The 288,358-nt window shown below is 39.7% G+C and overlaps 2 protein-coding genes and 1 non-coding gene across 7 annotated transcripts; 2 read left to right on the top strand and 1 right to left on the bottom strand.

The window, feature by feature from the left end:
* Window positions 1-55,322: 55,322 nt before the first annotated feature.
* Window positions 55,323-233,169, top strand: Crim1 (cysteine rich transmembrane BMP regulator 1). 4 transcript variants are annotated; one of them, XM_090337161.1, is made up of 17 exons: window positions 55,323-55,964; window positions 96,374-96,547; window positions 137,420-137,662; window positions 138,672-138,792; window positions 158,518-158,639; window positions 170,031-170,213; window positions 172,499-172,696; window positions 191,925-192,053; window positions 198,031-198,187; window positions 201,354-201,475; window positions 202,569-202,778; window positions 206,504-206,719; window positions 209,562-209,783; window positions 222,691-222,885; window positions 226,271-226,393; window positions 229,300-229,487; window positions 230,628-233,169. In XM_090337161.1, exons 1-17 carry the CDS (start codon window positions 55,634-55,636, stop codon window positions 230,802-230,804), a joined length of 3,111 nt encoding a protein of 1,036 aa, XP_090193287.1. In that variant the 5' UTR covers window positions 55,323-55,633; the 3' UTR covers window positions 230,805-233,169. The 4 variants fall into 4 exon arrangements, with proteins under 4 accessions (XP_090193287.1, XP_090193285.1, XP_090193286.1 ...); XM_090337159.1 differs by lacking the exon at window positions 202,569-202,778 and having other exon boundaries at window positions 55,611-55,964; XM_090337160.1 differs by lacking the exon at window positions 137,420-137,662 and having other exon boundaries at window positions 55,615-55,964.
* Window positions 161,471-161,597, top strand: LOC150060884 (small nucleolar RNA SNORA40). Its single transcript, XR_016536321.1, has one exon. It is a non-coding gene; the product is annotated as a small nucleolar RNA SNORA40 (small nucleolar RNA).
* A 1,382-nt stretch (window positions 233,170-234,551) lies between the features above and the next one.
* Fez2 (fasciculation and elongation protein zeta 2) lies at window positions 234,552-273,684 on the bottom strand. Of its 2 annotated transcripts, XM_090337157.1 has the most exons (9): window positions 273,419-273,684; window positions 267,873-267,981; window positions 261,585-261,701; window positions 259,408-259,549; window positions 256,802-257,070; window positions 242,880-242,960; window positions 240,752-240,827; window positions 237,618-237,683; window positions 234,552-235,472 (listed from the first exon to the last, which is right to left on the bottom strand). In XM_090337157.1, the coding sequence occupies exons 1-9, from the start codon at window positions 273,670-273,672 to the stop codon at window positions 235,456-235,458; spliced, it is 1,131 nt and encodes a 376-aa protein (XP_090193283.1). In that variant the 5' UTR covers window positions 273,673-273,684; the 3' UTR covers window positions 234,552-235,455. The 2 variants fall into 2 exon arrangements, with proteins under 2 accessions (XP_090193283.1, XP_090193284.1); XM_090337158.1 differs by lacking the exon at window positions 242,880-242,960 and having other exon boundaries at window positions 234,554-235,472.
* Window positions 273,685-288,358: the final 14,674 nt, after the last annotated feature.

Here is a 288,358-nt window from a genome sequence, read left to right as displayed (position 1 = left end):
ACCAGTGGTGTGTCAGTCACTAGTGGCTCCCATCCATAATCCTAGCTAGTCAGGAGATTGAGATCTAGAAAATCAAGGTTTAATGCCAGACTAGCCATAAAAGTCCACAAAACCCTATCTCCAAACAACCAGCAAAAATCTAGGCTGGAGGCATGGCTCAAACAGTAGAGCACCAGCTAAGCAAGCAAGCCATGCAAGTGCAAGGCCCTAGGTTTATCCCTCAAAACCCCCAAAAACAAAAGCAACAATAAAAGCAGTGGGATATGCATATATATATATATATACCCACACACATATCTATGGAGATTTATTATATATGAAGATTATTATATGTAATTATGGAAGCAACAAGTTCTGCGATCTGCAGAGTGAATCAAGAGAATGGGTAAAGCTGATGGTACAGTTCCAGACTCACTCTGAAAACCTGGGAACCAAGAAAGAAATGATACTCTATTCAGGAATGGCAGGCTCAAGACAGAGGAAGAACAATTTCTACCTAAATCTGAAATCTGAAAACATTAGCATCCTCATTTGAATAGTGAAACAGCAAATTCTTTTCCTTATAGAAGTTTGGCTCTTCTAGTCTTTATAGTCCTTCCATTATTTGATGATGCTCATCTACAGTAGAAAGGGTAATAATACATTTATTTTGAAAACACACTCATAAAAGTATCAAAAATAATTAACCATCACTTCTTGCAATGTTAAGCTCCATCTTCTAGTGCCAAAATCATTTCTTAGTTAAAAATGTGCTGAGTCAGGCTAAGCATGGTGGTACACACTTGTAAATCCTGCTACTCAGAAAGCAGAGACAGAAGGAATTCAAGTTGAAAGCCACCCAAGTAAAGCACATAAGACCCCATCTGAAAATAAAAATTAAAGAACTAAGAACATAACTAGAGCACTTGCCTAGCCTAGCAAGTGTCAGGCCCTGGGTTCAGTCACCAGTACTGAAAAAGAAAATATGTTCAGTTAACCCTTTGTTTATTGTATTATTGTTATTATTTGTTTTATTGTTTCTTCTGAGCATTTACATGAGTTAAAAGACCAACAGTCACTGAGAATCATCTATGAATTCCATTAGTTACTTACTTGATATATTTAATACTGGTATTTTATCTCTAGAGTATTTCAGAAATCCAAATGAACATTAGCTATCACACATGCATCACAGGGGGAAAAAAAGCCTAATTTGCCCCAGGTAAAAGGACCAAGAACAGAGAGATGTATAAGCAATATTACAAATCTTACAAGTTTTATCAGTATAAATGGATTACTATTGTTAATAAACATTAGTTAGGCATACTAAAAGCCCCACTAACTAGTAAGCAAATCCTTAAGCAACTTGGGGGTTTGTGCTAATCATCTGGTTGATTAAAACCAATGAAAGTTAGTTGCAAATATTTATAGACATGTCAACAAAATAAGTCTCTTGGGTCTCTGAGAGAGGCGGGGGTGAACATGTGTTATCAAAATAAATATAAAATATAAACCTATAAAACTCTTAGAAGATAGCGTAAGCAAAAGTTAGACAAGTTTGAGTGTAGTAATGTCTTTTTATGTACAAAATAAAAGGTACCAACTGTACACCAGTGGATCTCAATTGAAAGTCAGTCCAGGCAGGAAAATCTATAAGACTCTTATCCCCAATTAACCACAAAAAAGTCAGAAATGGAGTTGTGGTTCAAAGCTCAAAAACAGCACCCAACCCTGATTAATTTAAGCTCTGTGATGGCACCAGAAGTTTAAAGTATATAGCAAGTTCCTGTCTCAAAAAAGTCTATTAATAAATTCTGCTCTTGAAAAGATAATGCCAAAAGAAAACAAACTCTACATTAGGACAAAGTATTTTCAAAACATGCATCTGGTAAAGGACTGTTATCCAAAATATACAGAACTCTTAAAACTCAACAAACCATCAGGCCAATTAAAAATGGGTAAAAGATCTGGACAGATATCTCACCAAAGAGACACAGATGGAAAATAAGCATATGAAATGATGCTTCAGAGCATATGCCACTGAGGAGATGAAGAGGAAACAATGAGATACCATTACACACCAATTACAATGACCGACATCCTAACCACTAATAATCTCAAAGGTGGCTGAGCACCTGTAGCCCTAGGACTTCTCATTCCTGGCAGGTGAGGATGGGAAATGGCACAGCTACAGCAGAAGATGATCGCTTTCCCAAAACAAAACATGTTCTTATGATGGATAAGCCAACATTCAACCATTGGTATTTACCCAAAATAACTGAAGACATTTGTCCACACAAAGGCTTGTGAACAGATGTTGACAATAGATATTTCATAATTGCCAAAACTTGCGAGCAAATAAGATTACTATCAGAAACAAAGCCATGGAAACAAAAAGGTCAGTGGTCTGCAAGGGTGAAGAGGTGGGAGGAGGAAGAGATGGAGAGGGGAAACAGAGGACTGTTAGGGCAGTGAACGTGCTGTGCTTGATGCCATGATGATGGATTCATGCCATCATGGTCAATCTACCCAGACTCGTAGAATAAACAATACCCAGAGGAAGCTCCCTCGTAAACTACGGGCTCCATGTGAAAATCAAGCCTCAGTGTAAGCACATTAATGACAAGCACGCTCTTCGCTAACGGAAGAGATGATGCCTCGTGGATGTGCATTTGTATAGAATAAATCTGTTTCTTCCTCCGTTTTGCTATGTGCGCAATTTTACTATAATGCTCAGAAATCATCCTAAAAACTGCAAAGAGTACCACAGTCATGGAAGAATAGAGATCTGTGTTCTTTGTAGAGAACAAATTGTGGGAAATGAGGAAAAATGTGACAATCTAAAATATAATTTGGGTTTCTAAGCTTACTCTTCTTACCATACCTACTTACTCCAAAGACTAGCTCCTTGTTCTCATAAATTTCCACAAGCCTATCATCAACAGACTGTACCAGTCAGCGTGGATTATGTTTGATATAACAACAACACAGAAACCTCAGTTTCTAACACTCAGAAGAGTCTGCTGTGTGTTCACACAAAATGTAGGGCTGTAAGCCCTCAGGAATGGCTGGGTAGCCTGATTTCTTCAGGCTCTCTCTCCATGTATTTCCTGTTCTCATGGCAGGAGATAGGACTGCTCAAGAATCTATATCACAAATCAAGTGTTTCAACATAGATATGACATGCATCTCAAAACATAAAAGCCATAGAAGTATCACTATGGTTCAAGTGGTAGAGTACTAGCCTTGAGCTGAACAGCTCAGTAACAGCACCCAAGCCCAGAGTTCAAGTCCCATGACCAACAAAAACACAACAAAACAAAAAATAAAAGCCAGACTTGCTACAAGGCAAGCAGAGTAATTCTTTCATGTTCTAAGAAAGAAAGAAGTACCAGAAATAGGTAAGCACTAGAAGTTTCTAGATGGTAGCTCTAAGTGAGCAACACATCATTAGCTTCCATCCTTTCCTACTCAGCAGAACCCAGAACCTCCATCCCTTCATGATAATGAGCAATCTAAGTAGGGAAAAGGCTTGGTCATGACGCTATCAAGCCACTAAAGCAAACATCTTTAATTGTTTCTGTGATTTTTTTCTAGTATGTATAACTCTTCTACCCCTGGTTAGAGGTAGACCAAATGCCTACTCAGTATCTCCACTTATGTATCTTATAGATATCCCAAACCAACACTTTCCAAATCAAACTTCTTATCTTAAAAGAAATCTGTTCTATCTCATCACAGTGGATGGCCACTTCATTTTTTCCACCTTCCCTGGCAAAAACCTTATAGCCATTCTTCACACACTCTTTGAATCACCTTCCATATCCAGTCCTTTAGGATATGCTTTAAAAATTGTTTTTGTTGTCTTTACATAGTTGTACAAAGAGGTTTCAATTCAACACATCAAATCATGTGTCCAGTGTCCAATGGTCAGTGTCCTGCCTTCCATAACTGAGTGTCACAACTGTCTTTACCCACCATTTCTCTCTCCATTCGTCCATGCCATTCCTCTCAACAGAGGCCAGAGACTATAGTCTCTAACAGAGCCAGAGACTATAATGTATAGTTCTCTCTCTATATATATAGTTATAGTTATATAGAGAACTATATAGTTCTATATGTTACTGAACTATATAGTTACTGGATAGTTATAACTATATAGGACTATATAGATGACACTGAACTATAGAACTATATAGATGATAACTCTGTCCAATTTGGTTAGTTATATATAGAACTATATATATAGATAGATAGTTCTATAATTATATATAGGTCTATATATAACTATATAGTTCTGTATATAACTATAACTATGTATATAGTTCTATAATTATATAGAACTATATATATAAATTGGACAGAGTCATCATCTAGAGCTTTCTCCACAGGGAAAGTTCTATAATATATAATAATATATGATACAAACAGCTCTCCACTCTTGCCTGCTCCCCTGAGCAATCTTCAAGGCTCTTCCCCATACTTCTTGGGCCCCAGTGTATTAATCCTCCTTCTTCCAGGTCAACCAACTAAGACACTTCATCACCACCTGTAAGTCCCCATTTATCCTAACCTCAGGCAGTTTCTCTTCATACACAATGCTCCTCCAAGCATAACATTAAGGATGTCCAGTAGAGAATGTCCCCACCGCAACTGTCTTCCAGGACCCTCCTCAACGGAGGTCATGGGCCCAGCACTGGTGGTTCACACCTGTAATCCTAGCTGCTCAGGAGGTTGAGATCTGAGGATTACAGTTGAAAGCCAGCCTCCTCAGGAAGTCTGTGAGACTCTCATCTCCAATTAATCGCCAGGAAAGCAGAAGTGGTGCTGTGGCTCAAAGTGATAGAGTGCTAGCCTTAAGCAAAGGAGAACAGGGACAATAGCCAGGTACCAAGTTTAAGCTCCATAATTGACACGAAAAGAAGGTGGGGAAGATGGGGTTTATAATCCATGTTGGCAGTCACCTGCATGTGAAGACAGCCCATCCATAGCAAAGGTTGGGTTTTTCTCTTCTCCATAAGCTGGTCCTGAGAAACTGACCATAAAACCTAGATGTGAGTCAAGAGATTGGAGTTTATGCAATGGTGGGTGGGTGACACCAGAGGTGCAGCATTTGTTCATGAAATTTACCTATCCTGTCTACACCTGTTCAAGACTACTGACATATTTGCTACACATGTGTCATAATGGATTACTGGCAAGTTCAACTTGATGAATCTGAAAGTGCCTACCAATAGCAGGCAATTCTGTCTCCTCTGCTACAGGAAGACAGGAAGGACTTCTTTTCCAAGTAACATGCAGTCTTCTTCTGCAGGCCACAAGGGCTTGAACAAGAGCCCTTTGACTCTACTTTAAAATTCTTCCTATTTGGAGCTTGGCACAAACATCAGTGAAGCATCTTTCTCTCCTCTATATACTCTAATATTGCCAGAGTATTATATTTATAGTCCAAGAATTTTAGCAAACTGATAACTCTCTCTACATGTTTTTGTGTATAAAATAAACTTCATTGTTTTTCACTCAATCATCACCGGCTTCCCAGTTTCAGAGCTGTGTTGGTTTACACATTTAATGTTGAAGTAAGCCACCCCGCTAACCCCAAATCTAAACATGAATTCTGATTCCTTACCTTCTGAATCAGAAACTTCTATCTCCCAATTTCCTACTTCTGTGGCTTCCATTCAGTGTCACTGTCACTTTCCTCACCGTATCATGCTCCTTGTTATTGATTATAACCTCCCCACTTGTCTTATTGCCACTGTTTAACTTCATGTCTATCTTGTACATAACCGTGAAATTAGGCCTTAGGCCTTCCATGGTTCATCCCTATCACAGAACAAGGCTTTGCACAAAACTGGCCATGATAAAAGTCAAGTACAAGGATCAGGTAGGATGGTACATGCTTATAATTCCAGCTACTTGAGAAGTGGAGACAGATCAGGGATCAAAGCCTGGGAAAAAGTTATGAGACCTCACCTCAGAAACAAACTGAGCATGGTAACAAGTGCATGCAGTCCCAGTCGCTCAGGAGACAAAGGTATAAGGAGCATGGTGGCAGGCAAGGCGAAGCAAAGTTAGTGTGAGACCACCCCCATCTCAAAAACAATCTAAAAGCAAAAGACAGTAGCATGGCTCAGGGACTTGTCCAGCAAGTGCAAGGCCCTGAGTTTACTCCTCAGCATCACAAAAAAAAGTCACATACCTAATAGGGAACAACTTCATGTCCTGTCTGTTTCTTACCTAGAATTACATAAACTTCCATTCTGTTCTTTACAGTTATTTCCTTTTGTATGTCACTTTTCCTAAATGTGTTAACTGTTCAAATTCTCCTTATCCTTTCCTTCCTGCTGTTTCTCTACTTACTCTGCCAGCTCTATGATTCCAACTCCAGGGCACAATCTGGTGAGCTGTGTGTTCAAATGGTCAGACCCTAAGGCCAAAGTATTGGGCATTTACTAGCAAATTATGTAATCTCTTTCATGGAAAAATTACAGGGGTGGGGGCAAGAAAATATTTCCTCTAAATCATATGGTGTTTCTCCTTTTTTTGCAGGAATTAATGTATGCTTAAGATAACAAGAGCCTGGAATTTAGTTAGTAATTGCTATGTGTGAAAATAATCTCTTCTCTCTTTTCTAATGAATTATAACACTTCTTATCATAGGATATTTATTTCTGTAGGCAATCTATTGCCTACAGAGAATGCAAGCTTCAGGTTCACAGTTGTACACCCCAGTTCCATCAATTTGACATATTTAGCATTATGTTGAATATATAAATTATTGGTTAAATTTAAGAGGGGCAAGAGGGCTAAGATTATATACATTATCCTCATTACCACATTCTGTAGGGAAATCCAGCATTTTCTAAGAATGTCTGCATATCCTATCTCTGCCTAGTCTTTTGCACTGACTAATATTTCTCAATAAAAAATGAGCTGCTTGCACAAAATTGCAATAAGAGTGAGCCATTCAACTGTTGTCATCAACTGCTCTTCAGCTCCCCACATCCTACAAATACCACACAACAAACAAGTCAAATATCAACCAAGATCCACAGGCAAGAGGCTTCTGTGGTTGCCTTGTCTCCTATTTGTAAATTTCTATCATATATTGCATCTCAAATGGTATTTTTACTCTGCCTCCAATTATTGACATCTGTGTGCGGGTTTATTCTCACTCCTTTGCCATTGAAATAGAAGTTCCAAGGTTATCAGCAACAGCTCATTTATTTATGCATCCCCTACAGTGCCTTGCATTGTGCTGAAAATAGTTTGGCTCAGTACTATATATTTGAATAACGGGGGAAAATCTTGATTTGTGCACAGGCTGAACAGGGTTGAAATTGGATGAGAGTGTAGGAGGCACAACATTATGCAGAAAGAGAAGCAAATAACATAAAAGCAGTGTTGGGTCATCTGTCAAGTAATTCAGCACTCAAAAGGCAAAGTTGCCATCCATCACTACAGCCCAGTGAAGAAACATGGAACTTACTGTTGAAATGAACTCATTTTGAGTACGCATCTGCCATTCGTTCCATGTTTAACTTGGAGCATATTATTTAAGCTTTCTCAGTTTTTAAATCTGTTACTGTGAGAGAAAAGAGAAAGCAGCATCTATCTTGTAACTTTGAGACAGAACTTCAATGAGAAAATTCTGTAGATGTATGTGTTTGGGTGTGTGTGTGTGTGTGTGTGTGTGTGTGTGTGTGTGTATTATGTATATATTAATATTATAATATATGCCAGCATATTATTATTGTTTATATTATACCTGATATGATTATGATAGTATAATATATTATATATAATGTGCCTGATAATGTGATAATGGTAGGTCCGACCAATAAAATTTGTTATGTAAAAAAGTAAGTAAAGCAACCCAGTCACCTTTCTAGAAATAACCAAGATTGAATGAAATGAGACAAGGTGCATCAACACAAAGCATAATAAAAATGTGCCTTTGTGAATATGGGTATATCTTCCTCGTGTATGAGGAATAATACAGTGACCTGCACACTTCTAAGTTATTCGAAGCATTGAAGCCATAGAAGAAAATCAATTTTTATCAAAAAATGCACAAAATAGTTGAGCCAGTCAATATGTATTTCCCTTTTTAGAGATGATTTTTAAAAATGCTCATAGAGGGCCAGATTGTGGCTAGTGGTAGAATGCTTGCCTCACATGCATGAAGCCCTGGGTTCAAATCCTAGGTACTACATTCACAGAAAGAGCCAGAAGTGGTGCTGTGGCTCAAGTGGTAGAGTGCTAGCCTTGAAAAAAAACTCAATGACAGTGTCCAGACCCTGAGTTCAGGACTACCAAAAATACTCATTCTTTCATGGAAGAAAAGTCCATCAAAGTGACATTATAATCTGCAACCACAGAGGGGAAGACTGGAAGGAAGGGTGAGTTTTAATATCAAATGATTGAGATTATATTCAAAAATATCCCCAAGTTTTTTCAAGCAAAATAAGAGACCAAACTAGACACAGAGAAGACTTGCTATTCTGTGTGGTCTTTTAACAAACAGAATATTTTAAATATTCTATTTCTGCTAGCTGATCTTTGGGCCCCTTTGTCAAGGGAACTGGAGTCCACCTCAAGGAAGAACCAAGTGTTCAGACCTTGAGAGGTGTAGCTCCCCATATCACCACCAACACTGTTGGGGGTCTTTTGTCCAGGGTCCCTCTCGATGAGCAGAAGGGATAGGGAGAACACTCCCCGACCAGGACGAGCCTAAAGAGGAGAGGGCCCACTGACCGCCGCACTCAGCCCTCCTTCTCAGGAGCACAAAGGGACTCATCAGGCAGGCTCCTCAAGGCAGGAATCTCTAACCCCTCGAAAAACCCCCTATTCAGGAAGCCCCTTCAGCTAATATACCCTCACTCTAAGTCTCAGCAGAGAGTGATAAAGTAATAACACATTTGTAAGCAATGGTAATCAAGTCTTGCACCCTGCCTCTTGCGCCTTGCCTTGTCTCTTGCCCCTTGCCTCTCAGCAGAAAGTGATTCACAATACCAACAATATAGCTCAAAGTTAGATATGGCATTACTCGGCTCCCAGCAAACACCACTCATCTACCTTGTGCAGCCCACTTTCATCACTACTGTCTCTGTGTATCAGACAATGGCTCAATGTGATACAGCACTAGCCTTGAGTATAAAACCTCAGGAACAGTGCCCAGTCACTGGGTTCAAGCCCTAAGACCAGCCAAAAAAGAAAAACTTTCAGGATGGTTATCTTACCTAATGGATCCAACAGTCTACCAGCTAAGTAGCCATCTGTCCTTGGCACCATCCGTACAGTAATATTCTCCCTTCCCTTCTCCTAAAGGAGAATGCCCCAATCTCAAATAGATTTGCTGCTGAAGACCTAGGCCAGACCTAACAACATTCCACCAAGCAGAAATGGAAAATCAAAGTGAAAATGGTCAATATAAATCTATGTATCCTAATATGTTATGTACAAGTCTAGATTAATTATTACAGAGAAGAGAGCCTTTCAAATTCCTAAAGCCTATTAACAAATAAAATAATGTTAGAAAGCCAATTGAAACTAAATTCATTTATTACTATCTCTATATGCCTTGAGGCAAATGTTTTATTCCAGAATGATGATTAAAATATATTATTTTTTATTTTATATGTCCTTAATATAGTTATTATTGGTACTCCAGTGATTCCTGAGTTAGTGTATAAAATGTGTTTATTCTATTAAAAATGCTTTGTACATGATTTAAGAATAATAAAAACAAATATTTTAAATGTCTACTCTAAAATTCAAATATTCACTGATTAAATTTCATTACGTAGTCCAACAGTCTCTGTTTCATAAGGTAATTACAATATATGATTAGAGGCACAGCAAGGCTTAACCAAGGGCAGAGTTTAACTTTTTGTTTAGTTTATCCAACACTGAATACTCACTCCATGATAGACATTGGCCATATATTGATCTTATTTAATGCTACAAGCATCACTGAAGTTGGTAATACTATGGATCCAACTGACAAAATTTAGGGCCCCTGGGCACTTGAACATGACCTTGCTTGCCAAAGATGATAATGTTAGTCAATGGCAAGCCAGGAAAATCACTTCCTATCTCTCCGCATGCTCTATCCGACTTCGACAGAAAGGCTAAGCTATCCTTACATAACAGGATTTCAGTTAAATCATGGGGTTCACCTAAAACATATACCTTGCCTTTCGTGTACAATGTTAAAAAATAATTTGTACAATCTTCAAATGATTAGTACAATAAAATTCTTTTTTGTGTGTAGTGAAATCCTAATTGTCTCATTTATATATGACAGGTAATGAATTTTAGCACCAGTTAAGACAAAAAATTCAGCTATTGATTTGGAATGTAAACAAAACACTCATTAAATAGCTACTTTGGTTTTTAGTTGGCACATGGAGTGTAGTGCAAGATTACAGTAAGCTGGATTTGTTGGCTAAGAATGGATTGAAAACTTTCACTTTCACCATTCATTAAAGCCTTCAAAACTTGGCAGTCTTTATCTACGGCCATGTAGTGTCCTTGCATGAGCTGATATAAGCTCATATGGATGTTAGGACTCGTAACACAGACTTATTTCTCCTTGGGAATAGACAGTTAGCCCTGTTCCTGGACCACAGAAAATCTTGCCAATTTCCTGTGCAAATGCCTGCTACCGATTACCAGTTTGATAGGGCAAAAATCTACAACTGATATTACGCAATGCATACCTCCTTTTAATGGTGGGCTTGTAATCACTTTTCTGCATTTTACTTTTCATTCATTGATAGATGATTATGGAATGCCACTAGATAGATGGTTTTTATATGTGAAAATAAATATCTATTCTCAGCTACTGTCATTCCCGCTCACTTTTGATTAAGTTCTCTTCCCACATGTGTTTGCAGACAAGGGTCAGCTTTAGAATTATAATACAAATACTTCACAGGGTTCTATTCCTCAGAGCAAAACAAAAATAAAGCCTGAGGGCTCCAATTAGCTTTATTAGAGTGCCTGGAAATAAGGCTGCATTACTGGAAAATGCCCTGAGATATTATGTTTTGAATCCGAAATATTAATATTTGAAATGTGAGACCTGTGCTGTTCTTCTAAATATTTCTGGAACCTGGTCTAATGAAAACCCTGCAGCTTTCCTACTGCTGACTAGCCTGGTTCTAACAGAGAGTTCCTTCTGGAAATGACCAGAAGCGAGGGACAAACACATGGAGGTTAAATTCTAGTAAACATAGGCCCATAAGGTTGTTTACATTCAACACTTTCATGATCTCTCTCATCAGTATCACCACTATCAAATTCAGTGTCAAAGAAATCAGCTAGGTCTGTGAACAGCATTCATGGTAGTTAAAATATGAAGTCTTTGGCTCTGAAGAGGGAAGGGAGAAAAGAAAACATAGCCTCAAAAAACCTGACAAACTTTGGGGTATTCCAAGTGGGAGCACCTTTATTTCTGGACATGAGTCGGCACTGAGTAGTGAAGACTTGTTTTTCTTAGCTCACTGCCCGTCACAGACGCCATCGGCAGTGTTAGCTGACCCTATGAGTCCCTCTGAAAACTCAATAAATTGTAGTAAAATGGAGAGTAAAATGGCCAGGCCAGGGCCTCCATCTAATCACAATCCAGCTGATGCCATGAGGATATTCCAGAATACGTGTGGAATCGCGCTCCCACACCAGCTTCCCAGAAGGCAAGCTTCATTCCAGATACTATCCCCTCCTCCTAACTAGGCATAACTCTTCTGTCACGTCAGAAATGCAGACTGGTGACTCTGTTATACTAGATCCCTTTTACCTTCCCCTGAACTTTGTTTGAGCTGCGATAGCATATACCCTCCTGGTTAGAAGACAGCCTCCCCCGTTCTGATCTGCATTTAATAACTCTCTCTATGTCTTCTGTCTATAAAATACAGATCATTACAGTGCTCATAGTTTTCACTATTGCTGTGGGCCAGACATTTACAAAAGTTTCTGCATCAATAACATTTAGCTATTATAGTTACTAATCATTATCATTCTTGCTATTATTCTCCTCACCTGTTGAAATCAAAGTTCCTGGACTTTCATTATTGTTGTTGTTGTTAATTATTGATTATTAATTACTGATAATAAATTATTAATCCAGGGTCTGGATTAGAAAAATGGAAAGACTGATCTACCATCATAGAGATAAAACACATAGGTTCTCTGCACTGTGCTTCTCTTAAATAATGCTTCCTAGGAGTCAATGTGGAAGCATAGCTTACATAGAGATTCTGGTTCTCTGCCCCAGACATCTGATTTGACAAGTGTGATGTAGACCTTCTATGTACGATAAGCACTACAGGCATTTCTGATAGTGTCTGAGGCTTAGGAATACCAGTGTAGAAAACAGTGCCCCTTCAAGTCACAACTGAACAGAGCTTTCTCAAGTGACTCATTCTTTCATTCCATCCATTTCTTCCTTCTGCTTCCAAAGACCACCTCAGCCTCAACCCACTTGACAAGTAAAGACAAGGTGTGAACGGTTTTTAGAAGACTCAGTTCTGGCCACATCAAGAGGTGGTTTTTTTGCCACCATAATACATGAGCTGTGATTATGAGAGATGCATTTACCAGATCATTCCCTCTACATAGAAATTGTGCTGGTTTCATTTTACCTAGAAGGAAAAATTAGAACATCAAGAAGTTAAACATTTTGTCTAAGATCACACTATAAAATAAGAGAACAATGATTCAGATCTATAAGACAACAACAATGCGACCTTTTCTGCCATTCCAGTAGCTCTTCAAACATTAATGCAGGTGTAGAATATGTCACCGTAAGAACTTGGTAAAGATCTGATTTTTCTGAGCCCTTAACAAACAAAGATTCTGATTCAATGGGCTTACTCAAGGTCAGGAAACCTATACTGTGAATAAGCAGGCAGCCTTTGTACTTCTGATGCCTGCAGGCTAAGCCCACATTAGGAAGTAACATTTGTTTTTCTTTGGTTTCCAATTTCTTCAACATAAATGAATACAAAGAGGTTTCAATGAATCTCCAATACTTCCTACCACAATGGCTTCAGGTTGGTTTTAAATGGTGTTGCTATAAGTTGTATGATTAGCACTTGCTTTGAGAAAATCTTGACTCTAGTTACCAACTCAAATGGCAGGAGATAAACATCCAAGGTCCTACTGAAGTTATGTCTGTAGGAGAGATAAAAGAAGATTGTTTTTAAGACGATGGTGATTGTTGCTTTTTTGTTTTCAGGACATGGTGCACGGATGAAATACACTTTTTACCTTACCTCGAAAGTGGAAATGGGGTTATAAATAGCAGACACAGACACAGACTTCCCCATTTTTCTTTATCCTAAAATAACTACAAAAATGAATCTTTTTTACTGTATTTTATTATCAGGATAATGTCTAGAGGTCTTACAGTTCCATTCATCAGGTGGTAGGTACATTATTTATCCAACCTTGATACCCCTTCTCAAGTTTTTTTGCTTTTATTTTTTGCCAGTGCCTGAGCACTGTCCTTGGACTTTCTCAAGGCTAGTGCTCTACCACTTGAGCCACAACACCACTTCCAGCTTTTGTATGTATGTGGTACAGAGGAATTGAACTCGGGTCTTCATGCATGCTAGGCAAGCACTCTATCACTAGGCCAAACTCGTTACCCCTCAAAAAAAGTCTTTTAAATATCAGCAGGACAGAGAAATAGAAAGCTGCTCATATTTGCAACATAGTACACAATAATATCAACAAGGAAATATATACATGGTACCAGAAAAACAATGACTGCATTTAACGTCAAGTTCCAATCAGGTTTGAATGTGATTTCTTGTTGTACAGGCTGACAGTGAACATTTGTTCCAGGCAAAGATCATTAATTTTCTTCCTACAAAGGACATAACCCTCACTTGACTCTGGTCACAAATCAGTTGATGATGAAAGAATTCAAGGTGTGATAGTGAGTCAAAATAAGAGTTCAGAATATCCCATTCTAAGATAAGCTCCTGCATATTGTCCTCAAAAGCATCCAAGAGGGCAGCGCCAGACTTCAGCTAAATCTCTTAAGCAATATCACTTTCTCATCTGTGAATTGAGGCTAATGGATAGAGAGATGAGAGACATTTGCCTCCCTACAAGAGTTATTATTTAAGAATTAAATATGATCACTTTTATGGAGCTCTTACCACATTGTCTGGCACAGAACATGGGGAAACACTCTAAAAAAATGTTGTTATGGTTATTTCTCCAACAATAAATAAGTTAGAAATAGAAAAAAAGGCCAATGGGTACAATAAAAAGAAGAGGGAAACTGTTAAATAGTGTTCTCCAGAAGTCTTTTAACAATGGTGGCATGGCTCACATTAGCAAAGTGCCTGCATTTAAAATAAATGGCTTCACAGTCTGATCCTATATAGAAACAGTAGTCATTTACAGAGGAAGCAGCCAAGACAGCGTAACTTTCATTGATGTTTTGGGCAACAAATTTTACCTAAATACAAATGAGTTCACATCAGGCTCTTCTAAGGTGTCAACGTTCTCTGCCACAGGGAAGCTAAGAAAATCCGTTTATGTTCTTTTTTGTAGCAAACACCCACTAATCGAAGGTAAAGGATTCTCTCTGGCCCTGCTTCCCTGATTAATGACCCAGCAATCTGCAGTGACTGCAAAGCCAACATTCTCTCATTCTAAGAGTCAGCTAGCTCTCTGCCCAGGTGTTAAATGAATGCCCACACACTGGAGGGCATTTGGTAATTAGCAGGACCAGCAGGTGTTTGCAGTGCTGCAGTTATTGGTAGTTGCCCATATGTGTCAAGTCCCTGTTGGGGAAAGGAAGAGCGTGAAATAAATGAGTCTCCCAGCTCCGACAAGGTCAGCTCCTCCTAGGAAGAAAAGACGAACTTTCTGCTTCTACATCAAGCGCCATCCATGCTCAACCCCTTTAAACCTTCAGCCAATTTTCAAATCAGCTTTGGCACTATTCTCCCACTCCCATTTAGAGAAACCTCTTTGCAATGGCTCTTACCAACAGCTTCCTTGCAATTTGTTGAGTTCTGGGCCCTTATTTTTTGATTTCCAGCAATGGAATCTTCCCTGCGTCTTACCACATTCTCTCAGACCCTGCTCTGACTTTCAAGGAAATTCTCAGTGAGGCTGATACTGCTAAAGTATAATGCACACAGAAAGCGTTATTGGGAAAAGTTAATCCTAACCCCACAATGAAAACCTTCTCACAGAATATATTCAGAGATCTGCGGGGGAGGGGTAGAGAATGTGTGCTATTTGCCAATTTCTATGGTGCAAATACTTCCGTCAAGGCCAGTGTAATAATACTACCAGTGTGGCAGAGTTGGGAAAAGATACACAGGATTGGCCCTTACAAATTGGAATCAGTAAGTAAGATAATAGAGACACTTCAAGGTCTACTTAGTGTTTTGTGAAACACAGACTTCAGGCAGCAGCCATTGCTTCTCTCAGGTATAAGGCTATGGCCCAGAAGAACTTGCCCACTCAGGAAATGATCTCATTTCAAAGATGTCAATGTCCAGTTCATCTATTAAACAAAATAAGATGCACCTACCAAGTAGGAACCAGATCTCTGCTATATATTGGAAGCTAAAGGGATTGATGAGGTACGGTTTAATTCCAACATGCTTCAATTGAGGAAATACGATTAAAATCTCCATGTAAGCCAGGAACCACTTCCTCATGCCTATAATCCTAGCTCTGAGGGCCAAGATCTGAGGGTGGAGATTTGAGCCAGCCTGGGTAGGAAAGTCTGTAAACTCTCATCTCCAATAAACTACTCAGAAAAGGCCAGACATGGTGCTCAAATGGTAGAGTGCTAGCCTTGAACACAAAGAAACTCAGGGGCAGTGCCCAGACCCTGTGTTCAATCCCTGAACCAGCCCTCCCCACAAAAGATCTCCAGGACCAGGAATGTGGCTTGGTGGTAGAATGCTTGCCTAGCATGTACAAAATTCTGGGTTCATTCTGAAAATGGTGTTGTGGCTCAAGTGGTAGAGGGCTAGTCTTGAGAAAGCTCAAGGGCAGTGCCCAGGCCCTGAGTTCAAGCCCAAGGACTGGAAAAATATATAATAATAATCTCCATGTCATTTTAAGTCTATAGCCACAATGCCTGAAAAAAGGAGGGGATGGTGTAGTGTGGTACATAGGAGAGATGAAATGTTTCCAGTTGGGAACAGATTCTAGGATGTTAGGATTGTCAGATAGAGATAAGATATCCTGCCAAATCTTATTTTCAGGCCAGCCACAAATACTTCTTTTAACCTAGTACAGACATGACAAACATGAGAGCTTAGTTTGGTTGCCTTACCAACTACCAAACTGTAGACATTGGAAGCAATGTGTTCCAGACAAAATTGGAAATAGAGCAAGTTGATCTTTTAAGCTTATAGTATTTTTCTTCACAGTACTTCTCACAATGTGCTTGTTTATTGTTTATCTTCCCCCTTGTAGAGTTTTTCCTTTGTTTTTTTTTTGGCAAGTCATGGGACTTGAACTCAGGACCTGGGCACTGTCCTCGAGTTAGCACTCTACCACTTGATCCACAGCACCACTTCCATCTTTTTCTCTGTATGTGGTACCAAGGAATCAAACCCAGAACTTTGTGCATACTACACAAGCACTCTACCACTAAGCCACACTCTACCCCGGCCACCCCCCAACCCCAACCCCCATCCCTGTGGAATTTTACAGCAGAAAAAGCTATTTTTGTTTACTGTTCTCTTCCCTGTTTCCAATCACAGATAGCAAAATGTAGGTACTCAATCAATATTTGTTGACTAAGTGAATGAGGGAAAATTAACAAGAAAATATATAAAGAAAATGGCAGGAATTGATTGTCTTTCTCTTGTGATTGACATTTGGGTGATGCTTAGTTTGGGTTTGTTGAACTATGGCTCTCACCTGTAATCCTAGCTTCCCAGGAAGTTGGGATATGAGGATTAATGTTCAAAGCCAACCCAGTAGGAAAAATCTGTGAGATTCTTTTCTTCAGTTACTCACCAAAAAAACCAAAAGTGAAGATGTGGCTCAAGTGATAGAACACTTGAAGAGAAAAAGCTCAGGGACAGCACCCAGGCCCTGAATTCGAGTCCCAGGACTGGCACAAGAAGAAGAAGGAGAAGGAGAGGGAATGGAAGAAGAAGAAGATGGGGAAGAGAAATTTGAAAATATTTACACAATCCCAGTTCTGCTACTGTATTCAAACTAAGTGGGAACAGAAAAATACAACTTAAAGAAACTTATATGATCATAAAGAAATACAAACCCTGAAGAATCACGCCATAAGTAAAATTTCTTTCATTTCTGTCATACCACTGACTGTCATAGTACTGGCTGGGCTCAAGTCTGTGACAGGGACACTGTGGAAGGGTGGACCTGAGTAAAAACCTTTTAGATATGGAGGAGGCAGAGGTTCCAGTGCTTCTGGGCCTCCAGAATAATGAAATTCTTGGCGCTTAGGCCCACTTTCCTCTAAAGGCCACATCTCAGAAGGCAAATAGGATCAAATTAAAAATAGACAATCAAGCAAAAGAGAAATCAAACAGCCTAGAATCCTACTGCAGAGCTCTGCCAATCATTGCCCAGGCTCGCATGTATATTACAAAGGTAATAAGGAACTATGTGCAGGGAGAACACGTATCCGGAGAAGAATACGAAGACAAAGGACAAAGACGAAAAATCCAGAAAACATTTTTTTTGCCAGTCCTGGGGACTGAACTCATGGCCTGAGCATTGTCTTTGGGCTTTCTCAAGACTAGTGCTCTATCACTTGAGCCACAGCACCCCTTCTGTCTTTTGTATGTGATATGAAGGAATTGAACTCCAGTCTTTGTGCATGCTAGGCAAGCACTCTACCACTAGGCCAAACTACCAGCCCCAGAAAACAATTTTGTATAACACCTCTGGAAGTAGGAGAATATTGAAAGCTTTCTCAGAATCGATAAGATGTTGTAAATCGTGGTACTGTTTCCTTCGCTCCACCTCAAGGGAAACGTCCATAAAAAAAGACAACTCTGGCAGCCTATCTTCCGTGTAACAGTCTTTCTGTCAAGTAAGAAGCCCTTGCCCATACATGATAATAGACACTACGATTTAAGATAGGAGAATCTCAGAATGGAAGAACTGATGGACCTTCCACTAAACAACTACTCTACCTCATCACTGAGGCCCTTTATCACTTGACTAATGTAGTAAGTGTATCCCTTAATGCTTCCTGAATGTACAGGTCAACAACAACAACAACAAATTGGCGAGTATAAATCAAGCTCTGTTTCTTAAAGGATGGTGCATTTGTACCTCCAGCTACCTGTTTTTCTGCTTCCTAGTGACATCTGAAAACTTTAATTTTCTATTATTACACTGTCAGTCACTCTCCTTAGATGCTCACAACATAGACCAACACTGATAGAAAGAAGAAAAGAGAGAAAAAATGGAAGAAATTTAAAAAGAAGAGAAGGGAAGGAAGGGGAGGGGGAATAGAAAAAGGAAGAGGAGAAGTGAGGTTTCTGTCAATGTTGTATTGTCTCTCTGTTAGATGGTGCAAAGGTGTTGAATGGGAACAAAATAGCATGCATGTAATTCTTACAGCTCAAGTTACACCTGTACTTTCTCATTTTAATGATAAGCTACAGACTACAGTTGGGTTATTAAAGAGGATTTGGACTTGCTCTCAGGCTTCTTAACTCAAAAGATTACACTGTGTTCTGTGTGTGTGTGTGTGTGTGTGTGTGTGTGTGTGTGTGTGCGTGTGCGTGCGCGCGCGCACATTGAGGTATTAAGTCCTTCCATCTTGCTGCAAATGTGATAATGCTCATAATTACATTATCCTAGTTAGTGATTAAAAAAGTAAACATAATTAATCCAGTGTCATCCATGCCCACAGTAACCCAGGTGCATAGATATTAGTCCAGTACTACCATAAAAATAACTTGTTGAGGGGCCAGGAATTTGGCCTAGTGGTTAAAGTGCTTGCCTAGCAGGCACGAAGACCTGGGTTCGATTCCTCGGTACCACATACATAGCAAAAAGCCGGAAGTGGTGCTGAGGCTCAAGTGGTAGAGCTCTAGCCTTGAGAAAATCCAAGGACAGTGCTCAGGCCCTGAGCTCAAGCCCAGGACTGGCAAAAATAAATAAATAAATTAACTTGTTGATATTAATACCATATGAACTAAGATGCATTAAAACCAATATTATGGTATCGGTATTGCTTTCCTCTTAGACACACTACCCAAAGGAAGCTATGGCCTTTTCTCCTGTATTTTTTTGCCAGTCCTGACTCTTGAACTCAGGGCCTGAGCACTGTCCTTGAGCTTTCTCAAGGCTGGAGCTTTACCACTTGGGCCATAGCACCACTTCCAGCTTTTTTTTTCTATGTATGCGGTACCAAAGAATTGAACCCGGGTCTTTGTGCATGCTAAGCAAGCACTATACCCCTAAGCCAAATTCCCGGCCCCAGCTATGGTCTTTTGACTATGGTCAAAAGGATTCTCCAGTCTGCCTTCTACTTATCAACTAAAGATTTAATTCTTTATGATCTCATATCAGAACCATATATGTTTCCTAATGCTATTTTGTCAACTCAGCATAAACTGAATCGCTAGAGGCTGTTCACATTTAGTATTATTTTGGCTGTGGTTTTCTATTCAATACTTATTTCATACTTTAAATAAACTCTTAAAGCATGTCCCATGAAGCCTGCATTCAATCCCAAGCATACAAAAAGCATATATGTTCCAAAAGCTTCAATTATAATACAAAGAATATTTCCCAGCCAGATGCCAGTAGCTCACAGCCATAATCTTAACTACTTAGGAAGCTGAGATCTGAGTATCACAGTCAGAAGCCAGCCTGGGTAATAAAGTTCATGAGACAATTAACCACCAAAAAAAGCCAGAAATTGAGCTGTCATTATGGTGGCACAATTCTAGCTTTTACCTAGATATATATATAAATGTATATATGATGTATATCATATATCACATGATATATGTATACATACATGTATTTATTTGCATACATACATTGATATACCATATGTGTATGTGTATATGCACATGTATATAATCATATATATATTTCTCACTGGGACAGTCAGTGTTTGACACACCTAGAACCCACACAGAACAGATATACACACACACATATGCACTTACACACACACACACACACACACACACACACACACAATAAGAAGAAAAAAAAGACCACATGTATTATTATTCCAAAGACTTTATAGAACCCAATAACTTCCTGTCTGAACATTCTCTCTCTGAGTATTCCTTTAATCAATGCTCAAAATAGACAAAGCTAAAACTGAACATGTATTTTGATACACATGTAATATGATAAGCATGGTACGATATGTACAATATGATATGTAACTAATTGAATATTGGTTGTGGGAAGAAAATAATAACTAGGCTCAGAAATATAATTACTGCTGTATCAAATTATGTACGATCATAGTGCATATTGTACTCGTATCTTCCAGCAGTAAAAGGAAAATGAGCCCCCCCAAACATGATTCTAAATCAACACATATACAATGCTAACTAAGTCTCTCTTCTAGCCCATATTCATTCCAGGAAAAGATGGACTTTTGTATTGGAGCAGGAAATGGTTCCAAAAATTCCAAACTCCATGCTTCATATGAATTTTTGAAGCAAATAAAATTGATAGTGGCCTTTTTTTTAATGCTGACCTCTTTGCCTATCTAACAAAGTCTCCTTGTTATCCCAGCCCAATTCCTCCCTCTTCTGTGGTGCTTTCAGTGTCTCATGCCCCCCCATGTACATAAATGGTGTCTTATACACATTTCACTTGCGATCTTATTGCACCAAATGCTTATCATGCCTTCCTCAGTACCTTGAAGGGATTATAATAGGATTGTTTATAAGTATGTCTCCCCACTCGTTCATAAGCAAAGAAAGTATGCCTTCAATCTACATAGTATTAACTTGTATCTTTACTGTCTAGCACAATGCCTGGAATGAGACCAACAAGCATTCAATAGATATCTGTTAAATTTGTTAAATAATCAAATTAAATTAAAATTGATGATAGTCTTGCGTCTCAACTCCAGCAGAGAAAATGAATGGAATTGATCTGATACTTTCACACCTGACTTCATTAAGTCAGTCTATACTTCTACTTTATAGGTCTCAATTATTTTTGCATACTTTACTTGACATTACTATGACCTAATCATGTATATTTTTATGGAAATGATTACCTCCCATTTACATGGATGAATGGTGTGAAATGAAGAAAGGATGAATTTATCATTATATGGCCAAAGAGTACAAATTACTGCCCCAAAGCATGGCTCAAAATCTGCCACCTAGAGATTCATGAGCAGGTTACTGAAGCTTGCAGGACCTCTGTTTCTGGTTTGTAAACTGAAGATAAAGATGAGTATGTAGGAATCAGCTATTAATACGCAAAGTCCTGACCTTGCACCTAGTACACAGTAGGTGTCTATAATTCATAGCATAGAAAGTGCTTCTAAGCTTTGGAGCACTACTTGTTAGTATATTATCCCCTCTTGGTACCTTTGTGTGTAGCTTTACCATAATTGTAAACTGTAGATGACCCTTCTAGGAAAAAGCCATGATAAAGCCCAGTGCTACTAGCATTATAACTAAAGGAAGGAAAGCAGAAAAGAAGTACAATGCAGGCCTGGCTGATTTGGGTTGTATTCACTGCTCTTTGTAGACAAGCAAAAGTCTCCTTCCCTTGACCACCTAATTGAATCTTGTCCTGATTAAATGTGTTTTTCTATTCCTGAAATCCTGAGTAACTGCTGGCCTTGTTTTGTTTCTTTCTTTTTTAGGACTGGCGATGAATCCAGACTACTAGTATGTTATTCAAGTGCTCTACCACTAAGCTTCAACTCCAGCACTCCCATCCAAACCATGCATATCAGTTCCAATGCTGTGACTTCAGGTGTGGCCTCTCTAAGACTTTACTGGATCTGTTTTTTACTCCTCTCTCCTACATTTTTATTAGAATCAATTAGTTGCACAAGGGATTTTCAATTTGATTTATCTACATGTGCCTATGGTATACCTTGATCAAACTCATCCTCAATGTCACTCTCCTGCAAACTCACTCTTTCCTTCCCAAACCAATCTCAACAAGTTTCATTGTTCCATTTGTACACTAGTGCATAACATAGTTGGACCATACTCACATTCCTTAACCCTCTCTGTTTTCACACACACACACACACACACACACACACACACACACGTGTGCACGGGCATGCACACGTGTGCAGAGGCGTGCACTCACACACTAGTATCAGAGAGGACCTGTTTTACATTCTTATCATTCATTTCTTAAAAAAAATGTATGTTCAGGGATGGGACTTTGGCCTAGTAGAGGGTTTGCCTAGCAGATAGATAGATAGACAGACAGACAGATAGATACACACATACACACACACACACACACACACACACACACACACACACACACTGCAGGAGTAAGACACCCAGTGGCAATCTTGCTGTTGGGGCTTTCCTCCCCTCTTCTAGGTTAGGATGCCATGGTGCTGCCACTTTACAAAGAACGTGGTGGTGCTAGTGATTCGGTTGTATTCAGCTTCAAAATGGTCAACTGATGCCAATGCCAGGGCTCATGCCTACAATCCTAGCTACTTGGGAGGTAGATCTAAGGACTTTGTTTTGAAGTCAGCCTGGGCAGGAAAGTCCATGAGACTCATCTCCACTTAGCCACCCCGAGCAAAAATGCTCAAGGACCGCACCCAGACCCTACTGGCCCTGAGTTCATGCCCCAGGACTTGCACTGGAAAAAACAAAAAGTTGCACTTTTAGGCTTTATTTTGTGGATCATAAGCTTTTCAGATCTTTTCAGTGTAAACAGAAGTTAAAGTTGTCCTATTCACAACATAGTGGTGATTTCAGAGTCAAACTGTTTACAGCTGGGATCTAGTGGCTCATGCCTATAATCCTAGCTACTCAGAAGATCTGGGGATCACAGTTCAAAGCCAGCCCAGGCAAGAAAGTCTGTGAGACTCTAATCTCCAATAAATCTCTCAGAAAAAGCCAGAAATTATATATATATATATATACATATATGTTGTGTTCAGTGTTTTTCTTGTCAGTCTTCAATCCTCCCTTAGTCCATTAACATATGTGAAACACTAACACAAAGGAAGGTAGCAGCTGTGAGGAAGTGGGTCCTTCTCGACACTGCATCTGTTGGTTTATAAATTCTTGAGAGGGTGTTATATGCTGTAAATGTGGGGATCAGGTGGACTTGTATAGATGCACACATAGTTCTCAGGAGTCATGATGATTACGGAGGAGGTCAGGTATACCTGCTCAGAGTAGAGGTTTGCACAAGAGAGTCCATAGTATAGCCAATTACATGATAACAGAATTTAATCAAATCAAGTCATGTGGATTTTAAGATCATTCAATACCACTCCTTTTCCCTGTCCAATGAGAGCTCAGATTTAAAACCACCAGTAAGTTGTAAGACAGATGCTATTTAGTCTTCCCCCTGTCCATAAGACTCATATCTCCAATTAACCACAAAAAGCTGGAAGTGAAGTTACAATGGCCAGGATCAAAAAATCTAATAACAACAGATGCTGGAGGGGATGTGGCCAGGAGGGATCACTACTACACTGTTGGTGGGAGTGCAAACTCCTTCAACCACTAAGGAAAGCAGTATGGCAGTGCCTCAAAAGACTAAACATAGAGCTCCCCTATGACCCAGCAATTCCACTACTTGGCATTTACCCAATTGTCCAGAAACAAGGACATACTAAAACCACTAGCACAACGATGTTCATTGCAGCACTATTTACCATAGCAAAGATATGGAACCAACCTAGATGTCCCTCAGTTGATGAGTGGATCAACAAGATGTGATATTTGTACACAATGGAATTCTATGCTGCTGTCAGAAAGAATGACATTGCCCCATTTGTTAGGAAATAGAAAGACTTAGAAAAGATCATATTAAGTGAAGTAAGCCAAACTCAAAGAAACATAGGCTCAATGGTTTCCCTCATTTGTCATAATCAGTAGAAACCTTGGGCTCTCCTAGCAGAGATTTGCAATAGAGCAAAACCTTGATACAAAAGGCCATATAGGGCCGGGAGTTTGGCCTAGTGGTTAAAGTGCTTGCCTAGCATGCATGAAGACCCGGGTTTGATTCCTCGGTACCACATGTAGAAAAAAGCCGGAAGTGGTGCTGAGGCTCAAGTGGTAGAGCTCTAGCCTTGAGAAAGTCCAAGGACAGTGCTCAGGCCCTGAGCTCAAGCCCAGGACTGGCAAAAAAAAAAGGCCATATAGTAGGATGCTAAATGAAAGGACCTCTAGGATATAGAAACAAAAGCCATATAATGAGTGATTGTTGTCCTTAATGTACTATGTTATCTCTCATCTCTTTTGCTGTCCCTTGGTTATCTCATATTGTTACAGTATTTCACTTTGTTATCTGATATATTGGATAAATGCGTATTTGGTTATTTGAAATTGGATAGGGAAGGGGGGAAAACAAGATGAGGGGTGGGGTAGGGGGGGAAATGGGGACCAAGACATGAGAAAGGGTATCAATCCTTGGAGATGCTTAAAATCACATGACGTGAAATTGAGTGAGCAAGTTCCGCCTAGAACTTTGTCTGCTAGTACCTCCTATTACTCCATCACCGAAACTGAAGAGGCATGTCGTAGAGCTGGGCCTTATTTTCAGGTTGCAAATGACTGAGACGAGACACTATCCCTACGAGAGTGTCAGTTACGCACGAGGACCACATTTCAAGACATTAGCTCCATTTTTTCCTTTGTTATCTAAATCTCAATCCCTTCCATGAATATGGATTTGTCATTTAGCTGAAATTCATACTTCTAAATGCTGATCTGCATAAGATGGTGAAACTTAAATTAGCTATCAAATGGGTAGAAGACAAATTGATATTTTAAACACACATTCCAAAAAAAATAATTATCTGGATAAACCTACATAGACTTCCATTTCTTTTAAAAGCCCACATTTTACTTGACTTAGATTAGCAGATTTAGTGATATCTATTTAAACTAGCCATTAAAACATAATATTTGGTGGTAAGGCGATTTTTGGTTGCAAATTTCTTTTCTAATAACTGAATAATATAGCTCTAAAGGAAAAAGGAAAAGAAGAAATTAGTTGTGCTGATATGACCCTAGTGCTTCATTCAGTCTTTATATTCTGCCTTTTCTTCTCCCCAAACACAGAAGAACAGCAAAACTAATTATTGCTTTTTAGATGCATTAAATCTGCAGTGTGCAGTTCTATATAAGGAGGTAGCTTAGGCAACTCAACAAGTTGGTAGTAGTCCTATCTCCCAAACTCCCACTCCATTAACTATCCACAAATGCCACTGTATTTGTGCCCCAAATGGAACACATGTATGATCTCTCAGGCTTCATGGCTCAGGAGGTCACATTGACTTTCCCGGGGCCAGTATTCAAAATCTCACAAGACAGCAATGAAAGTGTCAACCAGGTTACATTCTTCTGCAGAAACAAATGCACTTCTTAGCTTATTCAGGTTTCAAGAGGAATTTATTTTTTATGCTCTAGGACTGATGCCTTTTACTGAGGAACATCTGATTCTAGAAACCACCTGGACCTCGTGCCTGCTCACAGGGCCTTAACACATAGATTGTTTCATCTGGTCTACAAGGGGAAATCTCTAGCTCCAACCTACTAAGCGTTTCCCACAATATAATCTGATCAAATCTAATCTAATCACAAGGATGATACCACATCAATCATCTCACCTTTGTCCTAATCTGTTCATTGGAAACAAGTCTCCAGCCCCACCCACAGTCAAGCAGTGAGGATTGCACAAATTTAAGTGGTGGGAAATAGGGGACATTAGGAACCATCTTAGTGTCTGGCCACCATTCCATGAAATGCTCAAGATAATGAGATTCAATCAATGAACAAAAGAGAGGAGATCTGGTTTCATAGAGAAAAAAAGTGTGCATGTGTGTGTGCGTGTGTGTGTGTGTGTGCATGTCACACACACGCACCTCTTTATACACCTATAACTGTGTGTGTGGTGGGTCATGCCTGCACTAAAACTGACTTAGGAAGCTTATTCTAGAAATTTGAAACCAGCCTGTGTACCAGAGTATTGAGACCCCATCTCAAAATAAAAAAATACGATACATAAACTTTTGCATCTTGCCATTTTATCTTATAAATTGTCTTAGGTGATTTTCCACTCAAATATTTATATTAAAAAAAGAAACTAATGGCTATATATTATATTTAACTGTGATCCAGTTTATAGATCCTGAGTATGCCTCCTGTTTTCTCACTTAACAATGCTGCACATTATGAGACTTTGACCAAGTAATCAATCTTAGTATGTCATTTTCCTTACCTAATTCAGTGGCAATTTAAGTGTATTCATGTTCATAAACATAGAATATAGTGTCACTTTATACATTGCCCATCCCTTCTTATGAATCAAAGATGAATAACAACACCTTCTTTGTTCCTTGATAAACTAGCTTTTATTTATATTTTCTGTGGCCTAATCCTGTCTAATTTGTTGGTCATAACCAATTTTGCTTTACTTATTTATTTATTGTTTGACAGTTATGGGGCTGGAACTCAGAGTCTGGACGCTGTTCCTGAGCTCTTCAGCTCAGGGCAAGTGCTCTACCACTTTGAGCCACAGCACCCCTTCTAGTTTTTGATGGTTAAATGGAGATAAAAGTCTCAGGGACTTTTCTGCCCCTAGTTGGTTTCAAACTGTGATCCTCAGTTCTCAGCTTCCTGAGTAGCTAGGAACAGAGGCATGAGCCACCAGCACCCAGTCCTTCTTCCCTTTATAAAGTGAAGCATAAACTCTTAAATTCACACCATCTTTCAAGGAGATATAGAGATAATACAACTTCAATTTAATATGTTTATATAATTCTATTTAATGTTCACATACTGGTAAGAAGCATTATATAGCATATCTCTAAGTAGCACGATGCTTATTTATGTGGTCTACTTGACCCAGGGGTAAGGGGTGACTGCACAAACTCCACTTCTCATAGGAAGTACTCATAGGGACATTGATATTTGAAGAACAAAAAAATTCCAAAAGATGAAGCTCCAAATCATACCAGGAATTTAACTCCAACTGTCTTGAAATTTGCTCTGTCAAAAGGGCTCCGAAACCTGAGAAGCCAATCACTATTGGTTCACAAGTGTAATCCTAGCTAGTACAGCCCAGGTACAAAAGTCCTGTGACTCTTCTCACCAATTAACCAGCAAAAAGTTGAAAGTAGAAATGTGGCTCAAGTGGTAGAGTGCCAGTCTTGAGTGAAATGCCAAACAAGGACTCAAGGTCTTGCATTCAAGCCCCAGTACCAGCACACATACACAACAAAAGGGAAAGAAATGGTAGGGAGTTTGACCTAGTGGTAGAGTGCTTTCTAGCATGCACCAAGACCCAGGTTCGATTCCTCAGTACCACATACATAGAAAAAAGTCAAAAGTGGTGCTGTGGCTCAAGTGGTAGAGATCTAGCCTTGAGAAAGCACAAGAACAGTGTTCAGGCCCTGTGTTCAAGGCCCGAGACTGGTGGGGGGGGGAAATGAAAGAAAAAGAGGGAGAGAAAAAAATTTAAAAGAAAAGAAAGGGAGCATGGGAGGGAGAAAGGGAGGAAGGAGGGAGGGCAGGAAGGAGGGAAGGAAAGAAGAACCTAAGAAGATGCTACATACTTAACCTGGTGCCACTTCATAGACTGTGTCTAATGAGAGCACATATATGTACAGAGAAGGAAGGAGAGAATTCATTAAGTGTTTCTTCATCCAAAAAATGGCTTTTCTTTAGCTGTGAAATAAGCAGAAAGTAAGATGGACACAAGAGATGGAAACCCAAAAGGCTTTCTTTTCCTATCCAAATAAGGGGTAGAGTTTCTCTGAGAACAATGAGGAAGGGGCAATCACGGTCAGTGGGTTCAGTATGTTTTTGATGGCATGCAGCAAAGGAGAACAGCTTTACCCGGGAGCCCAATTCTCCTTGGCTCTGCGGCAACAAGAACAGGATCTGTGCAGAGTGACACCTAGTGGCCTCCAGAACTCCTTTAGTAGAAAGCGTAATGAAGAATGTGTACATGTCCGAGCATTTGTAAAGGAGCTTTGCTTCTTCTAACATATTAATAAGTTGTGAAAAAATCAAGTTATCAGTTAGTATTAATTCTACAAATTTAAGTCACATGTCCACTCATTGACAAATCATGGAGAAAGTTAATATTTAATTTTAAGTAGCCCATAGATATCACTGTGTGGAAAAGAACAATGATCATGATGTATACAAGTAAACCTAGAATCTAAAACACACAGTATTAAAACCACAGAATCCTTATCAATAGATTTCAAAGAACCAATAGCTTTTGCAGATGGACTCTTCTGGATGAATGTCAGAGTTGATCCTCAGGAATCCTTCCTCAACCTTTAATACTTCTGCTGGGTGGTCCCACCCAGTTGCTCATCTCTACTTCTGGTCAGACTGAGGAAGTCAGGGACTGAGACATGAATAATGTTCTGAAGAAATTTAGCTTATCCTTGAGATCTATCCAATCCACGAAGCACTTGTGGAACTTCTGCAGTAAGAGAGGAGTTGATACTTTCTTTCAACAACAAATTATGTTCTGAGATGGTATCCAGAAATTATGGATTTCAAGATCTTCTAAGGCAATAAGTGAAATTAAAATAAGGAAAAAAATGAAAGAAGACATGGAGAACCATGTAGATTGCTTCAAACTTAAATCTTATAAATTCCATGTCAACAAGAGACTTGGTTCATGAATTTTAGTGCACATACTTGATAAGTTTGCATTTATTGATTCTTTGAAAATTCTTAATTCTGGTAGCATTAGTAAAGATCTTTTCCCTTTTGTTGTATTTTATTCTACTTTTGTGCCACAATTTATTTAGCAATCATAGTTAGAAAACTGGAATGTAGGAATTTAAATATAAAGTTCTATACATTTTAAATACAAGGACCATTCTTGATCAAATGATAAAAACAAAAAAAAAATAAAAAGAGCACACAAAAAATAAATTCCATGTCAAGGATCACAAACATAGGACATACTAAATATGTCAGAGTTTGACCACAAAAGTAAGTGGCTGAGGATTGATTCTAGCAAAGAACAACTAGAGGAAATCCTTTGATGGGAGAATTTAAAGAAGTTTATACTCTAGTGGAACTTCTGGGAGAATGGGTTTAGCTGGTACTAAATTTTACAGGTCCCAGGCCATGTTTTGTTTGTGATTTGATATGTTTCCTTTTTAATGACTATTTTTGGAAAAGTCATTCTTTTTTTTTTTTTGCAGTGTTCCCAGCTATCTAAGAAATACTTCAGAAGAATTACAGTTCAAGACTAGCAATAATTAGCTGGCTTTAGCCCAAGCAATAAGCTAGTTATAATGGGATGCACAAACTACCAAAACTGACTCAAGAATAAGTAGTTATCTGAGAAGACCTACACTAAGTAAAGAAAGGTAGATGGTTTAATTTTCTTAAAACATATCTTTCCAGGATGAGACAGCTTCTCCATGAATGTCATATATAAGCCAGGTGCTGTGGCTCATGTCTATAATCCTAGCTACTCAGGAGGCTGAGATCTGAGGATCGTGGTTCAAGGCCAGCTCGGTCACTAAAGACTATGAGACTCTTATCTCCAATTAACCACTAGAAAACTGGAAGTAGCACTGTGGCTCAAGGGGTACTGAAGAGCTCAGGGACAGTGCCCAGGCCCGGAATCCAAGGATTCCAAGCATCACAACCAACAGAGAGCAGGCGTGGGGGGGGGGGGGAGAATTTCATGCATAAAGGAAAGATGAATATCATTCCCTAACAAACATTTCTATGGGGTCAGTATTATCCTGGTTCTGATTCCAAAACAGAAAATACTACAAGAAAAGCTACAAATGGATGAATATATAGATACATCATTTCTCAATAAAATACTGGTGGCAGCTGAGGAGACTAAGATCTAAAGATAAAATTTTGAAGACAGCCCAGGCAGGAAAGTTCCTGAGATTGGCTCCAATTTACCAGCAAAAAGCCAGAAGTAGAAAAATGACTCAAATAGCAGAGCACCAGCCCTGAGCACAAAAGCTAAGGGACAGTTCCCAGGCCCTGAGTTCAAGCCCCAATGCAGATGTGAACACACAATCACACACACGCACACACACACACATACACACACACATACACACATACACAATCACACAGCCCATATATAACATATAAAAAGTATCAAAACCCATGAGTTGTAGCTCAGGAATATAAGGTTGATTCAATGTATAAAAGACAACAACATCTACCATATAGACAAAATAAAAGCCACCTGATCACTTCTATAGATATAGGAGAAAAAAAAACATTTGACACAATCTCTCATGATTTACTCAATTAAAATACTCTACAAAGTAGGAATTTCTTCAACTGTATAAGGAACATCTATGAACAACTCATAGCTCATGGGAAAAGCCTGAACAATTCTCTAAAATCAAAAATAAGACAAATACGCCCACTTCAGTTCTTCTGTTTGGCAATTAGTAGTACTTCTAGCTGGGGCAATTAAGCAAGAAAAAGAAGTAATAGTCATTTATATTGAAAAAGAAACAAAATAATTTCTATTTGTAAAGAGAAACCCATGTCACAGTTTTATACATAGAAACCCCTAAGGAATATACAAAAGAGAGGAAAGGAGGGGAGGGGAAAGGGGAGAAGGAAGAAAGAAGAGAAGGAGAGAAGGTTTATTCAATGTATAAAAGGCAACAATATATATATCAACAAAATAATATGGGGAGAGGAGAGAGAATAAGGGGGTTGGGGAAGGGAGGAGAGGGAGGAGAGGAGAGGAAAGAGGCTTTTAGGGCAAATTAAGAAATTCAGCAAGATTGTAGAATGCAAGAGCAATTTGCAAAAGTCAAATGTATTTATTCAAAACTAAAATTATGAAAGCAATTCCATTTATAATATCATTGAAAATAATAAAATATCTAGGAATAAATTTAATAAAATATAAAAGTTATTTCTGAAAATTACAAAATAGTATTGAAAGAAACTAAAGGCTAAATGCATTGGGAGACAACCATGATTATGGATTGGAATAGTCTAATACTGTTACTACTTCCTCCAGATAGATTTACTGATTAAATAAAATACCTATCAAATCCCCAGCTGATTTATTTTTTTCAGAATGACAAACTGATCCTGAAGTTTGTTTGAAAATGCAGAGACCCAGAAGAGCCAAAAGAATCTGAAGAACACAGTTGAAAAACTGAACCTTCCCAGAGGGCTAAACTTCCATGATTTCAAAACTTATCACAAAACTGTAAAAGTCAGAGTGCGATGGTATCATAACAACAGGCATAAACACCCATGGAATAGATTTGGGAGCCCAGAAATAAACCCTACATTTTCTGTCAGTTAAAATGGAGGTAAATCTGTTGAGATAGAGAATAGATTAGCGATTGTCAGGAACTCAAGGGAGGGGAATGAAGAATGACTACTAATAGTTAAGGAGTTTCAAGTGATTAAAAATAGTGTAGAATTGCATTGCACTGATACATGCACAACTTTATATTAAAAACATGAATTCTGCACCTTTAAAAATGAATGAATGAATATTTCAAAACCATTTCTCCTACTTCTTGACATTTAGCAAAGTTTATCCTATTACATAACTACTTCTAGCCCCCCATATTCCCTATGTAGATTATATAAAGATTGAGGACATGGCTCACGTTTGTGGCAAGCAAAATATTTGGACCTGGTGGAAATCAATAAGCCCTTTTGGAAGAAATTGATATTCCCAATACTTGGAGCATTCTAACATTTACATTTCCCTGAGAGCCTTCAAGATGTCTTTAGTTGACTCCAAAACTACAAATCCAGCCTTGCCTACTAAACATCTTCAAGATTCTCTGATTTGCTTACTAAATGATTAGAATGAATAGCTTGTTTGTGTCAATGCTGATTTCATTCTATTACTTGTCTGAAGAGCTACTTTGCTTGGGTGTCTGTTCATCAGGAGTTTCAATGAAATTTGAACAGGTCTCCCAGATACCACATGATGAATAATCCAACCTTTATCTTCCCCACTTCCCCACCCCCATCCTTCTTAATTCTGTCTTTTTATTATTATTATTATTATTATTATTATTATTATTATTATTATTATTATTATTGTGGCCATGGGACTTGAACTCTGGGCCTGGGCATTGTCCCTGAGCAATTCAGCTCAAGGCTACCACCCTACCCCTGGAGCCACAGCACCACTTTTGGGTTTTCTAGTGCTTAATTGGAGAGAAGAGTCTCTCAGTCTTTAGTGCCCAGGCTGGCTTTCAACTGCGATCCTCAGATCTCAGCATTCTGAGTAGCTAGGATTACAGGTGAGAGCCACTGTGACCAGCTTAATCCTGTCTTTCTATATCTGCTTTCTGCATTTTCACTTTGAATCAAACAGTATAAATGAGTCCACTTTTACCGTTGACAGGTTCTATATTTATCTCTACCTTCTCCTTTGACAGTTATTCATTCAGTCAAAATCCCAGAATATACCCTGTACTGTTCAAGTTGCTCGGCCACCCTGCTTACTTTCTGTGTTTATTCATTGATGTGGAAACGGTATGTTTGTTTACTTACTCAACTGAAGGAATTTATGTCGCATAGGTAATAATGTGAAAGGAATTTGGTGTTTGTCCATGCTAATACCTAGAGATAAACTAGCAGACTCGCTGATTAATAATTTCCATATCTGAAGGATCTCAGAAAATGAGTCAACTCCTTTCCATCTGTGATATGCACCAGTATTTTAATCAATGCCAATTTCAAATCCATCTTGCAATTTAAGCAAATTACCATCTGTTGCTGGGGTTGTCCTAGTTGTAGCTTCCATGTGGCTGTTACCATCACCCCTTAAGTCAATAAAACGAAAAGAGAACAGGAAAAACGGAGCCTTAACATCTTGCTTGTAAATGCAGTCAGACACTATAACATTATGGGCAGCTCTCCAGAAAAATGTGGCCTAGTTTCTGAAACCCTCTTCAGTCCTTCATACTCAAAAATGCATGACAATTCAGCCAATTCAAGAATTTGAGAAGCTGCACCTATCTCTTCTGTTCTTAGTGCAACAAAATGCTTCAGTTCCATTTTAAAAGGGTTCCTGGAAAAATGGGTGAGAGCTTTGTAGTGATGCTGAGGATGGCTCATTACATAATGGCAGCCTTGGTAATGAGGCTGTGGTCCCCTAGAGTTAACTGCCTGGTGCTTGAGGACTGAGGCTCAGCGCCTGCTGCCTACAGCTTCAGAAGAAACAGTGTCTAGGCACAGTGCTGGCTCCAGCCTGCTCGCTTGCCCTTCTTGGCCTCAGACGACCATTCATCTCTCTCTGTTGTTCCCCAGTCTCTTCTTGTGTCAAAGACTAACCCGAAAAACTTAACTCTCACTCCAGTTTTCATGGACAGCTGCCTGGTTTCTTGAGCTCTAACTCAAATCAGACAGGAATTGGCCACCCTCTACCCACCTAGATCTCTCTCTCTCTCTCTCTCTCTCTCTCTCTCTCTCTCTCTCTCTCTCTCTCTCTCTCTCTCTCTCTCTCTCTCCCCCCCTCTCCCCCTCCCTCTCTCTCCCTCTCCCTCTCCCTCTCCCCCCCTCCCTCCATCCCTCCCTCCCTCCCTTTCTCTCTCTCTCTGTCCTTGTCTCTGTCTCTCCAATCTGAAAATGAATGTCTCCATTGGGCAGTTCAATATTGTTTCTATTTGTTTTTTTGTACTGGGGATTGAACCAAGGATGTTGCCAGGCATGCACTTTGCCACTGAGCTACCTCCCAGCTCAGGGTTCCACATTTTTAACTCTTATAACAAATCAGGTTAGGATAAGACTGGAATCAGACTTAGAATCTGGAAACACAAAATGCAGTCCATGGACAGCTCATCCTTAGGAGATCTGCAAAATGCCATCTTCTACAACTTGACAGAATTCAAATGTTGGGGTGGGCAGAGGAGTGCGGGGGAGGCTTTTGCAAAGCCCTCCAAGTTGATGCTGATGCTAAATCAAGTTTAAGAAGCCTGGGGTAGGGTTATTGTCTGGCTCTTTGTATTCTGCTCTCTCACCTAAAGCCTTTCTACCTCTTTCTCCCTTCCCCAAGGCCTGAATTTCTGTTCCATTCTTTCTTGTCTCTGCCACGTTGGTTTTCCTAGATTAGGTTCTGTTGAGTCCTATACCAGACCCCACAGCAGGAAGCATGTCTTTGCATTACATTATTGAACTGTCTTCCTGTGAGAGCCATATTTGTGCTTCACCTTTCATTCTACTTATGTGTGTGTTCTTCTTGCCTACAAGGGAGGGGTCTACACATGAAAGCCCCCAGGGCACGTGCTCCATGGAGGTATGTCTCCACCATTCCTCTGTGCCATCTCTGTCCTCTAGTCCTCACCTTCCACACAGCCACCAGTTATTTTTTTCATGTTCAATACAACTAAGATCTTCGACCTAAAACTCTCATCCAGATTTCTAGTTTTCTGCATCTGGTCCAAACTTGTTAGCACGACTAACTGCCTGAAATTGATTTTCACCCTGAAACTCCTCTAGCCCCAGCACCACGCTTCTCTCAACCCATTGGTCAGCTTTACTTTCCTGACAATTTACTTCCCAGGTGTTTCAGGGCCTTTCCACCTATTTCCTCTGCCTGGATTGCTCCATGAGGAGAATGGTAGATGTTTCTCCAGGCAGTTCATGTAGCATCCTTTTCATAAGCTTCTGACACCTCCTCCAGATTGAGTATTAACTCACTGTGCCCTGTTCATAACTGTTCACAGCTCTCACTCAATTACCAATCATATTGTGTTTGGGTAGTTGGTTTTTACATATTCACAGTCTAGAAGTTGGTCATAGGCAGAGATAATGTGGGGTCTTCCCTGAAATACTCAGAATCTAGTATAGTTAGGAGCACATAGTAGATACATAATATCCTTAAATGAGTGTTAAAGATGCCGGGCAGTGTTCAGTAATGTGGGCTACTCAGAAGGGGGAAATTACGAGGATCACAGAGACTAATCTGGTCAAAAAGTTAGCAAGAGAGCATCTCAGCAAGTTAGCAAGACATGATGGGACAGCCTGTAATCTCAGATAAGCAAGAGAACTAGGAGGCTTGCCGGCCAAAGCTAGTCCTTGGCAAAAATACTAGAGCCTATCAGAAAGGTCTAGAGACACAGATTCAGTGTAGAACTCCTTCCTAGCCAGTGTGAGTCTCTGAGTTCAAATCCCAGTACTGAAGATTTTAAAAAATACCACATTCTTCACTTATTACCTGATTTATGAAAATATAAGTGAAATTTGTCTTGTATAATGTAACAATTTCTTTCACTTTTCTCCATTTCCCTCCTTGCCGGGGCCTACCGGCAGCAAATTGGGGTTCCTGAAATAGGGGGCAGGGACTGGAAAAAATAGAAGAGAGACAAACACATCGGTCCGGGAGGTCTGCAGCCCAGGCAAAAACTGCCGCCTAGTTTATTCTCCACTCCAGCTTCTCTTCCTCCTGGAAAACCAGGGAACTTCCAGCTGTTACATTCATATGGTAAATCTCAGGTCATTTTAACAGAATAAGGCCAGAAAACAATAAGACAATAAAGCCATTGTCTGATGCAAATCAAGGTACAGTTTGATTCCACTCTGGCTCCCAACACCTCCTCACTCCCCCACAAGTTGCCTAAGTTTTATATAGTATATATTGAACATGATGAATGCATTTGTTCACCTTTCCACCCCTCCATTCCTGTACACCTTTCTGCAACACATAAAAAGACAACAATAAAAGTTTTTTTTTTTCATTTCCAGGAATTTGTTTAGTAGTATTTTAAATGTTCATTGGAGTTACATTTTTAGGTTCTTTCCCTAAGAGTAGCCTCCTTACTCTGTATCTAGATGAACAGAGCCCTGTATAAGTTGTCATGTCCAGTTGTATTTTAGGACTAGCTTCCATGTATTAAACAAAACTTGTGCCATTTGTCCACCAGAGCCTGGCTTACCTCATAAAATGTAATATTTTCTAAATGTATCAATTTCCCTACAAGAGATACAATATTATTATTTCTAATCAATGAGTCTTCTGTGTTACTGTTAATAAATTTTTAAACTGTTAAAAAAAACACCACATCCTTAAGAAGTATACCTCAGTGAATATACTGCTGTAGATCAAGTCATTTTATATTATAATAAGGTATCTTGCTTTATCAAAGCATATGGGGTATAATCCCCTTTCTAAATCAGAGATTCTTTGTAAAGAAAATACTTGTCAGCCAGGAGGCAGGGGTCCACTTCTATAATCCCAGTTACTCAATGAAGTTCAGATCTGAGGCGCAAAATTCAAAGCCAGATTAGTCAGGAAAATCCTTGAGACTCGTTTCATTTCCTATTAGTTACAAATAAAACCCAGAAGCAGAGTTATGGCTTAGGTGGTAGAGTGCTAGCCTTGAGCAAAAAAGCTCAGAGATAGCTGGCATATGCGTGTGCACGTGCACACACGCACACACAAATGCACACACACAATTAAAATATTTGAAAAAGAAAGAACTGTCTTGTAATAGAATACAATTCTAGGTTTTCTCTATAATAGGCATTTTCATATGACTGTCTTAACATGAAACCATTTTTTTAAGTATCTGTGGACGCTAATTTCTAATTCAAGAAGTGCCTTGCTTCTTTGAGTTCCTAAAGATATATTTTCTTCCAGCTTTGGTAGAATAAGGTTTCTTAGACAAACACAAGAGTGGGCCGGGAGTTCGGCCTCGTGGTAGTGTGCTTGCATAGCATTCACAAAGACTCGGGGTACCATATACATAGAAAAAGCCGGAAGTGGCACTGTGGCTCAAGTGGTAGAGCTATAGCCTTGAGAAGTCCCAAGGACAGTGCTCAGGCCCTGAGCTCAAGCCCAGGACTGGCAAATACAAAAAAGGAAAAACACAAGAGGGTTGTGAATTTGTGAGTATGCTGGAGTTTTAATTTTACAGAAACTTTATAAAGTTGCATTTTAATACATGTCATGAGTACTCTAAAAGAGAGATACATCCTGAATAATTTAAAGTACTTACTAAATTAAAATTGTTTAAAGAAAAATGTCATGTTATCTAAAATGTGAATGCAGTACTTCCACATGTAATTTTTTTTCCACATGTAATTTTATGGGGTCTATTCAGCAAGCTCATGGTTTCTATCTAATAGGTAGAGGATTGCTTAGGATCTTTGCAACTAGCCTTCCCTGGGTTGGATAGACTCTTTCAACAGCAACAGTCTCTCCTAACTCTTGTATGTCAGTAGCTAAACTGGGGCTTCACATTAAGCCAGGTATATAAACCTATTAAACCTGAGAGAAATAGATTGCATGATGTCAAGAATATCCGAGGAGAACGTAGAGTATTCAAAGAACATTCCCTTTCTTTTATTTCTTTCCAGCTTTTTACAAATATCAGCCCTTGGTTATTTCCTCAAAGCTTCTAATTAGTAAAATTGAAAAGAACAAATTTAGTGAGCCAGAGAAAGGTGAATAGCAAGCCAGGTTCTCAGAAACCTTCTAAAAAGGTAGTCTTACCTAAATATAGCTAGATACCAAACTGAATTTTCTCATTTTTGTTTATTTCTGTAGGTATGAATATACAGTCACTCTGAACAGAGAGATAAGGATTTTATTTTATGGTTATTGACTGATGTCTCTTGATTCTCCTGTGCTGAATATGTATTATCTATGCATCCAAAAAGCAAGGGAACCATCATTTTAAAAACAAAACAAATGCAAAATATTGATCCTAAAATAGAAACCCTATAGTTATCTTTTTAAAATATGAACTATGCCCTTACTGGGTTTCTATGATATCTGGGACCTTATCACAGTAATGAAACTAACCAAAAAACTTTCTAAACAGTGTGCACATTCATGTGTGCATCCCCATGCACTCATAGCCAAGCCCGTTGTAGTTTTGGCCTTTACTCCATTCCCATTTATCATTTCAGGCCAGTTTGTATCATTTCCCCAGCCTTCTCAGCAATTGTGACATTTCCAATTCCATCTGCAGATTTAATTAATGCACTGCTTATGCACTCTTCCACTGCACTGATGGCTAGAGACATAAAGCTGGACCCAGAGATGAGTGCTGTACCACTCCCACCCCTCCCCCAGCCGGACACCTCTGCCTGCTTCACCTAGTTCCTGAGCCAAGCTGATTGAAACTGATTTTGCAAGTAAAATCCACTCAGGCATTGCATCAAATGATTTATGAAGTCCACACAGCCGTGTAGTGTCCCATTAATCACAGACACTACAATAATCTATTTGTGTGCAGCAGTCCTCATAAATCGGAATAAAATAAATTCCACAAGCACATCTTCAGCTTGTGCAACAGGGCGCATGGTGTTATTCAGGGCACCAGCCATATAATGCGATGTTAGCAGACTTGCAGATTCCTGAGCTTGGTCAAGCAAGTAAAAATATGCATTCATTTACCAATGCATGCCAAACCTAAAGAAAGAATTGCTTGTTCATCCATAGGGTGAGAAAATGTCTATAGGACTCAGCTCTCAAAAAAAAAAAATTATAGAAGCTGAGGTAAATAAACAGAACAAATGAGGCACAACCATAAAGATGGGAAGATGGTTTTGTTAACCAACTGTCCAGAATTACACCTTCAGATAAAATACTGAGAACTGAAGTGCCTTCACTTTCTGGAGTATCTTGCTTCCAGGTTATGAAAGAATCTTAAAAATTCTCACTTGAGGTTGAACTATGTTTTATGTAGCTAAAATGGATTTTCCAAACAAAGTTTACTTCATTTGTGAACCGATTTCAATTTTGTAAAAAAATAAATAAATAAAACTTCTAAGCCTGTATCTAGTAAAGATTGTGAAAGAATGACTTGGCTAGGTAATTAATAACTTCTTTCTAAAATATAACCAAAGATACTATTTGTGTCCTAATTACAAAAAAGACTTATTATAAAATAAAGATTTAATAACATAAAAATACACAGTAGAAAAGAAAAAATGCACAAAGTTCTAATGCACAAAAACAAGTATTGGTGAATATTTTTTTCCAGAACTTTATTTATATGTGTGTGTTTTGATGTGGAAAGAAAGATCTAGAGACAAATACAAATATGAGTAAAACAAGATAAGGTAATATCCTATTGTGATTGTCATATTATTATATGCTTTGAAAACATTAATTTTTTTCATTGTTATTACAGAAGTGGCGTACAGAGGATTAACAATTACATGAGCCAGTAAAGAGTATTCTTCCTTTTGTACAGCTTCTGTTCCCTTACTTTTTCCCAGTCCCTCCCATCTGTCTCCACCTACTTTCATTAGTGTCCAATGAACTCCCCTGCTGTGCTTTTCACCCTTTTTCCCTGCCCCAAGTGTCTTGAAAATATGCACTTAAATACACTATACAAAAGGAAAGGAAGACAGAATCATCAAAAAATAGCAAAGAAGACAAAATTAAAAGAGAGGTCTCTTGTTTTCAAATCTTGGAATTCATATATATATATATATATATATATAATTTTATGTTAATATGAAGAGGAACGCCTGTGTGTTTCTCTCTTAAGTATATCCTCTTTTGGTCTCATGGTGTGTATTTAGAATCCTGGATAGCTTATCATATCCCAGCATATTTCAGTTCTAATCTCTGCATATCAGAGAGAAAGTGTGTGCTGTGTGTCCCTGAGCTTGGCTTACCTCACTTAACATGATTTGTTCTAGTTCCCTCCATTTCCTTACAAATGACATTATTTTATCATTTCTAATGATTGTGTAAAACTCCATTTCATATAGGTACCCATTTTTTGGATCTATTCATCCATTGTGAAGCTTCTAGTTTGCTTCAATATCTTGGCTGTTGTGAATAGTGAAGCAGTGAACATGGATGTGCAGGTGTCTAGAAGATCAATGGGACAGATTAGAAGACCCAGAAATAAAACCATATACTTGCCGTTATCTGACATTTGCTAAGGAAGCCAAAGAAATATAGTAGAAAAAAAAGTTTCTTTGATAATTGGTATTGGGAAAACTTGGCATCCATATGCAGAAAACTCCAAGTGCATCCTGTTTGTCACCATGCACTAATATCATTTCAAACTGGATCAAAGGCCTCAATGTCAGACCTGAAACTCTGACACTACTGCAAGAGAGAATAGGAGAAACATTAGAACTTATAGGTACAGGCAAAAACTTCTTGAAGACAGTCCCAGGGCAAAACAGAGAGAAGAAAGACCTGTCAAGCGGGAGCACATCGAAATAAAGCTTTTGCACAGCTAAGGCCAGTTACTAAACTAGAAAGACAGCCAATAGACTAGGGGAAGATGTTTACCAGCAATATATCAGATAAAGGCCTAATATCCAATATATTACATGCCTTTTAAAAATCAATAAGTTAAAGCTAAGCACCAGTGGCTCACATCTATAATCCTAATTACTCAGGAGGCTGAGATTCTAAGACTGAAGTTTGAAGACAGCCAGGGCAGAAAAGTCAATAAGATTCTTATCTTCAATAAACTACTCAGAAAAAGCTGGAAGTAGCACTGTGACTCAGTGGTAGAGTGCTAGCCTTGAGTACAGAGGTTCAGGGACAATACCCCAGGACCAGCTATCATCATCATCTGTGGATATATTTTCAAATACAATAAAAATATATTCTGGTTTCTAGATATTTGTACATTTGTCTTTATTTTTCTCTTTTTAGAAAAGTTGTTCTTAGCTGGGCACTGGTGGCCACTGTAACCTTAGCTACTCAGAGGGCTGAGAAAAGAGGATTTTGGTTAAAGATAGCCCAGGCAATAAAGTCTATGACACTCTTATCTCCAATCAACCACCAGAAAACAGGAAGTAGAGCTGTGGCTCAAAGTGGTAGATGGCTAGCCGTGTACAGAAAAGCTCAGGGACAGTGCCCAGGCCCTGAGTTCATGTTCCACCACAGAACACCCCCCCCACACAATAAAAACAACCCTGTTCTTAGAATTATTTTAGAATAAAATGTTGTTCTTAGAACAAACTCTTTCAAATTGTATCTACTTTCAGGTATACATCAGATACTATTTGTCAGATAATGTCAAACTTGTTTCCAAAAAAATATTTACTTAATCATACTTCTCCATAATTCATGGAAGTGTTTCTTGTGCCCTACCTTACCAATCTGGACACTGTCAATCTTACAAAATCTTTGGAAAACGAAGAAAGGAAAGGTGTCTTTTCATTGTGTGTGTGTGTGTGTGTGTGTGTGTGTGTGTGTGTGAGGGTTCTTGGGCTTGAATACAAGGCCTGGCTGCTATCTCTGAGCTTTTTTGCTCAAAGCTAGCATTCTACCACTTGAGCTACAGCTCCATCTCCAGCTTTTAGTCCTCTATTTCCTAGAGAACTTTCTTTTTCTGGAGTAGCTTCAACCTCGGTCCTCAGATCTCAGTCTCCCAAGTAGCAAGGATCACAGGTGGCATCTGGCCAAGAAACTATCTTTATACAAATAAGTTAATTGTGCTTTTTAATCAAAAGCAAGCTATGATACTAATGAGTCAAATTTCCTTGTATATTTAAAATTGAACTGAAGATCATCCCCAAGCCAACATTCTAAAATGTTACAATTCAAAAATAATATACATCTGTTTACCAGATTCATTCACATTTTGGCAGTAGTATTAGGGTTTGAACTCAGGACCTTGAACTTGGTATGTGAGCACTCTGACAGTTGAGCCACTCACCCATCATTGATATATACAGTGTTCAAATAATTAAACATTATAATCATTTAGGTTTGATTAAGTGTTGTACTTTTTTTTATTTGCCAGTCCTAGGGCTTGAACTCAGGGTGTGGGCACTGTCCTTGGACACTTTTTTGTTCAAGGCTAGTGCTCTGGCTTGAGCTACAGCACCACTTCTGGCTTTTTCTGAGTATGTGGTATCGGGGAATCGAACTTAGGACTTTGTGCATGCTAGGCAAGCACTCTACCACTAGGTTACGCTCCGGGCCCCAAGTGTTGTACTCTTGAATCAAACAGCCTGTCACAAAATTCTCACTCTCCCATTTATAACCTACAATCTAACTAAGATACATTACTTAACTTTTTTGAACCTAAGTTTCCTCATCTGTAAAACTAAGACAATAGTAACACCTGTTACATAGAGTTGGTGTGAGAGTGAAATACACATAAATGATCTAGAATAGATTGGGAATAATATAAATATCCAATAAGTATCAATTACTACTAATTGCAATATCGTTTGGATTCATGACCTGCTTAAACCGTTAGATTACCAGATTTACTTTATGGTATTTTTATTGGGTATTTCATCATTCTGTTTTCACATAGGCTGCTGTACAAATGTGTTCAAACTCCTCAGATGTAATATTAGAAACTTAAAAGAGGAGATCGGAATACAGAGCAAACCAGAAGATTTGTTGAGTTTTGTTTTGTTTTTTATCTTCAATCTTTTGGTAGATTATAGAAGGGAACCAGAAGAGATTAAAGATGTTCAAATGTGGATCAGGAGTTTGGCTGGTGGTAGAGTGTTTGCCTAACATGCATGAAGACCGGAGTTCAATTCCTTAATACCACATATATAGGAAAAACTGGAAGTGGAGCTGTGGCTCAAGTGGTAGAGCTCTAGCCTTGAGAAAGCCTAAGGATAGTGCTCAAGGCCTGAGTTCAAGCCCTAGGACTGGCAAAAAAAAAAATGTTAAAATGTTCACAGAGATCCGATAAGATTTAGATAGATGAAAAACAAAATATGAAGAAGTTAGACTGAAGGAAGAAGAAAGTTTTGGGAACCCAATTGCTCTGTAAGACTAAGCGGAACTCAAGGTTCTGAATGGGTAAATAAACACTACCAGAATCAGCAGGAAGGGCATATATGCAATCACCGTGCAACCTAGCAAAGACTCTTCTCGTATGGAATGAGATGAACTGATCAGACTGAGTATATCATTAGTTAATCCTAGATACAAAGCAACATAGTGTCAAAGTGTAAAGATAACAAGACTAAGACCTGAATCCTGATTCATATACATTTCCTATGTCATTTGGATTGTTTTTTAATGCATCTAAGCCTCTGTTCCTTTTCTGTAAAAATAAATCAGGTCACAACACATTGTGAGATTGCCATTCAAAGATTAAAAGAGATAAGACATCCAAAACATTTAAGGACGTATTTAAGTCCATGTGTTCCAATAACTAATGGTTACTAGGTGACACTGATAAAAATATTTAATCAGTTCTTAAAATATTTAAAAACTAGTCGGGTGTGGTGGCTCATGCCTGTAATCCTACTATTCTGGAGGCTGAGATCTGAGGATCAAAATTCAAAGCCAGACCAGACAGACAAATCCAAGAAGCTAGCCTGGGCACTGAAGTCCATAAGACTCTTATCTCCAATAAACCACTAGAAAACCGGAAGTGGTGTTGTGGCTTAAGTGGTAGGGTAGTAGCCTTGAGCTGAAGCACTCAGGGACAGTGCCCAGGCCCAGAGTTCAAGCCCCATGACTGACAAAAAAAAACAATTAAAAAAAACTAATGTGTGGACAATGATCAATTGTCCAATGACCAACTGGTAGAGATGCCTAGCCAACTGTGGTGCCACAAAAACAAAGTACAAGTGGCTTATACTCACTCAAAACTTTTGGTGCTTAATAGATATTAGATATTACTACTTATAGGTAGCTTAGTCATCTGAGAAAATATGGTTCTAAGGAAAAACTAGCATGGGGGGAGGCAGGGTCCTAACATTGCAACAAAACAAATAAAGTAGAAAGCCCAGAAGCATACTTAACCCATTATACTCACGAACTCCTAACCTAATTTGCAAATTCAGACTCTACTGTGGCAATTTTATTTTGCACCACAACTAATTATGTCACAGTTGTGCTATTTGATAAGATTCCCAAAGATTTGTCTTGATAACCTTTGATGTCCCTCTGTTACTCCTCTGTCCTAATTTCAATTTTTCACTAAGTGTAAGATACAATCATTTGTGAGCAACAACACTATTTATTGTAAGTCACCCTGCATCATATCATAGTTCACTTATTGCAGTTTTACAAAAAATATATAGATATATAGATATCTGTAATTCTGTAACACGGTGTTTTCACTATATCATGGGATTTGGTGGTATATAGGTATTTACATAATATTTATGATTCTAATTATTTCTGCCTAAAAATTGAAAACAATATTTTAAAATGTTAATTCAAACATATTAAAAGAATATCACATCGAAATAAAATATAGTTATACTATATACCACTGAGACAGCAACTGAATGACGGTCAACTAAACTGACATATCACCCATTACTTTCAGTTGTTAGAATAATTTAAAACTGTCTCTTAGAATCACACTGATATATGGTACCATTCTGAGAGTCTAATGAGATTGTCTCTAAAAGCTCTAAAGATTTACATGTAAGCAGAAATTTTTACCTTCACCATCCGGCCCAACCATAGCCTCCTCATCTAACTGGTTCTACTGAGTACCCGGCTACCTCCAAGTTAACATCTTCTTCTCTTGCAAAGACACTTCCTTCTTACTTGCTGAGTGCCTACTATGCTCCAAGCCTGATTGTAGACACTTCACTATTTTCTCTTCTTTTTTTTTTTTTTTTTTTGCCAGTCCTGGGGCTTGACCTCAGGGCCTGAGCACTGTCCCTGGGCTTTCTCAAGGCTAGAGCTCTACTCTTTGAGCCACAGCACCATTTCAGGCCTTTTCTATGTATGTGGTACAGAAGAATCAAAGCCCTGTCTTCGTGCCTGCTAGGCAAGCACTCTACCACTAGGCCAAATTCCAGGCACCATTTCACTATTTTCTTTGCTTGGAAAATCTCCTCCCACCCTCACCTTGCCCCACTCCATAAACTTCGTTAAGTGGCTAGGTTTCCTTCAAGATCCAATCCACTACATTGATGAAGCACAGGGTTTTGTTTTGTTTTTTTTAGACTTCCTTCAATTTTCTAGACTTAATTTGATAAACTCATCATGTACTATGTTGAAATTATTGATCTATCTGTTGCTTGTTCTAGGCAGTTGCGCCTTCAAGCACAAGGAAAGTGACCTTTATGCTTGTAATCAGAGTAGCAATTAAGATAGTAACATTCAAACTTTCTAACTTCAAAGTCTCAATCCTCCTATACTGGAACTCATACAAAGTGAGAGGACAGGCAGGCAAAGTGTCAACATCAGGGAAGCACAGACTGCCAGGGAACAGACTGGACTGTAAGATAAGGTCCTTGTAGATCCTCACACAAGCCTAAATGTTACAACCATAGACTAGACCCTATACTATCAAGCTTTTAATCAAGTGAACATTCAGTAAATATCTAGTGCTATTATAGCTTAAAAAAAAAAACTCTTATCACCCAAAAAAATGCCATCATTGCCTGATGCCAGTGGCTCATATCTGTAATACTAGCTACTCAGGAATCTGAGATCTGAGGATCAAAATTCAAAGCCAGCCCACACAGATAAATCCAAGGGGCTCTTCTCTTATCTTCTATTAAAACAACAACAACAACAACAACAACAACAAAAAAGCAGACCAGGGCCATGAGTATGGCCTAGTGGTAGAGTGCTCGGCTCACTTGCACAAAGTCCTGGGTTCAATTCTTCAGTACCACTTATACAGAAAAAGACAGGAATGTGTTGCTGTGGCTCCCGTGGTAGAGTGCTATCCTTGAGAAAACCCAAGGACAGAGCAAGGCTCTGAATTCAAGCCCCAGGACCTGCAAAAAAAATAAATAAATAAAACAAGATCATATAAGTATGGCTCAAGTGGTAGAGTTAAAAAAGCTAAACACAAGGTCTTGAGTTCAAGCCCTCGAATTAGAACAAAATTAAGAATGCTACCGTTAAGATTTATATACGCAGAACCTTATAGCTGCTTATTTCTTAAGTAACTGATAAGTAAAATGAAACTTAGATAGATTGAAGACCTTATTGAAGCTCACAAAGACATTAGCAAACACAGTCAGAATTTGATCTCAGGTAGAACTGATGCCCCAAATCCTGTTCTTTCCATTATAGCATTTTACGACCCAGAGCTCAGCATCATTGAGGACAATTATTTAGTCAATTGTTTCTCAAGTGAAAAACAAAAGAATAGTTCTCCTCTTCAAACACCTTAATTGACATTGATGATTAGTTACTCTGCTTGGCAAACCCTAAGGAGACACATGACATGATCTCTGGCAATAATCAGCTCATGATGGAAAGATTCTTGGAATCTGTTTCCTATATTGTCTCTGTATTCAGTTTTGTGCTAATGAGCTCAGTATTCCACTGGCTCCTGCCAATCTCAGGCTCTAGTAATTCATATAGCCATAGTACATTGGCAACTAGCTTTTGGTTAATGATCTTGATCTAGTTGGTAAAGTACAATAGATATAATTCTATAAGATGATCAAGGCACATTAATCTATCCAGAATATTTAATGATAAAGATTATTTGGGTGTGGAACATGGCCTAGTGGTAGAGTGTTTGACTAGCATGCATGAAGCCCTGCGTTGGATTCCTCAGTACCATATACACAGAAAAAGCTGGAAGTGGCACTGTGGTTCAAGTGGTAGAATGTTAGCCTTGAACAAAAGAAGCTCAGAGACAGTGCCCAGGCTCTGAGTCAAGCCCCAGGACTGGCAAAAAAATATTATGAGAATGACCTTGGGACCCAACATCACCATATTAAAATATATTAGCTTCAAATGATCAATAAAAGGAGATACCATTTATAAATGGTATCTGCAGATACCATAATAATAAATCTGCAGATCATGGTTCAATTAAACATTATAGTGGTAAGAAAAGTGTCAAAGGGGGAAATCACATGACAGTATTACAAAGGAGGTTTGAAGAGGAAGCAATAGACACTGAAGGACCAGGGAGAGAAAAAATAAGGGTTCTCTCTGAGTACCTAAGGTTTTATTTCCCCACAATGAAATATTGGAAGAGGCACTCTGATAATGTGGAGATTTAGAGAATAAAATTGGCTGCATTTGATAAAACAGCCACCCTCACATTTAAGTGGAAATTTTTCATATTACTTATTATAATTTTCACTAATCTGTACTAATAAACTGATAATATTTTCTTGGAATATTATAATACTAGAAATATTTCAGAGGTGAGGATTGTTACCTAAACAAACTTAAATTACTATAAAAACTTAGCAACAAACAAATCCAATTTAGTAGTGCATGTGAAAACTGCATTTTGTCTGAAAACATACAACAACAAAAAAGACAAGGCCCAAATAAACAGTAAATGTATTTCTATTTAAGCTAAAGTATTATGTTAGAGGATGGGCTGACTACTGTTAACAAATAAGCCCCAAGTATCAGTGACTTATCTTAGTAACTATTTCTCACTCCAACTAAGAATCTATTCACTCAATGAGGTTGTGTGTATGGGAATTTCCTATCAGAAAACTAGTCATGAATCCTCATTCAATAGCAAAGCAGTTGTGAGATAGAGAGAATATGATCAGAACAACATCAGTATTCTAAGGAGAATTATCAACCCAAAATTTCTCTTCAGAATGAGTGGTATCTACCAAGGCAGCGATTGCTTAGAAAAGCTGCGTGCTTGTTTCACGAATACAACTGATACCCACTGCTTGTTTGTTTTGTTTTGTTTTCCAACTCTGGATATTTTCTCTAGGATATATTTTGATTCTTTTAATACTGACAATATGATAAATCTTCCTTTGAGGGTGAATTTGAGAGCAATTATAAGAATTGCTTCTGATGAATGCAGAAGATAGCTCACTTGTGTTACAACACAACAGGTCACTTACGACAATAAGTCTCAGATGTGAGGCTTACTTATGACAATAAGTCTCATATGTGAGGCTTATTTCATCCAAAACAAGGATCGCAAGGATGGCTGAAAACAAACTTGATCACCTTTCTTAATATAGATGTCATATAAATTTGAGGAGGATGGAAATTTGGATCTATGGATCTTCCAATTGTTAAGTTATGCAATAGAAAAGGAGATGAGGCCAGATATAGTGGCTCAGGCCTGCAATCCTAGCCGCTCAGGAGGCTGAGATCTGAGGATCATGGTTCAAAGCCAGCCCGGCACAAAAGTCCATGAGACTCAATTAACCACCAGAAAACTGGAAGTGGTGCTATGGCTCAACATGGTAGCATGCTATCTTTAAGCTGAAGGGTTCAGGGACAACACCCAGGCCCAAAGTTCAAGCTCCACGACCAACAAAAAGAAGAAGAAGAAGAGAAAAGGAAATGAGTAGAGAAGTCAGAAGTACATGGCACTGTTGCTAGAGGAAATTCCTTCTCTTCTTTGTAGTATGTGGTGGCTAGGTCCTCTCAATTTTCTTACACCTACTTTTTCATCCGTTCATTCATTCACGCATTCATTTTCACAGACTTGTGATCCTTTTTGCCTTGTGAAAGCTGGTATTGCAAACATGGGCCATATAACCTGACTCCTATTCTTGTTTGTTGTTGTTGTTTTACTTTTGCTTTCTGTTTTGTTTTACTTTTTACTAGGTATCCATAAGAATTGTAAGGCTCTATCTCTTCAAATAGCCTCATCTTGGGAAGAGGACTGTCTCAATCATTTTTCCAGTTTTAATAGTTCAGCTTTATAAAAGCATCCCTTCTTAGCACAAAAATCTAATTGACTGTATGTACTTTCTTTAAAAAACACACAACACATAGTTTTCCAAATTACAACTGGAACATTTGACCTGCATTTCAAACCAGGTATAATTTTGACTTGCAAATAATTTCACTTTAGAAATTTACCAACTAAACTAATTGGTCAAATATTTGAAGGTTCAGTAGAAATACAACACAGCTTTAGACACTGAAAATATAAAACAAGATCCCTAAAGATATGTTAGTATGGCCTCACATTAGTTAAACATAATGTGATATATTTATCTAATGTGATATTATTCAGCAGAAAATGATGTACTTATTAATTCAAGAGGTTGATTACAATACATGAAGCTAATTATGGACTGCTTTCTTACTGGTGAAAAAGCAATTCCAAAGGAAGATATATATCTCATTTTATATTTTATATTTTACAAGAGAAAAATGGGTCTTTAAAGATATCTCACAAGTATTATCAGTGGTCAAATTATGAGGGTGATATTTCCCTCCCACCTTCACATCTTCCCTCCCTCCTTCCTTTCCTCCTTCCCCCCTCCCTCCTTCCCTCCCTATCTTCCTTCCTTTGTCATTTGGATGTGTGTTCTTACTTTTCCCCCCAGTAATCATGTACAATACATGTAAGGAGCATACATTAGTAAGTAGTGTTGCATAGGATAGATTCTGGATCTATATTCCTTGAATCTGAATTCGAATCTTTCCTTTTTTTGGTTGGTTGGTCATGGAGCTTGAACTCAGGACCTGGATGCTCTTTCTGAGTTTTTTGTTCAGGACTAGAGCTCTACCACTCAGAGCCACAGAACCACTTCTAGTTTTCTGGTGGTAAATTGGAGATAAACGTCTCACAGACTTTGCTGTCCAGTGCTGGCTTTGAATTATGATCCTCAGATCTCAGCCTCCTGAGAAGCTAGATTTTAGGTCAGAAGTAGCAATTATGTAAGAATCAAATATTAGATCTTCATAATCTGGTGTCTGGCTTCTTGGTCTTTCCTCTTAAAGAAGTATGACATTTAGTATATTATTTAAACTTTCTATGTCTCACTCACCCACCCCCATAAAATCCTGGTAATTCTAAAACCTATTTTATTTGTTTACAAGGGAGGATTAAGTAGAGATAATTACCAAAAAACTAGCAAATGTGAACATTAACAAACACCATATAAATGTTTGTTATTCAATAATTAGGAAAATAATAAACCTATTCTCATTTTGAAAACAATATTAATTACTATTTTAACTATTATATGCAAGCAACCAAAGAAATTAAAATATTGTTATTAATGTTAACAATTTTGCATAAGTACCACTAAAAAATAGTAGTAAAAAGAAAGCAACTTACCATTGCCCAATTTGCCGTTAAGTACACGGGCTTCTAAGTTAAAACAGGACTGGGTTCAAAACTTTACATTCATACACACAACTTCTTTGCTTCAAATTCCTCAACTGTGAAATAAAAACAATGTATGACCTTGGAAAGAATAGGAGACTTTGTGCTGAGAGAGGAATTTTCTAGATGAATTGAAGTAACCCATATAATGAGTTTAGTATGCTGAATTCTATAAATGTTAGCTTACTATAAATTAATGCCCTTTAAAATAATTTTGACATTCAAATGAGAATCAGAAAAATTACAAAGCCTAAAATCCCAAGATTTGAAAGACTGCTAACATAGAACTAATGGAAATCCAAAGAAGACAGGAAAAAGCAAGTTCTTCATCAGGCAGATGTCAAATAGCAATGGATGCTGAAATATCAAATAGCAGTGATTCTCCTGCAGGCCTAAATGTGAGGTGGCATTCAATGAAGAGGACTTTTAAAATTATAGCAACATATTACCCATACAATACCTATATGGTTAGGATTTTTGTCTCAGTTTACAGAGGGGAAAACAGATTCAGAAAGGATAAATACTTGTTTAAACATGGGGGTAGGAGGTAAGGACCTTAAAGTTGAATTTTATGGAGAACCTGTGTAATGTGCATAGGTCTTGCTAGTGTCTTTAAAGAACCTTCAGGAGCCTAGCAAAATGAGGACAAGAACTCACTTAATAAGTATGAGGGGCTAGCTGACAATAACATAGCCAAAGAACAAAATGAGGTGGTAGGCCACCTTACCACAAGTCTGCTTACATCACCAAAGTAGCCTGAGTTCTTTAGTCAGAACCTGTGTGTAGATGATTTCGTCAGCCCTGGGGACAAGAAAGATGAAGGAAGAAGTTGCAAGGGCCCAGATATGCTATTCTGGTTTCTTTTAATATATGTATGAAACATTTTATGAGGCTTTTTCTCTTATACAACTTAATTCTGATAACACACATATCCACTCAGAAGGTAACTTAGACATTTTTCCTTTCACTTCAGGGAAACAGAAACTGCCTACACATCCCAGAGAACAGGACTCCAAATGGGAAGGCTGGGTTAAACACTGTGTCAGGAAAGAAACTGTTAATACTGGCACTTGGTGCTGCCATTTTCACTTTATGCTTATGCTAAGCTTCCAACTGGGTGCTTTGATTTTTCATACATCTTCAACAATTGGTCTATCCTTCTCATCCAGCCTGCCTAGTGACCAATAGAGGGCAGAATGCCTCTTTCTCTAGACCTATCAGGAGGATATTGTAACTTCCTTTCCTCTTTTTCCTCCCCCCAGTTTGGAACAGGCCCTCCTGCCCCCTCTATCCTTCTCCGGTGCTTATTTTATGGGGCTAAACAAGGTATTCAAATGATTTTTTTTGTCTGTTACTCTTTCTTCTTGTCCCTTTGTAACTCATTCATGTAGGCATGCATTCTTCTAAATCCAGTGTCCTCCAATGAGCTGATATTTAATGGAGTTCAGAGCTACTTAAAGAAGTATTTATAAAACAAATGGTTAAGTGTGACAAGCAGAGGTATTTTGTAGAACAGATAAGGGAACAAGAAGTTTTCCAAGAGAGAAGCATGGAGTCACATTCCTTGTATGGCTCTAATTCCTATACTCTTACATTTGTGCATGCCTTTCAGGGCCCATGTAATCCTTTCCAATCCTTTTCATTGTTGTTGTTGTGGGAAGGGTTGCTGGGAATTGAACTCAGAGCCTCAGGTTTGTGTACTACTTGAACTATGACATAAGCCCTGCTTTTAGTTTTCAGATAAGATCTTGGGCTTTAACGCAGGTCTGGCCTCAGTCTGTGGTCCTTCTTCCTTTGCCTTCTGAATAGCAGGAGTATGCCACCATGCCTGGCTTCCTGGACTACATTAAAAAAAAAAAATCATCAGTAGTTACTTAGACACTAAACTGAGTATCAAAAGACAATAAGCAAAACTCTGGCTGTAAATGAGAAGGTAGATGATGAACAAATAATAATAAATCTTGCATCCGATGGAAAGAATTATGGGTAGAAGCAGATTCAGGTGGATTAGGTGCTTTGAAGTAGTGCTTATTACTTTTACGTGTAAACTCAAGAAAATCCCATTAGGCAACATAGACTTAAAGCAAGAGAATGCATGATGTCAGGGGAATGGGTTTTCTGGCAGGGAGAAGAGCAAGTACAGAGTGAGAACTAAATGTGCTTCAAGGCTCAGTTTTACTTCCTTCTTTGCATTAGGCCAAATTCACCCCATGTCTTTCTGTACCTTTATACTGGTCTCAGAAGACGAGGGCATCGTGTTTGGATTGGAGCTTACTGTCACTGTCTTAGCTTCTGATCACCTTATCGTCTCTGCTGGACCCAGAGAAGAAAGCTTGCCCTCCTAGCTTACACACATGTTTCTCACTTGCCACTAGTTACTGGCTTCAAGAAATCTCATTTACGTCTATGGCTATCCATTTTAGGGCAAACACCTAAAACAAAACACACCTAACTTGATTCTTCTGAGTGGTTACATCAATTTTAGTCTGAAAAATCTTTCTAGTTCCTCCTAAGTCTGACTTAAATTCTCATGAGAAGCAAGCCTTGTCTCTGTCACTCTTCAGGTGCTCTTTCTTTGGAATCCTGGGAATGATGCGTGGTGTTCTCCATATTATCCCTTGCCCATGCCCACACTGGCAGCACTTTTTACTCCTTCACATATTGCTTTCAAACACGAAAATCACATTCAAGGAAGGCAAAACTTTTTATTTGAAATTGGATAGGGAAGGGGGGAAAACAAGATGGGGGGAGGGAAATGGGGATCAAGACATGTGAAAGGGTATCAATGTATGTGAATTAATGCACCTCCTATCTGGCAAATATCATGTAACCCTTCTATTAATTACAATAAAAATATGAAAGAAAAAGGAAAATCCCTTCTTGAATACTTGTTTGTTAAACACATCATTTGAAATATGATGTAAAAACCAATGTTAATAAATTCTTTAATAAAAAATATAGGAAAAAAACTACAGTGGCCTTTAAAAAATTGTTTCAATTCCATCCTTTACCCTTGGCTTTTTCTGACCCTTATAATGTTATCAGCCACATTTTAATAGTATCTTTTGATTTACATTTGAACAGAAATATAATTTCCTCTGCAATCATGGAAAGGGGCTTCTAACACAGGGCAATGATGACAGCTTGTTGGCAGATCCTATGGTAAAGTCTTGTTGGGCTACATGAAACCATCATATTTAACACAGTAGTCTGTTTTATTGTTTACCCTGGCTATTAGAAAACCCACTATGTTTTAAATGACTTTACTAATTGATATTTATTAGAGAACCATAGGGTGTGAGGTCTTTTTGAAGTCATTTGATCTGACCTTTCCAGCCATTGCAGAAACTATCTCCATATCACTCCTGTAAGCTAGTCCTCCCAGGAACTTCTGGAGCCTCCTCCATAGAAAATGGGGTACTCACTCCCCCTTTTCAAAATTGAACAGCTTTCCTCCTATCCTCTAATCATCAAAGATGGCATGTTAATTAATGGTCTGGGTTTGTTTTTTTTTTCAAGACGACAAAGAATAATGGGAGGTATGTTTATAATTTTCTGATGCCAGTCCACGGGTAACTGGCTTTGGGGGTGGAAGGTCAGCATGGTTGCCCCAAAATATTCACCATCAATATAAATGTGTTCCACAAACAGATTTCAATCAAGTGGTTGATCAGACTTAACTCTCAGGATCCACCAGGTCGCTGCCTCCCGGCCTGGAGCCGGAGGGGAGAGCGTGGACTTCTCAACGGCCTGAGGATCTGACTGCCCCCGCCCCGCGCCCCGTCCCTCCAGTAGGGATCCGAGTCACTTGGTCAATCCATCAACTTTTCCTTGCTTGTTTGTTTGTTTGACTTCTCCTAAGAATGGTGGCCCAGGATCCTCACCGCCCTCGGTTCTCCTCACCTGGCCCCGGGGAGGATGAGAACAATCTCCAGGGGAAGCGCTTGGCGTTCTCCGCCTGATTCGTCCTCGTACCCCGGCCTTCATCTTTGAATCCCCACCACTTGGCCTTGAGCTGGTCAAGCCCCAAACGGCTGTCCGGGGAGCCCTCGGGCACCTCTGGGGCCCGCCGTCCCCCGGGGAGGGGGGGTCCGGCCGCGGTCCCTTCCAGTCGGCCCCTGCTCTCACACCGCACCCCGCCCCGCACGGGGAGCGCAGCCGCGCGACCCCGAGTTACCCCCCGCCCCCCCCCCCGCCCCCACCACCCTCCCCGAGGAATATCTACCTAGACCCTTCCGAGCACTCAGTCTCCCCAGCCTCTCGGGAGACGCCTCCCGCTCCCCGAGCCTCCATTACATAATCTTTTACAAAGTCTATTCCCAGCTCGAGTTGGAAGATGGATTCTCGCTCCACTTTGCGTAGGTTCCGCGCCCTCGCTCCCCCGGCCTGGGGCGGGAGGGGGGGGTCCTATCCTCGGGTACCCGGCGCAGGCTGCAGCCGTCGCCCGTCGTGGCTTCCCGGGGAACGGGGGGGGGTCCCCGTCAGTCTTGGAATTCAGTGTCCCCCCCCCACCCCTGCCCAGCTTTTTCTTTTCCTCCCGGAGGTGCGGGCGTCTCGCCCTCGGCGGTTCCAGGCCGGGGACGGGCACTCGGGCCGCCCCGGCAGCCGATCCGCAGCGCGCCCGCCGCGCCGGGGCCCGAGCAGCGGGGGCCGGCTCAGGGCGCCGGACTGGGCGAAGAGGGGCGGGCGGGAGGAGGGGGGCGGCTGGAGGAGGAGGAGGCGTGGAGGGAGGGAGCGCGCGGGGCGGGCGGGAGGGGGAGGGGCGGGGAGGGGGCCAGCCCGGCCCGGGCTCGGGAGGGGGGTGTGTGTGCAGCCAATGAGCGGCGCGCGGCGCTGGGGTGGGGGGGGCCGAGGTCTGGGGGAGGAGGGAGGAGGGGAGGGCGCAGCCCGAGCGGCGGCGGCGGCTCCAGCCATAAACAAGCGCCCGGAGGAGCGGCGCAGGAGTGAGGCGAGCCGGGCGCGCGGAGCGGAACGGAGCGGACGCCGCCGACCTTCTGCCGCCGCTGCGCCACCGCGCCCACTCGGTGGTTTCGGAGGCGGGGACCGGCCCGGAGGGAGGCTGTGGTGCTGCTGCTGCCGCCGCCGCCGCCACCGCCGCGAGGCCGGCCGGCCGACCCGGACGAGGGAGGCGGAGAAGGAGGAGGAGGAGGAGGAGCAGGCGCCGCCAGCCCGGGGCCGGAGCTGAGCGCAGCCTCCGCCGCCAGAAGTTTGGGTTGAACCGGAGCTGCCGGGAGGAAACTTTTTTTTGCCCCCCCCCCTCTCCCTTTCTCGCTCTCTCTCCCCCCTCCCTCCCGGGGAGGAGGTGGAGAAGGAGGCAGAAGAGGGGGAGCCACCGCTGCCGCCGCTGGCGCCGCCGCTCGTGGGCTCGGGGTCGGCGCGGCCCGCGGGAGGGGCGGGGGCCTCGCCCCGCCAGGGGAGGCGCGCCCCGGGGGCCCCGAGGGGGGCGGCGAGCACCGCGGGCCGCGGGAGCCCCGCGCGGGGGACGGCGCCCGCCCCGCTCCCGGCCCGGCTGCGAGGAGGCGGCGGCCGCGCAGGAGGATGTACTTGGTGGCGGGGGGCAGAGGGCTGGCCGGCTGCGGGCACCTCCTGGTCTCGCTGCTGGGGCTGCTGCTGCTGCTGGCGCGCTCCGGCACCCGGGCGCTGGTCTGCCTGCCTTGCGACGAGTCCAAGTGCGAGGAGCCCCGGAGCTGTCCGGGGAGCATCGTGCAGGGCGTCTGCGGCTGCTGCTACATGTGCGCCCGCCAGAGGAACGAGAGCTGCGGCGGCGCCTACGGGCTCCACGGAGCCTGCGACCGGGGGCTGCGCTGTGTCATCCGCCCCCCGCTCAATGGCGACTCCATCACCGAGTACGAAGTGGGCGTCTGCGAAGGTACGGCCGCCCGCTGCGGGCCACCTCTTCACCCCCGCCCCACGCCATCGCGCCCTCTCCACACACCACCCCTCCTACCTGGCCCGCGCCGCCCCCTCGGCGCCCAACAAAGTTTGGCTGAGACCGCACCCCCTTCTTCCCAGGAGAGAGGGCTCGACAGGAGAACGGACGGGCGCTTGGGCGCCGCCCCCACCGGGATGGTACTCAGTACCCCTGCGGGAGGGTGCTCCCTGCCCAGTACCCCCGAGAAGGGGGGTGCTCCCTCAGTACTCCTGCGGGATAGTGCTCCCCTGGCACCCCTGCATCCCCGCTCCCTCTCCTTCCCGACGCCCGGATGTCGTGGGTGGGTGGGTGGGTGTGGGCGGGTGAGCCATCGCGCCCCCGGGACCCCGTTCGGACCCGTACCCGGGGGACGCTTCCAGCTAAGGCGGGGGCCGGCCCGCCCTCACCCACCCCCTCCGCCGGGGTAGAGGTGCGGTGGGCGGGCGGAGGGCACTGCGGAGGCGCGGGTCCCTCCGCCCTCCCCTCCCCGCGTGGCGCAGTGTGGCACCGGGCGCCGTCACCCCGGGCCGCCTGGCGCTGTGCTGTCGGCCGGCCGAGACGTGTCTCCGGCTCGCTCGCCCCCGTCCCCGCCCCCCGCGTGCCTCGGATGATTTTTTTTTTCCCCCTCGCGCTCTTCCTTCACCTCCTTCCTGCTCCTTCGGCAGGGAAATCTGTTCCAGCCCGGCCGTCTGCCGGGCCCGAGCGAAGTTACGTAGGGTGGTTACTCATTTATTGGCCTGTGGAAAAGCGGTCAAAGGCTTTTCTGGGCTGCCGGGGGCGGGGGTGGCACCTGGGAGTGCGGAGGGGTGGCTGGCGGCCCGAGGCCGCGCGGGAGCCGAGCCTCGCGTGTTTCCAGGCGTGTGGCCCGAGCCGCCTTTTTGTTTGTTTGACAGCCGCCGGGGAGGGGAGATGGTCCTGCCGGCCTCTCCACCGCCCCGCGTGCCCGCCCGCCCGCCCGCTCGCCCGCTCGGGGAGAGCAGGAGGAGGGTGGGGTAGCCGAGCCTCACCTGATTGGGGATCCCGTGTTCTGCATCTGGGCCTTCCTCCACCTCCACCCCGGGTGGTGTGCCAGGTGTGGCTCGGGGTCCAGACGTGCTTTTTGTCTGACTGTTAGGGCAAAGTGGGGCCCCTGCTCTGGCTGATCCTGGGCCACGGATGTGGTTCTCAGAGGGCCTGCTAGGGAGTGGTGAGGATGCCCTTTGCCCTCACTACCCACAGCCAGCACCTAGGAGACAGGGAGGCGGTTATTCTGGAGCATCCTTTGCGGTGTGTGTGTGTGTGTGTGTGTGTGTGTGTGTGTGTGTGTAAAAGAAAGATAAAAATGAATACTCTTTAAATACACTCCTATTTATTTTTACCTTGTAGTTGTTAGGGTTTGGAAGCTAGTGAGTGGTAACGAGTGGGGAGAACTCTTCTGGGAAGAGAAAGCCCTTCAGGGCTGCACCCCAGCAGAAGGTGGACTTTAGTTAGAAGACCCTGCTGGCCTCAAACACAGAAGCAAGCCCGTCACCCCGTGTGAAGTCCCATTCTGTGGCCATGGGCTTTTTCTTTTTCTCCTCTCAGGACAAATGGCCATCAGGCTGACTCTGATACAGTTTTATGTGTTTGACTTTGGGAGTTGTGAATGACTTAGACCCAGGCGTCTTTGAACTTTACCACTTTGGAGCATAACTTGATCCAGCCTCCCATAAATCTGCAAGGAACAACCAGCAGGAGACAAGGTTAAATGCAGTGGAATCTGCTGTGCTCTGAGAAGGACTCTTGGAGGCTCTAGAGATTCTAAGCCTTGTTTGTTTCCTCTTTGTGTGTTTCTGGTGAAGGAACTGCTCAGGGAACATTTACAGTAATCAAGTGTTTTGGCAGCAACATTACATGTCACAGTATGGAGTTATTTTGGCAGTTTGTTGGTGAGCCTTTCATTCCTCTGGAATGATGTGATCCCTCACGGCTTCCTTTCTTCTGGTAACACCCGTGTACTTGGTGTTAGCTTTGAAAATGCTTGGAAAGAATTTCTTGACGTGATTATATTTCAATTAATGTTCTCTAGAGATGCTTTTTCATTTAGCAGGCCTGTTTTCAGAAACCAAAATAGTGTTCTCAAGGCACTTAAATAATTCTTTTTTTCTAAGAATTCTAAAAGCAGCAGTCAAGTTGCATTCTAAACCCATGAAAAAGGACAGCGCTTTCTGGCATGATATAATGGTTGGATTTAGACAGATATTTTCAACTGTGTGTCTAAAATTACAAATAATTTCACATTATTACATGATTTATGGAAAGCATATGATTAGTGGGTAACCCTTTTTCTTAAGAATTAGAGGGGCCTTTAGATGTCACTAATTATCTAGAAGGTGCTGACCCCCCCCCACCCCTTTTTTTTCTTGGTACTCTGTAAGAAAGTTCTTCAATGGCCAAACATCTCTCTGTTTCACTTTTTTTTGTTCAGAAACTTATGTGTGATTATCATAACTAACATGAACAGGAATTTCTATATTCATGTAAAACTCTTGTGCTGCAATTTTTGCACTAAAATGACCCCTACTGGTTGTATCTGTTAATGAAAAGTCTTGAAACTTTATGGAGTTGGCTACACTGAGAACACATATTGCTTGTTACAGAAATATTATCATGACTAATCTACCTGCTTCCAAAGACAAGATTTAAACACAAATTATATTGCTCTGCCAACTTGACATGAATTTTTTTTAACTCCCATACTGGCTTTGTGTGTGGTTAAAGTCATGCTTTCAACAGCATCTCACAACATGAGCTAGATAAATCATGGATCAAAATAGACCCCTTTCACCACTGGCTCACTGTGGTAGGTTTCTAAGATATATGGACTCATGGTGGGCTCTCTGGATGAACAATCTTGTCCAGAGAAAGAACCCCAAGGCAAAAAAATAAACTGCTGAAAGCCAGATAAAGGGAGGAGTTATGTTATGTGAATCATGTGAGATGTATGCTTCAATTTCTTCACAGCATAATTTAGATTGTTATTAAGGAAGTAATTTTGACTATGTTTGAAAACTCCAGAATGGAGCCAGGTACTTAAAAGTTCCCTCTGTTTTTTTCAGTCTTAGAAAGGGGCTTTTGGGCCTTAGGAAGAGTACAATCCCCTTCTGTGTCCATTCTTCTGGTGAGTTTTCCTGTTCCCCTCTGCAGAACCCTTACCTGGACTGCTTTCTTGGCCAGTCAGTCTGCCTTCAGGGGAGGCAGAAGAGAATCACCTAGAAGCCAAAGAAACAAGTTTGGCTCCTAACCCTGGGGAAGAAGTCTGGATGGGAGATCTCTTTGGAGGATTAGAGGTTTGGAAAACTAATGAAGTGAGATTGTCTAGAAAGAATGTTTTGATTGGACAGGAAGAACTGTATTTTGAACTAAAGGAATGAAGGCCAATTTTTGAGGATTAGTATTTTATGCTTCTGGAAAGGGTGGGGCAAGATGAAGAAACTTGACAGCCTTTGTCTCTCGGTAGGAGAAGGGTAAGATGATGGCTTGGATTTGACAGTTTATAGAGACAGAATGATTAGGAGACAGTGGACCTTCTTGAGTCTACTCTGAAGACTTCTACTATTTCTACTGCAGGTAGGTAAGTACCAACTCCCCCTTCTGATTTTCCGCAAGTGAATATTTACTCTGTGGCTCCAGACTTTATGAAGTTTTAATTTTCCATTTTTTTCATTTTTTTCTAAACCACTGCCATTTAAAAGTTTCTCTCTCAGAAAACAATTTAACTTTCTTTCCCCTCTTGCTATTTTAGCTTGTTCTTCTCCCTGTTTTTCACAGAGCAGTGGGGAGAACATCAGCACGTGTAGCAGCTACTTTCAGCTAAGAAGAGGACTTTATTATTTTTTTTTAAACTGTAGCCATGAGCACAGAGTTTCTTTGCTTATCACTGGAGGACAGTCAGTGGAGCTGGTGGCCCCTTGAAGGCCCCAGAAAGCCCCACAGTGTGGGGCCCTGCCCCTTAGTAGCTTGTGCATAGGCCACATCTGCAACCTGCTCTTATTGTTTTCTTGGAGTTAAGATTTCATTTTTGTACACGAAAGAAGAGGAAGAGCAAAGTTAATACTTACATTGCAGTTAGAAAAGTTTAATTGGCTTATGTCTGCAGACTTTTGTTTTTGAGTAATGGGTTTTCTTCTCCATCTCAAAAGTCTTTAGAAAGAGTGAACTCTACCAGAGAGAATACATGCACAGGGTGTATAAAATTATGGGTATGGGAAGAGAAACAAATCCAAGTAAACAAGGAAGCAATTAGTTCCTCCCAAATGTAAATATTGACAAAACATGGGGAGACTAGCTATTCACTGCACATGTACCAATGACAGGACTCCATGACCTTCACTTGACTATCAGGCTCAGAATCCTCATTGTTATTAAGATGTCCTGTCACATAAAAACACTTAGCAAAGGACAATGAACTGTATACTTTATAGCAGAAAGGCAAAATGCAATCCTGGAGTGATTTGCTTGGTTATCAGTGAGCAGAAAACCTGTAAGGAATATACTATTAGTACAGTTTAAGCTGTCAGGTTAATCCTAAAACTGGGCATTGTGTTCATTTGTGGGAGATCATTTTAGCGGTTTGGTACAGATTTCTTTGCTTTCCTTAGCTTAAGCAAGATCTCTAGTAGTCTGAATGAACAATATGAGACACAGGAGACAAGAGATGAGAAAAGAGCTGGGCATTGTAGTTTATCTGAAAATCCAACCTTCAGAAGGGCAGATTGAGACAGGAAAATACAGAATTTGAGGCTAGTCTGAGCTACATACCCAATTCCAGGCCAACCTGGGCTGTACAGTGAGGTCCTGTTTCCAAAAACCAAGCAAAAAAGGGGGGGGGCTCGAGTTGGGAGAAGCCAGGAACATGGTTTGCTGGTAGAGTGCTTGCCTAGCATGCAAAGAGCCCTGGGTTCAATTCCTTGTTACCACATACACAGAAAAAAAAAAAAGCCAGAAGTAGTGCTGTGGCTCAAGTAATAGAGCTCTAGCCTTGAGAAGGCCTAAGGATAGTACCCAGGCCCTGAGTTCGCCCCAGGACTGGCAAAAAACAAAAACAAAAAAACAAGCCCAGAAGAAGAAGACCAAGGCCATAAAGAGATAATAACTGAATGGGAGAAGGGAAAAAAATGTCTGACTGCATTTTAGCCAACATATCACTCTCTGAAGAATGTTACGAAACACATTGTAGACATTAATTGTAAAATTCCTGAAAACTGTAGATGGGTTTAGCATCGTTCAGGCCATGGTGCTGGCAGGAGAGGTAACTGTGCAGCTACAGGGTGTCAATACAGTGCTGAAGCTGAAAGGTGAAGGTGAACAAGTGTCTTTGATGAGACAGTGTTCTTCATGGTAGGATTTTTCATGGAGACAGGTCAGTAAAGCTTGCTTAATTATTTGAAAAAGACATGGTAGTCTGGCCACGTAGGAATGAATAGCACACACTGGAAGCCTGCTGTCTTCAAGATCTCATTTTCCAAAGCTTGTATTTGCAAGGATCTGACTTATTTTTACGTGGAAATCAATCACTGGTTCATTGATTTTTTTTTTTCTGTTTACTCTGCATAAGGCCTTCTGCTGGGGTCTGGGGCACCTGAGATCCTGGGACATCTCAGAGGGATATACTCTATTTCATGCACTCTTTGAATCAAGACAAACAGTAAGACATGACCAGAAAAAATTGACATAATCATGTAAAGTCAAGCCAAGCAGAAGTGATTTTTGTGAATGTATATATGAGTAATTGGCATTGAAACATGTAGATAAAGTCTGTTCTAACTCTTGCAGGATCTGAGGAGATCACCTCAAGTTCTGGTGGGAAAGTGGAAGTGGAGCATATGAGTTTGAATAAGGCTTAAAAGTATGAGTAGGAGCTCAGTTTGGCTGGAAAGGAACCTACCCATACTTAGAGCCTATGCAGCAACGTGCAGACTGTTCCTTAACATCTAAAGATGGGGCTGCATTATTCACATGATTCACAATGGCAAGTTTTCCTTTTAAGAGTGTATTTCTCTTTGTTCTAGCTTGTTCCCATAGGCACATGAGTGGGCTGTGACTTGATGAACACTTCTCACCTCCTCCCGTTCTACCACTTGCCAGGGCCAGTACCTTGTCACCTTTCCAAACACCTCCATGCTCTCAGTCCTGGGGACAGAGGGGTACTTGACTGTACTTACACTTTAAAGAATGTCCTCAAAATTAACACTGGAATCTTACAAGTATTTATTCTGATCCTGACTGGAGTTTAAAAAAAAAACAAAAGATTTTAGTTGCAAAGTGAACATATGTTAGTTTTTTATCTCCTCTTAATTCCAGTGACTCCCCATGTGAAATACCTGTTCTAGTAGAAGAGTGTAATGGTTCTTGGTCTCTGGGGTAGAATCTGTACTCTTGTATATGTCATTTTCTTGGCCATAGACTGCCGTTAATAGTAGGATAGGAATGGCATTTGGTGGGGAGGACTAGGAAGGACGATTGGCTTATGTTAGCAAGCCTCCTGTAAAACAACTTCCCTTGCTGTACTTTATCGTCATCTTTGTGAGTTCTTGATTGTCAGTAGTGAGAAGTTTGGAGTTTTGACAAAGAGGTGAATTGTTCCAGTTCCTCCTGTATTCAACCATAATCCAACACCACAAATGCATGAAGATAAGCTTTAAGACTTCTGAAATTGTTACTTCTCTTCCCTAACCCCTGTTTGTTATCTGTCTAAATAGCTGCTGCAAAATTTCTGTGTTTGGGGCAAAATGTGGTCTCTGGAGTGTTTTGTTATAGGCTAGGAATTATAACTTTAACCACTTTCATTTTCGTTTGGGGAGGAAGGAGGCCTAATCTCACTGTAATCGGTAATATCCAGTTTCCTTCCCATTAGATCCTGGAAGATGTTGCGGCTAACTCTTGGAGGGCTCACTTTAGTAGTCACCACAGGGTTGGGCCTGCTCTGAGCTAAGGAAACAGCTTACCCTGGCACAGCTCCACCTCTTCTTCAGGCCCACCTGCTCCAAAGCCAAGGTCTAACCAGTCTGTTCCTTTATAGCTTAACCATTTATTCTCCTCCTAGCTCAAGCTTGTTTCCCTATTGAGCCATGAATTTTTTTTTTCCCTCCTCAGTCCTGTCCTTGAACTCAAGGCCTGAGCACTGTCCTTGGGCTTTCTCTACTACTTCAGCCATAGCACCACTTCCAGCTTTTTCTATATATGTGGTACCCAGGGATTGAACCCTGGATCTTCATGCATGCTAGGCAAGCACCCTTACCACTAGACCAATCTCCTGGCCCTACGGATTATTCTTATGCTGACAACTTTATTGGGAGTGTCTCCTGTGGTTCTGGATTCTGCTATGAAGTAGTGACACCACTTGTGTAAAAGTGTGCATGCAGACATGAGGACTTCTGCTACAGTGTGGTCTTGGGTCAAGAGCACTGACAAGTGTCACCTAGCATTTATGAAACAAGCAGAATCACTGGCTTTAGCCCAGGGCCTTCTCTATTTCTCATCATCATTTTGTTTGTTTTCCTTAACCAAGTTTAGCAACAAAGTTAAGACCTGGGGTCTTTTCTTCCACCACTCATTTTTTTTTCCCATTCCTCTTGTTCAGAATGTTCAAGGAAAAAGAAAGTAGGCCTTGGGGCTCGACAAACTGTATGTTCAAATCTCAGCCCTGTTGTTATTTTTAACTGTGAAGCTAAAATTGCTTCGTTTGGGTGGGCTTCTTTTTCTCATGTGAAAATGTATGTCAGCTTTCTAGCAAGTACCATTGTGAGGATTAGAGATGATGAATATGTTTATGTATGATTACATAGATGATGTGTAAATGTAATACTACCGTGTATATTTGGTTATTATACTGTGCCTGGTACCAAATAAGCTTTTTCTAAATAACTGGTACTCCTGTTTCCATTCTTTCTCATTTTCTTTGTTGGCTTTTCCTATATGTAGATTTAGAAATCTCCTTTGTGGAAACACATACTTCCCTCCTTCCCACTTCAGCAGGAGGCTCTGAGGGGAAATTCTGGCCTCAGATGTTTGTCCCAGAGAAAAGAACGCTGGTTGTTGTTACAGAGAACCACCCATTCCTGGTTTGACCTAAGTGTAGATGGTAGTTAATTCCCAGCCCCTTTGCAGTTACTACCTAACATGAACGTTGCTTGTTTTGTTTTGTTTTTTGTTGGTTATAGGCTTGAACTCTGGGCCTGGACGCTGTCCCTGTGCTCTTCAGCTCAAGGCTACCACCCTATCCCTGGAGCCACAGCATCACTTCCTGTTTTCTAGTGGTTAGTTGGCGATAAGAGTCTCACATACTTTAGTGCCTGGGCTGGTCTTTGAACCGCTATCCTCAGATCTCAGGCTCCTGAGTAGCTAGGATTACAGGTGTGAGCCACCACACCTGGCCATTACTTGGTTTTGTGTCTCAGGGCCTTTTCTTTCAAAGAGGTATGCTAAAATTATATATACTTGTAAAAGGTGACTTGTTAGGCTTGATGGGATATGATTTTCTGACAGTGAAGGCCATTGAGTATCTGGAGTTGGAGTATTCTTCCCTCCCAATTTTGTCTTTTCACAAAAGAGTATTGCAGGTTTACTATGAGTTTGCTTTGTGCAGTCAGTGGAGAGTGTGGGACAAATCAGGGTGAAGCTGAAAAGGAAGATTGCCCAGAATTAAAATATCTGCTAGTTTCTTCTCTTCAATTGCTAATGTAGGTGTGGTCTCACCATACTGCTTATTCTTTTCTTTTTTTTTTTGCTAGTCCTGGGCTTAATCTCAGGGCCTGAGCATAGTCCTTGTGCTTTCCTCGAGGCTAGAACTCTACCACTTGAGCCACAGCACCACTTCCAGCTTTTGCATGAATGTGGTACCAAGGAATCGAACCTGGGTCTTTATGCATGCTAGGCAAGCACTTTATCACTAGACCAAACTCCCAGCCCATACTGCTTACTCTTAACTGTGACTTTCTTCCTTTACTATGCTTCCTTTACTATCATTTTTATCCCGTTAATGCTGGCTAAGAATTCCAGGTGGGAATAAGGTAGGTACTTTATATTGGCTACTGTGAGAAAGAACTTGAAGATAAATTTCTTGGTGTCAGTAGATTCAAGCTGAAGTTTCTTCTCAAAAGGCAAACCTTTTGATAGAAACTGAACGTTTCTATCAAAACTGGATGTTTTAGAAGATACTTTTTCATTGTCATTGTCTTTCATGTCATCTTTCCTCATGTCATTGTCCTTAGCTGTTTCTGTTAAGAATGTTGGTGTTCAAACAGGTCAACTAGGAGCAAAATGGGAAAACCTACAAAAATGTTTACAGACTTTCTTTCGCGTGCTTGTGAATAAAACCCAAGAATATTGACCTATTTAAATTATCCTAGGTGTATTTTGTCTAAGGCATATCTAAGAAAGAAAATGAAGTGTTAACTGTTTTAGAATTTTGCTACTTTACATTTCTAGTGTTTGAGAATTTAAAACAACCATTTTTGGATGGAAATTTTAGCTAAGACTTTAATAAAGAATTACCTACTCTGGCTATCACAGGTTAAAAAATAGCTATCAGCTGTAACTAGAGATGAAGCCTGTCTTTTTTAGAATTTCAAAACAAAAACCATAAACAACTCAGATTCAAAACAATGGAATTTCTGGAGAGGCAGGATGAAACTTGAGTCTGCAGTGCCTGGTCTACTAGAGGTAACTTCTTATCCAAAGGCCAGGAACAAACTGGCTCAAGCTGTGATAAAACAAAAAGTCATCCCCAGGCTGGAGAAATGGTAATCCATCCTTTTAAGACTGCAGAGACCTGCCCAAATGAGACCACTGCCTTAGGATGTTCTACCTCATCTATACTTTGTTGATAGTTATTCTGACCTCTTTGGACCTCATAACATGAAGTGTCTTATGTGTGAGCTGTGGGAATTCTGAAGAGAAGGCTCAGAAATCTCACTGTAATTGAGAACTGTGCTTTACAACAACAACAACAACAAAAATTGATTACAAGCTTAGGACTGCATAGTCCAAATGGAGAAAAAGGTTGAGTTTTAGGAAATTTTTTCTCTGGAAATCAAAGTATATAATTAAAAAAAATATCCTGAGAAAGAATGGGAATGCTATGTGCTTTTTCAAAGCAATGAGTTCCTATACTTCAGGCAAATTTCAGGAAAACTTATTACCACTGTAGATGACATAAAAATGAGAGACCTAATACATTTCTGAGCTTCAATCAAAAGAGTGTGAATATATTTGTTTATGTCCTAGCTTGTCTTGTATTGGATTTTCAGTTGTGCAAAAAGGCAAATATCATCAGATTCTTATGCATGAGAAGAACATTATAATAGGGGGGAGGGGGAAGCCTTAGCCATGGTTCCTGGATTCTCCTCTATCTCTTGATGGCTCAGTGACTTAAATAAAATCCCCTCAAGTATCCTCAGCTTCCTTAGTTTATTGAACAGAATTCAATAGTTACTTTCCTAAAGTCAAGGAAACTGAGAGAGATGGTGGTGTTCTGGCCTTGTCGGGTCCTAAGATCTGTGTTTTTATGACTGAAAAATGCTGGGCAGAGACCAAGTCTTGCCTTATGTTTACAGAGCCAAGGAAGAAAGAGTGGTATCTACCTGACACTTTGCCAGATGCTGTGGACAGAAGAGCTCAGGGGTAAAGCCTAAGAATTCTCTATCGTTATACATATTGGGAACAGTGGAGACTGCATTCCCATTATCATAGGGAAATCAATGACAGCTTTTACATGCTTACAATCTGTTTAGTGTATTAACTTTGGCCAGTCTGGATCCAAGGTAGAGACCTTCAGCCTTGCTTCCCTGTCTGAGCTGGCCTACTGCCTCCTTCTTTCTCCTTTCCCCTTTGCTTCATTAATTATTACAGCTCTGAGGTAGGTAAGTGACACACTGCAAAGGGTGAAGCTTGAGCAAAGACTGGCTGAAACTTGCCCAGATTCCCATGCTCCTCTCTGCCTCTGACACTAGGAGAGAATTGAGTAATTGCTCTTCTTCCTAATACTGCTGGGAGCAGCCAAATTCTCCGCATTCTTTTACCTTTGCTGCTGTTTTCACTTGCCAGGGAGTTTCCTTAAGGAGCAGGCTGAATTTAAAGAAATATAGCTGTAATAATGCATGAAAAAAGAGAAGGCATTTGCTGACGAAATGTGGCTCCTTAATCCTGGGCCTTAAGTTGGAAGGATGAAATGATTTGTCCTTGCAGGGGGCTATGCAGAGAGTGGGAGAGAAGGGGGCTGCGTCAGCCATCAAGACACATTTCGCTTGTTTATGAGACAACACATCTTCATTGAATATAGTTTCAAGTATGGGCCTATTTTGAGTTTTGGAAAGTTGTCTCTTGAGATCTAAAGAACCTTTACTCTTTCCTCTGCATATTGTTCAGCAACAGGGGATGGAATGAGGTTTGATGGCATGAACATGTGGTTTTAAAAGTTGATGTAATAGGTGTTATTCTAAAGAATGTGGCTGGCTTAGCACCAGCCAACTTGTTCTGCCTTGTGGACATGACATTTTTTTTTTTTTTTGCCAGGGAACAGCCTTCCAGTGAGGCACTGGTTAATTCCAGTTGATCATTTATTTTGTTAATAAGTCTGCTGAATGTTAAATACCCCACTTGAGTTTATGTGACTTGAGACAACTCTGGAGCTTATTATTATGTGGCTCTCTGCACTGACTCTCAATTTGGTCACGGAAGTCATCAATTCCTACTTGATTTTTAGTGTTTTTTTGCCCCACCCCGTATTTTGTTTTGTCTTCATTCTGTACTACAATTAAACATTTTATTCTACTGTGGCTTGCTTGCTTTTTCTTTTCATTTTCTTTCTTTATTCAAAAAGGATATTGAAAGTTAAATCCTGTTCCGGATCTTATCATGTCTCCTCCAGGCTAGATTTCAGGATAGCTAATAGTAGTGGCCATTTAAAATAGCCATTGAGGAGTGGGCAGCAGTGGTGTTACTTGACTAACCTGAGCTTTTGCCTAAGATAGGTTTTCCTGTATTCTTCTCTGGTATATAAATAGGTCTTTATTTGCCCCCCATCCCCACACCTGGTTGCTGCATATTTAGCTTTAGAACTTCGATGAAAGTCTGAGTGCCTGGGTCCTAACACTTCTGCCTTGAAAGCAGCCAGATAGTGCTGTATGTATTTGCATACATATAAACACTCACTGGGAGAGTTTGTGCTGCTGGAAGTCCATTAGCTACCTCCCTTGCCCACTTCACTACAGGGTGAATTGACCTCCTTCATTACCCTCCCAGGAACCCAGTGTAAACTGGATCTCAAGTGCCTTGAAAGCCTTTGCAGTCCAATATGCTTGCCATATATCCCTCTTCCTATATGTACCTTACTTTAAGCTGAAGTTGGTGCCCAGTATCCTGCCCTGTGAAGACCCCTCCTGATAGTGGTGTCTACAGTAATGTCTAAAGGATTCTGTTTAGTGGGGCTGCGTTGACCAGCAGGCCAGATTCCTTTATATTGTGGAATGGGAGAATAGAGGTCAGTGAGTGATGGAGGTTCATAGAACAAAACTGGGCACTGTTGGCTCGTGTCTGTATTTTCAGGGACAATGCTTAGGATATGAGTTAAAGCCCCAATAATGGATAAATAAAAAAGTTCATAGAATAAGGATCTTTACAAGGTTGTAGTTGATCTTCTGGTCTACAAAGTACTCAGGACAATAAAATATTTTCCATAGCATCTGCACGTGGCCTCTGGAGTGTTAAGGTTATAGTGTGTCTGTAATAACGGAAGCTGTAATAATGACTTTTTTCAGTTTGTAGTTGACTGAATGTGCTACTTGTGTTTTCTGTTGCTGGGGACACAACCAAGAATATTTTGCATTGGTTGCCAGTGTGCTATGGCCATCTCCTTAGCTTGAGGCATGTTTAGTGTAGCCAATATTATTCTGGTTCAGCAAACCAAAACTGACTTGTTAATAAAGATCACACATTGTTATATTTATTACATCTGAAAAAAGAACAGTTCTAACTAAAGTGCCTTGACTTTGAACTGCCCAGTTAATTGGAATATTTATAACTAGGCAGGTGGCGCTTACTTTGTTTCTTGGTGGTGGAGATGAGTTTCCTTACTGTTGTAGCAGTTTAGGATGACTGTGACAGGCTGTAGTTGTTTTCTTTTGTCTTGTCTTTAAATCTTTCATAGGGATTTTGGATATGATAGCAGAAGGAAAGAGTTGAAATTTGGAGGTGAGAAATGGAAGACAACTATAGGGAAATAAGACAAATGAAAGAAGCCAAAGGTGTGTTTTTTGTTTGTTTGTTTGTTTTAGAATAAGATTAAATTATTTTCAAAGACTATTCTGGGAAAAGGTGAACCCTCAGCAACCAAGTTTATTGACTGTCTATTCCGGAAATTATATTAGACACTTTGGAAAGAGAGAGGAAAGACTGCCAGCAGAGGTTGGAATATTTGAGGGAGATAAAGAAGTGTTTACATGCTTTAATAAGGTAAAACATATCCAAGAGAAAAATATAACTGCAGCTGCATTTGGCTCTGAATATAGTCCATCTATTCTATTTTTTAAATTGTGTGTGAATCTGTAAGCATATGCCCTCCAGTCAGAAATGCTTGGGTGATATTTCTTGAGAGAATGGAAAAGTAGAGCGTAGTAGGAATTAAAAAGAGAAGGTATAAATGATGATTACTAGCAAAGGAGCAACAGTAAATTCTTTTTTCCTAACTTTAGAGAGGGGGATGTATTTCGTACCCATGATTATTACAACTATTTCTAATTTTCATATAGTAAGCTTTTGGCTTCTCATAGGACTAATTTGCATACTATTACTGAAATCACATAGGTAAAAGGAAAATTAGATTCCTACGTTCAAGTTCTGACTATGTTGCTTCTAAAGTTTGAGGTTTTTCTTTTTTTTTTTCAGGCTTATCTCAGATAAAGATTTTCAGTGAATTCTGGGAGTCAGGAGATAATAGTCAGCACATATCTGCTAATATCAAGCCCTACCAAAGACTTGGAGGCAAAGCCAGCCACTGGAAAAAATGGGTGTGGTGTCGACTTTCAGATTCCCCAAAGTTGTCTTTACAGCCTTTAAAATGTGTTCTCATCCTTCAGGCCCTTCCACTTTCAGCTGCTTCCTTTGTGAAGCCTTCCTGCCCCGCCCAGGAAAAAGTAATGCCATCTCCTACCCCCAATGCCCTGTAAATAGCACTTTCTCCTCTTGTTATAGAGCTTTTCCTACTATGTTAGAGTTCACATTTCTGTCTCCCTGACTGCCTCCTTGTTGTGAGCCACTTGAGTGCCAGGATTGTGTGTTATTCTAGTGCTTGGCACAAAGGAAGAACTCAATGAGCATTTGTTGACTAAATCTAGACTCAAGGTCATCCAAGATATTATACACAAACTTTTCCATCTGAACTGTTTGTTTTGCATTGTGGAGACTAAAACAAGTGGCCCTGGCTTACCTGTTCAGAGACCGCAATGAGAAATCCTATCATGGCAGGAGGAAGTTGAACCTGGTTAATCAGTCTTTTTGTTTGTGTGTGTGTGTAGCTTTCCCATGTTTGGTTAGTTTCAGCGGTATGTATTTTGGTAAACATTTGAAGGTGATCTTCATTTGTGAGTTTTCTTGCCAGTTTGTCATATAGGTAGCATCTCTTACCCCATATTTGCCTGTAAGAGTTTGCTTGTAGTGGTTGCTGGTAACCTTACAACCAGGCATCTATTGTACTGGTCAGTAATTGGCTACTTGTAAGCATAAGTTATAACTGTATTACTTTGTAAACATACTTCAGATGGTCATAGGATACTTCTAATGGTCAGAGGTTGCTTGATTACAGTTGAGGAGGGACTTTCAGATTCTTAAATCCAAGATGGTGTCTTAAACATACATGCTGATAGATCTAGAGGGAATTTAATTTAACAGAGATGATCAGTGTATGTTAACTGCACTGAAGAATGTTACTCACTTCTCCTGATGGTCTCCAACTGCCCTAGGAATTTCAGTGAACCACAATTGCCCCCCACCCCAAGGAAATCTGAAGCGTTTCCTCAGGATGGTGGAAATGAGTGACTTAACAGTAAGAATGCCTCACAATAGTTTAAAGAGGAAGTGTTCAGGAATGAAGTATAAGAATTTAGGAAAGCAGAGTCCTATCTGGATTTGCTCCAAACCCTGTAATTTTAGGGACTGATGATTAGTGGTTAAAGTCCTCACTTCTCTATAGTAGCAGGGAGTTGTTTTTCCTTTAGCACCAGTCTTGAGCTCTTTATTTGTTTTTCTAAAGGTCTTAAAGTGGTTTACAAGTGGAGACAATACAACATAAAACACAATAGCAAATTACACCTTTGAGTGCTAACAGTCAGTACTAAGCCTTTGAACTGCTAAAGGAGAAAGGTTTAAGACAATGTGTGGAATCCTAAATTCTATGGAATTGTCCTGTAGTCACAGAATTAGGCACCACTGCTGTCTTGCCACTTAAGCAAATGAATCCTGAAACCTCATTTTCTTGATTTTGTTGTCTCATGCTTAAAATGCTTATCTCTCCCTTGATAGAAATTGTTGATAATGTTCTGGTCATGAGTGGTAGCTTTCCCAGTTACCCACTTTAGATCATTTTGCCTGTGTTAAACAAAGGTTTTGGTAATGAGAAGGAGTTGAAGCTGGAGTACACCTCTAAATTCCCAATTGTAGAGTTTTCATTGGTTGTCATGCTTTAGTTTGCAATGATTGCAAAGATTTCAAACAAGGTAATGTTGTGAAGATGCACTGATGAATTTCCTATAGCTCCTTACTATTTTTAACCTTTCTATGTCTTCCTTATTGAAAGTTCAAAACTCAGCCTGGGACTTGGGGCACAAGTATGCTTTCCGTTTGGGTGTTTACCACCCCCCCCCTTAAGAGTTATTCATCAGGAATGGTATCTGATTGGGTGCCTAAATGAGATTTCCATAGTTGATTTAAGGCCTTGGTGATAACCCCAGCACGGCTGTTGCTGCCATAACACACTTCGTCCTCTGTCCTTAGCAAAAGAACTGAATGGAGGCCTCACACTGGGAAGCACACTGAAGAGGGAGTGCCCAACAGACTGTAAGCCAAGGTAAACAGTCCTTGCAACTGAAAAATAGACTTCCTGGAAGGAGAGAACTGGAGAAGTGGGTGTGAAGTACAACCAGCAAGTACCACTTTCAGCCACGTAGGTAGCTGTTTGGCAGAGACCTGGAAAGATTCTCTCAGAACTGTCTGGGGAGGGAGTTGCTTAAGGCAGCCTTTGACTGGCCTGCTGTGCCCACAGGTGGACCACAGATGGCATTTGAGGAGAAATATAAAGTTTGGGTTGGAGACAACAAACAGGACTTTCTGAGAGGGTGGCTTTCTGTAAGTTACCATTTACACGATCAGGGAACCTTGTGGAGACTGTGGACTTGCAGAATGGTTGTGGGAAAGTGTCCCTGAGTCTGAAGTGTGGAAACAGACATTCTCTGTCACTTACCATCAGAGGAGACAAATGTGCACGTGTTGTAGATATGAAGTGTGCACATTCTTAATGCCTATGTCCATGTCCTCAGCGTGCACACAAGTGAACAAGATTCCTCACAGGCCCTGAGCTTGACTTGACATACTCTTTCTTCTTGTCTGTTGTTCTGTGATTGTACTGTGTTATTTTCCCTCAGCCCCCTAATGGAGCTATTAGATTCTGTTAGTTCCTATAAAAAATAGATTTGCTTGTCTTTGGCCATCCTTAAGTATAATCAGAGATACATACACATCTATTATTTCTGGCAGTGTATATAAAGCTGTGAGCATGTTCCTGTGTCTTCTGCAGTGACTCGAAGTCCTCTCTACGTTTGTTTGTTCTTACTAATGTACTAACTCAGGTTCGATATTTTTTTAAAGTAGAATATACATTGGATTCTTTCCTGCATTTATCATTTATCATCTCTTCATTTGTCTGTCCCTTTCTTCTTGACCCCACCCTACCCTTTCAAGTACCAGCTTCCTGGTGTTTATTTTGTTGAACTTTGACTATGCCTTTCTAAGGAACGATACTATTTGAGTTCTCCCTTGAATCTACCATACATTTTTATATACTTGGATACCACCTGAGGGAAGAAGTAGGTTGGAGAGAGATGTGTGAGAATGTTGAAAAGGATGACGTTGATCAAAATACATTGTATTCATAAAACTGCTTTATTAAATTGACAACTTCTTTGTACACAATGATAATAAAAAAAATTACCAGAAAGAAAAAAGAAAAAAACTAGATCACCAAAAAGGATTGGTAGGGAAATTCCTTCTAACTTTTCCTACTAAAGCTTCTTGGAGCTTAGTTGTATATAAAAGGCCTTCTTGCAAAAAAGACCCAAGAAGGGAAAGTGGGAGAAACACATGGGAAGGGGTAACAATGTTCAAGAAGTAATGTATCCATTACCTGATGAATGTAACTGTAACCCCTTTGTACATCATCCCAACAATGAAAAAAAAAAAAAGACTCAAGAACCATGGATGGTCCCTCAGGAAAATATTATCTAATTCCTTTCTTTATAATTTAGTTTTTGAATAGCTTGTATTTGTTCATATATCCATTACTAGCTATGTGTGCTAACCATCCTTTTAAAGAACTCAATTAGGAGAGTAACATGTAAGTTTGGGAAATAGAAAAGAAAAAGTGTTTTTGTTCCAAACAAAAATATATTTGTTATTATTAATTGTTAATATTATTTGTGTATGCATTCCTACCCATACATTTTTCCCCCTTAGCTTTTTTGCTCTAGCACTTGAGTCACATCTTCACTTATGTTTTTGTGTGTGTGTGTGTTTTGTTGTCATTGTTTTGCTGATGAATTGGATGTAAGGATCTCGTGGACTTTCCTGTTTGGGAAAGTAACTTAAGATTACAGGCATGAGCTATGGGTGCCTGATTACTTTTATTTTTTTTCTTTTTTAAGATCATGAATCTTATATCCTACTTCCTTCTTGTTAGCATGATATAAAGTACATCCTCCTGTGTTGTTTCTTGGTGGTCTATCTCCCTCTCCCTTATTATAATGTAAATAGAGCACAGATTACAGCTGCCAACTCCATTTCCTTTCCTTCTTTCTTTATGGACCACATGATAAGAAGGGTAAACTAAATAGTGAATTCCAGGTGAAATGAATAGAGAATCCCATGTTGTCTTAATCGAATTTTATTTTCCTGTGTCTAGATGCTACAAGCAGATGACTTCAACTGTGTCATCATTTCCCCCCCCCCCCCCAACTAAGGACTGATCACTTACCGCTTCTAAATCTGCTCCTTTACGTGTAGGGTCAGACTCTTGATTGTGTGTTTGGTACTACCAGCTCCTGCATTGAGTCTTAAGAGCATGGAAATTCTGTAAAGTTGACTAATGATGTGTAGTTTTCTGAATATAAAACCCCGCTGGGTACCAACATTTTAATTCTATTGCTTCTTCCTTCTTTTTGCAGCATATTAGACTATTACACTCATTTAGTGTGAAAAGTGAACATAATCAGCTAAGTCCTAACTAGGGATAAGATATTAGCTTCAAGATGAAGTCTCAACCCTTACATTTTGCATATACCATATGTTGTTGTTTCAAGGATTTCTGTGTGAGGAATTAAAGTAGATTTTTGTTTCTGACATCTTATAAGTCAAACCTGGAAGTTTTGAAGTTATCTAAGCAGGGCAGAATGTGGAAAAACTCAGATCATTGTTAAGATTAAATCTGTTGAATCTTATCAGGAAAACAGACTTTGTTTTTTACATTATTGGATTTGGGGTATTAGCTTTGTTATTATTGACTGAGTTTTTATGACTCAGTTTATAGTTTCATGTTGAACAAATATATGACATCAGTTATAATATTTCAGTTTCATTTCTGCAATCTTTACTCAAAGGTATGGTTTCTCTAAACCATTTTCACAAAAAGTATGCAAAATACAATCAGTCTTCAGATGTATTTTGAATACATTTGAGTGTTTTTTTATCAAAGGAAGAAAAAATTTACCTCTTTAATGTTTATGGTATCTGAATTATAAATTTGAGAAATTTATACATGTTTGATATGCCAGTCAACATATTCAGCCCATAAACTCAACATTTAGTCTTCTTGCTATTTGGAAAAAGAGTCTATTGAGACATTTTTAAGTCTCTATTGTTTTTATAAAAGGGATTTCATTGTGATATTCCCCACAGGCTTATTTTTACCCCCGATTACTTTTAGCTGTTTACACTTCTTCAAGTAATACTATATAGCACAATTAAACTATTTTTTGGAGGGGTCCTTGGGTCTGGACTTAGAGCCTTGAGTTTGCTAGGCTAGGCCATTTTATTACTCTTTTTCATTTTAGTTATTTTTTTTTTGTCAGAGTCCCACACTTTTTGCCTGGACTGGCCTCAGATTGTGATCTAGGTAGCATCTCTCAGTATGTACCACCGCCACAGTCTGGCTTAATTTGTTAATGTGGGGTCTTTGCTAGCTTATTTTCCCTGGGCTGGCCTTCAGTAGTAATTCTCCCAATAGCCACAGAGTAAGATGGTAATGCTGGTACCCAGTCCCACTAGAATTCAGAAGTTACTTTTTAAGGGATAGACAGACTTAAAGGCACACACTCATATGAAAGTACTTTAAGGGGGAAATAATACCAACTTAAACAGTTTAACTCAGACTATTTTGGGACTTTTAATTATGAGATGGTAACATTAAGAGTCACTGTATAACATTTAAGAAAAGTGTGGGACTTAATAACTCCATTTCAGTAATAGTACCCAATTATTATTTCCTCTCACAGAAATATGTAAGTTGAAATCATATCTCCAAAATGAAAAAAAGGTATATGAAGAAGTGGATTGTGGGGCAGGGAGTTTGGCCTAGGGGTAGAGTGCTTGTCTAGCATGCACGAAGCCCTGGGTTCGATTCCTCAGTACCACATACACAGAAAAAGCCAGAAGTGGTGCTGTGGTAAAGTGCTAGCCTTGAGAAAGCCCAAGGACGGTGCTCAGGCCCTGAGTTCAAATCCCAGGACTGGCCCCCTCCAAAAAAGTAGATTGTGGTTCTAGAGAGGTTTAAAAAGGGGAGAAGACTTGGGACTTTGCTGTTGGCTCTGACCCAATGTAGATTCTATAACTGCCATTGACATCAATTTATGAAACTCTATCAATAGAGTGTCAATAGTATATTTACTATGAAGTATTTACTTTATAGTAAATGTTTAAATAATTCTTATTATCATCCCAACTACAAAAGTTTTGTTTCCAAAGACTTACTAACATTACTAAGTTGTAGTTATTTAAATGTGCCTCATTGATGTCCATGCTTGTTTGATGGTGGGTACAGTGTGAGCAAGGTATCTGGGTAAGCAGTCCGAACTGTTTGGAGGCAGATGTTTGAACAGGAAATGTTAGCTAATATCTATTGGGCTTCACTCTGGCTTACAGAGCCTTGGAGCTTTACCATCTGAGGTGAGTGGGACACGGAGAGGAGTTCGGTTTTGAGAGCTCTGGGTTTATTTCTGTTCCTGGCTGTCCAAGGTTATGCGACTGTATGAAAAGGGATACATATAGTTTGAGATTCTGGTGAGCAGTAAATGCTGGATATATATATACACATATATATTAATAGATAGACTTATGGCTGCTTTACATTCTTTTTTTTTTTCTGTCAGTCACAGGGCTTGAACTTGAGGTCTAGGTGTTGTCCCTCACCTCTTGTTTTGTTCAAGACTAGCGCTCTATCACTTTGAGCCACAGCACCACTTCCAGTTTTTTCTGGTGGTTAATTGGGAGATAAGAGTCTAAGGGACTTTCCTGTCTAGGCTGGCTTTGAACCACAATCCTCAGATTTCAGCCTCCCGAGTAGCTGGGATTGCAGGTGTGAGACTCCTGGAGTTGTCACTTCCAAGTGATGATCTTAATGTCTGGATCTCCTTAATGGGTATCTCTGCAAGTTCTACCTGTGTCCCACCTTCAAGCCTTCTCTTCCTTTTCTTTCTGTATTGGTATCCTAATACCCAAACGGCCCACCCTGTAATGAGAATTGTTTTCCTTTTAAATAATGATTACCATGTTTCAGGTAGTTATGTATGGAGGTGGTGGTTCTGTCCCTGTGTACCACTGTTTTCAGTATAGAGAGCTGGGGCAGTAGTTCCTGAGGCCCATCTTGTCTACAAGTTAGTCACTGAGTTTTTCTGCATTCCTTCTCTTCTTGGCCTCTCTCCATGTTCAGGAAGATGGTTGACGGTTGCCATAGGTTGAATACTACTACTCCCTCCTCCTTCCTGTTGGCCCACCCCTCCCCCAGCCCTGCCCACAGGTGCTCTTTGCTAGTGAACACTGCCCAGCTAGTGACCGCAGCTCTCACGGCTGGAATTTGTCTGCCTTTAGTAGTAGCACGAGTCTCACTTCAGTGCATTCTCCACCATACAGAAAATCAGCATTTTATTCACCTGGGTGCCTTTTACCCACTAGTATACATTGCTTCCATTTGCTAGGGAGGGCTCAGGATACAGTTTCAAAGAAAGGAAAATGGCTAAAGGAAATGGCTTCCTCAGGAAAAACCTACATGGTAAATTCTTTGGGGAATAATCACATTTTTATTTATGAGAGGTAACAGTGTGTCTTGGTGGAAGTTCAGGCTTGGACATCAGTTTACAACTTAGCTTAACCACATACTTGGTATATGGCACCTTGCCTTGGCCAAGCTACTCAGCACTGTTCATGCTTTCCAAATCTGTAAAATGGGAATAATAGTATCTTCTCATTTGGTTGTTATGAGGAATGACTAAGTTAACTCACTCCTGTAAAAACATTTGAATAGAGGTTCCATTTCACATAGTGAGTCAAACACTATGGTTTTTACATAATAGGTCTTCCCTAAATTTTTTGTTAAGTGTAATAATCAAAGTGTGTGGAAGCAATTTCTTTTCTTAATATAAAATAAAAGTACTCTTTGGTTGCAGTTAAGTACTGTAGTCATGAAGATACCTAAATCCCTGGTTAGGAGTTCCCAGATTCTACATTAGCAACATGATTTGTTTATTGGTCCTACTAACATACCAGTCTGTGAGAACTTCCATTGGTATAGACTGGTTCTTAAGATAATTTTGAACACATGAAGCTCTTTCACGTGGAGTCATTTCTTCCCAATAAGCATTATTTTTTAGACATTCACAACTCCCAACATACACAATGGACATTCTAAGAAGAATCTTCCCTTTCTTAAAGGGCTCACTCTGTGCCCTACTCACTTTTGCTGTTATGGTAGACGTTGAGGTAGAAGTTGAGGAGTTTGATGCTCTTCATTGAATAGCCCACTGGGCTTCCTTGTGTGTCCCATAAGGGATTTTGTTGTGATGTTATTGTTAGTTGTGGGGTTTGAACTCAGGGCCTGGATACTGTCCTGAGCTCTTTTGCTCAAGGCTAGTGCTCTACCATTTTGAACCACAGCTCCACTTCTGGTTTTCTGGTGGTTAAATTGGAAGATAAGAGTCTCCTGGACTTTCCTGTTTGAGCTGGCTTTGAACCGCAATCCTCATCTCTTAGCCTTCTGAGTAGTTAGGCTTACAGGCATGAGACCCCTGCATATGGCTGTAGTTTTCTTCATATCAATGGTCCAAATTGCTTGTGAGGATGTCTTGTTAATGGTTTTCCGATTAGATGGGGCACTACTGACATGTTTTGTCCTTGATGTCCAGGTATTGAATTTGAGGGCAGCCCTCAAGAGTTTTATTTTTTCATATATAAGAGGAAATTGTTTTACAAATGGTCAGATAAGATGATAGAGAAAGGAGTGCCGTACTATTTGTTTTTGAGGTATCTGGACCTTATTCACAGTGAAAACCATAGCTCTAACAGAAAGAGGGTAAGTCGCTTGTTGTTGTTTTTCTTAGCTCGCAAATGACTTGTTTAAAGCAGTGATTAGTTTTAAAAAGGAAAAGTGAGAAATTGGACTTTGGTATAGTTGAATGGCGTTCTACCATTCTACTGTATTGATATATATATCTTAGCACATACTTCTTATGGTCTGGACTAATACCTTAGCAGGCTTCTGTTCATTTGATGAGCACCAACCTTTTCCCTCCCTCCCAATATCCATTCCCACCACTCTTGGTATATTTTGCTGTACCCTCATCTGTCTCTAGCAGAGGACGTGACTGTCTTGAAGAAAGTCAGTGTGTAACACTAGACTGTTTGCTTGATTTCAGACTCTTCATTCTTCCTTAGCTTCCCCGCTTTGGAGTTCCAAAAGTGGAGCTCTATGAGGAATCCCAAAATGGAAAGCATGTCACATTTCTCTCCTTTGCTCCTTTGGGTCCAGGTGGGGGGGGGCATGCTTTTACCATTTGTCCTCATTCTGCAGCCCTTCTTCCCAGTGAAACTTCAACAGGGATACATTCTAGAGTCCAATTTCATAAGCCTTGGGCCCCTGAAACAGGACCATCAAGGGGGCCTGTGATAGGTGTCTGAGACTAAATTTCACAGAATTAAAATCCCATGAACACAGAGACTTAAAAAACATCAAGTCTGGGAGATACTGAGCTCGAGCAGGAAAAAAAAAGTCAGCAATGAAGCAGGACAATTGTGCTTTAGAGGTTAAAATTTGTGTCTTCTGAATGGAAGCATGTTTATTGGTCAAAAATAGATCAGGCTTACAAAATGACTGAGGTGACAGGACTATTACCACACTAGCAATCAGAATTAGAGACTTAGAAGCTTATTCAGAAAACTGAGTATAGGCCAGGCCCCTCATTTATGCAAAGAGTAGCAGTGAGACACTTAAAAAAGGGCACATAATTTTTATTCTTCAAATTTCTGCCAGATCTGCAGTGACAGCCCTGTCTTTCTTCACCCAAACAAGCTGAATTGTTGTTTATTACTGTTGCCTTCAGACTGAATGCCCTGTCTGCCCTGGTGACTTGTCTAGAATACAGAGCACAGTGGTCAGGATCCACCCCTGCTGAACTTTTCGCTCCCAACTTCCCTACCCTGCCTTTGACCCCCAGTGAAGGAATTCAGCGCCCTCCCTGTGGTGGTATGAAACCACTGGAATGTGGCACTCTGACCCTTCACAGTTGAGTGTCCTCAGTGGACCTGGCCTGGGAAACCGGAAGGGCTTAGGCCTGATGGGGGGTGGGGATGCCCTGTGGCCTTGGGGTGGGATAGAGGGAAAGGAAATGCAGACCAGTGTGACACTTCCCTCTCCCAAGTAACCCAGGATGCTCCCACAGAGTGGACACTAGACCCATAGGCCAAACCCATGGGTGGTGCCTAGGTAGAGCTGGACTTAGACAGGTAAGCTGCCAGACTAATTGGAGTGAAAAAGGGATTTGAGGGGAAGAAGGAAGGTGTACACCAGCGTGTAAAGGACTTTGTAGAGGAGGTGATGCTAGGGATGGATGAATGGATAGATGGATGGGTGGATGAAAAAATGTCCAGTGACGGATTTAGCACATTTCTCACTTTAGAAGCCAGGTTTATTAAAAGATAGAAAAGGTCTTAAAGAAGTGTACCGTGTTTTCACTTTAGAATAGAATAGACCTCATTTGGAGACTTTGATGTCTTTGATATGCTTTGTTTTGGTAAAGAGCGTATTGAATTACTGAAAGGTATGGTTGTGTACTTGTGAACTTGAATATGAGGTCAGTCATTGCTTGTACATGTCCTTTTCTGTCACTCATGGACCAAACAAGGTCAGTTACCTCCCTTAGAGGTTTTCAGGACAAGCTTCAAGATGGTAAGGCTCCCACCAGCTCCCTGTCCCACCAGGATGGGTTCATGGGTTCATTTTCCTGTGTCCTACACTTCCACTGTTTTGAAGTCTCTCAGGAAACCAGAGTACAATGAGGTCCTCCACCCACCTCATACAAACTATTCTGCACTCTTGAGTGGATCATTACTGTTTCCAAACTACACAGGAGGCCAGCTTTTGGTTAAAGAAACTTTAAATTCCATGTGCTTGGGAAAGGAGTAGAAATTATTGGCCTAGTCGGTTTCCTGAAACACCTGTTCAAGAGGAATGGCATCTGAATTGTTGCCTCACCTGAAGAGATTGGGTTTATTTACAGCTGGAATCTTTGGGCTGAGGTTAACTCTTCCCAAGCTCATGGTTGTCCTGAATGGTAGTAAGGTAGTTATCTTTGGTTAGACCACATCATGTCTGAAGCAAAGGTACACTGATCTTTCCTTATAGGACATTGTATAATGACCAAGGACTGGTGATCTGGTTTCAAATTAAAACTGTCTTGGTTGTTAGGTTCATTCATTGGGTCTATAAACCAGGTATTTGGCCCCCCTTTCTCAACCTGATTGGAATTAAAAGCCACCATTTGAGGCCCCAATGGGATATGACAAGTAGTGAAATAGCTTAGCAGCTATGCAATGTGTGCCTCCTCTAGCCTTCCTGAAAGCTGAGAAGTCATCCCTGAACTTGGAGCTTCTGAAAAACCAAGTTAATGGTTAATTTGAGGGCTTGTTGATAGGTTTAAAGCTGCACGTAGCTTTATAAACCTAGTCCTTTGTATATAAATCCACTAGCACAGCGATGTTCATTGCAGCACTATTTACCATGGCAAAGATATGGAACCAACCCAGATACCCCTCAGTTGATGATTGGATCAACAAGATGTGGTATTTATACACAGTGGAATTCTATGCTGCTGTCAGAAAGAATGACATCGCCCCATTTGTAAGGAAATGGAAAAAATCATATTAAGTGAAATAAGCCCGACTCAAAGGAACATAGGCTCAATGGTTTCCCTCATTTGTCATAATTAGTATAAACCATGGAGTCTCCTAGCAGGGATTTATAATATGTCAAAACCTAGATACATAAGGCCATATAGGATGAGGCTAAATGAAAGGACCTCCAGGATATAGAAACAAGAGCCATATAATGTGTGATTGTTGTTCTTAATGTACTGTTATTTCTTATCTCTTTTGTTGTCCCTTGGTTATCTCATATTGTTATGGTAACTTACCTTGTTATCTGATATATTGTATATATGTTTATTTGTTTATTTGAAATAGGATAGAGGATAGGGAAGGGGGGAAAACTATTTGAAATAGGCTAGGGAAGGGGGGAAAACAAGATGAGGGGAGAGGATAGGGGGAGGGAAATGGAGACAAAAAACAGGAGAAGGGGTGTCAATGTTTGTGAAATAATGCGCCTTCTATCTGGCAAATATAATGTAGCCCTTTTATTTATTACAATAAAAATATATTGAAGGAAACAAAAAAAACCTAGTCCTTTGTAAACCTGTAATACATAGTTAGTTAAAATAGGATATGGATTCAATTGAAGTACCCTTTAGGAATTTCTTTGAATTTAGAATTTCATTTTATACCCTAAACCCACCTAGTTTTTGAATTGTATACTGATCTTAATGAAATATTTACTGTTTTTTAAATCTTCAGGGTAGTAGGCACAAATTTGTGAATTTCCAAATTTTAAGTCTTACTATTGGAACAATTTTTCCCTAAATTCTTGTGTACTGTCAAGACTGAAATTTATATAGGATAGTACAGAAGCATGATTTTGAAATGCCCCCTGCATAACTGTATGTAAGAGTGTATATCACTGTAGCATATGAGCAAAAGACTGAATAAATCTCACATTTTATTTATGAAGGATTTCCTGTTTGAAGCATTTACATTTTCTTCTCTCTGTGTGTAATTTAATGCATACATGTATGCTAAAGTGATTATGTAAACATACATAGAAACAATGTAAAATCTTTCTTTTATACTGTGACGTTTTAAAATACCTGAAAAATTATCAGCTTCCTATATTCTGGAAGGTCTAAATTACTATAAAGTTTTAATTTTTTAACATTGTGAAAACATTAATATAGTGAAGAAATTAAACAACCCTGACTTGAGAGAAGGATTTTAAAGTTGTTCCCTATGGTGGCATTATTATAGTAATATAATAATGGTGGCATTGTTATTATTTGTGTGTTCAGGTCCTGGGGCTTGAATTCTGAGCCTGGGCACTCTCCCTGAGATTTTGTGCTCAAGGCTAGTGCTCTACCCCTTGGGCTACAGCAACTCCACTTCTAGCCTTTTTGGCGGTTAATTGGAAATAAGAGCCCCACTGACTTTCCTGCCTGGTATGGCTTCAAACCATGGTCCTCAGATCTCAGCCTCCTGAGTAGTTAGGATTGCTGCTGCCGCAGTAGTTGACTTAAATGGGTTTACCGCCCCTTATTCCTTTGAGGAATGAGTATTGCCACCCACTCTGTGGCACTTATCCACCTCAGCAGAGATGGGGCTAGAAGTGAGGAGGGAAGGCAGTTTGTGCCCCCAAGAAGCAGAGTGCAGCTGTTTGTAAAGAAATAGTTTCAGCATATCAGGGTAAGTAGAGGGGGACAGGGAGTAGAGTGGATATGCTGGAAAGGGAGGAATGGATGGAAGAAAAGTCAAACTTTGAAGAAAAGACATTTAAATTGAATAGGATGACTGCAACTTTCTAGAGGATCTGAAAGAGAGTATTTCAAAGCAGAGGAAATTGACTCCTCAAAGGTTCTCTGAAGTGAAAAATACTAAGTTACTTAGGGGGGCATAACTGGTTTCATCACTATTTCTGCAGGGCCTACTGTGTGCTGAGCTATTTGGAAAAGATAAAGAAGTGAATGATAGAAACCCATATCCCCACCAATCTGGAGAGAGAAAACCCAATTCGTAGCTGAAGTGCACAGCAAAAGCAGGAGCGGTGACAGGGGCTTCCGCAGTTGGTGTCTGGCTGACATTTGCAGTAAAGTGATCAGTATAGATCACACTGTGTTCATGAGGTTGAATGTAGACCTAAAGAAAAAGGGTGTGAGCCATACACAAACCTGGTAGTTTGGAGAGATGCTATTGGTGGAGGGGACCAGTACCAAAGCCCAAAGGCTGCAGTGGAAGGTCAGCTGGAGATGGACACAAGCTTCAGCCTAATGTTTGTGGGTCATATGTAGCCCTAGCCTCACTTATCAGTGTGCAGTGTGACTGGATTCATAAACAGCGAGAAGCAGCATAGAGCTTTAGGCCTGGTTTGTACTGGCATCCCTGTTGATCGTGAGCTCTTAGGTTTAGCATCTACAGTACTACACAAAGGAAACTTGTTTTGTGAGAAATGTACCCATTTGTCTTTCAAACACGTTGGCTTTTTAAAATCTTGTCCTATTATATTTTTAATATAGCTTTTAAGGGATTGAATCCATGCCATGTAAATCATAATTTTCCCAAGATAGTAATGTTCACTCCTTGACATATATTTAAGGCAAGAGTCTTGCTTTAATCTACATTTGCTTATTTCTGGAGTGTTTCAAGATGAATTTAGGGATCTTTATGTTTTTAAAGTTGATGTTTCAGGCAGACTCTGTAGTGCTGAGATTTCCTAACAAGTCCAGTCTTTGCTGTGTTTCTCATACTGAATTTATAGCATTGTTGCCCTTATATACAGATATTTTGAATTTACAGCACTGTTGCCTTTATATACAGATATTTTGAGAAAACGTTATCGATTGGTTCCCATCAGACTATCACATAGGATGAATCTGGGTAACAGGAAGCAATCATAATGTAGGCACAGAATACTGTTCACTGAACATTATAAGCATATTGGACTTTGGCTGGTACCTGATAATAAGAGATTCCTGTTGTGTGGGCGGGGGGGGGGAGGAGGAGAGAGGGGCGCACATAAGTGAGAAGAAACACTTGTTTCAGTCCTAAAGAAAAAAAAAGGTCCAAGTTTGAGATACTGTTTTTGTGTTACAGTGCTAAGGACTGAACCCAGGGCTTTGCATAAGCTAGGGAAAAATACTCTACCATTACCTCAAAGCTTTGGGTGTTTAGTCAAGATATTTAGGGAAGATACTTCTTTGTAAATCAGTATTGGGTTCATGATAAGGATCAGTTAGAAATACAATTGTTGGAATATCGTTCTTTTTCCTATTCCACTTGGTAGGTTGTGGGCGAGGTAGGGGGTAGGAAAGGGAGACTTTAGATAAATTATTAGGGTAAAAAAGTTGATAGTAAGATGAAGTTGATTTGTAAAAACATTCCTCACAGAACAATTACCGATTTTATGAAACTATAATCCTGAAAAGATTCCTTAATGCTATTTACAGATCATTACACGTTTTAAAAATCATTACTGCTCAGGAGTCTAGCTCTATGGGAAGGTATTGTTTGCTTTAACAAAGAAGCTCTTGTTTCCTGGAGAGTAGGAGAGGCGAGATAGTGTTTATATTATTGGTTTTTCTGTTTTCCTGATGGTTCCAAAGATGTGCCTGCAGCTCAGTTTGTCTTGGCTGCAAAGTCTGTCTGTCTGTCTCCAAGGTTAGATGATCTGCAACAGGCCTCAAGGTCATATTTCCTGGAGATGAACCCCACAGAGTGAAAGTTAGTGGTGTTCCTGCCCTTCTTTTGTCCTGATGCACAGATCTTCACCATCCACTGGAACTTGAAGCTTTGCCCAGCGATCTCACTTGTTGGTATCTTTAATTCCAGACAGCACTGTGTGGTGGTGGAATTTTAGGCCTCCTTAACTCAGGCTTCTCAGCCAAACAAGTTAATCCCTGGGATGCACTTAGCCCAGTGTCTTGACACATAGAAGGTGCTCAATAAGTGTTATCTGTTACCAGAAGATTTGTCTCATGGGTTGAAATGTGTTTCACTAATCTTTGCTGACTATGCAGCTACTATGACGAGCACTTTATATCCTCCAGAGTGCTTATTTCTAGAGTACCTTGTTCATGTTGCTCTTGTTTGAAGTTCTGGTCATACTTCTTTTCACTAAAGTGGTTTACACTTTTGGATGAGTGCAATTCCCATATCTAGTCTTCTGTGTTGCCCCTGGATATTTGACGAACAGATTTTTAGTTTAGAAATACATTAATATTTATAAAATGGTATTGTGCATTATTCATTACACAGGTACCTTTCTGGCAAGAAGCATTAGCTTGTGTGATACCGTCTAATGTTGTGATGTTCAAAAGCGACAGACAAGGAGATAAAATAATTTGTTATTTATCTAAAATGTTTGAGGCATATTCACTCACTCATTTGACATGTGATAAATATGGATGTGACTCATTGTTGGTTAATACACCATTGATGTTAAAAGAAATCTTAAATTTGTGTTAATATTTCCAAAGCAGGCAGACTGAGATCCAAAGATATTGCTCTGTTATATCCTAATACCTGACATTGTCCTCCTACAACAAATTCCCTTTTCAAATGGAAAAAGGTCGAACCTTAAAGATTCATCTTACTTTGCTCAAATGAGCACCTGCTTGTTTTATTCCTTCCTGTCTTTTTCAGGTTCCTATTTATTTCTTCTTCTACAGATGGTTATTTTGCAAAGCTACTGTTTGCTGAACTCCACTGTATTCAGTGGCAAAGAGGAAAACTATAGATCCAACATCACAGAGGCCACTTTCTAGTAGAGATAATTAAAAGAACAATTTCATTATATCATCACAGCAAAATAATTTTAATAGATGTACCTTTGAAGTCCTGTGGAGGAACTAACACATAATTCCATCCTTATATGTACATGAAACAGTAGAGAGTCATAATGGAAGAGGAATTTCTAAGAAACTTTCTGGGTAGAGAGTAGCTTGTAGGAAGCCCTGGCATCATGAAGCAATGTGGGTCATTCAGTATTGATGGAGGAAGGCGGAGGTGTGAAAGTCAGGAGGCTGAACAAGTGTATGTTGCAATCAGTGTTCCATGTCAAGGACTTGAAAGCCCAATTGGACTTTATTTTATACAAAATTGCTTTGTAACTCTTACGTCCTTAAGAAGTTGGTAACTTCCAGTTACTTTAAGTATAGCACTTCTGTAGGAGATCAAGCACTGGGAGATCAAGTTGATACCAGCAGCCAAGGATAGCTTATGAAAATAACATGATGGAGCCGAGCATGGTGGCTCATGCCTGTAAGCCTAGCTACTCAGGAGGCTGAGATCTGAGGATGGCGACTCAAAGCCCCAGCCTGGGCACTGAAGACTGTGAGACTAATCAGAAGTTGTGCTGTGGCTCCAGGGCTAGGGTAGTGACTTTGAGCTGAAGAAATATGGGACAGCACCCAGGCCCAAAGTTCAAGCCCCACAACCAACAAAAAATCAAAGCAAAAGAAAACAAAAAATCGTGATTTTTTTAGAGGTGAAATGAAAAACAATAAGTGCTTCTCCATTTTTGTCCTCAACCAAGATTCATTAATCACGCAGCAGTACATTTGACAACTGATATTCCTTGAGACTGGATAAACACCGTTAGATGTTTAAATCGACATTTTATGGTCAGAGGCACAGCATTACTTAACATTACTTCAGCATGTGGCTGAAGAGAGGCCAGTCCAGTTCAATTCAGACATAGGCCAGTAGAGAGGATTTTAAGGTTTTTCTTTTTTGAAGTTGGAATTCATTGTCAGAGCAGAGGAAGTGTGAGTTCTACTATGCAGTGCAAACTGATTATAATCAGAAAACAATATAAATGAGTATTTAAATACTAGTCCTTTTTTAAAGTTTAGAAATATAACCATTTAATGGTTTACTTTGAATAACTTCTTGGTAAAACCATTTTAGAGGAATTAATTGCAATTTTCCCCCAAATAATGTGGATAAGTGACAGACCCTGAGGCTGTTAAGCCATTTGTGACATGGCTTAATCTTTTAGAAGAACCAGTTGGGTTCTTTTTTTAAAATTCTGTTAATCACTACTGTTGCACTTACTCTTTATGTTTTCCATTTGTCTTCTTTTTTTGCCAGTCCTGGGGCTTGAACTCAGGACCTGGATACTATCCTTGAACACTTTTGCTCAACGCTAGCACTCTATCACTTGAGTCACAGCACCACTTCCAGCTTTTTCTGTGTATGTTCTCTGTGGAATTGAACCCAGGGCTTTGTGCAGGCTAGGTATACTAGACCATACTCCCGGCCCCTTTTCTATTTTTCTTGTTCTTTGTATTTGCTCTTTTCTACCCAACTTCTCCAGTCAAATAGAATACTTAGCTCATTTATTTTTGTTACATCCTGTGAAATTTTCCTTTAAACATTTGGCTCTGATGAACATTGATTGACATGTATCACATTGTTTATCATTTTTAAATAGTAGATGTCTTCTTATTATAAACTCTTGCCATTTAATAATACTTGTTTTTACTATAGAAGTTTTCAAATATATACCAGTATGCCAGATTCAGTAGAAACTTTTTGTTTTGATGCCATTGCTTAAACTTCCTTGGGTCTACACTTTCCTTGAGCTTTTTTTTTACTCAAGGGTAGTACTCTACCACTTGAGCCACAGCTCCATTTTGCCTTTTGGGTAGACTGAAGAAAAGAATCTCACAAAACTTCCTAGCTAAGCTGATTTTGAACCACAGTTCTCAGATCTCAGCCTCTTGAGTACATAGTTTATGAGTGTGAACCACTGGTGCCCATTAAGACAATTATGTAGTAATACTGCTTCCTAAGTTGTCACTGCACAAAGCATGAGTATAAAAATCCAAAGGGAATTCATGAATTGTTTATGCCACTTCCTTCTAGTAATTAAACAGTGGAAACCTAGTGTTAAATGCCTTGGATGAGATATTTTACCTGCATGTTTATTATGCTTCCTTTGGTCATTTTTTCTCTGATTCAAGAGTCCTAGGAAAATTAATTCACATAGTTGGCATGATTCTGGCTGAAATGTTGCCAGTTTGTACTGTCAGATTCTCCTTCCCAGTATCAGAGGCATCAGTACTGGCTCAGTGTTTGTTGCACAATGGATAGATACCAATGTCTCTTTGAAGAGTGCATTATTGAAAGGAAAATAATTAGTAAATTTCCATCAATAATACTTCATTTCTAGTTCTCTGTTTTATTGGTGAGATGTGTGATGACCAGTATAAAATTGAACATTCTAATCATTAGTGAATGGTTTATTCTTTTTAAATTTTAAATTGGCTCATTACTGCTTGTTTCATCTGATATAAGGCAAACCAATGTTTGTTAAATGTTTAGGTTCTTTTTATCCATTCAATTCTTCATTTAAGTGTAAATGTGTGTGTGTGTGTGTGTGTGTTGCCATTGTTTTATCTGGCTACGTCTGTTCTCGTGCATAGTTACATTATACCTTACATGATTTTACTTTGTGGAAATGCCTGTGATGCATATTTTTGTAATACAAGTCATCTCTGCCGAAAACCATGAATTCACCCCTCCTGCTCTGCACAGGTTACAGCCCAGGAAGAGAGGAAGGGGGAGCCCTAGCTTTTAGAACATCAGCCTTAAGCTCGAAGCAGAGAGAATGAAATCTCACTGCATTAGATTCTTCCTAGAGCAGAACCTGAATGCCTGATAACAGCCAGCTGGGAACTGGGGCTGTGGAGAGCAGCAATTTTACGTTACACTGGAGTTTCTAAGCTGGCATAAAAAGAGATACCAGTATTAGTTATTTGCATCTTACCATAGCCACAGGCATATGTGAACAGCTGAAGAATTAATTTGATATATATTCCCAGAAGCCTCTCCTCTGCCAACAGAATTCCATTACTGTGAGCTTCTGAGTGTGTATCCTGAATTTGTTTCTTGCTTTTTAATACCTACTCTAGCCTATTTCGGGTGAGTGTGGATTGTTGTAGCTTTCCCTTGGTTTGGAGTAAACTCCATTAACCTAAGCAGGTACAAGTTGGAAAAGCTAGGGCTCTGAGTATACAAATGCCTTCCATCTTCAGGAAATCAGAGATTTTGGATAAACACACAGTCTCCTGTCCACTAAGTGTAACGTTCTATTCCAGGCTGGTGGCAATTCAGACAGGAGCAGACAGATTGAAAGGTTCTTTGATAGGCACAGAGTTTGAATCCTGGACTGGTTGGGCCTATTTGTATGTGGCTGGTTCCAGAAACACCTGGGCAGTGTGTCCCCCCCTTCTCGCCCTGCTCCTGTCAGACAGACCCTGTATCTCTTCCTGTCTTTCTCCTCTCAATACACTCTGTCTTCTAACCCAGTATGTAAGCTTCTTTTTTTACTACTCTCCACATTGACAATCTTTTATGTCAAATATAGAAGGAATGAATTTTTGTCATCACCAAAAGTATCAGGAGATACTTTGTGGAGTAGAAAGAATCCGGGACAAGGGACCAGATGTGGATATTCAGACTTCAGGCTGAGAAACAGTGTTTTTGCTTTGTCTTCACATGTTTGCTATTACACAAATAAGGAAATCCCTCAACTCACATTCTGAAAAACTGCTCACTGAACTGAAAATAAGAGCGTTAGGAAAATCAGGTTTGGACCAGGTCACTCAAAACCTACGGAAACCTGTATGTGGGGATAAGTCTAAACTTTTAAGAACCCAAGTACTAAATACTGACACAGGTAAGCTGCGCCTGGCTTTTGCACCATAATCCCCAGCAGCCCATTCTCTGTTCATTTTTACACACTTAGCTCATTCTGCTGCCTCTTAGGGATTTTTGCTTTGTTTTTTGTTGTTGTTTTTGTTTGTTTGTTTGTTTTCTGGTCCTGGAACTTAAATTCAGAGCCTGGATGTTGTCACTGAGCCTCTTTGTGCTCAAAGCTAGCATTCTACCACTTGAATCATAACACCCTTCTGTTTTTTTCAGAGTAGTTTATTGGAGGTAAGACTATCATGGACTTTTCTTCCCCAGGCTGGTTTCACACCAGGATCCTCAGCTCTCAGCCTCCTGAGTAGCCAGGATTACAGGCTGGAGCCACCGGTGCCTAGCTAGAAATCAGTTTTATCAGCATTAAATTAAAGATTCTGAATCATTTATTTCCCTGTTATACAGTGTGCAACATCTTTAGCTTTTTCATTTCTATGCGAAACTTCCCTAGATTGTTTAAGATAGTGAACATTTAAGCCAGTAGAGCATTCATTTTCTTTTTCTACTAAGGTAATTAAAAAAAATTACCATCTGTTTCAGGTCTTCATATCTTGCTAAGAATTTTTCTTTAATTGTAAAGAAAAAAACTTCTGAGATGTGTGTGTGTGTGTGTGTGTGTGTGTGTGTGTGTGTATGCATGCGTGTGTGTGCGCGCTCACATATATATTCTAGGCCAGGAGTTTGGTCTAGTGGTAGAGTCCTTGCCTAGCATGCACAGGTTTGAGTCCTTGGTAGCACATACATAGAAAAAAAAAGCCATAACTGGTACTGTGGCTCAAGTGGTAGAGCTCTACCCTTGAGAAAACCGAAGGACAGTGCTCAGGCCCTGAGCCCAAGTCCAGGACTGGCAAAAAAATATAACCCCAAACTTCCCTAAAACAACAACAACAAAAAACCCCACATATACATTCTAGAACACTTTCTAGAATACAAGTGTTCAGGAAAAAATCACCAATAAATGAACAGTTAAACCTTTCCTTTATATCCATATGAATACCATTTTCTCATTTACCAGTTACTTATTAGCCAAATCACATGCAAGAGATATTTCTATTTTATGATTCGGTAGAAGAGTATCCATGTTTTTGCTATTTCCCAGAACAGTATCTACACTACCAGGGCTCAGCTGTACCCAGAGGATGCTCCAGTGTTGTAGGCCAGCACTTCTCAAAGTATGGGCTGCAAACCTCTGGGAGACTCCATCAGGTGACACAGAAGTTCAAACTTGTTTCCATAATAGTGGCAATATTTTAGTGCCTTTTTTCTCTCTGTGACTTCGGCACCAATAGTGCCCAAACAGTGGTAAGTGAACCTGAGAGTTAAGTAATTAAATGGAAAAAGAAAAGTAGTTTCCCTTAAGAAGCACTATGGGTTATTAATTCTGTTACATTTCAGCTCATTGTTACATGCTTAATTAATGCTCGGTGGGATAAAATGGGTGGGAAATAATTGAAAGCTTTGTTTCATAAGATGTCTTGATTGGAGTTGATGGGTTAGCCATTGCACATACCTTACTTTCCCCTGTAATGCCCATGTATTTGGACATTCATGGATTTGAATTTGTATGTGAAGTTATTATATTTATTGAGCTTTACATTTAGGGAAACCTTAATATCTCAATGACTTGTTTGGTAGAATTTACAAAATTTATAAATTTTATTTGCAGAAGTATTTTTCTGCCTGGGATGCTATATCTTACCACATATAGAGACTACAGGGTGGGAGGTGGGGCTCTTAGGGAAGAGGGAGGTATAGCATACTTTCTCTAGGAGTTTATACTCCTGCTTTAAAGTATTGCTTTTAAAAATTCTTTTTGCTTTTTATTGTCATTATAAAGGTGATGTACAGAGGGGTTATCATTTCATAAGTCAGTTAATGAGTACATGTCACCTCTAATTATTGCTTTTTTTTTTTCTGGAGAAGTCAGACATTATGTCAGAAAAGCAGAACCTTAATCCTTTGCTTTATGGAGATTTAAAAACAGAATGCCAACTGCTTTCCAGCACTTAAGGTTGAATATCCCTAAGTCACAATCTGAAATGATCTGATATTTTTGGAACATTGATGTAACTCGAAATCTTAAAAAGGAAAAAAATCTAAAAAACTGAAGTTTGAAACATTTCTGTTACCAAGCATTAGAATAAGAAATAAGCCTGTCTTGGGTTTAGATTTACGTAGATTTGATAAGTGTGTGATTTAATCGAATTTAATTAAATATTTTCAGTCCATGTTGATCTTCTGTTAAATTGTTTTAAAGGATAATGTTCTGTAACAGAAAACTATAAAAGCACTTGTCTCAAAAGTGTGTTATACTTGATCCTATAAGAGAGTTGTTGCTAAGGGAACTACACCACAGGAAGAAAAACAAAGTATTGATTTGGAAGGGCCAGAGAATTGTTTTCCTCTCATGCAATGGAAGAGGATCAATCTTATAAGACATTGCTGGCTTCAAGCAGAGGGATGAACAGGGTGGTGATGGCATTTCCAGGGGAATAATCTTACCTGGGTATGTTCTGCCATCAATGATTCTGCAGAGAAAAAAGCAGAAAATTGTAGAGCCAGCGAGGTCATCTAGGGCGATTGACTTTCAGTTCTGAGTCTACATTGGGGGATATGGGGAAAAGCATTTGGCAGTGAAAACAGCTTGGCTCTGAGGGCCGGCTTCTTGGAAGGACTGTTGATGGCAGCCAGATGATAAGAAGGTGCAATCTGAAAACTGAACTGGGAAAGAGACTATTGACAGATGGTGCTCAGTGACAAATGCACCATTGTGCCCAAGTGGATCTTTTAAAATATGTATTGCACACAGTGCTTTCATGATGAACTTTTAAAACATATTCCTTAAACATTGTTTTTTTTGTCGGTCCTGGGGCTTGAAGTCAGGGCCTGAGCACTGTCCTTGGGCTTTCTCAAGGCTAGAGCTCTATCACTTGAGCCATGGCACTATTTCCAGCTTTTTTCAATGTATGTGGTACTGAGGAATCAAACCCAGGTCTTTGTGCATGCTAGGCAAGCACTCTACCACTAGGCCAATCTCCTGGCCCTACTTAAATATTCTTTATATTATCTTGACATAAAATTCCTTTGTGATATTGCACACCTACTGACACGCAGTCTGTTTGTGTGTGTGTGTGTGTGTGTGTGTGTGTGTGTGTGTGTGTGTGATGCTGTACTAAGTGTTTGAGTTAAAGGAATCCATGATTGGATGGGAAAGATTCTGGTCTTGCTTATGAGGACTCTTACTTAACTTTTGGGTAAGGTTGACTTAGATGAAGTCACTATAGTAGGGGTCCGAGAGGTCTGCAAATATTTACAGGAGGATGGAGTATGGAACAGCTTATTCTCCAGGGATAGACGAAAAGGCTTCGCAAAATTAGTCCAGCTCTTCAAGGACAAGTAGTAGCTATGACAAGAAGGAGGTATTCTTTGTAGAGAAAGCAATTGTATGTCCTAAGGCTTACAGCATTAGAACGTGAGAGGGATTGCTAGAAGAGGAGCTGGTAGAAATAGGTACATTCTTATTGTGAAAAAAACATATTCAACAAAATGCTGGCACATATTATTTCTTGGTGAGAATCACTGAATGGATTCAGTTTTTGAAGAGGATGATTCTGGAAACTAGGGAATGAGGTGGAGAGACAGGAAGGCAAGTTAGTTTCAAGGAGACTCAGTGGTACCTCAGAATGATGACAACTTCAGGAAGTTCCAATTATAATGGGAGTGTTAATTGTAGGGAAAAAAAGTTTTCTTCTAATTTGGTAAAAACTGCACATATTTGTAAAAACAGCTTGAATATTTCTTCTCAGAAATGTGAGAAAAGAGTTGTAGAGAAAACCAAGTAGTTTTCCAGTGATTTAAATATTTACATTTTCTTGGATTTCTTAGGAGTTTTGAGATTAGTAGGATTGAACTATCTTTGAATTATTTATTACTATGCTCAGGCACAAGAAGTCTTTCATGACAAATTTCACTGAACTGTACTAAGACAGTTGGACTAGTAACAGATGTGTCAACAACTAGACAGAAATTATAAATCGTTGAGATGCACTGCACCATTTTGCCAGGACTAAAGACAGATAACATCTTTTCTGTGTTCAGCCTACTGTTTTCTTTTCAGAATACTTCAATAATTTCGGTTACCTTGAAGATAGGAATGTTCCTTTGTTTCTGTACATATTATAAACATGTTATTTCTGAGGACCAGATTCAGGCTAAATAGGAAAGCAGATTTTAAAACAGATCACCTGTATTTCTGTTCAGACTTTGAAATCAAAAGATAATCATTTTACCCAAAGCCACACTTTGATCATGTAAGTGAGCCTGGTCTTCTGAAATCAAAAAGAGAGTTTCTCTCCTTCCTTCTCAAAGAATTGTTCTGAAACACTTTATATTGTAATTAAAGTTCTTTTAAAGACTCCTGGGCATTGGGCTCTACTAGCAGAGATCTGCAATAGAGCAAAATCTTGATACATAAGGCCATATAGTATGAAGCTAATTGAAAGGACCTCCAGGATATTGAAACAAAAGCCATATAACGAATGATTGTTGTCCCTAATGTACTATGTTGTCTCTCATCTCCTTTGCTGTCCCTTGGTTATCTCATATTGTTATAGTATCTCACTTTGTTATCTGATATATTGAATTTATTTGTATTTGGTTATTTGAAATTTGATAGGGAATGGGGATAAACCAAGCCGGGTGGGGGGTGTGTGTGGGGGGGTAATGGGTACCAAGACATGTGAAAGGGTATCAATGTATGTGAATTAATGCACCTTCTATCTGGCAAATATCATGTAACCCTTTTACTAATTACAATTAAAAAAAAAAGACTCCTGGGCAGAAAATTCTTTCAGTGAGGGAGAGCAGTCTTGCCTATTTTGTGCACTGTACAGTGCACATCAGACATAAATGTTAGCACTATAAAAACCAAGACTGTTTATACTGACTTCTATGACAGCACATCCCCTAGCTGGGAGTTCACCTTCATGGCCTCAAACCTGTAGGCTAGAGCAGTGTCACATTCTTAGGATGGCTTGTATTCCTACCTCAGTGTGAGTAACAAGTTTAAGATTTCTCAGTTTAAAAAAAAATTTCTCTCCAGATGTAGCCATCAGAAACCCATTTACTATTTAGTTGTCCACCCCCAGTTCAGGTGTGATAACCTGTCTATCTTTTAAAGATAATGTTAAGGGAAGTGGGAAACTGTTAAAGGAAGTGAGAAACATGTGTACTACTTCCCAGGGATCTATCTGTAAAGAAAAATAATCGAGTTTCCTGTTAAGTGATCTTGCAACTCTGGGGAATTATTCTAAGACTCAAGACTGGTTCTTGTGTTTTTCTGAGCTGGGTTCCAGGAAACCTGCTTTTTAAATATAACTTATTTATTATGAGCACACAAATGGGTCTCGGCATCAGAATGCTGTGGCCTTCATCCATCATTCAGCCATCATCCTTCGTGTTGAGGTTGTTGCTATGTTTGTTGTGGGGGGTATTGACCCTAGTAACCCATCCTAAAATGCACTGAAGATCTCTTCTGTTGGATCTTTCTTGGCTGTCTGGACAGTATCTTGTTTTTAATATTTTTTATTTTGTTTCAGCTGCTTTGTTTTAAGTCGAAAAACTTTTAAACCTAAAGGTGGTCTCTGAAAGAGAAAATAGTAGCTTGAAAATAATTTTTTAGATGGGCAAATGTGATTTTAACAATTTTGTTGAATGTGAGTAAAGACAGTGTGCTGAAAATTATTTCTTTTGAAGGAAGCTTAGTGGATTTTTATTATGAGCACACAACTGCACACTTAGCCATGCAGTGTCTACATGTATGGCTGTGTTTCAGTCTTCTCATTGATTAGCAGGCACTGAAATTTATTCATTTTATATAATTTTAGTCCAGCTGTCTTTCACAAGTTCACAAGGGGTTCAACTTAGATGTCATTGTGAGAGCCCTTAGTGTTTTATACCTTCAAGCAGGCCTTTGAATGAAGTAGCAAGCAAATGTTTTGTGGGTAATTGTTTTACAGATGAGAACTGGGATGAGGACCAGCTGCTTGGTTTTGAACCATGCAATGAAAATCTTATCTCTGGCTGCAATATAATCAATGGGAAATGTGAATGTGACACCATTCGAACCTGCAACAACCCCTTTGAGTTTCCAAGGAAGGATATGTGCCTTTCAGCTTTAAAGAGGATTGAAGGTAAGCACTGGCTTTGTAACCGTTGATTTGCACACTTGAGCATTATAATCTTACCTTGAGCTCGCAGAGCTTGGAGATTTTTAGAGTCTTGATGGAGATAGAGAAAGGGTATTCAGGTGTTGATGTGATGTTGCGTGTGCATTGCTCAGGAGTATGGGATGGTTGCTGTGGTAGCATGAGCAGTATAACTTGTGGCAGCCAGCCTGGATCATCTCTGCGTAATGGATGATTTCACAAAGGCTGCACTTGAGAGCAGCATCTGTCATGACTGTCCATTCTGCTTGACTGACCGTAAGCTGATGCTCCTTAAGGATTCTGCAAAGACTACTCATTTGGTGAAATCGAGAGGCTCTATAGAAGACTTGAAAAGAGTACATTTATTTTGAAGACTTAGGCTGATTTTTTTTTTTCAGAGACAAGAATCACATAGGTACAGATGGGTCATGAGACACTTCATTGCTAGAGAGCATTCTGAAATTACAGTAAAATAGTAAGACAATTTTACTAATATGTCCTTTGATGCATACAACCTGCAAAAGGTTGAAAACTTGAAAATATGCACAGTACCCAAAGCTTGTTACAAAATGTATGGCTTAGAACCAATATTAACAAAGCAGGTGTCCTCAACTTGAGTGTCAAGCCATGTTGCAAGCAGCATTAGCCCCACTTCCTCTTGGAGAATGGAAAATACTGGTGACACATTCTAAAATATTGGCATTCTAAGGTGGAAATGTTGATAATACTGTTTAGAATACTAAGAATTTACAAGATACAAAAGTCAGGCTGATAGAGCAGTAGAGTAGGACCGATGTTCCTGAATACGTATTATTTACAAGTTAAATTAGAGGGTAATAAAAATAAGAAGTTTATAGTAACCTTTCAAATAACCTCATTCTTTATATGTACCACTGCTGCTGAATCACTAAGAGGCAAAGAAGAGCTGAATTAGGCCTGTTACACAGTTTTCTACAATAGAACTAAAACTTGAAAGCTGAAAAATCTTAGCTAATAATTCGTCCAGTTCTTAAATTTAAGCACCAAAAACTGGGCTCCTATACAATAGACATGGCGTATACTCTCCTAGTCACACTATGGTTCTAAGCCAAGGCAGTTCTATCCTTCAGCTACTCTTTGCTCACCTCTCACTCCGTTCTCCAAGAATGTTTTGCTAGCTTTAGTATAGGAGCCAGGAAATGGATGATGTGGTCACATGACTGTTTAAGTGGTTAATTTACCTACACATACATATTTTGCCACTTTATATGAAATAATGCAGCAAAGCAGAATTATTACTTTTTGTCATTCTCATATTTCCTTAGCGTTTTCTGCAAGTATTTCCAGGGCCTTATACTGGCTTTGGCAGTCACTGTTTTCATTCAGGTCATTTTGCAGTAACTTAATGCCATGCTCCTGAGCATACTCTTTTCACAGCTGTCTAAGCTGTTAAGATGTCAAATGTCTTAAGTATGATGCACAGGAAGTTATGGCTCCAAACATAGCTGGACAGTGATACACTTTTATTAGGGTATTTTTGATCTTTGCAACATAAAGATGATCTTTAAATGATTCTGAAAAGCCAAATTTATGAATTTGGTAAGAATTCAGAATTTGATGAGTTCCTTTTTCTGACAAATAGTTTTGAAGGAACAGTCCTATCTACATTCTAATGTATATTGTATGTAGGATGAATAGCTTATGTCATAGTTATCCTGTTACGATTAATGACTTACTCATATCTAGTGGTTGAAATACTATAGAAATTTTGGTATTAATCTGAATTATATGATCAGGTATTTCAGAAGATAGTCTGGACAATTTAGTGTTTGGATAATATGAGCAACATGGACAGAGAATCAGATGTAGAAGTGTGAATTTACGTGACGTATGTATGTAAGATACTTCGAAAACTGATCTAAAAGAGAGGGGTTTATTTTGGTATGTAATAGAAAATAAAGATAACGGTATATAACTGGCTTGTCTGAAGCCCAGTAAGTTGAGCTATAAGAAAGTATTTCAGGGGACTGGGAGTATGGTCTAGTGGTAGAGTGCTTGCCTAGCATGCACGAAGCCATGGGTTTGATTTTTCAGTACCATATACACAGAAAAAGCCAGAAGTGGTGCTGTGGTTCAAGTGGCAGAGCATTCACCTTGAGCAAAAAGTGTCCAAGGACAGGGCCTAAGCCTTGAGTTCAAGCCCTTGGACTGGCAGAAAAGAAAGAAAGAAAGAAAAAAAACCATTTCAGGTTTATAAACAGAGACAATCAGAGTGTGATAAAAATCAATGTTAGGCAGACCAGGGTTGGGGTAGAGTTGGCGCCCAGTAGATTTGCAGAGGGAGATACTGCAGTCAGGAGGTTTTTGGAGAGCTGTTTATGGTACCAACCAGAATGGTAGCAAGGTAGACATTGAGGTAAGAGGGTTGCATACTAGTTTGATGAAAGTATTGACGATATTTGCTGGAAGATGAGAGGGATGAAAACAGACAATCCTGGAATTTCTGACCAGAAATAGTTGAATCCTTAATAAGTAAATTAATAGAAATAGGAGAACTCTTTTGAAGTGCTTTGTAATAAAATAGATGAAAATAAGGTATTTGCTTCAGAAGACTATCAAGCCAAGAGACCTTAAACATACAGGGATGCTACAGGATGTTTGAATAATGATGAAACAACCTGGCAGAAAGGGAGAAGCCAGTAAGAAAGGCAATGATTGTAGGAGAAATGCTGTTGGGAAATGAGAAGATCAAAGTTGTTTCTGTTTCCCAGAGAAATATAGAGAGGTCATGGTCTTACCTTGAAGTGGAAGAAGGACTGTGAAGAATTGAGGAGGGAGAAGAAAAAGTAGTATAGATGTTTCGGAAGAGAAGATGAGTGAATTAATGGGGATACATGGATGGGTTGCCTATGGTGATTTGGGATTGGGGGAAGGGGGCTGCCCACTTAACAGGTATAAGTAGTTATCAGGTTCTTGAAGAGAGATCTGCCAGCATGGATATGTGGATCTTTCTGCAGCTCTAGTGCAGCAAGGGTAGAAAGGCAACTAGATTACTTTTTTCTGATGAGTGTGGAAGGAGGAGATAGGGAGAGAAAAAGAAGGGAAGGAAGGAAGGGCAATGGAAGATTGTGCAAGAAAGTATATATGGTAGCCATCTGTGTGTAGTCTGCACTGGGAAGTATCCAAACCCAGTGAATAAGCAATGGCACCAGTGAATGGAAGATCCTAATGGAAGTGGGTTAGCTGAAGAAGTCAGAGAATTTGGAGAACGGACACGGGGCGGTTAAGATGTTTATTAGTTGTAATGAGATCCAAGACTAATGAGGCCCAAGACTTTGACTACGTTTGATAAAGTTGGCTGAGCAGAGCTGAAGAGCAAGACCACAGAAGGCGGGCAATGACGGGGTAAACCAGGGAGAACCACACACGAAGCACGGACAGTCGTAGGGAAGAAACACTGAATACCAAGTCCTGTCCATGAACTTAACAACCTCTCATAGCCGGTGATACAGTCTCATGACAAATGCTTCAGGCGAACAAGGTTTACTTTTTAAAGGTGAAAAGAAAGACTCTTGAAGTAGAGTTAAGCACAACAGAACACTTAGGCTACTCCGGAGGACTTCGTGGAATGTCGCAGGTGCAGTTGTCTCCATTGAGTAGTCAGGCACTACCCAGGTTTAGGCTAGAGCAAGAAGATGGACATAGCACCCTAATGGGACAGTGAAGGGAGAGGGGATTTAAGCTGAAGACAGATGGTGAGTTCTAGAAAGTATGGAGAAGGATTTGTCCATGTCACTGGAAATTTCACAGAACCAAGTGGTGGTTAGAGGCCAACTCATGTTTATATTTGTTCTGGTGGTGGTAGTGGTAGTGGTAGTGGTAGTGGTGGTAGTGGTGTGTGCTCACGTCTGGAATCTGAATGTAGAAAGGAGACTTGCTTTATGACAGTCTGAGGGAAGAGAAGAAGGGAAGAAACCACAGATCTCAAGAAACTCAGCATATGAAAGGAATATCAAATATAGTGAGAAATAAAAGGAGGGGGAAGACTCAGATTACCTGAGGCCTGGTAGATTACTATGAGGCATATCGATTTTGTGATGACTATATGTGAGCAAAGATGTAACAATTTGTGCATAAAAAGACCAATATGCTGCAGAAGAGACTGGGGATAGCGAGATGCCAGAAGGGAACAAAGCCCACAGGTCTGCAGAATCCACAGTTCTTTTAGAAGTTGAGGTATAAGATAAAAGGGAGAAGCTGAAGATAAAGATAAATAAGTGGCTTTGAGATATCATTTGAAAATAACAGAAGTTGATGTGGATGGGAAAGGAAAGCAAAATGAAGGAATCTTAGATTTGGGGTTCTATACAACATGTGTGTACTACCCTTTACTAGGGAAAGGAGCAGAATTGAGTTTTGTTTTAGAGAGACCAAGTTTTACACCCACATAGAGCTTGCTGTTGTCACTTAAGTAATTTTTATGCGAATCACTAACTCACTAAGAAGCATTTAAACATGGGTAGTTCCACGGTACATGTGCTGAGGACTGCCAATATACACCCCTGAGAAAAGTTAGAACTTTCCACCAAGAGGAACAACCTCATTAGGAGATGGTGAGGTAAAAGGAAAATATGCAATCACTCTGATTTACCACCTAAAGGAGACTAGCCAAACAAGTAACTATGTGAGAGTCATAAAATGTGTTCTTGAACACATTTTTTAGCTCTTGCTACATCATACATTACATGGATTTGTAGAGTGATACAGATTAAGTAAGTAACATTTACTCCTGTTTGGAACTGCAATAGGAGGAAGACACTTGGACTTTTAGAACTTCCTACTTTGAGGGGTAGGAGAGGGAGTGAATTTGATCAAAACACATGTGCACATGTAGAAATATCACTGTAATATTTGTACAGTTAATATCTGTAAAAACCCTGTGTAAAATTAACATATGCAAAGAAAAACGGCAATCCTTCTTTTAGGTTCCAGCACTTAGAGATAACCTTCAGTGGTATTTCATTTGTGACTAATCTGAGAAAAGATGGACAGCGAAATACTGGGAGGTGATTACTGTGTCTCATTGTCTTATATAGTGTGAACAAGTAAGAGCTTTTCCTACATCCATCTATGGGTTGGCTAAGTCAAGTAAAGTTTGGTAGAGGAACTGGAAATTGAGGCCAACTTTGAGAAATTTATTGGGTGTCTCTATCAAATGTAGAGTGTAAAAGTAGAAAAGAGAAGGAATAGAGGACCTGGCTTAAGTAGAAAAGAGAATGAATAGAAGACCTGGTAGGGGAAAAAAAGTCAAGGTGATCAAGTTAATGTGCTTTGATGGGGAATACTAATTGTCAGACTGAATGCTCGCAGTGATGATGCTCAGGATAGACCATCTGCCAGGTCCAGTGGTCAGGTGCTGTCAGTTACCAAATATGGACTATAAGGGAAAGCAGCTGAGGGGAGAGCAGATGAGGTATATACAGAGTTTGTTTTTCTGTGTTTGAGGTATCTACGGAGAATCAAAGGGAAGAGGAGAGTTATGGTTCTGGAACTCGAAAGCAATCTGAACTGGAGATAAGATTTGTGAGTCATCCTCCCACAGAGAGTATGATGTCCTAATGACTTGTGAGTGTATCAGTATGAGGAGAAGGATCGCTTTTAGGGGAGAGTAATGTGACCACAATGTACATAGTGGAGGGAGAAAGTAACTGGCAGTGGTAACACACGAAAAGCAACATGAAGGAATGCATATGGGAAGCTAATATAGGAACTGTTGAGTACTTGGTCAGGACCAGAGGTGTAAGTTTGAGGACTGGTACAATTAGTCTAGTGAAAGCAGCGTCTCACACAGTTATGATACTGGAAGTATAAAATGGAATATATAATTTTAGCTGATGGTTAATTGATTGATGAACTAATATGTATTCTCTTGTTCATAAGAAAGCCTTTGCAAAGGTTAACGAGGTTAGATCCCTCAGTAGACTTATGCCTGGAATTAGCACTGGTTCAGAGCAAGAGCTATAAAATACTCAATAATTAGATAGGGAGTGAAGACATGAGACTGTGGTCTAGGCTCAGTCCCCTCAGCATTCTCCACAGATACCTCTTATGCTAGAGTTGCTTGGATAGTTTATTTATACACGCCTTGAGTCCTGTACTCAGTACAGTTTTGTACACAGGCCGTGTGCTACTACATGCAGTTTTCCAGCCTGACTTTCATTTGTCTTCACCTGAAGGACCATTCTCTGGATGACTTTAGGCGTGCTGGCACATATATTGTATCACATTTCAGATTGACAGTGGCAGTTTGTTTTGAGGTTTTTTTTCTTTTAAAGTGATTTTACAAAGGTCTTAATGTTTGAAAACATTTATTCTAGCATCTTAAATTACATAAAATATATATCCTTAGCCAGAAAGTAAAGATGAGAAAAAATAACAGACGTAGTTTATATGAAGTCTCATATCCGCATTTTCTTCCCCCACTGCTAGAAACAAAACGAAGTTTGATCTTATGTCTGATAGCTATGTTCTCTGAAGCTAAACACATTTTGACATGGAGACAAATGAGTTCTGATCTGTAGCTTCTTTTTTTCTTCAGATTTTAAAAACCTTGGAACATTAACTGCTTATTATTCTGTATGTTAAATTTACCCTTTCAAGTCTACCTAAGAAAATGCTGTCATGTGGAAAGTTTCTTATAGTTTTTTTTTAATATTTCCTTATTTCACAAGGAAAATGTGAGTATTGAGTTCTCTTCTTGGTTGTTACCTTTTTCTTGGTCTGGAGGCTACAAAGACAGCCTGTCCTTTGTGACCTCATCTAGTGTTCCTATTTGATGTCATCTGTAATGCTTGTCAGGACACAGTGTAACTTGTACTTCAAAAGAAATAGATAGTATGCTTTCAGAGAACTTTCTCTTCAAAAGTTTTTAATATTTTTTTAACACATAGGATTAGGAAACCTGTAGAGAACACGTTCCATGAAAATGTGATCATATGAATCTGGGCATATTAACTTTACTTTGATCCTACCTTAGCAGAAGTGCACAGCATTCTCTTCAACTATCAATCCTGCTTACTACTGTACAAGCAACAAGCTTTAGCAAGGAGCCCGCTGCTATCCCATAACCTAAGTACAGGAGGACAGACCCCTCCTCTGTTCCCATACAGGTTCTCCGGTAGGCAAAGGTCATCAAAGGACCAAGCCTCCTAGGCATTCTTGATTCATTAAGACTGGCCCAGGCCTATGTGTCCACATTTCCAGAACACTCTAGGAGAAAGTGCTCCTGCCAATTTTTCACCTTTTTGCAGTTACTATGCAGTGCTTATGTGAGTCTACTTCCCTGCAGACTTACATTTGTTTCTGCTACTTCTTCTATTGCCTTTAAACAACAACAACAAAAGCCAAATTATGTTCTACAAATGGCTTTACCTCAAATATTAATCAAGAGTAATGGTTTCAGATTCAATTAAAATTCTTTTCCAAGTAAATTTTTAAAAAAATTAAATGCAGTTGAAGCATTTCATCTAAGGTCTTAAGGGACAAATTCTGGTACTTGGATGCGGGGGAAATGATTGGTTTTTCTAATAGTTGGTCCTTTAAACTTTTTCATAGTGGATGTTTTTGTGGGTGCATCTATTAACTGCTGCATGGTATTAAATGTCCCTATTTCCAAAATATTCCTAATGTTGTATTAGCTAAAGTGGAAATAATCCAGTGTAACCATTAATCGACAGGGACAGGGATACTAAGAATTAATTACATATTCTCCCCCAAAAATAGCTACTTTAAGATACCAATTTACTAGAGTTAAATCTCCAGGGCTCTTAACATTATTTCTTATGGAAAGAGGGTGGCTATTGTCCGCTTAATGAGGTTTATGAAATTTAGGTGTGGCTCTTGGCCTTTGCAAGCTACTGTTAATATTCATATTGATAATAATATTGATAATACATATATGTAGTGATATCCCTACCCTACCCTGAAAACTCTGTGTTCATTACAAAGCCCAGCATTCTGCTTGGCTTTCTCTGCTTTAGAACTTACGTGTATACAAAATCTTAAATTTTAAATTAGTAAGGTTCTTTATCATCATTACTCTATATAGATTCTCTTTTTTCTTAAGGTTAGTTACACCCAAAAGCAGTACTGAATTGTGCTGGAGAATATATTGCTTTAGCTCATGTAAATTGTTAAAAAAATTTTTTAAAGAATCTACTTAACATTGCTTATCAAGTTTAGAAACTAGCTCTTCCCTTGGGCAAGTGAAAAAATACATTTAACCTTTGGTTGGTTGGGGACTTCATTACCATTAGGATACTGATATTCCCTTTATTCAAGTGTTGTTTTATAGTTACTTTTTATAGATATTTAATTAAGGTAGGCAGTTAGAGACCTTTAAATCTGTATTGCTAGGTTCTGCTTTTCTCTTTGTAAAGACAATCAGAAATTAATAATACAGTGTACCTTTCCTGTTTTGAAGAGTATATGCTTACATACATGAAGATATATTCACATATAAACATATGCATTCACATATATATGTGCATAGAAATCTATAAAACAACTCTAAAATCTAAATGTGTTTTATTTTAAATCATCGTAATTTCATGGGGAAAAGAAGCATTTTCAAAGTTCTTTATAAGTAGTTTACTTTTAAGTTGATGTTTGACTTGGTATTTTAAGCTTTTACATGATAAGTACCAAGTTTTCAGAGTATTGCATTAAATCATTGCTATTTTGATGTTTTGATAACTAATATAAGGAAAATAAAAAGGGCTAGCAAAAGGCGGAAGCCAGTGTCAACTCTCTGGGAAATAAAAACAGGAAGCTTAAGGAACTTGGCCTATGGCCAGATGAAAAGGAGCAGTTGGTTGAATAATTACACCTGCATTTTAGCTGTGGGAAGTCGTAGTGTCTTTCTTGAGCCTGTGATTTCTTGTGCCCATCAAAGAAAAAGAGACATGATTAAAGACATTGTAATCTTATTGCCAAGGAAATGTGGGTGGATGAGTGAGTGGGTTTAGGAGAACATTTTATTCAGCCACATTGGGGCTACAAAAAAAGATTGATAGAAAAACTAAATTTTTAACTTGATATCTAAAGCAATGTCTGGTGTCTTAATATTCTGTACTGTTCATTGAATTTTCCCCCTTACCTCTGCTGTAACATTTTTGGGGTTGATTTGTTTTGTTTTGTATTTGTTTTGTTGTTTTAACTCTTTAAATCTATACTTTCAAGCCGTCTTCTATCCTAAGATGAACTTTGTCCAGATCCCTGTATATATCCTGTAGCCACTACTCTCCTGCTAGTTAAAGGAGTACCAGATATAGATGAGCATTTTTACTATACATATTTGCTTTATCCTAAAACTAAATACCATGTACTTAATATGCATTTGGAAAGACATGGAGGGGAAACAAGCAAACAGACACCTGACAGTTCACCTAGAGAAATGATGTTCTTTTGGAGCCATGCCTAAATTCTTTCTTTCTTCCTACTGGTACTGCTGAGCAGATAAGTGTCGATCCAGTGCCTGTCTTTAGCAGGTTGAGTTTATACTGTTGGGAGGCCCTGAGCAGCTGCTCCAATGTTTGTGGTTTCTGTCTTGGCTGGAAATGACTTCTCCGTGATTCCCAAGGCTCCATGAACTCTATTCATGCAGGGCTGCTGGGTTGCTGCCTGGTCCAGCTGTGTCCGGCTGAGGCCCTGGCCCTCAGGAAGGTTTTTCCTGATGTGAGTAAAGGATTTAGAATCTCAGCCCTCTGAGCTGCGGGCCAAAAGGGGGTGTGAGTGGAGACCACGTCCCAGGACGAGGACATATTCTTTAGAGAACTGTTGTTTTTTTAGTGTGGTCTGTGAGGTCTTCCACTTCCTGCAGCTGCCTCTCTCTTCTTGCCTCCAGCATCTAGAGGGTGTATACCTTGAGGAGTGAGGAGTGTGGGGAGCTCAGGTCGTCATTCAAATGCTCAAATTAGTATAATTGCTATTCCTCATCTGTTATCTGGGATTGTGGATAACTCATCTAAGCTAGAGAATTTATATTTGTTCTTCCTAGGAAGTAAAGGTCGGCAGGCGAAGGAGGTCTGTGAAAGGAAGTTACAGAGTTTGCAAACACAGTGACTTAAGCAGGAATTTGCATTCAGTCAGAAAAGTGGTCATTTTAAATGTTTTTATGCGATGTTATATATTTAAGTAGGATTTGTTGGCAGTTACAATGTTTTGGTTTTGTTTTTGCTTTCACTTTTCAGTCTTAACTAGTATTGTGTATTTAGTTACTAATGTCTTAAGAGATCAGGTTCCAATTTTCTTTTCAAGAAAAAAGGAAAAGCAAAAAAATCTTTGACGCAGCTAAATGCACAGTAACACAAAAATATACCTCTAGACTAAGTTGCAGTTTTTCCTGCTTCCAGCTGAAGGCTAAAGAGCTAACCTTATGTGAAGAAATTTTCGTGTATGTCTTTTTCTCTCTCTCTTTCTCCCCCTTTCAGAGTGCCAGTCCTAGAACTTGCCCTCAAGGCCTGGCTGCTATTCCTGGCCTTGTTTTGCTCAAAACTACTATTCTACTACTTGAGCAACAGCAATGCTTCTAGCTTTTTCTGAATAGTTAATTTGAAGTAAGATTTTCTTGTGTAGGCTGGCTTCAAACTATGATTCTTAGATCTGTTTCCTCAGTAGTTAGGATGGGGGTTAAGCCTTCCACACCAACCTGTCTTTTCTGTGGCTCCCAATTCTATTCTTTCACTTTTTTTTTTCTTTTTGGCCAGCCCTGGGGCTCTTTTTGCTCAAGGCACTCTACCACTTGAGCCACAGTGGCACTTCTGCTGTTTTACTGTTTATGTGGTACTGAGGAATTGAACACAGGGCTTCATGTGTGCTAGGTGAGCACTCTACCACTAAGCCACACACCCATCCCTTACTTTTTTCTTGCTTCAAAAATCTAGCTTCCTTTTTCTCTCCTTACCATTCTCTCCTAAGGTCAGGTAGGAAAAGATTTAGATTGTTGACTGTACTTGAAAATGTTCTCTTAGCCGACGTTTACATTGTGAAATTCCTATTAAAAGAATTGAAATAGTAGAGCTCTGTTTTGTAGTTAATTTTGTTTTTGACAATACTGAGGTTTGAACTCAGGGCCTGCATTTACTAAGTAAGGACTCTTAACACTTGAGCCACACCTTTAGCCCTTCTTGTTTTAGGTTATTTTTCCAGATAGGGTGTTGATTTTTGTCCAGATGGCTTGAGACTGAGTTTCTCCTACCTGTGATTCCTGCATGGTTAGCAAGGAGGGAACCACAGTGTCCTGCCAGGACAGCTCTGTGGAATGGAGCAGGAATCTCTGTGGTCTTCCTTGCCTTCTTCCTGCCCACCTCCTGCTCGTTTAGGGAGGGCAGACCCGGGACTGCCCTTGGTTTGTCACTACTACACAGGGCCTTTGTAGAGATCCTTGCCCTAAGAGTCCAGGACTTGAAAGATGTTCGTACAGACCATTATCATGGTATGGAGCAGTCACATGCCATTTGAATCTGCAGGAAGACATTCTTGGAGATACTAGTAAGTTTAAAAAATCAAATAAGTTTAAAAAATCTAATTGAATCAGTTGTAAGCCTTTTATAATTTATGGACATTCTATGTTTGCCTCTAAAACCCATGCCTCTATCTTTGTGAAGTGTGTAACTTTCTTAAGAAAGGTATTTCAGACCACTACAATTTAATACTTGAATGTTGGCGAAATTTAGAAATGTTCTAATAATAAAATTTGACTCATTCCTTGGTACCTACTGACTTTTAGCAAGCTAACTATCATGGGACATTTGACTAATACCCTTTGAAACTTACAAGACTATTCTCTTAATGATGTATATTATTTAAGATAAGAATAAAGGACTCCCTTTGGTTGTTGATTTGTCTGAAGCTTGGGACATTCTCTTTTATATAGTGCCTTCCTGCTTTTGATTTGTAGACTCTACTGCTCAGTGTTTTTTTTGTACCAGGAGGAAGTGACAGCAGTTAGTTGTGCCTGTAAAGTTGGAAGAGGGAAGGGATTAACACAAGATGAATTAATGTTTGTGCGAGTTTTCAGGGACTGGAATGTTCCTTCACATTGAGGATGTATTTGTTTCTGGCTGACAACTTCCTACTTTTCCAAGTGTAGGGAACCTTTTTTATTCTTTTCTCTGTCATTGATTTTTTTTTTAATTTCCCGAAAATCAAGTTAAGTGCTTTCTCCTTATCAGTAGCCTTTCTTTTCCTGTTCCAATAACAAAAGAACAATACAGGAATTTAATAATGTTTAAAATCGATACAATAAATACTACTTTTTCATGAATTTGAAGATAAAGTGGAAGCTCTGTGGACATAGGAAAAAGCTGTTTGTCTGTATAATGAGATAATATAGCACAGTATACTTGTCTGGTTTCATCCGGTTTAGAAAGTGAAGATGTTATTTTTTGTAACAGAAAGATGAACATCTTTTATAAAGTGTCTTCCCGTGTTCTGTTTTGAGTGGGAAGTCCTGAAAATTAGAAAGATTGATTCTTATCAAGAAGACATTTTAAAGGTGTCTAGAATACACTCTACTCTTGCTTATGTGTTTATTTATATTATTTGAAAGGTTATCATTTACCATTCCCCTGCTCTGGCAGAAGAGAAAGTCCAGTCTGCCTCACAGAGCTTTTGCAGCAGTGGATGTTAAAGGACACTTTTTCAGAGTTTGGCTGCAGCTCGTGGTCATAGCAGAGGAGTATTTAAAGTAGCTTGTCCTTGGAACTCTCAAGAAGGGACATGGTGGTGACTTGTGCTGTGGTGGCCCCTTGCTGCAACCTGTGGGGTCCTGACAACCTCACTTTTCTACGTCATTCTGTTGTGTTAGACCCAGGTCTGGGTGACTAGTCAGGTTTTCTCATCTTCTTAAATACTTTGCCTATAATGCTTAAAGTGATGTTTATCTCTGCAGTTGTAAGAAGAACATATAATATTCCATTTGTATCTTTTCAGTGCCCTTTGGCATTCTGGTTACTAATCACAGTAGAACCTTGTGAATGTTTTTTATAGAGCCAACCTGTTTTTCTATTCTGTCAGGAATTTTTCAGACAAAATTATGCTGTGGTGGTGTTACACCTCAGTGTGACATACAACTCTCAAAAATGTTATCTATGCGTTCTTTCATGCCTCTTGGTCTAGCTACACATCTGCTTGAATGCAGCCCTTCTACCCTTCTAGCATTGTCTCTTGGGGTCCTTTGGTTTTTACTTTTTTTGCTCAAAGCCTTTTTTTTCTTCTCAAGGTCAGCACTCTACCACTTGAACCACTTCTAGCTTTTCTGGGTCATTTATTGGAGATAAAACTCTCATGAACTATTTTGCCCAGGCTGGCTTCCAATCAGGATCCTTGGATCTCAGGCTCCTGAGTAGCTAGAAGTACAGGTGTTAGCTACCTGTGTTTGATCTTGAATATGATTAAGACTGACTAAACATGTATTTGAGCACATATACGTCCATAGTGACTAAGAGGTAATACTGGATATTGAGCTCATCCATAAGATTTCTTACCTATGCCAGTATTTCTAAGTCCCCATTTATCTGTACACTAGTACATATGACAGTTGTTTCTTAAGTTACATTTTCATTATCTTTAAGCAGGGGTTACGATTCAGTATGTCAGGTTATAGAAACAGTACTTCTTGATCATTATCACCCCATGACAGTCCTTACAATGGTGTTAAATTCTCTAGCTGAGAGTTTCTTGAAATTTTCACTCTTTCTTTGATAAAAGTGGATCATGACCTCTAGCCATGTAGACATGTCAGTAGTTTTTATGAATTGGTGTGATGTGAAGCATATTATAAACAGCACATAGAGAACAAGCTGTGACTCCTTAAATAAATATCAAATGCCTTCCACTTTCATTTCCCTTATCACTGCAACAGCCACACCTAGGTTGGCTATTAAACTGTGTTGTCTGTCTGCTTCCCGCATACCCGGATGCTGACCCTGTTGAGTAGCAAAGGAAATATGAGAAATAAAGTTGTACACTGTCTTCCTTTTGTTGACATTTCTAGAGCAACAAGTCAGAAAGTTTGTGCTTTCTGGTAGGCAAGTGTGCTGCTCCGGGTTATGATTAGATGGTATGTCCATTACTAACCGTGATGACTCCCAGCAGAATGATTTAAAATATTCCAGTAAATAACCCAGAAATCTGGTAAACAAAAGAAGAGTGACTGTTAGCTCAGACTGCTTCACTTTTCTATATATGGAGTGGGACATCAGGGACAAAGGTAAAGATGACATGGGATAGAGGTCCCTTGAGTTGAAGACATTCCAGTCTTCCCCAAGTAAAATCTTGTTTAGGAGAAGCTTTTGTATTTGGCCATCCAAATCCCTGCAATGGGAATTCTTTTTGCTGAACTTTTCTCTCCCTGTTGAAATGAAGCCTTAGCTTTCTTTGTTTTTTTCTTCTGTCTTAGTGTTGCATCACAGTTCAAAGGGACTTTTAAACAAATTCTACACTGCCACTGATGCTACAAGCCTTCTTGTTGTCTGTGACTCAGTCATATTAGCTTTTTCACCACCATTTTTTCCATCTCTTCAGAAACTCCTTTTTGTTTCAATGTTTTGAAAACTGACTGATACAAGTCATACCATGCCAAATGCTCATTTGACAAGGATTTGTTTAACATAGTGATTCTGATATTCCTGTGGGCTGAGGTTCTGTTTTCTATTACCAGAATACTCAGTACCTCCCTACAAAGAGAAAGAAAACAATTATATCTCATGTTGCTTATTGTTTCTAATAGCATAAAAAATAAATGAATGTCCTTGGAAGTAAATTTTAAAAAGGAAGGGATTAGGAGGTAGTAAATGTGAAATGAGTTTCAGAATGACTTCATTCACTCACTGATGTTTCAAAGGGGCTGAAATTGTCAGGGCAGTGAACCAATTTGCATTAATATCAAGCACTAAATACTTAAATAAATCACATTTGAAAGTGATACCAGGACTTTCCTTGAATGTTGCTGAATAGATTCCTCTTGCTAAATATCAGTTAAATGTATATCCTTGGCATGCATAAACTGAAGGGCCACAAAAATAGCCACTTACGGCTTTAAAACCTGCAAGCCTTTAATGTTCTTTTGACCTTCAGTTAAAGGACATCATCACATAGCAGAGGAAATGCCTCAAATTCTAGCATCTGGGTTTATTTCTTTATACTTTTCTGGCACAGTTACAGCAGGAGGGCTTTTCTTTCCTTGAATGTTTTTCACAGTACAGTCAACACAGGCTTTCCACACAAATAGGAAAGGACAGTCCTGGGGCCAAGAGCAATATGTTTCTGCTTGGCTCTGTGTAGCAGGATCTGACTGAATGGCTAGTTGTTTCAGAGGGAGGCCTGCACCCAAAAGCAAACAAACAGAACCCCACACATTTCATGTAAAATTAGATACCTACACACATGCACATACATGTGTTTCTGTGTGTTCAGAACTTCATGCAGTGAATACTGTATTACTTTGGACCTTTACTCAAAGGTTACTTCATTGTGTTCAGGATATTTCATCACACTTAGTTTTTGATCATCATCTGGATTTTCCACTGAAGATGTTTCTGCTAAAGTTTTTTTCTGTAGCTGCAAAAATAGCTTAGTTTAATTGAAGTTCTCGTGCAGTATATATGTTTTGTCAGGTGTGTTTTAACTTCAGCTCTAGTTATGTTTTAGCCAAATGTGTCATTTATCATTGATAAAAGACCACTTAAAGTATAGAGAATGAAGTAGTGAGATCTGATTTTCCACTAATTACAGTGTTGATATGAAACCAGTAAACTAGAGACATTTCCATATCTTCTCAGCTTCGCACTCAATTGTGTTTCAGTGGGTGTGATGTTGCCTTCCGACCATAAATGCTATGAAGCAATCTTGGCTCAGTTGTGTGTTTTGGAGAAATCACTACTGAATCTCTACTGAAAACTTTGTGCTTTGGAATTACTACTGTCTTTTTATGAGTTTTCATGGGCCGTTGATGTGGTTCTGACATGAAGAAGTTATGAAGCAGTACTATTATGTATGAATACTTTTATACTTAAAAGCAGGTCTTAAAAGTCATCTTAAAATATTTTTGCAAGTTTAACTCACAAAAGCTTGTTTTGTCTGAAGTTTATGTATTTATTCTATACAATTACATTTTATTCTGTACAATTACATTTTATTCTGTACAGTTACATTTTATTCTGTACAGTTACCCTTAGCCAATACTTCCTATATATTTTTCCCTGATTTGTTCACTCACTCATTTCACAAGTATTTACTGAGCAACCACATCTCTCCAAGCATGATCTAGATTCAAGGTGAATAAAACAGAGTTCTAGTCCTACAAGCTTTATGGGAAATAAAGTCTTACAAGGTGACTTACAAGGTGATGCTGAGATAGGATGGTTTAAGAGAGCCTCTTGTAGAGATGATGTTTAAGTTGACCTGAAAGGGGGGAAGGAGTCAGCTGTGCAAAGAGCCTGGAAAAGAACATTCTAGGCCGAGTGAACCACATGTTGGAGAGTCACAGTATGGGGGAAAATTTCTGGTGCTGGGGGACTAAAGGGTTTGGTGTTATTGTGGTCCATTGAGTATATGCCAACAGGGGAAGCTGGAGAGGTAAGGAAGAATCTGTTGTGCAGGGTATTAGATTTAAAAAAAAAAGAAAGTTTGGACTTTTCTCTAGTGCACTGGGATTTCACGAAAGGGCTTTAAGCTTCACATGGTGCTGCAAGGACACACTTCTAAAGAAAACCATTTCTAGTTGTTGTGTGGAAAATGAATATTAACTGGAGGCTAGAGTGGAATCAGTAGAATTATCTGGGCACTGAAGGGGAGCCAAGAGACTGTCATGTGGCCAGGATGCTGGCAGGAAGGTGGGAAGGAACAGTGGAGTAGATTCTTTGTCTCATTTAGAAGTACAATTGAAAGGACCAAAATGTGGCCCAAAATGGGAACTGGGAAGGGAACTCCAGAGTCACCCCCAGGTTTCTGGCTTGAACGGCTGGGGCCATTTCCTGAGATGGGAAGACTCAGAGCAACAGAATGGAGTAAAAATTCACCAGCCATATCAGATTAGAGGTGATTCATATGCTTTTCTTCATATGGTAATGACGTTTAGAGAGACAGTTACTAGCATGACTAGTGCGTCTGGAGCCCAGGAGTAAAATTGTGAAGATTCCAGACTAGTGATTCCCAATTCCAGTGACTCAGCATTGTCCTATTTCATCGGACTCCCCTGCTTCTTTTCCACAGGCTGTTTCTCTCCTGACCTTTTAAGAGTGCTTCTGTTCCCCCTGAGCCTGGGATGTCAACAAAATTCATATCCCCACCTTGCTTGGTTTCTCTTTAAAATTACTCACAAATTCTTTCACTAAGTTTTTGACAACATACGTCAGTTGTGTCCAGCATGGTTATTCTTAAACTAGTATCCCAGGAGAGCCAAGGCCAACTGAGGAAAAACACAAGCTGCTATGTGTATTGTTTTGTGAAGAGTGGGCAGACAGGTTTTGTGCAGTCCTCTTCTGCCTTAATCAAGGATGTGCACGTGAATGAGTTGAGACCTTGTTTGACTATCCATGTTTGAATCATAGAGTATCCCCATTTTACTCTCCTGTGTGCCTTCCTCTTCCACCATGAAAACAGAGGTAATGTTTGGCACAATGCGGGTAGTTAATACATGATAAATGAAAAATGATGGATTGAAACTAAATGATAAAATTGTAACCATCATAAAACTAAAACCCACACTGAACTACAACTTGTGGATTTTATGAAGCCTGTGAAGAAAGGAATAGCATACAGTTAAGAATACAATGTTTGGGGCTGGGAGTTTGGCCTAGTGGTAGAGTGCTTGTCTAGCATGCATGAAGACTTCAGTTCGATTCCTTGGTACTACATACATAGAAAAAGGCCAGAAGTAGTGCTGTGGCTCAAGTGGTAGAGGTCTAGCCTCAAGAAAACCCTAATACAGTGCTCAGGCCCTGAGCTCAAGCCCAGAATTGGCAAAAAAAAACCCAAACAGAATACAGTGTATACCCCCTTGAGAACAGGTGGTAGAAGCATTATAAGCTGATTTATGGTCAGGACAATTGCTGGAGAAATGGTTCAAAATTTAGAAGTGCTTCATGATCATGAATACTAATTATCATTGATACGATAAGAAAAAAATATGGGGCTTTTGGATATTTACAGTCAGTAGAAAACAGGTCACTCTCTAACTCCTACTGTATTTGTACACTTGTCCTCCAAAAGGAAGAAATCTAACAAGTATAGCATATTTTGATCCTTATTTAGTTTTAGTTACGGCTCATTTTGTCTAAGCTCACCCTTTCACCCCAATCACATTTCTTTGCGGTATTATTGCTGCCAGTTTTTTTTAAGATACAAAGGGAAAATCATATTTTCTGTATGCAGTTGGAAGAGACCCTGGCACAGATCCTCCAGAAACCTAAGAGAGGAATTATTAGCTACATCCAGACCAGTAGCTGACTGGCTCCGATTCTTTCTCCCATGAGCATTTCTGATTAATGGGAGAATCTGTTCTGTAGTCGAAAAACCTTTTTCCTGAGCCCAGTCTGTCCTGGCTTCCAAGCATGACCAGCTGCACAGCCACAGCCACTGCCAGGGCTGTCTGTGCTGCAGTCCTCAGCACGGAGGTGGTGAATGGGACAGAGAGGAGGGACGAGCATGGAGGGCCATGTAGACATTTCAGTTGATAACATCCAGAGCCCACCACCCAGAACCCCCTCACTTACTGGGACAACCTCCTCAGGAACCCATCCCTCTCCATGGTGAGGCTTCTTTCATTCTTTCCTACTTTACTTTTATCCAGGCCACTTTACTCCTGTGTCTGGAGAGATTAATTTGCTTTGTAACTTTCCTGACATTCCTCTCTTCACCCTCATTTTCTCTTCCCCACGCTTCTCATCTCCTCTGTCTTTCATTCCTGTCTACCAACCTGTTTGCTCTCCTTATCCCAAATAACCTCATGTTTGCCTTTTTCTAGAAATAACCACCTCAATTTTCCCTTTTACTATAATGCTTATGGAGTATATGACAGCATTGGTAGCCTGCAATGATAAAATATTATAGTATGTCATATATGCCTAATTTCTCTTACTACTTAATCCTCTCTCCCTTTCTTTCATTCCTCTTTTTTTCCTTACCCTGTAAATTCTTATATTTCAGACACTGATTTTCAAGACGATATAGAGTTTGGGATGTTTGTTACGATGTTCAGAATCTCTGCTATGTAAGATCTTTAAAACAATAGTATAAAAATCCAGAATAAATTGGTAACAGGTGACTTTTAACCAAAAAAGATCTGAATGTAGTAAAAATTCAAATGTATACAGTAAGTCCCTCAATGACCCCACCTCAAGATGGCTTCTAGCTTTCTTGGAAAGATAGACATAAAAAGCATTCACTGGAATAGGAAATTGAATGGAACAAACACTTCAATAATACAGAGGTCAAAGAAGGACACAAGGGCTCAGAGAGGAATAATATTCTGACTGCAAAAGTTTCCTTTCCTTCGTAGAGAAGGTTGGCTTTTATTCCAACCTTGGAGAAGGGGCAGAATTTCAAGAGACAGAGAGGCACCAAGGGTGTCCCAGAGAAACAGAGGTGGAGAGACACCTCCAAGAGTTCCAGAGAATCTGTGAGTGGAGGGTACAGTGTACCTAGTAAACACTACTTTCTAGAAGGCTGGAGAAGAATCCATGTACAAGGCAGAGTTGTAGCCTTGAAGGTAATGTGAGATCTTAAAGCAGATTATTTTTTATTTTGTTCAATGTTCATAGGAAGGGGTGAAATAACTAGTAGAGAAGAAATGAAGGGTGTAGGGCCAGGAGTATGGGAAAGACTTTTCAGGTCCTGCTTTCTTTACTTTTTCTCTATCAGCTTTTATTCTTACCTACAAAAGCTCCTTTTACTGTACAATGCTAAGGGCAGGCAGGCTTGCTAAACCAGGAATCAGACCCAGAGATGAGGTAAAGTCATGGTTAATCAGTAAAAAAATAATCACATTTCCAGTGTCTTCATTAGAGTTTTGTTTTATTGGATCTCAGTCTTGAGGCCTCCATGACTTCATGACCAAGGGCAAACACTTTACCTCTCGGAGCCTTCCTTGGTTAAAATTCGTGGTGATTCCAAGCCTACAGTCCCCACTACTTTTAAAGCACCATAAAAATCTACACACAATCCTTCCATTTGAATCCTTATTTCTCCCACTGCTCTCTAAACTTCCCCTCCCACTTGTCCACTAATTTTTATCCTTGACTTGTCCAGACAATACCCCTGTGCTATGCATAAGTGGCTATTGTAAACATAAGCATGTTAAAAGAAATTTCTTAGCCATTCAGTAAGGCAACTGACTGGCATATAAGCATAATTTCAGAAGGAATGTGCCCCATGTGCCTTATAACAGACAGTTCTGACTGTAAGAAAGGGTCTTAACTAGTAGAACAATGGGGGTGGTTTTATGAAGAAAGTACTGGAAGCTTTGTGGAACCGAAGTGTACTTACACTTCCATGAGTTTCATGAATAACTTTATCTTTTTACTGTGCATCTGCTACCTCTTTGGACAGCTGTGATGAATGTCAGAATGAGCTTCTTAATATTATAGTATTCATTTGGCTTCATTAACAAGAGTAATATTTGATTGCCACTTGGAAGAAACTTATTGACATCCAAGAATACTTTTGATATTGGCAACTAAAGGTTGTTCACCAGACCTTCATACTCCCTCTTCTTCAGAGTGTGCCAAGAGCTTGGTATCATTGGTCAATAGATGCCCATTTTAAGAAGGAAGTTGCATGCCAGGACCAGCTATTTCAATGTACTCATGTCTGAAGTTTATGCCTCAGAAGGAGCATAAAGTTTTATTTTTTGTTTTGAAGCCAATTATTTTTAAATGAAGTTTGCATTTATAAATAATACCAAGAGGTATTGTATAAGTTCTAACAAGCTACTATGTTCATCACATCTGAAATTTCTTGGAAGTGGTTTTATATATAGTATTAAATTCAGTAAAAAGATTAAGAAACAAAAGGAACTTTGGTTTTCTACTGAAGTGCTTGTTATTTTTAATTTATACAGAATGGGGGCTTTAATGCTTTGTGATAGTTGTCTTTATTTTGAATCTGTAAATTGGAATTTCATTTGATTCTGTGCTCTTACACACTCCTCATTTCTGATTCTTATTCCTTTTTTAATTTTATTGTTTGCTATCTGAGTTTCTTTGAGGCCTTGCCTTACATGTACTTATTCTCTCTAAACTTTCTGCCATCTTTCTTTATCTCACGTTTTCTCCTTCAGATCTTTTCATGGTCCTTGCTAGCAAACCAGGTTAGTTTGATTCATTTGTCTACAAAAAATAAATCTTTAGCTGAGAAGGCAAGTCAGTGGTAGAGAGTTAGATCTCGAGCTCTGCAGAATAAGTAAATAAAGTCTATATAGAATAATAGCTAACATTTATAGAACGTACAAGTCACAGATACTTGGGATGGTTTATTTTATTTACTTTTCACAAGAACTCTGTAAAACAAGTTAAAGTGGTAAAAGAATTGTTCAGGAGTTCACATCCAGGTCGATGAATTAAAGCACAGATGACCTTGTTCTGAAGCTAGTATTCACAACTAATTCTGTTGCTTTATTGTCTTAGCTGTCCAATCTGTGGAGATTAATGACCCCCAGTGATGTCACAGTCATGATGCTATTGGAGCCCTAGCAAAGATTCTTCTTTCAGAAGGTCATCAGTGTCCTTTGAGACATGTAAATACCTGTGCCTAAAACTTCCCAGAAGCCAGGGAACTCCCAGAGCAGATGATGGCAACCATGTCATGCTTCCTTTGTGTATGTGTGTGTATGGGTCCTTACTGAGGTTTAAACTCGGGGCCTCATTCATTTATTTCCTTATTTTGCCAGTGCTGGGGTTTGAACTCTGGCCCTCACACTGGCTTAGTTAGCTTGCTGCACTGGTCCTCTGGCCACTTGAACCACAGCTCCAGCCCATGTTTGTCTCTGGTGTCCCTCCCTTCTGATAAGTGCATCTGAAAAAATTTGCTCTTAGTAACTGCAGCATTCACTTGAAGAATTTCACTGCGTTTCCTCCTCAGATTTGCTGTTAATGGAGGACAGATATTTACATGGAAGGAAAAAGTATTATGATGTGATCCTGAAATAAAATTTTATAGCCGTGTGGTACAAGTCAGCTTTGTGAAGTGAATGCCTTCCACTGTTGGTGCCCATTTTTCTGGGACCATCTCTGCTTCCCTGACTCTTCATGTACTATTTAGAGCTGGCTTTGCATCTCCAGACCCATCTCCACTGAACAGAGTCGGTTCCAGGTTGACATTGCTCTCTTGATGTGTGCCTATCCAGTGTCTTTGTTAACATGCTGCCACAGTGTCCTTACGTAACTCAGAGCAGAGCTTACATAGGCAAACACTACATGAACCATCCAACTTATGCTCTTTTTCTGCTTTTCAAATGAGCTTTGGAGTATTTAGGCAACACAAGTGGTAGAAACAACATGTAGAGTAAGTGGGGAATGCCTCTATTCGAGTGTATACGGTGACTATGGAAGCTTCTTGCTGTTTAAATCAGAGGTTTGTTAATACTTGGGCACTCATCACTGAACTGTAGAGTACTCTTAAATTTACACAAGCACTCATTGTACCTGTGCTTAATACAGTGCTGGGAAGGAAGTTTGAGTTAATCAGGTCTCCTACAGCCACATGAATGTGCCTTAAACTGTGGAAAATAATTTTCATGATGGATTTGAAGATGTGAAAAGTCCACAGAGTATAAACTGCACCTTGAGAAACATCCTCTCTACTGCTGGCTAAGGCCTGTGTCCGTGTTACACTGTTCCTGCAAAATCAGTGCAGTTGACAGAGTGCTGTCATAATGTGCAGCCTACTGTATGCAGACATTTCTAACACAATCTTGTTAAAGATTCCAGACACATACCTTTTGTGATTGTTGTATAGCTAATGTAGGGAGATGTGCAAACTTCATTATATATGTGTGCACAGTTTGGAGTATTCTTACCTGATTATTGTACTGAATTATTTGACATCTTTTTATTTGTGTCATTGGATTCTTAGCATGTACATTGATTTGGTTCTATGACATGAAAAGATCCCTGAATTTAAACATAAAATAAAAATTCAAAGTCAGCATCTAATTATTACCATCGCTATCAATACTTGTATTCTAGGTTTTACTTTAAAAAGTCTTGTCAGCATATTAAGGAAGTAGAGATTTGTACTTTTTTTCTACAAGAGGAAACAGCCTAGGAAAAATTAGCTGTGATTACACAGTGCATGTGGCAGAATAAATGGGAGAGATGTTAGTAAATGATATAACTGCTGGTTAAGTCTCTGAGCGGTCTAGGTGTTAGGATAGGTTGTGGAGAAATCTAAAGAATTGCAACAGTCAGATCTAGGCCTCATGTAAACCATGAGTTCTAAACATAAATAAATAATAATACAAGAGGTACATTATGTACAACAAAAAAAGACACAGTAAACAGAGTTTGAGAGATTTCCTAGGATACAGGGCTTTTGCTTGAAGCAAAAAAAAAAAAAAATGCAGAAAGCTCTTGAGCAGTAGGGACTGTGCATGTGCAGAATGCCAGGATGTCATTGGTGCTTAGTAAATGATGGGTAGGTTGGTAACAGCAGCCTGGACAGCTGGACAAGTATGAGAGGTCAGTGCTATAAACAGCATGGGTATGCCTGATTGAAAGCCCAGGGGCTGATGAAGATTTGGGCTCTGTGAGTATGACACTAGCCATGTGGGAGTTAGCAACTGCATCACATGCCACTCTGACTTAGAGTACTGATAGATAGCATGGATCCCCAATATACTCACAACACCATTCAATTCTGTCTGTATTTCAAAGTCTTGAGAAAAAACATTCATACTCCCCCAAAGTTGCCTCTGCCACAATTATGCCACCTAGTTTCTTCTCTCTTTTCCCTGGTCACCACTTTATACCACTTTATAACACATTGCCTTGGCATACCTCTTCCATGACCATTTTATTATTCAACTTTACCTGTGTTTTCTGATCCTTAGAGTGTAAAACACTTGGGACTCATGGTATCACATGAACATTTAATGACAGACCCATGGCCAAGTCCAAGCTGTTAACCAGCAGTTCCTCCTATTTTCACATGCTCAGTAGTGAATAGGAGGGCAGGAACAGCCTCCCTTCAGTGAGGAGGTGAGACACTGTCCTGCTTACTGGGGGCCAGGTAGCTGCCTAGCAACTTCTCTACATGAAAGGAAGAGCGATGAACACTTCTTCACCCTCTGGGTAATGTAAAAATGATGTGGCTTCCAGACTAAAAGAATATCACCTATGGGATTGAACATACAGACAGTATTTCCACAAGTGTTAGATGTGTTTATTCAGAAATAGTGTCAGAAGTGCAACTGCTGGCCAGTTTTCCCAATATGCATTTCCCCAGCGGAAATGGTAAAAGCGAATGCTCGTGCCATCCTTTACTGACAGCTCATTTTAGCAACATTTCAGTCATCTTTCTGTAACCCTTGACAGGTTAAACTTGGATTTCTTATTTTTAATAAGTCAGTGAGCTCCCTTGGAATTGATTACTGATCAATCCTTCTCTGACTCAAAAGCAGGTTTGCAGGTGACACCCCATTATCACCTTCATTCTCCTAAAAGGGGAGCCTTCTGGTTGCCTGTTAAAGCGGGAACCAGTAGGAGAGTTAATGGTTATCATAGTCCTGCTAAGTATGAACAACTGTGATTTATAAAAGATTTCTTGCACAGAAACCAGCACAGGGGCCCTGGCTACTCATTGATTTACCACTCATGAACTAAGTTATTCATGATGCAGCAGCCCAGGAAATCTGTGGCATGCACTGAGTTGAAATTTGAATCAGATGCGATGTGAAACAGCTGTACAGGAGCAGATCACGTACCCAGTAACAAGCCAACTGCCCTGTTGTTCTTAGCTCTTTGCCACGTGTAAGAAGTCATTAATGGCTCAAAACCTTTTTCTTTATAAAAGCTAGCTCCTAGAGTGAAGAGTAGCAAGCTCCTGCAAGTGAGCAGATAACTAAAAAGTGGGACACATTTAAAGCTTGTACTTAGTGGTAGGTTGCACTTCTTAAATGCATGTATACAGAGCAAGAAGAAAAGAGAACAATCTCTGGAAATACCTCAGTGAGCCCAGTGTCAGTTGTGCTTTGGGGGAAAGTTGTAACCTGTGGTACTATCACCAGGTAGAAGACTGGTAGAGGTGGGTCAATCTCAAGTTTTGAGAAAATTCCCAGTACAAATTAGTGGTCACTTATATCAAACATTATATTTTTATCAAACAAAATACGGCTGATGGATTTTCTTTCTTTCTTCATCCTCTTCCTCCTCCGTGATTCCAGGGTTTGAACTCAGGGTCTTACACTTGTTAGGCAGGTACTTAGCTACTTGAAGCATACCCAGCCCTTTTTTTGGTTTTTATTTATTTTTCTGAATGTCTTAGGTGTTTTGTTTGTTCTGTTTTGTATTTTGTTCACTGTTGACTGAAATTCTTCTGCTTATTCCTTCTATATAGCTGGGACACAGACATGTCCTAGCATGTTCTGCTTGTTTGCTGAGATAGTATCTTGACAATATTTTGCCTGTATGACATCTAATTACAGGCTGTGTCACTACGTTAGGCTCTTGCTAATGGGATTTCCCTGGAGAAAACATGAATAGAGAAGATGGTAGAAAGTGCTTTCTCCTGGTAGAAATTGTAACAACAGTCAACCTAGATCTGAGAGCTTGACACTGCATAAAAAGTTAGGGATCAATCCGTTAAAAAATGCTTAGATTAGAAATTCCACATCTCAGTCTGTTAAGCTCCCAGTATCATTAAAGAAACCCCTTGGAATTACCTCCTTACTTGACTGTCTGTATCTGCTCTCCTGGAAAGCTCCTTCTCCATATGTACTTTCCCCTTTCAAGGTTGGTATTCTCAATCATAACAGGACAAAGGACAGCCTTGACACCAATGCAGAGTTTTCAAATGGTTCCTTTCTGTAGGATAAAAATCATTTGTACTTGAAAGCAAGAAGATCATGGGCCTGTGGGGGTAGGGGGGAGAGAAATAGAGAAAACTGGTTCTGTCTTTTGTTGGGCCAGAGATCTGTATTGTTCCATGAGACCCTGTAGACAGGTTCAGGGCAGACACTGTCAGCCTTGGCCAGGAGAAGCTGTGCACAGACTCAGACCCAGCCTAAGACTCAGACACCAAAGAATCACAGAGGCACACTGGCTTTCAGGGGGAAAGGGCAAGACAAGGCCTGGAAACATATCCAGCTTCCTTACAAGGCACTGTGCCTTCTGTAATGCTGCAGCACTCTACCCAGTCTTTCCCAAAAATCTGTTCTTGAAGTCTGTACATTAGTCTCCTCAAGCTTCTTCTGCAGGGGCTGGAAATGTCACTGCAGGAAGTGTAGACAAACTTCCTGGAGATTAGGTTACTACCAAGCAGCCTGTGGTGTGGAGGCCAGGAGTTTGTTGTACAAGAGGTTGCTTCTGGAGCCCTACTGTGAAGACCAGGTTTGCAGACAGATTGCCTTTCTGGTCAGCTCAGCAGACCTGCCATTCCTGGCATATTTCTTCCCATACCTCATAGGCCAGGACAAGGCTCTGCATGTCATGTGCGGGTGGGAGCCTGTCAGCACCTGGCTGGTGGACAGCACCACAGCCTTCCTTGGCCTCTCTACTATAAAAATATTATTTATTTACTTATTTATTTATTTGCTTACCTTTTATGGCACTGAGGTTTGCACTCAGGACCTTGTACTTAGTAGGTAGAGGTTGTGCCACTTCAGCCATGCCTCCAACCATTTTTACTTTGGTTTTTAGATAGATGATTGGGATTTTTGTCCATGGTCTTCTCTGGACTCTGCTGCTCCATCTGTGTCTCTTAGATAACAGACATCATCATCACACCTCATGGCTTTAGTTGAGATGGAATCCGACTGACTTTTTCTGAGACTAGATTTTAAGTAATTTTAAGGAAAGATTTGGATATCAAGGAAAGATGTAGACTTCTGTCTGGAGGAGAAGATGAGGATGAGGATTTATTTACACTGCAGGATGAGTGCAGGATTCCTCCCAGGAATGGCTTCTGGCCATTTGTCGAGTTGCCCTTGGAAAAGTTGCTTTGAAAAAATGTTATTATAAAGGCAATGTAGGGTTAGGGTTGTGTGTCAGATAATTAGTATATTTTCTGTGGGACGAGGTCAGTCCTTCATTTGACTTTTCTAAATCAATATTCTCTTCCTTTTTTTAATATAAGAACTAGTATATTCTTTTTTGTAATCAAATCTGTAATTCTCCAGTTTATCTTTTTATATCTTAACTGTAGAAAGGCTTAAATTTGTGGAAATTTTTGAGTTATAGAATATTGCAAAAGAAACCTTAGCTTTTTGCTCAAGTTTCATGTGAATGGAAAATCTAGGCTCAATGATGACTAAGGATTTCCTGCATGTCACTGTATTTACTAAGTATTCAACTTGCTGTGATGTCTCTTACATAGGGTAGGTGACTATTAAAATGCTTATGAAGTGAGACACCGTGTAAGAATCATCCAAATTGTTATCTAACAAATGGATACAGAATGCTGGTAAGAGGCACATTGTATCACTTATTTTTGAGTTTTCTACAGTGCTTCTTCGGAATACCTTATTTACTTTCACACTTAAAATGGCAAAACATTTGCACAGTTACATTGTTCAGCAGCTCACTTTCATATGAAACTTGCTGCCAAAGTGACTAGTTGTGTCCATGTCCCTTTTCTTCTTGAATAGACGCATAATTTTAACTAGAGATTCAACCATCTAGAATAAGGACTGAATTTCCCAGACTCATTTGTAGGTAGGTATGGCTATGTCATCAAATTGTGGTCTACTCAGTGAGCTGAAGTTGTACATAATACCTGTTTTGACATTGTACCACTTACAGTTTTGCCATCTCCTTCACTTGTCCCACTGGTTGGGAAACCAGGGCTGCATGCTTGAGGATGAAGAACAGAAAATTAATGGAGTTTAGCAACTTTGTGGGTCCTAGTTCTTATAATATGACCATATGAATGCCAGTTATTAAAATGCCTAATTACTGAAGGGTGAATTGGTAAGAGTTCATTATGAACTGATTTGTTTTCTTTAAGTTTATTCTGGCTAGACTCATTTTTATGTCCTTTGACAGAGTTGGTAATGGGCATGAATCCTGTCCCTGGGGAACAGCACCAATACTGGACATGGTGTGTGTGGCATTTACTTCAGCATCTATGATGTCTTCTTTCCCTGGAAGCCTAGCATTGTATACCTCTGAATTCTATCCCAAAAGAAGATGGCAGTCTTATTGGGTTGCTGTTCAGCTTTGAAGAAGATGAAATTGAGCGTGCCCTATGGTTGTTACGGTACACCAAGCATGTCAGTGTCATACCTTGAGTCAGCTTGCCCCTGTGGAAAAGGAAGGCAAGATAGAGAGAAAAGCATATTTTCCTGGCAGGAGGAGAGTGGATGGGAAAGCTTATTACAAGGGCACAGAGTTATCCAGCAGCTATGTACTAAAGCACCTGTGCAATTATTAGCAAATTAATTTACATCTGGAAATCCTGGGGGGTGAAACTCAGCAATCTGCTTCAGAAAGCTCTCCACCACATCCAAGTTTGAGACTCACTAGTGACAGAAAGCCTGATGGTACTCCTTTCAGTAGGGTGGGGGTGGGGCCCAGTCTAGGAGTTACAATCTCAGTGAGAGTCCAGGGTTTAGAGAAACTTAGACAGAAGGACCAGTTAAGGATGAGCAGCGAAAAGCTAGGCTTCTTGAGTTGTTCCTAATGATGTCTGAATATTGTGAATGCCTTCTATATGGTGGCAAGGGCTGGTTTATTCTTTTTGTTTCATGAACATCACATAGCATCCCTCTGTTTTGCACTATTAATGCAAAAATGATTATTCTTTTTTTATTATGATTTATTTTGAATATTTTTTATTGTTGGAATAATGTATAAAAGGGTGATAGTTACATTTGTCAGGTAGTAGGTACATTACTTCTCACACATTGATAGCCCTTCTCATGTTTTTGTCCCAGTTTCCCTTCCCCCACCCCTCCTAATAATCTTGTTTCCCCCACACACACACCTTCCTATTTCAAATAATGATATACTTGGAGTGAAAACCCCCTCCTAATGATGATGAATGAATGAGGAGGCTTTTTTCCATCCACCTCAGTTCTGAATACTGAGCCCCGCCTCACCCTTAGGACAGCTTTGAGCTAAAAGCCAAGCCTTTAATGGCTTTGAAAGGAAAAAAAAAGTATAATTTCCATGTAAGGGCTACTAAGGATATAAGTTCCTATTTAATAAATTATTTTTTGAAATGCCTTTTCCATTTTGGTAGTTGAAGTTTGAAAAAATGTTTTGAGTACTATAATTATCATTTCTGGGAAAAAACATACACATAGTGGTATTTTTGTTTTGCTTCAGGTCAAGTTGTAGTTCAGGATGAAAAGTAAACATGTCCCTTTGCTCAGCTGCAGATCACATACTTGTAGTCTCAGAGCGTGCCCTCTTCGCGGTCACAGTGGGCCAGGGTTGATGCATTGGGTACACAAAGGACACAAAGACAGCATAGAAATGCAGGCCTGTTGGGTTTGCCTCAATTCAAGTCTGCTTGGGAAGCTTGTAAGGCCTTCAGAGAGTGAGTCATGGGTACTTTCTCACAGGGAGGAGAGAGCCAGGTGGCATGAATGTCGGGATCCTTGCCTTTTTTTCTAGCTGTACTTACTACCATTATCAACCCTTTTGTCAATTTGACCCTTTGTAAGCAGGACTCATATCTATAGCTAAAATATAAGAATGTCCAAGGAAAACTGACTTCGTAAAAGGCAGTTTCTTTAATCTCCATTCAGAGAGACTGTTAAGGAATTAATAAACTAATGGAAGCTGACAGAGAGACTTTGGGCTTGCTAAGATAAGTGTGTGAACCTGTGGAGGGAGGGTCTGTTTTTCGTAATCCACTTTACCTTTATCAGTGATAGGAAATTTAATAACTAACACTTGGGTTCTGGGATTCCTAATGGATGGTAGGATTAAAACAAGAGGAAAAAGCACCAAGGCTTAAGAGTAGTTACTGTATGGATGCATGTGTGGCTATCTGCATATATATATATATGTATATATATATATATGTGTGTGTGTGTGCACATACACATGAAAATTTTAATATAATCTAATGTTAGATATATATGTATAATCTATACTCTGCCTCCAAGACAACCTTGCAGAGTAAGTGTCCTTAGGCCCCAATGAATGCATTATTATTCTGAAATTCCATGAAATGAAGTGACTTTCTGAGGATCATACAAGGTTACAGGCAGTGTGTGTGCGTGTACGTGAGGCCATACACAGAGGTCTAGGCTCTCCTAGTAATTAAGATGATAATCAGGAAGCTATTGCCAAAAGCTACTATTTATTAAGCACTCACCTGAGCCTGCATAGGGCTACTTGCAACATCTTTTATCTTGTTGAACTCTTAAAACAACCCTGAAGAAACTCTAACCCACAGAGGTCACGAAACTTGCCTAAGGTCACATAGCTTGATATAGAAAAGCCAGGATTAGAACTTGATCCTTCCTAGCTCTTGAAATTTTGCAGTAAGCAAGTAGTTGCATAGATGCACATACATATATATATACATATTTATATGTATATAAATTACAGGTAGTTAAAAGGTACAATGTTTATTAATGGGTTAAAATAGATTGTCTTCAGTAAAGTAGGAATTAAAAAGAGAAAGGAAGAAAGGAGGAGGAAAAAAAGTGGCCAGAATATTTTTGCAAACATCTATTAATAATTTCAAACATGAGTTGTTTTCAGCAAGCCTACCCTCCCATGAGAACTTCCAGTGGGATAGCTGATGGTTTGCCTTACTTTTCACTGTTGTTATCAACAAGCACAGAGGCACAACAGTTTGTTCTACAGTGCTGTTTGTCCTTTATCCATGCCACTTAGAACCCTCCTTATTCCTCTCTCTCTCCCTCTCTCTCCCTCCCTCCCTTCCTCCCTCCCTTCCTCCCTCCCCCCCTCTCTACTTCCCTCCCTCACTTCCTTTTGGTTGTTGTTGTTGATCATGGAGTTTGAACTCAGGGCTTGAGCTCTTTTGCTCAAGGATAGCATTCTACCACTTTGAGTCACAACCACTTCTGGTTTCCTGATGGCTAACTGAAGATAAGAGTCTCACAGACTTTCCTGCCCAGGCTGGCTGGCTTTGAACTAGGATTCTCTGATCTCAGCCTCCTGAGTAGCTAGGATTATAAGCATGAACTACCAGCACCTGGCATATCTCAGGTTTTGCAAGATTGATTAGCTGCTCTTTCAGTTCAGCAGGCATTTTTTGGTTTTCCTTGGATGAACTGAGGCAGAGCTTCCTCATTGATTCAGGAGACAGTTCTCCCAGGCACTGGTTGAAGGACAGCTGTTGAAGTAGCTATCCTCTTATCCATACTGTATATCATCTGCAATATCTGACACTTTATTGAACTCTTCAAATCAGCATTAGAATTTCAACGGGAGGTAAGTTATAGCACCCATTTCTCAGTAAGGGACAGAAGGAAATCCTCCCAAAGTCACAGACTCCCCCAACAAAATCTAAATATTGTTGTAGTCATTTGCACTAGTCCTTTTGATTCCTGTTTATTTTTGGAGGCGGGCAACCAGTATTTATGGAAAATGAGGGTGATCATTTTGAAACCAATCTTTTAATTCTTGGTACATTTACTGTCCTCAGGCTTCATTTTTATTGCCAGATATTAAGAAGCAATCATTAACATTTTAAGATTTGTTATAATGTATAAATATACAAATATAATTGTCTGATTGGCAAATACTTCTGGAAATAAATTGAATAAACATGCTTTCCTGGTGTGAATGAACAGATGATCAAATAAAATGTCTCTGGACTTAAAATTTCAGTAAATGTTTGTAAATTATGTTTAAAATTCAGGAGGGTGCAAATAGGCTGCATTTGGGATTTAACTACAGTCTACTCCCTCAGCCCTTATCAGAGGCACATCTCATTTTCTTTCTCTTCTGGGAAGATGCCAGGGATTGCCTAAGAATTAGATCAGTGGGTCAACATTGCATTCATATTATAGTTGCCCAGGAGAGTTTTGAGGTGCTTCTACTATGGTGTACATGGAGCTTCTGGAGTTTTGTTTTCCTACTGTGAGGCAAAGGAGAAGAATCACTGTTCTAGCAGGGAGGATCTTAAACCATAGTATGTATGAGTCATTTGGAGAGTTCTCTAAGTACACATTGCTTCATGTACATTTATAAAGCTCAAGGTCGGCTGTAAGGCTTTAAGTGCATGGTGGTAGACTTCAGCCATCCTTTGCCACTAACCACCAATGGTTTGCCAATGTGCTTGAATGTGTCCTTTAAATCAATGGTAAAGCACACTGTAAATAGTCTCAGTTGGCTCAAAGAGTCAGTGCTTCTTAATCTGAATGAAAGAATGGAGATACCCCCAGAGCTGTTGAAATACTTATGAATGCCTAGTATTCAGATTTAATAGATTTGAGGTAGAATGCTGACAGTTGTATTTTTAAAGCTTTGTGAGTGATTTTAATGGGCAGCCGGGGTTGATTTTAATGGGCAACCACTGGATTAATGTATCTTACATGTTGCAGTCTTATAGATCATTTATTGGTTTTCCCCCTTTGTATTTGGCCAGTTTATATTCCACTGTGATGCAAATGAACTTTATTAGGCCATTGAAAACACTTTAATAAGGCATATTAAAAAAACCACTAAGAAAACGCTTCTACATAAGTTCTGTAACCTTGATTCAGTAAAAGAAAAGGCTGGGAAAGTACAGTGGGGGTTTCTGAAGGAGCTGAGATATGAAATATTTCTGGGACTGTATCAACAAGCCTAATTTTTCCCCTTGGGGTTATGATTGTGTGGAACAAGTCTCCACAGCAAAGCTTGCCAAAAAAGGTTATGATAAAATCATGGAATGTGAGTGAAAGGAATTTACAGTGTTACTTTAAAGGAGTCACTCTCTAAATTTAAAAACATAGGGATGACATATGTAACATTTAGAAATTTTCAGAACAAAATAATGCCAAATATAAGAAAGCTCCTCCTTTATCCTATGACGTTTCCAGGACCAAGGCACAAAAGAAATAGTTCGTCCCACAAGGAAGTGATAGGGACTTGCCAAATATCCGGAATCTCTTTATCTTTGCAGATTGAATTTGTACTCAGTATTTGAGCACACATGAAACCATTGACTAAACCTACAATACTAGGCAAGCTGACTAGGAAAGTTGAGGCTTCCTTCGCTTAGGAATTAATGGACTAGTGGGGAAATTGTGGAATTAGGCAGCACTGTCACTTGCTTTGCAACCTTGGCCAAGTGGCTTAGTCTCTTTGGATCTGTCTCTGAGAGCACAAAGGTGGATTAGAATGAGTACTGCCATCAGGCTACATTTGCAGGTGGCCTTCAATTAGTATAGATTTCTTTCATTTCTATAGCAAGACTGTGAGAAGTGAGTCCTTACTAAGTGACCTAATCTATCAAAGAATGTTCCTTGTGAGGTTTCTACTGATATTTTCTGCTGTTAGTTGGTAATTGTGAGGAATAGGTTCTTCTTTGCTCTTGCTCTTGCTCTCTTTTTTCTTGCTCTTCCTGTTTCTGGATCATTCTCACCCTGTTATTTGTGTGTCCTTTCCTTTCTTTTTTTGACTTCTGTATTCAGATGTTGTACCCTCAGAGAAACTTCTCCTAACCCCTGGCTGATGCAGTTTCTTCACATACTGGTTTAGGTCTTTTAGCACCAGCTGATACTATCCTGGGCTGCTCTCTTCCTTTTTTAATAACTTTTTGTGTCTCCTGGAATTCTACCTCCAGGAAAGCAAGGACTTTGTTTCATTCCCTGTCCCAAGTTCTGCAACTTAGGATCTTTGGCACATGGAAGTAATTCAATTAATGTTTATCAAGTGAACGAGTGAAAGAAAGGAGGGAGGGTTTCATAGACTGTATTTCAACTGGTACTACAGTCCTACCACGTGGCTGAGGGCTTCTATTATCCCCCATATGCATTCCATAACAGTTCCAGATCTTCAGATTATAAGTTAAACCACCTCAGGGTATGGTAGTAAAAGTCACAGATTGTTCTCTTGACTTTGTACTTTATTAAATTCTGTGATAACAAATCTAATCCAAGTCTGAGACCCCTGGAAAGCTCTCTGAAGGCATAGGAATACCTCTGGATCCTCTCAGAATGGTTGTGCCCACTGCGTATATGTGCCCCATGTTGAGAAACACCAAGACAGAAAATTAGGATAGAAGATGACAGAGGACTGAACACCATGAACTTTGCAGTTGACTTTTAAATTTTCACTTGAATATTTTATGCTGCTTGTTTTCCAATAATATGTGTGCAGCATGTCTTCTATTATTTTAAGTGATCATTTCAAGAGATTTTTAAATAGATGAAGACTAGGGTGTCATAGGTGTGAAACTAAATAAATTTAAATGGAAATTGGTGTGTATGTGTGTGTGTGCCATTTACTTAAATCTGTTTAAGCTAAATACTATCGGAAGTATTTGCTGTTGGTAGATCATGATTGAATTTTCTCTGTTGACCTCTGGGAAGGTCTGGAAACAGCCATAATACAATCACACAGATTGGAATATGTACGAATGATTAACATTTTCTTTGTCATTGTGAAACTAGGTATCCCTGTCAATATTTTAAGGCCTCACTTCTTAAAGAAAGATTACCAATATAGTGAAAAAAACTTATTTTACTTGCCGTAGCCAAAGCAATATTTAACCAAAGTATTAAATTCTTTTACAAATCATTGTGTCATTTTAATGTTTTTATATCTGAGGCGTGTTTTTTTTTTGCTTTGTTTTGTTTTTTGAGGGTGTGTGTGTTTGTGTGTGTGTGTGTGTGTGCGCGTGTGTGCACATACGTGCATCAGTTATTGTATTACCAGGCAACCAGATATAAAAGCTTGTTAATTAACATAAGTATTATTTTTTTAACTTAAGTATTATATATAGACTTGTTAGACACCAGAGGGAGTGTCTGGAGAGATTTCAAATTGATAGAACGTAAAATCTCAAACGTAATGTTATAAAAGCCCTCAGATTTGTGGAAGGTTTCTCTTGTGGCTATAGTTTTTCCTTGTGTTAGCCCTAAAAGAGAGATGAATAGAGACAGATAACTAAAATTTCTGGCAGACTTTACGTATTAGAAGCAAGCTAAGGATAACCATGTTGACTAAAGCCTGGATTCAATAAGCAAAGTTCTCAGTAATCTGTTAGAAGAAGGGAGCTACAAAATAAGAAAGTTATAGAGTTTAGAAATCTAAATTTTCATGTATTTAAAAGTTAGTTATAAAGCATTATATACACACATGGGTGCCAAAAGCCAAACATTTTTTTTTGAAAAATTAGTGAAGGTTTAAATTGTATCATATAGCCAGTAGCAACAAATTAGTGAAACTCTAAAGGAAAACCCTTCTGAAATACAGAAAGTTGGTAGCATATTCTTAAGATTTTGAAGACAAAATCCACATTAAATTACAAAGTATTAAAAAAATAAGTCACAATGAGAACATTGTATATAAAAATTAAGATATAGTCAAATACAATTTTAAAAAAAGACCATGGCCGGGAGTTTGGCTTAGTGGTAGAGTGCTTGCCTAGCATTCACAAAGACCAGATTCCTCAGTACCACAAACACAGAAAAAGCCAGAAGTGGTGCTGTGGCTCAAATGGTAGAGTGCTAACTTTGAGAAAGCCCAAGGACAGTGCTCAGGCCCTGAGTACCAGCCCCAGGACTGGCAAAAACAAAAAGACCAAAAAAAAAATTAGGACATAGTCAAAGCAATATTTCAAGCATTATGATAGTTTAATGTTATTGTTTAAGGAAAAAAGAGAAGTACAAATAAGCTAATTAGTAACATTAGAAGGTGAAAGATTTATACGATCTGAAGAGAAACCAGAGTATAATAATTAGTAACATTAGAACACCATAGTAAAACTAAAAATCATGTGAAAGGCAAAAAAGAAATTGGAAACCTTAAACAGATTTGTAGACACTGTACAAAAAGAAACACTGGTCACTAAAGTCTGTAGTGAATTTGAAATTCTAGATTAATTTTATACTTTTTACTAAAAAATCATGTTATAAAGATGACTCTAGCCCAGAATAGTGGCTCATGCCCATAACCCTAGCTACTCAGGAGACTGAGATCTGAGGATCAATGTTCAAAGCCAGCCTGGGCACTAAAGTCCCTGAGACTCTTATCTCCAATTAACTACTAGAAAACCAGAAGTGGGGTTGTAGGCTCAAGTGGTAGGGCAGTAGGGTGAAGAAGTACTTCACCTAAATCATCTAGTACCTGAAGAAGAAATCTCCTCCTTTCCCCTTTAAGAACTGTGCCGAGGGCTGAGAATTTGGCCTAGTGGTAGAATGCTTGTCTAGCATGCACAAAGACCAGGGTTCAATTCCTCAGTACCACATAAAATGCTCAGGCCCTGAGCTCAAGGCCCAGGACTGGCAGGGGAAAAAAAAAACTGTGCCAAGTTGAGCTGTCTTCACAAGTGGGTTGTATAAAGCATCAAAGAATAGAAAATCTTGTGTTTGTAAACATTTTTCAGCAGAGGGAGTAGATACTAAAAACAACTCATCAGAAGAGTTCTTATAACTCTGAAACTTAATCTTAAAACCAAGACTGAGACAGAATGTGTGTGTCAGAGTCAGACAGACAGACAGAAGCTCAAGTTTATAAATCTAAATATCTTAAAATATTAGAAAATCAAAGCAAGCAAAATCTGTATAAACAGTTTATTCTAAGAACACAAGCATGGTTGAACATCTACCAATTGATTACATTAATTATAAAAAGAAAGTCTGTGTGATCCTCTTGAGAACAGTTGGAAAAGCATTTGATAAGGTTTAACCATAATTCTTAACATTCTTAGATCCATCTAAGCTCAAAAACTGCAATGCCCTTAGGGTTCAATTTGTCAGGGGTAGGTGGCCTTGTTCCATTATGTCACAAAGGTAGCTGTTAAAACCTTTCAAAGCTTAAACTTGCATACATCCATGAGGTGACAATGTTTAAGAGTGTTAAAGGAATAGAGTTGAATAACTAACAAGAACTAATATGTTGGTTCCAATGAAATGTTTAATTGAAGCATTTGTTTGAAAAGTCTGATTATTCATTCTGAATAGTTGTAAAGTAACAAAATTACAGAATGTGCTGCAGAATAAGTTAATTACAGCAAATGGCCAAGAGTAGGAACCAAGTGCTATTTACAATTAAATTCATAGAGCTTTTCTTAATTATGAAACAGTGTGTGTGTGTGTGTGTGTGTGTGTGTTTGTTTGCATGTGTGTGTTTGCCAGATAAGCTGTCTGCTTAGTCCAACTATAGTCCAACTAATATAATCCCCATAGTCAAGCTTGCCTTCTCAGCTCCTTGATTTGTTCTACCCCATATCAATGGGAGTCTCAGAATAGAATTTTTCTTCCTCATGTCCTCTTCTTAAGGTAGTTCGTTGGCGTTGTAATACGAAATAGCTGGATTCTCTTAAGACTAGAAGTAACTGAGCTCAGGCAAAGTAGAATGAAAGCTGTGCTCCAAGGGTACCAGGGGGCTCTCAGTGGGAAAAGGTTAGATAAGAGAGAGAAGGAGTCTGGCTAAGTTAGATAACTTTAACAGAAACCATAGTCTGGTCAGGAAAGCAGCCGATTGTGGAGAAATGAACTAAGAGGGAAAGAAAGATAAGGCCTTGATTGAATATCATCAGCACTTGTGAATGGCTAGGACAGGAGGCATGTTAGCACAGAGGAGTATAAATGGAATTTGCTGGACCATCACATCATTTATTGGCTGTGTGATCTCAAGCAATTACCTTGACCTGTCTCAACTTTATTTTCATAATCCATAAAATTGGAGCAAAGAATAACTCACCTTGTGGGGGTGACCTTAGCACCTGTATTAATGAAGTTTGCTCATAGGATGGAGTCTGTCTTACCTTCCACTTTGTTTTAAGTTGCTTATTGGATATTGACTCATTGACAGTGGCTAGAAGAGAGGCTAGAGGCACTGAGGTACTATTCTGTCCAAAAATCAAATAAATGGAAGAAGACAAGTCACATGACCATTAGAATCCAGACTCATCTCTGTCTCCAACATATCCACTGCCCAGCTATGGTAAATAGTATATTCATCTGAATTTTTTTTCTTAGTTTTCTCTCCAAAGGCTTTTCTGATCTCCCACCTATCTTACCTCTCCCAGAATGTCCTATGATTCTAAGAGTGTACCTGTTCTTGAAACATTCCTCTCCCTCTTATATAACCAAAGATCTAACTTAAAATGGTCTGGGATCCCTAATGGGATCACATCCCCTTGATGTTCATCTAACCTTTTTCCATCTAATCTTTCACTGGCTCAGCTCCATCCATCCACACTGGCCTGGCACACAAACATGATCTAGCTCTTCCTCTGCTGGAAAGACCTTCTCACTTGTTTTGTGGCTCACCTTCTCCCTCCTTGAAGTCTCCTCAGCTCCTCCATAATGCTCATTCTCTCCTAACTGTAACTGCCCATTTATACAAGAGCTGTAGCTCCCTCTTACTCTTTTCTGCCCCCATCTTCCCAAGTGCACCTCACCTTTTGTTCTATATAATTTATTTTCTTATTACTTCTTTAAACTGTATGAGTGCAGGGATTTTGGTTTCTCTCTTTACTGATCTGTTCCGAGGTGATGAAATAACAAATGCTCAATAAATGTTTCTGAATGAGCTTCATAGAACTGTAAAGGGTGAATGACCCCAGATTAGTATGTTTCAATTAGGCAAGAAATAGTTATACTAAGAAGATAGCCAGAGGCTGGGAATTTAGCCTACTGGTAGAGTGTTTGCCTGGCATGCACAAAGACCAAGGTTCATTTCCTCGGTACCACAAACAAAGAAAAGCTAGAAGTGGTGCTGTGGCTCAAGTGATAGAGCTGTAGCCTTGAGGAAAGCCCAAGGACAGTGCTTAGGCCCTGAGTTCAAGACCTGGGACTGGTTAAAAAAAGCCAGTGAAAAATACAACTGAGTTAGAAAAAGACTGGAGGAGCTGGGCGCAGGTGGTTCATGCCTGTAATCCTAGCTGCTCAGGAGGCCGACATCTGAGGATCAGGGTTCAAAGCCAGCCTGAGTATAGAAATCTATGAGATGCTTATCTCCAATCAACCACCAGAAAACTGGAAGTGGCACTGTGGCTCAAGGGTAGCCTTGAGCTGAAGAGCTCAGGGAGAGTGCCCAGGCCCAGAGTTCAAGCCCCACACGGGGGGGGGGGGGGGGGGGGAGGGGAAAGGTGGGGGAGAGAAGAAAAAGGAAATGGAAGAAGAAAGGATCATGCTTAGATTTATTCAAGAGATTTATTCAAGTGGTATCATCAAGAGAGGGCTAACTATATGTGGCAACGCGCCTGAAATCCCATCTACTTATGTAGAAAAGAAAGGAGGATCTGGATTCAAGGTCAGCCCAAGCAGAGTTAGAATCACATTGCAAGGATATCCCTGGCAAAAAGCGGTAGCAATATCCAGTCTCAAAACCAAGCCATGCCTGCAGGTGCACACTGAGGTAAGAGGATCTTATTCTGAAGCTGGCAGAGACAAAAATATCAGATTATCTGCAAAAACTGACAGCAAAGGGGCTGAATTATGGCTTGAGGCACCAAATTCACACCCCAGTACTCCTAAAACAGGAAGAGGAAGGGAGGCACAGGTTAATTAAGGCACAGGGCCTCAATTCTGGATATAATTTTATCATGGAACTTAGATTCCTTAAACCTTTGCCTGAAGTTCCTTATCTACAAATTTAGAAAACTAAGCTATGTGACATCTTGGCTCTATTCCTACCTTGTGATTCTGTCTCTGGACTTTAGGAAAGACAAGTGCCCCAGCCCTATGTGACATTGTTTTTACCTAATGGACGTGAACTTCCCACCTCAAAGATCATGATATACAGTAATGTTTTATTTCAGATCTTTTCTTCAAGGCCATTAGGTTTTTATAGTTTTCTTTAAAAAAAAAAGTATATACTGAGAACTAAGTTGAAGACTGGAATTGGAGAAGCTACCCAACCCTAAAATCAGATATCCATCTTTATTTTTCCCATCCTTATTTTAAAATTAAGGTGTCTCAGCATAGAATAGCGGAGAAAGGATGATGGGTTACATTCAGTGAGTCTCTGCTAGAAGTATACACCTTGTTTGAAGGGAACTGTATGTGAATTCAGCTTTGGAATTACACGGTCCTAAATTCATCTCATTGAAACTCAAAAGTCTGGAGGCAGCCTTCCTCCATGTTTACTGCCAAGCAGTCTCTAGTCCCTACAGTTGCCAGGATTTATTGGTATCTCTCTATTTAAATATGTACTATTTCCAAAGAACAGTCCTTAAAACTCTTGAATTCAGCAATGTGTCCATCCATGCCTCAGTCAGATTTTTTCAGATTCTTTATACAATGCATGGATTTTCTCTTTGCTTCTCTTGACTTTGGGCGTGGCCCTAGACTGTGTGTTAAACGTGAGTGAGTAGGACAGTGGAGAAAAAGGGAAGTGGAGGCTCATCATTCAGAGAGGTTTTGATGATTGCACTGAGTCTGAAAGTTTTCACTGGATTTCTTCCTCTACCCTCGTCGTTGTTAGTGAGTAGGTAGACCCTCAGGGTCACCTGTGCTTCTGAGGACAGTGCCCACATTGCCCTGGGCATGAGCTAAATTCTTTTTCTCCCATGTAGAAGAGAAGCCAGATTGCTCCAAGGCCCGCTGTGAAGTCCAGTTCTCTCCACGCTGTCCTGAAGATTCCGTTCTGATCGAGGGCTATGCTCCTCCTGGGGAATGCTGCCCCTTACCCAGCCGCTGCGTGTGTGACCCTGCAGGCTGTCTTCGCAAAGTCTGCCAGCCAGGATACCTGAACATTCTAGTGTCAAAAGCCTCAGGCAAGCCGGGAGAGTGCTGTGACCTCTATGAGTGCAAACCAGGTACGCGTGAGCTCTGTCTCAGCAGCCTCACCCCTTTGCATCGGAAGGTAGCAGAGCTCCTCTGGCTCCTTGGCCTCTTCTTTCTTCAGGCTGATAGCCAACTTCAGGCTTTCTTATTAGAGAATTAAAGGGCTAATTCCCTAGTACTTGAGTGCCTTCAGGCAAAACATGTCTTTTTCTCTTTGTTCTTTCTTTTTTCCTTCCTAGTTGGCTTGCAGGGGAGGATGGATTAAACTTTATGGTACTGCAGCCACCTGCTTTGTTCCTCTAGAGATGGCCTGTGCCTGCATTTGCAGGTGTATCTGTTACTTGAAAGTACTGCATTTAAAAAGCAGCCATATATAAAACCAAAACAAAGCAAAACTAGTTTTAGATAAGAAATACACCTCACCATGTCAGCAGTATAATAAGGAAATACTTGGCCCAAGTCTTTGTAAGTTCTCCAGCATCCCTTTACTTCGTAGCACGCGCTAAGTTATCTTTGTTTACTCACCTTCTTTGCCAATATAGGATTTGTTGTTGTGTCTCAGCCGTTTCTTGCTTTATATTATTTCTAACATCCTTGCTCTTGTGGCAGCATTTCTAATGTGGTCTGGGTCTTAGTTAATTCCTCTTTACAAGTTTCTAACAATTGGTCACCATTCTCAAGTTTTTATTGTCACTTTATTTTTTTACTGCTAGGCAAATGCTTCAAGCAAAGCAATCCCCTGTCCCTCTGAAACTGCTCTATCAGGAATGCCTCTGGCCACTTGTTACCGTCCATGTAACCATTGTTGGTCTAATTCCATCTTTATCCTAACTCTTCTGTGTCTAGTCCCTGCCTCTTGCACAGAAAACTGGGGACGAGTTAACAGTTCTATAGCACTGGGGGACATAAAAATGCCTCTGGACGGAGTTTCTGGAAAGCTAGGAAGCTTTAGGAAGTCATCAGGAGTCAGTATTTCATTGGGGGACTCGAGATGCAAGTACATGTCACAGTAAACAGTGCCTCTCTGTTTGCCCCTTTCAGTTTTCAGTGTGGACTGCAGCACTGTGGAGTGCCCCCCTGTCCAGCAGGCCGTGTGCCCCCTGGACAGCTACGAAACCCAAGTACGGCTCACAGCGGATGGCTGCTGCACTCTGCCAGCAAGGTCGGTTTGTCATCGCTTCATCGCATTTCTTCTCTGTCTTGCCTATTAGCTTCATCTGAGTAAAGTATAATGCAGGCTGCTGGTTTGTCCCTGGGAAACCTAATGCTTTTCCTGTTTCTCTGGTGAAATCACTGAACTGTTACCATTACTTGGTATTTACATATGTTGTTTCCTTAGATCAAAGCCAGGTGTCATCAGGTGAAGTCATTAATTCTTCAAGTATTCCTGTAAGGGTGCTTGTATACTTTTGAAGGCTGGGAACAAGACAGACAAAGCTGCCCCTTGTACACAGCTAGGGAGGCAGGGATGTGTCTATCACTAGTGCACGTGTCATTTGATCCTCTGCAGTAAATCTTCCAGGTGCTTAAACAGTATGTCCGGTGTGTGGTGAAACATTACACACATTCATAGAGCTACTCTCCAGGAACCCTCAACATTTAGAATCACACATCTGCCCAGATCCATTTCTTACCAAGGCAAAAAAGTACCTGAATTTTTATAACATTTTCAGAAGTGACATACATACCTCTTTCTGGCTTGGTGAGAGTAAAGCGGGTAACATTTCAGTGAGCTCCACTAGGTTTTGTCCTTGATAGCTTGCAAAAATATGACCATGAAGCTGATCCTTAGTACTTTACTTTAGGGTACACTAGTTTAGAAGTGTAGCTTGCAGTCTGCTCCCCCATTCACTGCTCCTGTCCTCTTCTCTTCCATGACTTCCCCTCTACTTCTGTAAGTCACTCTGTTACCTCTGTGATAAAGTCATCTTTATTTCTTTTTTGTTTTACATTTGATACCCAGCTAAAACTCAGTCTTCCTTAACTTCATTTCTAACCTCTTCTCCAGTCCCAGTCCTAAAGCCAGGCCCTTCTGGCTTTGTCCCTTGAGTAGTTATGATGATAGAAATGTTTTGATAATCTGGCTATACACGTGGTCCATAGCTAAAGTAAATGTGTTACTCATACTTTGATTGCTGTGATAAAATACCTGAGTGGAATAATGTAAGGGTGATAGGATTTATTTTGGCTCTTGGTTTCAGAGATATTATGTCCACCATTGGGGGGAGAGCCAGGGCAGGGCAGAGCCGCAGCCTCACAGTGGCCAGAAGTAAGAGACGAGGAAGCCAGAATTACTTAGTCTCCTTGTTAATCTTCTCTAGAAATGCCCCTCAGAGGCACACCCAGAGGTGTGCTTTACTAATCTCCTAGGCATCTCAGTTTAATCAAGTTGACAATCAAGATTAACCATCACAATAAGTTTCAGGGGTTTTATGTCTGTAATTAAAGTAGACATTGAGAGTTTGTTCTGACAATTAACTTTTTTTTCCTTTTTTTTTATTGAGAGACCTTAGGCCTTTTGTGGATTAGTCTTTTGTTCTGTCAGAAACCTAGGATTCTCTCAAACATGTCCTTTATACTCTATCATAGAGCCCATGCAAAGTTGTTGTGAAGATAATGTGCTAAGGTGGTGCCAGTAGCCTTCTTACTATCTTAGAGTAGGATAATTTATGGGAAGATGCTTGGAAAGGGGTAAAATATTGTGCACATATAAATAAGGCATCACTAATCTGTGGAGGAGAAAAATGGAGCATTGCTGAGGGTAACAGATGCACCTTCAAGGTCTTCATTTTTTAAAAAAAGGAAGAAGAAAAAAGAAAGAAAAGAGGTGGTAAATTGTATTAGCGAATCTAATTAATCAAAGCTAAGCCAGTTAATAAGTAAGTAGTCCATGAGTGAGGAAAAGGAACAACTATCAACTCATTATTATAGGAGTGATTTAGCACATCTATATATAGGAGAAGGGATAGGCTATTTGTTCAGTTCCTCTTCAGGGTCCATAGGATAGTAGCTGTAGATAAACCTACCGAATCTCACAACTAGTAATGCTGACTGGTAATGGCTACCTTCTGATGAAGACTGAGCTCCATGGTGCTGGATAGATTTCTTTCCATTTAGATGGCCATCTACCACTAACGCTTAAAAGAAATGTAACAATGGAAAGGAGGTTGAGTTATATGCCTTCCATTTTATCCTCGATATTCCGTAAGTCAAGTAAAGAGAAATCTCAGGATGGTGATTAACAGTAGTAGTTTTGACTTCGGCATTTAACTGAAGAATGCTTAAAGGTAAATGTGCCTCTAATAACGAAATTGAAAACATGGAAAAGGAAATCATTCAAAGCTCCACTGTAAATGATTTGCAGAGAAACTATAGGTTCTCACAGCTCTTTAGTTTCCTGTATTTCAGATAGTCAGTGACCCGTATTGGTCCCTTGCCCTTGCTATACATGCAGCCTTTGTTCCTGTCTGATCAGGCTCCCTCCCCAAGCTTTCTAGTACTCAGGACTTTTGCATCTGCAGCTGCCTCTTCTCTTTGTGGTGTTTGCAGTCTTTAGCCCTCAACTTAGGTGCCCTTCATAGAGTATGTATAGCTTCTACTACCTAGGTGTAATATGGTCACCTTATGAAGGGAGGGAGGGACTGAGGGGGAAGGAAGGAAGGAGGGAAGGAAGGAACTGATCGATAGCCTACTCTTAACCAAGATGTTTACATCTTAAGAAAAATATATGAATGAGTATATTTTGTTTCTGTTATCCTCCTGCCATTAATTGGTGATTCTATTCCTAATCTCATTTTAAAACTCTTGTACTTCTCCCCCAGACCCTTTCTTTAATGGCCTGGGAACCTCTCATTGCTACAGAAACTCTCCAGTGAGCACTGTGCTCTGTGTTCCCAGGAGAAATTGTCTTTTCCTCTCCATTCCACCTTTTCTAATACTGCTCATCCTGAGGGACTTCAGTTAAATCCCACTTCATTCACGCCGTCTTTGTGCTTCAACTAACACCTATCCCACCCCCTTGGGAACTTCTAACATATCCTTTTCCATATTGTCAATTAATTATATACTTCCTTACACTGTTAATCCTTACAGTCCTAAGGTCTTATCTCACCAGCTAAAGGATGTTTCTAGAGGTCAGCAATCATGTCTTCTTTTCCTGTGCATTGCATTAATATTGAATGAGTTGGTAAATGCAAAATATGCTCAGATTGTGGTTTAAAGCTATTTATCCAAGCTTAACATATTACGTAGGTTTCCATTCATTAAGGAAGATGAGAGGTGGGCCGGGAGTTTGGCCTAGTGGTAGAGTGCTTGCCTAGCATGCATGAAGACCCGGGTTCGATTCCTTGGTACCACATATGTAGCAAAAAGCCAGAAGTGGTGTTGTGGCTCAAGTGGTAGAGCCCTAGACTTGAGAAAATCCAGGGACAGTGCTCAGGCCCTGAGCCCAAGCCCAGGACTAGCCAAAAAAAAAAAGGAAGATGAAAGGTAAGTCATATTTGCATAAGAATAAAAGTTCAAACAATCATGGAAATAAAAATAAGAAATCGAGCCTGGCGAAGTGGCTCACTCCTGTAATCCTAGCTACTCAGGAGACTGAGATCTGAGGATCTTGATTCAAAGCCAACCCAACACTAAATTCACTAAAGTCCATGAGACTCTTATCTCCAATTAAACACTAGAAAACGGGAAGTGGCCCTGTGGCTCAAGGGGTAGGGCAGTAGCCTTGAGCTGAAGAGCTCAGGGACAGCGCCCAGACCCAGAGTTTAAGCCCCAGGTCTGACCGAAAAAGAGAGAGAGAGAGGGAGAGGGAGAGAGGGGAGGGAGGAGGAGAGAAGAAATTAATTCTGGTATGTAGCAATAGTGATAGTATTTTAAGAGGGAAAACCCTACATAACTTTATTCTTCTGTGTGAGCAATGTGAAATGTTCACTCTTTTAAGAGCTTGATTTTTAGGCATAAAGAAAAACATAATGATATATAAAAGCCTGTTGTGATTACTGACATTTGCTAAGAACCTGGGGTTACTAGAATTTAAAGTTGATTATTGGAGAATTCTAGGTGGAAGGAGTCGCATGTAATATTTGAAACTTCAAATCTAAAAATTTGCCGCCAGTGGAAATAACAATCTCTTTCTGATAAAATTGGTTATATTTTAAAGGCTAGGAAACATTGACCCTCTGTGCCCTCTTCAGCATGCCTATTTCACTCATCTCTTCCCCTAGCTGGTTATTTCTTTCTGACCTCTTACTTAGTTTGTGAATTTCCTCTTGAGTTATGTGTTTCACCTGTACTTATTCATGGTTCTTCATTCCTCTGATATGAACTGAGTACTTATAAGTGGCACACTCAAGATGTTCTTATCGTGTCTGAAATCACTTTCCATTTCCACCCCTGACAAGTACTACTTTCCCCTCCTACTCTTGACCTTGCTAAGAGCAAATTATTCCTTTTCTTTCATAAAGCATCTCTGCCTTTTCTTAATGTGCCATCCTTCATTTTGGGCCCTTCTATGGCTAGTCCCCTGAGCTTGTTCTTGTAGAGACAAATTGTTCATATGGATCCACTTTTGACCATTATTAATTCCCTAGTCAATCTGGTTGACAGTTCCAGGTACCCTGTCAGGTTTTTGCATCTATTTCTATTGGTACCATGACATGTCAACTACCTTTCCGAAGAGGATGGAAAGAATTAGTGACTTTGGGCCTTATATGGGGCCTAAAGGCTACAGCCCCGAAACAAAAGGGAAGATTGGGACTCTTGGTGAGTCTGTGTGCGTGGTGTTGTGTGCATGTATAAATGCTGGCATACGTAAAGAAACCTGGAAGTCATACATTGATGCAAAAGATATATTTGAGAGGAAAGGTAAATATACAGTGTGCCTTGCAACTTACAGAACATTTTCATTTGTGTTGTTTTTATTTTATCTTTTGTTTTTTGGCCAGTCCTGGGGCTTGAACTCAGGGCTTGAGCCTGTCCTTGGGTGTTCTTTAGGCTAGAGCTCTACCACTTGATCCACAACACCATTTCTGGCTTTTTCTACGTATGTCGTACCAAGGAATCAAACCTGGGTCTTCATGCATGCTAGGCAAGTACTCTACCACTAGGACAAACTCCTGGCCCCATTTTATCATTTTTAACTGGTTGAAGAATTAGTATATAGGAAAATGGTGTTAGATAGAGTATGTGTGTCTGCTATCCTATCTGAGAAAGGAGGAGACCAGGAGTGATCCCATGATCTTAAAAGTAACTTCTACCTCAAAATTCTTAAATTTTCTCAAACCTAAAAATTAGGGGGAGGTGGGGGAGGGGGGATTTTTTTTTGGACAGTTCAGCATAAGAGATTCTGGGACTAATAGATGGGTAGCAAAATAATAGCAAAAGAGCCCCCCCTTCCTCCAAAGTCATAAAAACATGGTAGCTTTTTCATTCTCTTAAGAAATGAGAAAGAGCAAAGTGAAGTACATATAGGAACTGTTAGACTAGTGATTTAGGTCAAGGTAATCAGAGCTGGTTGGTTTGTGAGATCCATGTGAAGATAATACAAATGATTTCAGTCAAGGTAGTAATGACTGGTTGGATGTGGAAGCTAGGTGATAACCGGTAAAATTGACTGCCTGTTGGGTTGATGGCTTCCTGACTGCAACTACATACAGATTTTTACATCAGTAGGTAGGTTATGCCTACTTCGTTAGCAGGAGTATCCTGCTAAGGATATCCAGCCAATGGTAAATCTACTAGATCAGGCTGTACTCTGGACTGCGACTTTCTAAGGGAATGTGGATATCTCTTCCTATTAGCCTGCAGGTGGGAGGTCGTGTGTAACACTCCTTGCATGAACTTCATCCACTATGCATGAGTGTGCATGGCTGTTCACTAGATCCAGGACCATATTCACACACTCATCTATGGTCACTGCATCATTTTCCCTGCGGTTCTAACAATTTGTCTGCCTTCCCTGTCACTCTCAGCTCCTCCTTCATATTCTTACTGCCTTTTTCCTGTATTTCATGCTTAATCATACAGGCGCACGTGCACGCACGCACACACACACACGCACACACACACACACTGCACTTATAGGACAATCACGTTCGGTCATGCCAAAATAACTCTGAACACTAACTCCTGGGAGGAAAATAAGATGAAAAGAGGAATGAGAATCTCAATGTACTTGGAAATGTTACTACACTTAAGCACCCTGACTAGATGAAGGTCATAGAGTGCCTTTCTTTTAACAGTAACATTTAGATATTTGTCCTTAGCAGCTTTAGTTCAGAAGTCTCAATCCTTGATGGTTTATATTCTCAAGAAGAACACCATTTCTTGTGAAGAGATGTTGATTTCGAAAGGAAGCTTTCTGGAGTTCCAGAATTCACAGCCTAAAGCTCACTTATTCTAAATGAAGACATCAGAATGGAATCCTTGGCAGGTTCTCCCTTCCCTTCAGAAGCACTTGAGATAATTCAGAATTAATCTTTCTGTCCACATAGCTACAGTGAGTGAAAACAAGGTATAGATTTGAAATACTCAGATCTGTTCATATGTTAAATGAATCCCTGTTGAGGGTATTATAGAAGACAGAACATTGGGGTTGGGTTGTGAGGTATGGGAATGAGTAAAATTAAAGCCTAGACTTGCAGGATCTCAACACATTGTAAATATCACCCATAAATGCCAGTGCAGGCAAGTTCCTGACCTCTGGAAGTCAACACACCAAGTATAACTTAACTTTAAGGAAAAAAAATGTTGAAAAAGAAAGTTATTAGACTTGAATTCCACCAAAAGAAAAAGAGAAAGAAAGAAAAGAAAGCTAAATTTTAAAAAATGCTATCTAAAATTTGCCAGTTTTATGTCGAAACTAGAAATAAGTGACCTCAAAAAGCACATACATAAAGAGAGCAGCAGATCATAGTTTTTCTTATTTCCCATTTACCTGCAATTTCAAATCTTTTTTTTTTGTGGGGCTTGAACTCAGGGCCTTGGACACTGTATTTGGACAATTTTTGCTCAAGGCTAGCGCTCTGCCACTTGAGCTACAGTGCCACTTGCAGCTTTTTCTGTGGTTAGGTTACCAAGGAATTGTACCCAGGGCTTCCATGCTAGAGGAGCACTATACCACTAGGCTAAATTCCTGGCCCCTACAGTTTCTTGTATTACTCAATTCCCTTCCTGCTGAGAACTCAGTGTATTTTCTTATTCCTTGCTCAGTAACATCTGTCCACTTCTGATGTATAAGTTCTTACTAAGAGTCGGAATCATTTAGTGTTGTGTTTGCTAAAGTACTTAAATTTGGGTAGTTGAGCTCTGCAGGGTTCCTCCAGAAGCTCTGGAGTCCCAGCCTGTAATTCTGCTGTTTGAAGTCTTTAGGAGGATGTTAGAGGTAGGAGTGATGAGTTAGGGACCATCAACATAGAGTGTCATTAACCCAGCGGGCAGATACAGTGAATTCAGACCCCTCCCCGCTAGAGTAGTTTGGAATGGCTAGGTTTATGCTCAGAGCTCAGGCATTGCTTCTTTTTCTCTTCTGTGAAACAGTGTTAAAGTCTTTGCATCATCAGAGTAATCTTTGTTATAAACACATGTACTTTTAACATTGTAGTTCAAGCTAACCAGTGAAAGTGTCCTTGAATATGAAGCTTCCAAAGGACTTTACCAAACTGAGTCACGAAATGAATTACTGATGTCCATATCTTTTAAGAACAGTTTATTTATTTACATTTATTATGACTGGTTTGTTGTAGATTGTTTTATCTAATTCATTATTGTAGTTGCTCTCTTTAATTGAAATATAATTTCCTTAGCTGCTTATTGGAGATAAACATATATCATGTAAAATATGCATATTTTAAGTGGTTTTGATTTTTGATGTGTTATCTTGGTAGCATTTTCTTTGTTTTTAAACACATGCAGGAAAAATTTGGAAATGTATTTGAAGCTCTTCTTTCTCAACTAAGAAAAGAACATCTATTCTTCTGCCCTCTGTCACAGTAATTTTTGGCCCAAAAGAACAAGTTAACTCATGACAAAAAGCCAAAGTCTATATTAAACTCTGATGTTTTAAAAACAAAATAATTGTAGGAATTCCATGTTATTATTGGACCAATCCCCAGACTGAAGAAAATATGCTTTCCTAGAAGTAAAACCCTTGCCCACTGGAAATGTGCTTTTCCCCATAGTTGAGTGCTTGATTTGTCAATAATGCACTTCAGATGTTGAACCCAGCGCTTCCTGAACTAAGGCCTTCTTTTTTGTGTTTTTCCCCATGAATTTGACCCACTATCTAGTCTTATTTTGTATTTACTTTAGTCTCCAAAGCAATTAAGGCTTTGGACTTATCATTTAGTGATTTATACTTTGGTCTGAGTTGTCATGGACATCAGAAGACCTTGTACTTGGCCCTCTGACTTGGACTGACAGAAAGTAGCTGAATTCCATAACACTGTTCAAAGAAACTGGAAAGAAGAATTCCATTGTGGATAATAATGAACTTGAAAGCTTTCCTCACCCATCTTCATTTGTCATATCAATACATTAATATAATAATGGACAATTCTGTAAAAATACCTTTTCGCATAATAGGCAAATCTAAAGTGTTTAATTCATATCTCTTGATTTCTCTTGGGTTTTGTCAGTGTACTGTGCATGGTTCACATAAAGAAGGACATTATAAATTATTTTTTCCCAAATTTGATCCTGTTAAGAGAATCATAAATTCTTGGGAAAATCTTAGGATTATTCAGTACAGTATTCCCCACTTTCCCTTAGTAAATAATCCACAAAACCTCAGTAAGAACTTCAGATAGTACCAAATCTTGTGTGTGCTATGGTTTTTTTCTATGCATACATAATAAACAGCAATCTATAAATTAGACACAGTAAGAGGTCAATGTGGAAAGTTAAGCCATGACAAAGGGCAGACTACTGTACATTGCAAGCCCTTTCAGGCCAACGATCCAACACATATGCATGTACCATGGTGCCTAGCACAGGAAAATAAGTCTGTTTAATTACATTATATATACAACTGTAGAAAAGTCCCAGTGTTGAAATTCTGGAGTATGACTGGTTTGTTCAGGGAACAAATACTTTTCAGTGTTTGTCATGTAGGCATTGGGATTACTTGGCAGGAATAAAATGTAGTCAGGGTGTCAAAGAATATATATTCTCTGGGAAAGCAAACAGGGAGAAGTCATTTTGATTTCAAGTGTCATGCATTGTTGAAGTGCACGTATGCAATATAACAAAAGCTTGCAACACGAAGATACTAATTCCTATTTGGGAAACTCAGATTTGACTTTTGAGCTTTTTTAGGAATGAGCTATAGTTCACCAAATGGAGAAAGAGGAAAGGTTATTGCAGGCATTGACTTTTCAATTTTTAATGTGTTTTTGCAGCTTAAAGTAGTACTAACCAAGCTGGTAGAGTGCTTGCCCAGCATGCACAAAACCCTTGGTTCAATTCCTCAGTACCACATACACAGAAAAAGTCAGAAGTGGTGCTGTGGCTCAAGTGGTAGAGCACTAGTCTTGAGGAAAGCCCAAGGACAGTGTCCAGGCCCTGAGTTCAAGCCCTAGGACTGGCAAACAACAACAACACTTACCTTTAGAATTCACTTACCTTTAGAATTCAATTGAAGTAGAGTGGATTGTTCCCCCCAGAAAACTACCCATTGCAAGATTATCACTTGTTTAAAATGTGTTAAGATTTTTCTCATTTCATATGAGCAAAGCTGTGGCTGCGAATGGTATACAAAGCCCCTAGCCTATTCCTCTGGTCATATGATCCGGGAGCCCCACACTAATATCCCCTGTCCTCCTCTCATTGTGTGATCTGCTTCTGGTGACTTGATTATTTGCTCCCAACTAAATACACACACACACACACACACACACACACACACACACACGTCTGTCATTTATCTTTGTATTCGAAATTATAGAAAGCATCATGGAAGAAGTGGTCATTGAGGATGAATAGAGGTCTGCTAGGATGAAAGGTGGACTGGCTCCATCCATCCCCATACCCTTTCGGCAGCCCTCCTCACAGAGGATGATGGGATGAATCTGGTAGTTGGCAGCCTGGGGGCTCAGTTTGACTTCGAGTCATGAGTTATTTTTTGAAACTATTGTATTTTTCCCATTTTTAAAGTGATTAGTTAAAAATCTTAACATGCTTCACAAAAGTTTAATGTCTTAGGAATAAATGAAATGTAAGGCAACAGTAAATTAATGGTGCTGCAGTTCTGTAGACATTCGATTTATTGTCTCAGGTTTATATGTCTTGAGTTTGCAGTTGAAAGACCAGATATGAAAGGAGAAAAGGGCAGGAAGTTGAAAGCCATTAGAACAATGGTGATTCCAGATGAGTTTTCCTGGGTTTTTAGCTTGTTTCACAAAGAAGGACCATCAGGATAAGGCTCAAGCAAGGGAAGAAATGTAAAGAACTGAAAGTAGGTGGCACAGTAAGCTTGAAGATTGTGACCTGTTAAGACAGGCATGGCTTTAGAGATTTGAGCCATGACTGCACAAGAAGGTCCCTTTAGTGAGACAGTAGGTATTAGCCAGGGCCATTAAATATTAAGGATCAAATAAGTCCAGAATATTGGATATGCTTCATCCACAGTACCCTGAAGCCTCCCGTATTATTAAAAAAGAAAAAGGAAAAAAAAAAGTGGATGCTGACTGTTTCTGAATTCCAGGCACTGTCCTAGGTGTTTCATATATATACATATGCATTTACTCCACACAGTAGTCACATGACAGATGGGTACTTTAACCATTCCCATTTTACATGTGGTTAATTTGAGGCACAGAATAATCACATCATATCTTCAGGGTCTTATGGTGACATAGCACCTAAAAGAGCCTGAGCTCAAAGTTGAAACTGTGTTGTGTCAAAGTACATTCTCCCAAGCCTATTTCCCTGAGATACTGAGTAGGAATACACATTACAGAAAATGGATCTTCATAAGCATGGAAGCCTGCCACAGTTGGGAATAGCCAATAGTTAATGACAAAAATGCGTGCCTCCTTTCCACCTCAGAGAAACAAAGTTAAGTGAAGTGATTCGTAATCTCACAAGAGATAGCTGCAAGAACGTCTTTAGCGGAGAGCTGAAAAGTGTTTGAAGCAGATTTTAGTGATGTGTTCCATGATGGTCAGCTGGTGAGTGTGGGCTGCAAAGGAAGATTAGGGAAAGGAGAGGCAATGCTGGAAGAAAGATGCAGTGCACTCGGGATGTATATTCCAGGGAGAATGAGAGTCTTCCATCCTACACTTGTCACTGATGACAAGGGTAAGAGACTGACAATTAACCATCCACTTGGATCCAAGTGAATGCATAGTCAAAGTCTTCTACTTCCGTGCCAGCTCAGGACACCTGCATATAGTGTGAGCAGCAGTGTGGGCAGTATAGGCTGCGCTCAGGTTTTCAAACACAGTGTGTCTTCAGATAATTTCAGTGTTGGTTCATGCTCCGTGGAGTGGACTGTGTGATCTATATCCCATTGTCCTCTCATTGGTGGTTGTATATCTGACACCTTCCTAAACTAACTTTCTAAACTGAAGCCAGGGCCTCCAACATCCCCAGACTACACCCAACATAGTGTTTGCTGCACGTACACCCTCGGTCAATATTACAAAACAATGACATGTTCATAAGCAAGCTGTTTCCCTTTCCCAACCCATCCTTTGCTAAAGCACTTGGCAGTCTCAGGCTGTGAAATGGAAGTGATTTATGTTCCTCTATTAAAACTTCCTTTACATCCAAGCCCAGTCCCCGTTTACAAGATTGTTATATGCCAGTTTTCCTGGTTTCATTCTAGCTGGTCCATTGAAGAAAGCAGCAAACACTGAATTCTTCCCTTCATCCCCAAAGAAGTGGAGTCAGAGCGTCCTTAGTTCCTCTGATGGGTTGCTTTTGATATTTCTGGGTGAATTGTTGGGCTGAACTGCTGCGCTGGAGTGGTAGAAGATGCCTGCCAGGGCCCAGCCCTAATATTCTCAGTAGTGATCCAGAGATTTTTTTTCAGGCCTCTGGTTAGCCTACTGCCAAGACTAAGTCCTTCAGAATTTCCCCAGCTCTCTTTCTTAGGCAAGCAGTTCAAGTTGGTGTTTTGCAGAAAATACTGTTACTCTCTTCTCACCACACTTAAGGCATTGTTCTAGAGAATACTATTAATGGCTTTTATACGAATCATGTAGAATTGAGATTTTTATTTTCCTACTAGTTAGTACCTTAAACTTTCCTAAGCCACATACCATCCTTGAGAGGCAGGCCCTGTAGTTGTTTGTACCTTGATAAAGAAAACTAGGAAAAGAGAACTATGGAATTCATTGATTACTAATATTAGGAAACAGTGCAAACATGTTATCTAATCAACCTTAGGTTTATACTGCTTGCATGAGAGTGTATCCTTCAATTCCTCTCTGGGGGTGGAGGAAGGGAAAGGAGGCATGAGCAAAACTGAAAGCCCAGGGATTTTCCTCTTGTGTCTAAAGGAAAGGTGTAGTTTCCCTTTAGGAAAGAAAAAATGTGCAGATTCTGGTTGTGCCACTGGATGGTCACTGGGTTTTATGGCCACACTGGCAATAGCAGAAGTATGTGTTGTTGGGCGCTTAGGTGGTCAGATTGCAAGGTGACCAGGCAGGGGTTAACCGGAGAAAGGATAGAAAGAGTAAGGAAGGGAGCAGTGTGTAAAGGAATACATCTCTTAGGGATTAAAGGCTGAGATGCTTCCACAAGGAACTCTACGGTTTTTCAATAAGTGTTGGACCCTCCCATGAGACCTTTTTTCTTTTTGTCTATACATTCTTGGAAAGAGGTAAAATATTTAATCAGTGAAAGAACAGTGAATTTAATTAAAATGGAAACTCCTTTTTATAAAATAGAATTGTATCTTACCTGTCATAATTTCCATTTTACAAGCTATTTCACTCATACTTTGTGTTGAGTCCTACTTATATTAGTGTTTTGCCATTTTAGTAGGGGATTTTCCCCCCTTATTTCCTGTCTCAAGGGGACACTTTCTCCTACCCATAACCAATAGTTTTGACTTGAAGACTGCTGTGTCTCCTGAAGGGTTCAGGCACTCTGTACTCTGTGGAATAAAGCCAGTATTATAAGGAATCTTTCCCAGAGAGCCTTACTGACTTGTTTTCCTTCCAGGATGTGGGCAAAGATAAGCGTCTGTTGGGGAAGATGAGGAATCTGATTGTTTGCTACTTCCGAATTTCCTCCTCTGAAGAGGGATCCTATTGTAGGGGATGTTAAAATAACATTTGCCCTCTTGAGTTCTGGCTCCCACCACAGGGTACATTCTAATGGACCTCCTATTCTTTGAGGAGGCAGCAGAGAACCTCCCTTTCCATAGCTCCACCAGCAACTCTTCTAGTTTAGCATCTTTTAAAAGAGAAGACAAAAAATACATGGGTTCTTCAACTTATTTTAGAAGGATCTCAGGCACACCTCACAATATGGGCACACAGTCCCTACCATATTGTCTCTTCTGCATATAGTGTCTCCCTTTATAGATGTCAATATGTAATTATTTTACCTCAGGAAAGTGAAAAGTGACTGAGACAGCTTAGTGGATATCTCCATGTTGAACTAGATCAGAAAGTTGAGGTGCTCACAGTGGGAGGGGGCAGGCGAGGAAGGACAGAGAAAGTGACATGCTCCAAGGACTGGATACAGGCCTTCAAGAAGATATTGAGGAGGCTCAGCTGGGATTGGATCACAGCATTGATAAGGATGAGAACAGATCTGAATTTTTTTGTTGTTGTTGGTTGTGGGGTTTGAACTCTGGGCCTGGGTGCTTTCCTGAGCTCTTCAGCTCAAGGGTAGCACTCTATCCCTTGAGCCACAGTGCCACTTCCAGTAGTCAATTGGAGGTAAGAATGTCACAGGAATTTCATGCCTGGACTAGCTTTGAACCCAGATCCTCAGATCTCAGCCTCCAGAGTAGCTAGGATTACAGGTGCGAGCCACTGGCACCCAGCTAGAATCAGAATCTTTTTTTCATATATTCTTATTGTAATTAATAGAAGGGTTACATTATATTCACCAGATAGAAGGTGCATTACTTCACAAACATTTATACCCTTTCTCATGTTTTGATCCCCATTTCTCTTCCCCTACCCCCACCCCTCATCTTGTTTTCCCCCCTTCCCTATCCTATTTCAAATAATCAAATAAACATATGTACAGTATATCAGATAACAAGGTAAAATACTGTAACTATGAGATAACCAAGGGACAGCAAAAGAGATGAGAGATAACATAGTACATTAAGGATAACAATCACTCATTATATGGCTTTTGTTTCTATATCCTGGAGGTCCTTTCATTTAGCGTCACCCTATATGGCCTTAGGTATCTAGAATCGGAATTTTTATAGTCAAAAGTATGTTTATTATAATCCAACCCTATCATTTTATGGATGAGAAAACCAAGAATTGAAGGAGGAGTTTGCAAGTGGCCACACCTTTTTCTATTAGATGATAGTATTGGAAAACGGTGAATTATACTATGTAAAAAGAAACCGGAGTATGGATGATGGTATTAGATAAATAAGTGGTTGTCCTTTCCTTCCTTCAGTCCAGTACTCTCATTCTTAAGAAACAGAATTCAAGATGGAAAGGTATCTGTGTAAGTGATTGAGTACATGTGCTAATAAGAGTTGTCCTCATTTAAGGGCTAAAAATGAGTCATATTTGGTTTTCCCCAGGGGAAAGTATAAATTGTAGTAGGCACAGACCCACCATATCCAGTCACAAGGGTCTCACAGGGAGCAGGTTACAGATTCCCTTGGAGAGGTACAACATGACCAGTCCTACAGTCCTGTCCCAGAGTGGCAGAAACATAGCCCTCAGGTGTGGTACCTCAGAATCTGCATTGTAAACAATTGTCTTGTATTCCACATAGCAATGTTGAAAAAATATATCTATTTTAAATGTATGAACATGACAAATGAAAACTACATGCTCTTAATCTTGATGTAATAACCATGTGGAGGGGCTTGTTCAGATATTTTTTTAATCTCTGTATTTCTTATTTTCTTCATTTGTAAGACAAATAAAACATGCCTCTTGTACTAGACACAATTCACAGGAGAATCAGTATGATTTCAATTAAGTATAAAAAGTAGATCTGCTCCGAGAGTTTATGTCTCTTTGTATTGTTGAAGATAAGAATAGGTGAAAATATTTTTTAAACAAAACTTAAAAAAATTTTTTTTGCCAGTCCTGAGACTTGAACTCAGGGCCTGAGCACTGTCCTTAGGCTTTCTCAAGGATAGAGCTCTACCACTTGAGCCACGGCACCACTTCTGGCTTTTTTTCTATGTATGTGGCACAGAGGAATCGAACCTGGGCCTTTGTGCATGCTGGGCAAGCACCCTACCACTAGGCCAAACTCCCGGCCTAAACAAAATTTTTGATCACCAGAAAGGTTATAGGGTAAGTGTGTTTTGGGAATGTGAAGGATTTTCCCAGGGATGAAAGAAAGGCAAGGATTTGAAGCTAGATCTTACCTTCATAGGGTGGCAGTATGGATAGGGTAGGTTCAAAGAGTGGCAGAGCACCATTGTTAGTGGAGTGGAAATGTGTAGAATACCCAATGGAATCTGCTATCTAAAAGATAGGTAAAGGTCAAGCTGAGAGCATGTAGTAAGTGGTGCCAAGAGAAGGATTTGGGCCTTTTGGCCTGCATGGGATTATCTGTGTAGTCCAGAAAGGAGAATACATGAAGGGAAAGAAAGAGTAACTTCTTTGAGGCTGCAGAGACAGCAGCAGCCTTGAGCCTTCTAAGGAGGTGAGTGCCCTCTAGGGGTTTAAATGATTTCTGAGTGCTGTTCCTCATTACACTAAGTAGCTCAAGGGCTCACTAAGTTGAACCCATTACCTACTTGAGAAAGAAGAAAAAGAAAGCTTAAACAAGTCCTACCTGGCTGCAGCTGTGATTACATTATGCAGAAATTTATTAATGTGGTGCTGTGATTGATCATTATCTTAATACTGAGGATAACATTAGATGCTTGATTTTTTTCTGGTAAATTACCAATACAGGTTGCTTCTTGTTTGAAGTAAAAAGGCAGTTAACATTTTTATTGAATGATTCCATTTATACGAACTGTCCAGAATAGGTAAGCTAATGGACACAGAACATAAATTAGTGGTTGCTAGAGTTGGAAGAAATGAGGAGTAGCTGTTAGTGAGTGCAGAATTTCCTTTTGAGGTGATAAAAATGTTCTGAAAGTAGATACCTGTTTAAGTTACATAACTTTACAAATATAAAACTACCAGTCTGTACACTTTAAAACTGTCCATTTTTATACTGGGTGAATAGATCTCAATAAAGCTGTTTTGTTTCACAAAGTCCTTAGCACTTCTGCTCCAAGTGCATGTATATAGTTCTATCTGGAGGGGCATGATTAAGCTCCCACCCCAGGACACGTTCCATGGAATGTGCAGAATCTCTGCCTCTGATTCTAACTTTATTGTATATCTTTGTTTTGTTGCATAATCCCATGTCATCCTTATTTTCGTCCTCTCCGATACTGTTTCCTTTAAACATTGTTTAATGTAATGATTATATGTGATGAATACAAAAAGAACTTGTTGCCAGATGAACACTATAGACATGCAAAGAGAAAAGAGCTATGGACAAGGATTCAGAGAAGCCGTTAGCTAGAAAGACAGCTAAACGACAAATGTCCAGGATTAAAAGAGTGAGCAATGCAAGCTTAGCAAAATGAGGACTTGCCTGAAAAACAGACTGTAACAAAAGGAAGATGAAGCAAAACATTAGGAGAGAGAATTAGGAAAAGGTATATGAACTTTACAGTGTTGATGAGAAGGTAGAAACACTTCGAAATGAAATGAGAAGATTGTTGATCATGAACGCAGGAACTAAGTGAAGACGGAAACTAAGCCTTAGGCTGGCTGTGCCTTTCGTTGTGTAAAGAGAGATATATTAGAGATATTGGGGGAAGAGTCAAGTAAATAAGGACATCAACCTAAGTAAAAGGCTTTTTATCTCATGTCTCTCCATTTCTTCTGCTCTTAATTCATCTATTTTCTCTTTCACTTGCTCCTATACAGAGATTGGGAGTAAAGGGCAAGGGAAAAATTAGGATTGGGGTGGGGTAAGGGGTGGTAGGAATAATGAAGAAAAGGTAGCTGAGGACAAGGTACAGCCTGTATGCCTCGGTTGTTTTGTAATTTAGCATTTTCTCTCATGTTTCAGAAAAGAATCTCATTTCTTTTCATGGAAGACCCAGAAAATAGTAGGAGATCCCATTTAATTTCACCCCTGCCTTGCTAGCCATCAGTAAAGAGAATAGTACTTAGCAAGCTCCAATGTGGGTAAACTAGGGAGTCTTAAGTTTTTAAAAACTGCACTGAGTCACACAGTTTGTAAAGAGTAAATTTCCTGGGCAAATGTGGGCCCTCATAGGTTCTCCTTTTGATATCTGACAGAAGTAACATGTGGCTTTGCTTGTCAGCAGATAATTCATGTGGTTTTGCGTTGTGTTGAACTGTAAGAAATTGCTATTTGGCCATTTCTAGCCTACCAGAAATGGCAGCTTCATAAGATTGCAGGCTAATCGCTAGCTGTCCAACAGATAATCTACCCCAAGCCCAGATTTTCATCTTTTGTGGTTTCTTCCTACAATTTGAGGTTCCAAGGAAGCTGTCAGAATCTAGAAGCTAGCAGTGGATCAGGAGTGCACACTGTGGGAAGAAATAAGGAGGAATAGAGCTAGGAAATCGCTTGTTAACAAAACTCCTGGCTCTTTACCACCATTCTAGGTGACCACCAATCATTCTAGGGTTAGCAGTAAAAACTGAGCATATAGATATTTAACTTCTATGTAAGCTCTTTTGCGAAGATATTTTCTAGGAAAATAATGGGGTTATTTAAGTTAGGAAAAGGTCAGGTAGACATAATAATATTTTTCAGTGTTAAGTTATTTCCAGCAACTCAGCAGAGTATAGCCTAGAAGTCTACATGTGTGTTTAGGAAAAAAGTTGATTGAAGTGTTGGATATATAGGGAGTTTTTTGGTTGCGTGTTAAATTTGAACAATGCTCTGGAACACATTAGCAGATAAGGATGTATAAGAAAAGTTAGTCACCTGTACTTACACAGATGTTTTCACTCTAACCACATCTAGTTACTAACATCAGAGTGTGAGCTCTCTACCCTCAGTTACATTCACCTGTGAACACTAACAAGTTCATTGTACATTGTGCAGTATTAAGTGCAGTAGATATAAGTCATACTACTATAATATCACAGTGACATAACTGTGTGTTTAAAACTGCAGTGGCAAGACACATGAGCAGGGACTGCAGAATAACCCTCTTAGCTTCACACCCAGCTCACAGAACTCATCCTTAGAAAGTGATTGTCCTGGGTGAAAACAATCTATGAGTTGAGTTGAGAGCTTCCAATTTACCTCCCATAAAACAGGCAGGCAGTTTACTTTAAACTCCAGGTAAAATAACATTATAGCAAAACCTTCATTATCTAGTCACTTCTCCCCAGAGTTCAGTGTAACCATTACCTCATGCGGGAAGAACTTGAAAGAGGTTAGAGTAGATAGAAGGTTGTCAGTCAGACCTTGCAGTGGCTTTCATAGTCTTCAGTGCAATTTTCAGCTCCCTCTCTTTTCTAGCTCCACAGTTAACTATAGATGCCATTAAATCTCTGGTCCTGAATATTGACGTACTTGAAAAACTGCAAGCATATTTTAAATTAAAAATCCAAAGAACAATAGGAAAACAAACCAATCACTTTAACAAGAAGGAAACATAACAGAGTAAATGAATATGGGAATAGTTCTTCCCAGCTGGGGACTGCGGCATCCTGACTGCTCTCCCTGTCCAGGAATACTCACACTTCCTGCTAGGATGTCTCTTTGGAGGTTGGGATGCTCTTCTTTTGCACTTGTCAGTTGGGAACACTTTCCATGATCCTCTCCACTCTGACCCTTACCTCTTTCACCAAGACAGTCCCAGGACACAAGTACAGTTTTTCCTTTCTGCTATCATATTCTTATGCACACATGCAGCTGTCCTGAGCATTTCCTTTCTTAACTCTTGGTTTATTGCAGAAAAGAAGACATTTTGGCCTCATCTTAACTTTACCCATCTTGCATTCAGATTTCTATGTTGATGCAGATTTCATAGCAGGGTGAGAGCCAGTATAGTTAAATTGCAGTTTATTGAATATTTTATTCCCCCTTGTAAAGATATATGTACACATGGTAACTTACAAATCCAGAAATGTAAAGCCTTTGCCAGAGTTTGTCTTCTGTTTGTAAAGAGCCTTTCAGCTTTCAGTCTCTATGTCGTACACAGCTTTAAATATTGTTCCTGTTGACAGTCATACTAACATGAGCAGACTAAAGCTAGTAACTTAATCCTTGCATAAAAAATCCTAACACCTACACATCACTAGCAATAAAGCTGCAACATGGGGCCACTTAACATAAGGAGCTCTCATTGTGAATTAACCCCTGTGAGTTCATTGATTAACTAATGTAATGTATGCATTTGGTGATGACCTCAAATCACCTTGAAAGTATGTGTTACACTCATTACCAGTCTGGTTAAATAAGAAATTAGGTAATAATGCATTTTAGAAATGTGTCTGTCAGAATGATTATAGTGAAGTTCTTTTAGAGTATATAAAAAGTTAATGAGCCCTTCTTACTTAGGAAGCAAATGATCTTAGGACCCTTTGCCCTTCCCATGTCCCCTTGTCACTACATTATGAGGCTGGATCCTATGGGTCAGGTACTTGCCAGTTTGTTTGTGGTCTCCCGACTTTTATGTTGTTTATTCATGGGGTTTTCCTTCCCTTTTCTTTGGTTTCAGATGCGAGTGTCGCTCTGGCTTATGTGGTTTCCCCATGTGTGAGGTGGGATCCACTCCCCGCATAGTCTCTCGTGGAGATGGAACACCTGGAAAGTGCTGTGATGTCTTTGAATGTGTTAATGGTACGTGCGGTTTCTCTTGTTCTCAGAGAGTGTACATTTGTGCAGCAGCAGCAGGAGGAGGAGGAGGAAGAAGAGGAGGAGGAGGAGGGGAGGGCACTTGGTAGATGTCTACCACTTACAGAGCAGGGAAAATACTCAGACATGGTGAATGCCACTCAGAACTAAGTTTGCCTACTCCACAGTGCAGTGAATAATAAAGTTAGAATGAGAAGACAGTTTGGTGCTTGGGTGACTTGATATTTATTAAGTTTAACTACCAGAAGGAAAGAAAAGCCATATTATGCTCCTCCTCCAGAATTTTCAAGACTCTCATGCTCTAATTTTTTTAAAAAGAGGAAAGGAAAAAATGGAAGCAAGTACATTCAGGAAGATGGAGATGGACTTAGGCAAAAATATAACAAAAATGTAGAAGCACTAATATTAACTACTACCTCTAAAATTTCAACCTGCAGAGTCTCCTACTTCCCAAGTGCCTCATCTATAAGAGAGGTCATGTTAGAGTTGGGTCCCCTTTGGTATGTCCTTCAATCTTTAGACCAGTGGTCATGTGTTTTATTGCTTGGTTCACTCTGGAAGAGCGGAAAGGCTTTGTGGTTAACATAAAACACAGGAAATTGGTTTATCCCATTGCTAGTTGGGTAACTGAGAAGGTTCCTTGTTCTCTCAACTCAGTTTTGTGTGTGTAAAATGAAGTAAATAGTAGTAAATTGAGATTTTACATATGAAGCACTTGGAATTATCAATACAAGCTCATGGGGTAAGAAGTCTGTGTGTTTAAATCTCTTGGCTTCTTTCTCACTCCTCCTAACCACACAGCTAGCAGTATTGGCTGTTGAATACCAACTAGTGGACAAAGCAGACCTTTTTTTTTCTGGCCTTGCTACCATGTAATTTATTATAGGTATTCTGTGAATGCTTAACTTTTACCATCTTTCTGTGAATACTTAACTTGAATCATAATTCTTATGCCACTTGAGACAGAAATCATTGTGCCTTACCCTGGGCTCCAGCACCTCCATTGGGCTGCCTCCCACTGCTCAACTCAGTGCAAATGCTCTCTAGTTTCCTACTCTGATGTAATATACTAAAGGATGGAGGATCCTTCCCGTTCCTCCTTATTGGGTTAATTAGCATGCCATGTGCCTTATAAAGAGCACCCTGATTTTCTGGAGTGAGCATACCATTTTAGTTACCTTGAGCAGTGGCTATTAAAATGCCAGCTAACAGAAGAGTTACTTCCAGGGACTTTTCTTTTACTGCCCCACATGTTGATCTAAAGCCATGTCTCCTGTAAATATCACCTATATTAATAAAATTTGCTTTTCTATTCTCTGATGCTCTTTTTGGTTGTTGAGTCTAGAAACCCAGGTGTTGTGCCTTTATATCCAGGCATTAATTTTATATCTCCAGTCTGAAGCCAGCTAATAGCTGACTTTGAAATCTGCCCTTCGTTAGACAGCCAGGTAGTCAGTTTTTATAGAAACAAGAATAGGATTTACCATCTGCCATGAGAAAACATTGAGATGGAACGGTCACTGCATTTCTTGTAGGTGCTTTTTTTTCTTGTTACCATAAACTTGTTCGGTGATCTTGTTTCATTTGTTGTCCTGCAATAAAGAAAGCATCTTTTACTATATTACTCATGTAGTTACAGAGGACCACAAACTATAATACCATGAGAAATTATCTGAGAATATTTTAAAGGATATTTTTTTTCAAATTCTATACTGCACTTATTTTGGCATATAGATGCATCTGTGTTTGTACATGTGTTATTGTGTATGTGTTTATCATCCACTGGCCTAGAAATATCTTGTCTCATGTCACAGGTCACTATTAGACGATATTAGGTATCAGAGATTATAATCACTTAGAAAAGCAAAGGTCTGTTTTATGTCATATGTAGAAAGATTGCTTATCCACAAGGATTTGAGGCAGCTTTACAGTGAGAACACATTCAATTATGTAATGGTTAAATATTAATTAGAATAGAGAAATGTAGACATTGGGTTATCAGTGAAGGCTAAGAATGAAGGCTAAACAATGCCCACACATGTGTAAGCTGAGGTTTCTGTGTAGTTACCATAATTCAACATCAGATTTGAGCCCCAGTTCTCTGCCAACAGAGTATAAAAAGATAAAGCTTCAGACGTGTAGGTTTTATTTTCAGAGGTGAATGCTTAATGGACAAGGTCATACACACTCTCTACTGGATATTTCTCACATGCACATGAAAATATGGAAGCACTGAGTGATGTCTACATTGTATGTTCAGTGGCTTTAACATGGCAGATGTAAAATCTAGTAATCCATAATGGTTCTTCTTAACAAGAAGCAAAAGGAAAATATTACAGTTCAACTCAGTGAAAACAGTTTCAATAGGTCAGATTTGCCTCCAGGCTGGCACTTTTAAAGTACTGTATTTATTTGAGAACTCCCCATGTGGTGGTATAGAACTAAGGACCCCAGTTCAGGAGTGCTTAATGGTATTATTAGCAACATCATGTATAGAAACTGAGATTAGACAGCACTACCCCATCCTAAGCTACTATCATATTCCACAGGTTTGTCTTATTGTTTTCTTTGATGGGCTATATACTCTATAGTCATAATGTTTTATTACATATGCTAATTTATATCTATGGCATACCAAGCCTCAGCTTAATTTTAATTATGTTTTATAATCTATGTGCCAGTGATTATATATAGAGATTCCCTTCTTGAATACTTGTTAAGCATGACATCTGAAGTATGATGTAAAAATCAATGTTAATAAATTCTTTTAATTAAAAATCAAAATGAAAATGTAAGGTTTAAAAGTACTTGCAGGTAGCACTTGACCGTGTGTCTTTGTTTAATGTATAATGAAGCCTTACAGACAGGTGCAAACAGTAAATCTTTTGTAACCCAGAACTCATTGTTGAGTATGAAATTTTGGTACATGTAAAAAGGAATATGATTCCTATAATAGTTAACAATGTAGGGGTTTGTTAACTCACACAGGATGGCTGTGAGAATAAAGGTGATGTAAAAGCCAAAAATAAGTAAAAAATAAAAATACTTGCACAACTCAGTAATTCTGGCCTGGCTGAGTAGATAGAATACCCGCTATGATGTTACATCTTTCTTTGGTTTGCTCTGGTTTGGTTTTGGTGGAAGGACCAGAGGATTGTTGATCAGATCATGAAAGTTTAGGTAACTAGTAGAAGGACAATCCTTTTATTTTTACAGAACAAAAATCAAAGAAATAAAGTAGAAAAAACCCTCTCTCCAAAACAAGAGAGCACTAAGTGGGCTAATACTTTTGGGGTGTGGTTGTATAAAACCTAAGGTACAAGTGTAGTATGGTTAAAAAGCAAGCAGTCCTATACCTGCTTTGAGAAACAGTTCTGCTTCTGCTCCAGTCCACAATTAAATGTTTCCTCAGCAGCCATCTGTTACTGCCTGTAGCCTCTATGAATAAATGGGCATGTGTGCTCCATGTAGTCCTAACACCTCCCGTTGTCTTACTGTAGTCAACCTCTTTCCTGTATTACTTTACTGTCACCCACATCTCTCGTTCCTGGAGGCACTTGGAGTTGAAGTCAAAAACACAGAATATTGAGAAGCATTGTCAGTTGTCCCTTGTGTATGTGTACAAACATCTAGGTTAAGATAGAATATTTGGTTTGAACAATATATTCAATAACTGACTTCCAGCATAAGTTAGTTATAAAATATTCCCCAGTGAGTAAATGACTGACGACGATTATGTTGTGAGTTAAAACTACCAGAAATAGAGCATTTAATAGTAGCAGTATAGTAAGCAGGGTCCAGTATACCAGGTTCATAAAAATTGGGAATAGGGGCCTAGAGTTTGGCCTAGTGGTAGAGTGCTTGTGTAGCATGCACAAAGACCCAGGTTCAATTCCTTAGTACCACATACATGGAAATAGCCAGAAGTGGTGCTGTGGCTCAGGTAGCAGAGCACTAGCCTTGAGAAAGCCAAAGGACAGTGCTCAGGCCCTGAGTTCAAGCCCCAGGTCTGGCAATAAAAATTGGAAATAGTCCTTTCCAGATCAAATTGATCAATTACAATAAAGCCACACACCAAATCAGTTTTCTCATCATGAAAAGTTTGGGCCTAGAAAAATGGAGACATGCCTCCTCTTCATAAGCAAATGAATAATAAAGACATCTGTTCAGAACTCCCTGTCTTTATAGCAACCTCCCAGGCACATAATCTACCGATACAGAAATGGAGACAATTTAGCACTTGGAAAAAAAAAAAATGTTCCCTTCAGTATGTACTTATTGAGCATCCTGATGTTGCCAAGGCCTTGTTAAGCTTAATGTTGAAAAGAAGCCTTTGTAATCCCTTCTGAGCATCATTCCCTGTCCTTTTTCCTGAAGTGGTGTTTGCTAGGTGATATTCTGGCAAATAACCAAAAGCCCTCCTACCCTTCTTTGTATTCATATCAGTTTCCTTCTGCCTTATGTCATCTGTCATACTTTGTCTCCCTGCTGGTTTCTCTCTGTCCATGTGCTTGCCATACAGCTCACCCCAGTGATGAGATGAGGCTACTGGCAATGCACGAGCAGGTATGAGTGGTCTCCTAATGAGAGGCAGAAGAAGAAACAGAAAAGGAAGGGGGGGTGGGGGAACAGCAAAAATGCATCAGGGTAGGATTTCTCTTCATTCTCACATTTAATGTGAGGTTCTACCTTTTAGTCTTTTCCTTTGCTTTAAGTTGTGTGTGTCTGTGTATGTGTGCGTGTATGTGCACATGTGCCTGCATGTGACTATTGTTTGCTCTCACCATCTGCCAATCTGAATCTGACAAGAATTAAAGTTTGCTAATACTTTATATTATAAGGCTCTTCTTTCTTCAGGAGTTCTAGAAGACAGTAAAGAAAGAAGAGGAGATTCCAGAACTTAGAACCAAAGTTGTAATTGGCAGAGACATAGAATGTGCCTAGAAATTATTAAAAAGACACTTTTATGTATCTCTGTGTTGAGAAGTAAAAATTACATAGTAAATCATTTCAGTATAATACTTTTCCACAGCCACTTAAATCATCTACTTGGAGAGGTAATAGAAGTCTCTGCCTGTTCTGAGAATTACATCTATCTTTAGCTGGGGAAGCATTAATTGGCCGTTAGTCCTCAAAGACCATGGCTAGCCTTTTTGTTATGCTAGAAGTGCCTTTGTGCATTTTTGAAGTGTCTTTATAAATTTCTTTCCACATCAGACATTTCATTATCTTATTTTTCTTTTTTTTGCTCTTAGAGAATTGTGTTTTCCAGTCTGTAATTCGTTGCTACTCCTGTCTTTCTAAACTCTGTTCTCTTACCCTTGTGCTTATCCAAGAAGTCCAACTTGCCCTGTGTTCTTATTGGGTCTTATCTTCTTTCTCTCCTGTTAGTTTCTGTGCAACCCACCATAGGACAGTCAGGCTGCAGAAGCTTTAGGCATTAGCAGAATCTTCAAATCTCCCAACTCCTTTAGCTCTTGCAACAAGGTTTGTGACTCAAACCTAGATAGTAGCTGTGGGTGATAACTCTACTAAATAATATTATTAATTATTAAAATAATAACTTTTCAGTTTGAATGCACATTTAGTTTGAGCGTCATATTCGCTTTATTTGTAGCATTTTGGGTGAGATTTAAGAAATGTTTGGGGGAAGATGTGAATGTGACATTCAACTTTGCCCACCTGCATGAGTACAGTACATCAGCTAGGGAGAACTCCCATGATTTTTTTTATATTTTTTATTGTAATTAATAAAAGGGTTACATGATATTTGCCATATAGAAGGTGCATTAATTCACATACATTGATACCCTTTCACATGTCTTGATACCCTTTACCCTCCCCCCCATCGCCGCCCCCCTCCCGTCTTGGTTTTCCCCCCTTCCCTATCAAATTTCAAATAACCAAATACAAATAAATTAAATATATCAGATAACAAAGTGAGGTACTGTAACAATATGAGATACCCAAGGGACAGCAAAGGAGATGAGAGATAACATAGTACATTAAGGACAACAATCATTCGTTATATGGCTTTTGTTTCAATATCCTGGAGGTCCTTTCAATTAGCTTCATACTATATGGCCTTATGTATCAAGGTTTTGCTCTATTGCAGATCTCTGCTAGTAGAGCCCAAGGTTTCTACTGATTATGACAAATGAGGGAAACCATTGAGCCTAAGTTCCTTTGAGTCTGATTTTTTCGAAGTTTTCCATTTCCTAACAAATGGGTCGATGTCATTTTTTCTGACAGCAGCATAGAATTCCATTGTGTACAAATACCACATCTTGTTGATCCACTCATCAACTGAGGGTCATCTAGGTTGGTTCCATATCTTTGCTATGGTGAATAATGCTGCAATGAACATTGTTGTGCTAGTGGATTTAGTATGCCCTAGATTCTGGATGGTTGGGTAAATGCCAAGTGGTGGAATTGCTGGGTCATAGGGGAGTTCTATGTTTAGCCTTTTGAGGCACTGCCATACTGCTTTCCATAGTGGTTGAATGAGTTTGCACTCCCACCAACAGTGTAGTAGTGATCCCTCCTGGCCACATCCCCTCCAGCATCTGTTACTATTCGTTTTCCTGATCCTGGCCATTCTAACTGGGGTGAGGTGGAATCTTAGAGTTGTTTTGATTTGCATTTCTTTTATGACCAGAGATTTTGAGCATTTCTTCATGTGTCTATAGGCCATTTTTGTTTCTTCTTCAGAGAAGACTCTCTTTAAGTCTTTGGCCCATTTTTTAATGGGATGGGTTGGAGATTAGGTTTGGAGTGATTCAATTTTTTGAGTTGTTGATATATTTTAGATATGAGGTCTTTGTCCGTTGTTTGGTTGGTGAAGATCTTCTCCCACTCTGTAGGCTTCCTGATTAGTTTACTAGCTATGTCCTTTGCCATACAAAAGCTCCGCAGTTTAATGCAGTCCCACTTATTCAGCCTTTCTCTGATTTGTTGTGATTTTTGGTCCTTATTAAGAAAGTTTTGACCTGTGCCAACGAGGCCTAGTGTATCTCCTATTCCTTCTTGTAAAGTTTTCAGTGTGTCAGCTTTTACCTCCAGGTCTTTGATCCATTTGGAGTTAATTCTACTACAGGGTGACAAAGAAGGATCCAACTTTAGTTTTCTGCAGGTACTTAGCCAGTTCTGCCAGCACAACTTGTTGAAGAGGCTGTCTTTCTTCCATTCTATTTTTTTGGCTCCCTTGTCAAAGATTAGGTGGCCATAGGTCTGTGGTTTAGTATCTGGGTCCTCAGTTCTATTCCATTGGTCTTCGGGCCTGTTCTTGTGCCAGTACCAAGCTGTTTTGAGAATTATAGCCCTGTAATAGAGTCTAAAGTTTGGAATTGAAATTCCTCCAGCGCTGTTCTTTCTGCTAAGAAGTGTTTTTGCTATACAGGGTAGAGGGTCTTTTATTATTCCATATGAAATTTTGAATTGCCTCTTCTATTTATTTAAAGAATGCCATTGGGATATTAAAATTAAAGGAGAATTAAATGATTTGGAATCCAAAAAAACTATAGAAAGAATCAACAAAATAAGGAGTTGGTTCCTTGAAAGAATTAACAAAATTGACAAACCCTTAGCAAATCTTACCAAAAAAAGAAGAGAGCATATCAAAATAAACAAAATCGCAGACAAAAATGGTAATATCACAACAGAAATTACCAAGATCCAGAATATCATGAGGGAATACTTCTCAAACCTTTATGCCAACAAATTTGAGAATCTAGAAGAAATGGATGAATTCCTAGCCAATATTAACATACCCACACTGAACCAAGAAGAACTAACCCAACTCAACAGGCCTATTTCAAGCTCTGAAATAGAAATGGCAATTAGAGAACTTCCACCTAAGAAAAGCCCAGGGCCAGATGGATTCACAGCTGAATTCTATAAGGTCTTCAAAGCAGAGCTCTCACCAATACTCCTCAAGCTCTTCAACGAAATTGAAAATGAAGGTTCTTTACCAAACTCATTCTATGAAGCCAGTATAACCCTCATCCCCAAACCAGACAGAGATTCATCAAAGAAAGAGAACTATAGACCTATTTCTTTGATGAACATCGATGCAAAACTTCTCAACAAAATACTGGCCAACCGTCTACAACAACTCATCAAAAAAATTATACACTATGATCAAACAGGATTCATCACAGAGAGGCAAAGCTGGTTCAACATACACAAATCAATTAATATAATTCAACACATCAACAGGAGCAAGGACAAAAATCACATGATTGTCTCAATAGATGCGGAAAAGGCATTTGACAAGATCCAACACCCCTTTATGTTAAAAGCTCTGGAGAAACTAAGAATCCATGGAACATTCCTCAATATAATAAAGGCTGTGTATGACAAACCCACTGCTAGTATTACACTTAATGGTGAAAATCTAAAGCCATTCCCTCTAAAATCAGGAACAAGACAAGGATGCCCACTCTCTCCACTCCTCTTTAACATAGTATTAGAATTCCTAGCCAGTGCAATAAGGCAAGAAGCAAGCATAAAGGGGATCCAAATAGGGAAAGAGGAAGTAAAACTATCCCTCTTTGCAGATGACATGATTCTGTATTTAAAGAATCTTATAGACTCCACTCACAAGCTCCTTGAGCTGATTCAAAACTTTGGAAGGGTAGCAGGGTATAAAATTAACCCTCAAAAATCAACTGCCTTCCTTTACGCCAACAGTGAGAGGAACAAGGCAACAATCAGGAAAGCAACTCCTTTCACAATAACCTCAAAGAAAATAAAGTACCTAGGAATTAGCTTAACTAAGAATGTATAGGACCTTTTTGACGAAAACTTTAAAACCCTAAAAAAGGAAATTAAAGCAGAACTGAGGAAATGGAAAAACCCCCCATGCTCCTGGATTGGAAGAATCAACATTGTGAAAATGACAATCTTGCCAAGGGCTATCTACAAATTCAACGCAATACCCATCAATATCCCATGATTTTTTTTTAAACAATCCTGGGGCTTGAACTCAGGGCCCGAGCAACTGTCCTTGGGCTTTCTCAAGGCTAGAACTCTACCACTTGAGCCACAGCACTACTTCTGGCTTTTTTTTTCTATGTATGTGGTACCAAGGAATCGAACCCTGGTCTTTGTGCATGCTAGGCAAGCACTCTACCACTAGGCCAAGGCCCAGTGCACTCCCACGATTTTTTTTAAATAATTTTTTATTGTGATTAATAGAAGGGTTACATTATATTCACCAGATAGAAGGTGCATAACTTCACAAACATTGATACCCTTTCTCATGACATGGTTCCCATTTCTCTCCCCTCTTTTCCCACCCCCCTCCCCCCCTGCTTATCTTGATTTCTCCCCTTCCCTATCCAATTTCAAATAACCAATTAAGCACATATAAAATATATCAGATAACAAGGTGAAATATTGTAACAATATGAGATAACCAAGGGATGGCAAAAGAGATGAGAGATAACATAGTACATTAAGAACAACAGTCACTCATATGGCCTTTGTTTCCTTATCCTGGACTTCCTTACATTTAGTGTTGTACTATTTGGCCTAATGTCTCTAGATTTTGTTCTATTGTAAATCTCTGCTAGGAGAGCCCAAGGTTTCTGCTGATTATGACAAATGAGGGAGACTATTTTGCCTATGTTCCTTTGAGTCTGGCTTACTTCACTTAATATGATTTTTTTTCTAGGTATTTCCATTTCCTTACAAATGGGGCAATGTTCTTTCTGACAGCAGCATAGAATTCTCTTGTGTGTAAATACCACACCTTGTTGATCCACTCATCAACTGAGGGACATCTGGGTTGGTTCCATATCTTTGCTATGGTAAATAGGGCTGCAATGAACATCATTGTGCCAGTGGATGTAGTATGCCCTTGTTTCTGGACAGTTGGATAAATGCCAAGTAGTACTCCCACGATTTTTTAAAAGCAGCTTCATCAAGACATATACCACACACTTCAACTTCTAATTGTACAAGTCAGGTTTAATGTAACTACAGATTTGTGTGAATAGTACCCCCCTCCGTTTTATACCATTCTCATAGATCCTTCAAAGAATTCCTGAAACCCATGAACATTTACACTTTGCTGGCCAGGCAGTCACTAATCTTTCTTTCTCTGTAGGCATGCCCACTGTAAATTAGTAGTACAATAATGGTCTTGTGAACGTTTGTTTTAGTTATCTTAAAGTTCCCAAGATCTATTTATATTGTAACATATAGGAGAACTTCATAAGTTTTTGGACAATAGCAATATAAACAATTTTGTTAAGTAGTGTATGCTAAGTCTTTCCAAGTACAGGTGTTATACTTTCTTATAAATCTGTTCTAAATATGTTACTGAGAATAGTTTGTTTGATTTTTAGCCTCCTCATAAATAGAAACAATTATCTTGAGTTAAACAGTTTGTATCCTAACATTGTTGAACTTGTAAATAAGTTCTGATTCCTCTGGCCCCCCGCCCACCCCATAGTCCTGGGGCTTAAACTCTGGGGCTTGAGCACTATCCCTACGCTTCTTTTGCTCCAGCACTCTATCACTAGAGTCACATTACCACTCCCGACTTTTCCTAAGTAATTTATTGGAGATAAGAGTCTCATGGACTTTTTCTACCTGGCATGGCTTTGAACTGGGATCCTCAGATCTTAGCCCGCTGAGAAGCTAGGATTACAGAAGTGTGCCACCAGCTAGGTTCTGATGATTTCTTAGTAGATTCTTTAGAATTGCTTATTTACAAGATTATGTCATCTACAGCTAAAGAGAGTTGTACTTCTTTGTGTGGGGGGAGGAGCGGTGGGAGGATTTGTTATGTTACAATTAAGGCTTGAACTCAATGAGCATTTTTGCTCATGGCTGGTGTTCTACCACCAAGTTGCACCTCCACTTCCTACTTTTGCTGGCAAATTGGATATAAAAGTCTCTCGTTGGCTTTCAACCATGGTTTTTCAGTATCAGTTGAGATGATGATGTGATTTTTGTACTTTACTGGATTGATGTGTCATAATTTTTGGACACAAAACCAACCTTGCATTCTTGCCATTTAGTCCTGGGATAGGACTAAATTTCATTTTTGCCAGTCCGGGGCTTGAGCTTGGGGCCTGAGCACTGTCCTTGGACTTTCTCAAGGCTAGAGCTCTACCACTTGAGTCTCAGCACCACTTCCAGCTTTTTTTTTTTCCCTATGTATGTGGTACCAAGGAATCGAACCCGGTCTTCATGCATACTATGCAAGCACTCTACCAGTAGGCCAAACTCCCAGCAATATTATTAAATTTATATCCAATTATAACTACCAGTTTTCTGTTAGAATTTTCTCCAGGCCATCTATAAGTCATAAAAGGATGTCACTCAGAAATGACTTTATATATGCATTATTTTAATTCCTTTCAGAAACAAAGCCAGCTTGTGTGTTCAACGGTGTTGAGTACTACGATGGAGACATGTTTCGAATGGACAACTGTCGGTTCTGTCGCTGCCAAGGGGGTGTCTCTATCTGCTTCACTGCACAGTGTGGGGAGCTGAGCTGTGAGAGATATTACGTGCCCGAAGGGGAATGTTGTCCAGTGTGTGAAGGTAAGAAAAGGTGCTAATTGAAGATTATTTTTTTCCATAAATTTTTATTGTAATTAATAGAAGGGTTACATTATTTTCACCAGATAGAAGGTGCATTACTTCACATACATTTATACCCTTTCTCATATTTTGGTCCCCATCTCCCTCCCCCGCCCCCGCCCCCGCCCCTCATGTTGTTTTTCCCCCTTCCCTATCCAATTTCAAATAACCAAATACGCGTATATCCAATATATCAGATAACAAGGTAAAATATTGTAACAATATGAGATAACCAAGGGACAACAAAAGAGATGAGAGATAACATAGTACATTAAGAACAACACTCACTCATTATATGGCTTTTGTTTCTATATCCTGGAGGTCCTTTCATTTAGTGTCATATTATATGGCCATTCAGTCATTCAGCTCAGAAAGGAACACATCCCACCTCCTTACCTCTGTTTGGGATCAGTCCCCACCCTCCACTCCTCCTCCTTTGTACTTATGTGGTAATCAGATCTGCAAGTTTTGTGGTCCTAACACAAGCTCCAGGAGTAGGTAGTTGGATATGGCCCTGGGTATCAAGTATGACTCTACAGGGACTAAGCTATTTTATTGTGCTCTCTTCTGTCTCCAAGAAATACTGTTTCATGAGCCTCTGGCAGGCTCTATCTTTCCATTTCAGATAGTCATAAATAACAAACATTTCAGAACAGTACCTCCAAATACCCTTTGCTGTAACCACCCGTGAAGGATTAAGAGCTCCAGTTCAGAAAAGTCACTTTATAAGGCAACCAAGAATATGCTTCAGGGCTGATAGAGACTCAAATTCTGAACAGATGGGACCTCCCCCAAAAGGACAGTTCATGAGCAGTGTTTTATTTTGTGTTGTGTTATTTTATTGTTGTTGTTATTTTCCCTGATTGGGTTGTAGCTCTTCAGTTTGAAGCTCCCTGTTTGCCTTAAGCTTGATCTCTTTGTACAAAACAAGAAAACAGTGTCCAGTCAGCTTCTAAACTCTTTCCTGATTTCCTGGAATCCTTTCCTTTAACATTTTGAGTCACATTTACAATGTTTAAGACCTAAAATGTTTAATGTGTAAAAACTCAATCCCTAACACTGAATACTTGTTCCTCATAAGAACCATGAGTCCTTTTCTTTCTTAGAAATACTTCAGCCAACAAAAGAGAAAAGCTGTCTACTTTCTAAATGTCATTGGGGATATTTGAAAGATTACCTCAAACTTTTAGCCCTCCCAATTGACTTGTTCTCTAGCCATCCCCAGTTTGTAATAGCACTGAAAACTATGCAGCAGTTGACAGTGAAAACATAGACATGAACCATTGTATAGTGAGCATAGAATGATCCCGCTGCATGGAAATTGTTGTGTATCACTTCAGAGTTCAGATCCAAGCCTAAAGTAGAAATGAAGTAAGTAATCTACTAAGTCTCCCTGAGATGAAGTCTAATAACCAATTCCCTAAGGGCCTAGTGCCTTGATAAAGCAGTGATTTTATTTTAAATTTTCACCTTTTAATCTTGTCGGATGCATCTGTCTTCTTAGAATAAAGACCACACTTTAAGCAGTTGGATTCTTTTCCCTGAATAAGTCATTATTGAAACCAGTTTTTGTGTATTTCTGTGAAAGAAAATGAAAAAAATTATCTCACTCTCACTATAGGGATACCTGGGGATTTTGTATATAGTATTTATATTCTTGTTAATCATTACAAGACGTATGTTTTTACAATACCCCTTGGCTAAACTTAGCTGTCAAATTTATGGAGAAAAAAATGGCCTATGTTTACAATGTGTCTCCATTGTACCAAGAGAGATCCATGGGTGGCTACCTACCTTGTCATGTTCAGAACCCAGAAAGAGCTTGCTCTGCCTCTCCCTGTTATCCACATGAATCTGGCTTGTCTCAGAAGCAACAACATCACTCTTAGGTTTGACAAGTTTCTTTTCATGTGATAAGGTAGTGAAATTGAAGAGTAATAAGCATTTCAGTCAAGAGCTCAAAAGAAACTGGAAGAACTTAGAATGGATCAATGTTTTCTGTCCCCATAGCGTTCTAACTTTATGGAATGACAATACAGATCCTCTTCCCTTCGCTATAAAGTGTCATGATGGCAAGGTACCAAGTCCAGTGCTACCGCTGCTTTTTGCGTGTAGCTGATTGGACTCCTCATATGACCCCTCACTTCTGTGGATCACATTTAGAGTAGAATTGTAGATGAATTAAATGTAGGAGGGGAAATATCTCTTGGTGCGCAGTCTTACTCTGCACTTACGTTTTCATTTAGATCCAGTATATCCTTTCAACAATCCTGCTGGCTGCTATGCCAATGGCCAGATCCGAGCCCATGGAGACCGGTGGCGGGAAGATGACTGCACATTCTGCCAGTGCATCAATGGAGAGCCCCACTGCGTGGCCACAGCTTGTGGGCAAAGCTGCATGCACCCTGTGAAAGTGCCTGGGGAGTGTTGCCCCGTGTGTGAAGGTAAACCTTGTACTTCTAATGAGTCTCTGGCAAAGGTCTCTTCATGGAGAAACTTCTGCCAGTATGTTCTTGTTTGTTTCTTACTTCCTCAGACGCAATGTCTGCTTCATGCTGTTACCAGTTGCAAATGAATTTATTATTACAGCCCACATTCTTCATTTGGGGGAAATGTTGGAAATATCAAATGGGAATAGGGTGGTGTTTATTTTGCCATTGTGCATGTGCTTACCTGAATATATTGCATATTAACTGAAATCCCTGCAAGCCTAGTTAATATCCAAAGGTCAGCATAAGGAAATAAAATTGGAAATAAGATTCATGACTCAAGCACAGCATGTCCAATCTGGGATGCCTCTCTTAAGCCCAAGTCCTGATAACCAGGGGAAAAATTTTAAGCATGTGTGTATATATATATATATATGTGTGTGTGCGTGTATATATATATATATGAAACCATCAGTGGCAGTTTGCACTGTCTAGTGCCTCATTCTGAGCATACTTTCTGCTTCTAATAAGATTGATTGTGGCTATGGCTTCTCAGTTCTACCAATGGTTTACTTTTATGGCTTGGTTACCTATATTTGACACATCTTTTCCTATTCAGTGGTGAGAAGCTGTAACATGTTGGACTACATTTTCTGTACCAGCTATTGTCCCAGTGCATTTCCTCTACCCTGGGGAGATTTTTTTTGCCCACATACTCATGTCTTAATCTATCCATGTCTTTACTATAGACAAGGGATTGAATATTTATATTGATGGATCCACTAAAGAGTGTCATCATTAAGAAGTGTATTTTAATAGTAAAACAAACTAATGAAGGCCAAAAATTGATCCATATTGAAGGTGGATTCTTGTAGAATTTTTAAAAACATGCTCTAAAACCTAAGTGCTTATGATTTTATACAGAGATTCCCTTCTTAAATACTTGTTTGTTAAACATGACATTTGAAATATGATGTAAAAGTCAATGTTAATAAATTCTTTAATAATAAAGTAGAAAAAACAAATAGTAAGAAACCAGTAGATTTTACTATGTCTTTTAAACATCAAGCTATCTTGAAGCTGGCTACTGGTAGCTCATTCCCGTAATCCTAGCTGCTCAGGTGGCCTGAAATCTGAGGATCTGAGTTCAAAGGCTAGACCGGGCAGACAAATCCAGAAGCCTCTTATGTTCCAATTAACCAACGAAAAGCTGGAAGTTGAGGCACATCATAAGCGATAGGACTTTTATGTTCCGTGGCCAAGTTTAACCCCTAGTAGCAGTGTGCACCACCCCCAAAACGTCTTTTCCTTCCACCTAAATTTTAGTAAATTCAAACTTGAGATTTTACTGTAGAGCAGAGTGCCGGTGGCTCACACTTGTAATCCTAGCTACTTAGAAAGCTGAGATCTGAGGATCAAAATTCAAAGGAAGCCCAGGCAGGAAAGTCGATGAGCCTCTCATCTCCAAAAAGCCAGAAGTGGAGCTGTGGCTCCAGTAGTAGAGTGCTCCCTACAGAGTACAGAGAGACTTTAACAGTGCCCAGGCCCTAGTTTCAAGCCCCAGCACCATCCGGAAAAAAAAAACAAAAACAAAAACCTAGAGCTCTAGAACACACTCCCCATCTTTTTTTTTTTTTTTAACAAAAGTAAATGATGGTACATCTTAAGCATTCCTCTTTGTATCCATTAGTGTACCCATCATGGTAAGTAGAAATGTATACATGTATATGAAATTATTTGTCTTACCTCATGTAAATGTTGGAATAGGGACTGGGTCTTAGTTTGATCACTTAGTATTGGGCTCTGTAACTTGTCCATGGAGTTGTAATCTACTTCTTGGCTGCTTGAGAAGGAGTGATAGGTAGGGTGAACCAGTAATTATTTAAAAAAAGAAATGCAGAATCATTTGCAGTCTCTCATCTCCTTTGCTGTCCCTTGGTTATCTCATATTGGTATAGTATCTCACTTTGTTATCTGATATATTGAATTTATTTGTATTTGGATATTTGAAATTTGATAGGGAAGGGGGGAAAACCAAGACGGGTGGGAGGTGTGGGGGGGGAGGGAAACGGGTACCAAGACATGTGAAAGGGTATCAATGTATGTGAATTAATGCACCTTCTATCTGGCAAATATCATGTAACCCTTTTACTAATTACAATAAAAAAAAGAAACAGCTTTAATCTCAAACAACATATTCAGGTTAAAAATAACAAAAATCCACATTGGGGTATTCTTGGATAAGTGGTTTACTTTTGTTTTAATTTTTAACAATTCTGTGCTAAAGACCTTGATGACCTGTTTTAAAGATGGACAAAGTAAGCTTTATATATAGTGATGTAGTAACCCCTATATTGTCATTGTGTGACCTAACTGGGATAAACTGAAGTCCGTCAGACCCAGCCACATTTTCATTTTGCTTCTCCTTTTCTCAAATGTCATCGCTACTCATTCCTGAATTCTATTTCTAGTTCCCCTAGTAATCTCTATTCATTTCTGGCATTTGGCTCTGTTTTAGGGAGAGACAGGAGGGGCGTGATAGAGGAAAAACTGATTTGCAGTTGGAAAATTACACCAGGTGTTTTGGATGGATCACCTGCGTACCTTCTTCTCCCTGAGTTTGCTTACCACAGGCAGAGGATGCCCCTAAGATACCTCCTAAGTTTGCTTCTCTAGCTACCTGACCTGGTTAGCACTGTCTACCTCTACAGAACATCATCTTTGTTATTTCCTTGAGGATTCTGCTGGTTCCTTTCTTCTCTATTCTGTGCTTGTGGCACTTACCTCTTTACATCAAAGCTTCCAGAAGATTGCTCATTCTAGTTCTCAGAAAACTAACTTACCTTGTTTCTCTCATTTTGTTTCCACCATAGTTGAGTAGTGTTTCATATAAGGTGGTACTTACTCTCCTGTAATTCATTTTTTTTGGCCAGTCCTGAGGCTTGAGCTCAGGGCCTGAGCAATGTCCTTGGGCTTTCTCAAGGCTAGAGCTCTACCATTTGAGCCACAGCACCAGGGACAAAAAGATTCTTCGGTACAAAATGGGGGTGTGTGCAGATTTTAAGGCTATGTTTCTAAAAGTTTACCATTAATCATTATAAACTTATAAAGTAATACCAAATGAGTGGGTCCAACTGTTTAATATCCAAGAAAATCTGAGGACCCATTTAAAAATATTCTGAGCAGCCACTAAATAGCATACTTAAATGTAATTCCAAGGCAAAGGATTACATGCATAGGTAAAGTAGGGTGTTAAGTATATAATAAGTAAACAATCATCTCAAAACAGAAGCTCTGCTGTTTATGCAGTTAAGACAGACAGTAAATTCCTCTGCCCTCAATTGCATAACGAGTGTTAGCCCTATCCCTGTTAGCTCACTCATCTGCGTCTGAAAGTAGAAAGAGGACCCCACACTAGGAAAATGGTTTTAAATTCTTTTTAAATAACTTACTGCATCACCAAATAAGGCATGTTAAGACCTACAGGATGAATGAGCCTTGTGTGGCTGTCCTTGGTATGTGCTTTCCATATCAAATTCAGCTACCTTTGTTTTGTATAATGTACCTGGTTACTCCTAGAGGACCAGAACCACGACCCTAGGGACACTTAAAGACAAAGCTCTTACTTGACACCTAACTTGATTCACGAGTACCTAAGTGCTTTTTAAGGTGGCACTTAAGTACTCTCATATGTAAGTCTTAGCAAGTTTTTGTCAACACACAGTTCAGGTATAAAGATAAGCCATTCTTGTTTGTAAGTCTGTAACTGATTGCGTTGTCATGTTTTGTTATGCTGGCATTTCTCTACATCTCTTCATATTCATCACTCATTATCTTAATTTTTAGACTCTTATAACAAGGTAGGGTGGAATTATGTGGAGTAGCATGTGATGTTTGCGATTTAAGTGTACAAGTGGAAGAATAACTTTAAAAACTAGAACCGTGTACACTACCTCTGAGGCAAACAGTGTTCTGCACCCAAGAAAGTAGCCATAGCCCCTGGAGCAAGGAATTTACCCCATCCTGAATTCCTCATATGGCATCCACATGTAAATGGATGCCCAAATGTTCCCTGGATAAATAACAGGTGACAGGAAAGGAGTGGACTAGGAAATTACAACCTTCTTGCAGACCTCCTTAAGTGAGAAAGGCCCTGATAGGCCCCAAAAATCAGACAGCCATTTTGATCCTACCAGTTGAAGTAAAGGTAATGTTACAGTGCTGTTTATTGGGGAGGGGAGAAACATACATACATTTTAAGGAAAAAGAAGAGTACTTTGAGTATTTGACTTGCTGTTGGCCCACTCAGCTCACTTTAACTACTTGTCCTTCTGATGAACTGTTAGCCCTCAGGTTCATTTGAGGTAGCCATGTGGGCCTTCTAAGACTGGTATTTGTTCTTTCTCAGTTCAGGTCTTCAAATCCAGAATCAAGAGTTTCTGTATTTTCCCAGACTCTCAAGTCTAATTCTTGCTGTCACATTTAAGTCTGCTTTGATGACACACCTTGTACATGTGCTGCTGTGTTACTTTGTTTCCTTTACACAGACAATCATTGTTCTTAAACATCACAGGTATTTAGATTAAGTTTCTAATTTCCCCTAGCACTGTCAAGTATAAATGTTGCATAAGCTGATTTTTAATGTCATAGGGACCAAAGAGTCCTTTCCTTTAAAACTCTTGATTGTTTTATAGTTGAAGGTAAGAGAAGGTGTTGGGGAAGGAAATTTAGCTATAGGATGTATTTGACATATTCACGATCAATAAAGAATAAATAAACATGAGATATGGACAGGTGTGGGGCCAGCTTAGTTATAGCAGTTGATACTAAGGATTAGTATCAACTGGGAGTGTTAGCCTAGTGGTACAGTCCTCACCCAGCATGCATGAAGCCCTGGCTTCGATTCCTCTGTACCACATACACAGAAAAATCCAGAAGTCGGCACTGTGGCTCAAGTGGCAGAGTGCTAGCCTTGAGCAAAAAGTATCCAAGGACAGTGACCAGGCCCAGAGTTCAAGCCCCAAGACTGGCAAAAAATAAATAAATAAGTGTCAGTCATTACACTTAACCTGTGTCTCATCTTGCTTGAGGTTAGGCCCTTAGACCCTGCTTATGTGTCCACTGTGGCCTGAGCATTCTTCATGTCAGATTGTATACTCTGCTTCCAACATTGGAAGGCTTGATGCTTTGAGTGACCTAGGGCATTTTGGAACCAACACCAGAATATCCCTTGTGTTATTTTAAAAGGTAGGGCTCAAAATTATACTTCAGTCCCCATAAATTAATTACATGCTTAGAGTTTGGTGAATAAATAGTTTACTTTCTATGATTTCTATTTGTCTGAACCCAAAGCAAAATCCATTTTCCATCTCAGAGAGGAAGTCCAAAGTTATTTATGATTTTCAAAGCTGGATTAGAATATGAGGGTTCATCAAACAAACTTTTTCCACTGTAAGTTTAAGCAGAACTGTTACCAGATACTAAACCTAATTTCAGGCAGAGCCTCATAATTCTCTTCACCTGGACTTAATCAGCTCTTGAAGTGAAGGAATAAGAGATTCACTGCATGGATTCTTTCTAATTCTGTGGACTTAGGGTGGAATGTGAATAAGCCAGAAAATCAGCCTCTTCTTTCCTGCCACCTGGCTTTCTTGCAATTCCCTATTTACATGGGGAATCTTAGGTCTACTTAGGACCAGGGTAAAGATTAGGTATTTGGTATGTCTTGACCTGTGTGGATTTTGTGCCACTTCAACTCAGTATCAGCTCAACAAAGAAACTGCATGCCCTGCTACTCTGAAAGCTCGAGGTCTGTGAGCTGTCAAAGCTACTTTCCTTTCTCATCATCAATCCTAATTTTATAGGAACACTGTATTCTTTCTCATAAATGTTGATGGTATAGTTTGAGCCCTCCAAGTGAGATTTCCACTGGGTTGCCAGAAAATTCTGTACCAGGCACATATCTGGGTGGGAATTCCTTGAAACAACAACAACAAAAAATGTTTCCACCCCTGCCCTGCCCATAATGCTTCCTCTCTGAACAGTATCTCAAATGATTAAGCTACTGCTTCTGTGGCAAGGAGTCAAACATAGTTTGGCTGACCCCAGTGAGGCAGTGAAGTCAAAGACGCTACAGGGTCACATGTTATTAACATTTTGTTACATTACAGGGATCAAAACTGAGTTTATGGGTGGTAATGCTTCAGTGCAGATACTATGCTATTCTTAGTAAGCCAAGAATAATAAAATATTCGTAATATCCTCAAGACTGCTAGGCATGCTATTTCATCATTTAACTCTTAACTGTCCTGGAAACTAGTTCCATAAATGGAAATTGAAATATAAAAACCACAGTCTTTGCTTCTTGCCCAAATAGGGTCATACATTGAATACTAAATGCATATCAAATGACTGTGTGTTGACCTAAGTCTTTAACTATTAAAAATTTATCAATGATAAGTGTTCTGGTACTTTTGTTTTTCCTCTGATCATCTATAGTGCCTTTAGATACTTAAAATTAAATTAGAGTGTGGCTGAAATGAATGTAAAGGCATCCCCCATGAATAACTTTTAGTTAGATCTACTACTTATTTAATAGTTTCGTAGGTGTGAATGTAGGGGAGAAATTTTTATTCTTGCCTTTAGCTACAAGTTTTGCTAGTTCTTCAGGTCTCTAATGTGTTTGCCAATATGAAAAATGCTGTGTACATTATACTTGTTTTCTTTGGTAAAACCACCAAGCCGATCGTAGTTTTAAAAAAGTAAAAAATGAAGATTGTCTTTAAACTTTTTAATTTACTGGATGGACAAACCGCTTACAGCTTTAACTATCAGAATTGTCTAGAGCTGATTCTGAAACCCACAATTAGGCTCAGAAAACCCAGAAGCAGAAGAGTTTTTAACAGTTCCAGCTGTTGAGTATTAACTATTGAAGTAGCATGCTGGAGGGTGGGGGGAGGTAGATACCTCTTTACTTCCCCTGCTGTCCACCTCTCATGACTAGAAGAACATTACTGCTAGAAGTCTCCTAATTTTCCTACTAAGATAATAATTGCATCTAATAGATCACACTTGGGCCTGCTAATTTTCATCTAATCAACAGAGGCAGAAAAACATAGTCAGGAATGCTAACTATGTGAATAAAAAATATTTAGTCATTCTTGAAATGATAGGAATGTTTTTCCAACAAGCTTAAATAAACACAATCTCTTTTGAGACTGTGTTAAACTTTTTGGATAAGAGACAACTCTTAGGCAACCAAACAGAAGTTAATGAAGGTTATTAAAAGACATGCCCTTCAGAAAAAGTTTGCAAACTGTGAAAGAAAGATTCCATCTTCTTCAGACTAAAGCCATTGATAAGTAGTAGAACAGGTTTCCTTTTAGCTTTTGTTAGCAAAATAAGATTTAATGTTTTAACTAGTAATCAGTTTCCAACTTGAAAGCCATTCTGCTTTACTTATTAATGGCACTATTCAGCTACCTTATTTTAAAGTCCTCATCACCATCTTGCCTTGTTCCTGGCACACCAGCATCCTTGAAAAGAGCATTATTCTCACCAAAACTGTAAGGTCTGACTACACAATGAAATTACCTTCGAATTCAAATGAGGTATTGGTCCCTTAAAAATAGTTACGTGGAAAAATTTTACACCAAGCCCAGAAATACAGCATCATTCACAATATGTTGAAGCATTCTTTGGAGTATCTTTGGCTTTGTAAAGACCTGACTTTGATAGTTTGTTAGACTCTCAGAAATAACTAACATCATTCACATGTAAGTCTGGCAAGAAAGGCAAGTAATCTAGCTGGGTAACACTGTTCAGAGGAAAGCAAAAAGTTCCCATAAAATAAAGGCTGTTTTTGTTCTTCTATGACATAGTAATTTTCCCCGAAAGCAATCTTGAAAACAAGTTTTAGATAGAATTTTAGCATCACTATAGCCATCAAAGGTGAGTGCTTTTATATATAAAAAAAGAAACTTACTATGAAAGTGTAACTCCTAACAGTATTTTTAAATACCAATTCACCTTCTGTATAGTACTTCTATAATGTCTAGTAACTGTAGGTGTACATTGAGAGGTCACATTAGTTAAGACTAAAATAATTTTTTTTGCCAGTCCTGGGCTTGAGCTCAGGGCCTGAGCACTGTCCTTGGACTTTCTCAAGGCTAGAGCTCTACCACTTGAGCCTCAGCACCACTACCAGCTTTTTTTTCCTATGTATGTGGTACCGAGGAATCAAACCCGGGTCTTTGTGCATGCTAGGCAAGCACTCTACCACTAGGCCAGACTCCTGGCCAAGACTAAAATAATTTATTCCTAGAAGTAACTTTTAAAATATATCTTAATTTTATACACTTCATTTGTAAATGACTTAATATTATTTTAAATGTTTTGGTTTTCTAATTCTACTTCAGATTGTACTATTTTACGCTGTTTCCTGGCATGGTTTTAAATGGACCTTTTAAGAACAAAATGACTGCACTGTTTAGTGCATGAGGGCTAGCACAAAGATAGCAGTCCCAGGAAATCATTGTGAAGGGCCCTAATAGTGCTGTTTTCTATGCTGGATATTCCATCAACAGTAAAATGTGATGCAAGTGTATAAAATGTCCATTGCAGTTTTACCGTAAGAGGTAGTGCAGAATGGAAAACAAAGGTCTCACTAAAAAATATCTGTTGCCTACATGCACATGGACCATCATCAAGTGTGCATGGTGGCCACTGAGGCAGGGGAACCGAATCACACCATTCCCATGGCTCAGTCTGAGATTCTCAGATGCCCCTGCTGAAGTCTCCAGTGTGTATCAGGACCCAGCAGTGCCAGATCTGGCACAGGGATGGGAGTTACCAATGAGTCTAAATTTGAACAAAGATGAGCAGGATTGAACATTTAACACGGTTTTCTTATTATCTAAAGGACCCAAGAATTATCATTTTGCCTGCTTTTATACTTTCTTTCAGTTTGAGTTGATTTATTTACATTTGGACCAAATCTCTAGTTACTGTTTATATCTGTTGATTATGACTTATCAAGCTTTTTTTTTTCACCTGTTTGATTAGCTGGAGTTATAAGGTCTATTTGAAACAGAGCTCTGTTCAAATATCCAGACCATCAGAGGCCACAGATGTAACACTAACTGCCAGTTGAAAATGAGATCAGGCCAGGGTTCCAGCTCCTGTTTTGTACTGTAGTACGACATAGCTAAGCATCTCTGAATAAAAATCCTAAGGCCAAAAAAGTGCTTGGTTCTTTTGAACTGTGAGAGTCAAGTAACATGCCAGATTTGTGGAAGCAAGCAGGAGATGAGTGTGAAACCAGTCTCAGACCTCCTAGAGTGTGTCCTGAATACTGACCTCGCAGCTGCATCTTACTCTTTTTTACTCTGAATATACCTGGATACTTTTTAAGACATTACTCACTCATAATACATTGTCTGCTTTGACTCTGTTGTGGAATCACATGAAGCTTACGTATGTTCACTTGTATGTACGGGATGTGTGTGTATTTCTGTGCCTTGCATTGTAGTGAAACTGCCCTTGGCATGACTGTCAGTGGGAAGGCCAGAGATCCGTGTTCTTTTTCACCCTAATTGGATAGCGATTGCTTTGCATATCCGCTCACTTTTAAAACAATTCAGAGAGGCTGTATTTGTTAGTGAAACTAAAATATATTCAGAGATAATAAGCTGTCAGTTTGGGATGGCCTGAGGCCCTGGATATTCACAGGGATCAGCAAGCTAAGATCTTTTCAAAACCATGAATCTGTCATCTTTTCTGGGAACCAAGTTTTTTTAAAAATTCCATGGAGATTTTATGCCAGTAGAATTTAAAGGGGGGAGGAGTGAGACTCCACAGTCATGGAACAGATGAGAACATTATTTTTCAGTGACACACCCCCCAATCAGTTACTGCACTGATTGAACTTTCCTTTATTATGGACATAAATTTTGAGATCCCTGGCATACTAAGAGTTGCTGATCAAAGAGTTTTTTAGACATGGGCATTCTGTATCCCATTTTAAATTGAGAACGAAAAGAGTTACTGGCAAAGATACCAAAGTGTAGTATAAGTGTACTATGATGAGTTTGCTTTTGTTCCTAAAGAAACAGTAAGGTGCCCATCATGAGAGCAAAAACAAGATCAACCAGGCACACCCAGTCATTGTTTCAGCTCTCTTTGGATAAGCTGATGACTAAGAGATTTCTCTTGTCTTGGAGCAACCATAGACAAGTCAAAATGTCAAACAATGATCTCAGACTGCCACTCAGCAAAGGCAAAAGGCGTCAGTGGCTGGTCACTAACACGACCCAAAGCTTACTAGACCATGTGAAAAGACATCATAGACCCAGTCACATCCCAGATGCCTTTCATGTTTTCAGTGCAGATAGAAATAATGCTTAAATTGCAACAGACAAGTTCAGAATGTGGAATTGAAGACTTGTTATGCCATTTATTAGTTGAACATTTGAGGCCCTTGGAAGGGCTTGTAATTCATTATTAATAAGCCATTATCTGAGACTAATTCTTAGCTGTGAGCCTACAGGATTAACAATAGTTGTAGTAACAGATATTCATATGACCCTTTGAGTTTATCGCCTCTTTACAATTTTATTTGAGCCTTTGAGGAATATTGTAAGGAAGGAATGCTGTGCATTCCTCTTTTGTATAAGTCCAGAGACAGCAGGAGAACGAGCACATAACCTACCTAAGTATTCTGACTCCAAATCAAAGAACCTGCCATCGCTTCTTTTTAGACCACTACTGTGAAAAGGGAAAGAATGAGTGTGAAAACAATCATATTCAATAGCCATTCTTGGTCCTGGCTCCATTCTTATTGTTGAAACCCAGTCATTATTGCTGTGGTCCTAGAGGCAGTTAGTTTCATTAGTTACTTAGTTTGGGGACTTGAACTTGGCTTTTTCCTAAATCTCTGCCTCAAATTTTGACCTTGCTGTTTTGATCTCAGGAAAAGCTGACCCTTTCTTCTCCCACTTATCTATGGCTGCTTTCTGCCTTTACCAAGGAACATCACCCAACATGAGAGCTCTGACCTGCTCTCCCCAGCTTTCTCCATCCTCCCTGACTGCTCTCGGTGAAGCCTGTTCAGATCCAGTTAAACTTTTACTTAGATCCAGCTGAATCCATACAAGCCTTTACCATGCAGAGTCAGTGGGCTCTTCAGCCCCTATCCTTAGACTAGATTGTTGATAGTGTGCTACCATCACCAACAATTAACCATTCTGGTCTGGAATCTTCCCTTTTCTCTCTCTGATTCCTGCCAGTCTTTGCTTAATCAAGTAGTAAATTCGCTGAGCAGTCAGCAAAAGTGTCCATAACTTGATCCAGTAGCGTTCCTGAGTTGGATGAGTGCCCAGTTTGTCTCAGGACTATTCTGATCTAGCTTATTTTTTTTTTCTTTTCCTTCACTTAGAGCCCTTAAGGGATGTGGCAGTCCTAGAAGTGAATTCTCCAACCATTGAAATTTGGGGTGATGACTCTATACTGATGGATGGGAAACCTTCTCTAATGCTTTGTGTACTTCTGTGCCAAAGATAAAGATGTGGTTTAGTCCATCACAGGAGCCCGAGTATTATCACTGAATATTTCATTTTGAATCACTGGGTTTGGGGGATTTCCATTCTGTTTTCCATGCTGCAAGTGTGCCAGCTTCATAGCAACCCTTAGAGCTTGTTGCTTGAGTGGAGTTCATTTATTGACTACTCTACAAAACTGCTACAATAATGAGGACCACAAGGATCTTACTATTTAAGACTCAAAGTAGAAAATCAGAATCTTAGTCCTTTAGGGACAGTATGAATAGGAGCCCTTTGTCAAATAATATGCCCTATGACTTTAGATAATTTGATGGTTTTGTTTTTTTTCCTCGTTTACTTAGTAAGCAGTACTGTAAGTAAATATCATTCTAGAAACTGAAGTTATAGACAGAAACAGCGAATACATATCATTGTTCCTAAAGTGAGGACCCAAACCTCGACAGTGCAACCCACCAACCACCCTGAGTAAAATGTCACTATTAAAATGCACACATATAAATATGATGTGCTTTCAGTTAAGGAACACCAAAGTATTCTCACTGAAAATGAACACTAAAATAATATAAGATAGAAGATAAATATGGAAGGCCTGCATTATTCTTGGAATCCAGTTACAGTTTTGTGCATTTGTCTCAAGCTACATTCTTGAGAAAAGATAACCCACTCTATATAAGACCTTTTTTAAATTTGTCTTTGTGGTTATTTAATAATCTAATAATCATACAACTGTCTTTTCCTATTAAATGTGAAATTAGTAAAGGAAGAAAAATAGATAAAACAGCCAAGATTCCTTGGAAAAACACATACAAAGTTCATCAATAAAAATCTAAAATAAATGTATGGTTGTTACTCTATCTGACCACAAACTAATACACATTTTGAGAACATTTTCACGCCATTTATTTTAAAATAAAACAAAGTACTCTGAGGTAAGTAGTATAGAAATTTTAAGGATGTAAGTATTGTTATGAGAAATATATTCACAAAGGAATAAAAGGATGATTTAATGTGTAGTGGTCAAAAGAATTTAAAAATTCCAACTATAGATTTTTTTTCCCATGGCTTAATGAACCTTAAGGATATGCACAGCATGGAAATTGCCACGTCCAGATTAGGAAATTTTTGTATCCTTGCCTTTTTCTTCTTATTATCTCTCTATATTAGTAAACTTTTCCCCCTAGCTTCATTTGAGAACTTTTGGGCTTTGCTGTACTTTTCTTCCCAGGCTGTAGATATGTTGACATCTTGGTGATTTATTTGAATGGTGTTCTAACTGGTTATGGGTCAAATCTGAAAAGCAGCTGTGGTAACAGAATGACATATGAAGATACAGTAAAACAGATAAGCTATCTCCTTCAATTCTGTCCTGACCAGCCTTATCTCTAGTTTTATGGCACTGGACAGGCTGTAGGAGTCTTGATATATTTAGCCCATTGAACCTCCATATAAAGTGAGTGAGGTTTAGGAATTTTCCCATTATCATTGGTTAGTCACATGGCTTAACTACCTCCAGCCCTTACTCCTCCCTTCCAAAAAAAAAAAAACCAAAACCCAAAACCCCTCAGCTTAACAAAGAAAATGCCCAAAATAAGTCTGAAAAGAGAACATAATTGCTCATTTTTTGTCTCTTAAAATCAAATCATCAGCCCTGGGAATTTACAGAGATGAGCTATGCAAAAAATGCAATGAATGATTTAAACCCAAAAGGAGAAGTAATAAGTGAAATGCAAGACAGATAAGAATTACCTTCATTTATCTTATTGACCCTACTTGAATTTTTTCACTAATAAAAGACATGTAAGAATGCATCTACCCTTAAAAGGTATTTTTTCTAGAAATTTTCGTATAATGAGGCTATTTTTTTTAATTCCAGAAAGATTTTTCTACTCTAGTATGGATGTGTGAGTATGCATAGGAATCAAGGGCTGGCTCAATAGCTACTGCTCACAGGCAGGTCCTTCAGTCCAGACAGTGCTTCTGAATGCAGTCAAAATCTGGAACCATGTAATTAGCCCTGAGCTGACCTAAAAAGGCTGGCTCTTCGTGCATCCCCAGTTGTACATTTCCAGAATTGCCCATATTCAATAACTGGTCATTTGTGACAGCCTTCACAGGATTTCTAATCAGAAAGTGCTTCTTCCATTTTGCAGTGGAAATAGTGTTATTTACAAAAGAGAACCAGCTCCTAGTAATCAAAATGATTAGAAGAACCAGGTATGGATCCACTTACAACTAGCTCAGTAAATCAAGACAAAAATTACCTCATAACATTTTACAGATACCTGGAATATAAATGCCAGTGATTACATAAATTGTTTTAGAAGCAAATTGTCGTAGTGAATACACATTTTTACTGTCACCAAGAATCAAAATACGTTTGTTGTTCTACCATTCATGTGATAAGACTAAGGGACTTTATATCATCAAAAATTATATTTGAGTTTTAATTTCCTACTTCCCTAACTACTTTTTAGAGATTGTAACATAGAAGATTGCAATAAAAACACAGAAGTGGGTCCACTTGCTTAACACATTTGTGAAACCTGAGTAATCCAATGTATTATTTTAGGATCCACTATGATGGCCTTCGAGTTAATTAGAATCATGATATTCATTTTAACTTCGTAATGATTGCAATTTTAGTTCCCCTATTAGTAAAATTGCAATTAAGAAAAAACTTTATCTACATTATTGGTATTGATTTTCAGAAAGTTAGTATTTTAGTTAATTCTTGAAAATTATCAATGTTTTCCTGGTATCAATATTTTTACGGGTAAAGAGATGTGGAGCTTTCTAGGAGGTTCCTAGAAATATCCCCAAGTTTTAAATAAATGTACTTAAGGAAGAGCCAGTATTCATTTAGCTTATTGCAGTGTTATCAGAGATTGCCTTGTAAGACCTGGGATCAGAATTGATGGCTGAACAACTGCACCCTTGACACCATTCCCAGGGGTTCATGTACAGATGCTCTGCCAGACAGCATGTGGTTCTTAGTCTTCAAAAGGGGAATGACAGAATCACGAGACAAAGGAAAAAGGGTGAACCAATGCAATGGTAATACTCACAAGACACTATGTTGAAAATGAACTTTACAATTCTGTGGGGAAGGGAGTCTGAGGGGAGGGAAAGTGGGAGAAAATGAGGGAGGGGATAACACTGTTCAACAAGAAAAGTACTCATTACCTTACATAAGTTAACTATAACCCCTCTGTTTATCACCTTTACAATTTAAAATAGAAAAAGAAAAGAAAATCATTCCCGAAAACCAAAGGGTGAAACAAGTAGTGCTCCCGCTCAGCTGCAGAGTAGACGACAGCAAGCTGGTTGTAGACATAACAAACACCCATTTCTGTTCTTTATTGCTTCTAGGCTCAGAAACTATTTCTAGAATTCTTCTCCACAAAGAAGCTGATCCAGGGTTCCCTTTAGAAATAGTTATAGCCAAAGACAATGAATTCCTGCTGTTTCAAGCCTTCTTCCTTTGGAGGACTTTAAGGTATTTCTTTAATTCCTCAGCTGATTCAATACAAGACGAGATGGAATTTCAGGGTGATCCTGTAAGCACTACTACATTGAATTTCGCTCATAAAACCCTACGAGTGTGAGCATTTCCTAATTTCTCCCACATCAGATTTTTTTTAGCCATTTCTCTGGGTTTTTTTTAAGTCAACTAATATGTCTCTGCCCAACTAATTAAAGGGGACAGGTTCTGGGTTTTGAGTTTTTGTTTTGTTTTCTACAACTGACAGGTATTGTATACTCTAAAACCTTTAAAAGTCAACTCAGCTTCTTTTCAACCAAATTCTGGGTACCAAACTTGCCAAGGGGAGAGGACCACCGTCATCTTCTAGAAAGGCATGCCAGTATTGCCATAGCCCATGTAATATGGATTTAAGTGAGAATCTTCTGGTGGTCAAGATAAGATCCAGCAGATATTTCAAACAGCAAAGCACTGGTGTATTGACTACAGAAAAGTATGGTAGAATAATTATTCCTGATCAACAGGACAAGCAGTATGCATACGTGGTTCACATATTTTATTAACATTTCCTCAGGGCCCAACCGTATTGCAATATCATGGTTCCAGGATTTTTAAAATATCCTCTTTTCCCAGTGATAACTTTCTTGAATTAAACTCTATGTGTAAAATTTCACCATTTCTTGGCCATTATTCTTTCAGGACTATAAATATAATGTTGACTTAAAATACTTCCATTCTAGAACGGTGTCAAGTATGTCTTGCTTTGGAATTCATTACTCAGAATAAGGAATTAAATTTCAGTTTTCTTATAGCACTTCTTGCTCAAATTGCTCTGATGTTAGTAATAGGGCCAGTTTTAAGATTACATATAAATATACTGGACAGAGAGCCAGGGGTTAGTAGATTGCTTGCCTAGCATGCACAAAGACCCGGTTTTGATTCCTTGGTACCAGATACACAGAAAAAACCTGAAAGTGGTGCTGAGGTTCAAGTGTAGAGCTCTAGCCTTGAGAAAGGTCCAAGGACAGTGCTCAGGCCCTGAGTTTAAGCCCCATGACTGGCAGTAAATAAATAAATAAAAATAAATAGACAAACTGGACAGAAAGAAGACTCTCCACTTTTTTATGATACCAGATTTTTATAGTTCATTTTATACTTGTATGTTTGATCATACCTACCCTAATAACAGCCTTACACAGATTCTGAACCCTAAAATGTTGGGAGAATAATGAAAGGTGGTAAGTAGAATATAGTATTGCAGATACCACATTTCAGGGACAGCTAGTTGTCTAGGGATGTATCCATTGTGTATCAAAACTTAATCCAGGGACTGAGGAAGGATAAAAGCATGAAGAACTCAAGACCACATGTGTTATGCTCCAAAGGCTTATTTCTAGTCTATATCTAATTAAAGAAAAAACAGATATCTGTGAAATATAATAAAATGAGGTGCTAAATGTAAGATGCCTTTTAAAAATTAGACTACTTCCTACAGTTACTATATATCACAGCAAATATTAGATTCACCCTAGAAATATAGATGAGAAATTGAATAGGTTCACAGGATAAATGGATAGTTTTTACAAATAAATCATTTGTTGTGTTTTAGTGTTGAATATTGAAGGTGTCAGACTTTGCAGTGTATTTGCTTTCCGTCTTCCATCTAGTAAGTTTCATAAATGAATAGAAAACATGTTAATTTTAGGAGGATAAAGTGATGTTTTATTTTTTGCATGCTGCCACATTAGTCTGAGGGCTGAAGAGCATGCATTAATATTTAACATGCACATTTTAAGAACAACACATATTTGATTTTTGTTTTGTCAGCTAAACAGAATCTACCATGTTACCTGTTGAAGAGAAGTGTATTGAATGTATTGCCTATCTGTTCATCATAATAGATACTAAAATATAGCACAAACACCACTATTGAGGGAAAGCTGTTATTTAAAAGTAGAGGATCATTTTGATAAAGTTGGACAACACGTTTTCCTAGACTCAATGAAATTAAAATTAAATTCTTCTAATTCTTCTAAATTCTTCTAAATTAAATGCTAAGCTTTTAGTGTCAATTTAATTCCCCCAAGTATTTTTTTAAATAACATGTTTTCTGAAGGCAAAAGTTTCCATAAGCTTCACAAAATATCAGTAAGAATACCACATTCTAGTTTGTGTACAGAATATTTTTTTCTCATAGGCTAAACCAGTAAAGCAGTGCAAGTGGAGTTGAAATATATCCCAAAGCCGTGATCTAAGAACTCTAGAACTCCTTTCTCACTAGGATAATCCCTGCTCTGGTTTGCTAAAAGTTGGCATGTATTTTCTCTTTTTCTTTTACACTTGTGGTGAGAATGATTTTGGCACTGGACTGAGGAGCTGGAAGAAAACCATTGGAATAGATAGTGAGGGTAGTGTTATAAAGAAACCTATTCAATTTTGAAAACTGAATGTTTACACTACATTTTCAGAATATGTCAGGAAAAAGCAACACTATATTAATATAATTCTGTCTTAAAACTTTTCTTCAGTGTTTATAGTCATCAAAAGGATATCAGTCATTCAGGAAATTAGAAATGTTTTAGCAGTGGGAAGTTGATTTAAAAATGTCAAGAAAGATGTTCTTTGAAGTCTGTGTTGTAATAAAGGAGAAAGCATGGTAACCATGTCATGCATGATTCTAGTGGGAGCATGCTGCTCAGAGTATATGTTAATAAGTCATCTTTGTCTTCTACCTGCTCCAAATGGAATCACTGTTCCCTTTCAGTGGGTACATAAAAACATAAGGATCTGAACAAAACACTTGTTTGGGGCTTTTTTTCCCCAGTATTTCTTTGGTAACAGAAGATAAACTTGAAAAGACAGTGTAGACTAATGGATAGGGTATTGGAGAGGAGGTTAGGAATCTCTCTTCCCTTCTGTTCCCAGACTGCTGAGTTGCCATGTAAACTTAGAAAAGCCAGTTGCCCTCTCTGCACCTTATAGTTTCTGTCTGTTAATATGTAGGTAGAGACATTGTATTTGATTTCCTCACAAAAGATATTGTGAGAAACAGCTTACTTTGAAGAGGTTCATGATGATCTTGTGGTTGAAAAGATAACACAAAATTTGTCATTGTCCATGTTTTTCTTTGACATTCTTTCCACAACTTGGCATTATGTAAAATGTCCTTCAGTGCACCACAGGCTAGGTACCATTAAATAGGTGTTACACAGCACAGAAGCTGAGAGTAGAACTCTGGGTTTGAATCTTAGGTCCACCATTCACTACTGCAGTGACTCTGAACAAGTCAACATACTTTATTCTTTCCTTGTTACATGAGAATGATGATAGCACTTACTTGAGTGGAGTGATGCAAAGCTTCAAGGCAGTCACATACAAAACTATAAACAACACATAAACATGTAATATACTTTGTGTTTCAGTGTGTTTGTGTATGGTTACTGTTATTGCTCAGAACAATTCTAAGAGAAAGATCAAATGTCCCTTCTGGTCTTAGTTTTTTATCTTGCCTCTCTTCCCGGAATGGTTCCTTATCCTTTCTTCTAAATACTTGTTTCTTATTCTGCCATTCTCATAAGCCTCTAGGCCCTGAAGATAAGCATTTAGTCACTGTTATCCATCATATCATCTATCATAAGTGAGAAGACTGTCTTGTAAAAGGTAAAAGAAATCCGGGTTTTGAAAACTATTCTCAGAAACATTTCTGCTAATTAATTTGAAAAAGTATACCCACAGATTTCAGAAATATTACAGGATAGGAGTGAGAAGGTTAATAGTATGCAATTAAGTCTTAGATCACTCAGAAAACATAAGAAATTAAAATGGAGTATATTAACCTTCTTTGTTTTCTGCATGGTAACAGTAGAAAGGCCCCAATGAGTTAATCAAGTATGCAGTGGAGTGGCTAGGACTGTAATTCGTGGTTGGGCACTTGCCTAACATAGAACTGAAGCCTGTTTTCTTTGCCCAGCACCAGAAGAAAAACATATTTTACTCATATTTTTTAAAATATGAGTAAAAAGATTTCAGTTTCAGGGATTCATGACCTCGCAAGATTCTAAACGTTCAGGATTTTATGAAAAGTATCGATTTGATTTTTGTAGCTCACTATATGTAGTATGAGATGAGATTTCAAAGCTTGAATGGCATCTGAGAGGTAATTGTATGTTTCATTGATTTTTCGTGCCCCTCTTTTTATTATTAGAACCCACCTACATCACAATTGATCCACCGGCATGCGGGGAGCTGTCAAATTGCACTCTAATGGAGAAGGACTGCATTTATGGCTTCAAGCTTGATCACAATGGTTGTCGAATTTGTCAGTGCAAAAACAGTGAGTAGAAAGAACACTGGTTGGTTTTTTTTCCCCTCCCTGCGACTTAATATGATCTATCTTGTCAAAGCATATTACGTGATTGAATGTCTTTTTTACTCCTCTTCAGACATTCCCTTGACAACATGAACATATAACTTAATGCAAACAAATATGTAATCACTTGTGAAGGAAAAAGCTGTCCCTCTCTTCTGGTTTTCCTCTTTGTTTCATTGTGTTCCCCATGAACGTGTCATACTTAATGCAAACAAATGTGTAGTCATTTGTGAAGAAAGAGCTGCCCCTTTATTCTGGTTTTCATCTTTGTGTTGTGTTCCTATAGTCCTTGACTTCCAGTGGCTTCAGGGATGCAGACATGAGAGAGTGTGTCCCCTAACCACCCAGCTGGCTCTCTACAGCACTGTTTCTGGGTTATTCAGTGGCCTACTCCTTCAGATCCCATTCCACATATGTTAGCCAGAATCCTTAAAAATAAGCTTGCTTCACTTTATTGACCCAGCACTGCCTACAAGTAGATTCCAGCCATGTCTCCAGGCCATGACCTCTGAAACTAGATTAAATATTTTACATTTCTCCTGGGGGAGGGATGTGTCCTACATGTTTGAAACTACCTTTGAATTCTCCTAATTCTTCTGCCAGAACAAATAACTAATAACTAATATCCCCTCCGTCATTTCTCAAGTGACATTGTCTCTAGAATGTACAGTGCTCTTTTTCACCTTCTGACACATAGTACATCCTTACACAGAATGACCTCAGGTCATTCTGTGAATGAAAATGTTATTTTTTAGAGCCTTAGCTTTTGATTTTGTACCATGCTGGGCAAGACTGATTTTATAAGTTTAAGCTAGAGCTCTACCACTTGAGCCTCAGCACCACTCCCGGCTTTTTTCTATGTATGTGGCACCTAGGAATCAAATCCGGGCCTTCATGCATGCTAGGCAAGCACTCTACACTAGGACAACTCCCGGCCCCATAAGTTCTTTCTTAGCAGCTGTCAGATAATTCTCATTTGATTCTGTATTAAAATATTAGAAATTTTAAATCATGTTAGTGTCAGGTAAACTTAACAAGAAATTATGCTAATAGTTTTAAGCCACTTTCCAACTAGTTAGAATATATTTTGTTCTCGATCATGTGATTTTATTCTTTAATGCCTTCTGATTTATAATAAGCAAATAGTACTTGTAGGTCCTCATCTAAAGTAAATTAAAATTCATCAGACAGAAACAAGGGCAGCTCCCAGTAAGGCTGGGCACTGTTCTGGCCTTCCAGTAGTTTGACACTGAACAGAATCTTCCTCGCTATTCTAGAGGTGATCATGAAGGATTCTTGTTCACAGATAGCCTGAACAAAAGTCAGCCATCTTCACCAATAAAAGCTGAAGTGTTGTGGTGTGTGCCAGTCATTCCAGCTACCCAGGAAGCATAAATTGGAAGATTTTAGTCTAAGCTCCTGAGCATAAATACATGATTCTATTTGAAACATAACTGAAACGAAGAATTTCAAGGGCTGAGAATGTGGTTTAGTGGTTGAACGCTAACCTAGCCTGCATGAAGTCCTGGGTTCGATTCCTCAGTACCAGAAAAAGCCGGAAGTAGCAGTGTGGCTTAAGTGGTAGAGTGCTACACTTAAACAAAACAAGCTCATAGAAAGTTCCCAGAACATGATTTCAAGTCCAAGGACTGGCAAAAAAAAAAAAAGAAGAAAAGAAAAGAAAAGGATCTCAAGATGTGGCTCAAGTGGATAGAGCATCTTCTAGCAAGCACAAAATAAAAGAGCTAGAAAATAAGAGTTGATGCTGGATGCCAGTAGCTCAATGTCTGTAATCCTATGTGATCCTAGCTACTTAGGCTGAGATCTAAGGATCGGGGTTCAAAGCCATCCCAGGCATAAAGTCTCTTTGCCTCCAATAAATTGCTCAGAGCTACTCAGGAGGCTGAGATCTTAAGGATCCCAATTTAAAGCCAACCTGAGCACTAAAGACTGTGAGGCTCTTATCTCCAATTAACTGCCAGAAAACCAGAAATGGCAAAGTTCAAAGTGGTATAGTGCTATCCTTGAGCTGAAGAGCTCAGGGACAGTGCCCAGGCTCCGAGTTCAAGCCCCACAACAGACCAAAATAATAATAATAATTATTATTATTATTATTGAGTAATTCTGGGTTCTCAGTTACATATTACCACCATGCTCTCTGTACAATGAAGTTAGTGCTACAGGAGAGTTTATTACAGTGTAGTTAAACTTGTAGCTATTGCCATCTTTAAATTTCCAGCAAGTTCCACACACATAGAATAATCTTCCTACACTTGATTTTATACACTCTCTGTTTGGCATCTGTCTGCCTCTTAGACTTCGGTTTGCAAAGTCAAGATGGCTGGAGAATTTTGGGCAGCCACATTTGCTTACGTAAGTTGCCAACCTTGCCTTTTTTAACACCAAGATGGTTAGTAGTGTATCATAGTGTTTATATTTCAATCCTTCCAATACCTCTTGAGCAATACATTGTTTAATATGGGATCATACCTACATTTTCCCTGAACTTCCAGAAAGTCTAATGATATGGATTGTATTGTGCCCAAACACTCCATCCACCTCCTTCAGTGGGGGCTTTGCTATCACAAAATGTCAGCCATTCATACTGGCATAAGACTTCTGCCTATTTATTCATGAGGCACTTGCACCATTAAATCTGCAGAAGCAAATCAAAAGTTATCACTGGCTTTTTGCAAATTGAGACTGTTAGGAAACCCTTTGTTTTGTTTTGCTCTTTCTTGTTTTCTTGTTGTGGTTTTGTTTTGTTTTGTGTGCAGGTCCCAGGGCGCCAAATCAGGGAGAGGGCACTGTCCTTGAGCTTGAAACCTCACATTTTAAGCATAGTAATTTAACTTACGAAGTAAGTCCTTCTAAGAGGAAGCTTCACTCTTCCAAGGGAGCCTTGGATTTTGTTCATGCCTAGTAGCAAAGTCACTCCTTTTTTCCAGAGCACTCTGTGCATCTGCAGACCGTGGCAAGTGAAGGAGCATGGACCCTGCAGGGTCGGTGATGCCTTTGGACTTGACATTTCCTCTCCTCCCATGGAATCTCATTTTGTTCCTCATGATTTGAAATACTTGACATGGGCCAGTATTGCCATTTCACTTGCTGCCACCTTGTATCTAAAAACTGTTAAGAATCAGTTAGAATTGGTAGGTGTGTCAAGGCTCTTGACCCAGTCCATGAGCCATACTGATTAGGTGATGTTTGAAAGCCACATCTTTGGGAAGCGAATCAGATCCAACTAGGTTACTGGGTCCTCAGATTCTTGGGATCACACACTGTCTAACCTGATCCTCAGGATTGGAGCAAGCTGCTATATTTCTCTGGGCCTTGTGTCCTCATCCGTAGAAGACAGATAATAATGACTAATGGGTTTTTTTTGAGGACTGAATGGATGGATGAATTCAAAACTAGCTTCACTGCCTAACATGTGGGAATTGTTTATTCTGCACACCAGCTGTTTTATAATATCCTTTCCTGAGTCAGCCTAAGCTAGCTGAAGAGAAAAGCCCCAGCTTCCCGCCTCTTTGTTGCTGCACTGTCCTGTCCCCTGCTCTTCCTGTCAACACCAACAACTAGCCTTTTGCTTTTTCATTTTCACACTCAAATTGTTGAGTGCCTGCTATGCGCTAAGCACTATAGAATTACCAAGAAGATAAAAATGTTGTCAATACTTTAATCTGGTTTATTGGCACTGTCTTTTCTCCTTGGTTATGGTGAAAAAAAATTCCTCATAATCAAGTGGAGCACAGTAAATTCTTTGTCCCATTACAGTGGCAGAAGTGTTCATCTTGTCCAAAATTCTCCACTTCTTCAAAACCCCCTCTTTTTTTTTTAATGCAATAGTCCTAACCATTCCTACCCAAACTTTCTTTCAAGAATTGTACCTAGGGTCTTTGTCGATATTAGGGCAGGCACCTGAGCTGCAGTCTGTCCAGTTTAGGCTTCCCAGTCATAGCTGGATGCGCCGTATTTGTACCATATATACATCTAGTTTCTTCTGTGGAGATGGATTCTTCTTCCCCCAAAGCTCAACCTCTCATTGCTGTCTTCCCTTCCTTAGCCTCCTAAGTAGCCAAGATAGGATTACTCACTGTGGCAGCAATTGTGTGTGTGTGTGTGTGTGTGTGTGTGTTGGGGAGGTATTTTTTGTTTTTGTTTTTAAGGTGAGTATCTAGATTGAAGTCTGTGAAAGGGCTTCCTTTTATAGAACTAGGAAAATAAAGACACAAATGTGCTCAGCATCCAAAATTTCAAGGAATTTAATCCCCAAGAATGCTGACTCCAGAAAGGTCTACAAATGTTTTTTTTAATTCATCTGTTTCCCAACATAGTGTATTTGGTGTCATGACATAAAATTTCTCATGATAGAAAAAGAAAAAATAGTTTCTCAGCTTGTATCTCTGTGTTAGAAATGTGGCCTTGAAAAACACCTCCTTTGTCCATCGTTCCTTAATCAGGAGAGTTGAAATGTAATGCCCTTCCTTCCACTCATAATTATAAATTTTGAATAAGTCACTTAGAATTTCTCTGTTGAGGACATAGATTAATATTCAGTTGCTTCTCTGGATGATAAAGTCCCACGAGGGCAGATTAAGTGTAATGAAAGGTTTATGATCATGACAAAGTAAGAAATTATGCCATAAATCACATTTTCCTTTTCAAATGATATCAAATAAAATATGCAACATTCACAGAAGATGCTGCCTTAAAATATTTATGTAGTTAGGGTTTGATTTCAGGTTACAAAGTTTGTCAGTGAAAGGGACAAATGTGTTCTGATTTCTTTAGTGGTATATAATAATGATTCAAATAATATTACAATATTTAAACTTAAAGGATGTCCAAGTAAAACAAAAATTCCTTTTTCCACCCAAAAGTAATAATCTCAGCTTCCCCTCTTAACACAGTCCCTGCTCAGCACCATTTAAACATTGGCTACATTTGGCCATTGCCCTATCAGCTTTCTTAAATTGATTTTCTTTAAATTGGCTATTCTTTCCAATTCAGCATTTTATTCAGACAGGTCCTAACTCACTTTATATCATGAAGCATGCTTTTCCTTACCCTAATATTCTTACTCCCTGTATTTTTGTATAAGCTCTGTATCACGTTTTAACGTCATTTTATACTTTCTGTTGAGCTAATGCTCTCAACAGTTTCTTTTACTGTTTCTTCTTCCCATCTTCTAAAATAATGTAATAACTGACTAGCAGAGGACAGATAAGCTCCACTCTAGATTCTGCTACAAGAGACAGTGTAAATATTTCGGACAGTGGTTAGTACACATTAGTAATAGTATTTCTTCTCCCAAATGTACCTTGTCAACTAAGTATCCAAATACCTAGATTTGTTAGCAAATAGGAGAAACGATAGCCAGATAACAGTGGTTATTTTGCTATCATGTTGTAACAGATATATTTTATTAAGAGAGAAGGTTAAAAATCCCTTGTGCTACATAGATTATGTGATGTTACATGATACCATCTAATACCCATGAGAGTAAATTTTATGTGAGCATTTTAGCACCATGACATTATCTGTGGTGACATGCATTAGAAATAAGATACATACTAAAATTTGGAGTTTAAAGTTTGTAATTTCCATATTTTAACATAAATGGCCATTGGTGGTTTGAGGCAACTAGAAGATTTGTGGGAAAACTGCACTGTTAATAATTTCAGTCCCCTCCAGGCAAGGCCTACCAAGGTTTCTCAAGGTTGAAATTTATTTGTGTATTAGTATCAAGACATAGCGGTACATAGCGCCATGTCATGATAACCATGAAGTAACACCGTGTAAATTTGTTAGCCCTGCCCAATGCTGTGACACAGCTGAGAAATTTGAATCTGTGGAAGATTAAGGGAAGATATGAAACAACAGTATTCTCTGGTCTATTTGCCTTTGGAAAAAACCTACCATCCATATGTCTTCGCAGGGGAGGAACTATGCTCAGGCCTCAAACGAGGCTGCACCTTGGACTGTCCCTTCGGTTTCCTAACGGATGCCCACAACTGTGAGCTCTGTCAGTGCCGCCCACGACCCAGGAAGTGCAGACCCATAATCTGTGACAAGTATTGTCCACTTGGATATCTGTACGTATTTCCCAGAGAACCTGTGGTTACATGTAACTTGTTGATATGTTCACACCCTTTTTGTTGGCTGCTGGTGTGTTTGTGAATGGGTCAATAATGTTCTGAGCCCAGAGTTCCTACCTATCCTAGTTTTTCTTACGTAGTGCAGAGAACCGGGAAAGGATTGTGTCTCCAAAGATGGGAATCAAGTTTATTCTTATACCCTTGGAGTTTCCTTGGAGATGAGGCTCATGATAGAATTTTAAAATACTCTTTGTTGCCATATCCCATAAGAGTCAAGATTATTGCATGGAAGAAATAGACACTTCACATTTATTGCTTCCTGCTTATACAAGTTGACCCCTGAGGAGGGGAAAAACACCTTTCAGAGTCTTTCATCATGCTTCTTTTGTTCTCTTCCATTTCAATCTTTTGTTTTTCTAATTTGATATAAATATATCAAACACTTAGATCCATTATCTTCTACCTATCTTTTGATTTTAATTCTTACTTTCAAAAAACTACATTGAGGGGTAGATTTTATGAGTTAAATGGAGAATATTATTCTTCAAAATTTGTTATCACTGTTTTTAATAGAAGATACCAATAAATACATAGTTATTTCATCATTTATGAGGTAAAATATAATCATTAGCATCATAGTATCTACTGATTATGCTACAGTGTCAGACAGTTGAGAATCAAGGCTATAGTCAGTTCTAACCCTGGAGAATTGTAGGTTTCACTCTGCTTTCCTGATGGTAATAAGCACGTTTGGGGGGAAGCCAGTTAACTACTGTTGTACAATGTGTGTTGCATTGGCTAGAAACAGTTTCACCAACAGCTTCTAAAAAGTGCAGTAAAGGATAAAGGGTGAAGCTGTCTGGCAGTATGCATGCAAGTCTTTGCTTTATGCTTGTTCATTATAGGGATAGAGGGATGAATGCATGTGTAGATGAGTACATAATAAATAGCAAGTAAGTCAGCCAAATCCTTGGTAGAATTTGAATGTGTAGTAATATGACTTGAGGATGACTAACTCATTTAAAATTTATTAGCATTATGTTGGAATAAATAGTCCTTAACAAATTCACTTAGCAAAAAGTAATTTGTTACTTGGATAATTGTCATGTATATGTATTAGAGGTTTCCCATAAGGCCTTTTTTTTTTTTGCCAGTCCTGGGCTTGAGGTCAGGGCCTAAGAATTGTCCTTGGACTTTCTCTAGAAAGGTTAGAGCTCTACCACTTCTGGCTTTTTTCTATGTATGTGGTGCCAAGGAATCGATCCCGGGTCTTTGTACATGGTAGGCAAGCAGTCTACCACTAGGCTAAACTCCTGGCCTAAGACCATTGTCTTTTTTTTTTATATTTTTTATTGTAATTAATAGAAGGGTTAAATGATATTTGCCAGATAAATGGTGCATTAATTCCCATACATTGATACCCTTTCACATGTCTTGGTCCCCATTTCCCTTCCCCCCTCCCCCACCCCTCATCTTGTTTTCCCCCATTCCCTATCCAATTTCAGATAACCAAATACAAATATATCCGATATATCAGGTAACAAAGTGAGATTGTGTAACAATATGAGATAACCAAGGGACAGTAGAAGTGATGAGAGATAACATAGTACCTTAAGAACAACAATCATTAATTATATGGCCTATGTTTACATCATATTTTAAATGACAAGTTTAACAAACATTTGCATGGTAGGCAAGCAGTCTACCACTAGGCTAAACTCCTGGCCTAAGGCCATTGTCTTTTTTTTTTTTTTTTTTTTGCCAGTTCTGGGCTTGAGCTCAGGGCCTAAGCACTGTCCTTAGATTTTCTCAAGGATAGAGCTCTACCACTTGAGCCTCAGCACCACTTCCGGCTTTTTTTTCTATGTATGTGGTGCCGAGGAATCGAACCCGGGTCTTCATGCATGCTAGGCAAGCACTTAAACCACTAGGCCAAACACTCGGGCCAGGCCATTGTCTTTTAAAGCCCCTTATTGACCCACATGGAGAAAGAAATGGAAATTTGTTTCAGTTGGTCTGTTACTTGGCATTTGGTGTTACTTGTGATGAAACAAGAACATATGTAGAGAAAATCTTGTTACTCTGGACTCAGGAACAAGTTAGAGCCAAGCTTTCAAGGGAGATAATGGACCTGCGAATCCGGAGTCCTGTACTGTGTACAAGAGGAAACACAGAATGTATGGGTTTCTTTAGCATAAATTTTCCTGCAGAAAATAAGGAACTTTCTGTGCAGATAATCTCCACTTAAACTACTGTGGCTTTAAAATAAAGAACATATTTATTTGTTTGATATTCTTATCAACACAGAATTTGGGCACTGCAGGAAAAACTTTCTTCTATAAACAGGAATTAAAAACTGATATTCTTTGTGAATATCAGGCCTAATGAAGTCAATACTGGACATTGATTAAGTGTAAGATGGCTAGTCTTTGTTAACACTTATGGAGTCTTTCATGACTATGGATCCTTATATTCTCCCATCCTCTGAATGTTCAGGAGACAGTTCATTATAATTTTTACTTTTGTCTGGACTCTTTCAGAGAATGTGAGGAAACCTGCAGCCCCAGCAAAAGGACTTTGTTCCCTAATACTACTTTCCAACCATGACCAGTGCTAGGCCTCCTTCCTGTCCTGGAGTTGTGTATTCCTCTCTTGTGTTATGATACCATTTTTCCTGATTAAATCAATGATCATCTGTCATTGTAATTTTTGCAGCCATATATCCCAGAAACACAAAAGTGCTTTGGCAGTTCTTTTTGTTTTTCTTTTTTTTTTCCTGTGGGTCATAGGGCTTGAACTCTGGATCTGGGTGCTGTCCCTGAGCTCTTCAGCTCAAGGCTACCATCCTACACCTAGAGCTTCAGCCCCACTTCCCATTTTCTAGTGATTCATTGGAGACAAGAGTCTCATGGTCTTTTGTGCCCAGGCTGGCTTTGAACCATGATCCTCAGATCTCAGCCTCCTGAGTAGCTAGGGTTACAGGTGTGAGCCACTGCGCCCGAGCTTTGGCAGTTCTAAGCCTTAGTGGAGGTTGATCTTAGGGAGTTGATTGCACAGCACCCCATGGGGTTTGATCTCATTTTGTTGACCCTTGATCTGAGTGCTCGGGCATCACTTGAGGCTTTCTGATTTTCTGACCTCTGGCAACATTTTAATTACCCAGGAAGAATAAGCATGGCTGTGACATCTGTCGTTGTAAGAAATGTCCAGAACTACCCTGCGGTAAAATCTGCCCCTTAGGCTTTCAGCAAGACAGTCATGGTTGTCTCATCTGCACATGCAGAGGTAAGTACAAGCAATGAGGCTGGCCCTCTCCCTGTCACACAGCCTGGGGGGAACAAAGAACACGGAGATATCCTGTGAATAAAACCACTTAGGTGATTGCTGCTCTTCTGACACAACTGTCACCTTGTATGCGGCCCTCCCAAGGGACTCCCTTTTCCTTTCATCTTAATGGAATTATGGGGCTCAGTGCAGAATTTAAAGCAAGTATGATGGATAAGCACACTGACTAAAATTAATCACACCTAAGCTCTTCACTTGTACTTGCCTCAGGAATTTTAGCCGAAAGCTAAAGTTTATCTCAGCCTCCTTACACTGGAGGCCACTCTTTTCTGGAGTGGGATTGATGTCAGTGATTCTGTCCCTTAAAGAGTCTGCTCCTGTATTTTCTGGGGAAAGAGTTTCCCATAAATTCGTAGAAGCTGAGGGAAGCATACACCATTCTGGAGCTGACTCTGAGCCAAAATCCTGGGAATCCCAACTGCCTGAGACCTCCTGACCCGGGTATACTCTTGGAGCATTGTGTATATGCCACATGGGCCTTTGCCACCTCCCCACCTCCCATTCCATTTTATAGATGTCAACAGGGTACACGGGCTAATCTGTGATAAAAAGTCCCTAAAGTGTATTCAGTGCCTTTTCAGAGTTGGGCCTTTACCAATTTAGTGGTAGCTTTGAAGGAATCAAAATAAACAAAAATATAGTCAGTTGTTTCGGCATATCTACTAGTTGTAAGGGTCCCAGGATTTCCCCATCAGATGAAGTTTCTGGAGTAATATTTCTCAATATATGAATGTGTAATATCTGGTAATAAGCCAGTGCTTGTTTCTTGTCTAAAATGCAAGAATGAAAGAAGTAAAAAGTAACTATTCCACCAATAGACAGTGAAAGAGAAACGTATTTATAGGCTTTTTTTCTTTTGTCTCCCCCCCCCCAAAAAAAAAAAAAAAAACTGAGAGCCTGTTGACTTAAATTCTTTCCCTGTCCTTTGTAAACCTAATTTTGGTGGCTATATCACATTCCATGTAAGGACACTACAGGCTGTTTCTCCTGTGCCCTAGCTGCTTCTTTACCAGGCTGCCTTCTGTCTGTCCAGAGGTCCTTGCTTCAGCCGGGCCACCCGTCCTGTCAGGCACATGTCTGTCAATGGATGGCCATCACCATAAAAATGAGGAAAGCTGGCATGATGGGTGCCGGGAGTGCTACTGTCACAATGGACGGGAAATGTGTGCCCTGATCACCTGCCCAGTGCCTGCCTGTGGCAACCCCACCATTCATCCTGGACAGTGCTGCCCGTCATGTGCAGGTAAAAGCTGAAGTTGGCGTCCTCTGTGGGCTCCACATGCAGAGGCTTTGCTGCCCTGCGTGGCCTCGTGTACAGCTGTGACTCTGGGGAAAGACAGGGTTAACCCTGGGACACTTTTTTTTGTTTTTGTTTTTGTTTTTTAAAGAAAAAAAGCTCTCCATGGCTTCTGTGAACAAGCAAGGAATCAGCCAGGTCCTATAAATGATTAGCCGAAGATCATAGTGCATTCTTAATCTCTCAAACTATTTTCCTGATTTTGAGTTGTTTAGGAAGTTATATTCATCTTTGAATTACTTTTTTTGTTGAGGTATGTGGTTTACAGACATGAATCCATTTTACTGATAATATACTAATGCTTGAATATTTAATTTGATGTGATTGATGTCAGTGTTATTTCAGAAAAGGTTATCACTTATCAGGAAATACTTTAAGAGGAAGATAAATGCTCAAGTCTGTGACTGTTGCTTTTAAAAATATATATTTTATTATCTTTGAGTAGCCGTACAAAACAGTGATGAATACCTGCATTCCCATCAGGGTCACCCTTTTCAGCATCTCACCCACCCATCTCTCCTACCACTTTCCTCATTTTTCTTCATTTCATAGGATATGTATTGAATTTTTTACTGCATTGTTTTTAATAAATGAGCATGTGACAATTGCCAAACACAAAGAATTTAAATAGCCATAAATTTAAAGTTCAATAGTAAAAGTAATTAAGTTACTTGAAAAACAACATAATTTTAATTTGTAGGGATATGAATTATTGTCTATAACAGCAATTATAATACTTCATTAGTACTTTTTATCTCAGGAGGTCAAGACATTTCTATGTCTTCTATCCTCGCGATAGGCCTCTTTGAGGTGATACACAGTGAGCAGTATTTTATTTGGAAATCATGTAGAAATATCAGTTCTTATATCCAGAGTAAAATAGCCGGGGAGAAAAATGCCAAGGAGAAGCAGTGTCCTCCTGTTTACATCCGATTTCTTTTGATGTTTCAAGTTACAGTTACTTTTCTTCAGCTGCATTATGGCCTGTGCCTCCTTGTAGATGGCTCCCTTGTCAGGAGCCTGAAGCCTGCTCCTTTTGCAGAAAGACGAGACTGAGCCTAAAAGGGATGGTGACTCATGCATTCCCCCTCAAAGCAACAGGGGAAAAAGATGTTAAGAAGTCCCCTTTAGCTCTGAGATGCTACACTGGTAACTGTACCATCAAACTGAAAGGCAGCTCCCATATCCCCCCTACATAGGGGACAGATTACTAGAAAAACAAGCCGAGAATAAATAGCTGTTTTGTTTCCTCAAAGTTCAGTTCGGTATGCTCTGTTCTGCAACTCTTCTTTTTTTATATATTTTTTCTGCATTAATGTGAAAACCTACTTTGTCCCATGGATCAGATGGTAAATGAGCAGCTGACTTGATATAGAACTCTATAAAGACCTCTTTGAGGACAGAAATAGCATTTGTTCCCAAAGGATCTATGCTTTCCTGGTTTCTAGTGGGCCTGTTTAAAGTGGGAACCTGCACCCAACTCTGTTTACATGTATGCATTAAGTGTGGGTAGTCAGGCACGTAGAAATGAACTTCTCTCAGAACAAGTGAGCTGAAAGTCAGTGAGACATGAGGTATCTTTACTATGAAGATATGAGAAATTGTTAAATACTTATTTTTATTTTCTGTACAGAAACATAGATGTGTCAAAGATTTATACCTATAGTCTTTTGTAAAACCTGTCTGTCTACTCATCTGTCTAACTAGATCAGTAGTCTTTAGTGGACTTCCACATGTGATTTCTTCTGATGGAGACCCCAGAGCCATTATACTCATGGACCCCTACTGTAAGGAATATTTTCTCCCCTCTCCTAGTCAGGATCAGCCAACAGGTTTGGGGTTTTTTTTTGTTTTTGTTTTTGTTTTCTGCGATGACTGAGCAACTACTGAACTCTTCTAATACAACAGTTACCAAGGGGAATGGTTTTGGTTTTGTGTGTTTCCCCCTCTTTCTTTTTTTTCCATATATATTTTTTGTAATTAATAGAAGGGTTACATTATATTCACCAGATAGAAGGTGCATTACTTCACATACATTGATACCCTTTCTCATGTCTTGTTTCCCCCTCTTTCTTACCCTCTCCCTTTTTCTTTCCTCTCTCTCTCCTGCCCCTCATAGTTTTGCTTAGGCACATAATAACAAAGAGATTGTGGAGATAGCACTCTCCAGGCCATTCCTCAATGCACCCACATTTAAACAGGTGGCAATAGTCAGTTCTCTGTAAACATTTTTAATGCATTAGCAACAATCTTTCTCCAATATTACTTTATTGATGCTCTCTGGACAAATGTTCTCTTTCCCTATAAATGACAGCAAATGTAATTTTACCATCTTGCCTATTATTTTTTTCTCTCTGCCATTCATATACTATAAAATTTGGCATAGTTCTTTGTGAAATGTAAGCATTAACTCATAGAGGTTTTCTGGGGTACATCCACTGGGGTAAAGTTCTCGTCCTTCCAGTTGTCTGAAAGTTATTCCTTTAACTAGAAAGCAGCTGACAACATTTTATCCCAGCAGTGCTGTTGGTGCAGTTACTTTGAAAGTAACCCCAGCACACTCTGAGATGATTTCAGCTCTGAGCATCTCTACACAAATGGGATGGTTCTCATGGGTCCCTGGCCTGAGCCAGCAGTGATGTCTCCAGACTATTTCTCAGCAGAATTCAGCACTGTCAACACTTCCTTGAACTGCTTGTTGTATTTGGACTGCAGGAATAATGTTAATGTCTTCATACTTCTCATTTCCTCAGCACAACTTCAGGGCAACTCCCAGTACCTCTACAGACATTTCAACATTAAATTCTCTCTCTATCATTATCATCTCACCAAGGGACCAAAACCACCTCTCCTCTGGGGGAAGAAATCGTAGTTATCATCAGCCTCTCGGCATTTCCCTCTCTGGATGATGATATCGCCCAACAAATGTTTAGTCTCAGGTGAGGGTTTTCAGACTGTTGATTCCAGAGGAGCCTTCCTATCGTTCCTGTTGCTACAGTGTGTGCTGGCGGCCTGCTGAGCTGAGGTGTGGCCTGTTGACAGCAGACCCTAAACGTGATCAGGAGCCCAGAGATAATGGAATGGATAGGGAATACTTCATCCAGAAGTTTTGTTTAATCTGAAGGCATCCATTATTCAGACAAGTGTAGGTGTGAGTTCTAGGCCCTTAACTGTGCTAAAATTTACTCTGAGCTCTCACTTTCTTCCTGTGTAAAATATGATAACAGACCCACCTTGTAAGGTCGATGTTATAAAGAAATGAAATAAACAAATGGGAAATGAACAAGTGTGGAAATAATTGGGCCATAGCAAATATTGAGTAAAGATCTTTCCTTATTGTAGACAACTCCTGCACATTGTCAGGAAGGCTCAAGTGGGGTCTCCTTCCTGTAATATAATTCTCATTGAATTCTCTCATGACTACTGATAGGCTTTAGTCTCTTGAAGCTTACTTCCTGAGATTAGCTCTTCTGCCATTGTTTTCCTATTTCTATACATGGAATATTTTTCTTCTCTTCACTGTTTATTCTCTTGATAAGGATAGAATGAGCTAACTCTTCAGACAATTCTACTTTTCTTTCCCTTAAAACAAACACCATGAGTTTCTTCGGGAGTTAAAAAGGCTGAAAATGAGTAATTTCTTGTGTTTTGATATTGTGTCATTCCCCCAGATGATTTTGTGGTGCAGAAACCAGAGCTTAGCACTCCTTCGATTTGCCACGCACCTGGAGGAGAGTACTTTGTAGAAGGAGAAACATGGAACATTGACTCCTGCACCCAGTGTACCTGCCACAGCAGCCGGGTGCTGTGTGAGACCGAAGTGTGCCCACCACTGCTCTGCCAAAACCCCTCACGCACTCAGGACTCCTGCTGCCCGCAGTGTCCAGGTAACTAGCAGGGTATATATGACAGCACCTGTTAGGGAAGGACACAGCTCTGAGCACTGTCATTCTGACTGGCAGGTCAGGGTGAGCTTCGCAGGGCGGCATGCCAAACCTTGAAACATGGGCAGAAACACCTGCCAGCCTGCTTCCTAAATTCCTTCCTTCCTGTCTACCACGTATTTATTCAGTCAATGTTCCTCTCACCTGAGGTGACTTTGAAAAGCAAGAGATTACTTTTTTCTGCCTTTTGCTCTCTTAATCCTACATCTCAGACTCAAGGAAAAAAAATACATATATACACAAATACATACACACACACACAAAAAAAATACATATATACACAAATACACACACACACAAATACATACATACACAAATACACAGACACACACAAAAATACATATATACACAAATACACACACACACACACACACACACACACCCCTTAGTAGAAGTAGGCTCTCTGTACCCAATTATTCCAGGCAACTTTGCTAGTGCAAAAAAAAATCATCTTGGGGCTGGGAGTTTGGTCTAGTGGTAGAGTGCTTGCCTAGCATGCACAAAGACCCGGGTTCAATTCCTTGGTACCACATACATAGAAAAAAGCTGGAAATGGTGCTGAGGGCTCAAGTGGTAGAGCTTCTAGCCTTGAGAAAGTCCAAGGATAGTGCTCAGGCCCTGAGCTCAAGCCCAGGACTGGCCAAAAAAAAAAATCATCTTTATCTCTAACAAATGTGGAGAATAGTTAAGTAACACAAATATAATTCTTTGGAAAAATAAAGGTAGGTGATATTTTGAAATATTCCCATTGTCCCATATACATCTCATACTGTTCATAGGTAAATATGTGGTCATGAAAGAAGTAGTTTTAATGAAAAATTGTCAAGAAAACAATTTTATATAAAAAATTACCCATTTGGTAGAACAACTGGCTTTACTTTTGGTGTTGCTTAATCTCCCTAACTTTTCAGCTTAAGTCAGTGTAGTAATCACTGACCTTGTGAACATATAGTCTTTTCTTCTTTTTTATGCCAAGTCCTAGGGCTTAAACTCTAAGCCTGGGCATTGTCCCTGAGCTTTTGTGCTCAAAACTAGTACTGGACCATTTGAGCCATACCTCTGCTTCCAGCTTTTTAGAAGTTAATTGGAGGTAAGAGTCTCGCTGACTTTCCTGCCTGGAGTAGCTAAGATTATAGACATAAGCCACAGGTATCTAGATAAACATGTATTTTTAGAGCAATTTGTTGGTAAAACATAAACCCATATGTTTTATTACTTTTATTGTACTGGATTATCTAATTAGTGGCCCAGAATTGTGTTCTGTATTAAATCCTGCCCTCCAGTGCCTAAATCTTTCAGAGTTCATGTTCATAGTGGTTTTTGAATTATATCAAATGAACATGTCACCACACTGTTTTCTCACCTTGCATCCAGAATGTTATTCTAGTACCAAATCTTTGTTGTAATAAGCAGACACCTTAATCTGATAAACTTAATTCATATGGCATTTTTTGTAGTATAAGAAATAAATTCCTATGTATTAAGTTTTTTAGGACATGTGTGACCTATTCCCACTACAGTATTTCATTTTGTTCATGTTACCACCTTTTTGCCACTAACCTCTGCTATTATTTCTCTGACAGAGAACTATGTCTGACTTGACAAAAGTGGCTGATACTTAACAATCCTAAGCTATTGGGAAAGCTAAGATTTGAGGAGCAAGATCCAAAGCCAGACCAGGAAAACAAATCTGAGAGACTCTTACTTCCAATTACCCACCAGAAAGCCCAACTGCAGACATGCATAAATGGTAGAACACCTGCGTGAGATGGGGCAAGAGGAGGTGTCAGAGCCCAGATTGTTTATATCCTCCTAGCAGTAAATGGTCTCTTTACTGGTCACAGGGAACTTATATTCATTTAGTTATTCTTCTAATGGATAGTTGTGGAATATCTAAATTGATCCCATAGGATCCTGAGGTTGATGAGAACAGTAAAAACACTTGTGTCAAATGCAACAGAAGAGTCAAATATTCCAGTGTGTTCTAATTATGTAAATAACCATAGAGTGAGAGGAGTTCTTTGAGAGGGAGGAAGACACTTCTGCAAGACTAGAAGTGATTGCCTGGATTCACAGATGGGAAACCTGACTGGATTCAGAGATTCCGCCTGGGAGAGGAGAACTCCTTGGTCAAGACTGGCACCTCAAGAGCACACAGTGTGGGGCCCTGCAGGTTCTGACTGCACAAAGGGTACCACTTTCTGAGTGCCCTTTCTATGGACCTGAATAAGCACCCGATCCTGTGCATGGCTTTACTATCTCATCTGTAAAATTTGACCTGGATCTAAGAAGCTTGGAGGTAGATGCACATCTGTGTAGTGATGAAAAGGCTATTCTAAAACACAGGCATGAGAAGGAACACAGCAGAGGGTGGTGGTAGCAGCTTACCTGCCCTCTGGAGACGAGCAAGAGGTTTTCTAAAAATCCCCTCAAAACACACTAAGTGATGTCACCCCAACTGCAATTGCAAAGGAGACTGGGAAATCTGGGGAAGGGTTTACCCTTTCCAAGTCCTGGGGCCGCCTCAAAGAAAATCAAGACTTGGTTAAACTAAGGAAGAAATGGTAGAACAGCTGCTGTACAAATAACTATCTTGGTAATAGATCTCTTTGGATCTTTATTATTCTGTTTTAAAAAATTCAAGGCTCTGCCTAAATCAGATGTCCTGATTTATGACTGAGCAATTTTTTTTAAGGCGGCACCCAGAGCTTTGGTGATTAGGACTGCTGGAGAGCCACTGGCCCTTGTGCACAGTTGCTGACCTGTTTGTTCATTTTTTTTCCAGAGGAACCTCTTCGGCCTTCATCGCCCCATAATGAGAGTGTGCCTAGTTACTGCAAAAACGATGAAGGGGATATATTTCTGGCAGCAGAATCATGGAAGCCTGACGTTTGTACCAGCTGCGTGTGCATGGACAGCATAATTAGCTGTTACTCTGAATCTTGCCCTTCTGTATCCTGTGAAAGACCTGTTTTGAGAAAAGGCCAGTGTTGTCCCTACTGCCTGGGTAAGACTAAGGAAAAACTTTTCAACTCTACCAGTGGCCACTGCATTATCACTGAAAACCATTTGCCTAAATCTGTTAATTTTTTTTTCCTGGTTAACATGTCACAGAGACTCAGTGAAGGGAAAGATATGTGCCAAGATAGAATGTGTTAAGAATAAGGAAATAAGGGCTGGGAGTTTGGCCTAGTGGTAGAGTGCTTGCCTAGCATGCACGAAGACCCGGGTTCAGTTCCTTGGTACCACATACTTAGAAAAAGCCAGAAATGGTGCTGAAGCTCAAGTGGTAGAGTTCTAGCCTTGAGAAAAATCCAAGGACAGTCCTCAGGCCCTGAGCTTAAGCCCAGGACTGGCAAAAAAAAAAAAAAAAAAGAATAAGGAAATGAGGCTGGGAGTGTGGCCTAGTGGTGGAGTGCTTGCTTAACATGCACAAAGCCCTGGGTTCGATTCCTCAGTACCATATACATAAAAAAGCCAGAAGTGGTGCTGTGGCTCAAGGGGTAGAGCACTAGCCTTAAGGAAAGCCCAACGATATGCTCAGGCCCTGAGTTCAAGCCCCAGGACTGGCAAAAAAAAAGATGTTCTTGTAGGATGGGATGGCATTATAGATCACACTGTCATGTTCCATAGGGATCCTTTGGCAATTTAGGAATTTCAGTATAGAACTTTCTCTTATTATTTTCAGTGATGGATTTTCCCACCATTTTTCATATTAGAGTTCACTTAATGTGCAAAATGCATTGCTGTCATGAGAGCAACTGAATATGAAATATTAATCTCCCAGTTTTGACTGTCTTATATCATTCAGTTGATTCTATTTTAGCCACATTGTTGTCCATGTTGATGGCCTAGGCACACAGTGAAACCTGAGTAAGTGACAGTGCCCTCTCCTTGTGACTCATAGTGATATAATTTGTAGGCAGAGGACATATGTATATTAGCCCTTAATATCCATTCCAAACTGGTCCTGTGGACATGAGCCAGATGCTGTTCTGGAACCAGAAGGCAAGGCTGAGACAGCTGGCAACTCTAATCAAGGACAGTCCCTGCTCCCAAGACTCTCACTCTTTATTGCTTTTGCATCCAGTGTAGCTAATAAAGTCAATTGAAAGACAGGCCCATCTCAATCCAATAGTGAACCTATAATCAGAATAATCAATGAAAGATTATGACAGTGTGTGTTAATTGCAGGTACTGTGTATCTATTATTGGCTTTCCTGCTTTCCAGACACAGTATCATTGTAAATATTTGGAGTGATACCTAGGGTAGAAAGATCAAGCCACAGACCTTTGTGACAATTTAAAATATATACCTATTCTGAGGAATTTTGTAGTGTTAGGTTTTTCAGTATAATAAACAGAGAGTATTAAAAATTATGTTGGGGAAGCTGGATTTTCTCCTTTAGCAGTACCCGTATAATTTATTTTCCAAACTGTGATGCTTTTGAAAGTGAAATGGGGGCGATTAATAATTATAATAGCCCAGCAGCCGAAGACCAGAAGTGCCTGTGACACCAGGACATATGGTAGCTCTTAGTGACTGTGACATTGGCTTCTCTGCACTGTCCATAAGCTTAATAGGTTCTAAAAGCCAAAAATACATCAAGGCTTACATCCAGCTTAGTGCCTCTTACATCTGCAAAGAATTGGCCAAATTTTTTTAAGATATGGCACTTTCTGAGGCGACATTTAAATGAAAGATGGAGTTGCACCTCGTACCTTAGTTAAGCTGCTAGTTCTGGCCTAGAGGAAAAGAAAATATAGCTAGCATAGCTTTATGTACATATGAGGACTTCAGTAATAACAAAGAATTTATAAACCAGCCAGTGGTACTTAACTTATCCTTGAGAAACCAGGGCCCAGGAAACCTGAGACTGTTAACATCACCTTCAGAAGAAAAATCTAGCAACAAATCACAGTATCAAAGATTTGGAGTTTTTTGTTTTGTTTTGCCAGTCCTGGGGCTTGAGCTCAGGGCCTGGGCACTATCCTTGGGCCTTTTCAAGGACAGCACTCTACAATGTGAGCCACAGCACCACTTCTGGCCTTTTCTGGTACTAAGGAATGGAACCCAGGCTTTGTGCATGCTAGAGTGCTTACTCTAGTGCTTACTCTACGACCACTAGGCCATGCTGCTGGCTCCTCTTCAGTTTCTTTGGTTGAGTTAAAGTTCCTGTTATATCTTGCTACCTAATTGGCTATTTGGAAACTAGTAAAATTTTCAAGTAATAAATCTGTTTCCATGTGCTAATAGTAGATCATTTCTCTTTCTCACAAAAACAACTTGACAGATCCAAGCTTTGTAGATAGAAATCTGAATCAAAGTATTTTGTCATTTACTGTTATTTTTCTCCTTCTGACTTGATATTTCTGGATCATTTAGACTATACATATCTTTTAGTATAGGGGAGAAGACCACTTTGACCAAATTTGTGATTTTTTACATTAAATTAAATTGTGCTTTCATTGAATTGTAGTTATTGTGAGCTTGTAGTGATACTGTGGAAATTTGGTTTTCCATCTCCCTCCCACATAGGTATATGTGTAATTATATGTGATTAAACTCCCTTAGGATAAACTTGTGACCTATCTTCAGGGACTTTGTTGGAAAGATTTAACATAGGCTAAGCAGCAACTGTGTGTTGCATTACTCCTGTCATCTTAGGTGGTGCATACTGTTTGTTGTGTTATTGAAATAATTATTAAGTCTCCTCTGCCTACAGCATGCATAGTTTCTAACTAGTGCTGTTAGATTGCACCACTACTTACGTGGCCTTGCCATGTCCAGAAGTTTAGTTCATAACTGTCACATTCCTATTGGATTTTTTGGTTTGTTTGGGGACCTATTCTTTCACCAGTTAATACGTCCTGACTTTTCAGTCTGGTTCCTCTTTAGGGGTGTCAGGCCTGGATAAGGCTGGCAACACTAAAGGCACTGAACAGCTGTGTGTCTGTGGCAGACCCTCATCACCCTGCCGTGGCCACTTAGCAAAGGAAAAGAGGAAATGTGTCATTGTGTGGCTTGTGGTAAAGCACCTCATTGGATTTTAGAGGGCATTGAGGACCAGGGCTTATATTGTAGACTTTGTTGGTTCCAACCCAGATTGTCTGTCTCAGTTCTCCTTCCAGATGAAGTGTACCTCACTATACAGCTTGCACACCCCAGTTTGTGGCTGCCAGGGCTCTCCCCAGGGGAATGTCTCCCCAGTGACACAGCTCCAAGAACTTCATACCTGTGATAAGGCTGACTGCTCAGCTGACTTTTTAAGGGATTAAATCTAAGATCTTTGCTTATTTTCAACTTGTGATATGCCTTTTTTTTTAACCATAGAGACAGATACTAGTGATTCTACTAAAAGTAGTCCTCTAATTACCAGTATTTGTGTTCCTTTCTGCTAAATTATCAAGTCAGTAATGTGCTGTGATAATGCTCTCCTTTGATGTGTGAAGACCTCATATTATGTGTGCTAATTTAATAGGATGTGTAATACAGACATAATTAATAGGATTGATGATTAATTTTGAAAAGTGAACAGCTTTGTCTAATTGCTGATAATACCCATCATTAGAGAATTCATCCTTCTACTTGAAATAAAGTAGTAATTACCCAAACATTTTAATGGAGCACCTTAATTGATTTTCTAATGTTTTATATTCTGGCTTCTAACAAGCTTAAGCTTGTATTTTCATTTTTTTTAACTGTAAAAATGGCATAAGAATGACTCAGAGAAAAAGTCTCCAGGCTGTTCTATTTCATGATAGCAGATGTGATATGTGCTTCTGAACAGCAGAACTCTAGAGTGACATGCTTCACCACAGGAGTAAGATAGGCATGATGCAGAGAATCCCTTGACCCTATCGCTAGCTGCATGTGCCACGCCTCCCTCAATCCTTTTCACTTGTTTCAGTGCTTGAATGAGATCTTTATCACATGACTACCCAGAGGATGGCCAACAAGTCAAACAGCCACTTTTCTGTCACCAGTACTCACTGTGTCTTGGGGTTGCACACCTTTTCCCTGCCAACCCCACATGGAGGACTGAGCTGAGAACAGGATTAGCAACAGGGATGTTGCAACCCCTAGCATCCATGTAGGACTCAGTCCTTCCTCATCAGCTATTATACAAAAAGAGCACTACTTCAATAGCAATGTCCTTTCTTAGTCTAATTTCAGGTCCACTCTGATACTGCTACATCACAGTAGCAGGCGTGGCTGTAGTTTGTGAAAGTAAGGCCACCTCTGGGATGGAACCCTTCCGCCCTCTCAGCTAGCACATTCATCCTACTTTCTCAATGAGAGTACCTCCCCCACCTGCCCACCTTTGTGCTCATAGGCTCCTGCATTCTATGTTAGCTGAATGGTCCTCATTGCAAAGTTTTTATAAAGGTTACTTTGGATAATAGTTGTTTGTGTCTATTGCATATAATGTATAAAACAGGTATTCATGTTGTGTGTATATATATATATATACACACACACACAAGTTCATGACTTGCATATGAACAAAGCTAAGATAGTCTGACTACATGACTTCATTTTTTAAATGTCTTTAACTCTTCTGTATGTTTAAGGTCTATGAAAATTAGCTTCGTGATGGCTCATAAAAATGATTTTCTTATATATCTGACTGATAGAGGAGTTAGAAATTTGTTACCATTATATACTATGTATTATTACTTGAAGTAAAGCTTTCACAAGGCGCCAGGTGGGACCCCGCTTGTGTTAGAATGCTATTTCTTGCTTTAACTGTCTGTTGTCACTGATGATAAGATTTGTCCCTATAGGAGAAAGGTCTGTACTTCATCCTTTTGCTTAGATTTGTTTGTTCAGATGTTTCAAAACAGTGTCTTTTTATATCTGTGTTAGACACATACATATTAGGAATCAAGATTTGAGCATCTTAAAAAACCATAATGTTACACTTTTTGTTTTTGCTAGTCCTGGGGCTTAAATTCTGGGCATGGATGCTGTCCTTGGGCTCCTGCTTAAGGAGATGAGAATCCTATGGACTTTCCTGCCTAGGCTGAGTAGTTAAGGTTACAGGCATAAGCCACCAGCACAGGCAATGTTACACACTTTTAAACTGTAATGTTATGTTACTGGGATCTTGGTTGGAATATATTTTAACAGCTTTTTCTCCAGTGTATTTCCTTAAAATGGAAAACTTCTGCACACCGTAAAGAACTTACTTTGGAACCAAAGGTTTGTGATCACAATGCTGTCATATTCTGGGTACATATAAGATGCTATCCTAGCTCTCAGCTGCTCACAAAAGTGCATGGACACCAAATGACTTAATGCTAACATAGAAAAGTACTTTTTAATCCGGAAGCATGATGTGTGTGTACACTGGTTCAGGAAAATTACTGCCCCTGTAGCACAGACCACAGCTAATCTGAGTAACACACACCAGATAGATTTTAGTTGCTCGTATTAAAATGAAGGTTCCAGCTTCTCCAAGTGATAAGCTTATAAAGGATAAGAATATTTTTAGGTAGTGCTTTGGTGTGAACCTCTTTCCACTTACTGTTACCTTAAGAAGCCTATGACAGTGCCCTCACCTTCGTGGGAGAAATAGCCTTCTGCAGCTGAGATATGTGGTGACAGTGAGGACAGTGGGACTCTTATTTTATATAGTTCCATCTGAGGACTCCTTGAACCACTGACTGAGGATGAACCACTGTGATGTCTGGACATCAGGTCCTTGCCCTAGGGCACTCTCCCCCGAGGGAGAATGTGTAACAGGCTTGTCATAGCTCCTGCTATAAAGAGATTTAAAGGAAAGGAAAGCCATGTGATACTTTGTTTAGCGCCCCTGAGAATGAAAACATTCTGGTTGTCATACACAACACTAACTTTGGAACTGGTCTAAAGTTATCACAGCAAAAATAAACAGTTGGATTCAATTTGTTTAGGTCTTGCCCTGCACCCTAGGAAGTGTCTCTTCCTGCTGCTCCCAGAAGCAGCTTTCTCTTCCCTCTTCAGTGTCCTTCAAGTGGAGTAAACAGATTGCTGTTGTTGCAGTTGACTCCAAACAGCCTGTGTGCTGCCTCTTCGCCTGAGCTCCTGCCCCACATCCACACAGAGTAGGCTGGCACCAGAGTTTCCAGTGTCTGCCAACATCTGCTTATTTCTGTCTAGGAAGCCAGACCTGATTATCTGTTCTCCAACGATAGGGAAAGGGACATGGCTTTCACGGGAGTGTCCATCTGATGAAGTCCTTCTGGAAACTGCTGGTAGAATGTTCCTGACAGGGAGAAACATCTGCATAGACAGACTCAGACAATTTAGGAAGCCCAGTGGCTTCACCTCCTGGTATTTCTAACAAGATACTGTGCTCGACTTTCACACAAACAGCTTTGCTTCAGTCCTAGAGAAAATTAGATTCATTTTTACTTCTTATTTGAGCTGGCTTGATCATTCATTGCTCCCACCTGCTTTGTAGACTACATTTAGTTATTTCCAAAAATGATTTTGATGTATAATCTTCATGGACCTACAGATGTGACTCTTGCTGTGTGACTTACTATGAAAAAGATTTCATTGACGTAGAAAATGGAATGCTTCCTTGAACTTCTGGCTGTAAAATGCTTTCTTAACCCATATGCTTAATTAATAGAAGGATTATATTGGGGATTTTTCCTCAAGAAATTCTGTCCTCATGGCCGACAGTAAGAAAAGAATCAATGAAAGGTCACCATATTTACCCAACTTGTAAAGATTGCTTTTCATGGAACTCAGAAGAAAAAAAAAATCACAATTCTTCTGTTAATTGGGACTAGCAATATTCTGATATATGGAAGGAATGTGAAAGATCTGAATCATTTTAAATAGACTTAAGACTTTCCCTCCCTATAGATGGAACTACAATAAAGCAAAATGGACTCCTAGGAAAGAGCTTTTCTGGCCAGTCAGCTTACATAGAAATCAGTGTAAGGCCTTATAAAGAGATAAGGGTGAGCCTACATGATAACATCTCTCTCCTCTCTCTCTCTCTCTCTCTCTCTCTCTCTCTCTCTCTCTCTCTCTCTCTCTCTCTCTCTCTCTCTCTCTCTTTTTAGCAAATGGATTAAGATCAGATGTTTTCTTCATTAAAATCATTAAGCATTCTTTGCATCTTTTTAGCCAGAAACCTTCAATCATTTGCCAGCAGAGTTACCATGTATCAGACCACTGCCTTACTTTGAATTCCCCTTCACGTTTTCCTCTGTTGTGTCCCCTGCGCCTGCCTGCTGCTCTCTACACACTTTTTACTGACCTGTTTGTTATCTGCTGAGATTCTGCTTCTTGAAACTTCCAGTTAAGCCTCCTGTTTATCTTAAGAGAAGAGAGGGAATGGGAGAGAAAAAGAGAAAGAAAAAGAGAAAAGAAATGAAACTAATTTTCACACAGGGTGTTCGTGTCTCATGTATTCAGTGTGCAGCATATGGCCACCTTTCAATGTCGAAATGTACATGACATCACAGGTCGGGGATTTGAGGGTCTTATTGGTTGGAGAAGACATAGATAAGATTTTTAAATGATTTTTTTCATGTTTTATTTTTTTTCCTTTGTGGGTTGGAGGAAGAATGTTGGAATGTATCACTACAGGTACACTCATGTAGGATGCTAGGAGCCTGCACATCCCAACATCTTTGGTACTCAACTCCATATGGAGATGGAATCACAAAGCTGTTAGGATTCTCTGGATCCAGGAGAATGAGCCTGAGAGTGGAGGCCTTGACTGTCTTATTCCCTCCTGTGTCCCCCGGGTTAGAAGGGAGGTGTAAGAGTGGGGGTCCAGTCTCACATGTTCCACTGTAGGGTGGTGTTGGATTCATTTGCAGTGAGCTTATTCTGGGAGCAAGAGCTGCATTTAGCATCTGGGCCATTAGGATCCTCAAGTAAATTACTTTTCCGAACTCTGGATAGTACACAGGAGATTTGGAGAGAATTGATGCAGTCTCTACAGCTGCCTAACTTCCTCCCCGGAACTCACTCCCACGCCGTGACCGTGACCACCAGAACAGAATTAGAACCTGAACTATCAGTCCCAGAAAGTTAGCTCCAGGGCTGAAGTTGAAAAGCCAGCTGTATTATATGGGATACAGTAAACTTGGGGTCCGTATCCTTCCCAGAGTAAGGGAGAGTGCTCTGGAGACACTCCTTTCTCAGAGACTCCAGTATAATCTGACGTCTCGGTTACTTGCATAAGTATGTGGGTCCACAGTGCCGACTGGAGACTAAATTGGATTTCGATAGAGGAAGGAAACACATTGCTAGTTTCCTCAACTGTTAATTAACTTTATGGTATACAATAGCTCCAGAGTAAAAATAAGCCCAATCTCTGTACCTTCTTAAAGCATCTTTTCTTAGCTTGAAAGGACTAGAAATTTTAACAGTTTGAAGTTTTGAACATTTAAGAAGTCAGGTGTGGGGAGGGTGGAGAGTGATATTAAGACCTTGTAATCACCCCCCACACACACACACAATTTTCTATTAACTAGAATACAGGGGAAAAAAAGGAAAGGAAAAAAAAGCCATGCTGAATTCTTCAGCTCTGCTACCAAAAGACACTGCATATTTTTATTGTGATTATAGTCAAACAAGGTAAATTTGTTCATATTTGAATCCAGACAAAAGAGAACCAAGTATCAAGCATTTTGTGAGCTATACCGAGCCACTGGTAGACCTGCTATAGCAGTCCCTAACGCATACAATGCTGATGGTGCTTGCAGTGGCAAACCTTTATCCTGAAAGAGGACAAAAGTTATTTTGAGCTGAATTCCGGGATACGTTGGAGGTTAGAGCTGAAAAAACAAAACACCAAGGCCGATCTAAACCAAGGTGTGACTAAGAAATACACTTCCCCAAAACGGACCCCGGAAGCCCTAGCAAAAGGAAAATCTCAAATCATGGGGAAACTCTGGCAGTAAAATAACACCTGCATGCAGTAAAAGCCCAAGGAAGGGCTCCACAGAAGGGATCATGTGATTCCTGATGTGTTCGTTTTCAAAATGAAAACTTTAATAATAGTGTCATGCCTTGTGTTTTCCTTGGAGCATTCTTGTCCATTCACCTTCCTCTGGGGGTCAGGGGAGTCAGGAGAGGAAGAGAGAGAGATGTTCAGTGGAGACTTTCCAAGGAAGTCCCTGAGTCCTCAGTGACCACTATGCTACTTCCATCCTTCGTTAGGGCTATATAGATATGCATGCATATGCATGCAGTCCACTGAAAGAAGTGCTCATTTCCAGGAGTCACTAAGTTGTAACAACCTTCATTTGTGTGACTCTGATGCATGCCCAGAAAGTTCTCTTCCCTTGGATCATCCTGGCATGGGGGAGGTAGGCAGGATTTGTGAGGGGGGCTACTAGGCCCCCCCACTTGGATTCCTGCCCTAACCCTGACACTTCCTGGCCATGATCTTGGGGAATAGTGACTTCATTTCCATGTTCTAGTTCTCTGTGGAATTGAAACAATGTCCCATCCAATGAGCTACAGAGAAATAGGAAATGTTTGGCATGTGACCAGGTACCCGGGAAGCCATTCAGTTAAGTAGAAGTTATGAGCAGTGCTGGGTATTAAAGGTGTCATTGTCAGCATAAGCAAACCAGTTGGATTAACATAGAGATCAAAATTAAAAGGCCCAACCCAGTCAATAGGCAAAAGTAAACAGTATTTTCAGTTGCATGGTCCCCGTCTCAATTTCTTTATTCAGACTGAGTATTTAGAATGTTATTTTGTTTTTTGTTTTGTTTTGTTTGGAATAATTTCTTCTCAGGTTGTGCTGGTTTCCCCAAAGTTTATGGTGACTACACTGATTTATTAAGTAGGACTTCATATTATAGAGAATAGCCTACATATTTTCCTGTTCCTAAAGAAGTGTAAAGCCTCTGACAGAGCTTGCTCAGACTAACTCCACTGTAGCATAAAAAGAGCATGTATAGCTAGTGAGGGCCCAAGCATGGAAGAAAGGGGATGCCAAGATCCGCTTATCAGCCAAAACTTCCTCTGTGTATCAGGCCTCTATTGAAATTATTGGCTTTTCAGGTGAAACTTAAGTCAAGCTCAAAGCTGCTTCAGTCAAACCTTGTAACTAAAATCTAATTAATCTGCGTGGGCCAGGTAGCAGCCACCTTGGTAAAGATGAGCCCAGAGGTTTTTCAGAAACAAGCATCCTCCGTTTACTTCAAATGAAAATGTAGTAAAGCAGTCATCAATTCTTGTATTAAGGACAAATGTGATGTGGCTTTATATTGGGTTTGAAGAAACAAAATTTGCTGTTATGAAATATATTGCTACTAGACTTCAAACTGACTTAAATGTAGAGTTTATGCAAAGCACTGTTGTAGAACAACAGGAAGGAGCAATTCCTTGTTGTCATGTCTGACATGGAGATCCTCATGGATTCATATTGGAGGCATTTGGGGACCCTGCCATCCTGGAACAGTATACTCTGACTCACTCCATGTTGGACATTGGACCCAGCTCCGCCCTCACTAGTCACTGAAAGTTTTGTGTCATCCGAAAATATTTCTAGAGCCTCAAATATATCAGAAGCAAGATGAGGGGGACTTATGCGAGAGTTTCAATCTGACAGTACACTGCCACACACCTGTATCCCCTGCTCAGCCAAAAACCCAGTGTTTTTACCCCAGTGAAATAACTTTCCAACCTCAAATTGACTTCATTGCAAAGAAGTGACACTTAGATTAACAAGACTTCTCCCACTTTCTTACTGCCCCTGAATGAGGGTCAGGTTTTTCTTAGCACTGATACTAATAAAAGTTTGTTAGATGTCTGAATGCCCTTGAAATGTTTAACACAGAATTGGCATTTTTAACATCTTGGCCTAATTTTGAAACATAATGCTGACCTTACCCAATATTAGGAGTATTAATTAAATATCCTCAGATTTAATGAATGTCTTTTCAAAGATCATATGAAAATAGAAGCCAATCTTTGGCCGTGAGTTGTATACCCTTTTTACAGAATATTCAACCTTTCTATGTTTTTGCCTCCTGTCCTGCCTCGTCTTCTTTGGAAGAACACTAGCAAAGGTATACAGAGGGAAGAGGCAGAGAGAGATGGCTGAGTTGGAGCAAGGTGTTTAACCTCTAAATCTCCTCTCACAGTAATGGGTTACTCAAATTTACTCTGTAATAATTGGTCCCTCACAGAGCTATTACCAGATTTATGTAAAATGCAATCAGTAATAATTGCTTTGTAAAGGAATGTTTCCTTTCCTACTGAATTCTCTGCATAACATACTCTGATTAGATGGCCAAATAAGTGTCCTGGAAAAAATGACGGCTGAAGGTGGAATTCCTACAACTTCCAGGCTGCATTAGGCTCACTAAGTGACTGTTCAACCACTTTAACATGTACATTTTGAATCGATTAGTGACATTGCCTCCTTTAAGAAATCTATTTTATCAAAAATGGATACCATGGGTTTGGTTTGTGAATTTTACATTTAGTATACAGAAACACTATGTATAGAACATCTGCAAATATAGCATGATTTTAATAGATAATGAAAAATGGATTTCTGGTTACAGTTAGAACCTCCCATCATTACTCAATGTCCCCTGCTGACCTTAGCAGCAATAATAAGAGACCAGTGCTGACAAATAGAGATGATGAATTATAACACCTGCCCTAAGTTTCTTTCTATGGTCAAACGTTCTGGGTTCTTCACTTTGCCTCTGTTCAGCCCACATTGTCTCCACGAGACACCTTCTAAGAGAATGCTGACTCTGGTACCACTATATTTCTAAGAAACTTGCTTCCAGATGGATAGTTTTGTGTTCACTAGTGGCCAGTGGTGCCTGGAGCTGTCAGGATTGTGTCACCACAGGCCTGCCTGTGATGGCAAAGCCTTCTGGCTTCTCCACCATCCCTGTCTTGCACTGGAACTGCTAGTCTTGGGTTCACTCAGAGCCATTGTTCTGGGGCTGTAGAATGTCATCACTAATGAACAAATTAGCAAGAGAAAGGAACTTTCAAGGCAACTGATTGGCAAAGGGAAATGAGGATGAGGAAGAAGGGTAAGAAAAGCAGAATGTTGGGGCCAGGAGTTTGGCCTAGTGGTAGAGTGCTTGCCTAGCATGCACGGAGACCCAGATTTGATTCCTCGGTACCAGATACATACAAAAAAATCCGGAAATGGTGCTGAGGCCCAAGTGGTAGAGCTCTAGCCTTGGGAAAGTCCAAGGACGGTGCTCAGGCCCTGAGCTCAAGCCCAGGACTGGCCAAAAAAAAAAAGAAAAGCAGAATGTTTAAGCTTTAAATGCCATAATGTCTCTGAAAAGTAACCCTAATATTACTTTTTTCTCAACTGTGCTTTTGAAGAAGACTGAAGGGAAGTAAAGTTCTTTCTGGAATGGAAATGTCCACAGTTGTGAGAGAGAAATCCACACTTGTCCCTAGAAAAATAAAGGAAATGGTTCTCGCAGGGCAGTCCATGTCCCCTCCCCAGGGAGAGGTGTGTGTGATGGAGGACACCTAGCCGTTCCTGTGAGGTTGCCTCTGTCAGTGCTTACCATTCCCCGGACTGTACATCAGGGCTTCTTGACTGTGTCTCTGTAAATATGCTTAGCTGGACCTTTGTCTCCTCTCCATCTTTTCCTTAGATGACAATCTAGTAGCACTGTGAGTAACATACCCAGGTGGTTGTTAACTCAGACCACTTGTATTAGTCAGTCTGGTTCTTAATCAGGTTCAGGCCACAAAGGAAGATTCCACAGGTTCTCCGAAGCAAATGACAAGGGGATGGGAGGAAACATCACCAAATTTTGGAAATCCTAAAGCACGATGTGATTCTACCAAGCTCTGCCGCTCTGCTTTCCGAACGGGTGATGAGCTAATGTTGTTACCTCAAGCAACATCACCACGTGTTGTCTTTTGTTTTTGTCTTTGTTTTCACTAGAAGACACAATTGCAAAGAAAGTGGTCTGCCACTTCAGTGGGAAGGCCTACGCCGACGAAGAGCGGTGGGACATTGACAGCTGCACACACTGCTACTGCCTACAGGGCCAGACTCTCTGCTCGACGGTCAGCTGCCCACCTCTGCCCTGTGTTGAACCCATCAACGTGGAAGGAAGTTGCTGCCCAATGTGTCCAGGTATCGAAGTTCCCAGCCTTCCAATGTCTAGCTGTAATACTGATTTAAGATAGAATTCAGGGAGACTGTGAGCTTGCTTACGCACCCACAAGTCATCTGACACAAGTAATGGGAGCCGGTTTAAAATTCTCCCACGTGGAGACTCTGGGGTCCAGGTAAGTGAGAACTGGTCGGCCAGAATTGTTATGTCCCGCTGATTTTTCACTCTTCACATTTTGTGGCAGTATACCACATCACTATAGCCACCCTCCTAATACCACCTATCAGAGTGGCAGTTTTGGTGCATTGTTGGAGTAGCCTGTGCAGAAAGAGGTCCAAGATCAGCCTCAGGAGAGAATACACTGTTCTATGAGTACATGGCAAAACCCAAAGGGAAGCGCTGCATTTAAAGAGTGCCGTTCTAATTCATGTTTCTGTCCATTCTCTGGTTTCAGTTCTCAGCCCTACCATCACATGCAGCTGCTCTCAAGCCCTTAGCTCGGTTGTTCATCTCTGCCCACGTGGAACATAACCACTGAGCACACCCACTCTTCAGGTTCACTGTGTCATTCAATATCTTTGTTTCTACCCTAAGCCCCTCACAGCTGCCCAGATCAACCCTCAAAGTATTCTATTTTCTATGCCTACATCTTCTGCCAAAACAGCTCCTTTATGCTCTGCCCCTAATCCCAGAAAAAGTAGCCTTGGAGGGTCTCACACAGGAAAGGATTTAAGCTAGACCTTGAAAGTCAGGAGGACTGTCTTCATTGGAGTGAAGAGGAGTTGGGAGAGGTGAAGGCTAATGTCCCTGGAGGAGTAAGCTCTAGTGGCTGGACCTTGAACATGGGAGTAGCTGAATAACTATAAAGTCTAGCAGAGAGAGAATAGCATGCTGCTTAAAACAATGCCCAAGTGCAAACAGATAAATCAGCAGGTGCTTCGTGTGCTGTCTGCCACAGTCCATCCTGATCAGACACAATTTTGATTTGCAAAAGGAAAAAAATGGTTGTTCTGATAACTGTACTTTAAAAAAATGTTAGAAAAATTATACTCCAAAAGTTCATCTTATACAAGGACTGATGCCTCTTGTGGAAATAACTCTGCACTAAGAGCCCTGCTCATGCTCCCAGACTCTTCGCCGGGACAGTTCAAGTGTCCACAGCACAGATACCAGCCTTCTGCAGGCTGCTGCTGAGCTTCAGGCTCCAGGGAAGAGGCAGTCCTCTTGGCTTAGGAGCCATGGGGCAGGTGAATGGTGCCCAGGACAGCACTGGTGCACCTCTCCTCCCCATACAGCTCGAGTGTTGGGTACACTGCCTGACTCAGATGCCTATAGTGCAGGTTACCGCCATATCCTCTGCCCTGGAAAGCTTGCTGGCTGTGCAGCTACTCAGGGCTGCCCATCTCAAAGTGAACACTCACAGACCCAGGCGTTGAAAAAATATTGAGTCACTAATCGCACCCAGGAACAAAATTGGAGGTAGAAGTGAGTTGGCCCCAGGTCTGGGACCTCCACAAAAGCAAGCTGTTGACATTTACAGGCTTGGTGGGTTCTGAACTGAGAGTCAGCTTTCCACTGAGCCCTGAAGGTCAGAGCCACAGGAAAGGCCGTACGTCCGGGCCTGTGGAGGGGTTGTGTGCTGAAAGAGGTCATCTAAATGTTTCTCTTCCCAAATTCATCCAGGAGACGTGTTGTACATACCAGGCTTTCTTAATAGGTAGGATAAATACCATTCCTACCAGTGTGCACATTCCAGAATCACCCAGTCCACGCATACCAAATCAGGGCCTGTGGGATCGCACAACTTATAAATTCTTTTTTGGATGGAGAGTCGTTGGTACTGTCTCCTGCTCTTGTAAATTATTTTTTTCAGTAAATTCAGTTTTTAATTCAGGAATTTTCAGTGACTTTACTTACTCTTAGGAAACCATGCCATTCCTAAAGCCCTTTATAGGTAAGAAAGCAGAAAGTTAGGAAACTGAGGCTAAAACAACTATATTCTTAGAGGCAACAGGAACGCTCCAGCTGTGGAATCACAGAGCTAAATTGGGATGTAGCTACTAGATGCACAGTCTTGATTCCTTCCAGTGTCTGAGTCTGAGTCCCTGGCTGGATGCCTTGTTAAGAGCACAATGGAAGCCTAATGGGCCTGCTTTTCTGTACCACCTTCTCTCATGGCTCACATCCTTTCAAGGCTCTTCTAAAAGCCTAGTAATTTGGAGATAGAAAACAATCACTCTCATCAGAGAAGATTATTGATCCCATTTTAACCTGTATTCTATGTATTTTATTTTAATCTTTAGGACTGAGTATTTAGGATTATAAATGTCAAGTGACCTCTTTTTAAAAAACATTATTCAATCACATGACAAGATCTGGCTGAGAGGAAATAAATGAATGTCACATTTTTCAAAAATAGAGACTCAAGAATTACATCTTTTTTTTAAAATCTAGGGCTAGCTATTGTCAGCTAGATGAAGTAGAGATATAAAAATTTGTAGTTTCTGAAAAAGGTTCTGGATTTTTCCTCGGATTTTTTTTTTTTAGAATTTGCCTCCCAACTTAATTAGATGGTTTTGTTTGATGTTGTATCTTGTGATCAGACGCCTACATGATCAAACTAGATACTGTAAATACAATCACTAAAGATTAAATTCTGGTCTAAATAGTTCCCTGGGGTACATGATGGACATTTGAGACCTAACTCAGGCAGCTTTCATGAAGTCTATATACATTTATTCACTGTGGGAAATGGCCAGGAAATGCATTTGCAGAGTGGATGTGCTTTAACTTTTCAAAGTCTGCTGACATTGTGTAGAAGTGAGTTTAACCTTCACAATGAAGGAGAAAAATTAGTATAGTATTTTGCCCATATACGGCAAAAGAAACCATTTCATTTTAACCAGTATTCATCAGCTTAGCAGTTTATACAAAACCAACATCATTTGATGTAAAAAAAAAAAACCTTCTCCTTTTAAGATGTTATAACAAATATAACAGGCTCATACCTGTAATCCCAGTTACTCAAGAGGTTGATATTTGAGGATCACAGCTCACAGCAAGCCTGTACACTAAAGATAGACTCTTATCTCCAATTAATCACTAAAAAATGGGAAGTGGAGCTATGGCTCCAGGGGTAGGGCTGTAGGTTTGAGCTGAAGCGCTCAGGGACAGCACCCAGGCCCAGAGTTCAAGCCCTATTATTGACAAAAAAAAAAAAGGAAAAAGAAAAGAAAAATTTCCCACCACTTAACAAAGTTAGTGACTCCGGATGGAAATGTGCAAGTGGAACTTCCATGTCCCAGGAAATATAGTGATGAATGTTGCACTTGAATTGAGGACATAAAAACCAAAACTAATAAGGCAGTATTTCCATCATCTCTTATGCAAAATGCTTCCTTCTAGAAATGTATGTCCCAGAACCAACCAATATACCCATTGAGAAGAAAAATTCCCGGGGTGAGACTGACCTGGATGCTCCCATGTGGCCTACCCCCAGTGAGAATGACGTCATCCACCTCCCTAGAGGTAAGTGTTGTGGAAGTCACTTGGGATCTTTGAGCTCCTTTATTATGGTCTGCTTCATTTTGTCCTTTTTTTTTTTTTTTTAAATTTCTGGGTTTTGTCTTTACCAGTCCTAGGGCTTGAGCTCAGGGCTTGGGCATCGTCCTTGGGCCACTTATGCCACAGCCTCACTTCTGGCTTTTTCTGTGCATGTGGTACCTAGGAATTAAACCTTGGGCCTCATGCATGCTAGGCAAGCACACTATCCCCGAGCCACATTCCTAGCCCAAATTTGTGTTTTTAAATGCATTACATTTTTTAAAAAAAATTCAAGTGATTGCCCTGGGGGGCAGTCTGTCCTGAAGTGGCACCTGTACACCATAAACACTGTGGCTCTCTACTGCCTCCTACTGAATCCAAGCACATTTTCAAAATCATTGCTCTACAATTTTTTTTTTTTTTAATTTCTTTTGGAAGAGGCACTGTTCATTGCTGAGAGATTAATGGTCTGTTACTTTAGAAATTCAAAGCGCTACTCTTGACTCAAGCCAGATGACCAGAGAGCCAAATTCCTAGACTCAAGCATGTTTGGCTTGTATGCTTGCTTTGAGTTTAGCCAATCAGTATCAGTATCTGCTATGTGCCTGGCACTGATCATCTCGCTGGTTTCTGGTCATGAGAAAAACCTATTTCCTGCAGTATGCCGAGGACCTATGCATTTCATGGTATCCCTATTTAAAGTCCCTGAAGAGACAGGTACTCATGTGTCAATAGCAAGAAATTTTATGATTCTCTCCTAGGCAACTGATTTTAACATGAAAGACATTGGGCGTCTTCTTGATTATACTTGCTTTATCTTTGGCCGATAGAAAGGCAACGCCACCTTTTACAGCTTGCTTTTATTTTAGCATCACAACATAAAGTGAAAGACTAAATTTTATAAGCAGACCTCAGTTGCAGCTTCACTTAAGAGTCTACTGAATAATTCACATACATTGATACCCTTTCACATGTCTTGGTCCCCATTATCCTCTCCCCCAGCCCCCCATCTTGTTTTCCCCCCTTCCCTATCCAATTTCAAATAACCAAATACAAATATATCCAATATATCAGATAACAAAGTGAGGTACTGTAACAATATGCGATAACCAAGGGACAGCAAAAGAGCTGAGAGATAACATAGTACCTTAAGGACAACAATCATTCATTATATGGCTTTTGTTTCTATATCCTAGAGGTCCTTTCATTTAGTGTCATACTATATGGCCTTATGTATCAAGGTTTTGCTCTATTGCAAATCTCTGCTAGAATTGCCCAAGGTTTCTACTGATTATGACAAATGAGGGGAACCACTGAGCCTAAGTTCCTTTGAGTCTGGCTTACTTCACTTTCTTGATGCTGCTAAATATGTTCCTTTTCCCTTCCTATAAAATATTACCCTCTGTACTGGCTAGAATGAATGAGAATCTTTTCTTCCCATTCCTTCCCTTACCCATAGAACACACAGAAGCAATAACAAAAAATGTCTAAGTCTTAAGCCTTAGACTGTATTCATATCACAAAGCTCTGTTACTTCTTGAGCTAGTTCCTTAGAAACATTTAAGATCAACTCCTTTTGATTAAATGTATCCTGTGTCTTTCACTAAATTAGCCTTTGATGCATTTAGGAAATTTGGCTTTAAATGGTTTATTTGAAACAAGAAAGTAAAGAAACTCTAAGGAGTGCCTGTTAATTCTATCTCTGTCTGCAACATTCATTTTAAGAATGGTATTTTAAAAGAACAAAAGGATATTCATTCATATGAGCAAAATTAAATGTTGCCCCCCAGCTGTATAATTAACCAAGAAGGGGAAATACAGACCTAGTGAAGGTTATCAACACATGAAGAGTAAGACATTTTGGCTTAGAACTCAGTAAACAAGAATATCAGCCCCCCAAAAGCTCCTAATTAAGAATTCTAGTTTAGCTTTTGTTCCAACCAGTCTTAGCATTTATACCAGGAAGTGGGTAAGATGTTTTGTCTTAGTCTCCTAACTGCAATTAAGAAGGGGGCAAAGTAGTGTTCCAACTTTGAAATCTTAGGCCATCTATGTTCATTATAATCAAAATATTTTTACTATTTGTTACAAGGCACTTTTAAATTCATCTAAATTTAATCCTTTAAAACTCTACAGAGTCCTGGAAATGGTGGCTTCAAGTCTGTAATTCTAGCTACTTGGAGATAGAGAGGAGATCATAGTTTGAGGCCAGGATAGACATAAATAAATTCTCTGGACTTGGCTGAGAGTTTGGCCTAGTGGTAGAGTGCTTGCCTAGCATGCACGAAGACCCGGGTTCAATTCCTCAGTACCATATACACAGAAAAAAGCCAAAAGTGGTGCTGATGCTCAAGTGGTAGAGCTCTAGCCTTGACAAAGTCCAAGGACAGTGCTCAGGCCCTGAGCTCAAGCCCAGGACTGGCAAAAAATAAACAAACAAATAAATAAATTCTCTGGACTCATCACAATCCATGGCTGGGCATGGTGACACAAGGAAGCTCAAATAGGATCAGTCCAGGCCAACCTCTTGTAATAAAGCAAGATTCTATCTCAAAAAAATAACCAGTGTCAAAATGACAGGTGCAGGGGCTCAGATGGTAGAGCCTAGAAAATATGAGGCCTGTACCTGTCTACCCCCCATATAAGAAAACCACATTTAAAGCAGTATTATCTTCTTGATCAGCCAAAGGCAGTATCATCTTGCCCAGTAGTAACATATTTTTCCTACTAATTTATCCCTGAACACTTTTTCCCTTAATAATTCTTCAGATCTACATTCAACTTATGTTTTTAGTCCCAAGAACCAAGGTGCTGATCTCTATTTACAATGCAATTCAAATAATGCTTAAAGATTCTGGTTTAAGTAATTTTTTGTTTTTTTCTTCTCCTAGATATGGGTCACCTCCAGGTAGATTACAGAGATAACAGGCTGCACCCAGACAAAGATTCTTCGCTGGACTCAATTGTGTCAGTTGTGGTGCCCATAATAATATGCCTCTCCATTATAATAGCACTCCTGTTCATCAACCAGAAGAAACAATGGGTACCACTGCTGTGCTGGTATCGAACACCAACTAAGGTACAGTTCTGGGAAAGTTTCCAGAATAATAAAACACACACACCACACCACTTCTATTTCCAAAACTTCTTCATACCTTTTATAGTTGACACTTTTTGCTTTGCTATTCATAGCCTTGAATGTATAACAGTCTTTAGGAACCAGGTACATTGTACTTGTCTTCAACTGGGTTGATGAGAGGGTCAGTTATCCATCATCCACTAGTTAATGAATTCTGACCTCATAGACTAACTTCTGGATGTACTTTAAAGCTGTAAAATAAACAAATACCTATGTATTAACTCCTAAGTCACTGCTGTTCTTGAAAGGTGATACCTCATATTTCTCACTCATCTTAGAATCAGGAGACATCATGAAAGGAGTGACATCATTAAGAGACAGCAAAGATAGGGTTATAAAGAAGTGCAGAGGACAAAGGGATGTGTCCAAGGCAAGCATGAAGGGGAGAAGTAGCTCAGGATGAAGAAGCTGGGAAAGCAATAGACAAAGGCAAAATTCTTGGAGAGGGCAGTGGGGCGGGGGGCAGAGGGAGGCGGGTGTTAGGGGAGGAGGATATGTATTTTTTCAGTACAAAGAGCTTAATCTAGCTATTCTATTTTATTTTTTTTAAACCAGTCCTGGGCTTGAGCTCAGGGCCTGAACACTGTCCTTGGACTTTCTCAAGGCTAGAGCTCTATCACTTGAGCCTCAGCACCACTTCCAGCGTTTTTCTATGTATGTGGTACCAAGGATTCGAACCTGGGCCTTCGTGCATGCTAGGCAAGCACTCTACCACTAGGCCAAACGCCCGGCCCCTTAATCTAGCTATTTTAATAGGAAAAATATATTAAGGGAAATTATAATTCCTTCTAACTCTAGATCCTTAGATAACCTTGTAAACAGTATTCCAAATAACTAGTTTACCAACTAGCTGACCTTTCTGTTTAAATTCTTATCACCATGGATATCTTGCCTCCAGCTTCCTGTTGGAAAAATATTGTATTGCATACCTATTTTTAAGTCTAGGACCCTTCAAATATTCTGACCATCAACATATTGTGTTACTGTTGCCTCACCTGAATTAGGTCCTGGCTATTAGCTTATTTGAGTTATGTAAGGCATCTAATTCTTTGTCCTTTCTTCACCCCTCCCACTAAATAGCCTTCTTCCTTGAATAATCAGCTGGTATCTGTGGAGTGCAAGAAGGGGACCCGAGTCCAGGTGGATGGTTCCCAGAGAATGCTAAGAATTGCTGAACCAGATGCGAGATTCAGTGGCTTCTACAGCATGCAAAAACAGAACCATCTACAGGCAGACAATTTCTACCAGACAGTGTGAAGGCAGGCAACAGGAAGAGGCTATAAACGACAGAAAACGATGAAATCTGCTCTTAAACGTAAACTAGAATTTGTGCACTTGCTTAGTGGATTGTATTGGATTGTGACTTGATATGCAGCGCTAAGAATTTACTGGGATGGGCTCTGTCTACAGCAATGTGCAGAACAAGCATTCCCAAATTTTCCTCAAGATAACTGACCAAGTGTTTTCTTAGAACCAAAGTTTTTAAAGTTGCTAAGGTATACTTGCTTGTAAAATAGCTGTAGAGATATTTGGGGGTGGGGACAGTGAGTTTGGTTGGGAAAAATGGGTGGGAGGGTGGTATTGGGAAGAAAAATTGGTCAGCTTGGCTCGGGGAGAAATCCAGTAAAATAAAAGCAGTTCATGGCCCAGAGGATATTTTTTTTTTCCTGTTGCTCTGAAGACTGCACTGGTTGCTGCAAATCTTGGGCCTGAATGAGCAGGAAGCAAAAACAAAAAACAAAAAAACAAAAAAACCCAAAAAACAAAACAAAAAAAAAACAACAAAAAAAAAGGCCTTGCAATCCAGCTGCTGTAAACCACCTTAGAACCACCAGAACTTTGATAGCCATCCCAGGTCTTAAAGCCACAGTTTTTCTATACAGTTAAACAACTGCACAGGCAGTGAGGAAGCCAGGGAAATGCGATAGCCACATTTCTCTAACGCGGGTTATTAAGGATCTATACAGTTATACTTTTTGCTGCTTTTTTTCTTCCAAGCCAATCAACCAGTTCCTAGCGGAGACAGCAAATGAACAAGAGCTAAGCCATTTCTTGATGTGAGCACTGGAGCTTTTCTTACAGAGTGGCAGGAAGAAGGGAGAATGGAGGCCACCAGGCATTTCCAGGGCTGTATTCATTGTTTCTCGTTGCTTTGTTCTGTTATGTTGTTGGTTGTTCATAGTTTTGTGTTGAAGCTCTAGGTTAAAAAAAAAAAAAGACTGGGGATTTCTTTTTTCCTTATTATATACTGATTCTACAAAATAGAAACTACTTCATTTAATTGTATATTATTCAAGCACCTTTGTTGAAACTCAAAAAAAATTATGCCTCTTTAAACTTTAGCAATTATAGGAATATTTATGTAACTATCTTATGCTTCAAAGAACAAAAGTATTTGTGTGCATGTGTATATAATATATATACATATATATTTATACACATACAATTTATGTTTTCCTGTTGAATGTATTTTTATGAGATTTTAACAAGAACAAAGGCAGATAAACAGGCATTCCATACCAGTGCTTTTGATCACTTAACAGATTTTTTGAATAACACAGAATTTCATTCTACCTGTAGTTTAATTGGAAAGAAAAAGGTTTGCATGAATGCACAGGTGTGTGTGTGTGTGTGTGTGTGTGTGTGTGTGTGTGTGTGTGTGTGTGTGTATCTCAAGCAGCCAGTATCACACCTGCTATGGAGAAGATATTCTTTAATATCTTCCTTATTTGGATTTGCTTTCAGTTGGTTTTCAATTTGCTTACCGGCCAGAGACACTGATGGCAATTTTTATCTGCATCACCAATCAGCTCCTGGATTTTTTTTTTCAAACAACTGTTTGAAACAACTACTGGAATATTGTCCACAATAAGCTGGAAGTTTGTTGTAGTTTGCCTCAGATATAACTGACTGTATACTATAGTGTTAACTTTTCAAACAGCTCTTAGCACTTTTATACTAATGACCCATTTGTGCATTGATTTTTTTTTCTTTTAAAAATGCTTGTTGTGAAAGACACAGATACCCAGTATGCTTAATGTGAAAAGAAAATGTGTTCTGTTTTGTAAAGGAACTTTCAAGTATTGTTGTAAATACTTGGACAGAGGTTGCTGAACTTTAAAAAAAATTAATTTATTATTATAATGACCTAATTTATTAATCTGAAGATTAACCATTTTTTGTCTTAGAATATCAAAAGGAAAAAGAAAAAGGTGTTCTAGCTGTTTGCATCAAAGAAAAAAAGATTTATTATCAAGGGGCAATATTTTTTATCTATTTCCAAAATAAATTTGTTAATGATATGATGTTACCAAAATAGATTTACATCAGCCTGGTTAGTATAAAATTTTGTTGACAATTAATCCATTCCTGGCATAAAAAGTCTCTATCAAAAATAAATGTAAATGCTTGCTTTTTGTTTTTACAATCACGGCCATACAAAAATACTAACAGGATATAGGACAAGGTGTAAATTTTTTATTATTATTTTAAAGATATGATTTATCCTGAGTGCTGTATCTATTACTCTTTTACTTTGGTTCCTGTTGTGCTCTTGTAAAAGAAAAACAAATATAATTTCCTGAAGAATAAAATAGATATATGGCACTTGGAGTGCACCATAGTTCTGGTTTGCTTTTGTTTTCTTTAAAAAGGAAAGCTGTAAGGGGTAGTTTGCAACTCAGTTCTCAGCAGCAAATAAACACTCTTAGCTTAAAACAAGGAGACTTATTTGGGATCAGAAAGATGAATGATCCTTTCAAGGTCAGGCCAGTGCACCTCTGGCAAGACAAAGAAGTCCCATGTTTATCTCAACAGGTGGCCCTTCTCCAAGGAATCTGGGCAAAAGTACCAGATTACACTGCACAGGAAGCTGGTCCAGGGAGCCCACATAGCTGCCTGCTGCCACCACCTGTCAGAAGTGCAGTCATCACAGGCTGATCAGCCCTTACCCAAAACACTTGGGATCCAAAGTGTTTCCGAGATACAGTCTTTTTCCTGTCACTCATAAGCTGCTTTTGCTCAAGGCGTACTCTGCCCTTGAGCCACAGCACCACTTTCAGCTTTTTTCTGTATATATGCTATACTGAGGAATGGAACCTAGGACATCATACATGCTAGGCAAATATGCTAGGCAAACAGTCTACCACTCTACCACCAAACCATGTTCCCATCCCTCGATACTGGATTTCTTATAGTTTGGAACTATTTGCCTATACATAATGAATAAGATCAGACCCAAATACAAATCATACATCATGGTCTGATGGTAATTTATACAGTTTTGTTGGTGTGCTTGCTTTTTCTGACCTATCACATAAGGTCAGGTATACAATTCTCTACTTGTCCCATCATGTTGATGCTCCGAAAGTTGGATTTCCATACGAGCGGTTTTGACCTGCATCAAAACTACCTCAAGAGGCACAGGGAGGACTGTCTGGGAAACCGCCCAAACCAAATTACACAATTAATTGAGACTCTGAGAACTGATAAGGAAAAGTAGTTATAACTTTCATATGATTTAGAAGCCTCAACTGCTATAAACAGACCCAATCAGTTGAAGAAACAGTTCCCCCAGGATGTCGTTATATTATGTCCTATAAAGCTACACTTCTTTAGCATTTCAAGGTATCATCTTTAGAACTTCAAAGTAAATTAACATTGCTGTCAGTATACCACATCACTCTGAGAGGAAATGGCAAATAAATTCCATATATCATTATGAAAGAAGACATTAACAAAACAAGGAAATGATCCCAAGTTCTACATTCCCCTGGAGAACACACTGAAAACCCAGTACGGAGAAGGGGAAGGAGAGCGGGCAGTGAGCTCCCAGATGCTGAAGCAAAAATGTAAAGGCCCCCTGCTAGCAGGGCCCATGAAGACTCTTACATCAGAGAAGGGGCTGCCACAGCTCTGGACTCAGAGCTATCACCTTCCACAGTAGCCTGACATGACCTAGAGATCAGCTCCCACACTGTAGCAGCAGACTGTACAGAAATAAATAAAAGCCTAGCTCTGCAAGAGGAAAACAAAATGCAACAAAAACACAAGGCTCTTCAGCATACATTAGTTTTACGTTTATTAAGTGTCATCAACTTGATTGGATCTGGCAAAAGTATTCATGAAGAGTGTAGCATCCATGAGTTATTGTTTCTAGGATTACACACTAAGAAAGCATATGGGTGTGAATTAACACCAGTTATTAACAGTTTCTTCACAACTCCATTCAAGGCCCACATCCTCACAGGCCAGGGAACACATATTTACACTTCAGAAGGTAACGAGAGTCTAAAGTGACGACCAAAATGGCTAAGAGTGTGAACACAAAACAGCACACCATAACACCAGGCCTCAGACTTTCCGATTCATCAGAGCAGGAGGGATGCATGTCGGGGCATTGCAGCTTCAAAACAGCCCAAGTTTTTAGGTTTCAGTCTCTGGACAACACTGGTAGGTAATACGTATACTGACAATTCTCATAAAAATACACGTTGTTTCTTGCCATCACCGAAGGAGAGCTGTAGTATAAAATCTCCCAGTGCTTTAGCTCTTCAGTGCAGGTTAGATGTAGAAAACCATAAAAGCTCAAACGGAGTATACTGTCAGTTAACAAAAAAATATAACTGCACAATTAATACTCTACTGGAACAATGTAGAGAAGTTTGTTAAAGAGCGAGTTTCCCAAAATCCACCTCTAGAATTAAGAAGTGTGCCACAGTACTCTTGATTCTATATAAAGAATTAGTGAAGTCTTCATCTGTTAATACTGAATCCCAAACCTGAGTTCAAGTGTGTTGGGTTTCCAATAGCAGGAAGATTATGTAGCAAGTTTTCAGAACAGTGCTGTAGGAAATTGAGCTTGTAGTTCATAAAAAGTAAAGCTGCTCCTGAAGCCACGTGGCTGGCTCTATGTAGGACACAGAACTAGAAGAAGAAGAAGAAGAAGAAACCTTTAAAGTAGAAATGTATCACCTGCATAAATTTACACCAAATGACACACATTTTATATACACCTTATATAATTTATATACATATAAATTATATACATATAAATTATGTGATGAGAAGTGAACGTTACCATAAGGATCTACAATAGCAAAAACATGTTTATGAGTTTTAAGACATACCCAGAAAACATTCATTTATACCAAATAAAGTATACACATGTTATATACACCTAATTTGTATATAAATTATGTGACAAGAACAATGTTAATGCAAAAGGTTTTAAGAAGATATGCTCAGCAATAAGTTCTCTCAAGACACATTAACTAGAATTCCCCAGAAATGAGACACCAAAAGTCCATGTCTCTTTAGGGTAACTCTTAAAGATATGAGCCTGTAACAAACAGCTCTATATCGTAATGCTTGTAACAGCACAGCCCCCTGGTGAAGGCAAAGAAGGGTGTGAGACTATATATACTTCCATCCCTATCTAGGATCCCTGCCTTGCAGCAGCCAGGCCGACTTTTGGTACTATAGCTACAGGGAGAGTGGCAGCGGGACAAAGAAGCTGATGTGAGAAGATGCTCTAGCCACACAGCACCTGGCCTGTCTCAGGGCACTGGAGGCCACTTCACCTTCTCACTGGAGTCCGAGTCACAGCTTCTTTTCCACCCAAGTTCAAAACACAACACAGAGCAGAGACAGAAGCACAATGCATGCATGCAGGCAGCGCACCAGAAGCAGGAACAGTATGGAAAGAACTGAATTTGCAGAGGGAAACCAGTGGCCAGAGCACTAAGAGCCCAATTACATGGGCACCCCTCACTAAGGCATATGGGAGGCTCACAGTCACAGCCCAACATTTTCTAAGTCCAAAATTAAAATTCACTTCCCCAGAGCACTCTGCTCCCTGGTCATACCATCCTTCCACGTAGATACTAAGATAACTTAGCTCTAGCCCTTCTGGCAGCACCCTAGAGACTCATGTAAATCAAACATAAGACAAGACATGGCTCTTTATGTTCCTCTCATTCCTGTTCAACATCTAGAACAAACCTCTGAACAATCCAGCTCTCTCATACCAATGCTAGCACAACATAAAAGCAAACAAGAATGTCAGGTATTTTTTTAAGTAATTCATAACAAGGAGAAAAGGCCATCTATCCGAAAAATGGTGTATTTAAAACTGGAATTAATTCAGTTTTGATTTATTCCTGTGTAAACGCCTCACTAATGGCTGGTTCCTGTTTTTACACTTTGAGCCCCTTCCCTTTTAATGGAGCCATGGTTGACAAAAAGCAAAGCCAACCTCCCCCACCCCCCCCACCCTGCCACGAAACACAGAAAGCCCCTGAAGTCCTATGTTCAGCTAACCAATAGAAAAGAAAAGAAAAGAAACCCACAGAGAGAAAATATAACTGGGAAAGGACTTCTCAACAAATCCAGTCAAACTCGGAAGATGCATTTTGTTGATGCTTCCATATCTTCTCCATGGATAACTGATGTTTTTTCCACATTCGCTAGTCAGTATTAGTTTGGGAGAAAACTAAGTTCTTCAATCCCCACTTTACCATCCACACTTTGGCTCTTTTTATCTGTATGCCCACCTGGTGTGACCTTTATCCTGCTGCTGGGCCATGTGGTTGTCTTCACTGTCCCCGGTTAGCCAGTCGTTCTTTCCATGTTCCCACTCCTTTGCCCACTACACAGCCCATTTCGTGTTCACTAGTACTGTGAACTGCTTTCACTGTTTTGTCCCTCATCCGTCCTCACTACCCTTTGTTTTCTACTGTCCAAGATCACAGCCCACCGCCCTTCTCAAGCCTCCCGTCCATACCTGCTATGCACAGAGCACAGCAATGTCTGATTAATTCTCCACTACTGCCTGGCTCAGTGTATAGAACTCAGCTATGGACATTATTTCCAATCCAGGAACTCCAGTGAAAGCTAAATTTCATACAGCCACATGTTGGTAGCCTATGTCAGTCACTTGCCTGTCTCCATTCTGTTCATTAAGATTAATAAAACTATGCATTCATAAGGTACTTCCTAATCTGTTAGCAAGATATTTACTGAGTAATCAATACTTCCCAGCCACTGCCCACATAGCATTCTAAAACTTACCTTTCAGTATGTAGTCAGTCAATAAGCTTGGAACTTTTTCACTGTCCTCCTTCATAGCCCGAAGAACTACAAAGGAAGGAGAACAAGGCAAAAGGCAGCAATTCAAAATTCAGGTGAGAAGTAGTATTTCATTTCAAATAAGGTAGTACTAATGATAGGCCCACTGATTCAGACATATGAAAGATTATTTTCTAGCTTAGGAAATAGAGTAATTAGACTCAAGTTAAGTCGAGTAAGTCCTGAGAGTGACTTCTGGGTCATGCCTGAGCCCTGACGACAGGACGGAGGAAGCAGGCTGTTTCCATGGGGCCTCCGTTTTGTTACGGTGAAGACTGTGAGTTACTATCCTATGGACACCAGTGAACTCTGTGGATCTGGAGGATCTTAATGCTGCCAATCACAAATGGGAGACCCGCTTGGATAAATGGAGAGCCAGCTGTATGCTCTAAGGCACACGCCTGCCAGATTTCTTAGAAATCTGTAAGGAAAGTCTAAAGAAGGGATTTTCCTGACACCCAGCATCTGTCATGCTTACCTACTTCTCCCTGGATGTGTCCTTCAACAGGGAGAGCCTCTTTCCTTCTCTTTTTTCCCCTCTCCACTGACTCTTTTTTTTCTCTATCCCTTCTCTTCTTTTTCCTCTCCCTCTCTCCCTCTCTCCCCCCCCCTCCCTCTCTCTCTCTCTCTCTCTCTCTCTCTCTCTCTCTCTCTCTCTCTCTCTCTCTCTCTCTCTCTCTCTCTCTCTCTCTCTCTTTCCATTCTCTCTCCATTCTCTTCTCCTTTTTCTCCCTGTCCCTCTTTCTTATCTTCTTTCCCCTCCTTCCTCCTCCTCCTGTTCTGTGTATTTGGTGAGCAAATCCATGCCTGTCCACGTTGGTCAAGCAACACTGTGCCCCTATAGCAAGCTGGCAATCTTACATTTCACGGCAGAGATTAAAAGAAATAGCCATATACAAGCAATAAAATGTTTTGAGACTGTGTTGATAGAAATTTGAACTAAGATTGTCAATTTAGACTTCCTCCAGGGCATGTTAGTACTAACCTTAATGAACATGATAACTCTCCTTACTATCATTATTATTATTATTGTACCTCCAATCCAATTCTTATAACTTCTATTAAAAAGGCTACACAGCCATTAACAGGCTTTCTTTTGGCAACATTTTACATATGGTTTTAATAAAGGCTTCAGGTGGGCCCCAAATATTTTTACAATATAACCTTTTGTTGTTGTTCACTTTTAAAAGGAAGTTCTTCCATGTGTTGCTTTCCCAACATTGTCATCATAACCATCTTAACTTGGACAGTCGCTCATCGAAACATGTGCAAAGGTTCTCAACTATGTCAATCTATGACTGTTAGAATCAGCCTACAAACAGTGATGGAACTGCAATGACTGATTGGTCTTTGAGAATCTGGAGCTTCTAAGCAATACTTACATCTCTTTCTTGTTAGGGACTGTTACCTAACGGTACTTCTGCTTTCAATCATGTTTTAGAATTGCATGTAAGAATCACACTAAAAAAGCGTTAGTCTTGAGCTGAAGAGTTCAGCAACAATGCGCAGGCCCAGAGTTCAAGCCCCATTTACCAATAAAAAAAATAAAAAATAAATATTAAAAAAGGATAGAATTTATGACTATAAGTCTGGCCCAGGAGCATGGCCTAGTGGTAGAATGCTACATTAGCATGCAAGAAGCCTGGGTTCAGTTCCTTGGTACCACATAAACAGAAGTGGTATAAATCAAGTGGGGAGCACTAGCCTTGAAAAATCTCAAGAACAATACCCAGTCCATGAGTTCAAGGCCCAGTACTGGCAAAAAGAAAAAAGAAAAAATATTTTCAATTGGAAAAAATCCAAATGGTTAACAAATACAATCCTTTTATTGTAAAGATATGGAAAACATGGCTGACTATGACTTACCCTAAATCAAAAGTAATTTATTTACTATAAGTAAATATATATATATATATATATATATATATATATATATTAGCCAGTCCTGAACTCAGGGCCTGAACACTGTCCTTGGGTTTTCCTCAAGGGTAGTGCTCTACCGCTTGAGCCACAGCACCACTTCCAGCTTTTTTTCTAGATGTGGTACCAAGGAATCAAACCTGGGTCTTCATGCATGCTAGGCAAGCACTTTAACCACTAGGCCAAACTCCTGGCCCCTGAGCAAATATTTTTAACATAGTTTTTCAACATGACCAAAAAGAGGATAAATGACTTCCATGGACAGCTCTGAAAATAAGAAAGATGGGCCAGGCATGGTGGTTCACGCCTGTAATCCTAGCTTCTCAAGAAGCTGAGATCTGAGGATTGCGATTCAAGGCCAACTCCAAGGCCAGCTCCAGCACTAAAGAACATGAGACTCTTATCTCCAATTAATCACTAAAAAACCAAAGTGGTGCTCAGGCTCAGAGGTGGGGCAGTAGCCTTGAGATGAAGAGCTTAAGGACAGCACCTAGGTCCAGAATTCAAACCCCGTGACCCACCAAAAAAAAGGATGAAACCAAAATCCTAGTCTCATGCTTAGGCTATCCTAAGATGTAATGAACAGAATGTATATTTAAATTTCACACATTAGTTTAAAAGAAAAATTTCTCAAAGGTGGATTTCTTTGCTTTATGTATTAAAAAACCCTAAGTGCACAGAGATAGAGCAGACCTTTACCAAATGCCTTCTGGGTAAATGCAAGGTCTTAAGACATCACTATCAATTTATGTTCTATTTACATGTGCTACCTTGGGTTCTCCATTCATAAGAAAGCAGAGTGTTTGCTATAAATCTCTTCTATGCAGTTACTGATCGTCAGTCAACAAACATTTTATTCATTGACAAACAAATAAAATTGACAAATGAAGAGCCCAGTTATGGTTTTTCCAAGAATTTATCTCATAAATGTTTCAAAAAGTAAGATAAGGGGAGAAATTACAAGTCAGCACTAGAATTAGTGTATATTTGATGTGATACCCATTTTAGGCCTCACTGGCATCGAAAGAAAGGATGGTGTACATCATCTACCATCCTACATTGACAGAACAATAACAGCAACACAAACTCAGGAAATCGAACTCAGGCATTTAGAGCCAGCTAAAGTACATCAGGTAATAGGTGTTGTTTTTGCTCACTTTTTGTTAAGATCTGAAGATCTTCAACAGATGGTGGTCCATTTTTTTTCTCATAAGGAATGACTGTGGTCAAATACTGCCAAGTGAAAACAAAAAGTCATTTAAATAGAAATTCAATTTGCCTGCAAGGAAAAAAAATCCCTGTGATACAGTTACTAAAAGGCATTGTTTTATACCATGAAACATGACTACTTTGGTAGTGAAAACAGGAGCATGGTTAGAATAAGAGCATCGTACTCTTTCAGCTAAAGCTCATTTTCTGTTGTATACCAGCTGTATGCCAACATAAATGACCACTGGTTTGCATTTCAATCACTGAAATTTTTATATCAAAGGTATAAGGGAAATGTGCACAAGATGTTCATTTTGAAAGTGATGTCTTACCTAATATTTTCTTGTGTGTTTTCAATATATTTTAAAGAGGCAATTAATCTAACAACATAGCTTAACAACTCAGAAATAATTTTCAACGTCCAAACAGCCCTGCTACCAGGCCGTTTAGCCTAATTGAGCATAACTGTCAACACACATAACATGACTAATTCTTCTGCTAACCAAGAAACTCTGAAAATTTCAGAACCATGTTATTACTGTACATTATGGTATAAGCATTTATAGATGTTTTTAGATATTAAATGAGGTAAGAAAAGCAAAAGGAGAGAATAGCCTAAGAGAGAAATGAATCCCCCAAAAAACCTGCTTTAACTTGAGACAACTTGCCTCGTTCCCTGCCTATAAAGGTTCTCAAGTATGTTAAGTCCTGAAACTCCATCCCATGAAGGCATGAACTGAAAAGAATTGTGTATCTTCTCTTATTCTGACTATTCCACCAGAAACTCCAGCGGAAGCTAATGGTTTGTATTTTGATTCTCTTAGTTCTTCTCACTAGCTCCAGGCCCTCAGTTTGAGCTCTATTCCTAACCCACACAGAGTGATCTTATCCAAATGATCACTGGAAACAAAAGGATAAAGCATTATGCTTGATAATAACTTCACTTCTAGATCCAGAAAAGTAGCAGCAGCAGCAGCTATTCAATCTTGAAGGAGCTTGATGTTCCACTATCTTTCTAGAAGACTTCTTCAAAGTAAGGCTCATTGGTAGAACCAAATATGTTTCTTTGTAATGAACCCTCAGATCTAGAAACATGATATCTGGTCCTTTACCCATAGCTCATGTAGAAAGATGTCAGGAACTGTGGGCCATGCTCCCATGTGGAAGTCAGTCTTGTCTGGAAGTCACTTTTACATCTTGCATTGAGAGGTGACTGATACAGAATCAAAACTAAAATTAAAACCTCTTTTTATGGAGCCTCCTTGTGAGCTGTAAGAATCAGTGCTGACCTGCTCTATTAAGCAGCGTGCCCTTAAATAACACACAAAAACCTTCCATTAGCACGCTAAATATCCGACTTGATAAACTGCCTTCAGATTAATATGTGTCCTTCATCTTCATTTAGGACTCAAATTAGGAAATCTAATTTTTAAAATCTCTTTTGAAATATAATTTTCAAATAGTGAAAGGTAATTCCAAGCAGACCTAATATTGTAGATATGTTCATATTTCTGTTGTTCTTTAAACCATTACACAAAAATGTAATTAAAAACCAAATTGCTACACTGGACTATGTAGTCATATAATACACAATTTTGTGTCAGTGATGTCAGACACAAAGTTGCTTTCATCTTAAAAGCCATATGAATTTCAATTAAAGGAGCTAAGATATTTTCTACACACTTGTAACCTAAACTCTGGTCTCAAAGATACTAATATTTTTCTTTCTTCTCACTAAAATGAGACTTCATTTCGTAGATTTGTAGAATGATAATAGCATTATACCCGTTCAGTTATTCTCACCATCGGATCTTTCTGCACATGCAATTTGTTATGTCAATATGTTAATATCTGTTTGTTTTAAAAGCAGGCATGAGAAATAACATGTCTTAAGAATGTGTTTAGTCTATTGTCCAATTTGGAAAAGGAAATTCTGTTATCAAGACATTGAATGTTCATTTCTCTCTTTTAAGCAACAGTCTTAGCAAGTTAGTAGAAGAGCCAGTTTTAGGTAGATCTTTACATGCACATAGTATAGAAAGGCAGAGAATGAGGAGGAAAAGGAGAGCACAGCACCTGTTTGTCTCCACCTGAATTTCCAAAGGTGTGGCGAAGGCCATTCTGAATGACATGTGAGATCCCTTCCATGCTGAAGCGCTAATGGCAGCAATTTACAGCCAGGAAGAAAAGGACAGAGAGAGAAGTTCAAAGACTATTAGTGAGAATGTACCATGATGACATATGCCTGAGGCAAGCCGTTAGAAAACACCATAACTACTCATTCAGAGAAAGCAGACACAATCATGCTCATGTTTAATGTTTTCGTTTTTACTCATGTGCAAGTCAAATGCAGAAGCCACAATTTTGTCAGTTATGAAGCTCTTCCCGATGTAACTGAAAGATTAGTTCCAATGTAAAGCTTATCAGCTGTACATACTTCATTTTAGACAATATTTGTCATGTTATTTTTTTACACCTGTGTTGGGGCTTGAAATCAGGGCCTGACCCATGTCCCTGACCTTTTTGCTTGAAGCTAAGGCTCTAACACTTGAGCCACAGCTTTTGTTTTGTTTTGTTTTACCTGAATTTTGTGCAAAGTCTGAAAATTCAATAGTAGCAGTATGTGTATTTTCAGCCAAGTCTGTACAATTCAGCCATCATGTTGGAGAGTGAATTTAAAAATTCACACTTGGGAAGTAAAAATGCTAGTACTCTGGGGAGCTAATCCCTCTCTAGGAACCTGCCATTGCTGTCATGAAGAAAATAAATACTGGAAGATACCTGGCACTTCATGGGAAGCAAGAGTAGATCCTATTTGCCAGCTGAGCATCCAAAAAAATATCTGCAAAGATTGTCTACCTCCGTTTCTAGGAAACAATTCTAACTGCTTTCTCCCAGCAACCTCTAAGACTTCCTAGAATTCACTGGACTGAAAAGATAATATTCTTTTCCTGAACTACTTATCTTGATTTATAACCAGACTACAATGTCACCAGGCCCAGTGAAAGAGTCCGGTGGCACCTCTGCGGCAGCTGAGTCAATGGCTTTAGAGGGATTCTTGAAACATGACGAATGGAAGGACGGCATCTGAAAAGGAAGTTGCTGCCTCATTCACCATACACTTCCTTTCCCTGGAACTTTATGGGGGAAAGTTAAACGAATAAACACATTGAGGGAGTCAATGTACTGGAGACTGTATGAAGGCCCTAAGAAGCAGAAGAAAGGAAACCAAGGTGGCAGTCTCTGTCCTCAAGAAATGTATATGTTCATCCAAGAGTTCTCCAAGAGTGGTCTAGGAACACTCTGGAAGATTCCTGAACGCCTCTCAGGGGCCCAGAAGCTCACAGTTATGTTCTTAATACTACTAAGACATTACTTGTTTCTTCACTGCCAGTCTTTCAACTTCTGATGAAATACTCCAAACGACAGATTAAATGCAGAAACAGATATAGGAATGTAGTTTCCTTCAATTACGCCAGACATCAACAAAGACTGACCAAAAAACTGCCCAGCAATAGCATTTTTCTCATCTGTATCTTTAGAGTCATTCTGATAAAAATTTACTGTTTATATAATGATCAATGGCTTTATTTGGGGTAATTTTTCTGGCACATATGCCAGTTTTGAGGCTTGAACTCAGGGCCTGGGAGTTGGTCCCTGAGCTTTTGTGCTCAAGGTCAGCGTGCTATTGCATGAGCCATAGCTTCATAGACAGCTTTTCTGGTGATAAATTTGAGAAAAGTGAATCACAGACTTCTCTGCGCAGGCTGGCTTCAAACTGTGATCCTCAGATCTCAACCTCCTGAGTAGCTAGAATTACGGGCATGAGCCACCAGCCCCTACCTATGAATTAATACTTTTAAAGTAAGCAGTTTCAATTTCTAACACAGTAAATATTAATCAATATGACATACTTAAAGATATCTAGGGCCCTTGATACATTTTAGCAGTGTTACAAAGTCCATACAACACAAAGCCGAGAAATGCCAAGGTTTAATCCTTGATGGAACGTTCCGAGTACTCCTGGCAAACTATCACACTTGACTTGGCGATCTTACTATCACACTTGCCCAAGGTAGGAGCCTGTAAACTCCGCCACTCCTCCATCACCATCCCACACCCGGTCCCTCCCAGATCCCATTCTGCAGGCCATCTTGTTTTGGCAACAACAAAATGTCTAGTCAAGATCCTTTGACACTCTCCACTGTACTGAGGACATAATTATTACCTTAGATGAAAAAGGTTAGTTTTACAGGAAAAACCTACAGATAACTACTTTCATAGCCTTTTTCCATATTCAAGTACACAATTTATTCACACTTTTGACACAGATTATCCAATAAGATAGGCTCCAATATCTGCAATAAAAATGATAGTTACTGGGCCGGGAGTTTGGCCTAGCATGCATGAAGACCCGGGTTCGATTCCTCGGTACCACATACATAGATAAAAGCCAGAAGTGGTGCTGAGGCTCAAGTGGTAGACCTCTAGTCTTGAGAAAGTCCAAGGACCAGTGCTCAGGCCCTGAGCTCAAGCCCAGGACTGGCAAAAAAAAAAAAAAAATGATAGTTACTGTTTGCATAGTAACCAGGTCATTTCCTTTTCTATCAAATACACTTCATTTGACAGAGGGCAAAGAAAAAAAAAGCCTAAATTTATTTTTCAGTCTTGATTATCTGGCTTTATTGTCCCTAGATGTGTTAAAGTCAGGCTTACATTTGGAAAAGCAAGCAGGGTGAAGTTTTAGAATTCACACAGTAAAACACTAAAAACTTCACTTTACATCTGGAGGGCACATTCCAAAAACACTAGCTTTATTTTCTCAATTGAAAAGCTAACTATTAACACTGGAAGGAAAAGAAAAGAGGAAGGGAAGAAGGGAAGGAGAAACTAAGGATTGTTTTCAATAACTGAAATGTTGGGGGCAAAACTGGCAGGATGAGGAATTACCACACTAAAGTACACTGGATAATTGGTCTTCTCAATTCTCGCCGCACAGGGAGCATGCCCATGTTGAGCTGAAACTTACTTTGCAAACACATAAATATTTGTCTAATAAAAGTAGACATATCTAGATATAGATATAGATATATTTGAGATAAGACCTGTGCTCCCTGGGCTGGCCTCATACTTCTGGACTCAAGTCATCTTCCTGCCTCAGTTTCCTAATGAGCTGAGGCATACCACCATGCTCAGCCAATCAAAATGAAGGTTTTGAGGGGGTTTTTGTTGTTGTTGCTGCTGCTTTTTTTGTTTTGTTTTGTTCTGATTTGATTGTTTTTTGTGTTTTTTTTTTTTTTGAGACAGCATCTCATCACCTAGCCCAGCAAGTCTGGAACTTACAATCCTTTTCTTTCAGCCTTCCAAATACTGGGATCACAAGTGTACAAAACCACACCTGGCTCAAGTTATTTTTAATGGAAGCTACAGGCCACAAGAGCAAAGAAAAACAGAAAGAAAAGCAAAAGCTTGGTTAATTTTTTTTCATAAATTCAGTTCAGTCCCCCAAATCTTTGAGGATAGAAATAAGGTCAAATTAGATACTTCTTTTATGTTCCATGAAACACAAATGAGTCCTCAGTACCCCGGAGGTAGCTGACGGACGGTCAGTGAGTTAAACCGCAACATTCTGTAATAAGTACTATCCAAAAATACATCCCTATGGGTGAACTACTTGCAGATTTTTTCTGTGAAACCAGGACTCACACCTCAGTCAAAGTATTTGGAACAAGAAAACACTTTAAAAGTCAACTGGGATGGGAAAATGCTAGACAAGAAATCTAATACCTGGATTCTCCCAGCTCTAAACATCACCCTCAAGTCTGACACGAGTGAAATCCTCCCTCGTCTGGAGCCTCGCCACGAAGCAGACATTCGGTGACATCACTCACAAACAACTTCTTATTTACAAACCCTACAATCTATAAATTACCTTAACCTGAACCACACAGCCTAGTGACACAGAGTTGTCTACACCAATGGCTTCATTTCTTATAAGAGAATGAAAACAACAGATCTTGTCTAAGTGTCTATGCCAGGGATATGCACAGGACCTGGCTCATAGCAAACACCTGTAAATACTTGCTGAGCTAAAATTCCAGCGCATGTAACACCAGACTCAAGAGCCCCAAAGCTTGGGAGTCTTTTCATCAGCTCAGGGCCTCTGAACTTCTTTAAGGACAAAAGAGCCAAAAGGCAAAACTGCCCTATGTGAAAACAGAGAATGCTGTAATCCCAGGACATAAAAGGGAAAAAAATTGTAACAGAACTCTAGAAAAATCTACTGAAGAATCTAGTTTAGGAAATCAAAATGAGATGAATAAAGACAAATTAAGTCTGATGACATGGTTTATGACACCGAGAAGTGACGGAGGACTAAAACTCCTACAACAGAAGATCAAAAAACCAGCGGGTACAGGAAAGACAAGGCAGTGGAAGTAGAAATAGGAAAAGAGTTTTGTAGAGCACACAACGGATTCTTCTTTACAACTGTTCTATAAATTCCAAACAAATAATATACCCTTAAGAAGATAAAAATCTCAGGGGCAGATTAGAATTACTTTTTTAGTAAACATCACCCAATTCAGAAATGCAATATTTACAACCTTGAGAACAGATGCCGTGTTATTAGGTACTTAGAGTACTTAACTAGGCCAGAGGGAAGATTTTTTTTTTCCCTGTACCTAAATTTTATAAGAGCAAAGAAAGAAAGGGGATGAAGCAAGGTAGGGTGTCTTTGTTGAACATTTCTCCATGTAAAAGTACCACAAACATCTCAAAACCCTGACAACTAAGTCTCGGGGCTACACATGTGGAATGACATGAAGAACTCTGTTACCATTTAATTGAAATAAACCATTAATATTAATTAATCCTTTCTTCATGTAATCTACAACTCTCACAGATGAATAGGGAATTCAAATAACCAACTCAAAGTGAATAACTAGTGAAGATCTTGACTCTAAAGTTGTTTATTTTTTAATTTATTTGTGTGTGTGTGTGTGTGTGTGTGTGTGTGTGTGTGTGTGTGTGTGTGTGTGTTGGTACTGTTGCTTGATCTCAGAGCCTATTGCTCTTGCTTCACTTTTTCACTTTAGGCTGAAGCTCTACCATTTGAGCCACAACTCGACTTCCACACTTTTGCTGGTTAATTAGAAATGTACGAGTCACACAGACTTTCCCCGTCCGGGCTGGCTTCAAGCTGTGATCCTCAGATATTAGCCTCCAGAATAGCTAGGATTACAGAATGAGCCACCAGCACCAGACCAAAGTTATTTTAAATCTGTCCTTTTCACACTCCTTCTTTAGAAGGGAGGTAATGGTTATATAAAGTACCCTTATCCAAGTGGAGATTTTGATGTGAGTCTATCTGTAAGCAGGAAAATGATTAAGCACTGCAGAATTTACCTTTTGTTGCCCTCGCTATAAACAAATGCCAAAGGAATGTGGCAATACCAGACAGAGGAAAGGCTCCTGCACACAAGGACTTCAGCCACATGATTTACACTTGCAACACTCCCAACTGTCTCATGATCATTTCCTTCCTGGCCTGAGGATGTATAAAAAGTCTCAAAAATCAGTCATCCTCGGGAAACTGTTCTCAGATAAAACTGGGAGCAACAAAGTATAAACAAGACATAGAAGAACTTTAAAAAGCCATAAAAGTCTAATAGACAAAGGAACTGGCCAAATTTTCTGAGCCTGTGTACAACACACCCATCACCCATTAAGAAAAATCCAAGCAGGGTTCCTGGCCCAGTTTTCTGTTCCATGCGTGCGCGTACACACAGACACACACACACACACACACACACACACACACACACACACATTTCCTCTCTCCAGTACCCACTGCATCTATGATCAAGGCTTCTGTTGAGCTTGTATTTTCTCATGCATGAAATGATAATAAGTATCAATATTTTAAGTATGTTGTAGGATAAGATGAAATAATCCACAGGAAATATTTAAGGCACAGTGCTCAGCAAATATCAATATATTGTTAAGTCCCTTAAAGAGGGGCTAGAATAACATTTTAGATATCACTCCAAAGAGAAACAACCACATCGTTTCTACTTTTCTCCAAACCAGAAAAAAAAATAGTATATCAAGTTCTTCAAATATAAATTAAACTGTCACTGAGAAATATTAAATTCTTGATTATAGGCCCTACCTTAAGAGGCTGGAGGCAACCAAAAGAACAGACATTACTAACTGTCACTGACTATAAATATCAACTAAAAACTCAGAATACAAGAAACAGTTTTCAAGGTCTTCTTGAGCAATAAAAAGAATTAGAGAACACACTGCAGCACTGAAAGCAACAAGAATCAGATAGAGTATTATATTGCTCATTCTTCCCAAAAAATCAAAAACAGCAATTCATTCCATGCACCACATATTTATCAGCAAAATGAATTTTACCAAAAAAAAAAAAAAGAAAAGGAAAGGAAAGGAAAATCTAGGACAGAGAATAGCAAATTAAAACTCAAAACTAACAAGGAAGCCAGACTACTCCTACCAGAGTTTGCTATAAATCTCCTCTGAACTGACTGGCAGACATCTCTAGTCAGAGCAGCTTTCAAAAATCTCAATATCAAAGCTCAGTAATAGGTTAGGAAAAGAAATTAAGCCATACTTTTCATCTACTTAGGACTTAGTCTTATTGACTCTTACTCCATTAATATTCTTTATACTCAAGGAGTTCAAAAGAAAACATAATTATTCTTCATAAGTCACATACTCAGTAGCTTGATGATCCTCAAATATTAATCTTTTGAAAATTACTTTTAATTTTTAGTAAAGTAAAATTCCTAAAATCATCAAAAATTAAAACATGAGGGTACTACAAGATGAAAAACACAGTAAAATGCAAAATAATTAGAAGTTCAGAATATCCAAGTATTATTTAAGATGTGAAACTAATTCCTACTTTTGACATTGTGAGCCAAGTATTTTTAGTGTGAATCATAAAACAGGAATTAAAATGAATTCTACCAAAAATAATTTTCCCCCGAAAAAGATAGACAACATGAAATATTCCAGAATAGGCAAATATTTGATATTGGTTTGAATATTAAACTCCTGTTTTTATAAGTTCCCTCAGGACAGAAAGCTATGAGATCAGGATATTCAAAGTTAATCAAGCAGAATAATAAAATAATATTTTACACCTGAAGATTTCCATTTTTCATGTAACCTAATATGAATATGAAAAGTAAATTATCAGGGCTGGGAGTTTGGCCTAGTGGTTAAAGTGCTTGCCTAGCATGCATGAAGACCCGGGTTCGATTCCTCAGTACCACATATAGAAAAAAAAAAAGCCAGAAGTGGTGCTGAGGCTCAAGTGGTAGAGCTCTAGCCTGAGAAAGTCCAAGGACAGTGCTCAGGCCCTGAGCTCAAGCCCAGGACTGGCAAAAAAAAAAAAAAAAAAAAAAAGTAAATTATCACCCAGCCTTCTCAAAGCCACTAAAACCAAAGTAAAACTATCTTAACAATTCTACATTGTGGGGGGGGCGGTCATTGGGCTTGAACTCTGGGCCTGGATGTTGTCCCTGAGCCTTCAGCTCATGGCTACTGCCCTACCCTTTGAGCCACAGCACCAGGCCACTTCCGGTTTTCTGGTGGTTAATTGTAGACAAGTCTCATGGACTTTAGTGCCCAGGCTGGCTTTGAACCACGAGCCTCATATCATAGCCTCCTGAGTAGCTAGGATTACAGGCTGACCCACGGTGTCACAGTATACATTTTTTTTTAACCAATTCTTATGGATAGTCTAAACCAAGCATGTAGTAAGAATCAAATGTTGTGCCATGTTATAGCTTTTTGTGTGAACCTGTATTACATTGTCAATGATTTCTCAGACATACAAAAGTCAAAATGGACTCTTGATTTTTACTACATTAACTACATGAAAGATCACTATTGCCATCCCAACACACATAAGGAAAAAGTCAACATTAATAGATAAAAAAACTGGTGTTGATACTTATTCTGATAGTCAATATATTCTCAGAGGGGGAAAAACATTTTAATAGCTGAAAGCATTCATAATTCCTGTGGGATGTTGATGCCGCACATCTGGAATCTTAGCTACTCAGCACACTGACACACCGTCTCCAATTAACTAACAACAAAACCAGGTTGGGAGACTAGCTCAAATGGCATAACACACCAGCTATGAGTGAAAAAAATGTGCAAGAGCTTAGGGCCTGAGTTCAAGCCCTGGTATGGACATAGATAACAACAGTAGCTATAATTCATTGTTTTCATTTAACAATGACATTACATAGCCCTAATACTAATTTTTAAAAGATGTTCTTTGCAATAAAGAAAAATACAGAGGAATATATTCAAGCATCAACGAACTACTGTTGAAGCTATATTCAAGAGGGTTGAGAAGTTGGCCTAGTGTTAGAGTGCTTGCCTAACATGCACAAAGACCTGGGTTTGATTGCTTGGTACCACATACACTGAAAAAAGCTGTAAGTGGTACTGTGGCTCAAGTGGTAGAGTTCCAGCCTTGAGAAAGCCCAAGGACAGTGGTCAGGCCCTGGGTTCAGTCCCCACGACTGGCTAAATAAATAAATAAGAAACTATATTCAAGGTACATAGCAGAAATCACCCACTGGAGAGTAAACTATGAAAAGGATATAAAGGAAATAAAATAGATTGACTATTAGTCATACTAGGAGTTAAGTCACCAAGACCAAGCAATGCACACATACAAAATATAAAGAAAATATATACCAGAACAAACATCTATCATCTAAGCCCTAGTTCTTCCTTTCTTAATTATTTCTCTAGGCTCAACAGTGATAAATTAGGGTGATATGATCTTCCCAGAACCAAGTTTCTAGGTTTTACTAGCTAATATCCCAAGAATTTTCAGGGCTGACTTTTTCAGGTAAGTTGAAGCATGTACACATTTCTCATGATGCTGAGTGTTCAAAACTCAAGTCTCTCTTAAAAGTCTAATGTGATTAAAGCAAAGAAATATTGATTCTTAATTTTCTTAAATACAGACTTAGGATGAGCAACCTTATTAGTCGTCTATAAATCAAAAATTACTTAATCCTCAGGGATTTCCCTTTTCTTCTATATAAGAATACTAAGGTATAATACTAAGCAGGAAAACTAACATCAATGTCTTTGAAAACCCAGACAATCCTAGAGAAACAGCAGACTATTTCAACCTGCTGTTATATTCAGAGAACTGCCATCAAAACTTAAATGACTTGTGAATACTTTTATATAAAAAGTCTCTTCTTCCCCCACCCCTCCGCAAAAAAAAAAAAAAATCCTAATGGAATAGTCATTAAAATCCCTCAATCCAAGTCTTCTGAGACTCAATGTCCATATGTGAGATGAGGTGCTATAAAGTATGAATTAGTCATTGAGGAATGTCTCCTCTTTGAGCAAAAGAGTGATCGCAATGCAGTATGATCATGAACCATCAGAAGTGTGCACACCCCACAGATAAACGTAAGAAACAACTCAAACACAGAAACTCATCAAATAGTATACATGGTCAACAGATCCAACCACTGTTTGCCTATCAAAAGTAGACACTAAAAGACTAATGTCCATTATTCTTGGAAACTATAGGAAATGGTAACTCTTCTAATTTGACTAGGTTGTAATATGACTAGAACAATTTAAAAAGCTGGTCATTTAAACCCAGTATTATGTGTGAATGAGTAAACTGGTTTCACTAACCAAAATAAGTTAAAAAGAAGGAGGAGGACAAGATATAGAAACAAAAGCCATATAATGAGTGATTGTTTTCCTTAATGTACTATGTTATCTCTCATCTTTTTTGCTGTCCCTTGGTTCTCATATTGTTACAGTATTTCACTTTGTTATCTGATATATTGTATATATCCTTATTTGGTTATTTGAAAGTGATAGGGAAGGAGGGAAAAACAAAATGAGAGGTGGGGGTGAGGGGAGGGAAATGGGGACCAAGACATGAGAAAGGGTATCAATGTTTGTGAAGTAATGTACCTTCTATCTGGTGAATATAATGTAACCCTTCTATTAATTACAATAAAATATATATGGGGAGAAAAAGGAAGAAGAGGAAGAAGAGAAGGAAGAGGAGGAAGAAGGAGAAGGAGGAGAAAAAGAAGAAAAAGTAGTAGTTGTTCAACTTTGAGACAATGGTATCTTTGGTTTAAGAATGCAAATTTCTGATTCCTTCAAAGTATCCATGAGATGATCTGCAGCATAAGGGCATGGATAATAATTAGCATACACTGGGAGTACTTTCTATGCTAGTCCTGCATATATTATTTCATGTTAGCCCTCCCAAATTCACACATGTCTATAACCGTGGGCAAAACCAGGATTCACACACAGCATTTCATCTACAGCCCTTAACTCCTAATCAATGCAAAGATTCAGTCTCCTGACTTTAGTATCTGACAGAAAGAACTCGGCTAGAAGTACAAATCTCTTGTGCTGATCCTTCCTTCCTTCTCATATGCATTGACAGGAGTGTCTTAGGTTTCTCATGTTAGTCCTAATGATACCAAGGAAATAAAGTTAAATTTTTCCCTTAAAGTCGTCAATGCATGAATAATAATAATAATAATAATAATAATAATAATAATAAAGGAGGTGGTAGATAAAGGAATTCAGGAAAGGTTAGTACAATATAAAGAAAACTAAAGCTCCAAAATAACAAAGAAATACAAATGTAATTGCCTGTATGCTGATGAAAGTGCAACAACCCTCCACTCCTCTGCCTTCTTCAAGGGATGAAAAACAAAACAAGAAACATCAAGTCTCTGTTCTCTTGAATCAGGTTTCCCTACCAGACCTACTCATCCACCTTTCCCCTAAACCAAGAGCTGGAAAGGGCCCAGCCAGCGAGCTTTGAGAATCGTGAGGAGTGTGGCATAGCTGGGCCTCCCCTCTGAAGCCAGTTCCCTAGCAGCAACACCACTGTCTGGGTCCTCCTTGCTGGGATTCTTGCTACCAGACTTTACATCACCCATTCACCCTTTTGCTTATCTACTGTTTGAATTCCTGCTAAGAATTTAGGCTCCAAGAGGAGTCTAAGCCTTGTCTCTTTTGTTTGTCCTCCACTGTGATCACTACCAGGCATTAGGAAGGTATTCCACAAACTTCTGCTGAATGAATGAATACTGGTATATCCAATAGGTGACATTCCTGTTTTTTCTTTAAATTAAAACTCAAGCCAAGGTAACACCTTACTTTTATAGGACATTCAATATTGAATGTGGTCTCATATCAGAATGGCATTTTCTAATGCTCTAGATGGCAAGCCTAAATCACTTTTTCTTTTATCCGCAGCAAATGTTTGAGACAAAACACGTCAAAACTAACCCCTAAGAGTTTAACTTTACTTTCTACCCAACCAGACGCTCAGCACCACTAGACTGAAGAGAAGACACTAACAATTATGGTCAAGTACTGTACCAACTGTAAATTGATATATTTTTAATGAAATACTGAAGAAATGGAGGGAGAGGAACAGGGAAAAAACATGAGAAGGGGTATCAAGGCGAAGTAATGCACCTACTATCTGGCGAATGTAACTGTAACCCCTCTATATCTTACAATAAAAAAATTTTAAAGAAATATTGAAGAAAAATGGGAGGAAACTATTCCATTCTCAAGGAAAAGGTTTAAGTTTTACTATCTCAAAATTATCTGTAGTAGTTAGAAAGGAAAAGGATTGATATTAGAAAAACAGGCAACATAGGACATCTAAAAAGTAATTTTTTTAAGTTAGCATCCCTGTCGAAACCGCATGGGATATAAAATATCTGGGAACACACACCTCCAGAAATCTGTATTATCTAAACCATCATTCTATTGTAAAGTTTTTTCTGCATCACCTGCCACTATTTTCCAAAATCCAGGTTTCAAGCTGTTTGTATGACAGATGGGCTGGCTGTCCTCTGGCATTTTAAGTTAAAAATAGATACAGGAAACAAAGTATCAGAAGCTAAGCCATGCTATTACTGTCCTGATAAACATTTCTGACATAAACAGTAGATTAAGACTCAGAAAGCAACTTCACTAGTTTAAATATTGTGAAGAAAAGTACTTTTCTCTGACCGTAAGCCAAGATGCAAACAGCATCCCACACAGTCATGCCAAATCCATTTCTCAAATACAAACAGTATGTAAGGTTACACAAGCTAACCCTGTTTATTTGGGAATTACAAAAAGAAGGCTTTAAACTCTCTAGGGGTACATTTGTTTTCTTCAGCCAAGTGTTAACTCTAATAAATGGAGGATTTATATGTCATCCCAAACAGCAGATACGCAGAAATTACTGACAAGACTTGACTTTTTCACTAAGCGTTTTGTTTAGTCCTGAAAGTACAACAGGATAATTTAAAGGATAAATTCTTAACAATTTTAAATGTTAATGTAAAATACTGTCTTTGATCTTTTACAGTAAACTTTCCAGAACTGCATTTTCAAATACATATAAAAGGTATTATGGTTTTTTCACTGGACATGACTAAATAAATGCTTTTCTAACCAACACTACAATTTCTCAAAAATGAAATATAACTGAACATTTTTCCAGTCCTTATATAACCTCTGTCCTTTCTAACTCTATACAAATGGCCATTTCACCAAGAAAATAATAACTTGTTCATACATTTATAACACTATCATGAAATGAATGAAGAGTATGCTTTTCTTATATTTACTGTTTATCAGTTACCCAGCAACTCAAACTGTATTCTCTTTCCAGGGGTCCAGCAGCATCTGTCAACAAGATCTATTTCTCTGGTAAACATTTTTTTTTTCTTTTTTGTGCCAGTCCTGCAGCTCAGGGCCTGGGTGCTATTCCTGAGCTTTTACACTCAGGGCTAGTACTGTACACTTGCACTGCAGCTTTACTGCTGACTTTTTTGGTAATTACTTGGAGATAAGAATCTTACAGACTTTCCTGCCCTGGCTGGCTCTGAACCTTGATCCTGATATCTCAGCCTCCTGGGTAGCTAGGATTATAGGATCTCATGAGTCACTGGCATCCAGCCCTGGTAAGTATTCTTTAAAAAAAAAATCAAGACTTAATCAAAGAGAAAATTTATATTATTGTAAATCCCAATCGCCAATTTGTGATACATATCGTTATGTTACCAATTTAAAAGAAGTCTTCCCTATAAAGTGGACCACTTTGTCCAATCATTACACTGTAAAAATAAAACCAATCTTTTTCCATATGCAGTCAAGGTAGGAAAATATATATAAGGCCTCGACTTACACACATGAAGGAACCACATGATCATTAAGTATATGTATCTCACATCATTGATAGTTATTGTTCACAATGAAGTTTAATTGACTGAAATTAACAGGACCAGTCAACAAATGTGACACAGCATAAAATTAAACACCTTATATAAAGATTCAAAGTTCCAAACAGTCAACCTTGTTTTCAAATACTCTGGACTGCCAAATACTTGGCCAAAAGGTTGATATCACTCAACCGCTACTAACAGGAAGATATTAACTGAAACAAAACCCAGAATGAGACTTTCCCAGCCTTGCTGATAAACCAGGAGACAATGGTTAGAAATCACACTGAGCTTTTTAAGATCTTCACAATTCTGCTACTCCTAAATAGACCCCCTGTTCATTTTCTTATTGCACAATCTAACGTAGTAAACATAAATAAGAAAACAAAACCACCATCCAAATAGAAGTAATCACTATTAACATTTTGATATGGGGAAGAAACGATCACTTACTGAAGCCTCTTTCCTCAGGACATTCTTCCCTTCTAAACATTTAGGCCTGAATTATTTCAACAACCACTAAAAACATTGCCAAGAAACACCTTTCTGAAAAAACTAAGCATCATGTATCAGGTGGATTCCCTGTTGCGCTGTAGAGAGAGGCAAAGCTGGCACAGAGGTATGACCTGCCCAAGCTGGGCCTGGCCAGCTGTACAAGGACTGCCTGCTCCCGATCCTCCAGGCCTCGGATAGCACATCACTTACTGTGCCGGGCATGGGACTTCTCTCATTCTTCCCATTCTGAGAGCTGCCATTTTTGAGCTTCTTCTTCTTTTTGGCTGTTTCTTTGTGCTCTTTCTGTTTATTCTGCACTTCGATCAGGATGGAAATAAAGCTGTTTTTCACTTCCTTTTCAAACTCCAGTTCATCTCGCAGAGCCAACTGCTGCACCAGCTCCTCAGAGAACTCCTTGATGGCTGTCTCAATTTCCTCCAGGAGTTCATTTAGTTCCGAGACCGAGAGTCTTTTCACTCCTGTGACCAGAACCAAAGTACAACATATACTAAGACAAAAAGCACAGCAAAAAGCAAAAAGCATATTCTTAACAATTAGAACCCTAAACCTTCTGGTGAGCAGGTGTGAGTCATAGGTAAGTGGATAAGGTCATGTCTCCCGCTGGTTGCTATGGATGAAAAGAAGGACTAGCTGGTGGAACACTGAGAAAGGGTGGGGACAGGGAAAAGAACAAATGCCTAACACAGAGGGAAGTGTAGAAACTACTAGCTGACAGGTAGTGAGCACAGCACAGGGTTCTGAGACACTTCTGAAGACAGGAGTCATAGATGGAATTAAACTAAATACATGTTCCAGCACATATGTCCCAATTTGGAGATCTTGTTGGAGATCAAAAGGCTGGAGAAGAACAGTACTTCCTGAACCTCATTTGTTTTTATTTTTGTTTTTTTTTTGTTTTTTTGTTTTTCTCAGCATTCCTCCTCACAGAAGAGGTAAGACAATGCTGAAGCCCTAACCACCCACCCCCACCACCAGATTACCACATGACTACATGACCTGGAGATAAGTCTTTGGGGGATAAAGGGTAAGTACAGGGAGGGATGAGGGCATTTGAGCTCTGAGGCCAGCCTCAACAAAACAAGTTGAGACCCTATTTGAAAAATGAGCCTTAGATCCCGGTTATAGAAGAGGCAGGAGACTCAACATCCCATGCAAAAACCATGAGATCCTGTCTGAAAAACAAGTGAAGCAAAAATGGCTGTAGGGCATGACTCCACTGGTAAAACTCCTGCCTAGTCAGCAAAAGGCCACAAGTTTAAATTCTAGTTCTGCTTTAATTTAAAAAAAAAAATCTTTCAAGAAGCAATTAAATGAAATCAATGGCACCCTAATCTAATAGGAAAACATCCTTAGAAAGTGGGAACAGGATGGAGGAGCCCAAGAAAACCACGAGCAGACCTCTGGCGAGCAACGGAGAGGCTCACCCAGAACCAAACCCATTGACACCTTGATCTTATACTCCAACACTGTAAGAATATCCACTTCTCCCTCCATCCCGGGTCAAGTCACCCTGCCTGTGCTATGGTCACGGCAGCCCTAGCAAACCAGTACATACTTTTGTGTCTTGTTGGCTATCAGGATTATGTCTTAGAATCATGCTACAGTCACACTAAATCCCTATCTAGAGTGAGTGGCATGGTCAAATCAGACCAGCCAAAGGAATTCAGTTTGTCAAACAGGTCAGGTGTGGAATGAACCATCATATTCTAGCCATGCCATAAATATGAACACAGATAGCAACACGGAAGGAACAAATGACCTTTTCTCAGGGCCAAGCTGCCCTGTGGCAGTGACTACAGCTCAACCTCCAGCCTTCAGAATGTGCTCAGGCTGGTGATGCTTATTGAGAAACATTTCATGCCAGGCAACTGTACAGTTTCCATAGTCTATTATTTTCACATAAAAACATTCAAGCATAATTTTCATTCACTAAATTCTTCCTGTGGTGCCAGGGATTGAACTCAGGTCCTTGTATGTGCTAGACAAGTGCTATACCAGTGAACCAAGTCCTAATCTATTTGTTTTTCTTGAGGTAAGATTTCACTAGCTTTTCTTAGGCTGGCCTCCAACTCCTTACACTTCTTTCAGAGTAACTAGGATTACAGGTTTGTTCCCCACACCCAAACCCAAAGTCTTCACTGAAAACAACTCTATTTTATAAAGAGAGGAATTGTTTTCAATAAATATGTATTGAATATCTTGTTTATTGTAAACTATGCTGTGTATTCTCAATAATTCAAGTTGAAGTAATAACTCCTAGCACTTCAGAATATACCAGTATTTGAAGACAGAGTATTTACAAGGGTGCCGAATTAAAATGAAGTATAAGGCTGGTCACAAATCCAATGTGACTAGTATTCTCAGAAGACAGAAAATTTGGACACAGATACATTGTAGAAAGAATGTCACATGAAGACAACAAAATTGAACTCTGGGCCTTGTACATACTAGACAAGTGTTATACCAGTGAACCCAAGCCTCAATCCATTTGTTTATTTTTTTCCAAGAGGAGAGGGGGCCTGGAAGAAAGCAAACCAGCTGACAACTTAATGTTCAGCTTCTAGCAGCCAGAATTAATAGAAAGTGAATTTTAGCTGCCCAGTCTGAGGTACTTCCTTACAGAAGTCCAGCAAACTGATACAAGATACGAAGGGAAATGCAACACAGATCCTAAGCGACAATACCAACGGCACTGAGTTCTGTACAATCAGAGGGCTGAGAAAGAGCACACAGCCAACCCCGAGACAACCAAAGCTTTGTGCAGATAGAGTACGGTTACAGGGAAGGTCTCTTACTCTCTTCATAACTGCTTGTACTAGACCTCTTAAGAGTCTGAATCTCCTGGGAAAGCATTGAAAGGTGGTCTGATTGTGAAGGGGTCTCATCATCTTCTGGGTCCGGGGATTCCTGCATCATTTCTTCAATTTCTTCAATAACCTTGAGAAACAGATACACCATCATTAACCAAACATGCAGAAGGAAAGATCTATCTGCAATACAGTACTCATGAGGCTATTCCAGTGAAAGTGTATTAAATCTTTTATTTACCAACAATGTTTGAGAGTAGGTGTTCTGAATTAAGAAAATTTGTTGACTCTAAGAGTGAGGGATCATGGCTTATCAAAGGAAATTTCCAAGACACTAAACACAAAACTAAATGTGATGTCAAACACATATCCTGGTTTACTGTATCATGAGATGATATGACACTGAATCAATTTATTCCCAACATGCCTGAGCCACATCATAAAGTTAGTTAAAAAGAAGATAAGAGAAAATTTGCTATCATTTATCATCTACAAGTACTTAATCTTGGGCTATTTTATAAAAAAATGTGACATAAAATTTAGAAAATACAATGGTATAAAATACATGTACATAATGCAAGAAGTTGGCTATCTGGCAGCAACATTTGCCCTTAGCAAGAGAAGAAAAAAAGGAATTTCTTATGTTAATGAGGGAAAGCACAAAGAGGAAAAATGCTTTAAGAAGCAGGAAGGCTGCAGAACTCCGTCTGCCTTTCATTTAAACAATGATCTGCACTTAGAAACACTGCTGCTCATACCTTACCACTGGGTCCTGTTCCAGATTCTAAATGTAGAGGAGGAAACAGAACTCAGCAGAACTTGAACGTTAAGCCAAAAAGGTACTCAGTGCTTCAAGAAAAGAATTTAAGGAGTGAAGACAAAAATTACTGCTGAAAATACAATTAAATGATGGTGTTAAAAAAAAATCATGAGTGTTTTCATATGCTTTGTGTGTCAGCCAGCATTCTAGGTAGCACTAGTGTCGAACACTGAAAGCTGTTCTGAAGAAGGTGGCATTATGCTAAATAAGAACATTTCCCCAAGTAGGTATTATAAAGTTATAAAATATTCAAGGAGGCTATCAAATGTGTTTTTCTGAATCTTAAGATCAAGGATAGCTAGTGAGATTGAGGCAGTGAATACTCGGGGTTACTTTTTTCTCTTCAATATCATGCTTTACCTAAAAAAAATAAAATAAAACATGAGCTGAGTGTGGTAGCTCACACCTGTAATCCTAGCTACTCAGAAGGCTGAGATCTGAGGATCGTGGTTCAAAGCCAGCCCGGGCACTAAAGTATGTGAGATTCTTATCTCCAATTAACCACAGTGGCACTGTGGCTCAAAGGGTAAGGTAGTAACCTTGAGCTGAAGAGCTCAGGGACCATGCCCCAGCCCAGAGTTCAAGTCCCATGACTGATGAATAATTAATTAATTAATTGATTGATTAAATATTTCAGAACCAATACTACTTTGCTTTCTAAGCCTGATGCTCCCTCCTAGCCTATAACAATGAAACCACAAATACGACTAAAGAGCACCAAAATGGTATTTTTAATGTACATTTTCAGTGTGTTCCTTCCAAGTTTGCCATGAAGTATCTCCTTACTGACCTCCTCTTCCCAGCTAAAAATAGTACGTGACAGATCTGCAGGCTAAGTAGGCATGGAACATTTTATTCAGGAAGAAGTTCTGATGTCCCATTTGGACAATACGAGAGGTAAGAGGACTAATTGGGTAGAACACTCACTTTTTTCTGGCATATGTAACAGGTCCTTCTAATGTGTACTAGTGATTGTAAAACACAGTTTTATCACAGTTAATCTGTTTCTACATGGATATGATAGTTTGTTCCTGCTTAGATAAATCTTAACACACATAGGAAATTCATAAGAACCTTTTATTTTGTCTTAAGCAACAATCCTCCTTCGAAATTTGCTGGACTTGTTAACAATGTCTAAACTAAAATTCTTCCCAATCACAAGATCTCATTCTGTTCAGATGATACACTTTTCGTTCTTCAATGAAAGAGTTAACTGGTAAGTCTGTTTAGCTACATAGTCTGAGACATGCAAGTGAATTCTGCACAAGCATCATTTACTGGCACTGTGAGAAATGGCTTTCAGCTCTGGCCTCCACTTTTGTTGTGTGGCTGAACTCCTCCATACCTGGTCTGCAGTAAACAGGGGTTCCTCGTTCACACAGGAGACGATGATCGAATGCATATCCAACTGTTCTCTCAGCTCCTCCTCATCTGAGGTGTCAAAGAGCAAACCTTCACTTATCTGAAAGCAAACAGACCCAAGATTGAAAGCAAAACACTCAGACTAAAGCCAAGTTAGCATCTCCAGGTAGCAGGTGGTGAGGAAAGCCTGGGCTAAGAGTTCTCTCTTGAAAAGGGAGAAGTCACTAGTTGCCCTGGACCAGATAGTGTGGGCCCTGTTTTATACAGACCCAAGCAGCAATGAGAGCTGTGTAGACAAACAGATGCTAAGATGCTACATATATCCCTTAGTTTGATATAGATTCATACTCACTGTTTTCCAGAAGAAATAACTGTAGTGCTAGAAGAGGAGCAGGATAGAAGAGGCGACAATGATCAAGGTATACTACGCTCATAATGTGACTTGTAGAACATGGCAGATTTGTACTCGGTACAAATGCTTAACATCTAAACAGTGTAAAAATTTAAAAAGAGTTCTATAGGAGCTAAAACCTATATAGAAAAATAAAACAGTACTCATTAGCAAGAAAACAGAGTGACAGAGTGAATAGATATAAGAAAAAGAAGTCTGGAAATGAATATTACCTAGTTAATAAACTAGTATAGGTTAAAATCTACCAAAACAAAGTAAAGTACTTGTGAGTTTCTTTTCTTTTCTTTTCTTTTTTTTTTTTTTTTGGTGGGTCATGGAGCTTGAACTTGGCCTGGGTGCTATCCCTGAGCTCTTTCTTCAGCTCAAAACTACCATCCTACTGCTGGGCCTGGGCAATGTCCCTGAGCTCTTCAGCTCAAGGCTACTGCCCTATTCTCAAGCCAAGCCCCACTTCCCGTTTTCTAGAACTTAATTGGAGATAAGAGTTTCAGGCCCTTTTGAGCCTAGGCTGGCTTTGAACCTTGATCCTCAGATCTCAGCCTCCTGAGTAGCTAGGGTTATAGGCGTGAGCCACCAGGCCATCTCTTGTGAGCTACTTTCTAATATTCAGAAGGAAAGACAAGTGCTCCCTGGAAGACAGGATCTGTTCAAAAGAGTCACACTTAGTCTTTCCAGATAACCATTTCATCTCTAGTTTCCGTAAGTATCTTTACACCTAATGATGCTAGAAAGATTCCAGTCTCCTCACCAGCACTGTGCAGTGTGCCCTAGAGCCGGCGGTATACACCACATCAAAAGATGCCCTTGACTTCCAGCTCCCCTGTGATTACACAACCCTGCAGACACTGGGCAAGTCTGCAAGAGGAGAAGGACACTGCTACGCACTCCTGCAGTCCCTTCCCTGCCAGACTGCCATTTGTTAGCCCTGGCTCTTTACCAAACACCACAGCTCCTGGGAAGCAGACTTCTTCATAGCTAATCTGTTCAAATTCTAGAAACATCTTCCTCATTACCTCTTCCTGTCAACACTGCTAAAACTGACAGGCTGTTGCCATACCTGCAGTATGACACCATATCTAGCTGATGTTCTTTCATCCTGGTTAGAATTTAGTACCAGTACTAACTTAAAACATGGGAAAATTTCAGCAAATTAAATTATCTATCCAATAGTCATTCATCGATCATGACATGAATATTTTGATGATCAACAGAACCAGAATTAGAACTTTACTCTCTGGAAAAATTAGCACACCCTGAGTTTTTGAAAAACAAATGAGCCAGAGGACATATTAGAAGAAATCATGTCATTCTATTACATTTTATATCATTAAAATAATACACTGTTGGGGGCCGGGAGTTTGGCCTAGTGGTAGATTGCTTGCCTAGCATGCATGAAGACCCAGGTTCGATTCCTCCATACCACATGCATAGAAAAAAAGCTGGAAGTGGTCCTGAGGCCCAAGTGGTAGAGCTCTAGCCTTGAGAAAGTCCAAGGACAGGGCTCAGGCTCTGAGCTCAAGCCCAGGACTGGCAAAAAAATAAAATAAATAAAATAAAATATTAAAAAAATAATAATAATACACTGTTTACATATATTATAGATTGTACAAATTTAATCCCAAAATTTAAAGCCTAAAAAGTGAAAAATACTTTCAAAATCTGCAACTTTTGGAGTAGCACCAGGAAATTCCACATGTGATATCAAGAAATGGGTTGTACTCAAACACAGGTGCACTAAAAACAATACGTACAACCTCTATCAGGCCATGTATATAAAAGCAACAGACTTAAGTTCAGTTCTACCTCCAATGTTTGTCATAAACATGCAAATATTTAAAAATACAAAATGACCCCACTTCTAGTCCCAAAGCATTTCGGATAAGAGATACTCAACCTAACATATAGGTATATTTATTGTGTTTTGCCTAACTGAAATACTTTTTTCTGGGAAATAATTTGATTGACTAGTTCAAAGGACATAACTACAGTTGCGAAAACGAGTTGGATATAGTTTAGGTTCCCACGGCCTCCCAAGGTCCTGAAATGGATGCATCCTAAGTTTTAAGGGAAAACCTGGAGCCCAGAGCATAAGAAACCTGCAGGGGAGAAGGGTGACATGCTGAGTTTCTATAAGTAGACAGGAACGGTGACACAACACTACAGGTCCCTGCTGTAGCACTCAAATGGCACTCTTCCACATTCTCTCTCAAAATCTTACTCTATCTTCTGCACACTCATCCCACAGAAGGCCAAGCCATGGCTTTTGACATGGAGGGTATCAGAAAATGGCAGGGGGATGGGGAGAGAGAAAGAGCATTCAGAGGAATAGAGCTATCACATCAGAAGGATCTAAATCAAATGTCATTTGAATTCTCACTAGCAACAATAGATGCAAGAAAACAATCAATTTATAATTTTCATGTTCAAATGAATTAGATCCTGGAATCTAATAACCAGCTAACTTAACAACTAGGTAGGCGCTAAAGAGAAAGTCATTTTCAGACATGCAAATACTCAAGGAATTTACCTCTTCTCCATGCATTCTCAGAAAGAATCCAGCAGGACAATGAACAAGGAAAACACAAAGTCTAACAGGAGATAAAATGAAAGGAATTCTTGTTGTTCGTTTTTGGTTTTTTTGTTTGTTTGTGGTTTTTTTCCCAAGGAAAGCTTCAGGTTTAAAAGAGGTGCAGAACACAGTGGTAATAGTAAACTCTTAAGACAGTCGGGAGCCGGTGACTCACACTTGGAATCAGGAGGCTGAGATCTGAGGATTACAGTTCAAAGTCAGCCCAGGCAGGAAAGTCCATGAGACTTACCTCCAATTACCGTGTGGCTCAAAGTGGCAGAGTGCGAGCCTAGACGCCCTAAGTGCAAAAGCTCAGGGAGACTACTCAGTTCCTGAGTTCAAGCCCCATGACATACACACACACACACACACACACACACACACACACCACAAACTCTTAAAATAAATTTCCATGGCAACAGAAATAATGACCCCAGATCTTTCCTGAGAGGAAGCCAAGGCCATTTCCCACAGAGAGGGCATGTGCGAAGGGCTGGAATCTCTTCTGGGCTTTGAACACTAACCTTGGCTGTCATGAGGATTATTTTACTCTCCCACTAGGCATCAATATGAATTCTTTGTGTCAAACACCCATCCCTCCTCTCCATGCCAGGGATAGATGCAGAGCTGGTGGCACTATTCCCTCATATAAAACTACAGATACATCACGGGAAAAAAAATGGGTCCGATAAGGATCTGGAACATGTCAGTGTCCTTAATCCACAAAAGAGACATTAAATTTAGAAATGTGCATTTTAATTTTCAAAGAAAGAAAAAAAATTTTAATGTAGTCTAGTAAACTATGAGATACCTAACATTTGCTTCAACTTAATACAATTACAATATATCTCTTTTCCCATCATCAAGAAAGGATTTCTATACACACCCTGCTTTACAACAGAGATAAAATAAAGAATGCTTCTCATATATGGAAAGAATAAAACCCCCAAAAGATAATGATAACTCTTCCAAGGTTAAAAACTTTTAAAACTTCTTTATCATCTAATAGGGAAACTTGGATAATTTTTATATAATCCTTTTTACCCATTTATTCTTTGAGAACTCAATGAATGCTATAATCCTTTCTGAGATATAGTTCTATTTCATTCTACTCATCAATATAATAGTCACATCACGTCAGAATAAATATGAATGATTGACTGACAGACAGATCAGAGAACTGCTTGTCTATTTTAATCTGAGTTTTCCACATAAAGTTTTCCATCAGTACTAGCACTAAACACTAAGACTTTACAATCATAAGCAAGGCTACAGTATTACTCTTGCATTGAAATCAACATTCAAAGGGCAGGGAGATGGGAGACACTTCCCAAGACACAATCAAACAATACAAGATTTACATTTTATTCAGTGGAACTGAACTAGAGTGCCCCATTCATGCAGCTAATGTGCTTTTCTCTGAAACTATAAAAGGAACCCTTTTATACTTATTTGTAATATGTCAAACAAATAAAAAGTACTCATGGATAGACCACGGTGAATTCAGCACCATTTTCAACGTAAGAAAAAAATCTTAAAAAGACTTTTATCTCTGACTGTAAAGATAAAATCATTCACTCAACAAATAAACTCAGTATAGACCATGATCCAGGTACAGTGGTAATTAATAAAAAAGATAACAAAGGTATTTGCTAGGAAGCCAGCATCTAATGGACAAATCAGAAAACATGATTAATATGAGAACACAGTAATTATTCTACATAGTCATAGACAAAAGGTTGTGGGAACTCTCTCCCATGAGACAACAGGGCTATCACATTGCAAGCCCTTCTGCAGCTTCCATGTCCAAAAATGCCATCATTTCCCAGGCAAAAGAGTTCCTTGTCCTTCTGTGCAAGGATTTAGGCCAATGCTTTGTGGCCATCTGGCAGAGATGATGTAGGTGGAGACGCCCCCCACAAGGGAGAGGCTGGATTAAGTGTTCTTTACAGCGCCTTCCAATTCTGAAATTGCACAATTCCATAAGATCAGCAAGCTAAATGGTTATAGGAAGCTAGAGAGAGAGGGCCTGGGGAAAAGGAAGGGGTGGAGGGGGGAACGAGAACTGAGCAAAGCCCCAAATGACAGCTATGAAGACAAGCAAATGTGCGCCAGGTAAATGTGCAAAGCTTAACGGGGTCAGTATCTGGAACCAACAGTGAAGACTCCACATCTCCAGTGATACTGGAGAACATAACCAGCATTCTAGATATTACTACAAAATGGAAGCAGCAGGCTTCTCGGAGGCACATATTTAAGAAAGTCATCTTCATAAAACATTAGCAACATTATTTAAGATACTAACAGCTCAGCTGGGCTGCTCATGTCTGTAATCCTAACTACTCGGGAGGCTGAGACCTGAGGATTACGATTCAAAGCCAACTGGGGTACTAAAGTCCATGAGAGTCTTTTTTTTTTTTTTTTGGCTTTTGTTTCTTTATCCTGGAGGTCCTTACATTTAGTGTCATACAAAGTCCATGAGATTCTTATCTTCAATTATCCACCAGAAAATCGGATGTGGTGTTGTGGCTCCAATGGGTAGATCAGTAACCTTGAGCTGAAGAGCTCAGGGATAGCACCCAGACCCAGAGTTCAAGCCCCACAACCAAAAATAACAACAAAAAAAGATACTAACAGCCTTACTACATTATACTCTCAGTAACCACAAATTAACTTTGGTGAAATATGGAATATTCCAGAAGATTTGTCATGAGCGTACAGTGCTATTTGACAAAGAACTTAGTCTGGCCCTAAAACTTATATAGTTTGGCTACATTCCCTATCTGCGTTAAACAAATTGAATACTGAGATTTTCCACTTCAAGTCAATCCCTTCATTTTTCTGGCTCCCAAGCCATCCGATCACTGTGTCCCCACTTCTTATTCAAGGCATCTTCCCTTGACAGTATGAGAACAGGCACGGGTACCTTGTGCTGAAGAAGTGATCCAAGAACACATTAAAATGTTAAGCAAGGAAACTTCTCTTAATGCTTCCCCAATATGCGCAGGAATCTACAATCTTCTGACATGTCATATCTAGCAAGTCATTAAGTTCAACAAGAAGGTATACCCTTAACAAATTAATCAAAGGCTAGGACCACAACTGTGTGTTCTCGGCATATTAAAATTATAAAGGCAATAAGAGATCCTTGGTGTTCACCAATCTCCATGAGGATGAAGACAATGCCAGCAATGTGCCAGCTACATAATCAAAATGGCAAGATCTGGTTCGATGAATATATGCTATAAATTATCAGCATCAGTTATGTAGAAACTATGGGCTGAACTTACCCCTTTTTCTGAGAGGTTCAAAGTAAGCAAATGCAAGGTCCTGGTATGGGATGACTTCCAATCTACAGGCATTACATTTCCATAATTGTCTGTCAGGGCATTCCAAATCCTTAAAAAAAGAAGAAAACTACAATGAGTATCTGTAACATCAAATGTCAAAACAAAAAGTACAAGCACATCACTTCTTAGGGGAAAAAAAGATCAACAAAGCAGTCCCTTAAATAAGACTAAAAATATTATATGAAGAAAATTCCATTGCCGGGAGTTTGGCCTAGTGATAGAGTGCTTGCACATGCACTAAGACCTGCATTTGATTCCTTGGTACCACATATATCAAAAAATCCAAAAGTAGTGCTGTGGCTTGAATGGTAGAGCTCTAGCTTTGAAGAAAACTCAAGGAGAGTGCTCAGGCCCTGAGTTCAAGCCCCAGAACTGGCAAAAAAAAAAAAAAAAAGATTCCATAACTAAAAATTTTCTGAAGATCATACATCTGGGCTAACAAGAAATCCTGAGGGAAAGTGACGAGCCCAAAAGTGTTATCAGTCAGTAACACTTTCATCAAGTTATATGCCCAATGACATTCACCAAAACAATTTACATAGATTAACTCATTTAATCCCTAAAAAATGCATCAGAAGTGGGAAATATTAGTGTCCCCATTTTACAGATCAGAAAACAGAGGCATGTAGAATGACTGTTTTTTTCCTTCAGTACCTTCCAAACACAGGGAACGCATTGTTTGGAGAAAAGATTGAATGTGAGAACAGAATTTAGTATCAAATTTGTAATATAACAGGCTAAGAATAAGCCAGGAAAGAGATTTCACACAAAATGCACGTACATTATATCCAATGCAGTTACTGTACCCTATTATCAAAGAGCACCTTGAAGAGGTGTTAGGGTGAAATGAAAAAGGCATTTGAGACAGGAGTCAAGAAATGTACTCTCATTGATATTCTCTGTCATACAATGAATCTCTTTGGTAAAGTTCCTTAACCTCTGTGAGTATCAGATGCCCTACTATATGACAAGCAGGTATTCTCTGCAGCTCCACTACTCAAAGCATTAATTTGAAGGAGCTGCATTGAGTCAAGTCTCCAGCCACATCAGACATATCAAACTCCTAATTCATTACTGAAATTCAACTTTCCGTACCAAAGGAATAATCAGCACAGTAAACCATGATGTTTCATGAAAAAAGGTTCAAAAATTAAAGATAAAATGATATCAGAGTAAGTAAAAAGCACTATACATTTTCTTATTGACTAGGAAAATATACAAAACCACATTATTTAAAATCCTACCAGCATCATCTGGTATTTCCTTGTAAGTCATTAAATAACTTGGGAAGCCTTTTGACAACATGTGTAATGAACTAGGATATACAAAAAAAGAAAATCCTATTGTGGGCATAAATATAAGAATGCAAATTTGGGGGCCGGGAGTTTGGCCTAGTGGTAGAGTGCTTGCTCAGTAAGCATGAAGACCTTGGTTCAATTCCTTGGTACCGCCTATATAGAAAAAGCCACAAGTGGTGCTGTGCCTCAAGTAGCAGAGAACTAGCCTTCAGAAAGCAAAGGACAATGCTCAGGCATTGTTCAAGCCCCAGGACTGGCAAAAAAAAAAAAGAAAAGAAAAGAAAAGAATGAAAATCTAAAAATGAAGGTGCAACATATTTGATCCAATGGACAGGGATTTGGTGCTAAAGAGCAGAAGCAGTAAACCACAGCTATCAAAACTATAATATCCTAGAGTTCATTTCATTTAGTCTCATCCTATGTGACCATATGCATAGCTTTTGAGGTATTGTGATCCTCTGTTAGGAGAATCCTAGATGTGTACTAATTATTACAAATGAGGGAAACCATTGAGCCTAAGTTCCTTTGGGTCTGGCTTACTTCACTTAATATGATTTTTTCCCAGTCTTTCCATTTCCTTATAAATGGGGTGATTCTTTTCTCTTTTTTCCCCTTATGATTAATCTCATGTGGTTTCTGTATCTGACTTTGTTACCTGGTATACTGTATATATGTTTGTTTATTTGAAATAGAAAAGGGAAGGGGGAAAACAAGATGATTAGGAGGGCCTGGGGGAGGGAAAAGGGGACAAAAACATGAGAAGGGGTATCAATGTTTGAGAAGTAATGGACCTACTACCTGACAAATGTAACTGTAACCCCTCTATACATTATCCCGACAATAAAAATAAATTTAAAAAAATATATAATATCCCAAAGAATGTTTGGCTGCAAGGGATGGCAGACATAGGAAGTTTTAGCAAACCAGGGTTGGAGGCTTGGAGGGGTGGCTCAGTAGAGCTCTAGCCAATGAGCAAAAGCAGTGGCAAGTATCCAACAGAAGTAGCGAAGTGAGGGAGGGAGGAAAGGAGAAAGGGAACGGGAAAGGGAAGAAACCCTAGCTACTAAGGAAGCTGAGATCTGAGGATTTCCATTCAAAGACAATCCAGGCAGAAAAGTCCCCAAGGGGCTCCTTTATTTCCAATTAACCACTCAAAAACCAGAAGTAGCATGTCGCTCAAAGTGGTAGGAGTGCTAGCCTTGAGCAAAAGCGCTCAGGACAACGCCCAGACTCTGAGTTCAAGCCCCATGACTGACAAAAAGAAAAAGAAAAAAAAAAGAAAAGAAAATCAAGTTTTACTTAGATAATTTCTCATATGCATGGTTCATTCCTATTCTCCTGTATGGAATTTGATCTCCTCTAATACCAGTGAGCTGGAATTAGAGGCAATATCTCTGGATTGCTACTTGCTGAGGGTGGAGGGGGTGGGTGGGAACACAACTTCAAATACTGAGTAATTGGAGATACGTGTGCCCCTGGTCAAGGACCAGGGAAACACATTCTGGCCAGTATGGATAGTTCTCAGTTTGGGAGTTTTCTTCTCTGTCGGATCCTCCTTAAGTGAGGCTATCAGATAAGAATAGTGGAACAGAACATTATCACCTGTAAGAATGAGTGTGGATGAGCTTGATCCTCCCAGAAAGAGGACGATTAATAATCCCCTATCTCTCCCAATGTCATAACAACTGTAGTTAGGGGGACACAGGCCAGTTTTAGTGAAAGATTTCTAGAATTCTCTAGTCAAGACATATGAACTGACTTCCTCCTTATCAGAAAGTATTAGCACCGGCCATAAACAATGGGCAGAACAGCACTTTTCAAGGTCAAAGTCCTGCCATCATTGAATCTTGCACAAAACCCTTTTAACTAGCTAAGTACAATCCACATAAACCAAAAGGAAAACTGCAACTCACAAAAGCCAAATAAAGTACTCTAAATAAAAGAAATCTCAACTCTCACTAGCCAAAAGACACTGGATCGATTCTATCAAAGCGCGATGATCAAATCTACTTACTTGAAAAAGAATGACAGTAGGGACCAGCCCCAATTCATGGATAGATACAAATCTATCCATGCATCCCCAAATCACCAGTATTCCACCTACTAGAAACTATTATCAAGACCAATAAAACATTCTCAACTTTACAACTAAAGACTTAAGCAAAAAGTCAAGTAGCCCGGCACCAGTGAGTGGCTCCTGCTTATAATCCTAGCTACATAAGTGGTTAAGATCTGAGGATTACCCATTCAAAGCCAACTGGGGCAGAAAGTCCCTGTGGGACTCTTCATTTTCAATTAACCACTTAAAAACCAGAGGTAGTGCTGTAGCTCAAGTGGTAGAATGCTAGCCTTGAACACAAAGAGGCTCAGGGACAGGGCCTAGGCCCTCAGTTCAAGCCCCACCTCCGACAAAAAAAAAAAAAGTCCAGATAAAGCAAAGTAATTAAGAGCCCTGAAGTATCTATCTACAAGCCTCTTCTCTATTTTAAGTAAATTACTTTTAGAAACATAATTTAAATCCAGAATATGCCCTAAGTCTTAAATTATACCCGATATGTAAATCTATAACTATATGAAATTATCTTTTTTTTTTTTTGCCCAGAACTCAGGGCCTGGGCACTGTCCTTGGACACTTTTTGCTCAAGGCTGTGGCTCTGCCACTTGAGCCACAGCACCACTTCTGACTTCGTCTGTGTATATGGTACTAGGGCTTCATGCATGCTAAGCGAGCACTCTACCAACCAAAATTATCTTTTCTTTAGCAATAGCTTTCAAACAATATCATAATTTGCTCCTGAATACATGTTTGCCTTTGTACTTAAAAAAAAAAATCTGTACTCATAAACATTTCCCTCTTCTACACCTAGGCTGGATCTACACCTAGGGTCCAGAGCTACACAGGAATCGAAAAAGGAGCAAGTTGATAGTCCACACCCCCCCAAAAAAAAACCATACATAATCTCCAACACCCTCTTTTCAAGCTCTGTTCCTTATCTCCTGATAATTACCCTAATGTACAGAGGAAAGGAAAAGAGCAAACTGGGAGCCCATTTCTGCGCCCATGGATCCTTTCAACACTCAAAAGTATTCTTCCTCCCAGTCTCTCTTGGGTACTGCGGAAAGCCATCTTAACGGTCTCCTTGGCAATTACGCATTCATTTCACCTTCAGCCTCTCCTGGGGTTCCTCTCTACCCACAAATACAACTTCGCTCAAGCTTCCTGGCTCTTCTTTTCCTTTGACCACGAGAAACTACGTACAGCAGAATTCAACCAAATCATAACTTGGCCTCCAGGTAGTTAAATGAAGTGCTTACAAAAGCACTGCCCCTTTTCTGGTCCAGTTGGTATAAGTCTCCCCCTACCCCCACCCCCCGTGTGCCTCCAACGTTGAAGCTGACCACTTGGGTGATTCTGATATCACCATTCCTTTACGCATCGGCTTCTGGGGCACACTAGGAGATCCTTGCCTCTAATAACCAAGAGCTCTTCGTGTCTGCCTCCGTGGAGGCCCATCCTCCACCGGGGGTCTGGGGTGGCCCCAGCAGAGTCCTGTGGCAGGGTCCTGGCCTCGCACCCCCTGGTCCGGAGCCTCTGCACCAGACCCTCGCCTCCCACATCACCCATTCATGCAGCTGGATGGGATTTTGCAAGCATCTTTCTATAAAGTCCTCCCTGGCTCCCCCCTCCCCCCTCCACCCCTAACCCACCCTCTAAATCTTCCACGTCAGAAACAAATATCTCTTCAAGCCTTGATCCACACCCATGCAAACACGTGTTTACAGGCCCCGTCCCCTCCTCCTCCTCGCGCCCTATTTGAGCGGGGCCATGTCAGTCACTGGGCATTCCCAATGCGAAGCGGCGCTGGCGCTCCGCGGGCGCTTCGATCGAGACCCGAGAGGACTGAATGAGCCGACCCCCGCGGGCCCGGCTCCACCGGAGACTCCGGGGAAACCGAGTCAGGGCCTGGACGGGGCGGGGCCGGGGGTCTACACCCGCCCCTCCATCGCGCGCCGGGACCCCGAGCCCAGGCCGGGCGGGACGAGGAGGGGCCGTGCGCCCGCGGAGGCGGAAGGAGGGCGCGGGGCGGAGCCTGAAGGGAGCCCCGCCTGGCTGCGGGACCGGACGCCGGGGCGGGGACCGGGGGCCCGGGCTGCTCCCGCCCGCTCCCCGCCGGGCCCCGCACTCACTCGTCCCCCTGCAGAAGGCTGCGCTCCGTAATGGGCCGCACGGCCGTCCTCGGGGGCTCGGCGCCCGGACCTGAGGGACGGAAGCACAGGCTCAGCTTCTCCTCCAGGCTGCAGGCCAGCGCCAGGAAGCCATCGCCGCCCCCGCCCGGCCCGGCCCCAGCCTCGGGGCTCGCGTTACAGTTCTCCTGATCCAGGAGGCTCCCGGCCGGTTCCTGGAACTCATAGAAATCCTGCCAGTCCCCGTCCGCCGCCATCGCGCCGGGTGCCGCCGCGCACCCCGCCCCGCAGGCCGCCCCGCCCCGCCCCTGCGTCGGCCCGCCCCGTCTCGGCCACGCCCCCGAGCCCGCCTCGCCCAGGCCACGCCTCCGGACCCGCCCAGCGCGAGGCCACGCCTCCTGCTCCTTCCCGAAGTTCTCCATGGGCAGAGCACCTGGGTGACACCCCCCTCACCCCACCCCTCCACCCCCACACCCACAGGAAGGAACTTAACTGTATTGAGTCACTTCCTATATTTTTCTAGGATTGAGGAATCACTTTCTTCTTCCCTGCTAAGACTTCCTAAAACTTGAGGCCTAGAATCAGATTATCCCTGAAGGTATTTGTCCCAGGGCCACTTTCTTCCTGTAACCAACTCATGTAACCACCACAGTTACTGGGAGATGTTGAGGTGGCACGTAAATGCCACGAATATTTTACATCTCACAGATGGCAGACCGTGGGGCACAGGCCAAGATGAATAATTACATGAGATAATATTCGCAAAGCACTTAGAATTTCGCCATGTGTATACTGCTACGTAACTGGTGGGTGGACGCACCCTACAAGGGCTTACAATGTAGACAGTGAGAGAACATCAATAGGAAATCCTCTCTGCTCTGCATCTCTCACATTATTGGTATTTTACCACAATAAAATTGTCGTGAAGAAAATAAATATTATAAGGAAGTGTGGGTTGTGGAAGGCATAAGTGCTCAGGAGTTGACAGAAATACTCTTTTGGCCTTGTGGATATTTGGCACGAAGGTGGTAGCTGGTAGAGAATTTACCAAGACAGGAGAACAGGAGACACAAAGGTTTATTAGGGCACTGGTACAAGAGAGACAAGGAAATCAGGTAGAGGCAGGGCAGCATGAAGAGTCAGAAGCTTCATGATTAAGCTTCTGATTGGCTGTTTCATTTTGAAGAACCTGCTGATGGGCTGTCTCTTTTCTTGCACCATGATTTAAATGTCACATTGAGTAGAAAAGGCTTGAGTGCTGTCCCATTCCACTTGGGCCTTGGGATTTCTCTGTCCACCTTGTCACCTTAAAAAGGACCACCTCCACAAATGAATTCTTATTTCACCAATCTGAATTTATTCCTTGAAAATATTACATAGAAACAATATTTTTCATCATATTAAGTGAAGTAAGCCAGACTCAAAGGAACTTAGGCTCAATGGTTTCCCTCATTCGTCATAATCAGTAGAAACCTTGGGCTCTACTAGCAGAGATTTGCAATAGAGCAAAATCTTGATACATAAGGCCATATAGTATGAAGCTAATTGAAAGGACCTCCAGGATATCGAAACAAAAGCCATATAACAAATGATTGTTGTCCTTAATGTACTATGTTGTCTCTCATCTCCTTTGCTGTCCCTTGGTTATCTCATATTGTTATAGTATCTCACTTTGTTATCTGATATATTGAATTTATTTGTATTTGGTTATTTGAAATTTGATAGGGAAGGGGGGAAAACCAAGATGGGTGGGGGGTGTGGGGAGGGAGGGAAATGGGTACCAAGACATGTGAAAGGGTATCAATGTACGTGAATTAATGCACCTTCTATCTGGCAAATATCATGTAACCCTTTTACTAATTACAATAAAAAATGCAAAAAAAAGAAACAATATTTTCCCAATATGCTTTGTCTATCCCTTGACAGCATGGAAATTTATCCTTGAGAATACATGTTAGTAAATGTAAATACCAGGTACCAACGTCAGATACAGTAACAACATGAGATAAACCATAAGAGGAAAAGAAGAGAAAAGAAATAGCTTCACATAGTATATTAAAAACAACAATCACAAAGATAAACCTCTTGTTTCCATATCCTGGAGTTAGAAAAGGGGAAGGTAAGGGAAAAACAAGAGGATTGGGAAGAGTAGGAGAAAAGAAAGTGGGAGAAAAACATGGGAAGTGGCAAACTGTTCAAGAAGTAATGTACCCACTATCTGATGAATGTAACTGTAACCCCTCTGTACATCACCTTGACAAGAAAACTTAAAAAATAATAATAATAAAACAATTGAAACTGAAAAAGAATACATTAGTTAATATCAAAATTTCCATCTTTACTATTCCAATGAATGAATGTTTGCTTCTAGTTTAATAACTTATCCCAGATGAAACAAATTCATGAGTGAGCCTAAGAAATTGTTGATAATTACCTTAAAAGTGATATTGTTCCTTATTTCTTTGAAACCTAAATGGAGCAGATGATAAATTCTACCTTGTTAAGAGCTAAACCTACCTGTCAATGTTTAATAGCTTTTCCATTGATGTATGCTAATTCAGCCAATAATCACATATCTAAACATTACTCAAATGTGATTATCTAAAAGTATCAAGTAACCTTTTTTTTCTCTATATATCTGAGGAAACATGCAAAATTATGAGCACACATTGAGTTTTCTTAAATTCTCCAATTTATGATAATACAAACTTAGTTTCTTTTCCCTTGAGTCATATTTCCACTTGTTTGCATGAAGTGTGTATATATAAGTCGAAATGAAAATTACTCATAGAATCCAAATGTAATATTGTCAGGTTTTTTGGTATGCCTTTAAATAAATTGTCACTGGGTTAGCTCCAGTGATTTCAGAACTCTATTTGAGCCAAACTTGCTCCACAGGATGTTTTTAACCTTTAATTAAATACAAATTTTTTGTTAGCACCTCAAATATTATGAATACTCCACTTCAAAAAACAAAGTTTATATCACTCTTCTTAGTTTGTATTTATTTGTACTCCCATAGTAACTTTGGCACACAGCATAAGCTATTAGAATGATTTCTACTTCGTGTGTGTGTGTGTGTGTGTGTGTGTGTGTGTGTACGCGCGCGCACGTGTGCCAGTCCATGGGCTCGAATTCATGGTGTGAGCACTATTCCTGAGCTGTTTTGTTCAAGGCTAACTAACATTACCACTTGAGCCTCAGTTTGCCTTCTGGCTTTTTGGTGGTCGATTAGAGATAAGAATCTCACAGACTTTCTTGCCTTGGCTGGCTACCAACTGCAACCCTTGTGTGTCAACCTTCTGAATAACTAGGATTACAGGTTGTGAGCCACTGGTGCCTGGCTTTGCCACTCAATTGATATACAGAAATGAGATTAGGAAAGGGGGGAAACAGCATAGTGTGAAACACAATGTTACTTGGTGATTTTATAGATTTTAAATACTATAAACAAGAAGTCATAACAAAGCAACAGTTTAAAAGGTGGAATGCTTGTGATCAGGTAAATATAATGTAATATTCTCCCTAATGGGTTCCACATACTTCTCTTCCCATATGAGATCTAGAAGTCAGGTTGTGTCGCAGCTTCCCCAGGACAACCAATAGGAAGCCTAGTTCCACATAAATGGTGACCCATTCCCTTCTCTCCCTTTGACTCAGATTTCTTATGTTAGAGGTTCCAGTTACTATGTCTTACAACTTTTCACCTAACATTTCTTGATACCAACCTTATTACACTTCCAACAACTACCCATCAGCCATCATCTGCCTTCTTACACCAACAAACATCTGGGTACCAAGGGAAGGTTTCTTGCCATCCTCAGAGGCTTAGAGCAGTCTACCCACACCCAAAGGTTTCAGAAGGAAAAGACCTTTTGCGGTTGTTATTCTCATAGCCTAATTTTACTAATTCATTCACTCAAGCCCATGTTGTTCCAACAAACCCCTAAAGACCATATGAATGAACATGTATAAATGTGTTTGCTCACTTGATAATATTGTATTTAAAAAGTTTATAAAATAATTTTAGTGCTCAATTCGAAGTCAGAAAGGCAACATAGAATAACCTAACTTTACAAAAAAAAAAAAAACCCAACTTCCTAATACCAGAGTCTTTCATTCATAGGAATCATTTAAGATGGAAACTTTCTTGGCTTGAGAATACATTTACAGGGCCGGGAGTTTGGCCTAGTGGTTAAAGTGCTTGCCTAGCATTCATGAAGACCTGGGTTCGATTCCTCGGTACCACATACATAGAGAATACATTTACATTTTGTATATGTTGTACAACCAGATTGGAAATACAAATTACAAGAAAAGTAGAAAGCTAGATTACTCTACATTATACCACCTAAAGATATAACTAATAAAAATATAGAACTGCAAATAAATTACTTTATATAAAAGCAAAAAAATCTGTCAAAGTATCATATTTAGCAGATGCAAAGGACATGAGTAGAGAATTTCTCAACAAAAACTTGAGTAAATAGATAAGCTTATTCAATAATTACAGGAAAAACACCTGAGGAAATATAAATGAAATGGATTTAAAAATCTACATATTAACCCAAGCATTTAAGGAAGGGCCGCTTGCATCTTTGTTAAAAATAGTTAAATAAAGAAAATAAAGAAAGGGTAAAACAGTGTAACAGTACGGTGGGCCACTACCACAATCGCAGTTTCTCAGGAGGCAGAAAACAAAACAACAGTGTTTCAAGGCCAGCCCAGGAAAAACGTTAGCAAGGCCCATCTCAAGAAATAAGCCAGTTATGGTAGCAGATGGCAATCATTCCAGCTATGCAAGAGGTACAGGTAGAAAAATATCCAGACTGAGACTGGCCCCAGGCAAAAAGTGTGAGACTAGAAACCACAGAATAACTAACAGGAAGGCATCAAACCACAGATAAATGGAGCCAACACAGGGGGAAAAAATCAGCAAGGAGTCCTAAGACCATCAGTGACTTCCAGGAGAGAGAAGGAAAGACCAACGTACCATGTAATGGTACAACTACCCAGCTGTGTAAACAGACTGCCAATAGTAGCTGCAGGGTGGGAACGCACATCCTAGCATGGGGATTTGCATGGCAGTGACCACAGTGTGGAATCTAGCCTTGATAACGAATGTCATTCTGTCCTCCCTATAATTTGGAAAATAATTGCAAGACACTATCTTGCTGGGGGCTGGGTTACTGTAGGAGCCTGAAAAGAAGGAACCCTCACACGGATGCTTGAAACATCCTGACTCACAGCCTGGACAAAAGTCAGCCACCACCGGAGGCAGTGAAGCAGAGGAAAGCATTCAAGAAGTCACCTCAGAGGAGTTTAAGCTGTGGGAAATGGCATTAACAGCTTGAAGACTGGAGTAGAGTGCCAGCAGCAATAGCTCGACTCACTGCTTAGGCGCCTGCACCTGGGGAGGAAAATAGCTTGGGCCTGGACCACGCACATCAGCTTAGACGAAAACCACAGCAACTCAGAACACCTTTCAGGGATTCACAGCAGTGCCTCGGGGAGCCTGGCAAGGATGTGCAGTGGCAGTTTGGATAGCCACAGCTCTGCCCTGGCTGGAGACCCCACCCTCTCTGGCTAGGAATGACTCTCACAGTCTGTACCTAAGGAAGCCTTTAGAACCTGCCATCTGCCTACCTACAGGTGTGGCCTGCTGGGTGAGCCAGAGACCTGCTTCCAGGCCCTTTGACACACTTGATATCCCCAACCACTGTACAGAGAGGTAAGTGAGTGAGTCCGAGAAGCTGCATCCTCCCAGGTGTGCTAACTGGATGGAGACCGAAATTTAGACTCTGAATCACAAAGCTTCCTTAACCATCTCCTCCACAAGCAGAGGTGAACTGAGGGATGGATTTGAACAACGGAGGCCGGCAGGCAGAGTGACTGTGCTCGTCCGCTTTTACTCTGAGCTCAACTCTGAGCTCAGAGTTCTGTTCCCCTCCCTTATTTCCTGTCACATTTAGAAGGCATCCTAAGGATTGGATGCTTGCTGTCCCTGGAGGCACAAAGTGGCTATAGGATAGAAAAAAATGCCAACCTTTTTGACCCACAAACTATAAAAGAAGAAAGAAAGAAAGAAATCCTGTATGGTAAAGAAACCCTTATGGTAAAGGAAACCAACCTTTCTAAAAGCAACTTCAGGGAGTTTCCCTGAATTGGAGCCGTGCTGGAAATCTGGCTTAATACCCTGAACACTGGATGAAGGTTTGGCTACCGAGCCACACCATCCAGTGGAAGGGTAAGAAGGAGCACGCCGCAATCACCACGCCGTCCTGCCTGAAACTCCCAACAAATGACTTAGCTTCAGGTACACAAATCTCAGTGCTGCAACTTGAGTAATACAAAAAATTAAAGTAGTATGTCCAGTCTAAGGGTCAACATTCAAGGGCTTGGTGACAGAAAAGGAGATGAGATCTCCAACAATGAACTCAAAAGAATAACAATAGGAATAACAGGAAATTTGAGAAGGCATGATAGACACCTTAAGGAAATCAAAGAGGACAAAATTAAACTCCTGAAAGAAATCAAAGAACGTTTAAGTAAACAACTAAATGAAAGAAGGAATATATTGGGCCGGGAGTTTGGCCTAGTCGTAGAGTGCTTGCCTAGTATGCGCGAAGACCAGGGTTCGATTCCTCCGTACCACATACATAGAAAAAATGCCAGAAATGGTACTGTGGCTCAAGTGGTAGAGCTCTAGTCTTGAGAAAGCCCAAGGACATTGTTCAGGCCCTGGGCGCAAGCCCAGAACTGGCAAAAAAAAAAAAAAAAAAAGAAGAAGAAGGAATATATTGTGACCTATAAGGAAGAAATCAATTTTTAAAATATATAGAAATTGTAACAAAAATCAAGTAGAAATGACAACCTCAACAGCCCAAGTAGGAAAAAAAAACCCCATCAATTGAAAGCTCTAAAAGCAGAATGGAAAAAGATGAAAACAGTGTCAGAGTTCAAAGATAAAACAGGATAGATCCCTCTGACAAGAACAGGAATAAACACTAAAAATATGAACAATGCTTGCAAGACCTCTGGGATGCTATCAAAAGACCAAACTTATAAATCATGGGTTTAGAAGAATAAGAGAAACAAGCAGAAGGCATAGAAAACAGTTTAACAAAATAACAGGAAACATCTCCAAACAAATGTTTGACAAACAGACGCTTTCAGAACACTAAGCAAGAGTAAAAAATGTAATGTGCAGCACACATTATAACTAAAACACATAACAGAATATTTAAAGCTGCAAAAGAGAAGCAGTAAGTCATACATAAATACAAACCTATCAGAATAGCTGATGCTTTTCAATAAAAACGCTAAAAACAAGAGGATATGGAATGATATATTCCAGCCCTGAACGAAAAAAGAAAACATAGCTGTCAACCTAAATTAATATACACAACAAAGCTGTCCTTCATAAATGAGGGAGAAATAAAACTCTTCCATGGCAAACTAAAACTAATAGAAGTCCTGCCCACTAAACCTGAGATATAAAATAATAGCAGACTAAATTTTATTTATTTATTTTTTTTTTGCCAGTCCTGGGCTTGAGCTCAGGGCCTGAGCACTGTCCTTGGACTTTCTCAAGGCTAGAGCTCTACCACTTGAGCCTCAGCACCACTTCTGGCTTTTTTCTATGTATGTAGTACCGAGGAATCAAACCCGGGTCTTCATGCATGCTAGGCAAGCACTTTAACCACTAGGTCAAACTCCCTGCCCCCAGATTAAATTTTAGTACATACAAAAGAGGAAGAGAAATAAAATGATATCCTTTAAAGTTCAGAATGAGACACAGGTATATGCTCCCTTACTCTTATTCAATAGAGTACTGGAATTCCTAGAAAAAGCTGCAAGGGAAGAGAAAAAAAAGTAAGGATTCTACTAGAAAAGAAAGAAGTCCAAGTATCCCTATTTGCAGTTGTTCTGATCCTCTACATCCTTCCTAGCCCCAGTAACAGTGGTTCCCAAGAACCAGAGACTCCAGGTGGCTTGCAGTGTCTTTTTCTCCATCTAAATGGTTCCTCAGATGAAGGGCCTGGCCCCAGGAATGGGTTCCCATGAATGCTCTTAGGCAGTCTTGAAGTCTGTCCTCTGCAGTTTGAGAGCACCAGAGAAAGTGAAGAATGGGGCTCATTTTTTTTTTCTGGAGAATTCTGAAGGTGGGAGTCTGCAGGTGACTGCAGGAGAGAGAGGGCAGCAAAGGGAACAGCCCAAATTAAATACTATTTGTTAAGCAAGGATTCCCCACACACACCCTCAGGGAGACAAATGGATACTTCAAGCTTTAGCTGGACTTTAACCATCTTGATAGAGATGTCTAAAAATAAGACCAAGCTTTCCCTTCACTGTAGTCTAGCAAGGTCCGTCCTTTGGACATGCTTATTCTGGAATAGTTGATAACATTTAATTCTACCCACCCTCGACAGACCCCATGCTCTCATCACTGTTAAATAGCTTCCACCTTCTATTTAGCCTGTGTACAAAATCCTTCCCTTTTCTTTAAAAAATAAAACATGGCAGTGCTCACCCAGATAAGTACCATCTTATGCAAATATAAATGCTTAATGAGTTTGTTATACCAATGCAATCAACCTTGACTGAGATCCCCCGGCACCACTGTAACAGCAATCAATTAGCACATGAAACACCAACAGAGATCAATGTCAACAAAGGTAAATATCAAGTGGAAAAGGGATTAGAGTGGGAGAGTACAGATGCCCACCAAATGCAAAGTCCTCCAAAATGCCAGGCTACAATATGGATTTGTTGAATTTCATACATAGGGCAGAGATTAAGGGGGGAAAATGCCTCAAGTCTTTTGCTGCATCATAAAGTCTGGCAGATAGAGAGTATTCACAACTGGAAATCACAGGGGACTAATGACACCAGTTCTGAAATTAAGGCCTTTTCAAGGAAAGTACATTTTTTTCCACTGTGAAATACTTCAGTTTGTGTCATCTCATAAGTCTGTCATCTATCTCAATGTCTAGCACTTTGGTATCTGACAAGTAAGAACCTTTCTTTGCTGAATACCTAATTTAATGCTAAAATATTATCACATAATCAGTCAAAAATGTTTTAGAAGTATTCATTTCATCTCTTCTGTTATCCAGTTTGCTTTGTGACAAACCTTGAGTTTCCAGTCCTCTCATATGAATCCTTATGCAGTACACCCCTGGAAATTGTGGTGGTATGAAAATAATAGATCAGAAGCCTGTAAAGTCTCTGATTTCTGATAAAATATCAGGCATTGGTTGGGTTATCTTCTAGGGATGGGATACAACTAAAAAGCAACTGGGGTCATTTCCTCCATCATTAGCACCTGAGAAATGATAGGGAGATGTGAAAACGTCTTTTCAATTCTCCCAGTAAAATGTAAAATAAACAAACACACGTGGCTATATTCTTGTACTGGAACAAAGAAGGAACAATTCCATACCTGTTATAAAGGTTGGCATCCTAACTAAGAATGATTTATCAAATAGAATTTGCCTATTTCTATGAATTGTTTTGAAGATTGATTTGTTTCTAAGTTTGTTCTATAACAGTAATATTAAAACCCATAGGCAAAGGGTGATACAAGCTAATGACTTTGCTTTTAATACTCCATGAAGCAACATTGATTTTTATATGCACTTAATAATAAATGTTAAATGACCCTGGAAGCAGAGACTCATCTCTAGTGTCCAATAAAATAAATAAAATTTAGTTCTTGGAAATTAAATTCTTTAAGCAAGAATCTGCTATAAGGAAGTATGGTATTTACATCTTTCAAAAATTCAGAAGAGTAATAAAGATTACCAAATTGCTAAACTCCATTATGTTTTATAATTTCTATTAGTATTTCATTTTCAAATGATGCTGGTTATGCATACATCAAATTATTTTTGAAAAATCTATTTTTATTGTCCTCATAGAGTAATGATACATCAGCCATAATCTGGCCATTTTTAATTAACCTCTGAGTTTCTCAAATCACAGACAGTTCTTTTTCATGTCTGGTGACTGCATTATTATATTGATTGCTTTGAGAATTTAAAAGTAGTTGCCTTAAAGTAAACATGGGATAAGATACACCACTAGATTTTTTGCCAGTCCTGGGGCTTGAACTCAGGGCCTGGACATTGGCCTTGAGCTTCTTTTGCTCAAGGCTAGTGCTGTACCACAGACACACATCCAGCCTTTTCTGATTATATGGTATTAAGGAATCAAACTCAGGGCTTCATGCATGCTAGGCAAGCACTAAGCCACATTCCCAGCCCTCCACTAGATTTTTTTAAAGCATGTATTTACTCCAAATGTAGTCTTCAAATCTTATTCCTTTCTCAAGCTCCCTGTGTACCAACTTACTTTCCTATTCTCCTTTGAACATTTCTACTCAAGTTGTCTCTTTCCCCATCTATAATGGCTTTAGTTGCTTATTACATTCTCATCTGTTTCTCCATTCTTTCACTCCTTGCTTGTTCCTAGTGACTTTCTCCACTCCATAGATTGTTTCCTTGAGACTTGGATGGAAGCCAAGGCTGTTTCTTCTCTCAGTCACCCCATGTTCCCACTGTTAATCACAAGGTACTTAAAATGTTTCCATCTAATGAGTCTTTTCTAGCCTACACAGCCAGGACTTAAGGAATAACTAAGGCACCTGTTACTCACCAAACAACTTCCAATTTACCCCTAGAGTTATAGCCCAAGGTCAGGGTGAACCACGCCTGATCCAACCCGTTCAGTCAAGATGACAGGTTGGAGAAATGGGAGGCCTGCAATTGAATCTGCTGCTGAAATTGAGTCAGTATAGAGAGGAAGAATGCAGGACCTACTACAAAGTTTGGGGTGATAGCCAAGTTACTAGCATAATAAAATATTCCTAAAACAGTGATGGCTTCCACAGTTTAGTTTTCAGTTCACATCATTCTTTGTCCTCACAATTGAACAAAGCTTAGTGGGAAGGGTTCTGGAAATAGGCAGTACCCAGAGACTCAGCCAGGTTTGGAATAATAACTTGCAAACAACTGTATCACTGTAGGTCTTGCAAACCACTGCATCACTGTAGGTCTTGACAGGGGCCCTGAATGTGGTATAATCTGGTGTCAATCTAGTACTTTCCAATAGCGGCAATCTGAAATGAAAGTGAAGTGAATATTTAACTAACTCTACTGTGGTTGTGGCCTACTTTTGAAATTTGAGCCTTTGAAGAGAAAAAACAGAAATGAAGTAAGAAGGAAAGGTAAGAAGAAGAAAGGAAGAAAAGGAAGGAAGGAGGAAAGGGAGGGAGGAAAGGAGAAAAAAGAGGAAGGAAGAGAGGGAGAAAGGAAGGGAAAGAGCGAAGGAGGGAAGGAGGGAAGGAAGGAGGCAAGGTGGAAGGAAGGAAGAGAGAATACAGTGTATTCACTGGCTTACTCTCTGAATATCAGAAGGAGGATAAACTTTTAAAAGGATTGTAGAGTGCACAGATGAATATTGTTATTTTTTCCTAGGAGATTTATATTAATGAATGTCTTAGTTCATTTTTTTGCTGTTATCACGGAGTACCTGATACTTGATTTTTTTTTTAAAGAACAGAGACCTTAAATTCTGAGAAGACAAAGGTTAAAGAACCAAAAAATCTATGTTCAGAAGACAGCATGAAAGGGCAGTATGGACTTGAGAACTGAAATATAAATCTCCAGTGTATGCATTAATAACACAATGTTATAAAAATATTCCTATAAGGATTTTAAAGGGACAAAAACTTCAGGAAAACAAGAGGCTTATATACAAGAGCATTTGTTGGGATATACTCTCACTGATACCATTTGCCGGATTGTCTTTCCTTCCATGGCCCCCTTGTGGTTGGGTGGGGCCTTGCAACTAGATCTAACCAGTGACTTGAGGGTATGTCTCACTTCCAGGATGTATTTAATTGCCAATATGACTCTTTTCAGAGCTATCTTTTCCCTCTGGCATGATGACCATTGACATTCAAGATGTCAGCTGCTCTGCAAGACTTGGTTCCAAGATAGCTTTGCTATGCCGAGATCTGCTGCTAACCCCATTCGTAAGTGAAAAATAAATCTCTGTTATTTTAAACCACCAAGATCTGGGGGTTGTTTAACAACATAGACTAGCCAAATCTGACTTACGCATATTGAATGTCTTAGGAAAGTAAACAATGTTGGGGGGAGAGAAAGCAGGAGAAAATCATGGGAAGGGAAACAATATGCAAGAAGTAATTTACTCACCACCTCATGTAGATAACTATGACTTCATTTTAAAAAGTAATTTTTTGCTTTTGATGCAAATCTATATAAGACTAATCATTTTTGTTTCTAGTATGGTATCAAGAAGGGAATGAAGAGGAAATATTAGTTTTGAGACAGCACTGTAGAAATTCAATTTCCAATTGAAAAAAAATGTGCTTGCTTTAAGAAAAATAATAATGTCTTAAAAGAAAGTAAACAATGATAAACAACCACTGCATTCTTCAACATGGGAAAAAAAATAAATTCTTTTGCTTACATCTGATGGATTGTGCTCCTGGCAGCAAAAGTGCCATTGAAGAATACATGAGACAGAGAAGTCCTTACTATAAAAAAAAAATAAATGGTAAGAGAATGTTACACAAAACAGATTGCATAAGATCTGTATAAGAGCTAATATAAAAAGTGCCCTGCACAGTAAATGCTCAATGATCTTAGTTGTGAGTATATGATCTCAACTAGTTGGGATTACAGGTATGTATCATCATGCCTGGCTCTAGAACCCACTTTTTAGTATATGGCTGTCTTTCTCCTTTACCTCCTGTTTCATGGGATTGTACTCTCAAATGTTAAGGTACATCCTCAGGCTATCTTCCAGGGAATGATTCCATGTATCAGAGAAATACTTCTGTGTTCCCATAGATCTCACTGAAGCACACAACAATGTGTCCCTCCAATTTCACCCCCAAAGTCTTCCAAGAAGAAGCGGAGGTGAGGCCAGAACATCCAATGAAAATTCTGATTCCATCATGGATTAAATCTTAGCAAAGCTGTCCAAACTTGAGATACTTGTGATGGTTTTAGGAACCCTAAGGGAAAAGTAGGATAACATTCCTTTTCCTACGAGAAGAGAAGAGAGAGGCGATTTCCATCACAAGGTGCTTCTAGTATCAAATACTTTTTCTTCTTTCCTCTCACATCTGACCTAACTTCTTGCCACCCACTCACTTACTTGTATCTGCAGAATGCAGATATTCATCTGTAGTAGACTTCTGATTTACATGAGCCTGCAAAAGCCCAGACACAGCTATCAGCCAAGTCCCCTTGGCTTGGGATTGTGTTTTGGTCTCTGTACGTTTCTGGCTGGTCCCTTCAACTCTGGATCTTCATATCTTGGCCTGTCTCTTCACTGGAATGGAGCCTCCTGTGGTAGTGGAGCCAGGTCCCTGACCTGTGGGTGTCTTGTTACCTGTGAACCACCTTCTCATTGCCTCTTGGCCCACCTTCACTTCCTGACATCTGAGCTTGTGTTGGTAACTCTTTCCCTTCAAGTATTGACCCCTGGCCTATGGCGGATGTTCCTGGCCTTGACTTCTTGCCTTGACTGCCCAGCCTTGTACATATTATCTAGCACTCGTGTGTCGTGTGTGTGTGTGTGTGTGTGTGTGTGTGTGTGTGTGTGTGTGTGCGTGCGCACTGGTCATGGGGCTTGAATTCAGGGCCTGGGTATCCTAAATTGCTGAGCTTTCTTGCTCAAGGCTTGCACTGTATCACTTGGGCCACAGCTCTACTTCTGGATCATTTAGTAGTTAATTGGAGATCGGTCTCACAGACTGGCCTATTTGAGCTGGCTTTGAACTTTCAATCCTCAGATCTCAGCATCTTGAATAGCTAGGATTGCAGGCAGGAGCTTAGATTCTGTGATTCAGTATTCATTTTTCAAGCCCCCCCCTTTATTTTGCTGACACTACAAAGTAAACATTAAAAAGTTTAAAAGTCTAGTGTTCAATGGCCTTAAACTTGAAGAAAGCAAAGCCAAAAGGCATTATTCACAATGAAAGTTAAAAAGGGGGTTCATGCATGAGAATAAATACTTTTTATAGAAATAGTAATACTTTACTAAGCACCAACTATGTGTCAGTCTAGGAGTTTTAGAACCATTACTTGTCTTGTTTGGTCATCAAAACAGTCCTGTGGCAGAAGGCTCTAGTGGCTCATGACTGCAATCTTAGCTACTTGTGTGGCTGAAAATGGGATGACTGTGGTTTGAGGCTAGCCGGAGCTAGCATGAGATCTCTTTTCAATCCAAAGCTGGGCCATTAGTCGACACCTGTCATCTTAGCTGCATGGGGCCTCAAGCCGGGAAGATAATAGCTTCAGGCCAGGCTATCCCAGACCCCAAAGTTCACAAGATTTTATTTCAGTGGGAAGATGCTGGGCGAGGTGGCATGTGTTTGCCGTCACAGCTATGACTGGAAAGCCAGAAAGGGCTGATTGTACCCAGCAGGAGAGCTCATCTGAAGAGTAACCCACATAAAGGCACATAAAGGGATCTGAGACTTAGCTCAGTGGTAGGGCACCTGCTTAAAAAGTGCAAGGCCCTAGTTCAAAACCCAATATACTGGGCCAGGAGTTTGGCCTAGTGGTAGAGTGTTTGCCTAGCATGCACGAAGACCCCGGGTTCGATTCCTCAGCACCACATACATAGAAAAAATCTGGAAGGGGTGCTGAGGTTCAAGTGGTAGAGCTCTAGCCTTGAGAAAGTCCAAGGACAGTGCTCAGACCCTGAGCTCAAGCCCAGGACTGGAAAAAAAATATATATATATATCAAAAAGAACAAAAGATTCAGGGAGCCCCAGGGGACTACTCTTATCCCTGTTTATAAATGATGAGAGTTATTATTTGCACTCTGTCACTTCTGCAGTCTATACAGCATATCTACTACCTCTTATAGGACAAAAATGATGACTTCATAGCCATT

The sequence above is a fragment of the Megascapheus bottae genome, chromosome 7 (assembly GCF_031878675.1).
Source record: "Megascapheus bottae isolate mThoBot1 chromosome 7, mThoBot2.hap1, whole genome shotgun sequence".
Taxonomy (NCBI): Eukaryota; Metazoa; Chordata; class Mammalia; order Rodentia; family Geomyidae; genus Megascapheus; species Megascapheus bottae.
This window is presented reverse-complemented; position numbering and strand designations above follow the sequence as displayed.

Coding starts and splice junctions, on each gene's coding strand:
- Crim1 (XM_090337161.1), top strand. CDS start 55,634: ATGTACTTGGTGGCGGGGGGCAGAGGGCTGGCCGGCTGCGGGCACCTC. Junction 170,214..172,498: donor ATGTTGTCCAGTGTGTGAAG/GTAAGAAAAGGT, acceptor GTTTTCATTTAG/ATCCAGTATATCCTTTCAAC. Junction 192,054..198,030: donor AATTTGTCAGTGCAAAAACA/GTGAGTAGAAAG, acceptor ATGTCTTCGCAG/GGGAGGAACTATGCTCAGGC.
- Fez2 (XM_090337157.1), bottom strand. CDS start 273,672: ATGGCGGCGGACGGGGACTGGCAGGATTTCTATGAGTTCCAGGAACCG. Junction 240,828..242,879: donor ATTCAGGTGGAGACAAACAG/GTGCTGTGCTCT, acceptor TTCACTTGGCAG/TATTTGACCACAGTCATTCC. Junction 237,684..240,751: donor TCTTCAGATCTTAACAAAAA/GTGAGCAAAAAC, acceptor CTTCCTTTGTAG/TTCTTCGGGCTATGAAGGAG.